The sequence below is a fragment of the Drosophila willistoni genome (genome assembly GCF_018902025.1).
Source record: "Drosophila willistoni isolate 14030-0811.24 chromosome XR unlocalized genomic scaffold, UCI_dwil_1.1 Seg8, whole genome shotgun sequence".
NCBI lineage: Eukaryota > Metazoa > Arthropoda > Insecta > Diptera > Drosophilidae > Drosophila > Drosophila willistoni.
This window is the reverse complement of record NW_025814059.1, coordinates 2070749-2331414: the sequence shown is the minus strand read 5'-3', so window position 1 is coordinate 2331414 and position 260666 is coordinate 2070749. Positions and strand designations below refer to the sequence as shown.

The 260666-nt window shown below is 36.3% G+C and overlaps 32 protein-coding genes and 2 long non-coding RNA genes across 40 annotated transcripts; 17 read left to right on the top strand and 17 right to left on the bottom strand.

Annotated features, from left to right (window-relative positions):
- Positions 1-12281: 12281 nt before the first annotated feature.
- Positions 12282-13688, bottom strand: LOC6645843. 2 transcript variants are annotated; one of them, XM_023177674.2, is made up of 4 exons: positions 13471-13688; positions 13073-13406; positions 12569-12580; positions 12282-12447 (listed from the first exon to the last, which is right to left on the bottom strand). In XM_023177674.2, exons 1-4 carry the CDS (start codon positions 13681-13683, stop codon positions 12374-12376), a joined length of 633 nt encoding a protein of 210 aa, XP_023033442.1. In that variant the 5' UTR covers positions 13684-13688; the 3' UTR covers positions 12282-12373. The 2 variants fall into 2 exon arrangements, with proteins under 2 accessions (XP_023033442.1, XP_046868307.1); XM_047012351.1 differs by lacking the exon at positions 12569-12580.
- Positions 13689-21066: 7378 nt separating this feature from the next.
- Positions 21067-22819, top strand: LOC6645842 (CUE domain-containing protein 1). Of its 2 annotated transcripts, none has more exons than XM_015177739.3 (2): positions 21067-21263; positions 21416-22819. In XM_015177739.3, exons 1-2 carry the CDS (start codon positions 21105-21107, stop codon positions 22166-22168), a joined length of 912 nt encoding a protein of 303 aa, XP_015033225.1. In that variant the 5' UTR covers positions 21067-21104; the 3' UTR covers positions 22169-22819. The 2 variants fall into 2 exon arrangements, with proteins under 2 accessions (XP_015033225.1, XP_002068603.1); XM_002068567.4 differs by having other exon boundaries at positions 21368-22819.
- Positions 22820-26776: 3957 nt separating this feature from the next.
- On the bottom strand, positions 26777-28779 carry LOC6645841 (ras-related protein Rap1). Its single transcript, XM_002068566.4, has 2 exons — positions 28622-28779; positions 26777-28125 (listed from the first exon to the last, which is right to left on the bottom strand). Exon 2 carries the CDS (start codon positions 27340-27342, stop codon positions 26788-26790), a length of 555 nt encoding a protein of 184 aa, XP_002068602.1. The 5' UTR covers positions 27343-28125; positions 28622-28779; the 3' UTR covers positions 26777-26787.
- A 171-nt stretch (positions 28780-28950) lies between these two features.
- LOC6645840 (F-box only protein 28) lies at positions 28951-30653 on the top strand. The gene is made up of 3 exons (XM_002068565.4): positions 28951-29138; positions 29218-29345; positions 29433-30653. Exons 1-3 carry the CDS (start codon positions 29055-29057, stop codon positions 30241-30243), a joined length of 1023 nt encoding a protein of 340 aa, XP_002068601.1. The 5' UTR covers positions 28951-29054; the 3' UTR covers positions 30244-30653.
- Positions 30654-31580: 927 nt separating this feature from the next.
- On the bottom strand, positions 31581-40591 carry LOC6645839 (mucin-5AC). Its single transcript, XM_023177663.2, has 4 exons — positions 40372-40591; positions 32359-39520; positions 32132-32290; positions 31581-32069 (listed from the first exon to the last, which is right to left on the bottom strand). Exons 1-4 carry the CDS (start codon positions 40521-40523, stop codon positions 31755-31757), a joined length of 7788 nt encoding a protein of 2595 aa, XP_023033431.1. The 5' UTR covers positions 40524-40591; the 3' UTR covers positions 31581-31754.
- A 751-nt stretch (positions 40592-41342) lies between these two features.
- LOC6645812 (ubiquitin carboxyl-terminal hydrolase isozyme L5) lies at positions 41343-42917 on the top strand. The gene is made up of 2 exons (XM_002068563.4): positions 41343-41526; positions 41644-42917. The coding sequence occupies exons 1-2, from the start codon at positions 41451-41453 to the stop codon at positions 42540-42542; spliced, it is 975 nt and encodes a 324-aa protein (XP_002068599.1). The 5' UTR covers positions 41343-41450; the 3' UTR covers positions 42543-42917.
- Positions 42918-45577: 2660 nt separating this feature from the next.
- LOC6645811 lies at positions 45578-48790 on the bottom strand. The gene is made up of 5 exons (XM_047012360.1): positions 48646-48790; positions 48044-48441; positions 47403-47572; positions 47260-47339; positions 45578-45909 (listed from the first exon to the last, which is right to left on the bottom strand). Exons 1-5 carry the CDS (start codon positions 48788-48790, stop codon positions 45731-45733), a joined length of 972 nt encoding a protein of 323 aa, XP_046868316.1. The 3' UTR covers positions 45578-45730.
- A 911-nt stretch (positions 48791-49701) lies between these two features.
- LOC124460766 (hybrid signal transduction histidine kinase I) lies at positions 49702-59239 on the bottom strand. Its single transcript, XM_047012343.1, has 4 exons — positions 57562-59239; positions 52661-52830; positions 52498-52571; positions 49702-51503 (listed from the first exon to the last, which is right to left on the bottom strand). Exons 1-4 carry the CDS (start codon positions 59020-59022, stop codon positions 50425-50427), a joined length of 2784 nt encoding a protein of 927 aa, XP_046868299.1. The 5' UTR covers positions 59023-59239; the 3' UTR covers positions 49702-50424.
- Positions 59240-59378: 139 nt separating this feature from the next.
- On the bottom strand, positions 59379-61882 carry LOC124460765. Its single transcript, XR_006954772.1, has 2 exons — positions 61026-61882; positions 59379-60419 (listed from the first exon to the last, which is right to left on the bottom strand). It is a non-coding gene; the product is annotated as an uncharacterized LOC124460765 (long non-coding RNA).
- A 115-nt stretch (positions 61883-61997) lies between these two features.
- LOC6645809 (transmembrane protein 161B) lies at positions 61998-64252 on the top strand. Its single transcript, XM_023177632.2, has 7 exons — positions 61998-62148; positions 62337-62711; positions 62776-63071; positions 63136-63393; positions 63463-63637; positions 63706-63966; positions 64034-64252. Exons 1-7 carry the CDS (start codon positions 62146-62148, stop codon positions 64151-64153), a joined length of 1488 nt encoding a protein of 495 aa, XP_023033400.1. The 5' UTR covers positions 61998-62145; the 3' UTR covers positions 64154-64252.
- A 64-nt stretch (positions 64253-64316) lies between these two features.
- On the bottom strand, positions 64317-65481 carry LOC6645808 (superoxide dismutase [Cu-Zn]). The gene is made up of 2 exons (XM_002068559.4): positions 65317-65481; positions 64317-64914 (listed from the first exon to the last, which is right to left on the bottom strand). Exons 1-2 carry the CDS (start codon positions 65380-65382, stop codon positions 64519-64521), a joined length of 462 nt encoding a protein of 153 aa, XP_002068595.1. The 5' UTR covers positions 65383-65481; the 3' UTR covers positions 64317-64518.
- Positions 65482-68099: 2618 nt separating this feature from the next.
- On the bottom strand, positions 68100-75324 carry LOC6645807 (forkhead box protein K2). Its single transcript, XM_047012342.1, has 9 exons — positions 75140-75324; positions 71273-72040; positions 70552-71168; positions 69666-69763; positions 69382-69602; positions 69131-69315; positions 68953-69048; positions 68671-68791; positions 68100-68607 (listed from the first exon to the last, which is right to left on the bottom strand). The coding sequence occupies exons 2-9, from the start codon at positions 72007-72009 to the stop codon at positions 68226-68228; spliced, it is 2457 nt and encodes an 818-aa protein (XP_046868298.1). The 5' UTR covers positions 72010-72040; positions 75140-75324; the 3' UTR covers positions 68100-68225.
- Positions 75325-75409: 85 nt separating this feature from the next.
- On the top strand, positions 75410-76521 carry LOC6645806 (39S ribosomal protein L2, mitochondrial). Its single transcript, XM_002068557.4, has 2 exons — positions 75410-75949; positions 76014-76521. Exons 1-2 carry the CDS (start codon positions 75481-75483, stop codon positions 76430-76432), a joined length of 888 nt encoding a protein of 295 aa, XP_002068593.1. The 5' UTR covers positions 75410-75480; the 3' UTR covers positions 76433-76521.
- Positions 76449-77710, bottom strand: LOC6645871 (ubiquitin fusion degradation protein 1 homolog). The gene is made up of 2 exons (XM_002068556.4): positions 77468-77710; positions 76449-77405 (listed from the first exon to the last, which is right to left on the bottom strand). The coding sequence occupies exons 1-2, from the start codon at positions 77592-77594 to the stop codon at positions 76555-76557; spliced, it is 978 nt and encodes a 325-aa protein (XP_002068592.1). The 5' UTR covers positions 77595-77710; the 3' UTR covers positions 76449-76554.
- Positions 77711-77801: 91 nt separating this feature from the next.
- LOC6645868 (sodium-dependent phosphate transporter 2) lies at positions 77802-89316 on the top strand. Of its 2 annotated transcripts, XM_047012341.1 has the most exons (7): positions 77802-77897; positions 84086-84171; positions 85686-85738; positions 85807-87133; positions 87200-87796; positions 87862-88786; positions 88849-89316. In XM_047012341.1, exons 4-7 carry the CDS (start codon positions 86941-86943, stop codon positions 89270-89272), a joined length of 2139 nt encoding a protein of 712 aa, XP_046868297.1. In that variant the 5' UTR covers positions 77802-77897; positions 84086-84171; positions 85686-85738; positions 85807-86940; the 3' UTR covers positions 89273-89316. The 2 variants fall into 2 exon arrangements, with proteins under 2 accessions (XP_046868297.1, XP_002068591.1); XM_002068555.4 differs by lacking the exon at positions 84086-84171.
- A 2209-nt stretch (positions 89317-91525) lies between these two features.
- Positions 91526-130184, top strand: LOC6645865 (probable serine/threonine-protein kinase yakA). 3 transcript variants are annotated; one of them, XR_002724205.2, is made up of 13 exons: positions 91526-91637; positions 112268-113021; positions 123970-124045; positions 124201-124284; positions 124411-124472; positions 125459-125656; positions 125726-125791; positions 125856-126104; positions 126209-126443; positions 126522-127240; positions 127304-127455; positions 129647-129790; positions 129910-130184. XR_002724205.2 is itself a non-coding variant. In XM_023177601.2 (13 exons), exons 2-12 carry the CDS (start codon positions 112977-112979, stop codon positions 129253-129255), a joined length of 3348 nt encoding a protein of 1115 aa, XP_023033369.2. In that variant the 5' UTR covers positions 91530-91637; positions 112268-112976; the 3' UTR covers positions 129256-129277; positions 129910-130184. The 3 variants fall into 3 exon arrangements, 2 of the variants coding, with proteins under 2 accessions (XP_023033369.2, XP_002068588.3); XM_023177601.2 differs by lacking the exon at positions 129647-129790 and adding an exon at positions 127794-129277 and having other exon boundaries at positions 91530-91637; XM_002068552.4 differs by lacking the exon at positions 129910-130184 and adding an exon at positions 127794-129277 and having other exon boundaries at positions 91530-91637; positions 129647-129707.
- LOC6645867 lies at positions 111191-112287 on the bottom strand. Its single transcript, XM_002068554.2, has 2 exons — positions 111518-112287; positions 111191-111441 (listed from the first exon to the last, which is right to left on the bottom strand). Exons 1-2 carry the CDS (start codon positions 112050-112052, stop codon positions 111251-111253), a joined length of 726 nt encoding a protein of 241 aa, XP_002068590.1. The 5' UTR covers positions 112053-112287; the 3' UTR covers positions 111191-111250.
- Positions 117004-119118, bottom strand: LOC6645866. Its single transcript, XM_002068553.4, has 2 exons — positions 118422-119118; positions 117004-118164 (listed from the first exon to the last, which is right to left on the bottom strand). Exons 1-2 carry the CDS (start codon positions 119086-119088, stop codon positions 117041-117043), a joined length of 1791 nt encoding a protein of 596 aa, XP_002068589.3. The 5' UTR covers positions 119089-119118; the 3' UTR covers positions 117004-117040.
- A 1004-nt stretch (positions 130185-131188) lies between the features above and the next one.
- Positions 131189-132922, top strand: LOC6645864 (putative Dol-P-Glc:Glc(2)Man(9)GlcNAc(2)-PP-Dol alpha-1,2-glucosyltransferase). The gene is made up of 3 exons (XM_002068551.4): positions 131189-131511; positions 131583-132047; positions 132117-132922. The coding sequence occupies exons 1-3, from the start codon at positions 131359-131361 to the stop codon at positions 132840-132842; spliced, it is 1344 nt and encodes a 447-aa protein (XP_002068587.1). The 5' UTR covers positions 131189-131358; the 3' UTR covers positions 132843-132922.
- On the bottom strand, positions 132862-135592 carry LOC6645925 (protein wntless). Its single transcript, XM_002068550.4, has 2 exons — positions 134118-135592; positions 132862-134036 (listed from the first exon to the last, which is right to left on the bottom strand). Exons 1-2 carry the CDS (start codon positions 135424-135426, stop codon positions 133657-133659), a joined length of 1689 nt encoding a protein of 562 aa, XP_002068586.1. The 5' UTR covers positions 135427-135592; the 3' UTR covers positions 132862-133656.
- A 300-nt stretch (positions 135593-135892) lies between these two features.
- LOC6645924 (uncharacterized aarF domain-containing protein kinase 5) lies at positions 135893-138449 on the top strand. Its single transcript, XM_002068549.4, has 5 exons — positions 135893-136073; positions 136141-137007; positions 137073-137238; positions 137312-137655; positions 137717-138449. Exons 1-5 carry the CDS (start codon positions 136062-136064, stop codon positions 138008-138010), a joined length of 1683 nt encoding a protein of 560 aa, XP_002068585.3. The 5' UTR covers positions 135893-136061; the 3' UTR covers positions 138011-138449.
- A 1005-nt stretch (positions 138450-139454) lies between these two features.
- Positions 139455-143062, top strand: LOC6645923 (inactive ubiquitin carboxyl-terminal hydrolase MINDY-4B). Its single transcript, XM_002068548.4, has 8 exons — positions 139455-139529; positions 139658-139872; positions 139967-140135; positions 141494-141559; positions 141666-141736; positions 141877-142024; positions 142098-142169; positions 142315-143062. The coding sequence occupies exons 1-8, from the start codon at positions 139473-139475 to the stop codon at positions 142870-142872; spliced, it is 1356 nt and encodes a 451-aa protein (XP_002068584.1). The 5' UTR covers positions 139455-139472; the 3' UTR covers positions 142873-143062.
- A 2427-nt stretch (positions 143063-145489) lies between these two features.
- On the bottom strand, positions 145490-147351 carry LOC6645922 (galactosylgalactosylxylosylprotein 3-beta-glucuronosyltransferase P). Its single transcript, XM_002068547.2, has 5 exons — positions 147217-147351; positions 146836-147025; positions 146613-146764; positions 145713-146003; positions 145490-145630 (listed from the first exon to the last, which is right to left on the bottom strand). Exons 1-5 carry the CDS (start codon positions 147334-147336, stop codon positions 145514-145516), a joined length of 870 nt encoding a protein of 289 aa, XP_002068583.1. The 5' UTR covers positions 147337-147351; the 3' UTR covers positions 145490-145513.
- A 2462-nt stretch (positions 147352-149813) lies between these two features.
- LOC6645921 (galactosylgalactosylxylosylprotein 3-beta-glucuronosyltransferase P) lies at positions 149814-156756 on the bottom strand. Its single transcript, XM_002068546.4, has 5 exons — positions 156518-156756; positions 150956-151142; positions 150726-150883; positions 150365-150655; positions 149814-150295 (listed from the first exon to the last, which is right to left on the bottom strand). Exons 1-5 carry the CDS (start codon positions 156737-156739, stop codon positions 150182-150184), a joined length of 972 nt encoding a protein of 323 aa, XP_002068582.3. The 5' UTR covers positions 156740-156756; the 3' UTR covers positions 149814-150181.
- A 302-nt stretch (positions 156757-157058) lies between these two features.
- LOC111519031 lies at positions 157059-169156 on the bottom strand. The gene is made up of 4 exons (XR_002724209.2): positions 169067-169156; positions 167884-168127; positions 157284-157401; positions 157059-157084 (listed from the first exon to the last, which is right to left on the bottom strand). It is a non-coding gene; the product is annotated as an uncharacterized LOC111519031 (long non-coding RNA).
- A 1537-nt stretch (positions 169157-170693) lies between these two features.
- LOC6645854 (procollagen-lysine,2-oxoglutarate 5-dioxygenase) lies at positions 170694-179383 on the bottom strand. The gene is made up of 10 exons (XM_002068543.3): positions 179017-179383; positions 177853-177938; positions 175902-176041; positions 175313-175847; positions 174995-175248; positions 174836-174937; positions 174633-174758; positions 171897-172023; positions 171398-171832; positions 170694-171330 (listed from the first exon to the last, which is right to left on the bottom strand). The coding sequence occupies exons 1-10, from the start codon at positions 179141-179143 to the stop codon at positions 171046-171048; spliced, it is 2217 nt and encodes a 738-aa protein (XP_002068579.2). The 5' UTR covers positions 179144-179383; the 3' UTR covers positions 170694-171045.
- On the top strand, positions 172304-173258 carry LOC111519030 (immunoglobulin domain-containing protein oig-4). Its single transcript, XM_023177648.2, has 6 exons — positions 172304-172467; positions 172525-172631; positions 172691-172772; positions 172843-172910; positions 172972-173047; positions 173118-173258. Exons 1-6 carry the CDS (start codon positions 172383-172385, stop codon positions 173198-173200), a joined length of 501 nt encoding a protein of 166 aa, XP_023033416.1. The 5' UTR covers positions 172304-172382; the 3' UTR covers positions 173201-173258.
- Positions 173823-174638, top strand: LOC6645855 (immunoglobulin domain-containing protein oig-4). The gene is made up of 2 exons (XM_002068544.4): positions 173823-174166; positions 174236-174638. The coding sequence occupies exons 1-2, from the start codon at positions 173987-173989 to the stop codon at positions 174542-174544; spliced, it is 489 nt and encodes a 162-aa protein (XP_002068580.1). The 5' UTR covers positions 173823-173986; the 3' UTR covers positions 174545-174638.
- Positions 179384-183899: 4516 nt separating the features above from the next.
- Positions 183900-190088, top strand: LOC6645853 (allatostatins MIP). The gene is made up of 2 exons (XM_002068542.3): positions 183900-183929; positions 189330-190088. The coding sequence occupies exon 2, from the start codon at positions 189374-189376 to the stop codon at positions 190001-190003; it is 630 nt and encodes a 209-aa protein (XP_002068578.1). The 5' UTR covers positions 183900-183929; positions 189330-189373; the 3' UTR covers positions 190004-190088.
- A 2995-nt stretch (positions 190089-193083) lies between these two features.
- Positions 193084-194112, top strand: LOC26528881. The gene is made up of 2 exons (XM_015177753.3): positions 193084-193537; positions 193602-194112. The coding sequence occupies exons 1-2, from the start codon at positions 193084-193086 to the stop codon at positions 194066-194068; spliced, it is 921 nt and encodes a 306-aa protein (XP_015033239.1). The 3' UTR covers positions 194069-194112.
- A 271-nt stretch (positions 194113-194383) lies between these two features.
- Positions 194384-196876, top strand: LOC6645852 (transmembrane protein 209). 2 transcript variants are annotated; one of them, XM_002068541.4, is made up of 5 exons: positions 194384-194508; positions 194562-194866; positions 194922-195520; positions 195589-195918; positions 196288-196876. In XM_002068541.4, the coding sequence occupies exons 1-5, from the start codon at positions 194486-194488 to the stop codon at positions 196648-196650; spliced, it is 1620 nt and encodes a 539-aa protein (XP_002068577.1). In that variant the 5' UTR covers positions 194384-194485; the 3' UTR covers positions 196651-196876. The 2 variants fall into 2 exon arrangements, with proteins under 2 accessions (XP_002068577.1, XP_046868279.1); XM_047012323.1 differs by having other exon boundaries at positions 194553-194866.
- Positions 196877-196928: 52 nt separating this feature from the next.
- LOC6645851 (odorant receptor 74a) lies at positions 196929-212391 on the top strand. The gene is made up of 5 exons (XM_002068540.4): positions 196929-197224; positions 211145-211666; positions 211746-211841; positions 211903-212085; positions 212159-212391. Exons 1-5 carry the CDS (start codon positions 197216-197218, stop codon positions 212207-212209), a joined length of 861 nt encoding a protein of 286 aa, XP_002068576.3. The 5' UTR covers positions 196929-197215; the 3' UTR covers positions 212210-212391.
- A 2712-nt stretch (positions 212392-215103) lies between these two features.
- Positions 215104-215919, top strand: LOC6645850. The gene has a single exon (XM_002068539.3). The coding sequence runs from the start codon at positions 215258-215260 to the stop codon at positions 215870-215872; it is 615 nt and encodes a 204-aa protein (XP_002068575.1). The 5' UTR covers positions 215104-215257; the 3' UTR covers positions 215873-215919.
- A 796-nt stretch (positions 215920-216715) lies between these two features.
- On the bottom strand, positions 216716-218701 carry LOC6645849. Its single transcript, XM_047012359.1, has 4 exons — positions 218566-218701; positions 218395-218463; positions 217877-218241; positions 216716-217831 (listed from the first exon to the last, which is right to left on the bottom strand). The coding sequence occupies exons 1-4, from the start codon at positions 218699-218701 to the stop codon at positions 216716-216718; spliced, it is 1686 nt and encodes a 561-aa protein (XP_046868315.1).
- Between the last annotated feature and the right edge of the window lie 41965 nt (positions 218702-260666).

Genomic DNA, 260666 nt, shown 5'->3' with positions numbered 1-260666 from the left:
GATTTAATTGAAATGGCCTCATCAAACATAACAAAAACACAAAAAAAATATTACTAAGAAAACAATAGATTCTAAGACTTGAAACAACAAAAAAAAAAAAAAACAATTTGAGTGGGCGAAGGTGTTGCATCTCTCTGTCTGCCTTCCCCTCACTCACTCTCTCTCTCTCTGTCTCTCTCTGTTTCTCTGGGGTAAATAAAATAATCAAATAGCATGTTGCAATTTGTTTGTTGTTAGGTTCCATGCAATCTTTCTTATGTTCTTATGCTTGAATGCTGGGCGTTTCCCTACTTTTGTAGCCGACCGAGGAGGCATCACATCATTTTGTTGCTATTGCTATTTTTAATTGCCATGTAGGCCGTTTTGCTTATTAAACCAAAAAATACAAAAAACAAAAAACAAAGTTTGCGCAAATGAGCTAAACATTGCAACGAGCGTGTGGGGGGGTGTGGGGAATGTGGGGAGACACAGTACGCAGGGTGAGCTGGCAGAGGCAGAGGCAGAGGCAGTGGGCCGCAGCATGTGGCGCCACATCATTATGGGCAAAACTCTTATTATACAGCCCTGACTCATTACAACGCTTTTTGGTTTTGGTTTTCTGTCGTCTCAGCCTTCTTTTTGTCAGTTTATGGCATATATTTTCATGCATTTTGTTTTGGTTTTTGTTTTTTGTTTTGTTTTTGTTTTATGTACTTGCCCTGCTTTGGCTCATTTAATAAATTGTCTCGAATTAGTAACTTAGTCGCACTATCCCAAAAGTCTTTGCTGCCCTTCCCACCTCTTCTGTCTGCCTCTCTTGTATCTTTGTCTTTGCTTGGCTGGCCATCGTGTACTTACAAAATTGAAGTAATCATCTCAAGGTTAGCACGACAACCAAGAGACAATAACAACAACAACAACGACGTGTAACGGATCACTAACAGTTGTGATCAGCAACAACAACAACAACAACAAGCAGCTGCAACAAAACTGCAGACTGCCTGAATTAGAGCACGATCTGATTAGGCTTTTGTTTACCAAATGACGCACCACTGTGCACACTGTGGCCAATTAATTGAATTTTTTCTCAGCCATGGCAAATTGGATTAGATAATCTGGTTAAGTTGAAAGCAAGCAAAAAAAAAAAAAAAAAACAAAATAATAAAATCAATAATTGATTAATGTTTCGATTCACAAGGAAGGAGTGGAAATTGTCGATTTTGGGTATGGAAGTTTCATTATAATATTAATGAAATATTTTCATATAGGGTTAGGCTAAATTCAACCTTGCCAATTCGACTCATGTGGCAAACGTTTAATTATGTTAACAATACAAAAGGATTTTCTTTACCTTGACTGAAGCATTCCATTCCATTCGATATAGACAGAAATCTAAGGCATATCTAAAGCCATATTAAACTCCTTTTACTTATAAACTGAACTCTATTAGATTAACACTATCCGGAAGCTTGCTAAAAATGTAAAATTAAGTAATCTTGTATTTTGCAATTAGTTTAACTGGTTTTAGCATTACATGAAAACTTCCTAGAAAAGAATTTTCAACTTCCTTTTGTTGATCCAACCACTGTGATTCGTTTTAGCTGGCCAACAAGTCCAGTTAGTAAGTCAACCAACCAGCCAGCCAGCCAACGATGACAATTACAAATTTTTGTGCAAAAAAAAAAACATTTGTTGTTATTACGATTTTGTCATATTGCTCGTTTCCTTCAGTTTCTGTTTTGTATTTAATTATTCATCGCATACATAGAGCAGCAAAAGCAAGATTGCATTTACCTTAGATCCGGTCTACATATGTGAAAGAGAGAGACACAGAGATAGAGTGTATCCAGAAGCGACTACCTTGGTGGCACATAGAAACGCCCAAACTTGGTCTTTGAAGTGGAGCCCCCAAGCAGACGTAATCTCAATCTTGGCTCGTCATGTCTAAGAAGCAGGAGAGCAGGGCAACAGATAGTCAGACAGATAGTAGACAGAAGCTGGGAAAAAGAGTCGAGGCACACACACACACACTCGAGTAGTGTTGGCCTGGCTGGCTGGCTGGCTATGAGTATATTTTGCAGTTGCGGGTGCTTGATGTTAACAATTGTTGACGTGAATTTCATGCACAAGTCACCATAAGTTGCAAGGTGTCAAGTAAAAAGTCAAAAGCATTCGCTTGAGTCCACATACACACACACACACACTGAAAGAAATCAGCTAGAATGCATAGAGCTTAACTATATGTATATATGTGTGTGTGTGCTCAAAGTGTTTCCCCCTCACCTCCCCCATTTCTGAGTGACTCAAGTTGATACATATTCAAACAAATTTGTTGTAATTAAAGCAATTTGTGTGCGTTGCTGCCGCTGTTGCTTTTGCCAGTTGATTGAGTGGCAAATTTTTTTCGTCCATGTCTGTGTGTGTGTGTGTGTTGTGTTTGTGCAATTGCCATACATACAAACAAACAAACATACATACATATATGCAATAATAACAATATGCGAAACAAGTTCGTTGCCTAAGTCTTTCGTTCTGTCAAAAAACAAAATCTCCATCTGTATTTTCCCCCCCTCTCTCCATCTCTTGTCATTTGTTGTTTTTTTTTGCGCAATTCGCAAATCGTAAATCTGTAACTCCCCCCAAAAAGTCACCACAGATCAAACGAGTGGGTTATAATTTAAATTAATTATGCAAAAAACCAAAAAATACTCATGATAACTCAGCCATTGAAATGGTGCGGCAATTAACATAGCAACAGCTCATGGGGTCGGTCAGTCGGTCAGTCAGTCTGCCAGTCAGTCAGTCTGAATGACCAATGGCCAATGGCTACTGAAATTCATTTGAAAACCACGAGAAAGAGAAACTATTTCTTTCAATTGCAGTCGGTCTGCTGCTGCTGGCATTTCAATTCAATTGTTCACAAAACAAAAACCGACAAACTGACCTTGACTTGCGGTTCAGCGGAAGGAAAAAACCAAAAAAATGCCCAAATGGAAATCAAAGTGCAATCAATAATATGAACAAAAAGCTATAAAAGAGAAAATACTTTAGATTATAGTCAATTGATTCAGTCGAGCATACAAAAAGAGGAAAAAAAAAACAAAAATATGACCGTCATATGAGACAAGAAAAGCTAAAAGTCATAATAAATTTCTATGATTTGATTTTTCCCCTTATGCGACTCACATTATGACCCAAGCCTCAGGAGATTTAGTCATAGAGCTAACGACTTTAAGTTACCCTAGAATAAACAATTTTGAATCTTAAACCAACCAGAAACCAAGTTTAAGTCTTTTTATAACCTTTAAGAGTTTAAAAAGTTCTAAAAAGTTTCCAATACGTACGAAGAATATTCTACAGCCTAAGATACTCCGATTTGTTTAACCTTTTGAATTACAGGGTATTTGAAGAAATCAAAGCAAAACCAAATTCAACCACAAGGTTAAATTGCTTTGATTTCAAATTGATTGTAGGTACTGTATTTAGATTATTGGAGTCTTCTAACAGCTTAATGCTTACATAGGAAAAAAAAAAAAACGAAAAAGAAACACTGTGGGCGTTTTACCTTATCAGCTGTCCAATTACATAGAAGTGAGAGAGGTGGGTCTGGGCTATGGAGGTCTGGGGGAGTTTGAAATGTCTGTAAAGCAAACAACAACTTAATCCATGCAATTATGTCGCTCTAAATTTACATAGATCACCAACGAAAATCAAAGAAACGAACAAGAAAAAAAATACAGAAAAGAGTGGGCTACGTGAGTCCATTGTTCAAGGAAATTCGACCTTGACAAGACCAGAGACCAGAGCCCAGAGATCCGAGATCGTAAACCGGAGACCGGAGACCAATGCCCAAGACGGGGCACCACTTAGAATGGTGGCACTATAAAAAAAAAACTTTTGCAGTCTGTATACATTTGAAAACTTGGGCAATTTGCTTTGCTGGCTCATGCTCCTCCCCTTGCCCTCCCCTCGCCATTACTACTCTTACCTCTCCTCCTCTCATGACCAGAGGGAAATCAAAAGCAAATTTTCAACTGGAATTGAATTTGGTTTATGCCTTTTCGCAATGCATTCACCCATGATGGTGGAGAGTCAGTGTAACAACAACAACAACTGTGACTATAACCAAACGGCAACCAAACATTCAACCCAAGTGGGCGTGGCTATGTTTTTCTTTTACAAAATTTCCGCTTTAGATTCGCATTTTGTATGATATTTTTTTCCTTTTTTTTTCTGCCTGTCGTTCGCTCGATGTGTAATTGTTTGTGCCCATTGTTCTGCTTTTCAAAATAAATAAATTTTATGTAGCTTGGTTTTGCTGATTTATTGGCTATCGATAATCTCCATCTACCTCTCTCTCTCTCTCTCTCTCTCTCTCAGACCATTCATGGCATGCCGCATATCCGGCTTAAGAATTGTTCCTAAATCAACAGAAATATAAAATGAAACTCAAGTCAAAAACTATTTTGACGCAATTGTGGCCAACCACAGAAAGTGTCTCAAAGAGTTGCATGATCTTCTGCTTCTTAAGATCCATCTGTCAGATCTGCCTACCACCCGCCTCCCACTTTAACCACAATTGTTTGCAATCCTCTCTTACACAACTGACGTGTGGGTCTGCTGTAATCAAAGATTGATGGCGGTTTACTTTGTCTTACTTTAGCTTCAACTTTACCACATCAAAGTCATCAAAAGGTGGGGGTGTCAAAAACAGAAAAAATAAAGTTACATTCAGCAAACATTTCACTTTATAAAGTTTTCATTCGAGCTCTCTCGCCTGGTGGTCCCAAGACATCATTTGACCATTCCTGTCTGTCTGTTTTGGTTCTTTAACTTGATTCAAAATCCATTCTGGGTGTTCTGATTGTAATGCCATTCAATGGCAATCGAATTGGGAGTGTCTTTTATATAACAATGGTCCATGATTGGGCCAAGAAACCAAAACTCTCTTGAGGCTATTCCTTCTCAGGCTAATAATAAAAATAAGATTAATAGAAATAACAAATTCGTCGATTTAACATCATAGTTTTTAATGATAAGCATTTAAAACTTGATAACTTTAGTTGAATTTGGAAAATCCTAACAGTTTTGTAATGCAATTGCCATTTCCATACGAAAGCAAAAATTAAAAGAAAAAAAATACAAAATAAAAAATAAAAAGGAAAAAAACTCCACCTACAATTCGTTTTGCAGGTTTGTTGCTTAAGTCTTTTGTTTACTTTGGCTTTGGCACTTACAAATATCTAGCAACAACAACAACAAACATTTTGCCACTTGCAACTCATAAAGCCAACAACTACAACAACAACAACTACAACTGTCAGTATGCAAGCTCAACCTCTCTGATTATCCATTGTAATGTAGTTCAAAATGCACATTCACCCATTAACCCACAATTGCCAATGTGGACAAGTGGACTGCGGCCAATGGACAATGGTCAGAGTGTTTTCATTTTCATTCAGCTCTTTTCGGGGCTCGGACCACACCCCCTCGCATAACAAAATAGAAACAAAACGATACAAAACAGTCAAACTAGTTGCCTTATGATTGTTTTTACAAACTCTCTGAAGATCTGACGGAAAACGGTCTGATCTCTCTGGACGCTTAGCCAACCACCCTCACCACCCTTCAAACCTCCCTTCCCACTACCCCCTTAGGGGGCAACGAAATTTTGTGCAAAAATTCGTGAGTTGGACAGAAAAACAAAAAAAAAAAAAATTGTGCATAAATTGTAGATTGTGAGGCCGGGATTATTTATTTTTTGTAAATATTTAATGACTTTTTTATATGGTCTCTCTCTCTAGTAAGGCAACACCCTCGCAATGGAGTGCGACAATACGTCTCTCTCTCTCTCTATCTATCTATCTCTTTTTTTAGTTTGCCCTCTCTGTTGGTATGTCTGTCTGACAGTCAGAGTGTCTTTCTTTATGTCGGTCTCCTGTTATGCAAGTTTCTTTCTATTCTCTGCCCAAGCAGCTGCATTTTTAGCTTTCGAAAGTGGCCCGGCCCGCAGCGGTTGCAGCTGCCATCGTGGATTTTGTTTAGTCGGTTACTTGGCTAACTCTACTCCACATGACACAATTTGTTAACTAGATTATTATGTAAGGTTTCTCTCTCTCTCTCTCTCTCGCTCTCTTTCTGGCCGGTCTGTGGGGTGTCTCTAATCAAATGCCATGCAAACTATATGCAAAAATAACAATTAGCCATCATTTTGATGCCGGCACATATCGCCGCAGCCGCAGCCGCAGCCGCAGCAATATGATCATGTGAGTTTATAATTAAAACTCTCTGTCTCTTGTCTCTGACTAAATTTAAAGTGACTTTTCTCAAATTGATGCGAATTCAATATGAGATAAAGTATCATTGACAGCGGTTTTCCACTAGCCACAGCCACAATTGAGTCATTTTTCATCATTTTCTTTGAGTTTCGTGTCCACCCTTTCACTTGTTCCAGCCAATTGCCTTCAACCAGTGAACTTTTCAATATTCATTTTATACACTTAGAGAAAGAATCAAGAATCAAGTACAATAGATTCTTGTCAGTTCACCTTAAACAGTGAAATGAAGCAATTCCCCCCCTACCCCACTTTTTTTTTTTCGTCAAGTGTAGCGCCGAGTTACAACTAAAATCTATTAAAAACTATAAACTTAATGACTTTTAAAACACAATACGGAAGTTGATTTGTTCTTTCTAAACAAAAAAAAAAAACAAAATTTAAATTGTTTTTTTTTTACGTTATGGTATTTATTTTTGACTAGTCTTTTTTTTTTTGGGTTTTTTACTACTTAATATATCATTAATTATAATAGATGAAACACACACCTTAAAATTGTATTCCAATTTTGAAGTTTCGTGCACATTTTCAAGGCGTTGGTCAATAAAATAAAATGCCAAAAAAAAAAAAAACTGAATTCTAATATATATAATTTATAAGATTTCCACTTTCAATTTCAATATTAAAATGTAATTAATTCTGTTGACTGACTGTGTGAGAAACAATGCAATTCGATTGTACCGACTGACTGACTGACAGACCGACCGACAGACAGACAGTATATCGTGATGATTAATGAGTTGAGGCCCTCATAACCTACTCCGCTCTAGACTTTAGTATATATATGTATGTATGTATGTATGTATATAAGTCATCCCCAAACACTTTATGGTCTAATGGCTTACAATTTGAGGCAATCGTTTGTAATTAACCATTAAAACGTAACATAATGTACTCACACATAAGTATTTAACAACTACTAATACCAACATCAATCTGCATATTCAACCAAATAAAAGAAACAACAACAAATAATGTCATTTTTTGCAATTGCCTTTTACACAATTCACCGTGTGACTACAAAAGTTTTTGTGTCAAGTTCATGGTAATACTTAACCTGACCGACTGTCCGTCTGTCTGTCTCACAATCAAAGCCAAAGAATTGCCATAGATATTAGAGTTTTTCCGCATTAACAAAGTTGTTTGTCAACCAAAAATGAAGTGAAGAAAAACGCATTGACTTTCTATACTCTTCACTCATAATGCAGTTTTAGCTAGTTTCATTCATCGATAGACTCTACTTTGGCTACAGAGTATACAACAAATACCAACGAAACGAAACAAGTTATGCGTTTACGCACGATTTTTGTTATGAATGAAATGTTGTCATTGAGTAATTTTAATTGAGATTTGTCGTCGGCACGCGTTTTTGGCTTACAGTTGGAGTCCAGAGTCTGGACCTGAATCATTGCTGGCTCATGCATGGCATGCAATTGAGTCGACGGAAGTTTATTTTTTCTGTTTTTTTTTTTTTTGAAATGTCATGTGCGTGCCTCACACGCAGATTGTGTAGTTCAAGTTGAAAGTGATGATTTAATAAGTTAGATGGATTAAGTCAAGTGTTTGAAAAGGAAATTTTTTCAACCACAGCACATACATAATCAGATTAGAGTCTAACTTTCACCATTGACATTTAATATTTTCCAATCGAATCTTTATACTATAAGATTTTAAAAGTTCCTTTTGACGTAGGAGATTCTCAAGCGGTCATTAATTGAAACTATCAGCAGACTTTGCTAACCGTTTTAAAACTGCATGACGCTTAAACTAGTTGGGAATTACAACTCGATGAAGCGTAAAAAGGAAAGCAAAGCCTAAAACTCGAAACATTACCCCATTTTTACCTACATAATTACCAACTTTACCTAGAGTCAACTAGTTAATACTTTAAAGATAAGTTTTTTTAATAGAGATCTCCATCTGCCATCAGATTCTTTCAGTTGCTAACTCCGCCCAATAGTCATCGAGATTGATATATGTAAAGGCATTCCATCCTTGATGACTTTTAACCTTTTCGGTTTTTTGCTCTGTTTTTTGTGTTGTTTCGCTTGATCCGCCCAGTAGCAGTAGCCAACGCCAAATGCTGCAAATGATATATGCATTCCACACTACAATTACACACAAACACACACACACACACATACACACACCCCACCATTATGACTTCATCATAAATTTGCCTCATTTAGGAGCCCCTTGAAAGAAACAACTACTAAAGAAAAAAAAATTACACATTTTAGCGCTTTGCGCACAAACAATTTTTGCCTAATGCCGAGTAAATGGACAGACGGACAGACCGAGAAGGCCCTCCCCAAATGAACGTACAAACGAAAGAAAGACACATTAAAATCACACATACTCGTCGCTGTTGGAATCGCACTCGTCGTGTATCCGTACCCATAAGATACTTCAACATCCACTTTATCATGCATTACGTTGGCCTTGCCAATGCCGTTTCGTGCCGCGAGAACAATAAAAATCGCGCATATTTGGTGCAAACAAACAACACACAAAACAAAAAACTAAAAAAAAAAATCAAATGTTAAAACAATTGCAATTGTTTCTTTTTCCTAGAGTGTTGCATTGACTTGCTCTGACTGGCTGCTGCAATTTTTTTTTTTTTTCTCACATGAGAATTTTGGTTCGTTGGCTTGGTTTTTTGGTTTTCTGTTTTTCTCATCCATCCAACATTGTGTGAAAAATGCCAAAAAAAAAATAGAAGAAAAAAAAAACCCACCCAATCGAACAAATAAATGTGAAACCTAAGCAATTTCTGTTACGATTTCAATTTGGTTGCCCAAAACAAAAAAAAAAAAAAACAAGCCAAATATAAATTAATTACATTTTTCTTGCTTTTTGGCACATTTTTGAAAGTTTAATTAACACGCGACTCGAACAACTGAATTAACTTAATTAAATGATCAACAGCTTAAGCATTTATTTGCTTTGACTTTTACTTTCGTCAATTAGTTGAAAAATATCGATTAATTATATTTGCAACGAACATTTTATACTCTACACTTACAATTAGATGTATTAATGATCAGACCTTCTTATGTCTTGACTTTCTGGATCTTTTTAAGGCATTTACAGATCCAAAAGGAGCCACAAATCTTCATTTTCTGAACCTTTTTTGGTAAAATTGTCTCAAGATCTGAAAAAGTCTTCCCTTCCTTCTCTAGGAATCTATAGTGAGATTGATTCTAATTTAAGATATCTACAGGGAGATTGCTTTGTTCTGCAAAAAGGACCTTAAAGGAACAATTGTAGAAATCTACAAAAGATTTAATTTCCTTACAAACTTTTAGCCAAAATCAATATCCCCCATTCACCGCGAGACTCTTATTAAATACTGAGAAAACTACATAAAAACATTTAGTTATTTCGCTTTTGACCTTGACTTTTTGTTGTTTTTTTGTATTTGAAGTATTTGCCAGTTAGATGGCCGTTAAAAATTTTAAGTACTTTATGCCTAATTAAGTTGATTTCATTTGGTTTGATGCTGTAAAAAAAAATGCAGTTCATTAGGCGACCCTTGAATAATTTTTGACAGTCAAACCAGTTGATAATTAATGGATTTACCTATTGAGTTTAATTTTTGTGAGTGTTTAGACACACCTTTTGTTTTTAGTTCACCCATATTTAGCAGAGGATTCAGCAAAGTAAAATTAACATGCGAAACGGATTAGCTACTCGTATTTGTCAATCAAATTGATTCGTCCCACAATGCTTCGTGGGAATTTATAATTAGCTGCAATTTTTTTATTGACATGTTACGATCATAATTCTAGAGAGAGAGCAACAGAGTCTCTGCCAGCTGGCTAAGCAATTTGTCGAGTGCCGTCAAAGAAACTATAAATGCAAGCAAATAGTCGTCTCACATTTAATTACAATTGAATTTACATTCTAATAGAGAACATTTTATCCATATATACATAAAGCTATATGAAGCATGAATCACTTGAGCTTAGCTAAACCATATACATACAGTCTCGACTTTTGCTCGTAATTGCAAATAGAATTGAAATGGTTTCGTGTAAAACGTGTTAAAGAGCATAAAATAAATGTGAGCCACTACTCAGACACCGCCACCGCCGCCGCCAATGATGAAGGTCGCCAATGGTCAACTACGTCAGCGTTTACTGACAGGCGTGGATTTTGATTTCGATTTTGATTTCGATCCGCTGTTGCAGCTGCTTTAAATTTTCCCACAATCACAACCAGAACAACGTGGCGCGTCGTTCGGGTGTCGCTTGGGCGTTTTGTGTTATTAGAACTCTGACTTCTATGACTAACAATCGACATTTATTCATACAACAATCGGTTTTATATCCTGTAGTTTGGTTCCGCAAACGATGGCCATAAAAAAAAAGCAAAAGCAACGCCCAGTTTTTCAGTATATGGCATATTGCAGTGGCAGTTGACTTTTTAGCCAACCAACGACCCGGAGGTCTTGAATCCTATTAAAGATGCTTTGTATGAAACGGAAAATCCGTTGACAATTCTACTAATATCCTTCAGTTTTTCCGGAATCGTATGCATTCTGAGTCTTTAGAATTCTCACGATTGCAACTTTAATTAAAAACATTTTGTAATGCAATTGAAATGTCAAAAGGCAATTCTTGTCGACAACTTGTAATTAGTCGTGTGGCTTAATAACAGATAATAGTAGACTCTTTGTGGTTACTCTTGATCCATTACTAAATTTCAATTATATTAATAATATACTCACCCAGACTTAGAGAAAGAGAGAGAGAGACCCCTGGATTCTAATTCTGTTAAAACATCGAGTTTAGAACCTAGATCTTTTTATTAAGAAATACAAACGACTTTAAGAGAGATCAAATCAGAATCAGCCATTAAAAATAGTGGAATAATACCTGAAACTTTAAATTTGGCTAAAGAACTCTACAATTTCCATGTCTTCAAGGCTAAAACTAATTGCGAATTACAACTAAATAAAGGAAAACAAAAGATTAACAAAGCTTACAATATCAGAATCTTCCGAACACTTGTTTTTAGTTTAGGCAAAGAACTAAGGCACCCCAACTGAAAGAGTATTGGTCTAAGAAATTCGCCTTTTACCCCAAAAGCTTGCTTTGAAATGAATTATTCAAGGCTTGTCAACAAAATGTTGGTGTACTTTTAGGCTGGCAGCATTTAAAAATATACGAGAAAGAAAATATACCTTTTTTGGGATCACTTTCGATCCTATTGAATACCATATAATCATATAACATTTATTCAAGAAACATGATCTTCTATATATTTTTTGATTTGGTAATTAATTATTTTTTGTGTGGGTTTTATTTTTACGTTTTTGTCAATAAATATTTGTTGTAAGTAATTTTGTTGCACTTAAGCACTAAAAAAAAAACCATGTTGATTACAACAAGAACAATAGATAGATAATATATAAGATATATGTAAGTTTTTGTTTTTGTTTTTTCATAAGACTATATACTAATACAAAAAAAAAAGAAAATAGGAGAAGACTTGCAATACTATATGTAAATATGTGTGTTTGTATGCGGGTGTGGGTGTGCGGATGAGTGTGTGTTGCTGTACATGAATTTTTTAGGTGTAAAACGAAACAAAATTATTTTAAGAGAGAGCAAAAATAAGAGTAGCAGGAATTATAAGAAAATAACAAAATGTGGGCGTGTCTTTGTTAATGTGTATGTGTGTGTGTGTGTATGTTAGGAATATATATATATATATATGTATAGGTATACGATAAGTACATTTCTAATTAAATTCTGTGCCATTATATTTAAGCTAAAACAATAGAGAATACTTTACTTCTTTTTTTTTTTGAACATTTTCAACAAATTGTATATAATATATATATGTATGTATGTATATATGTTGCTGGTTTTCCATCTACAAATTTTTCCTCTTGCCATGTGTATGTATGTATGTGTATATATATATTTGATCTTTGTATTTTATTTTTCTTTCCTTTTGTATACTTTGGCTAATATTTAGTTTTTCTTTTTTTGGTTTTTGGGAGGGGTTTGTGAGGGGATTGGACGAGTTGTGTCATCTTTGCAATAAATTCAATAGGAAACATTCGAGGGGACACTACGTTTGCGTCCCATGTTGCAAATCTTAAAGTGGCACGGCGACATATCTAAAGGAAATTGATTGGAGGTGTGGGAGAAGGATGAAAAGGATGCAATTATTAATTAATCAAGTCAAGTTAAGAAAAAGATTTGTTTGGGAAAGAGAATTATTCACCATGCAACACTTACATTGTTTACGAACTAGTTTTTCGGCAATTACAAATATTTTCGATCAACATTTATATGTGTGTGTGTGTGTGTGTGTGTATACATAATTAAAAAAAAGAAAAAAAGAGAACAAAAAAATTTAAATTAGTTCATCATGCAATAAACCTAGACAATTAATTGCAAAGATCAGTAGCAGATCTAATGGAGTTATAATAAGGGAAATTGGCCACCCAAAAGTATGCAATAGGCTGTCAAAGAAACAAATGGAAAAAGTTTTCGGAATGTCCTGTGCATAGAAAATGCTTCCAAATGCAGACATTGTTTGGTTCTTTTTTTTTCTCAAGAAATAACTGTTTTGGCAGCCCATTGCATACTTTAGGGGATGAGTTTCCCTTATATTTCACTCCTAGATGCTGCTTTAGAGACAGTTGTATGATAATCAAGTGTATAGATGCATTTTTCCATCAAATAATCATCATACAACTGTCTAGGTGATATTTTTTGTTTGGTTATTCATCTACTCACATTGAACATTCTTCTTGGTATTGTGTCCCAGATTAATGGGCAACCTTAGTTTGGGTCCAGAATTACCAAATTTCTTGGCTCGTGCATCGGTGAAATCGTTAACCACATTATATCGCAACTCTTCATCTGCCGGATTATCGCCCAATCTGTGTAGACGTGCCAAGAGACGAGAATTGGTGACTTCACGTTCATGTGAGTTCTCCAACGGCTGCATATCATCATAGTCGGCAGTCAATAGCAAATCGTGTAGCGATGGCCATTTATTGGCAAAATAATTCGATGTGGGTGCATAGTGCTGTTGTTGTTGTTGTTGTTGTTGCATCTCCTGATATTTCTATATATAGTTTATGAAATGTTTTAATTTGAATACACACACACACACACACACACAAACTTACCATTTGCTCACCCAAATAGGTGTTATCCTCATCACCCGATTCGAGTAGTTCATTGAAGAACAAATGCGTTGGTAGTGCAACAGCAGGTGCATTAGGGCTAACGCCCCCCACCAAGGGGCGTGGCGCTGCCTGTCCTGACATCACGATTGACAGCAAAACAATGAGGAAGCCCAACTGTTGGACAATGGAGCCATTGGGGCACGTTGTCGACATCACGTTGCCAACTGCAAAAAGTTGAAAAACAACCACACACACAAACACACGCACGCACACACACACACACAGAGTAGAGGGAAGAGAAAGAAGAAAAAAATAGTAAAAGTTAGAGAAAACAAAAACAAAAAGTTGGAACAAAAAAAAAGTGTATTTCAATTGCCAACAAAACAAATTTGCTAGAACAATTAAGCAAACCCACCTCACCCCCCTTTGAAAACGTAAATTCCCCCCCTGCCCCAAACGAACTCCTCTAGTCTTCTCTTTACATATCGTTGCTTACGCAAAAAGGGTTTCCTATTACAAACAACACACAAAACAAAACAAAAAAATGACGTCCTTACACTGCCCTAACCTACTGTGTCTCCCCTTCCCCCGCCTCCCTCTACACTTGTGACAATTTAGGTGTTGAATGTTTCAAAAACAGTCACGTTGCATTTTCTGTTTTTATTGAAGGATTTCTCTTAAAGAAACTTTTTTCATTTTCCACGTATTTCGTATTTATATTACGGTCTAGTTAAAAAGTTTAGCCCCTTCCTTTGCCCCCCCACTCGCCACCACTCGCCACCGCTCAAAACATAAGTTTGAACAATTGAGTTTCGAGTTATTCACTTTGAAGCCAAAGCCAAATTCCTTTTCTAGTATTCAGGTCACATGGCAAAAGATATCACCAAACACACAAATCAACCATGACGCGAAAGATACTTAGCCACTCGTTATCCTTAGCCACCTTAATTGACATTTATGAAATATTAATGCCTAATTATGCTCAAAAACCCTCACCCACCCACCCCCCCACCGCATACTGACGCATTTTTTAAGGGTTGGGCTGAATGTGCGTCTCAGTTAGTTTTGCTTGGCTAAAAATGGTCAGTCATTTGTGTTGGTTAAGCAAAAGGGTTAAATGTGATTAGAGTCAAGCCAATGGCTACCTCATTTTATAAAAGGCAAAAGTCAAAGTGATAAGTTTAGATAAATTTGATCCTTAAGAGAGTCCTTAAAACTTTCACTTAAAGTGGTCAATATTCTCGCTTAGCTGCTATCTAAACAAATCGCATAGTCTAGGTAATCTATAATTAGTATACCTCAAACATTGAGTAATCTATTTGAGAACTAAAATTTTCGACTTGATAATCTCTAATGAACTTTGAATCATCAGAGAATTATGCAAATGGCCAACAGACAAAGTCTAAACAGAGCTCTAACAGCTTGTGGGTTATGTCTATGAAAGTGAAAGTATTTACCTATATAATTACTATGACTAACTACTAACTCTACCTAACTGCGTCGAGTATTAGCAAGTCCTAGGCAGTTTAAATTGGTTAGTATTTGAGTGATTATACTCTTTATTTAACCAAATAGACTTAATGATAAGATACAAAACAAAAAAAAGAAAAAGTATCTAACAAGTCTAAATACAAGAATTTTAATTGCCCTTTTAATTAGATGTAGGTTTTTGTTTTGTATTAATCTTTATGATGCAGCTGCTGATCAGCAATTGGCAACATATTTATGTACTCTATATATATATTTTATAATCATTTAAAAATACAATCATTTTTTTACTTTTGTTGTTGCCGAGCTGCGTTTTTGGCTTTTGAGTTTTTTTTTTTTTTTTGGTTTTCTATTCATGAATACTCTTGCAAAGTGACCCAAAAGTGGCCAAAATAAATCTAAAAACATTGAAAAATCTCTGGCTAATCATTTTTAAACCATTTTCAGAACTTGTCATTATTCAAATTCATTAAAAATACAAAGCAAATTTCAATTTAAATAGCTTATATTTTTAAAGGTTTCTAAAAAGTTGTTATTTATTATTCAAATATTTTGCAAAAATGAAGCAAAAATTACTATTTGCATCGAAAGTTCTATGAGAATTTTGTGAAACATTTGGATTAAAATTGATTCTTCAAAGATGAAAATAAGAGTATGTAATTTTCGGTTTGACAACTTGGTTAGTTTTCATTTTTGGAAATCAAAAATTATTATATATAGCATATATAGTATATATACATACGTATATTGCCTTGCATCACCTTTCAAGTGCAGGCGATAAAGTCAGCGGCTTTTTCATCTTGTTTGATGACTTTACACGCTCTACGTTTGTTTTCTATGATTAATGACCAAACGCATTTGAATTTAGCTATATATATAATTGTGATAATGCGTTAATTTTGAGCCTCCTCATTGCCCCTCGGCGACCTCTCCCAATACGGTTTCTCTCTGTCTCTCTCTCATCACGATGAAATCGAAGTCAAGGCCTTGCGCGTAAATGTTTCATTGAACTCTTTGTGTGGGGTGGTGATAGCTAAGATAGGCACACGTCAGCCACGCCCTCTATACCTATATATGTATATATACTCGTTCGATCGTATACGTATATATTGTACGTATTCGTAGTACAGTTAGAATGAGTTAAGCGTTTTTCACATTTAACAGGTTAAACAAAAAATGCTTTATACATTCTGTCAAAATTTATTTGACAGTCTAATCATAAACTGAGCGTTTATTAAAAAAATTATACCCCATTCACCACCCATTTCCACCCCAATTGCAATGATCGATAAGAGATAATGAAAAGTGAACCGGTATTATATTTAAATGAATCGGTTATTATCAAACGGAACTAGCTAAAAGTCACACATAAAACCCACTCTCTCAATTATAAAGAAATCAACTTGAAACTAGTTTGAATTAGATTTACTTAATGCTGATAATAATTGACTAAGAAACACGCCGAACTGAAAGTGATAGAAGAAAACGAAAAAAAAGAGCAAATAAAATTATTAAAAAGTTTTCATTTTGAATATTTAAATGAAATAGTTTTAATTTCTTAATAATTATTTCTAAAATTTCAGTAAGAAATTTTTATTTTTGAACTAAAAAACCCTTAGAAAAACGCTATTTTATTTACAAACGTATTCGAATGCTGATTTTGGTAATGAAATCTCTTTATAATGTATAAAATAATATTTCTTTGAATAAGTTTTTTTTTAAAAACTGGAAATTTCTTTAATTCTCCTTCACTTTGCACAACATTTTGAAATAAAAACAAAAAAATAACATGACAAAATTAAAGTTTAAAAGTCAGAGATTAGTATGTATTAATTTTAGGCTCAGTCTTTGAAAAAAATCTCATGACTATCAAAAAAATACAAATGCAATAACAAAATACAAAAAAAAAAAAAAAAACCATAACAATTTACAATCGAGAGGGGAAAAAACGCAAAACAAAATAATGTCCCATGCCAAAATACACGCATCTACACATACATATACATACATACATATTTGTGGATTTGTATACCAACTCGGGGGGGTCTCCATCATATAATGATAATATAAAAATAATATGACAATAAAGTGCGTCATCAGCGTCGTCATAAAATATCGCACGACAAACGCCAAGTTAAAGAAGAAGAAACGCCAAAACGTTTGTCTTATCAACAGCAATAAGTTCTGATCTTTGGTGACACGCCCTCTTTTTGAAATGCCAAATCGGTTTACATAATACGTAAACACTTGGGTATCAAAATCGGAAATCTACTCACTACGCAATCCATTAATTAAGTAGTATTAGTAGTAGTAGTAGTAGTAGTAGTAATACCTCGTTCCGTTCAGTTTGTATCACGAGACTTTTGTGCTTTTGTATAAGGAATATTTGTGCGCTGATAAGACGACTACATAAAATTTTCAATCTTCGGAAATGAAATGATATGGCAAATTATATTTTGCTGATTGCTAATGAAATTAATCTATAAAGATTAATTATAGACATTATCAATGAGTGGTGTTTTTTTTTTAACATTTTTTTCAGCATCCTTCATTATTCATAATTTTGATTTGGGCGCCACTTATTGGGGACCCATGACCCATTAAAATCAAGTAAAGGAAAATTTTTATCAATTTTGTTGTAATTCTAAATTTAACTTACATTTCTTTCTCGGGGTTTTCTTTTTGGTGGGAAACTTCAAAAACGGTTTTGAAAACACTTGCAAATAAAAAAAACACTTTTTTCCACTCTTCTTCTTGTGTGTTCTTTACAGTAACTGTACTTTTTTACTGTAACTGTACTTTTTTACTTGTCTTCTTTTGAATTTTTTGTTGAGATTTTTTGTAGATTTTTTTTTTCTAGTTAGTTTTTTGTCTTGATAATTTTGGGCACTAAATGTTAATACAATGACTTTGACTTTGAAATTTTGAATTCTCTCCGCTGTGCTATATGTTAACCGTTAGGTGTGACAATGCAGAATAAATGTAAATCCGTTGCGAGCATTTGTTTATATAGGCAGTTGAAGACCGACGCAACAAAAAAAAACACAAAAAAAAAGAAATCCAAAAAAAAAACGCACACACAAACACAAAAAGGGTAAATCAACAGGTAAAGGTACAGGTACAATACCAACAATAACCTATGAGCCAACGAGCAGCGACGATGACGACGACTACGACAACGACGACGACGACTTGACACTTCGTATACGATGACAAAAACTTGTGTCAGTGAGTGAGTGAGTGGGTGGGTGGGCAGTTGGTCGAGAGGGCGGTATTCGTTGGGTTCTAATGTTCACTGTGGGCGGATTTCACCCTTCTCTTATTACTACTGTACGCGCAAAAAAACACTTGAAATGTTTGTAACTTAATTTTCGGTTACTTTTTCATTTAAATTTTGTTGTCAAATGTCAAACAGAAAAGCGTCTTCGTTTGAAACTCTTTTTCTCTCTCTCTCTCGCTTTCTTATACTCTTTTTTTTTTTCTCTCTTTGCCTGTTCTTAACGCGAACTGGCACATTTGCCTACTAAACTCACATTCCGCATCGATCTTCTTACTAACTAAACGATTATGATGTTTCAAATCAAGTCCGAAAGTGACGGTGCCGGGTCCGGGCGATTGTCGTGCCACGCTTTTGACAAATCGTCCGATAAAGCTAAGATTTATGATCAAGAAAAACGAAACGAACAAACGTAACGAAACGAAACGGTATCATTCTGAATAGCTATGGGAATGCTAAATTATTTTTTGTTTTCAGGTATATTAGTGAAAACGACAAAGTCAAAAAACCGAAAATTTCCAGATACAAACACAATTTTCACAGTTTTCGCATTCAATCAGTTGAACTTTGCAACTTAGTCATAAATTTTGGTAAAAATTTAACAGTATAAAAATGCAGGAGAGATGCAATTATCATCATCATGAGTGTTAATAACTAGTTGGTTGTATATATATCTAAAGATATCTATCTAAAAAAAAAAACCATTGGGCGTGAATGCATGTGCCAAAAATTACAAAAATATATAGATATCTGCCCCTAAGCAAAGAACAAACTTCTAGCAACTAGAGATTAATTTAAACTAATGAGAAAGGAAACCATAATTAAGGTAAAATTTTAGAGTAAAGATTATTAAAATGATAAATATCCTTCTATAAATCTGCCAAAATGATCGACTTTTCTTGACAAATCTCTTACTTAATGTAAGCAGAAATACATAACTCATAAACCAACAGAATCTACAAATTTCAATTATCATTATGTGGGCCTAAGAACCAGCCCACATTTCGGTTCAGTTCATTAACATTTGCTCAAGGACCAAAATGCTTTAATCATTAAATGAAAAGAAGAAACAAAAATAAAATATTCCATATGATTAGGTAGTAAGTGTAGCTTGCCAATTGGTCTTCACTAAAAACCAAATACATCAAATTTAGTGATTAAGTCAATAAACTCGAAAATTCTGAAAGTTAATTAAATAGGTCAATGTCGATTCGCAATTATAAAATATTTCTTTAAATTTCATTTCGAGCGGATGTAGCGCAAATTGCACCCAAACCCAAAAACTTTGAAATTCACTTTGCAAAAATCTCATAATGTCGTCACATGGTTGAATTTTTTTTGTTTTTTAAGTAAATACTTGGTTAACCTATATGGGGCTAATGCTCTATCTTAATATCTGTTGATGTTTAAGCAGAAACCGAGACTAGAAGGAGGTAAAAATAAATCTATGTAGCTAAAAATAGAAATGGAAATTTACACATGTCCATATTAGAGATAACCAACGTTCGGTCTTATCTTTTATGCTCTTAGCTACTACTAAAAACAAAAAAAACAAAAAAAAATGAAACAAAGAATTAAATAAATGATGAAATATCTTTGCAAGATTACATCACCAATAAATCAAGAGAAAAAGAGACAGGGAGAATGAGAAAGTTGAAGAGACTTGAAAATTCAAAAAAAAAGGGAATACAAAAGCTGACTACGTTTTTTTTTTAACAAAAATTATAGAATAATTAGTATTTATTTTGTACAACGCATTTTCATTAAATGTCGGCAAAATTCTCGAATCTCGGCGTACAATTTTTATTCCCGTTTGATTCTATAATTGGTTTATTCCGGACATTCTCGTGCCCTATGGTCTGATCCTAAAAATATAAAACGCTAATCGGCGCCCACGCTTAATTTGTAGACATTTAGTGATTAAATTAAATTTTATGGTTACATCACCCCGAAAAATCAGAGATTACCGATTTTGTCCGGGGGTATCTAGCAGTCCCATCATTTGTCTGAATGATATTGATAAGGTCTTTTTTTTCATCTTTCGGTTTTGTTGGGGGAAGCATTGTCTGCGTATATAGTATTAAATACCAATCATATCAGCGCTAATTGACACTTATTAAAAAAAAAAAAAAAAGAAATAAAAAAGAGGAGAAGACTTTGTCAGTTTATGCCGGAGTGGAACGGAATGAACCATGAGGCAAAGCACGTGCAGGCCAATTATACGGAACGTCAGCAATCACGCGAGTATTAAACCTTCATTAGGCAATCGGCAATACATTTAATAACTCTAGATATGTATGTATGTATGTATACTGATGAATAATGGATGATTCATTAGCCCACATAATATAAGCCATCAAAACATGGAATTACAGTATTGCATTGAAGTTGAAATGCCCTTGCAACAACTTTCCTAACTTTCCTATCTTCAAAAAGTGATTTTTTTTAAGAAACTACAATCAAGATTATAGAAAGCTGGACCCCAACATGTTACCCAAACTGTGTAACTCTCTGAAAGGGCATACAAAAAAAGAAAATCTAATTGTTATTTATGAAGTTCAATGATATTTATTATTTCTTTAATTGAGAGATAAATTGGTGCCAAATGGCAATCAATTTATTTATCTTTAATTTCATTTCATATTTATATACTTTTTGTTATGTTTAGAGTTTAAACAAAGTTAATTGTTTATATTTTGAATTTGCCGCACTTTGAGGCAATGAAAAATAAATGCGCACTCTGGTAACACTTGCAGTAGGACAACGTCAATAAGTTATCGGTTTACTGAGTGTTGCCAGACTGCTGCTAAATCAGCGGAAAACCCAATTTAGTTTCTGGCATCATTGTTCAAAAGAAAATAAGAAAATCATGTCGACGCTTCAACTGGAATTTTCTCAAGCTATGGCCGATTTTAAGAAAATGTTTCCCGACATTGATCGCGAGGTAATTGAGGCCATATTGAGGGAAAATCAGGGCGCAGTTGATCAGACAATAGATGCCCTATTGGCAATGTCCATTGATAATCAGGTAAGTACTAGTAGAGGGAGCTGGACTACCCTGCGTATGTGTGTTTGCTTGTGTATACTAACGGCGGCCTACTAACAATATAATGCATGTGACTTTGGGCACAGAATGAAAAACTGCGCAATGAACTGGATGCTAATATCTCGCCACAACAGAGTCTCATCAATCTAAATGATTCGGACAAAGATTTGCGTCGCAATAACCAGCAGCACCACCAACACCACCAGCAGGAGCAACAGCATCAGCTGCTCATTGACACTACAGACGGTGGGGCAGCCGAAAGCGCCGGCGGCGGTGGAGGAGCTGGTGCTGGTAATCTCTTAAGCACGGCCAGTGCTTCGCCCAATCATCACAATACTGGAGCATCACCCAAACAGCGGCCATTGGGGGCGGCCAATAGAAGTCTACAGAATACGCCCACAAAACGAAGGGATTTCTCATCGGTCTCGCGTCGCTGGAATCCCCCAATTCTTGGTGCCCTACCACCAGGATTTCTACGTGTGGCACCTGCTGCTGGTCAGCAGGATTTCGAGCTACCCGATGAACAGTTCGCCTTAATGCTGCAAAACGAAGAGTTTATGAACCAATTGCGTTGGAATCAAGACTTCATGAATGCCCTGGAGAAGGAACAGAATGGCAAGACCAAAAGTGGTGAAGATGATGCACCATTCCAGGAGCGTCTCAAGAATATGGGCAAAATGTCACGTAAGAAATTCCTACAAATGGCACGCGTTTTCACCTGGCAGCGCAATAAAAAAGTAACCACGGCCAAGCAAATTGACTCATTGCCCCTAAGGGAAGAGCCGAGCGATGATGAGTCCAGTCATCATCAGCAACAGCACCAACAGCAGCAGCATCAGCAACAACATCAGCATCAAGAGCAGGGTCAATTGCAGTTGCGCAAGTGAAAGGCGTCGTCCGCATTGTATTTAATTTTTGTTATCACATTATTATTATTATTATTATCTCTTATCTCAAAGGCCATAACGTGATCATCACGGAAAGCTAAAACGCAATCTCTCCTTCCCCTTTTTGGTCCAGAAACAGAAAAGATTAAATCAAAATTCACGAAATACTAGAAATTTCTAGTAATAGGATTTTTGATATTTAAAAATTTCGTACATTTTGCACCAAGCATCTCAATCGACTTACGATATCTCAATTCCTTCGTTTTTTTCGAAACTTTTGATTATTATTCGAAAAACAATATACACACAAACTTGTGTATAGGATATAGAGTTTTCAATTTTGGCAGCTTAAAAATTTCAAAAACCCTTTTAATGTAGAATTTTGAATCTCTAGAGTCTAGATCATTCCTAGATTATATAATGTGATCAAAATACGGTATTCAATTGATATATCAAAAATCCTAAGACCCCCCACCACCACCCGGAATCTCACGACTCTCATTCTCAAAATGACATATATACCTAAGTATGTATGCATATTATATTAATTCTAGTTTTAAATAATCTCATAATAACCTAAAGTGCAATTTTTCTCGATCCCCAATATATCCAGTGCAATAACTCATTATATTATTAATGATTTTACCTTAATTTCCTTTCCTGGTCTTTTTTTTACATTGCGTTTGTTGCCAAATTAGCAATTAGTTAAGTTTTATTGATCTATATATATATATATATATTAAAGAAATAATGATAATGGCGTCACTTTTTAACACCAAGTTTGACTGAAAAAATAAAAATAAAAAAAAAACACAAAAAACAACATCACAAGATAATGCAACAATTATACAAAACGAAATCAATGTAGAGCACTTTGCTAAAAACAAAAAAAAAACTAGTCATAAATAATTGCAAAACTCAAACCAACTTATTGTACAGTAAACAAAGCTACTTACTACTAATACTACTACTTAACGTAAAACCAAAAGCAAAAACAAAAACAACAAAAATTTTAACTTTAGCCTCAAAAACGAACAAAACGCTTTTGTATTAAAACTAGAAAAAAAAAACAAAGATCAAGTGAAATATTCTCCTCATACTCCGCCTGCATTATACGTATTTATATATTGCCATTCTTTGTTTATTGTTGTTTTTACACTCTGATGCCATATCAAATCAAGAGAAGCATGAATCCAGAAACCATATAGACAGATAAGTGCATATATAGGCGTGCTAACTATGAACAAAACGAACAAAAAAACAAATTTAGCAAAAATATTATTAATATTTAAAAAACAACACATGAAGCGGCTACTTGATTGTAATTGTATAATATAAATATTTGAAAAAAAAACTACCTTATATATATATATATATTCAAAAGTATAAAATACAGATAAATATTTCAAAAACTCAATCGACTGCGTTTCGAAACTTTTTCGAAATTTTTTTTCAGCTGTGGGAAAATAAAAGTCAACTGAACCATCATGGGCATCCACACATATACATATAGTTATAAATAAATTCTCTTCACTCTTACATGAATTTATTTAATTTTTATTTTGTTTTTATTTGTTTGTTTGTTTTTTTTTTTTTGTAATTTTTCTTGTTTTTCTTGGTTTTTTGTTTCTTTTACATATATATATATGTATGTATATATATATATAAACATAATACATTTATTAATAATTAAAAGATAATCGAAACTGTTTGGTTATGCACTTTGACTTGAAAATCCCCAAATATAATTTAGTTTAGTTTTGTTTTTTAGTTTAGTTTATCATTTTGATGTTTGTTTGTTCTTTTTGTGTGGTTTTTTATGTTTTTTTTTTTTGGAAGAAAAAGTTTCGATTTTAAGGTCAAAGTATATAGCGAAATAGTTTCGACAAAAAATTGTGTTGTGTTTTTTTTTTTGTAATTTTTTTTTTCTTGTTTTAATTTAATTATTTTTCACACGTTTATATTATATTATTACATTATGTTATTGTAACGCATTCAAAAATGATTTTCTTGTTCTTTTATGTTGTTTACATATATACATATATATATAGAGATACGTATATATATATATATGTATATATAAAATTACGTTTGGGCTTAGATTTTAGATTATGGTTTTTTGTTAGTTTTTAATGATGTTGGTTGATTGGTTGTTTGTTGGTTGGTTTTTGTTGTTGGCTGTGTGGCTTAGACTTTGATTTAAGGGCATATTGGTTACTACAATGTTTTATATATATATATATATATGTATATATATTTAATTATGAAATAATTGTTAAATTTACTTCGTTTACTTGCCACACGTTTCTTGTTTTTTTTTTAATCTTTGCTTCCTTCTCTTCTCTGCATTTTCTGATTTTACTCTGTTTTCTTGGGTTTTTGTTTGATTTTTTTTTTATTTTTGTGTTTTTTTTTTGTTTTTTGTTTTATTATTAATATTTTGGATTGACACAATGACAATTTGTTTAAACCATTTTGCAAAATGTATAAATATACTATAATTTCTGGCTTAACAGGATTTTACATAAATTGTTTAGCAACATTTTGTGTGTGTGTGTGTGAGTGTGTGTGTTTTTAGATATATTGGCTCTCTAAGAGCACGCCGCTTGCTATGTATGTGTTTATGTTTTCTTTTTTTTTCTCAGATGGTATGTATGCACTTATGAATGTGGTGTGTATATGTGTGTGTGTGTGTTGTAAATTTGTTTTAAACTAATTACTAAAAAAAAATGGATTTCCTTCTTTCTTTTTTTGTTTTGTTTACTTTTGTTTCGGGTTGTTTGCAACATTTTGACATCATTTGCATACAATATTTTTATAAAATATGTTGGTTTTTCCTTTTCCTCATTCTTAGTTTTTCTTTTGAATTACTTTCAATTTTTTGTGGGGGGATTTTTGTTTGTTTTTGTTTTTTAATTTTTTTAGGCATACAAATTACTTTTAGTTTTTAGCTTAAGTTTGATTTTTTGTTGGTTACCTTTTTTTTTGAAGAGCAACGACATTTCTATTATATACACATACATATATATAGATATATATATCATTACGTTATATATATGTATATATATATATATGCATATATGTATGTATGTATATGTGTGTGTGTGTGTTTATATACACATATATATATGTTTTTGTGTAGAATATAATCGAAAAAAAATCAATAAATACGAATGTTTTTAAGTTTACGAATGTTTAAATATTGTTTAAAAAAAAACGAACAAACGACATATATATCTATATATAAATATATATCTGTTTTGTGTGTATGTGTTTGTGTGTGTGTGTGTGTGTATGTGTATGGAGTACTTGTCCACTGTAAACATCAAATTGTTAATTAAACGTTGAAAGAAAAAAAAAGAAAAAAAACATAAAGGAAGAAAAACATAGTACAATAATGTACACTATGCAACAGTATTCTTTTGTTTTCTGGTTTCAAAGATTAAAACCATTTCGATTTTCCCTTCTAAAAAGGCTGAATATGAATGGAAGGTAAATAATCTAGCTATTTTGATCTTATAAATTTCGATTCTCACCGGATGTGTATTTGGTACTTCGATCCAAGGAAATGAAGATGTAGTCAGTTATTTTATTCCATGCTATTGGCGAATCTCGGGGCTGCCGTTGTCGAGTGGAAGTTAAGTTCCACTTTGAAATGGATATTACAAAATTCATGAATGGAACGTTTCTTGGTTCTTGATTGAAATTCGATTGCAATTTGATACAAATAATTGGAAGATATTACACATTTGACTGTAATAGATTACAATTGATTGATCCATATTGATAAGATTCACTAAAAATTACAAAAAATAAACAAAAAAAATTGTAAAGAAGTTTTTTGTTTTTTTTTATCAACGGAATTGTTCTAAATTTTTGTTTTGTTTTGTTTTCTTTTTTTAATTAATTGGAAACTTATTATGTCTAAAATCTAAATTATTAAACGATTTTCTCATAATTCTATATACATATGTATAAATACATTTAATGATTGGAATTACGAGGAAGTTAACGGAATTTAGATTAAACAGAGATATACAATAATATGTGATTTGAAAAATTTGTTTAAAATATATATATATATATAAATTGAAAATTTGTTGATCAATAGGAATCAGTATATATAATCTATATAGTTATCATTATTATTATTAATCTGATTTGCAACAAATCGGCTCAAATTGTTAATTGCAATAAAAACAAATAAAACAAAATATAAAATGAAATTTTGTTTAAAGAATTCAATAACTGCTAGAACTTCATTTTCTTTTTTTTTTGTTGGTATTGAAAAATATGTTGCACAGTGTTATAATACATATGTATATATAAATATATATATACCTATATATATATTTAAGTAGTTAATATATATAATTACAAAAACATGGTCAGTTTTGGAAATTTATTGTAGACTTTTTGCTTGTTATGTGTATTATTATTATTGCAGAGAACTGTTTGGAAAAACTGAAAATTTCTCCCTGTTTTTTGTTTTTCTTCTGTTTTCTTTTTTTTTTTTTTGTTGGTAATGGGTTTTGTTTTACTTTACTTTTAGATTTTCTTCTCGTTTTGTTTTATTTTTTTTTGTTTTTTAAATGTTTTTTTGTTTTATTTTGGAAGTCTTATAGCAGAACACATAGGGATTTTTTAGGTTTCTTTTGTTTCTTTTCGGGTGACTTCTTATTGATCTGCCTAACCAAATCGTAGAAAATATCATTCACATTTACTTTGGCTTTGGCTGAGGTCTCCATGAAGGCGCAATTAAATTGATTGGCCAGACTCTTGCCCAACTCCTTGCCGACAACGCGCTCCTCCTCGAGATCGCATTTGTTGCCAACTAGAACCATGGGCACATCATCGGTATCCTTTACCCTTAGAATCTGTTCACGTAAGTCCTGCAGATCATTGAAGGTGGATTGCGCCGTTATCGAATAGACCAAAACGAATCCTTGGCCATTTTTCATATATAAATCACGCATGGCTGTAAATTGCTCTGTACCGGCTGTATCCAGAATCTCGAGCATACATTGTTGGCCATCGACCTCGACCTGTTTGCGGTAACTGTCCTCAATGGTGGGATCGTATTTCTCAACGAAAATGCATTGTACGAATTGGACTGTGAGGGCGGATTTACCCACGCCGCCGCTGCCCAATACAACGATTTTGTATTCACGCATCTTTGTGGTTGTTGTTGTTGTTGTTGTAGGTGTCGATGGAAATGGAGGTTGTTTTTTTTGGAGCAGGTGGAGCAAATGCTTATGCTGCTGATGTAGCTGGTCCTGGTCCTTTTTGACCCTGTTATTTGTAGATAAACAGCAGCTGTAGTAGTAGTAGTAGTTGTTGTTGTTGCTGTTCTTGCTGTTGTACGAGGTGGGTTTCAATTGTTGTGCAAAATGTTTAATTTTTTAAACCGAATGCGGCATAGGCTGTTGCTGACTGGGCCTCTCTATCTCCCTCTCTCGCGCGCGCACTCTGCTTTACTCTACTGCTCTCGCTCTTTCTCTCTCTCTCTCTGTCTTGCACACACAATATAAATCACTAGTTTTAGGCGTTGTTCGGCGATTGCTTTTCGGTTGCAGTTTGCAGTTCTTGTAGAACCTTATATATGCATATACATATAATATATATAGATAGATATATATATATATTTATATTTAAAGTAACTTGTTGTTGTTGTTGTTGCTGTGGATGATAACCTTTGTGCCGTGCTTGTATGTGTAAGTAGTGTGTGTGTGTGTCGGTCTATCTCTGTGTGTTGAGTGTGTATGTGTGTGTGTGGGTTTGTGCCTTTCTCTCTCTGTCGTTCTTTCGCTCGCTCGCTGCGTTTGCGTTTCGTTTTGCGTGCGTTTGGTTTCGTCAATTGTTGCTTGTGCCAAGCGATAAAAAAGAAATTCCGCTTCTGCTTCTGCCGCCGCCTCCTCTCTTGGTCTAACCGTTTTATCACTTTTACTGAGTGCACACTGTGGAATGTAGAGAAAAATGCGTTTTTTTGTGATGTTGTTTTAAATTCGTTTTTGTTGCGTTTCGTTTTCAATATTCTTTATTTTCTTTTCTTGCTTTCTTTGTTATTTATTAGTTTTTTTTTTTTTGGTTTTCTATTTGGCTTTTGTGAGAAGTTGAAGTTCTGTTCCGTTCTTTTCTTTTTTCTCGTTTTCACTCTTCTCGCTCTCTTCTATATATTCGACAACTTTTTATGATTCACATGGCCAGAGTTGTCAACTCCGCACTTGTGGCTGGGCAAAACAATTGCATTTATTTTTTTTTTTTTTTGTATTTTTATCAATGCCACCTTTTTTATGCAGAATATTACCATTCGATTATTTATGTTTATTTAGCACGTTCAATATTTATTGTAAAATGTATGTATAACATGGAATTTTTTTGTGTTTGAAAAACTTCACAGCTTCAGCACCCGCATGCCATTCATGGAGTTGACAACTCTGGATGGAGTTTTACCTTTTTGTTTCGAGTGTTTGAATCAAATTTGAAATTTACAGCAGAGAATTATTCTCTGGGTGAACAAAAAAAAAATATAGAAACACACTATTGAATTTATAAATGTAAAAGCAGATATTTCTTAACTATCTCTATGTCAAAAACAGACTATCTTGGTAGAGCTGGGAGTTTTGTCGATGGCACCATCGAGAGTATCGATTTTTTCATCGCTTTTATCGAGTACATTTTCTCGACTCCCAGTATTTAATGCCAACATCAATCAAGATTTTTGTTATCGATTTTATCAATATCTAGAAGTTATCGATTCTTACACAAATCTGGTCACATTAAAAAGAAGGCTTTCAATAATCGAATCGAATCTCATTAAACTAGTAATAACAAAAATAATAATAATAGCATAATAATAATTCAACAAGACAAGTTTATTGGTATAATGAATATCCTGTCATTGCCAGAAACATTGTTGATGGACATATTTGAATGGCTTTCATATGACGAAGTAGCCAAAAAACGAGAAGTAAGTTAGCGCATAATAAAATACTTAAATCGGCAGTCCTAGAAAATTCTATGAGTTTCATTCTTTTGACTATTTAAAGGTTTGCACTCGATTTAATTATATAGGACAGCAGGTGCTCAACACGGGATTTAACAAAATTATACTGAGACATGGAAAGAACTTCAAACGTATTAAATCAATGCTGCCGCGCCGCGAATCTGAACGCAGGTATGTAGATAGTAGTTTGTGGAATGTTCATGACGGAAATTTCAAAATTCATTATCATCAATCTGCCTTGTCTCTTTCTACGATTAGAAACCATGTATTGGCGCGTCATTCGGACATACTTACCTCGATTGAGACACGCATTTCAATGTTGACTATGACCTACTCAAAATTTATAGACTTGAACATATGCTGCTTTATTCCTGGACGTGTTCTCGATGAAATCGCCAGCATACTGAGACTATTGTCTAGCACGACAAAACCACTGCGACCCCATGAGGTTTTGCAAGAGCTACGTGATATATCCTCCATGGCAATTGAGCATTTTGATGAGAAAATTGCAGTTAATTTTAAGTTGGAGCATCGTAAACAATTAGCCGAATCCACAGCAGCGGCAGCTGCAGCCAGTGGCACACGACTTGTGGTCTGCGGTACATTGGGCGACATTAGTTTTAGTGGCAAACGTTCAGCCATTGGTCATGGCATCTGCCAGCAGGCAATTGTCCAGTTGAACCCTCTCTCATCAAGTGTGTCCAACTGCAGTAATCAGCAGCATTCACACCAGCAACCCTCTTCCTCAGTCACATCCAGGAATCAATCATCTGGCCAAAGAGAACGCTTCCCCAGAGACTATCAGAAGCAGTTGTTAATTCACAAAACCCTATTGCACAAAGTGAATAGTCTGGAAGTGGGACGTAAAATTCAGGATCGTCGTCTGCAAGAGGCTTTAGGTAGCATCACTGAGCTGACCACCCAAGTGTCTGAGCTAAAGCGTCAACTGGAAGATGTGGTAGCCAGCATAACAGGTGGTGGCAAAAAACCACTTAAACGTCGATCTGACGCCGGCGGCCAGGACCCCACCACAACCACCATCAATCACAAAAAGCCCAAGGTCGGGTAACAGTAGATAATTTCGTCGACCTAACTCTGGCTAGTATTATTTGTTTACGGATTTGTTTTCGATTCAAATTTCTTCGCCGTTTTTTTTCTTAACTGCGAACAACTCAAAGCAAAATATTTCGCTCGTTGGAGTTTTGCCGACAGAAAATCAGTCTCGATATGCAGCCTTAATAGTTTTTTTTTTTTTTTTGCTTCATTACATTATGTGTATGTCTGTATAAATATTTGACCTAGGTATGATATCCTTAATTTAAAGATATAAAAAAAATATCGAATAAGCCCGAGTGCAACAGGACATTTGAATATTTCGAGTTATGATTTATTGTTGCACTTGTTACTTAACTATAAATATGGTATTACAACTATATAAATACATTGAAACAGCTAATGTGAATTTTCCTCATACTATAATAATTTTGTTTTCTTTTTTGTTGTAGTTTTTCATGATGGGCGGAGGGAGAATGGGAGACGCGACGGGGGTCATTTTGAGAGGGGGTTTATTATTTTAGACATTCATTGTTCATTGTTGTGTCGATCAATAGTAACTTTTTTTTTTTTTGTTTGCATTTCTATTAAAGTTATAGTTTAGTTAGTTATTGTAGTTAGTTATTGTTTATGGGAAATGTATATCCTATTTTCTTATTGTTATTTTGTGGGAACGTGCGCTGCAGGGCGGGGCGGGACTGTGTGGGGGAGGGGTTGCGGGGCGGTACGAGGTCTCTGACTTAATCCAAATAACTAACTACACATACATACACACATTTACATCTAAATTCATCTTCTTCTATATACATATAACACAAAAAGTTAGTTACGTTTAGGAATTGCATCAATTATAGTATATATATTACGAAAAAAAAACAAAAAAAAAAAAATTATAATAATAAATTTATATACCGATTAACAAAAAATATATCATTGCATCCTAGTTATCGTCTTTAAAATCGAAACAAAATTAAATAATAAAAGCATTGCCACATTGAACTCTTAATCAGAGCGAGAGAGAAATAATCTTTAAGGTCGTGCGCTGAATATAGAATTATATATCAAAGAGATTACTGCCAAGTTTAATCACTTTTCATCATTGTCATTTACCGAAAACAGAAACCAATTTAAAGATTTGAAACGAAAATTCAAAAATCACAAAAATAGATGAACTAGAAAAAACAGTTTCAATAAATTTTCGGTAAAACTATATTCATCAGCAACGCCCTAATGCTTAGATATATAATGTACATATATATATATATATATCGCAACGGACTTTTTGTTTTTCTTTCTTACTATACAATGTGTATTCTTCTTCTGTTCCAGTGTCTAGGAGATAAATTTCTGATATCTATGCACAGATGTCCAACTCATATGTACATCCTTCTATCTATCTATCCTATCTACGTACATCTATAATATATATATATGTATGTTTATGTTATTTCTGTTTTTTCTATATACAATGTGGTTGTTGTGTGTTTGGGTTATCCGCCGTTGTTTTTAATAACGACGCCGACGCTGCTACTTTTTCTTAACCACCGCCTTGTGATGAATCTTCTCTTGCAATTGGCGTATCAATTGTTGTATATCATCCAAATTGTAGGCATAAATGAGTTTACACTGTTTGGCCTGTATGTTGCCATTATTTAGATTTTTGAGGGCATGTTGCAGACAATAGACATTTCCCTCCTCTGTCCGCACCATAGAGATATAGAGATTAGCTCGACAAAGATCGCATTCGCTTTCGATTGATTTGTGTGGTGGTTGTTGTTGTTTCTTGCTTGCCTTTTGTCCTTTCTCCGCTTGCACTTTTTCCGTGGATGTCACTCCAGCGGCCTAAAGGGGGAAGGGAAAAATATAAATTAAATTCAATTTGGGCTTTTGATTTTCTTACTTACCCTTAATTGTTCACGTGCAGCAGACTCCTTTTCGCATACTTCATTGAGCATGGGCAACATTTGCTGCAGTGCCTCCGAATTGACACGTTGATCATAGCCCAAGGCGAAAAGTAATTGTTCCAAAGAGAACATGGCTGGCTCACAACTCTCATGGATATCCTGGTGCATAAGAAAGAAAATACATTTTTATAGACTCTATCGCAGTTATTCTGATGGCGGGGACTCACCCTGAAATCATCTTTCGCCAAATCCAGCCAAGACATGGTGGCAAAGTACACACTCTCCGACACCACATAGCCAGTGGCCAAACTTGAGGTGTAGGCTCGGGGAAAGACTACAATAAATTCACCTGGTTTCTGTTCAATGCGACACAGCGAGACACCACGATCGGTGAGCATATGCGGCGGAACCATAACCGTATCACAGGGCAACCAAATGGTTTTATTCTGACAATGTGTGGGTATCAATGAGGTTAGCGCCGCCCTAAAATTGGCGCTCTGATCATCCGGAATGCCGTACCAGAGTTTCGAGGCTCCGGTATGCAAATATTCGATCCATGACAGACCATGGGGATCGCGATACCAACAGCAGGCGGAGAATAGCATACCCACATGGAGAGTGGGCACTGTGACACCCATGACAGGTCCCAGGGAACGCAATACGGAGCCAGCATTATTGGTTAAAACCTTTAAATTCCATGGATGACGCGCATAATTGGAACCCTTTCCCTTGGGCCCCGGACTGGGAAAACCGTAACCCCAACCAGAGCTATCAATCGATCCCGAATGGACGCACACATGACTATCCCGTACAGCGACATGACGCCAAAATTCGGCTTCAACTTCATTCACTGTCGGATCGGTGCTCTTGAACCACAAGGCCATCGTATTTCTGGCTATCCTATAGAATTGACTTAGCGGCATGCTGCGACCCTTGACAATGCACTCCATTGAGACGCCATCGATTTCCTCCTCGGACTCCTCATCCTCATCGCTGCTGACATCGTCCTCCTCATTCGAGACACTCTCCGTGTTGACAAAACGATCGGCATTGCGTCGGGCGCGAGCCTCTCGCTTGGCCCAATCGGCTTCCACCTCATCGAAGAGCTTTTGCCTCTCGGCTGGCGATAGAGTGTCATAGGGCAACAGATACTTGCAGTAGATATCATCCAATTTGGTTACCCGATCCTGTGCCAGTTTCGGTATGCACATCTCCTCTGCTACCCGTGACCATTTCTTTTTTTCAATCACCTCCTTGAGGCCGCCCAATTCCTGGACGGTGTGATACAGTCTCGGCAGATCGACTTCCATGCCACCGATCCATGGCGGATGATTCATTACAATACTCTGGGTGGTCAAATATTTCTTAATGGCACTCAGCTCCTTGGCACTGGGGCCCCAACGATGAAGCATCTTATGTACATACTGATTGTAGGCCGTGAAACGCATCTCATCCGAGATGCGGCATTCCGGTTTGAAACTGGCCGGCGGTATAATCTTACAAATACCAAATCTAGCTGCCAGTGGTGTTATCCTCTCAATGAACTCTATGGGATCGGCAAATTCCTTTTCGCTGGGTCGGAATATTGGCGCCTCGACCATCTGGGTGGGATCATCGTGTCGTGGAAAGGCTGTATTATTGGCCATCTTGATGGGTGTATCATCTTTGTACTTTTTGGCTATAGCCGCCGCTGTCGAGCTCGTCTGGGCTGCAGTCCGTGACTTGACAGATCCCGAAAAGAGTGAGGAATTCGAATTGACACGCACAAGACTTGTCCCGGTGCCGGTACCGGTCCCAGTTGTTCCTGTTCCTGTTCCCGTTGCTGTGGCAGCAGAAGCAGCAGCAGCTGCTGCAGCCGCCGCTGATGTGCTAGCCTTGGGTAAACTCTTTATGCTGGCTGCCGAGGATGCGGCATCATTATTACTGCTGGCCGCATGCAGCAATGTCTTGACCAATTCATTGGTATTTAGGGATTCGGGTAGAGGCTTGGAATTGGTATCCATTTGTGCTTTGGTGACAAGAGTCGCTTGCATGACAACCTTCTGATTGGGTCCGTCGGGACCTTCGCGCCCCAGTTTAACGGCCACGCCTTGTATACCAGTGGGATCACCAGTTCCACCAACTCCAGCGCCCTGTAAGGGTATATAGAAGGTGGCTCCTTCATTGTCCGAGTCGCCGCCACTGGTGGCAACTTGTTGCTGCTGTTGTTCCAGTTGTTGTTGTTTTTGCTGTTCCTTCTGCTGCTTCTTGGTGACTCTTCCCGTGGCTGCCTTAGTTTTGACTGCTCCTTCAATCTTACAATTCTCCGTGGGACTCAATGTCAATTGGACAGCTGTTGCAGCGGCTGCTGCTGCCGCTCGCTTCTTAGTGGGCGATCGTTCACTCAAGGCATTGGGCACAGTGGCCGAGGAATTTGCCGTTGCCGGAGCAGCAAGTGGCGGTGGTGGTGTGGGCGCTTCCAAGCGTCGTCGATTTGTTGGCTTGCTTGTCGAAGATTCTTCTTCCTTGCCAAAGGCATAGATGGAAGGATCACTGCCACGTTTCTGACTCGGATTGGTTGTAGTCTTACTTTCTGCCTGATGGGTTTGTTGTTGTTGTTGTTGTTGTTGCTGTGCCTGCTGCTGCTGTTGCTGTTGATTGGCTCTGCTACCCTTTTGATTGTAAACCGGAGTGCGCTTGGTCGGCGTTGTTGCCGTTGATGAGGAAGATGGTCCAGCTGCTGGCGTTTTCTTGCCCTTCTCGGCTTTTTGTTTCCCTCCGGCTGCTGTTGTTGTTGTTGCTGCTGCTGCTGGTGGCGCAGCTGGCTGTGGTGGTGGAGGTGTTGCTGTGGGTGTCGGTGTCGGAGTGGGACTCTTCTGCGAAGTAGATGTTGCTGCTGCTTTAGAGGATTTCGTTAACTCTTTTGTTTTCTTTTCATTAGCTGTTGCCGCCTGTTTGGTTGTCTTTTCGGCCATTTCGGCGGCGGCTGTTGTTGTTGTTGGTTTCTGGGTAAGATTAACCGGCGTTGATTCCATGCCATCGGTGTCTTTGCTCTCCTCCACCACTGCAGCCGACAACTGTTGCTGTTGCTGATCTTTTCGTGTGAGTGGTACAACCATTACCGGTGTGGCCTTTAGCGATGGCCCCTTGGCTGACCAGGCACTGTCACTCTTACCCAAATCTCCCCTGGTATTCTTTGACGAGGAACTTAAACTCACTGTGCTCGCCTCCTTCTCGTCTCTGGCATTCGAAGCTGGCGGCGTTGTGGACTGCTGTGGCCGTAGGCTATCATCGAAATCATCATCGAGATCATCTTGAATCTCATCGGGATTCGATGAGCATTCGATCAACCATTTTTGGATCTGCTCATGGGTCATATTCACTTTCGCCTTGCGTCGCTCTTTGCTCGACAGCTGATCCCCGAAATAGCCCTCAGTGGGCACAACAGGACCAAGGACTGGCTTATGTATGGAACCGCATTTACCCAATGTGCATTTCGTGTTATCCGGCCCGGAACTCTGTGCGAGACTTACACTGGCTATGCCAAAGATTTTGCCCGACTCCTCTTTACTGGGCATGAGATTTGCTTGAGCCAATATGCTGCCTATCTCATCTTTCAAGGGATCCGCAGCGCCAACAGCTGCCGTTCCTCCAATTGTTGCTGCTACTGCTGTGGCTGCTGCTCCTCCTGATGGCGCTGCTGCCGCCACAGCCGCCGCCGCTGCTGCTGCTGTAGAATTGGCATTGGGATTGCTATTACTGTGAGCCGGAGGTGGAGTTTGGGTTGATGTTGATATGTTTGCGGCAACTGCAGCAGCAGCAGCAGCAGCAGCAGCTGCTGCCGATGTCGATGGCACAGCCGGTGGAATGGCCGTTGGAGCGGCAGCTGTCGAAGTGGGAGGTGGAGGTCCTGGTGCTCCTGCTGCTGCTGCTGCTGGCGGTAAACTGAGATTGAGACTCATCGATTGGGCTTGAACCAGTTGAGGCTGGACAACCACCGGCGGCGAGGCGGGCTGGACACTTTTATTGTAATTGGTGTTGCTGGTGTTGGATTGGATTGCTGGACTGGTATTTGCTGCACCTGCTTGGCTAGTGGTTCCACCCACTGTGGTGGTCGCTGGGGCCGGTGTGGGCATAAATTTCACCGGTGCCGGCGTTGGAAAATTAGTCGCAGCTGGAGCGGATCTGGGAGGCAGGGGGCCTCTCTCGTATTTGGGTGTCAAAAAGTTGGGATTTATTTTCGGACACTGGTAGGCCTCAATGGGTGGTGGATAGGTTGTTGGAGGCGTTTGATATTTGAGCGGTGATGTTGTGGCCGCCGCCTGTGATGGTGTCTTGCCACCTGGAGCAACACCAGCTCCGCCTCCGCCGCCAAATTGATGAGTAGGTGTCGGCGGTGGACGCACATAGCCTGTGGCGTGATAGTGTGGCGATGCTTGGGGCAAATACGACGATGTCTTCTGCCCGGGCAGGGCATAAGTGGCGGGCACATTGAGAATCTTTGATGTGGGTACCGGTGACTTCTTTTCCATGGGTTTGAGTCCTCCGCCTGGCGCCGTAAAAGTGGGCGGCGATATTGTCGCATTGCCCGTTGGCATGGGCATGGATCCCAGAGTACTTGATGCTGCTGATTTGTTGGTCACTGGCAACATGGAAAATTGGCTGGAGGTGGTATTAGTAGTTGGTAGCGGTGAAACAGTTGTTCCCACTCCTGCTGCTGTTGGTAATCCTCCTGCAGTTGGTTTGACAGGTGATGGGCTCTTTAATTTGCCTGTCGTTGGTGCTGGAGCAGCAGCTCCTATAGCTGGTGATGATGGTGGATTTGTTGGAGTATCCTTGTTGCTGGCCCTAAGCATGCTGCTGCTGCTGCCGGCACCGTGACTAGCGACAGGCACTTTAATGGCCAAGGGCTCATCATCCGAGTCACTGAAACTCTTTTCCAGCTTTCGCTTGGTTTCATTCAGCTCCTCATTGATAAGAAAATCTTCCTCCTCATCGGAATCGACTTTCTTTGACTGTTCGGACTTGGCTTTGGTTTGGGCTCCCTTTCCTGTTGTCGTTTGTTCGCTGCCACTGCTCACTTTGGCCAATGAACCCTTCTTTATCAGCATTCCCTCAATTTGTGGAGGAGCAGTTGATGCTCCCGCTCCCGCTGCTGCTGATGCTGCTGCGGCTGCTCCTGTTCCCTTGCCCTGTTTGGGCGGTCGTCCTCTTCGCGCAGGAGCTGCAGCTGTGGCCGGTGCTGTAGGTGGTGTTGGCGTTGGTGTGCTTGCTGCTGATGGCTTTTCCACCTCTTGAGCTTGAGCTGATGTCCCTTCGCCGCCTTTAGAAGCGCTGGAGGCTGTAGTCAGAGGTTGTGGCTGCGGCGGCGGTGGTGGCGCTGGTGAAGCCTTTCCCGCTGCATTCTTCTTAATTTCATTCTCCATTTTCTCCATTTCCTTGACATTGGGTATATCAGGGAAACTACTTAGCGAAAGATCATCTTCCTCATCGTCAGCCAATTGCAGTTTGTGACCAATGATGCCCATATAAATGGCAGCCGCCTCTTTGGTCTTACGCGATGGACGTGGCGTCCGTTGTGGCGGCGTTGGTATCTCTTCCGTTTCCGGTAGGGATTTAATGGCTTTAGTTTGTTTATTGCCACGCTGTTGGCGTGCCTGAGGCTTATCCAATTGTGTTAATGGTTTCTTTAATCCTTGCGGAGCGATGGGTGAATCATCGTCTGCTTTGTTTTTCCCCAGCTTTGACTTTGGTTCGTCTTCCTTTGCCTTTTCCTTATCCTTTGTCTTTTCGGCTTTCTCTTGCTGCTGCTGCTGCAGTTGCTGTTGCTTCTTAGCTCCTGCTCCGGCCGTTTTCCGTCCCCGAACTGCTGCTGCAGCTGCTCCTGGTGATTTTTTTGGACTAGCCTTACCGCCCTTTTTCAGTTTAATCGTTTTGGCCAGCGGTTGCTCATCATCGGAACTAAAATCGAAAACGTTTAAACTCTTTTTACCCTTGCCAGATGAGGAGCTGCCACCACCAACACCACCACCTGTAGCTGTGGCTGTGGCTGGACTAGTGGCGCCACCACCACTACCATTCTCTAGGCGCTGCTTGTGGGCATCTTTGGCATAAATACTGGAATTTGTTTTCTCCTTGGGTTCCGCCGCTGCCGCCTTAACCGGTTCGAGATCTTTTACCAACTTTTTCTCCTCCTTCTCGTTCTGTGACTTGACTTTGTCCTCCTTTTGCTTTTGCTTGTCCTTCTCCCTTTCCCTGTCCTTTTCGTTTTCGTTTTCCTGAACTGGCAATACTTTGACGGGCTCAAAGAAAGCCCTCTGACGTGTCATACGGCCGGAAGATTCAGGTGATGGTATAAATATGGGTGATTCCTTTTGACGTAAACGCTTGACGGGCGCTGCCGACTTTTCGCTAACTGCAGCTGTTTCCACGTTGGTAACCTTTTTGACTACTGCCGGACGTCCACGTTTGGCCGGGGGCTCTGATTTGGTTTCCACTTGTTCGGGAGGCGCCGCCGTCTCAATGCCATTACGGGAAGAGGCATCGTGGGCGGAGAAATATTCATCCTCATCATCGTCATCGTGATCATCGTCATCTTGATCCTCATCTTCATCGTCATCGTCATCGGTTTGACTGCCATCGATAAGAGGTTTGCTGTCTTTGACTATAGATCGGTTCGAGCGACGCTTGGCATCTGTATTGCACTTTGTGTCTGTAGCTCTGGCCGCTGCTGCTCCTCTGCCTCGCGCTGCGCCCCTCCTATTGCCCTCTGCGACAACTTCGGCCCGCTTGCGCACAGCTCCGGGCAGAATAGCAGCAGCTCCAGGTGGCTTTGGTAGTGGAGTGGCACTCTGTGTAGTTGGAGTTGATGCCACTGCTTTGGTTTTATTACTTGCAGCAGCAGCGCTTTGTGTTGATCTCAACTCTTGGCCTTTTGCCGCCTGGCCCTTGGCTGGTCTGCCCCTTTTCTTTTTAGCATTTCCACCTCCTCCTCCTCCTCCCCTGGCTCCGGCGCCGCCACCACGATTGCCCTTTTTATTGTTATTATTATTATTATTATTGCTGCTGGCCGCTTCCGAATCCTTGGATTTGCCCTGATTAAGAAAATCCAAATGGGCGGGCAATGCTGGGGTATTACGAAAACATAGAAACGTTAGAAAATCCTGCGGCTTGGGGCATTTGTTGGGTAAAATCTCAATGGGCGGCTGTTGATTTTGATCGGCACCAGCTCCGCCGGCTTCACCTGCACCACCAGCACCGCCACCACCACCCGATGAGGTGCTTGGACCTCCTCCAGCATTCGCCATACAAGCAGCAGCAGCTGCTGCGGCTGCCGCGGCTGCACTGGATGAACTGCTACTTGGTGCACTTTGGCCCTGGGCGAACTTCCTTTGAGCCTGCACCTTGGTTCTATAGAAATTGGAGAGAGTGAGAGTAACAAGAGAAAGTAAGTTTTAATTGCAAACGGAATTGTAATTCTATATCAATTAGTTGGGCAAATATTAATTTTCAAATGGGAAATCAAAAGCAAGAAAGCGTTGAATTACACACACAAATACACACACATTAACACATACAGTGAGACCCCCTTTAACTTACAATTACTTGAATTACTTCTAGAATGATTAAACTCTTTCATTTTTAAGTAAGTGAATTTTTGAAAGCTTTTCCTATATATGCTATCAATGGAATTACAGATATCAGTCTAAGTTTAAAAATAAATATATTAAAATTTCTGTCAAAATTTGAAACTTGTCTTGTTTGATTGTTAACAGGTTTCCATTGTAGCCAGTGTCCACTATACGAGTATATAGAGCTGCAGGCTCCCCCTAAAATGGCAAAATGCGAAACACCCCTTCAGCAAATCATTACAACAGCAACAGCAACAACAACAACAACAACGCCACGACACGATGTTGACGCTTGCTTATACAATTGAGCTCCTCCCCCCACCCCGTGTTTCGTTTAAACCTTCCACAAAACTGCCTACTACTGCCCTTACTCCTGCGGGGGCACCATAACACCCCCATCCCCACAATTGTAACCCCCCACTCCGCAACCCTTGGCAAAAACACATCTACAACGCAACGTCATCTCTATTGAATTACACACACGTCTGTGTCAGTGTGTGATATATGTACATACAAAGTGTGTGTATTCAATGCATAGATGGAATGTTTTTTGTATGTGTATTTTACATATTGTGTATGGGCAACTTTATTTTGCAATTGATAGATTGTAGAATATGTAGATAGGCTCACCTCTTGGGCATTTCGGGTGATGACTCCACAGCCGTTGCCGCTGCAGCTGATGCTGCTGTTGTTTGTGCTGTTGTTGTTGTTGCTGCTGCTGTTGGAGGCGGTGGAGTCTCCGTTTCCTTGCGGCGACGCTTGCTGTCTTTTGAGACAACCATTTTTATTTTTCTTCCTTTTGCCGTTTTCGTTTTGACGTTTATTTCGTATCAAATTTTTTTTTCTTTCTTTCTTTTATTTTTATTTATTTTTTTTTTTTTGTTTTTTTTTTGTAGCAAATTTTTGGCGCCTCTTTCTCACACTTTTGGGCGCGCGCGCCTCTCTAACTGTGGGAAAGGGGAGAGGGTGGTGGGGGAAGTGGGCAGAAGTGACTCTGACTCGAACTCTAATTTATGCAAAAAAAAAAAAAAAAATATTTTTATATATGTATTTAAAAAAAATAGACTCTGGCAATTTGTGGAATTAGATGACGACGACGACGATCTTTGCAGTTTACATAAACGCAATTGCCAATTTTTTTTTTTTGTGTTTTACATATATATATACATATGTATATATATGTATGTACATATATCTACAACAAACACTGATTTCTGTGCCTCAGCACGCAATTTAGATTGTATTTTCGTTTCATATTTCTTTTGTCTTATCGTTTTTTCGTCTATTTTTTTTAACACTTTACGTTGCAGATTATTGTCTCGGTGATGTGATACATTGTGTTAATTTAACATTTCACAAAATTGCAATTAATGGCCAGCAAATTAAATACATTTTCTTTCTTTATTGAAATTTTTTGCTTGCACATATTTTTTCCTTCTTTCGCTCTTCTTCCACCGCTTTGCTTTTGCTTTGTGGTGTCATGGCGGATCTGGCATTTTTTTCATTGCCACCCATTGGTCACACTAAAACGTTTTGTCTAGCCAAAACTAGCTTTTTGTTGGCTTGTTAATTCATTTAGCTAGTATACGGCAACACTTTATTGTCATCGATGAAAAACTATCTGGCAACGTTGCCTGTGAGTTGACAAAAAATTAATTTTATTTAATTTTAAATCTTTTTCTAAAAAAAAGAACGGTACATCAAATCAAATGGGCGAAGCAGCTGGCAATTGGTGTCTCATAGAGAGTGATCCAGGTGTTTTTACTGAACTAATCCGCGAATTTGGTAAGTTTCGCATTGTTTTTGGGCGCCGCGCGCTTTCAATGACGCCGGCAGCGACAACGCCAGGGCTTAAGGTTTCAATTTCAATTAGAGCTAACAACAGAAAAAAACCTTTTTTAGGCTGCGATGGTGCCCAGGTAGAGGAAATCTGGAGTCTGGATGGTGAATCGTTTAAGAATCTGGAACCCATTCATGGTCTGATATTCCTCTTTAAATGGGTTCAGGAAGATGAACCTGCTGGTAAAGTGGTCCTGGACAAGGATAATATCTTCTTTGCCAAGCAAGTGATCAGCAATGCATGCGCCACCCAGGCGATATTAAGTCTGCTAATGAATCTCGAGCACGAGGACATTAAACTGGGTGAAACACTTACCAATTTCAAAGACTTTTGTCAATGTTTTGATCCTTACACAAAGGGACTAACCTTAAGTAATGCCTCCCAAATACGCACAGTGCACAATTCGTTTGCGAGGCAAACTCTCTTCGAATTGGACATGAAGAATCCCCAAAAGGATGAGGATGTTTATCATTTTGTTGGCTATATGCCAATTGGCGGTCGACTCTATGAGTTAGATGGCCTGAGGGAGGGTCCCATTGATTTGGGCGAGATCAAGCCAGATCAGAATTGGGTAGATGTTGTTCGACCCATTATTGAGAAACGGATGCAACGGTACTGCAATGGCGAAATCCATTTCAATCTAATGGCCCTCATTTCGGATCGGCAGCGTATTTATGAACAGCAAATTGATAAACTTCTTAATCCCAGTGAAAATGCCATGGATACCGAGGAAGATCGTCAGACCGAAATAAATAGCTTGCGATCCTATATACAATATGAAATCGAGAAAAAGAAACGATACAAACTGGAAAATGTTAGACGCAAACACAACTATTTGCCCTTCATAGTCGAATTGCTGAAAATGCTCGGTGAGACTGGACAACTGATGCCCATTTATGAGAAGGCCAAACAGCGGGCGCTGGAACGCGAACAGAAGCAATGCAAAAAGGATAGCAATTAAAAATTGCTTTAAAAAACAAAAACAAAAAAAGTTCATAAACATATACCATGGCTATATAGTTAGGAGAAAAACTGCCTTGTATTAAAAAAAAAAAAAAAAAAAACTTTTTACTTTTTTTCTACTCGTAAAATCTCTTTCGCCGTGTTACTCTATATAACTAGAAAAACTATAGAAAAGAAAACGAAAACAAAAAAGAAAAACAGCATAATAAAGATTTTCCCCCCTCTATAAAATACGTATATTTCATCCGATTATAAGGACGCTCAAGGGATCGACGATTTTACGTCCGCAAGACGCTTTAACCGGAAGGATTCAAAAAATTCTTGACTATTTTACAGTTGCCACGTTCATAATAGGTTTTAAAATAAAAACAATTATTTATTAACCAAAACCAAAATTTTAATAAATTTTTCACGAGTTACGAATGCTGTGTGTTTAGCTTATTATAGGTTTTTAAAAATTTCAATGGACAAATAAATCTATTTAGTATTTGCTGTCACATCTTAATTTTGATCTTGGTCGTTTTCGTCACTTGTTGTCCTCCAAAGGTTCCTCACAAATCGGCATACCATTATTAATAAAAACATATTCTTCCAATTCTTACTTTAAAATCGGTAGCTCTTACCCAAACCAATAGAGGAATTTCGTTTTCCTTTAAAATATCACTTAAGAATAATAAATAAATACATTTCTAAATTTTTTTCCATTATTGTGCTGCATTTTCCTTTATAATGTCGCAATATCCGGTTGAATTACTAAGCGGAGTTTCTTTTATATAAGTTTGTATGGGGACCAAGGGCTATAACCGGACTGATGCTTTAAGCAGAGTCGTTATAACCGGATTCTACAAGATTTTCTAAATTATAATTTAAGAGCCAACAAGTCCTGGCGATTGAAACTTAGACGATGTGAGCAAGAAACCGTAATTAAACTGATGCATGCCATCTTACTCTCTTTCATAACAATGTCCTGGCTCCTTAGAGCAAGAAGGAGAGCTCTATCGTGACTTTTTAGTAACTTGGACACATTTACGTACATATTACAATAAATCTGTTAAATAAATGACAATTTAACCAATGCCCCTTGCTTTGTTATGTCCTAGAAACAACATTTTTCAAAAGGATATACAGGATATATCATACAGTTTAAAATATTTGTATAAATTTCCACAAACACAAGAAACAATTCAAAATTATTTTTTTGTATCATGGTCCTAAAACTATTTACAAATTCATAAAGTTGTGAAGAAAAAGGATTTCTATATAATTTTAAGAAATTAAACCTTGCTTTAAATTCAATCTTTTGCGGAACGCTTTATCTCTTATAAGTCTAGACTAGTAGTTTCTTATAAACTCACAAAAATGGTTTATTAATTTGGGTCAAGAGATCAGTCAGTAAAATTGTCTGTTTATTCATCTTGGATTCTGATATAGAGAATATAATAAGATATAGAAAGGATAATACCAAAATCAGCAGGATCTGTATTTTCTAAAATAGTTATGAAACAAATAATGAAAGGCCAAACAGTTGTATATGATATATATAAAAGAAAAATATTAGTCCTTATTTAATTAGATTGGTGTTTGTTTTTAATAACCAAAGATAGAATGAAATAAATTAGTAAACTTTAAAGAAATAAAAACAAAAAAAAACTCTACTGGCGCCCAAAGGTATGCACATAAAAAAGGTGGAATCTGCAGTTGCAAGCTTTTCCGTTCTTTTTTCGCTTTATGTGGTTTGAATTCCCAACTACTTTTAGCGTTGAAGATATGGTATGGGCATTACAACTGTAGATTCTTTAGCGAAGACTGCCGATGATAGAACTTAAGGGTTCTTGAAATAGATATACAGACAACCTGCTCACTATTTGTGCTGCCTATAATTTTAAATCTTATAAGTTAATAAGATTTATTGACCTCAAACCGGCTAAAACTTAGTTTTGATTAACTTCAATAAAAAAAATGTAACATTTACATTTCAAAGTCAACAGCCAGACAAATAAAAACAAATTCAAATTGGACTCGTAATTTTTGTAGAAGAAAATTTGCAAGTGTTTAAACAATTAAAATAAACAATAGACTTTTCTATTTCTAGACTCATAAATTCGTATAAAGATAATGTGAAATTTTAACCAACTTGGAGACAGTAAAAAAACATAGATAATTTTCGTATATAATAATAATATATTTTCCGTTATTCATATATGTCTGTATATGTATATATATATATATATATACTATATATATAATTTACAATTGCTAGGTGTTTCGATTTGATTTTCTTCGGTTCTGCTTTTTAATTTTCATGCCTGCATATATATATATATATATATTTATTTATATATATATATATGTATGTATATATAATTGTATATAGGAATATTTAGTTTTTGTTTAATCATCATGATCGTAATCTCATACTGCAGCCGATCTGCTTTAATCGGATTTAACTTATTATCTAGTTGTCTACAATTCAATATACGCTTATGATTCTTCATATCGGGAACTTTCATTTTGGGAGGTCTTTGATTTAGTGTTTCCTTTATTTCAAGTTTTTTTTTTTGTTTTTTGGTGTTTTGCTCTTATATGACTAGATCTTAATAACTAGAGAACTGGTAAAAGGAAGGAAGAGGAGGTATTCAAAGGGAGAGGAGGGATGGATTTTGTTGGGATGTTGCAATTATTTTGTTTTTCTTTTTTTTTTGTTTTGGAAACCGAAGTAGAAGCGCTACAGAAAATATATGTATATATATATATGTATGTGTATATGTATGTATATATGTTTAAATTATGCTTCACTTAAAGTCGATTTTCATATTTTTGCTTGGCTAAATTGTTTTAATTATGTTTTCATTTATGCATTTTCTGATTTTGTTAACATTTTTTAGGCTAAAGTTTTTTTTTGTTTTTACTAATTTTTATTGGGCATGTTTGTTTGTATGTATGTAATGTAGTTTTAGCACTTAGTTTTCCCATAATGTTTTCATTTTGGTTTTTTCGTTTTTTTTTTTTTTTTTTTTTTTTTTTTTGATTAAATTTTGTTTAACAATTTTCCTTTTATTTTTGTTTTGTTTTTAGTTCTTGAAGACACAACAGTTACTGGTCCAGTTCCAGGAAGAATATATATATGTATATGTATGTGTGTTGTAGTTGTTGTTGTTGCTGCTGCCGATGTTATAGTTGTTGCTTTTACCGTTGCTGTGGTGCATAACTGTACTGTGCTGCCAAATCGTTGCATACTTCGCTGCGCTGCTGCTGCTGCTGGTGTTGCTGTTGCTGCGTACCAGCATTTAGGGCGGCAAAGGCATGAAGTGGGCGTGTATGGGGATGCTGTGCTGTTTCATAGGCGGTTATATCAATGCTGGGCGCTAAAAACAAACGCAAACAGAATAAATCAAGTCTTTAATACGCCGGAAACCCCAAATAAAACAGCAAACTCAATTTAAAAAGAAGAAGAAGGATGTTCGTTAAAGATTTAGAAGGCTTTAAACCAGACAAAAATATAACAAATATTGTTAATATTTCAAGTTTTAAGTTTAGTAATTACTTATTTTGTAAAACTATTCTAAATGCCATAATCAAGACCTCATATCCTCTGACCTTTTTAAAAGAAAATTACACAGGTCGACTTGATTTTTGGTGATGTTAACTTTAGAGGTGTTCTTAGCTAATTTGGGTACCCTAATTCTAACTGCATACTCGGTTTTTGTCCATCACATCCAGATTTTGTGATATCAGGGAATCTGTCTATACTATAGAAAGTTAAAAATTGTTTTTCTTGCATTTTTAACAGATTTTAGAATATCCTGTTCAAGGAAAATAGCTCTTGTTTGCAAACAATTTGTTAGATGCTTAAGATTCCAACAATTCTTTAAAATTAATAAAGCAGCCAGTGCTTCGAAACCCTATAGCATACTTTTTGGTTCAAATTTTAATCATTTTAGAACCATATCCAAATTGTAAAATATCTTTCTATCTGTTTTTGTAAATTGCTTTTAAATCAGACCTAATATATCAATAGGTTAAAATAATTTGTTTATATTATACTACAAAATATTCCAATTGAGGTCATTCCAACGCATTTTTTGTCGTAATCCTGACGTGATGAGCACAAACTAAGTACTGGGCCGTGATCGGCATTATATAAAAGACCCGTTGCTATTATTTTTACTCTAAGAGACCTTTTGAACACAAAACACTTATTCATGACCTTAAAAATGTCGGCCTGTGTTACCTGTAGCGATGGTAGTCAAATTATCTGAGGACAAATGCATCTCAAATATTAAAATCAAAGCCCCAATCGAGCTGCTCACGTAATTTATAGGCGTCTCCTTAGATCCTAGATAGTATTGAGATCATACAAAGAATCCTGAAATAGGCGAAACTAGGGACGCTCTTTTTTTGGAGCCATAAGTGAATGGATGAATCTCCTTTTAACTTAGAGCCAAGTTTAAGATATTTCTTCAATTTTAATCGAATCCCTGGAGATGCATGTAAACAGCCTTAAACACTTAGGTGTTCTTTTGTTTTCTACAACGTAACACTTATGTATGTATTTATTATTGAAAATCTATATCCTTCAGGTATAAATCGCATGTAGAATTATCTCTATTAAGTTTGCCGCAATCTCAATGCATTAAACTCGAAATTGATAACCCGAAGAGCTTATATAAAGATGTTTCTAGGGAGTATATAGCCAAAATCTCCCCTTGACTCACCTGCCGCATGTAAGCGATTGTAAAGATTTTTGCGTTTCTTTTTTAATAAAGCATCCAGATTATAATTGTCCAGTCCCGATCTGTTAACACAAGATTATCCATTAATAAATTAAGAAATAGACTTTTTTAATTGCAATACATACTTTTCCGTACGACCATGACTCATTAGATCTTTAAATGCCACATAGATTTTGTTTAATGTCAAATTGGATAACCCCTGGCCCAGATATCGTACAAATTTAAGTTGCTCACATTTGGATAAAGCGCTCTCGTGGAAGTCCAAAAAGGGTCGATGATCGGATATCTGATATTCCTATATACACACACACACAAACGCACACACACACACACAAATATAAATGTATAAAATAGAAAAATATAAACAAAAAACAAACAAATAGATACATTAGTAAAGTTTCATTTATAAATCAGGGCAAGAGTTTTGTTCTATACTAAATAAAATGATGTGAATGGAAATTTTTCATTTTTCATTTCGTTTCGTTCGATCTGCCAATTCTGCCAATTCTTCATTAGATAAGAACAAATCTCCGCTTTTCACCATATATAGCTTTTCTTGTATTATCTTGATTTTCTTTCTTTTCTTTCATTTTGTTTTTTTTTTTTTTGGAGTATGAGGGAGGGCGTTGATGTTGTTGCTGCTCCTCCTCCTACTAATACTATTCGTCTTTTCTTTTTTCATATACATAAATGCATTTTGCATTTGTTGCTTTTGTCGATTTGTTAGTAATTTTTTTTTATTTTTTTTTTTTTGTTTTTTGCTCACATTGCAAAACTTGATGAAATTCTCGATGAGTATGTACTTTTCATAATTGCTCAGACATTGCTGGCTACTCTGTATACCGAACTGTTTTAATAATTCCTGCTTTTTGGGCGGCAGGCGGCTAATATGTGTGCAAACCCCATCCTCAATCCGATGCGTCTCATGTACATCGAAATTCTCATAGATAATCATGTGCTCGAGTGATCTTGGTGGCGGACCCAATGGCGGTGGTAAAGGTAACGGCAGAGTTAGCCCTGTATGGGGGGGTAATGGGGGTGGCGGTGGCAACAATGTGCTTGGCCCCCTTTCAGCTGATGCACTACAGCCATACCGTGGATCCATTGCTGATTGTTGGTGTTGGTGTTGATGTTGATGTTGCTGCTGCTGCTGCTGCTGATGTTGTTGTTGCTGCTGTTGTTGTTGTTGGGCCGATGCGGCTGCGGCTGCTGCTGCGGCCTGTGCTGCTGCGGCTTGTGCTGCTGCTGCTGCTGTCACATAACTGTTCATATTATTTTGTCCATGATTGCTGTGATGACTGTTGTTGTTGTTGTTGATGTTGCTGCTGTTGTTGTTGTTGCTGCCGCCATTGTTATTGCTGCTGTTACTACTGTTGCTGCTGTTATTGTTAACAGTGGCACTGCTGTTACTATTACAGCTGCTAGCATTGCTATTACTGCTGCTGGTGTTGCTGTTATTGCCGCTACTGTTGCTATTAACAAATTCCAGTGAGCCATCATTTGCAGCTGCCATATTCTTGAGGTCTATAAAACAGAATTAAAACAAACAAAAACAAACAGAGAAAGAGAATAGAGAAAAGTCAATACTCCCTCTGTCCTTCCTCTTCCCCCCATTTTCTTTATCATTTTACCGATCCAACTAGAAGAATGAGACATTTCTATGCTATCGATAGTTTTGTTTGTAATCGGAAAAAATTTCAGACTTCCAGATAAAGATTGTCCTTTTTTTGTTATTGGTGTTGAAATCTTTAAATTCATTAATCTAAGGAAAACTTTTACGACCAATTTCTAATCCTTTGACTATTCTCTACTTCCTTAGACTCAAGGATTAATCCGGTATTGAGGATTTTCGCAACCTAAACAAATCGATTTACTTTTTGAAATCCACAAGAATTTAACAATCAATCAGTGATTATGAAATGCTAGAGAATTTAAAACTTAATTTTGTCTATTTTAAAGCTGAATCTAAAGCAAACAAAAAATAGCATAGAAACATTTTCAATTTCCTTCCATTAACATAAAAATCCCACTCTCCCCTCCCCACCCACATACATAATGACCGAGCACAAATGCAGAGGCGGCGTAAAGCAGGCAATTCATTTAGAATAATAAACAAAATTTTAACAACTTTTTGTTCTCAATTGTTTTCTGCTTTATATATGCATGTATGTATTTATATATATATATATTAATATACATACATATATACATATCTATTATGGTTTTTGTTTGTGTGGTGTGCTAGCAAACAAATTCAATATTTATGTATGTATATATATATATCTACATATATATATATATATAGATTTGAATGTATATATATAGAGGAGATGTATTTACTTGTATAATTAGGATTGGTTTACACATATCATCATTTCTTGTTCTTGGCTTACTAAAATATATCAATATATGTATATATATATATACGTTTATAGCGTGGTGTTATTATTCATTTCATTTTGCTAATTGTAATAATCTCTTTTCAAGGAATAACATTGCATAGTATTCAGGGTCTTGTGTGTGTGTATGTGTGTGTGTGAGTGTGTATATATTAATTTAAATGGTATAGGTATGTATAATCTCATATGGTCAAACATAATACATTTATAGGTTTTGTTCTATATATATAAAAAAAAGAAAAAAAATAATTGTATTTGCAAATCCACCAAAAACTTGAAAAACTTTCATATTCTCACATTTATCAAAATTTCAATATCATCTTCTTCAGATTTAAATGCGAATCCATTTGATTTCCACATGCCTTAAATAAAGGTTAATTTTTTATATTTTAGTTTTTGTTTTCAAGTTTTTGGTAAAATTACAAACAACCGTTATTTTTTCTTTTTTTTTCTTGTTTGTTTTTATAAAAATTTGGCAAAAAGCTGGTTAAAAATTAGTCTACAAACGAAACATAAAATTAAATGAACAAAAATATATATATTTATAATCAAAAAAAAAAAAAAAGAAAACTAAATAAAGTGATAGGAAATACTTGTGAAAATAAATTGTTGTTGTTGTTTTTGTTTTTGAGGAGGGGGGAAATAATGTTTTCTAATTGGGATACAATATTTCTGTCAACAGGTGGCGCCACCATTCTCACATCACATCATTTCAATTTCTTCCTTTGGCGCCACGCCGCAGCCAATCTCACATGACGGATGGGGATGGAGAAGAGGATTGTTGTGGTCCGGCTGCGGCTGCTGCTGCTGAAGATGATTGTTGCTGGGATGTTGTTGGCGGTGCTGTTTGTTGTTGTTGCTGTTGCTGCTGTTGTTGTTGCTGTTGTAGTTGTTGTTGTGATGGTATTTGTGGTGGCGGCGGTCCTTGGCTATAGCCCATGGCAGCCATATGCTGAATATGCGGATGAGGATGTTGCTGATGGGGATGCTGCTGTTGATGTGGATGTGATGGATGCGGAGGATGCGCATGTGGATGTGGGTGTGGATGCGGATGTGGGTGAGGATGGGCATGTGCATGTGCGTGTGCGTGTGGATGTTGATGTGGATAGAAATGTGGATGGTGTTGCGGTTGATAAGCAAAATGTGGATGCCCTTGATGGAGATGTGGCGGCGGTGGTGGCGGCGTTGCTGGTGGATAATGTAGATGTTGTTGTTGTGGATGCATACGAGTTGGCGTATGCGGCGTATGTAGCTGCGGATGTGATTGTGGATGATGTGGTGGCAAATGAGGATGTGGATGCGGATGCTGATGATGATGTTGCTGCTGTTGTTGTTGCTGTTGTTGTGGTGTTAGTGGTGGTACTGCTGGTTGTTGTTGCTGCTGCTGCTGCTGCTGTCCTAGAGGTACACTCGATGGCAAATGTTGTCCAACTCCAGCACCTACAGTAGCAATTCCATTTCCTGCTGCATTGCCTGCCATTAGGGGCGTGGCTGGCCTCGAATTTGGCGTTATTGTGCGAACAGCTCCTCCTCCTCCTCCTCCTCCTGCTCCAGTCGCTGCTAATACAGCGGACGATGATGATGATGATGACGATGAGGCGGCGGCCGGTGAGGCAGGTGCTGTGGGAGGTGGTGGAGCTGAAGCAGCCTCCGGAATATCACCTTGTTCGGGATTTTGTAGTTGTTGTTGTTCTTGTGCTGTTTGTTTAACCGGTGTGGATGTTGTTGTAGTGTTGTTGGTTTTAATGTTGACTTTGTTGTTGGATTTGTTGTTGGTTGTTTTGTTGCTGTTACTACTATTGTTGCTGTTGTTGTTGTTGGTATTTTCTTTTTCTTTGTCTTATTTTTTTTTGTTTGTTTGTTTGTTTTATTTTATTTTTGTTTTTTTTTTGTTTTTTTTTTAGGAAAAAAGTAGAAGAAAGAGGAAAAACACAAATAAAATTTGAAGTCAAAGAAAATTAAAATGAGTGAATTTATTTTCCCTTTTTGTTTTCATACTAAATGGCAGCCAATTCTTGTTTTTCTTTATTTTTTAATATTTATCGATCATTTTATAGCCCTTGCAAGGGAAACTAAAAATAAAAATGAAAATGCCTTCCATCTGAATTGAAAGAAAAAACTGCAATCAATTTAACTTTTTTCCGTTCGGACATTTTTTTGAACCAAATCTTTTTTTTTAAGCTTTATCGACTGAGAATGGAATGCAAAATAAAAAAAAGAAACAAATTGCATTATCTGTGTAAAATCACATTATTGCAAGGGTATATAAACTTCGGCATGCCGAAGTTACATAGTTTCCGCATATACTCTGAGTTTTGTTTTTTTTTTTTTTTTCGGACAGCAAGAGAGTGCGAGCGAGTGAGAGAATAATAGGCAGAAGATAGAAAAAGACTAAACAGAAAAGCAAGTGCTTAAAATTGAAATAGAAAAATTGAAATGAAAATGCAGAAAATAGTAAAAATCATATTAAAACGCAAAAACCGAAATAAAAATGAGGCACTTGATGTTATTTCTTATTTTCTTTTCTTTCATTTCTTTCTGTTTCTCTTTAGTTTTTCTTTGGTTGAGGTGGAGGTGGGGAGGCGACAAAGGAAGGGGGCGGGGTTTACTGTGTGTATATTTTTAAAATTTAGCACATTTCGAGTGATTTTGCTCAGCCTGTTTATTTTTCTGCTGCTGCATTTGCACTAACTTTAGCTAACCTATATAGTATATATAGTTATGTGTGTGTGTGTGTGTGTACACACATACATACATATATATTCATATCCATTTATCTACATTTATATATATATATATATATTATGCTATGCAAGCTTACCAGCTGTTGTATTGGCCAGAAAGCGTTTGGTTTTATCCAGTATATAAGGCAGATTATAGCCATCCTTGGTGTAGCTGTAAAAAAATGCAATAAACAAACAAAAAACCAAACAAATCCATATAGTATATGTGTAGTCTACTTTTAGGCGCTTGTTTTTACTTACATTTCCGTACGTTTAGTACAGAACAAATTCTTAAAATTGCTATAAATGCAAAATAGAGTAAATGTTGGCAATCCTTGGCCCAAATAACGTGCAAATTTGATTTGTTCCGGTTTATTGAGGCCACATTGATTTAATGATAGCCAAGGCCGATGATCCTTAATATCATATTCCTGTAAAAGAAGCAAAAAAAAATCGAGAAATGAGAATTAATTCAAACTATTTGTAATCCTTTGGTTGTTAACTTTAATCGAGTCTGTTATATTTTTGAATGGGTCGCTATCCTTGTTATTGAGTGTTGACTGTACTTTAATTGGTTGACTTTTTTCTTCTTCTTCTTGTATTTTTGTATTTTTAAACTAATCAAATTCCTTTTCAAGCCATTTGTTACAAAATAATGTAACGTAAGTAAGTAAGGCGGCATCTCGAATCTATCCCCTTTTTTCCTTTACGCCTCTCCCCCTTCCCCATTGTCTTTTTAATCTTGTTTTCTATACATTTTTTAGGCTGTTTTCATGTATTAAAACTCATTTCCCATATATGTATGTGTGCAAAGGTTTACATATGTACAATGTATATACTATATATATATTTCATATTATATATAGAACTCCACCACTAACCCAACCAAAAAAAGCAAACCACCCAGCCCTTTACAATTTTCATCTCTCTCATATATAGGAAAAACTTTGCCCCTTACTAATCAAAACTTATAATTCGTGTACAAGGCAAAAGTTTAAAACGAAAATTTTACACAAAAGCCAAAAACTTGCAGCCGGTCGCCCGCCCCCCATTCCGTTCCCTTCACCAAAAGGCAACCCACAATCCCACCCGACACACACACACACCCATACAATGTATATTTTATAGTTGTAAAATTATATGTACGTATGTATGAGTATGGGTGCCGTAGAAAGGGAAGGCAAAATAAAAAAAAAAAAAAAGGAAGCAGAAAAGGCACTAAAGCAAACCCAAATAGAAAAGCAAACAACATTTTCAATGAAGCCATTTTTCCCCGGCTCTCTCCCTCACTCTTTCTCTCCCACTTACTCTCTTCCCATCTTGATTCCCGCTCCCACCCATACAAACATTTATATGAGGAGGAGGAGAAGGAAGGGTTTCCAACTCATCCTGCTTCCCCAAAGATAGAAAGGGTTGCCATTCTGTATGTGTATGCAGTGTGTGTGTGTGTGTGTGTGTCTGCATGTGTTAGTAGGCACAGCAGCTTTTTGTTGTTGGCTCTTCGTTAGCCTTCGTTCTGTTATTCGTATGGATGTTCGTTCTTGACGACGTCGTCGTCGTAGTCGTTGTCGTCGTCAGTTGAAACTTATCAACATCCTCATAATCAGTTGCCCCACCCCAACCTACCTAAGCACACACACAAACTCACACATACATACATATAATATGAAATGCTGACTGCGCTGCATACATTTTGGATTTTTGATTATGTTAAAAATCAATAGAGCAAAAAGGAGTGACGAACTTAAAACTCACATCATCAGCAGCTCAGTGTTAGAAAGAATGAGACAGACAGAAGCTAAATATACTCACATACATATACATACATATGTATAAAGACAGTTACAAAAACAAGAGAGAGAGAGAGAAAAAATTTAACGCCTTTCAAATAATGACAGCTCAACCAGCAGGAGCAGCAGGCACCTGCCTGGACAGTTGACAGCGGCGCTACTTATTAAGAACAGAAGCTCTCCTGTTGCTGCTTGCTGCCCACTTGTCCGTTTTTGTTTGTGTGTGTATGTGTGTTAGCATTCCCATGGCCAAAAAAAAAAAACAAAACAAAAAGAAGAAACAAGCCACCAACCGACAGCAACAACAACAAAACGGGCAATGTGTTGCGGTATTTTGTTCTTGTTGTTTTTTTTTTCTCTTTTTTGTGCAAACTTATTGGCAGACATGCGTGACGTAGTCTCTCTGCTTGAGTTCTGCCTGCTGCTCTGCTTGGATGTTTGTGTGTGGCAGGATTGCGGTTGTTGTGTCTGTGCCAGTGTCTGCGTGCGTGTGCATGTGTGTGTGTGTCTGTGTGCGGGTGTGATGTGGTTTGTTGTTGTTTTTATTGAGACAAGTGTGAATTGTTTTCCTTTTTGTTGCTGTTTGCTGTCGGCTTGTGCGTGGCTGTTGCTGCAATGATTTTTTCATGTTGCGTGTGTGTGTGTGCACAGGAGAGGCCAAGTGTGATTGTGGGGGGGAAGTAAAAGTTTTCACACTTTCACTTGTGTGCATGTGTGTGTGTGTGTGTCTGAGTGTGTGCGTTTAACAGCCTAATTTGGTTCTTCTAATTAAACAACAGAAAAGTGTTGCCACCTAATGAAAAGTTGTTTCTAATTCTGCCCTGGTTAGCCTAACACTAATTTAATATGAACAAAATATTTAATATTTAATCGCGCTTTCTGTACCTATATTTTGTCTATACGCATATAAAGAGTATGCATGTACAGTTATGTGTACATGGATCTAATTTTAAATTATAATCAAGGTGTCCTTATGTTTAATACCTGCGCCTCCCTCGCACACACATATACAAGCAAAAATCAACTATATAAACTTACACATACATACATATAGCGAAAACATTCATACACATTTTGTATGCATTTGTGTGGGTAAACCTTCTCATTGCATGCGCACTTAGTAGCCTTCAACATGGGGCACCCAAATACACAGAGTCCATCCTCCAATATAGAGACATGTAGTATAAAATGTGTTGATAAAATACATATATATATATATATATATATGTACATATACAGTCACAGACATACATCCATTCATACATATGGAGCAAAAGGACCTGCCCAAGCAAAGCAGCCCCAAATAGCAACGGACAGTCCAAGTAACTTTGCTGTTGATGGGCGGGATGGTGGGACGGTGGGGACGGGCGGGGCAGGTTGTGTTATATGTATATGTATGTATGTATGTATGTACAATTACTCAATAGCAACCGCCATCACCGCCAACCGTCTCCATCTTTGCCTCCATTCTCTGCAGCTGACTTGAGCTTTTTTGGGGGTTGCCACCCAATTCCTTTTCTTCTCACTCACACATCCCTACCCTACAACTACAAACATCACAGAGAAAGAGAGAGAGAGAGAGCGAGAGAGAGAGAGTGAGAGTAACTTTGTAAGTTAGATAGAGATAGTCAGAATGTGTGTGTGTAGGTGGAAGAGAGCGTCTTAAAACTAAAATGTGTTGTAATATAGGCAGCCGGGCCGAAGAGCCCGTTGAAATAAGGTTAGCTTCGTCCTTCTGCTCCTTGACGTCGTCGTCGCCGTCGTTGTTGTTGTTGTATTATGCCATCAATGCCATTTTGTACATAGTTTCAGTGTGGTCCGTTTGTATGTGTGTGTGGGTGGTTAGGTGGATGTTCCAACAAATCTAGTTTGTCAGTATGTATGTGTGTATGTCTGTGTATTCTTCTGATAAAGCTGAACGCTTTGTAATGAGCATGGTGGCCTGTGCCTGTGCCTGGCCTGGGCCTGGTCTCTCTATAGTGTTGAAAAGGGCGCCAAATGTTCGGCACGGTACGAAAGGGCGTGTGTGTGTGTGTGTGTGTATATGGGGCGAAAGGGGATATGTGTAGGTGTTTAGAAGCACACACACACACACTGTCAAACAAACGTACAAACATTGTGCACACATGATTACAGTTGTATGCTGAATTTGTGGTTGGCTGCTGCAGTCAACGCTGCTGCCGCCGCCACCTCCCATAGCCGCTGGCGTTGGCTTTGGCATCGGCGTCTCTGCTTCTGTTATTACAATTTATAATGACATTTGGTATGGTAGTATGAGTGTGCTTTCTATATGTGAATATGGGCTGATGGGTGGGGTGGGGTGGGTGAGGACACACACACACACTCACATTCCAACATATAATAATAGAGTGAGAATTGCGCCTGTGTAAAGGATATAGACAGGGGGTTGAGGTGGGTACATGTTCATATTATGAATATCCTAAATATGTACATTATGTATATATATTTATATATATATAACAGATATATCTGTACGCATTTTAGCGGTGACTTATGTAAATCCCAATTGGTATATTCATTAGGCAAAACTATTGATAATACGGAAATTGCATACATACAAAATGTGAATTTTTGACAAAGAGAATTTCTCGCCCAAAAGTATGCTATGCTACAATGTTCGATCCTTTTTTTGCTAGATGTGTACTAATCCTCTATAAGAAACAACGACTAGGCATAAATGTTCAATCATTCACAAGGATCTTTAAGTAATTGGCTTGGAAATTTCAAAATGAATCAATATACTTAGTAAAATTTTAAAATCTGATGGAGATGATTTTATTTCCTTAAACGATTTTCCATTATTTGTCTTTCAAGTATTTTCTAATATATTTTATCCATGTTAAATTCTGTTTGCAAGTAAATTTGAAACATCATACTAACAATTTAGAACGCATTTTAGTGTACTCTTCTTCTTCTCACCCCATTAGCACATACAAAACATTTTGTTAAGGGGCTATTACCTACCCCTACCCCAACCCCTACCCCTACCCATTCCATCCGTCCCCACAGACCCAAAAATTTCAAATTCCCGCACCACCAATAATGCCGGACATTACACAGCCAACATCATAATAAATACATACATATACATATATGTATGTATGTATGTGTGTGTGTATATATAAGGTGTATGTTTATACATATGTGAAAATATTTAAATTGCATATGGAAATGGGCAAAAACGGGAGAATGAGATGGAAGTGGAAGTAAGTGAGAGTGAGAGAGAGAACGGGGAAACGAAATTTGACTCGCAAGTCCTTTCCTTTCACAACCCACCCATCCCACATCTCCCATTTCATACACAGCCCACAGGCCACCCTGCCCCGCCCCGCCTTCGTTACAAGAACTCACCTCACAAAACTTGATGAAATTCTCCACCACAATCGATTTATCCGTTAGCGTCATTTGGCCAGTGAATCGTACGCCCATCTGCTTTAAGGTATCCTTTTTCTTTGGTGGCAATTTATTCATATGCTGAAATATGCCCTCCTCAACTTTATGCGATGAATGTACATCGAAATTTTCCTTGATCACAAAATTGCCAAGCAATTTGGGTGTATGCGATGCTGAGGCAGATGAACCAGTCGATGATGAGCATGAGGCACCACCACCGCTGCTGCCACCGCCAATGCCACCGCCGTTGCCGCTAACGCTGCCGCCACTGCAGCCAGTGAGAAGACCAACAAATTCACCAGCACCACCCTCCGATGAGGTATTCGAATTTGAGGCATTCAAATGGGAATTGGGAAAGGCAAGCAATTCCAGTGACGATTCATTGGAATTGGATGAACCATTTGAGGTTATGTTGTGTTGCATATCGAACATCGCTTGCTTTGAATCATGATCAAAGACATCCAATGCGGAGGAACTGGAATCCATGACAACAAGACTATGGGAGGAAGCACGCGAAACGGAAGACAATAAGGCGGCTACTTTGCGTGAGGCGGAACGTGATTTCTGTGATGTACTGCTATCCAGATCGATCAGACCCAAACTGGATACGGGCGATTGGGATTGGGGTGGTGGTGGTGGTGGTGTATTAGCTAATGTTAATTTGGAAGAATTTGATATTGAAGAAGATTTGTCCGTTGATGCAGCCGATGTTTGCTGATGATTTGATGATTCGGTGGCATTCGATGATGATGACGTATTGGAAGAAAAATCCGTGGAGTGACGCAGATATTTGATAAACTCAAAGGAACCATCGAAATGTTGGGGCACCGAAGACGATCCTCCTCCTCCTGTTGTTGTGTGATGATGGTGATGATGATGATGGTGAGGATGATGAGGATGAGGATGCTGCTGGTGATGAGATTGATGAATATGTCCATTTGGTGTAGCCAGTGCTGTTGGCCAACGATTGCTTAACGCTGCTCCTCCGCCTGCTGCTGCTGCTCCTATTGTGGCAGATGATGTAGGTGTTGCTCCCGCCGCTGCAGCTGCTGATACGCCGGCTGCTGTAGCTGCTACTGATCCTCCTAAACTGATGGACGTCGGTGCATTGCCGACTCCTCCTGCCGTTGATAGTGCTGTGGTCGCCGTTGCCAATGTAAGGCAGGTTTCACCACCACCACCACCACCGCCTCCATCTGAGACTCCATTGGTCATGTGTGTGTGTGAATACTGTAGTTGCTGCTGCTGTGACGTTGGCTGCGACTGCGGCGCACCGCAGCCAAACACTTGAAATTCTTCGAAATTTGTGCATTTCAATTCGCCATTGCTCAAGTATTTGGAAAACTCTGAAGCATCATTAAGCGAGTTGAGGAAAAATGAGCTAAAGTTGCTCGATATGCAGGACATTTTTGAGGACATTAAATAATACTGAGTTCCAACAAAAAACAACAAAAAAAACAAACACACACACAAAAACAAAACAAAATTTAAAGCTTCAGAAAATGGCACATATTTTAGTTATTTGTTGTTTTTTTTTTTTTTGTATTATTATTTTTATTTTTTGTTCTCCTTCGGTTAGGTTAATTTTTCTGTTTTTCCTTTGCTTAGTTTACTTTTCACGTTTTCTTTTAGTTTTTCTTCTTCTTGCTCATATTTTATTACAATTTTCCACACTCACTAACACACACACACACTCACACAATTACTTGCTGCTGGCGTTGTTGTATATATATTTGTTGTATATGTGTGTGTGTGTATATAAATTTTTCTTCTTATTATAGCAAAGTGTAATTTATTATTCTTATTGCTGCTGCTGCTGCCTTTCGCTCCTTGAAATGGGCCTTTTCACCGTATGTGGTCGTTGTTGTTGTTGTATGAACGTTCAATTGCCTCACACACACACAGAGAGAGATACATATATATATATATATATATATATAGCCAGCCCTGTAAATAGACGTTTTTTGCTCTTTCTCTCTCTCTATTTCTCTCTGTCTCACTCCTTGCCTCTGACTTGGTCTCTTTTCCTTTTTTAAACTGGTCTGCCGTCTTTTTTGCCTATTTTATTATTATTATTATTATTACTTGGCTTCACTTTTTTTCTTTTCGTTTTTTGTCGTTTTTGCACTATATTTTCTAGCTTCCTTTTTGGTCTCGAGTTTCGTGTACTCGCTCAAACACACACACACGTACACTTATACACAAACACTATAAAAAAAACAAAAACAACAAATACATTGCGCTTTTTCAAAACAAACGCAAAATCATATATTGTGCTCTGTTGCTTTTATTCTCAGATTTTCCGCTTTTCCGTCACAACACAACATGACCGTAAGGCAGACGAAAGAAAACTCAGTGAAAGAAAAACGGTACGCTCAAATATATACATATACGAGTGACTTGCGCAGTTCTCTCTCTCTCTCTCCCTGTCTCTCGCGCGCGCTCGCTCTCTGTGTGTATAATCAGTTGTAGTTGTAGTTGTTGCTGCTGCTGCCGCTGTCGCTGCTGTCGGTAAGGCTAGGAAACGTGTATTTCTTCCTGCGAGCGTTGCTTTTTTAACCCTTTTCCATATAAACCTGATTTAATCTTTGATTATTATGCCTGCTGAAGCTGGCGCTGCTGCTGCTGCTGCTGATTCTCTCTCTCTCTCTCTGCGACTGTAGGATTATGGTTACTGCTGCTATTTTTGAAAATTCCACGCCCGCGCCCCCTCTCTCGCTCTGACACTCACGCTCACGGTGTGTTGACTGCCGGCTCTGCAGGTAAAAACAGTTCATTTGACTAGAGTTGCCACTCAGTTGGCAGACGAGGACCACCTGGAATGCATAAATAATATGTTAAAGTTTTTATTAGTTTTTCCGTCTCGAAATTGAGAAATAGAATATATGTACAATATTTTTACAGTTTTTCATTTACGAGGTCATAAAACAGCAGGCAGATTGTGCAGGTACTTTGGGCCGGCAGGTAAACCATCCATAACATACCAACTGTCAAGGCCACAAAACGAGCTAAGTACTCCACTGTGCTGAGGGCAGTTGCTTGCAATCGTAGCTCTCCCCCGCGAAACAACTATGAAACAACCCCCCTCCCCACCTTACCTCAGCACATCCCCTCACCCACTCAACCGCTAATGCTTCTTAGTGTCTTAGGCTTACTTAAACCGCAATTTATGACTTTTTCCAAAAGTTAAAATGGAGCGGCAGAGTGGCTGGCAATTTGGTTGTTTGTGCTTTGTTTCTGCTTTCTGGCGCTTTTGTTCAATAAATAATTGTCATTGCAGACGCTTTTAATTTATAAATAAAATGCGCGGGCCAAAAAGGAAATCATCAATTAAGCTAACACATTCTCTATTGTCGTTTCTCTCTATATACCCATTTATATTCTGCCTTTTTCATTATTCTAAGTATTATTATGATAATTACCTCGTTTTTGGCACAATTCTCATTCTCAATTTTTAGTTTTACAAAATTTTGTTGTGGAATTCAAAGTATTTCAGATATTGTTTAATAGACACATTTGATTGTTACAACTGTTACAACACGCGGGAAGTCACTTTACATGCATAAATCTATAGAAGCATATACATATACATATATGCATGTATAATGTAGCTAATTTTTCAATTAATTTTAATTATAAACTTAATTAGGAAATCAATGAACAAACGCAAACGGAACAAAACACACACGAAAACACATGAGCGCAGACAACGTACACCCTCCGCTCATGAAAGCAAAAACAACAATAAACCAGAGGGGCCGGGCCACCTTCGGCTGTGTCGAAGTCTGTGTACTCTTTCAAGATTTTTCATTACTCTATCCCCTATCTACAGGTGTCAAAGTAAAAATACCTTTAATGAAAAAAGTCGGATTTCTTGAAAGAGTAAATGTTGATCCAAAGGAACAGAGAGTCACAAAGACGTACAAAGCAATATGAATCCTTCTCATAATGTGCCGATCAAGAATACATATACATATATATACATTATATGGTTAAAAATGCATCCTTCTGATCAAATTTAATATACTCTTCTTGTAAGGGCATATAGCAACATCAAACCCCTATTTGATCCCGTATTTTAACAGAGCAACAAAGAAATTTAGCCCTCTGTTTTTATTTCTTTATTTAACTTTTCAAGCCAAAGTAACTATTATTTTGTTAAGAAACACATATTTTAAGTTTTTGTTTGTATTTAGGGTTTTTAAAATTCGTTGGTATTCCAGATTACGCCCCATTTATTCACAAATGTTCTTAGACAATTCAAACATCCTGATGCTGGGCGGCTAGTAACATGTGTCCCTCTATCGATATGTTTAACGATATACATAGATGTATGTGTATATCGACGTTATGGTTATCGATAAGTCTGTCTCTGTAGCGCCTCCTAGCGTTTGTTGTTAAAGAAAATTTGGAGCAAACATTTTTTGTTGGTGGAAAAACGACAATTTCCGTTTTTAATTAAAATTATGAATTAATTAACACATAGATTTAGAGCGTATTGTAACTTGAGACGGTTTAGTAACTGCTACATTAAATTAAATCATGGTAAGTCGCATCGAGCAGCATTGACAAGTGTGTTAAATTATTTGACCCACTTGCTGCGGCCCGGAAAAATGAAATGCTGCCGCTTCGTCGTAATAATGACCAAAAATAGATCATATCCGCACGCTGCCCAATCCATAAATAGATCAAATATGCATGGCTAAATCTTTGCAATGTATTTCCGATTACAGGCTGTCCTGGGCGCCCAACTGGTCATCACTCTGGTGATGGTCAGTGTCATCCAAAAATTAAGTCCGCATTACTCCTTTGCCAAATGGATATTATGCCGCACCGGTCTCTTTCGCTATCTGCATCCCACCGACGATGAGCTGCGCACCAAGGGCAATGTTCCGAAGGAGAAGCTATCCAAGGGCAAACACAAGCAGCATCAGAATGGCGGAGTTTCTTCCAATAGTGGACAATTTCATGTACCGCGTAGCATAGAAGTTGAACTGGAGACGACACCAGTTCAAGAGAGAGATGTTGTGCATTTACGGTATTTTACCGAATACCAATGGCTAGTGGACTTTAGTGTCTATGCTGGCATCGTCTATGTGTGCTCTGAGGTTCGTTAGTTTCGGCAGTGGATTTGAATAATTCATATAATTTTTTTTTATTTTCTTCCTTCAGGTATTTCATTTTTACTTCCCATTGAAGCAAGAGATCAACTTAAGCATGGTCTGGTGCCTATTGGTCATATTTTTTGCTCTCAAACTGTTGTCTTCCCTCACCGTGTTGTACTTCCAAAGCGAAGAATCGATTGGAGAACGCTCTATGGTAATTGTGGCATGTTTGGTATATCTATTGATTGCCATGATTGTTCTAATTATCGATGAGCGTATATTAGAAACTGGACTGGAGGATGCTTATACCAGTTTCAATGCAAGTGCCTCAAAATTTCTCACCGAACAGGGATTACCCTCATCGTAAGTAACTTGGCGGTTAAGTAGTAGTAATCGGAATAACAAAACGTTTTTGATCAATTTATAGTGGTCCAGCATCAAAAATAGTTGTAAAATTCTTTTTGGCCTTAAGCTGCGGTCTACTTGGCTCACTGTTCACTTTTCCTGGCCTGCGTATGGCCAAAATGCATTGGGACTCACTGAAATACTGCCGCGGCAATCGTTTGCTGCAAATCCTATTGAATCTCAGTTTTGTATTACCTTTTATTTTGGTCATATTGTGGATAAGGCCCATTAGTCGTGATTATTTGACGGTGCGCGTATTCCAGGGTATGCAACAGCCACTGTAAGTTCTCTTTGACTGACAACAAAATCATTGAAATGTTTAATCTAATCTGTTTTTATAAACTGTCAGACTAAAACCGCATGTGTTTGAGACACTGCGTCTGCTCTTGGTTGTGTTTGTGGTCATTATGCGCTTTGCCTTGATGCCCATCTATCTGCAATCGTACCTGAATCTGGCCTATGACAAGATAATGGATCTTCGCAAGGAGGCTGGACGCATTACCAACATTGAGTTTCAGAAAAAGGCTAGTTCAAATCTTAAGAGATCCAATTTGAATTGTTTAATGGGTCAAGTATACAATTTCTATTACAGATCTCCTCCATATTCTATTATCTTTGCGTTGTGACCCTGCAATTTGCTGCACCGCTAATTTTGTGCCTTTATTTGACTCTAATGTACAAGAGTCTTGGCGGATTCAGTTGGGCGGGCATATTCAAGGACAGCGTTGTCCTGCAGCATGAATGTGCAGCTGGCGATAATGATTTGACGACTGCAGCGGATAATGCTGATCGTGAATTTGATATACTAGAATCGGCCCAATCTCTGCAGGCCTCATTTACGAGTCTGAAAAATGTAAGATATAAATGCCTTTAGAAGACCAAGACAAGAAATTGCTAACTGCTACATTATTATCTTCCAGGTGTTCTCTACAGAGGTATATAAAGGATTTTTGGGCTTTGCCACCTGGTGGTGTTATTTTACATTATTTGCCACCTCTTCACTGGGCATTGTCTATCAATCGTATTTTAATAAGACCTAAGAAGCAAAACTCAAATGATAAAAAGCGCACCAAATACTAAAGAAAAAAACCCAAGTAACTTAGAAAATTTTACGTTTCAAATTGTTTCGTAGTCGAGAAGCCATAGTTCAAACATTTGTATATATTGTTTATAAATTTGTAATAAAAAAAACGCAACTGCGAATCGGTTAGGAGCCAATATTGAAAAAAAAAAACTCACAAATACCCATTTATTTCAACCTTAAAGGTTTTTTTTTGTTAAACTAACAGACCACAAGTAGTAGATATAAATGATATACAATACATATATGTATATCGTGTAATTTCAGTAGATAAGATACATATAGAAATAAATGTATGTATATAGTCTTAGGGACTCCTCATTCTTAGATCTTGGCAATGCCAATGACACCGCAACCAATGCGAGCTCCAGCATTACCAGTCGTCTTGCTCAGCTCGTGTCCACCCTTGCCCAGATCATCGGGATCGGCATGGACGACAACGGTGCGTCCAATGATACTATTGGCACCGACTAGGGTGATTTTGGAATCGGTGATATTAACAGCAGTTGGACCACTGCCAGATGCCTCAATGTTGCCCAAATCGCCCAAATGACGATTCTCATCTCCAGGGGCGCCATGCTCCTTGCTATGTGGATTGAAATGGGGGCCAGAGGACATGCATCCGTTGGTGTTGTCGCCAAATTCATGGACATGGAAACCATGCAGTCCTTTGCCCAGGCCGGTCACCTCGCCGGTAACTTTGACGGGAGCTCCATTGTCCTAAAAGTAAATGAGAGAGAGAGATAGCGAGAGGTGTAAAAGGGGGAGCTAAGAAAACAGATAGTAAACCAGTGGTGAAGGGTGCTTCATGATAAGCCAACAAAAGTCTATGCCTAATCATTATGTCTATGTAGTTTTTATCATCATCATCGGTGTATGTGTGTGTGTGTATGTATGTGCCCTTATATAACTGCTTTTAACGATGACACAGCAAAAACGAAACCGCAGCAATTGCTCTCGGCTCAATTTGAATTTCTAATGTGGGACCAACCGACGGAAAGGGGCCCCGCCGAAGCCGGCTCTCACTCGCCTCTAAGTACTTTGGACTGACCTTGAGAAACTGCAATTTGCCTCCTAAAACACATTTCACATTTATTCCCCATTTGCTGTTATTTCACTTACCTCCTGCTCAAAGAAAACGGTACCCTTGGCATCGCCATTAATAACGCAAACAGCTTTAACCACCATTTTGTTGATCTTGTTACTTTAACAATGAATTGGAGCAATAAAAATTCAGCGTAAACTCGAAGCTTTCAATTTCAGTATAGAATGGCGACTAGAGATGGAATGCCCATCGATGTTTTTCACATTTATTTAAACATGGATGTTTTTTCCTCAATGATCGATTATTTTCCCTACACCTCTCTTATTACAAAATAATACAAAGGCGGGGCATGTAATTTAATTCAACTAAATAATACTAAAAATGTTCACCTACATCTATGACTAGAATTTGAAATTCAAAATGTCGATTAATAAAATACAAAAAAGGCGGTTCGTAGCGGTTTATACATACATAAGTACATAAGCACAGTTGGTCAAAGGGTTTTAAATCATTAGCCAACACTTACTTGCATTCTAACACTGAAAAAAATAATTGTAAATATTTACAAAAATACAATTTTTAATTTTATTTTATTTATGTTAATACAGTTATTAACAACAGTTTGTTGTTTTGTTAAAGTAGATTGTCTAAATATACCAAAAGCATTCTTAGAGAAACGAACGAGCAAAAAAAGTAGAAGTTATATGAAAAGTTAATAGTTGATAAAGAATGTATTTTTAAAAAATAGTTTTATAACTGACGATTTATTTAATACTCAATTTATTTATTGATAAAGTTTCTTAATAAAAACTATAATAAATATGCTTTAATTGTCAACCAACTATAATTTTTCTATAAGAAGTCTTTCAATATTATTAAATTTAGTCACATATATCTTAAAAATGAAAATATGTGTGTGAGAAAAAAGGAATTTTAAGTACCAGCAATGTTACAAAACTCTTAACTAATCTCCCAAGCCATTGCAATTGTTTTTATTTAGCTTAAATGAATTATTGCAAAATGATTGTCATGGATATTATATATATACTTACCATACTTTCGACCGATGAGAGCTTTATTACATGGTAACCCATACTAAATATGAACTTTAATCAATGAATGGATAAATGAAAATAAACAAACAAATTATAAATTAATATATTGATCTTAATCGCTCAATTTAAATTGAGTTTAGCTCAGGTTTTGGGCAAACTAAAGAACCTAAACCTAATTTTCAACCGATTTCTGCAAGATATATAAACAGACTACTGTATTTCATTCCAGAGAAAGATATGACCCGTCTCTACTGAATACTGAATAAGAGAATATGTATTTTATATATGGTTGAGGTTGGTCATCACCAAAATGATATATAGGAGAACAAATTCAATCGGGATAAATAAGTACCCAACCAAAACAAATTTAACCAAGTAAAACAACAATTTGACATTTGTTTTTTGATTTTAATACACAATTTGTCCAAACACTTAAATGGGATTTTCTTCATTAATAAGAAATAAAGTGCAATCTTTTTTTTTTGTTTTTGTTTTATGTTTATACGTAGATGTTTTTTTTTTGTTTTGTATTATTATTGTATTCGTAAATTTGTAGATATTTTTGTTTCTTATTAATTTTGTGGTTTTTTTTTCTTTATAGTTTGTATATATTTGTTTATATATATATATATATATATATATATAGGTATATATATATGTACATACATATATATTTGTATTTATATTTAAATCGATATAGGTAAAGGTATGTGGATAGGTAATAATATTCATTCGCCTGTTTGTTTGTTACTTGTTGTGTGTGTGGTTGTTGTTGTTGGTTGCTTGATTAGTTTTTTTTGTTTCCTCTACTACTCTTGTTCATCGTCATCCTCGGTTCGCTTTTGCGTTTTGTTTGTTTGTTTTTTTTCTTTTGTTTTTGCATTATTTTTATAGTTTTAATTTACTTTCGAATTCCTTTCCGCGGACTCTTCGGGTCTCTCACATAGCTATAACATCTTAAACATGATAATCATCAATCATTACAATAATCAATCGTATATATTTTGCTTAATATACATATACATATACACATATATATATATATATAAGTACATATATATATATATATATATACATATACACATAAAATTTTGTTTGAGGCTTTCCTTCGCTTTAAACTTAAAATTTATTATATGTACTTAGAGAGTAGCGTCATCGAGCATATTGAATTCGTCAGATTTAAGGGTTTTTTTTTATATATATATTGTAACTTTTTGAGTGTTTTTAATTTTTGTTTATCCTTTATATAAGTAGTATGTATGTATGTGTGTGTGTGTGTTTGTTGGGTGTACATGTGTGTGTGTGTGTGTCTGTGTGTGTGTGCGTATGTGCATTCTGTTGCAGCCGTTGTACGGTCAACATCTAAAACACAATCTCACAGTTTCTCGATTTTGTAAAAGTTTCTTTTTCCAATATTTTAATGTATACAATTTGTTTTTGCTTTCGACTCGGTTGCTAGACACATATATGTATATGTATGTATGTATGTTTATATATATATATATATAGATATATGGGAAAAGTATTGGGGTGAAATGGGGGCAGGGCGGGGGGGAATTGGCAAATTCAATATACAAGATGGAGATACTTTTTGTTGTTTTGTCGCTGTTCTTGCTGCTGCTGCTGCTGCTGCTGGTTGGTTTGTTTGTTTGTTTGTTTGTTGGTTGCTTGCTTTCTTTCATAATCTTTTGTTTCCTTTAAATGTGAATTTCTTTTCTTTCCTTTTCCTTCACTTCCTTGTTTAATGCTTCTCTCTTGATTTTCTTCTGTTTTGTGTTTTATTTTCTTCCTTTTGAATTTGTTTTTGTGTGTGTTTTTTGTTGTTTGTTTTCCTTTCTGTAAGTTTATTATTTTCCTCTCTGCGGGCGCCACAGCCGTTTCTCTGGCTATTATTTGCCTTTGGGTTGCTTCTGCTTTTGTATGCGCACGCATCAGAGCACCTCGGATACATATTTAGGTCTTTTGGCCGCAGCAACAGCAGCGGCAGAAGCTCCTCCACCACCTCCAGCATCGGCAGTTGTGACGCATTCCTCCTCACTGGCTGCCTCAATGTGACCACTGTAATCGGTTGGCAACTCTTCATAAATAATCTCAGGATGTTGTTGCTGCTGCTGTTGTTGTTGCTGCTGGTGAAGCGTTACTGTAGCCGGATGTGGTGCGGCCATTACATGATTCCGTTTAAGAGCAATTAATGCACCCACACCGCTACCACCACTGCCTCCTCCTCCTCCACTTGCTCCACTGCTTTCCACATGCGCTTGCTGAACAGATACAGTTGAATTTTGATTGGTTACATAATAAGGACTGCCGCCACTATAAAGAAAATGATATCACAATTATTGAATTTCTCATTATTGAATTTAATCAATTACTAACCTATATTGATTGGAATTATTGGCCAGCGTTTGCGCCTGTTGCTGCTGCTGCTGTTGTTGTTGTTGCTGCTGCTGATGTTGCTGTTGCTGCTGGTGTGCATTCTGTGAGTTGTAGATGATTTCTACAAAGAAATTACAATAAACACATATTAGTTTTAAAAATTAACATATAAATGTGTGAATGATGAATGATAACAGCCCTTGAGCTATCGATAGTATATGAATCTTCACACAATCTTTTAGTATAGGTTTAAGCAACAAGTGAATGATTCCATCTTCTTACCAGCATCAGCCGCACGCTGCTCTAGCGACATGCCTGGTGATCCAGGTGCCGATTGTAACACAATATCTTGTAGCGGTGAGCTCTCGCGTGAGTTATCTGAAGAATCGAGAAATAATAATAATAATAATATTTAATAAACATTTAAGTCTCTTGAAGTCTAGCTATGCCATTTACTAACCCATGTGACTCGGCGAGACAGGTGCCGAACGTGGCATACCATAGGGCGGTCGGAAACCCTGGCTGCTACGTTGCCGCCTCTTTTTGTAACTGTGATCGATCAGTTTGGCCCCGCTATCGGGATCGATGCGCCAGAACGAGCCTTTGCCGGGTTCATCCTGCGAGCGGGCCACCTTTATGAAATACCTGAAGACGAGATTGCTCGATTTCAATAAAATTGTCCATCAAATTGATTGGGCGTTTTTGTTTTACCTATTTAAACTGAGATTATGTCGTATGGAATTCTGCCAGCCCTTATTGGTCTCCTTGCGATAATATGGATAATGTTTGACAATGAATGAATAAATGCCCGAAAGGGTCAATTGCTTGTCTGGTGCGGCGGATATGGCTTGGACAATCAGTTGAGCATAGCTATACGGTGGCTTCTCATTATGATTGTAACTGGCTGTGGAGGGTGTTTGGAACAGATCCTGCTGTAAAAAACAAAATTAAACAAAATTATTGTTTTATTTAATGCACAGTTTTCAGATACTTACCGTATTGTTGTTACTGTAATTATTATAGTTATTGGGCTGATTCTGATGAAATCCCTGGCGTGGACTAGCCGGACAACTGTTGGCAGCGCTTATTGTACCTAAACATGAAATAAAATTCATATTTAGATATATTCAAGTAAAATTATTCAAGTTCTTATATATAAAATCTTTATAGCTTGAACTAAAATACTTTTGAGAGTAAGCCAACAATGTCAAATAAACATATATATATATCTTTAGTTAATTTTATAAACACTTTTTAGTTTTTTAAAGAAACTTTTACGATCAAAGACCCTTAATCAAACTTATTTAGATCAAAAGGTTTAACAATTTCCATACGCAGGTTTCAAAAACATTGCCTTTTTGAAAATATTTTGTTAAAACGAAATGTTTGGCATTAAAAATCAGTGCTTAAGATGTTAAGAAAACTCTCATGTCTGTTGCTTTTGCTTATAGGAATGTCTGTAATTATTTTATACTATAACTTTAAACGTACTTAAAAGCCATTTTAATATTTGTGATTAATGTTAAAAATGAAATATATTATAAGGGCCACTATGATAAAATTAATTTTATCAAAAGATCTCAAAAGAAACCCAGAACAATCATAAAAAAATACAACCACGCGGCATATATCATAAGAAAAGTAGAGAAAAAGTTAAAGTTTTTATTAACTTTTCTAGCCATCGTTTAGCCGCATTTACTAGGCATAAGCTAAGGACATTTCCATTTCAATGGCTGAGTTTCTTGATGAAAACATTTAAAATCTCATAAGCAACATTGCATGTCGTTTTAACCCCCTCCTGTATTGATTGACATTATACATATGTATTTATATTGCCCCTATCAATGGATATAATAGGAATAAAAAAAGAAATCGACTTGCCAGTTGGTGACAAATAGGGGCTCTTCTGCTCTTTCTTGGGTATGGAGATTTTGAGGGGTGAATAGATGCCGGCAACGGCTCCATCACCGACAGGCAGGAGATGGGCAGCCGCATTCCCCACACCAAGGCCAGGCGGCGCTCCAGGCAGTCCGCCGCCACGCTGTTGTTGTTGCGGTTGCAGTTGATGTTGCAGAGCTGCTGCTGTTGCTGTTGTTTGATGATGAAGCGGGTGCGGTGTGTGAGGAAGTGGATGATGAGATGGCTGCTGATGTTGCAGGTGATGCGCTGGCTGATGCTGTTGATGTTGCTGCTGCTGTTGTTGTTGCTGTTGCTGCTGTTGTTGTTGCTGCTGCTGTGACAGCTGCTGATGCTGCGTCTGACTGTGATGGCTAGGATGATGATGAAGATGCTGCTGTTGCTGCATCTCATCACGCGGCGGCGGTGTAATGATGACATGGCCACCACCAGCACCAACACCCATTCCCGCATTTACTGCCGCTGGTGATGTGCCAATAGCGGCACCGACAGATGCTGCATCCGTTGTGTAATTCCCAGGTCCGGGTACATAACTCTCGAACTCAATACGAATTTCCGTGCTGGGAAAGCGGAAATAACAACTGAAGACACAAAATGAAAAGAGAGAGACAGAGAGAGAGAGAAAGAGAAAGGGTTGAGTAATTGAGTGGAATGCATAATTTATCAAAAATGAAATCCTTCTTACCGTTGCGGCAGACGCAGATTATCCGCATTGCGACGCTGCAGAAAATCATCTACGAAAATTCCATTCTTGCTGAGACACTGGACATAGAATGCCCGCTGCTCCAGATTGTAGAGCACCTGGAAATGTTTCCGTGAGACCAAATTGTTTTCGGCCACATTGAAGTGCACCAGCGATGTGGATGAATTCCGTCCAATGACGGTAATCGCGTCCGTAATGGGGAGCACTTCCTGATTGAACCGTAATTCGCCATAGGGAGGACCCGATTCCGCAGATGCAGATGATACGGAGGAGGAGGAGGCGGTGTTGGTGTTGGTGGAGGATGTGGAAGGTGGGTGGTTTACTGAGTTGTTATTATTATTGTTATTGCTACTGCTGCTGCTGCTGTTATTGTTGTTGTTGCTAGCGGCCAATTCAGGACTGTTGTTATTGTTGTTGTTATTCAACGCAGATGCCGAGCCATGATGCAACTGCAGCATATCCTTGGCTATGGCAACAGTTGCTGCGTCGACGTTAACGTTAACAGCAGCACCTGCAATGCTGGTGGGTGTGTTTAGTACGGTGTGTACCGTTACAATGTGATTGTTGTTGTTGTTGTTGATGTTGTTGCTATTATTATTATTATTATTGTTGTTGTTGTTGTTGTTGCTGCTAATGATAATGTTGTTGTTGTTAGTGCTATTGCTATTGCCGGTGGTTGTTGCTAGTGTTGTTGTTGTTGTTGTTGTAGTGGCGGCCATTGAGAGGTAATCCCACTTGTATTCTGCTTGCCTACTCGTACACACACACATAAATAGAGAAAGACGGAGAGAGGGAGAAATATGTATAAAATCAGCAACTTTTTTTCATAGTTTTTCATTTCAATAAACAAATCAAAATATTTTACTATCACGTTCACAAAAAAACTACACTGAGATTATAAACTTTTTTCCAGAATTTTCTTATTGTTAAAAGTTATGTTTATTGTTTATTTTTATGTTTATGTTGATGTTGATGTTTATAAAGAGGCATTGTTGTTGTATTGTGTATTTGTTGTATTGTTTATCTCTTGGTAAGGGTATATAAAACTTGGTGTGCAATATGATTCTTTTTTTTATTTACACTTCTTTCTTCAGTTTTGATTTGCCCTCAAGGTTTTTTTTTTTCCTTTTTGTTTTCGTTATACATTCATACACATACACACACTATAAAACATACATATGGATATGTACATACATACATTAGTAGATATTTTGCATATATGTACATATGTATGTATGTATATCTTTATACATATGTATGTATCCTCCCACACACGCATTAGTTAGAGCTCTGCCAGAGCTTCGGGCAGCTGCTCTGCTTTGCTCACTAGCAATAGTTTGCCTTTGCCCCCGTCCCTTCTCTATCATATCAACGCTTCCCATTTCGCATTTTTATATTCAGTTTTTGCTTTACTCTGTTTTGCTACCGCAGCCGCTCACACAACACACACACAAATATATACATACGCTCGATGACAATAAAAACAGCACAAGCGAAAAAGAAAAATAATAACACAACTACTACTACTATGATTACGTGAGTAAATACACATACACATTCATTTGTACATATGTATGTGTGTATATAATCCATATTTTTCTTCTTTTTTTTTTTGTTTTGCGCCAAGTGGTTGTTGGGAAGGGACAACAAAAACAACAAAGAGAAAAAGAGAGAGAGAAATGTGCGCGTGCGCTCCAGCTTTATGCGGCATTTGAGTTTTCCCGGGCTCAATTTCAGCTCACTTGCCGGTGTAAAAGCAACAGCTCTCTTTTTCTCTCGCTCTCTGGTTGGTTTCAAAATTTTACAAATCTAAAATTGCAAGCAAAAGAGAGATAAAGGAAATTTCCCCGACTACAACACCGTTAAAACAAGTGGGTGGCGTTCATGGGTGAGGGGTGGAACGTGAACGAATGAGCTTGTTTGTGTTGTCTGGCTCAGAGTAGAGCATTGCCAGAGTTGTCACTGAGTTAAGCGAAACACAACAAAAAAAACGTGCTTTTTACGCATGTACTGAAATTGATACAAAATATACGATTTCCATCATTAATTTGTACTGAAAATGTTTAAAAAAATATGATTTCACATTTTTCCATTGCTATTTCATTATTTACATTTGTACGTTGTAGGAACGAATGTTGTATATTGTATTCATATTTATCTTTGACAAATTGTATCTGATGGCAACACTGTTTTTTCTCACTTGGTGTATGTGCTTTTTATTTGTTTTTTGTTTTTGTTATTTGCCTAACCCCACATGGCTCCCCCTCATTCAATCGATCGAGCTTGCATGCATAAACATGCAAAATAAAAACCAAAATAAAATTAACGAGAATAACAAAAGGCAAACATACACACATCATACACTGATACAAACGTTATATGTACATATGTATGTACACATGTATAAATAAACATATAACTGCACATTTACAGCATTGCTGTTATATGAGCCTTTTTAATGCTAAAACTAGCTATTTTATGAACCTAATTGTTAATATTTTGTATTGTATTATATTACATTTTTTGAAATATTAGCCGCTTTAATTAAGCGCTTAATCAAATAAACCACATTTATAATTTAAATACACTATTGAACTTTCAATATTAATTTATAATGTATTTGTATACTTGTATCCTTAGGGTAAATTGTCAGGGATATACAATTTTTTAAAATTGTTTGTATATTTCACACAGCCATACATGGAAGTCATTGGTTTCACATTAAGATGAATTGCTTTTTCATAGCTTTTTCTTTGCAAAATTTCCTTTCATTGATCTAGCAGGATTTTCGTTTGAAATATGGCAGCACTGACATACATACACATGTATGTATGTATGTATGTTCAGTCACTCGCTCTCGCTGGTAACGGATAACCAACAAGACCACAGCCGATCTGAGTTGAGAAGCAAAAGCGAAAGAGAAACACACAATAAATAAATAAAAACACCAAAATACACACACTCATACACAAACAAACACATACATATGTACGTACACGAAAACACATACACACAAAGGCAACAGCGTATTGGAAATGCGTAAAAAAATGCCGCTCGTTGATTTTTCAGCTAGCAACCGACAACGGCGACGACTCCACCTGCTTGCCTCGTCGTATACATACTTTTAAACATACATACATATGTATGTATGTATTCCTTGTTTGTCTCTCACTCATTTGCCAAAAGGGGGGGAACGGAGCAGAGAGAGGCGCGAATCGTTAGGGACGGGGCGGGGCGGTCCGCAGGCGATTATGCTAGTAGGGGAAGCGGGAGGGGCATAGCAGACAAAAGCGTAAACACACAAAAAGCACACTTTTCACAAGGCGATTGCGTAAACTTTGCCGCCCGCTTTTTTCCACCTAACATCAAAATATGTACACACACTTAAGGGGTACACACACACTTGCAAACGAACACACACACACATTTATAACAAAAAAAATAAAAATAAATAACAATAATACATATATATATATATGTATTTGAAGATTCCAAAATAACAATCGAGTTTTCTCTTCTCCTTTTCTTCTTTTTATTTATATTTTGCTTCTTTTTCTTTCTCGCTTGCCTCTCCTCTTCTATTTTTATTTATTATGAATTTTTTTCGGTTTTGCTGTTTTTATTTTTGCTTTTGGTTATCAAACTGAAAACTGTTTTTGTTGTTTTTTTTGTAGTTCTTTTTATGTTCTTTTCTTCACCTCTTCTCACCGTTGCTCTTCTTTTTATTTCATTCGTTTCTTTTTCTTTCTTTTCTTTTTTTTGCACACAACACGTTTTTCGCAGCGTGTGTGTATATTATGTTTCCGTCGTTCTTGTTTATTTTTTTTCACACATTTTCGACTTGCGTACCTTTGTTGTTTTATAGTAAAAGCGGCTTTGCTTCACAACTTAATTACTATTATTTTGTTTATACTAATATTTAACAATATTTTAAAGCCAAATATGTGCACTTTTTTCCAGAGTTTTTTTAATGCGGTTTTTTCAATTCTTATTGCAACCAGTGTGACCGACCGCAAACGACAAAACGGGGAATACTAATTAGAGCTGGAACCCCATCGATAGCATTGATGTTTCCTCCAAAAGCAATCGAAAACATCAATGTGGTTTCTGTTTTTTTGCCATCTCTAATACAAATTCTTCAGCCGTTCCACGGTTTTGTAACAGTTTTGAGTTGAATTAAATGAACAAAAATGCAAAATCTTACCCGCCTGTTTAACTGTTCACTTACGTTGCAACCACAGCGGGTTGTGGCGCCAGTTGCCCTGCAACAGCTGCGCACCAAAACAAAAGTCGTCGAAAAACCGAAACCCGGAGCCGGGCAACAATTTCGCAGAATTGTTCATTTCCCTGAGGAGTATACAGTGGTGCCATTGAAAATAACACATCTAGCTGGTCGTGACCCGATCTCAGGTCGCGTGGTGGCTAAGGGCATTGGCGGTGGAATCAAGCAGCAATACCGTTGGATCAAATGGGTTCGCGATGGCCCCACAGAGGGTTCGGCGCAGGAAGAACGAGTTGTGGAGGTTCTAAACGATGGCTGCCGAACAGCCAAAGTGGCTCTGGTGGCGGTGGGCGATGAACTAAAATACATACTCGCCACGGAGAATATGAAAGCGGGCGACATTTTAAAAACTTCGAGGGTAATTCCTCGCATTCCAGGTCAGAACTCTGAGCAGTGTGTGCCATTCAGGCGTAATAACATTTGTATGCTTTTGGTTTTCAGTTCGTCCCAATGATGGGGATGCCTATCCACTCGGTGCTTTACCTGTTGGCACCCGAATTCATTGTCTGGAAAAGAATCCCAATCAGCCCTGCCATCTAATTCATGCGGCTGGAACGTTTGGCACAATTTTACGCAAATTTGATGACAAAGTAGTTGTCCAACTGCCATCCAAGCGAGAATTCGCCTTTGATCGCACTTGCATGGCGACAGTTGGAAGATTATCTAACGTCGAGCATAATAAGGAACATGTGGGTAGTGCTCAGCGGATGCGAGAGTTGGGCAACAGACCACGATCAGGTCTATGGAAGCGTAAGGAAGGCAAACATGGACGTAAAATTCGCCGCCTGCCGCCCATGACAACGATAGCTCCACCGCCGGCGGCCAAAGAGCAAGAACTACGCTTAACATTGAACCTTTGATGATAAACAAACATTGTTATATGTATATATATGCCTGTGCCTCTGGCTTTTAATATGCTACATCTAAATACATACGCTTAAAAACTATATATGTATAATTTTGTTTACTTTGTGTTTGTTATTTATTTGCGTGTCTTCTTCATCGAAAATCCTGTCCCACGGAAACTTTCCGGATCGGAACCAGCCGCTGAACCAACACCGCCACCGGTTGCGCCCTCCTCTTGAACACGATCACTAATGGGTTTAATGCTTCGATCAAATCGTAACATTCCGAATTGGAATTCATAGTCTGGCACACCGCGCGGCAAGACTTTTTTCATTACGGGAGTGTCGACTTGGCTGTCCTTCTTCTTTTTGCCATCAAGTCGAACACCGGAACCTTGGAAAGTCTCTATCACCTCTTCAAGAACGCCAGCAGTCCCTTGACCAGTCCCACTAACCTCCCCCTGGCCAGCACTCGTACCCTGGGCACCATCTCCTCCTTGACTACTGGTGCCGGTGGCTGCATGTTGTTCATTGTAACCAACGGGTGCCTCGAATTCCACATTCATGTCACATTCAATTATGCTTACTGCATTGCCTGGTCGTGTGTCTAGCACGCACAATTCATAAACTTTTTTGTTATACTTGATGGCAATAACATCGCCCTTTGTTAGACAAGCAAAATTTCGCAGGGCATTCTCTAGTACTGCCTTTGGATTGGTAATGTCCAAGAAATCTGTGCTATGTGGTTGGAATTTGGAGAAGGTTGCCACGGGTAGCGACACACTTTCAATATCCAATATATCGCCCTCTTCTAGCAACAGATTATCCATCATCCAATAAGGTAGATAGCATTTACCTTCGTCGGCTACAAACTCCAAGACTCCAGCATGTGAGGCTCGTGACTTTTTGGTATTGTTTAGCTTGAAGAGCATTGGGTATTCCACACTTAAGCGAGTTAGTGTATCAAGAGCGGACGGTGGCATGATAACTGAAATGCGATGGAGTGATTGAAATTAACGGATAGTTTTTTTCTAAATTGTATCAACATACTCTTGCCACCCTTTTCCACATCAGTCCTCTCATTTCCGGGCAGCATTGAGACTGAAAAACATTTGTAGGTGGCCTTAAAGATGCGGCCATCGGGGAACACCATATTGAATCCGTTGAACTGGAACATGTCTTGTTAGTGTTTGTTAGGTGTACGGTTAAAACTACTGAAATTTTTATTATTTGGCCTAAACAACACAATAACGAAAAGTAAATGTCATCTCACTCGATTTCGATATTTAATATCGACGTCTATCATATCGACTACAAAAAATTTATTTGCGTGTTCTTTACAGCACTATGAGAAACTCGATAACATTGCGAATTATCGATATTTTGCAAGTAAAGCCGGGTTGCTGGTGCGCGCGAGTTCGTCCCGCTTAAAAATAATTTCAATAAATAAAATATTGATTTGAATAGTTTTGCTATACAAGTGAGTACAGACACCAGCAGCTGCATTAGCAGCGTAGAATAAATTTTTTTACCACTTTAAGAGTAATTGAAATCAAGTATAGAAGATTTACTTGGGCAATAGGAAAAGTTTGATACATTTTGCCTTATCCTTGTGTATCCTGGAAGTCTGGCTGGCGCCGCGTGTTTTTTTTTCACTTTTTTTTTTTGCCAACCCGCGTGGGTGTATGGTATGTGAATATGTATTGTGTTGCGTGTGTGTGTGTGTGTGTATGCATGTAATTGCAGTGATTTTCAATTGACGAATTTTATTTAAAAACAATATTTAAAAAAGAAACAAATTTTGTGTGCGTCTAGAAAAATCAATAAACTGTATTATACAAAGTGTGTGTGTGGTGGCAGGGAGAAGAATAAAGATAGGTGGGCGGTTGGGAGTGTGATAGGTAGGGTGGTATAAGACTTGTCATATATACAAATTGGTAATTTTATTTCACAAATTATTCCAAATTTTCCCCAGCTGTAATTCTTTGGTACAGTTGGCTGCAGTTTGACATTCACTGTAAAAATCCTGTGCAGCTGTTTTTCAAGTTTGTTGTTGTAGCGTCGCAGCTGGCTGCAGCAGCATCAGCCACAGTCACAACAGCAACAACAACAAGAAGCTACTCTATATTCCCTGCGCACACTCCACTTTCCTCTCACAACACGCCTATGCCCCGTTATTATTCGCTCATCTTCTCTCGCACATTCCAGACAGACGTAGACCAATGTCACGATGCCCTCTAAAAAGACACTTGCCGCAGCATGATTCACTAGCTACATCTATTTAGATTGACCACCCACCCAACCAACCACCCACCGCGACCTATGGACTCCTCCTCCAGAACCTTAAAGTCCATTTCACTTTTGGTTTTTTTTTTTTTGCTTTTACAGCTTCCCCGAAATTTTTGTTCTTTTTTCCATCGGTATTATTTCATATCTATAACCACTGTGCACTCTGCGTGCCGTAATGTATTGTACAAATCAAATGAAAAGGAGAGCAGCCAAAAAAAAAGAGGAGATAGAAAAAAAACTTTTTGCCTGTTTTTTTCTTTTGCTGGTTGTTGCGTACAGTTTAGCCGCCTTAAAACTAAATATAACCAAAAATTGAACATGCAAAATAGAAGCGACAAAAAAATGCAAGTGAAATTCGAATTTCGAATTGTTGTGCGAAAATTGCAATTATTTACAAACATACATACATGTACATATGTATGTGTATATACAAACATGCGCGTATACATACATACATACATACATATAATAAATGTATAGAACATTTCCATATTTCATTTCCTTACGCTTACGTCAAACAATAGAGAACGCTAAGAATGTATGTATGTATGTACATATGTACAATTTCCAATTGCAAAATTTCCATGAGCTTAATTGGGGGAGACGCTCAACGATACCCTGCATCCTTTTTCCTTTTCATTGGCTTTGTTGTCTGCGATAGTATACCATAGAAAAAAGCTAAAGTTATGGACATCCTTTGTATGTACATATACACACATCTATACATACATATGTACATATATTGAATAATAAACTTTGTCCTTAATATAAGCTTATGTACCTTTTCTTACCTTTTGTGTGTCATCCTCTTCCTAGTCAAAAAATAGAATGATGCTGATTGATCCTTTAAAGAAGTTAAAACAGGATTAAGTATTGCATCTACAAATGTACATCCTTACATACATTTGTATGTGGACTTATAAAATACATAGCAAGATAGAAAATTTTAGTTTTTGAGGTGTCAAATCGGTCATATTGTTAGGAAAATTTATCTCGGCTATTAAAATTATCCTCATACCAGTTTAAGAAGCCAAATATTCGCCCTCAGAGGTGGATTGCAAAATTTTCCTTTCCAAGGATCTGCTAGAATTCTTATGGTAAAGCACAAGTCGTGTTAGATCATTAGTTAGTCATACATGTATACTCCCTTCGCCTTCATTTCGTAAAGGGTATATAAAGTGGCAAGAAATTTCTGCAAGAAATGTTATCATTTGTTTGGAGGGTAAACAAAATATGGACCAGCAGCAGCAGCAGCGGTGGGCGGTTGGAAACGGTGGCAACCCCACAAGGTCGTGCAGGCTAAAACGAAGAGAAGCACCTGAAATAAAATCTAATTTCATAGCTAATTATTTTTCAACATCATTTCGGTGACTCTAAGACTGTAGGTTATTGTATTTATTATTTTTTTGTGTATTGCTGCTTTCTGATGAATTTTTTCTTCTCAATTGGTTTAAAATATCTGGTTATTACCGGCTTGGCTCTCTTTCTGCTTCACATCCCAATTTCGTTTCGAGTTTATTGTTGTTGTTATTGTTGTTGGGTATTCTCTCTCCTTACAGCTCTGTTGCTAGGCGGGTTGAACGGACATCATTTTTATGTATGTATGTGCATATGTATGTATGTATGTATATGTATTGTAAATGTTGGTTTTGTTTCCATAAGAAATTCAATGCGAGAACTTAATGCTTTGTTGTTGTTTTCGGCGCCGTCAAATACGTTTGTGTGTGTGTGTGTGTGTGTGTACATATGTTTTTTCTTTTCTTTCAACGTTTGCTTGTTTCGTCCATGTTTGCTGCTGCCCCCGCACGTTTTTCTTTATATATTAGCCGATAAACAAGCTCTTTCTCGTGTTTAACAATAACTAAAAAAAACTGTAAACAAAACGACAAAAACAATAAGCTAAAATTTCACATTAATCAAAACACTCATATGATCATGTTTAGCTAACGGCACTAACCATAGAATACATAGATGCGTCAAACTCAAGATTTTTTGATTACAAACGCTAGCCTGAGTCTGGAACCCCAGAGAACTTCGGCAAAAGCCGAACAGCCTAGAACCCCAGAGAGCGGCCGCAGCGAGAGCGAAAACCGTCCGCTCGCAGCAGTGTCGCTACGCATCGAAAATAATTCAGTCTGCCACAGATCGCAGAACGATGAACGCATGTCTGTGTCGCTGTGTTCTCGTTTTGCATATGTAGTTGTACACTCGTCGGTACATGCTCAGGCTTCGTAGTGTGTGTGACACGTGAAGTTGTACAACATCGCATTTCAATCGCTCGCTCGCAGACTTTTTGAGTTTTCGACGAGCTAGCGACAATGCAAGAATGAGATGCGTGCTTAACTACAGAACTCGACGGCACTTCTCAAAGTGTCGACGTGGCTCTGTTGTTAGTGTGCTCGCTTGGCGATCGGGCGGCCGGGGTTCGACTCCCATCTTGGTCGAAGTTTTTCATAATGCTTTATATATTTTTTTGATACATTTTTATTTACTTTTTATACCCTTGCAGAGGGTATTAGAAAACATTTGAAACATTTTACAAACATTACAAACATCCGACCAATTTTTCTAATACCCTCTGCAAGGGTATAAAAAGTAAATAAAAATGTATCAAAAAAATATATAAAGCATTATGAAAAACTTCGACCAAGATGGGAGTCGAACCCCGGCCGCCCGATCGCCAAGCGAGCACACTAACAACAGAGCCACGTCGACACTTTGAGAAGTGCCGTCGAGTTCTGTAGTTAAGCACGCATCTCATTCTTGCATTGTCGCTAGCTCGTCGAAAACTCAAAAAGTCTGCGAGCGAGCGATTGAAATGCGATGTTGTACAACTTCACGTGTCACACACACTACGAAGCCTGAGCATGTACCGACGAGTGTACAACTACATATGCAAAACGAGAACACAGCGACACAGACATGCGTTCATCGTTCTGCGATCTGTGGCAGACTGAATTATTTTCGATGCGTAGCGACACTGCTGCGAGCGGACGGTTTTCGCTCTCGCTGCGGCCGCTCTCTGGGGTTCTAGGCTGTTCGGCTTTTGCCGAAGTTCTCTGGGGTTCCAGACTCAGGCTAGCGTTTGTAATCAAAAAATCTTGAGTTTGACACATCTATGTATTCTATGGTTAGTGCTAACGGTTTGTGTGTCCTTTCGGCTTGTCTTTCTATGCATGCCTAATCATGTTACACTTTCCACTCAGAGCTTCTCAAAAAGCTAAAGCCAAAAAAGAGAAAGAGATGGCGACATGTGAGGACACACTGATGAAAGGGTTAAACAGGAAATTGAAATAGGAAACAGGAATATTAAACATTTGAAGGACATTGTGATGTACAGTCGTCCACATTTACAGTGAAAACCCTCTTGGGCGGACATCCATATTTGTTTCATTGGAGCGAAATAGTTTTTTTTTTGTTTGTTTGTTTGTATTAATCAATAAATTAATACACCTTGTTGCACAATTCTCTTTCGCGGGATTTATTTGTGCAGTTTTCGTCTGAAAGTTTTATTTAGTCAATAGCTACTTTGCAGCTGTTTTCTATTATTCTGTTGTATTCTATTCGTACGGGCGTTAGTAATACACACACACACATGCATATGTATGCATGCATGTACATATATTCTTGCACGTGCTTGTTAATTATTTGTTCAGGTAAGCATTTCTCACAAATGATTTTGAAACTGCTATTAGCTTTGCGCTCCATTGATCAAAGGAGGCAGAAAGAGGAAGAGGGGTAGGGTAGGGTAGGGGGTGGATTAAAGTTTGTACGAAAAATGAGTGGGGTTGTTTTAATGTGCAAAAGTGGATGTTGATGACGACCTTGAACTTGTCAAGGTTTGGTGTTTTACCAACCACCATATTTACCACCCTATCTGACAACAACAAGTGGAATTGTTGGCCCAGGGGCTGGCTTTAACGGTAAAAACAAACGAACAAACGAACGAGCGAACGAACGAATATTGTTGTATGTAGTATGTATGATTGGTTGGTTGGTTGGTTGTTAGCAAAAAGTTTTAAATAAAAACTTCACAAAGGAATCGCTGGCAAAATTGGAATCAATATTAAATGCAATTTTGCAACAAGCCAATGTCAAGGTTGCCAATGACGATAGTGCATAGTAGGTAAATCAGCATTTTCATTTACGACCACTGCCACCACCCCACCCCCTGCCTACTTCCCGTTTAATCGCCCCACCTCAGTCGGTGTCCGCCTATCACACTCTGCTGCACTCGAATTCAATCCATTTTCCATTTCCCAACTACATGGTATAAGGCATGGCATGGCAGAGGCATAGCATGTCATGGCATGAGTCTATTTTCTATCTTTCTCTCTCGCTTACTCTTTCTTTAGTTCTGTTAATTCCAATTATAGACCCATTTCGTAATGCAATAACTGTAATTTATTGCAGGAATGAAATTGCATGAGCTAGTGCAGTGCGGAGAGAGCAGAGTGATTGTCAAACTGTAGGAAGCATATTATTAATATTAATAATATTTTTTTTTTTTTAAATAATTTGTGTTGCCTTCGAGCAATGTTTGACTTAAATTTCAAAAAGGTTGTAATCTAACCATATAACACCAACAGATTTTGGCTTTGCCAAACTTTTTTTGCTTTATTTACAATTCCCAACTAGTTTTAGGGTTAAAGACATGGTATGGCCATTGCAATTCTGGAGTTCTTTAGCAAAGTCGGCTAAAGAGACAACATGCTCACCTATTTGGCGTTGCCTTTGAAATAATCTTATTTTGGAAGATTGACCACAAGCTAGTTTAATGCAAGGTTTGAATTAATAATAATTTATTACTTACATAAGGGTAACCCCTGTAATCTGAAAATGTAAGCAATATATCCTTATATATTAGCTACCCTGCAGGACTAATGGGTTATCTTTCACACAGATGATTTGTCCTTCATTATACTAGTTGTCTTACAATGTTTATTAGGAGTGCAGTCTGACAAAATGACACTTAGAAACTATTCTTTTAAAAATATAGTTTTATATTTTTACTTTGTTGGGAGACTTTAACGTAGATTGTTATGTATGTAAGTAGGTTATGGCAACCTCTATACAATTTATCGCACGACCATTACGACCTCTAAGTAAACGTTCTAGGGTGGTGACCCTTCGATAGTAAACTTGTGTGTATAAACGTGAGAAATATCAAATATGTTGTAAAGAGAAAAGGGCTAACACGCTGAATGAGCTGGGTGAGCAAGGTAAATAAAGTTAGTGGTGAAATAGACACTCAATCAACAAATAAACCAACCAACCACCCACCCAAACAACCACCCACTCATGGAATTATGGAAATTTCCTTATTTTATTTTATTTTATTTTTTTTCTTATTTGGTTTTTGTTTTTTTTTGTTTTTAGCGCTGTTCTTAGACGTCAGCTAAGGAAGCATGAAGGAAACATGAAGCCTCATGACCTTGTTGGCTAAGACATTGCCCTGATTATATGTATGTATGCATACTTTCCTCCTTTTAGCTCTCCTTTGTCCTTCTTAAGGACAACAATAGTTTTTGTTTCGTATGTGTTTTATAAGATTCTTGATTTTCATAATGAACCTTTAATTATGGCATACTTATTGTTTAAATTGTTGGAATACACAAGAGCAAAATGAACTTAAATTAAAAGCTATTGATTCATTAAGGTGATGCACATGCCATAAGATTGTTTGATACATATGTGTGTACATGCATGATATAGTATATTGTTCTATATCAATGAATAGAGCAATAACAACATCAACTAACAATCAACAAATAGACAATTACCATTTCAATTGTGAACATTTTCTTTAGAATTGGCGGGCAATTCATTTCATTTGAATAACCAATTGGGAGGGAAAAACTCTTAATCACCTAATGATTATGGGTGGAGAGACGCCCGGTAGAATTTGTTGTTTTTTTTTAACCGATTCTAACCGGTTAATTGCAGATTTTGTACACGCAAATCAAATGGAAAAATTAAAAATTTGCCATGTGATGATTTTCAATTGGATTTTTCCTGCGTGCACACAAATCAAAACGGTTTCCAGTTGCGCTGCTTAACGTTCAAGTGCGGTTTTTATTATCGCTAAACATATGTACGAACATATGTTTATACTTAAAAAAAAATATAAATGAAATTGTGAGAAATATGTGATAAATATTTGTTTTAACTTTTACAACATGTTTCGTCACACAGCGCAAATTGTAGAAAAAGTTACATTTTTTAATACGAAAAATCCATTTAGAAGTGAAAATCTTATTTTATCAGTGGTTTCATAAAAATAACTCTACATTCTTATGACTTAATCAGTTAATGCTTTGCAAAAATCTAAAGGAATCTAAAAGATTGATAAGCTTCGAAAAAAACAAAGACAAACAGAATCTTAACAAAAAGTTAATTATATTTATCTATTATATTAGTTACATCTCTCCTATCTGTAAGTCCTTTTAAAAACAGATCTAAAAACGTAAAATGGTGGAAAATTATTCCTTAAAGTATGGAATATGTGTTAAAAGAATGGATTTTTTGAAATTATAAAGAACTTTTTGAAAAAAAAAACAAACAAAAAACAAACAATACGTATTATTTTTGAGACAGTTGATAAGAAGCATGGGCGGATCTAGGACTGTGAAATGGGAGAAATAAACTCCTTTAAGTATCAAATAGGATGAAAATGTTCAAAATTTTCAAAGAGTCAATAAATTTTTGTATGCCTTGTAACTTAAAAATTGTGTACAAGCAGAATTTTCCAAAAACTTATTTATATGTTTCAAAAATCGAATTCTCGGTAAGCTTATTGCATACTTTAGGGAGCAAATTTCCCTCATTTCCCCCGTCAAAATCCGCCTATGATAAGAAGTCATTGAAAAAGTTCTTTATAAGGCCAATTCTTGCACTGGCTATAGCATACTTTAGTGGGCAAACTCTGTCCTTTGACTTTCATGAAATTGTATTTTTTAAATTTGTTTTACTATTCTAGACATGGTGAATGATTCTCTGTGGTGGATGCAAATATACTGTCCTAAACGTCAGGTGAGATTTCAATGGAATAAAAAATCATTTCCTTTCGCATTATTTATTATTTACAATTCTATTTACAGTTTAACAATAACTCGACAACAATTAACTCCTATTCAACATAACAAGAAACTTAACAACAACAACAACAAAACACTAATTCCGCTTACTCAACAACAAACACCATCCAATTGATTATTGTTTTAATCCAAGCAACTAAAAACAAAGGATTAAAAACTTTTTAAAAGCAAACATCAACAACAACAACAACAAAGTGGAATTGGTATAATCAACAACGAGCTTGAGAAATTGCGTCTACAACAACAACAACTACCAACAGAAAAAGCTTAAAGCCGTTAAGATAGAGAGTCTGTAAGAGAGATAGAGAAAGAGAGATTGAGTTTTATTTTATATTTGTATGTGTGCATGTGAGAGTTTAATTTCTGTGGTGAATTATAAAAATAGGTTTTAACATTATTAATTATTGCATACTTTTAGGCAGTTAGAAGTTTCAGTCCCAGTGTGACAGAAGGAAGAAAGCTTCAAAGAAAGAAACAAGAGAAAGACAGAGTGAGAGAGAGAACGAGATAGAGAGAGAGAGAGAGAGAGAGGCTTCACAAATCCCAGGGTATTTTAGTTACTTACATTTTGCATTTTCGGCAAGTTGTACTTCAATTTTCAATTATGAAAATAACAACAATGAAGTTTAAGCGCAAATATGGCTGTTTAGAGAATATTTGAAAAGAATTTCTCAATTTATTAACTAATTAAGATTTTTTTTGTTTAGTTTTTGCATTCGACTATCGGTTTAATTATTACGTAGTATTTGTATAAGTTCCCAAAACTTTATTTTTGCACAACAAAACTCGAAAAACAAATATTATCCCAATCATTACCTACCTCTTCATCAGAAATTCAGAATCAATTTGTTAAACCTTCACCATCTTCACCCACACCACCCCAACAGGTTTTTTCGTTTTGCACATTTTTAATCAGTTTTAGTGTGTGAGAAAGAGAGAGGGAGAGAGCATAGAAAGCGTACAATATATTTAGTTAGTTTGCAGCGAGAGATATATACCCATATATATATCTTTATAGCGAAAGAGTGATAGGGTTTGATTTATATATATATATATATAGGAAAGTTTTGGGTGTGTTTTTTTTTCGTTTGTTTGTGTTTGTGTTGTTGCTGGTAGTAGTTGCTTCAGCACACAAACATGGATCCCTATTCGCCGGAATTACTATGGATGGTCGTTATTGGCTTTATAATAGCCTTTATCCTGGCCTTTGGCATTGGAGCAAATGACGTGGCCAATTCGTTTGGAACTAGTGTTGGATCCGGTGTCTTAACCATACGACAAGCCTGCATTTTGGCCACCATTTGTGAAATTTCTGGCGCCGTTCTAATTGGTATGTGTGTGAGAGTGTGTAAATCCTACATAAATTTACTTATTTTGTTATTTTTTTTTTGTATAGGTTACAAGGTATCGGACACGATGCGCAAAGGCATTCTGGAAGTGGGCATGTATGAGGGATCCGAGGATGTGCTAATGCTTGGCTGTGTGGCCGCTTTGGCCAGCAGTGCTATATGGCTGCTATTGGCGACTTTTCTGAAATTGCCCATTTCGGGTACGCACAGTATTGTTGGATCGACCATTGGTTTCTCATTGGTAGCACGCGGCGTCGAGGGTTTAAAATGGTCGACACTGGGCACCATTGTCGGTTCATGGTTCATTTCGCCGGTGATGAGTGGCATTGTGAGCATTCTACTATTTCTGGCCATACGTCGTTTCATTTTGAGCGCTCAGGAGCCATTGAAGGCTGGATTCCGTTCGTTACCCATATTCTATGGTGTGACATTCTTCATTAATGTGATAAGTGTTGTCCTGGATGGACCGAAATTATTGTATATGGATAATATACCCACTTGGATAGCCATTAGTGTCAGTGTGGGCTTGTCCCTGGTGGTGGCACTGCTTACCCAGCTGGTGGTTGTCCCATTGCAACGTCGCAAGATTGCCAAACGTTTGCGAGCCGAGAATCCAGTTAAATTCAATTTCGAGGACTCTGTCGGTAAGTAGAGGTTGCGCTTCTTTTACACATTGGATTATAAAATTTGTTATGTTACACACACACAGAATCATCGCCATCTGGCAGTCCCAAGAAACAGCAACGTCGTCCTTTATCGTTAGTTAGCGAGGGCAAACCTCTGCCTGCCATTGCTGAGATCACGGAACTGGTTTCCTTAAGCGACAACTCACCGAAAACCTTTAAATTGGCTCCATTTGGCTTATCGGCTAAAAATAATAATGCTCCTGCCGATGATTATAAAATAGATCCTCAATTGATTAAGAAGGCCGAGGATCTGTTGGGAAAAGCCAGCTTGGATAATACTGATCTGACAGTTACCAGTCTAAATTTCATCGATGAGCAGCAGCAGCAACAACAACGCCAAAATGGACGCAAGCTTCAAGAGTGCTTTAAGCATGTCCAATCGCCCAAAGAGGAGCACAAACAACCTCAGCCACAGCAACAACAGCAGCAATCATTGCCACCGCCGCAGCAACAGCAACAACAACAACAACAACAACAACAGGTTGGCAGCGGTGGCACTGTATCTAACAACAATTTGCAAGTGGTGGAAAGTGCTGCCAGTCTCGATCTTATGATCAATTCTACATTATCGCCCAACTCCAGCAAGGTGCCATTGATCGAGAGCAAGGAAGCACTCAATGAACAGGACGATGAATTCAAAGGGTCAGCCGGACGTCGTGTTAGCAATGGCGAAGAGACACCAGAGATTTCCATGCTCTTCTCGTTTCTGCAAATATTAACCGCCACCTTTGGCAGCTTTGCCCATGGCGGCAACGATGTGAGCAATGCAATTGGACCACTTATCGCCCTGTATATGATTTATTGCGAGGGTTCGGTACTGCAACGTGCAGAAAGTCCTATTTACATCCTAATCTACGGTGGTATTGGCATCTCAGTGGGACTCTGGCTATGGGGAAGGCGTGTTATTGAAACTATTGGCAACGATTTGACAAAGATTACCTCATCGACGTAAGTCAGCGATAGGATTATAGCTTCCAAGAAGTTAAGTAAATATTTTTGTTCTTTTTCAGTGGCTTTACTATTGAAGTTGGCGCTGCTATTACCGTTTTATTGGCCAGCAAAATCGGATTGCCCATATCGACAACACATTGCAAAGTTGGCTCAGTAGTTTTTGTTGGCCATGTGAGTGCTTCAGGACGCAAGAAGAGTCAGAAAAAGCAAGAGGGCAAGCAGCACAAAAAATCAAAGCAACAGCAAACTCCAGTTGAGAATGGTAAACCTATGGCTGAAGCAGCAGCAACAGCAGTAGCAGCAACAGAACAACCAGCACAAGCAAAAGATCCCTCCACAATGGTTGATGGCAGTGTCGATTGGCATTTGTTCCGGAATATTGCCTATGCCTGGATAGTAACTGTGCCCGTTACTGCGCTCCTTAGCGCTGGCATAATGTATGTCCTCTGCCTGATGGCCGTTGACGATTTGGGGCACACTTAAAGCCCGGACACTAGACAGTAATTATGGGCTTGCCATTCAATTATTAATTGTAGAAGCAAACAAACACACACACATACATACACTATGGGGAAAAAAAAAACCAAAAACAAAAGCAAAGTAATGCAAAAAAAAAAAAAAAAAACAAAAACCGAAAACAAAACTTACTCGCCTAACTAATTACAAAAAGAAAAAACAAGTAAAAAGGCAAACACACAAAATACTAAAAACCTACAAAGAGAAAACGTAATTACAGCAACAACAAAACAATTGTACTTAGCGCATATATTTATATTTGATTTTACATCAAGTCCCTCAAGCCTTTCGTGATGAAATTTATATGTATGTAACTCTTTTTTTTAGTTAACAATTTTTCGATTTTAATTTGGATATTAATTTTCTAAATGCAGAGCATTTGATTGTTACAAAACAAAAAAAAAAAAACCAAAACACACACAAAAAGAAAAAAACAAAAAACAAAAACTCAAGAAAAATAGAATCTCAAATTAAATTACTGGTTGGCACTTTTTTTTTTTCTCCTACCACCAGTCTTTCAATAGACAGAAGCTGAGTAAATTATTTAAATAAACTACAAAACTATCTACCAATAAACAAATTTATAATTTCTAACTTATTTGGTTTTTTTTCTGTTTGTTTGGTTTAAGTTTTCTTTAATTCATTTTCCAACATTCCAGAGTCTTTTGCCATACCATACCATAATATATACATATATAACAAAATACAAATTCTCACTAGTTGGACTTAATTTATAAATTTCATTAACTCTGATTATTATGCCATTGGAAAAGTGAGCATCAAAAATATTTGACTATTTGCATATGTGTATGGAAAATAAAAACTACAAGTTATTGAATGTATACATATATGTCTAAGCGTTTCGTTTATTTCCAGAATCTACTTACAATTGTTGATTTTTCAATTCAATTGTGGTTATATATTTAGTAATGAAGTTTGGAATTGGCAGAGGTTTTAAGAAAAGTTGGATTGATGGTATTTAAAGTTAATTGAAGGATAACAGTAAAGTATTAGACAGTCGAAACTAAACGAGATTTTTCAAATTTTATTATAGCTCAAAAATTGTCCTCGTTGTAAGCATTTTTGAGCTATGGGACATTCGACAAATCTCGGAAAGCCAAAAATCTCATATTCAAGAAAAAAAGGAACTTAAGAAAGACTTAATATTTGAAAGATATAAAACTCTTCATAGACTTTAAAAAGACTTTTACAAAATAAAACTCTTGCTGGACTTTAAAACGACTTTTACAATATCCCACAAAATAATTCCCAAGCAGTGTATTTACACTAATAAATACTTTTCAGCATTGCTTATTGTTCATTAAACTCAAGTTTGCAAACAAATTAAATAGTATTTAATGTCAAGAAATATTTTTCACATTATATTTAACACTTTCCATGAAAAATTTCAATTGCACATTTGTTTTTGTTTCTAAACAAAATATAAATATTAATTTTGACTTGATGCCCTAAACATATACTTATAACAAATTTTATTATTGAATTTAATTAAATTTAACACAAGAGCACTATAAAAGGATTTGTTTTGTCTAATAATTAAAAAAATCCATGTAACCAAAATCGTTTCCAATTGGCGCCACATTTAAAAACGGACTGTTAACCGTTACTGTTAATAAGCGCACTCATGTCAGACCTTAGGACTTTTACTCAGCCTTAGGACTTTTACGTAGACCTTAGCACTTTTTACCATGCACCCATAAGGTGAATGGTGTATTAAGGTCGCTCAAATGTATGTAACAGGCAGAAGGTGGTTAAAGAACCGGTTGATATTTAACAGTCTCCATGTTAACCGCTCCTAACAGAAAAATGTTAAAAACAATTTCAAAAAGCCACAAAGATTAACAACAACAACAATAAACAACAACAACAACAACAACAATGGGAAGGGAGAGAGAGAGGAAAAAAAAACAACAGTTGAGTTAGTTGAGTTTTGAGCTTCGAGCCGTTTGGTTGACTGATTTTTCGTTAGCGCGTGAATTTCTATCTTGTATCTTGTATCTTAACCTGTAATGCCTGCGCGCGCCTTTTCGTCTAATGCCAACTTGAACTGAAATTGAAATTTTAAAAAAATTATTGTCGCAAACTATTCGATACATAAATGTAAACAAATAATTCAATTGTCCCCAAAACACATCGAGTGATTTGATGAATATTTTTTTGTTTATGTTAAGTGTGTAAACAGATGTTTAATATATTTTTTTTTTTTCGATTGTAAGTCAACTTTAAAACTTTTCGTAACGAACTCGAATTTGAAATATTTTAAATTTTTGGATTTACAAAACATTGGGATTTTCGAAACAAAAGCAAAAAGGTATGATAAACAAATATTTAAATGTATCTTTAAGATTGTTCTCGTGGCTTTCAGCTTTAGCTTTCTATGCGGAATTCCGGTTGTAGTTCGTTTCCATTTCCTTTCGATCGATTCGGCCTACAAATATATAGATACATAGTGATAGATATTTACACTTACAGGTATTACTTAATTTTCTTTACTTAATCCGATTTGCGTGCATTGAACTCTTTGGCTGATGAGTTTGAGGTGTGTGTGTCTGTGTGTGTGTGTGTGTGGATGAGTGTGTGAGTCTTGCCTCATTTTGCAGTGATTTCTTGTGGTTTATGTGTCGTTATTGTTGTTGTTGTTGTTGCTGCTTCTGATTATTGTTTTCTCAATTTCGTCTTGGCATGTTCTCATTTTAGCACAAATTATTTAATGAGTTCTTCGTTTTTTTCCCTTCCTTCTTTCTTTGCTCGATTTTTGGTTTTTTTCTGTATTTTTATACCATTTTCTTGATGATTCCGAAAATAAGTGTAAATGTCAAGTTTAAAAACAAAAATAACAACAATTTTTTAATTGTAAATTAAAACCCCAACGAAATAACAATTGATAAAAAATATCTCAGTTTTTAAATACTTATCTTAGTTTTTTTTGTTATAATCTTTTAAATTAAGAAAAATTAAAATGAAATATCTAAAATCTAACTAATAAAAGAATAGAAAATCGAAATGGGAAACGGTCAATGAAACATTTTTTTAAAACAAATGAAATTAACAAAAATATTTTTGATAACATTTTGGAAAATTTTTAAGCTTTCAACGAAATCTCCATTTTTTATTGGTTTTCCAAATTTGTTTGCAATATTAAGAAATGCAAATAAAACTACAAATCAAATATCTTCTACAATAGATCGAAGTTAAAAAGGTTCTGATATCAATTAAAAGATATATGTCTTGCAAAATGCAAAATGTATTAAATTCTTCAGTTTAAAGTTAAGCTGAATGGACTGAAAGTGCTTAGAATAACTTTCAATTTAATGCTGTGATTAGATTACATTGAAAAAAAATTGATTGATGAAGGTTTTCGGTTTCCATAGGCTTAATTTATAAAGTAATTAATGTTAGTCTCTTTGTTTAATTTCCTTTTTTGCCACAAATAAAATTAAAATTTTTGTTTTAATTTTGGCTTTTTGTTTTTTGTTAGTTTGCTCAGCATGTGTGACCCATTTTGTTTCTCTTCAGTCTTTGAAATGTCTTAAGAAAACCCATTTAGCAACTTGAACAGGTGTTCCAATGGCGTTTCGATCCACAGGTAGCCTAAGCTCATTATGCAGCGCATGGCTAGCGGTATTTTTGCTTAAAAGCAATGCCGACACCAAACCCAAAACCCCAAAAATCTCAACAAAACCCAAAACTAACCGAAACAGACCCAAATCAACTTATGACTTTTGCCCATTCGCCAAATTCTGCACAGCATTCAGTAAAAGAGACAAAACGAGAGACAGAGAGAGAGAGAGACAGAGAGAACAAAAGATTCAAACTATCAAAGCCATTAACTCCTCTCTATGGGCCATAGCCAAAGCTAAGAGCCAAGAGCCAAGAGCCAAAATCCCAGAGTCGTCGACATCGAAGACCAAAAAGTCATTAAAGACAAAAATCTATTGAAAAAAATAACACGCCTTTAAAAAATATTTTCTGACCAACAAAACAAAAAAAAAACAACCAAGCAAGCATGGGGCCAAGTTGAGAGTCTCTCTGTCTCTCTCTCTTTCTTTCTGTCTAGCTCTATCTTTTTTTTCTCCTATATCTCCCTGACTGTTAATTATAAGCTTATCAGTTCATTACTAGTTAGTTTCTCCTCCTGGATGGGAGGCTTGTGCATATGGTCAGGCCAAATGGATTGGTTTGGCCTGTTTTGTTAGTTAGCTGGTTGCTTAACCCGTAATTACCAGATTCTGATTCTAATTTTCATTTCCTTGCAATCTGCACTCAATCTCTCCCTCTCTCTCTCTCTCTTTCTATCCTTTTCAATCTCTGTCTCAGTCGATCTATATAGTAATTAATTCAAAGTGCTGTGAGTTTGTAGTTATTACCAGATTCTCAAAAGTCCAGTTAAGACAACTTGTTTGGTTATTTCTTTTTGTTATGTGCATACAATAATAATGATAACCCTCGAAGCGTTTGAGCCAATTTGCCCACTTTCTCTCTACATATATAGAGAGAGGAGTGGCCTGGCCCAAAAGACACTCCTATTGCAAATCCTACTCCTCCCACCTCTTCATCTCACTCCAACCACTCCTGTCGATATATCATCAGAAATTCATTTGATTTCGATTATTTGTATATATCCATTATAAATGCCAAATTCAATTAAGCAAAATTGCACATCTTTGATTGATTTTTATCGATATATACATATGTATATATATTTTTTTATTTGGAGAAACTAAGCATGAAATGGGCATAAAATTTTCCTTCATGATTGTAATTGATAGAAATTTTCGAATTTCCATTTATGTTGATTAATTTTGATTTATCCTGTGAAAGATTTTTAAAAGATTTTAATGAAATCAAAAGGTTAATAAAGAATTTATACGTATATTTTCAAGAAATTCCTAACAAATTGTTTTTAATATTCATTTGTAAGTTCTTGTTTTCGATCATAAATAGACAATGAATTGAATAAGTCTTATGTGACAACGATAAAGTACTTAATATTAAGGATCTAATTTGTTTCAATATTTCTTTTAAGCTTTCTTTGAATATCCCTTTGAAAATGCTGCAAAGATTGTAGGATTTTGTTATTCTTAAACTTGACTTAATAAACAAAACTCTTTAGTACTTCAAATAGTTTGAAATCTGGTTAAATATTTTCAAATTGAGTTACAAAAAACCTTTAATTACTTATACTGGTTATAAAATTAGTATAAAAATTAGCTTATACTGGTTATAAAATTTTCATATGAAAATTGTTAGTTTAATTTATTTCCGGCATATAAAATATCAACCAAGTAGATAGTTAATATTCTAAAATTAATTAAACTGGCAGATTATAAGGAACTTAACGTATTAGAAACCCTAATAGACTTTTGATGGCTAAATTAAGGTGAGGGGAAATACCTCAAGTACATATATACATATAGTAATGACAGGAAATATAAACAAAATGATTAAGTAAAATTTAAAAATTGTCATTAGAAGATAGTGTAAAGAAAAAAAAATGCAAATTTTTGTGATTGTGCAATGTGTCTGAAAAAAAAAACCAAAACTTAAATCATTTTTGATAAATGCAACAGAAGTAAAAAACTAAAAATAAAAAAACCAAATGGGAAAAGAAATAAATGTGCAACTTTCTAACATGGTCAGGCTGTTTCCTGAAGCTTGATAGCTTTCCTTGAATTTTCCTTTTTTTTTTGGTTTTGGTTTTGGTTTTTCTGCGCATTATTGCTGTCCCCTGCCCGTTTTCGGCAGCAGCAGCAGCAGCCACTTGCCCTCTGCCTACAACAATCCCCCGTCCCGACACTTCAGTGTCATTGAAGTCGTTTTGGACGTTGACTGCATTTCCCACTCAAGACAACATTTCATAAAGTTTATTAAACTTTTAACCAAATTGTTAAAGCGTCGATTTGCTACGTTGTCGTGGAAGGCACCCCTCCTTCCTCTCTCTCTCTCTCTCTCTCTTCTTCTCCTATTTGGAATTCCCTCTGCATCTCTGCACCTCTCCTGCTGTGCCCCATTCACTTTTAATGCCGCTGCTGTTTGCTGTTTGCTGTAGGCGCCCCAAAACAAGTCCATCAACAATTTGGCCAGCTCACAGACCAAAACAAACCTGGCACTTGGCTCTCGTCTGGTGGCAATGGACACCAACTTCCAGCTGAAGGTGCCTAACCAATCTCTGTCTGTGTCTAGTGTGTGTGTGTGTGTGTGTGTGTGTGATTGCTGTGGACGGGGGAGTTGTCCAGCTACTTGAAAAAACATTTTCCTTGAAGTGGCCACTCCAAAACAAATTCGTCGTATAAGTACCATTTTATTTTTTCCATCTCTCTGCGTGCGTATGCAAAATTAATATTCAAATGTTTAAACTGTCAAAATGTGAAATCTATTAACCATTCATATCCTGTAAGGAAACGGTAAAAAGAAATCAAAACTCCTTCAAAATCTCATGTAATAGGAAATGATGTTGGCTATTAATTGAATAGCAAAATATAAATAAAAATATAGATATTTTTTCCTTTGATAATTGATGAGCATTGTGATCTTCATAATTCGTTTTTCAAATGTTTTTCTAAAGTCGTATTTAACAATATATGTTATTATGCAGGTTTATGTGGATATAGATAGATAAATATATGTTTATCCACAATACTTTACATTTTCCCCGATGTAATTCGAAATTGAGGAATTCGAATTTGAGAACAAGAGCATTATAGTTTGAGTAGGTCTCTTTTGAGCCACTGACTTAGGACAATTTTGTAGATACAGTGAAACCTCGATATAACGAATCTGAGGGGGATCGCAAAATTATTCGTTATATCTATTGATTCGCTATAGGTACTGAAATGTAAAACCTTAGTCCTTTCAAGGGACTTAACAAAAAATTCGTTATATTGGGTTTTTCGTTATAACGAAGTTCGTTATATCGAGGTTTCACTGTATATACAAATATGTAGGTATGGATTAATTGAAGGAAGCAGAGCCTCTCCGAGCTCTTCTTCATTTAAACTCTATGACTCTATGTATTTGAAATTTATGTTATGTTTTTTTTTTTTACAAACATTTAAGTTTTATCCCCCAAACTAAACCTCTAGATTCGCTAGAAATGGAATTCAATTCCAACCATTAGTCTCACAGGGAAACAACATCTCAGACGATGTATCTATATGTAAAAGATTTATTGTCTAATGAGCATTGACTTGATTTTGATTGATTTGATCTTTCAGCAAAGATTAAGTAAATCCACTACACTACTTTATCATCGAAGATAAATTGAATGTCCAATAAGGGATCAAATTAGGAACAAATTTCCCCGAATCTTAAAAAAATATATTCATTTCTATTCCTTTCTATACTTGCTCCCCTTTATCCTGCACTTAAGAAGGTGGATAAGGATCCTTCCTTAAATTAGGAATGTAGAAGAATAAAAAACTTTAACTCAATCATTAAATGTTTTTGAAAGTTAAAGTTTTTATTTGCATATTTTGTCTTCTCAATTAGCTTACCTAGATCTACCACATATAAAAGATGATCCAGAATAAAGATCTTTAAACCAACCATTAGTCGTTTTTGAGTCTTTATTTTCATATCGACATTGAGATCTTTGAATTTGGGCATAATTTTTAAAAAACTAAGTTATATTTAGCATAACATCCCAAAAAGGAGTCATTGAAAAATTGTTTTTAGGGTGTTTATAAGATGAAACTAACTACTAAATAAAATCTTGATAGTGCTCTGGTTTTACTTAAATGTTAGAACTCTTTAGATAGAACAAATGCCATTTATGGTCATCAGACAATTAAGGCGGTGTAATGTGGTGCAAAATGATTTTCAAGGCCTTTCGCCAACTAACTAACTAACTGAACTAAGTAAGAAACTAATTGCAATCACACTGAGTGGAGCACACACCATTAAAGATTGTGTTGAAAAGGTTACAACACTTTGAAGACTCCTTTCACTTGGCCATAAAATGTTTAAATTTATGTTGGCATATAACAAAATATACTATATGGGGGATATACATGTGTGTGTGGTAAGGGGTTCACTCATAAACCATTCTTTTCACACCACTTGGCAAGGAAACAAAAAATGTCAATGTGCATTTGACTTAATTAGGAAAACTGTTCAACAAGTGCATAAGTTACCTTAAGCAGAGAGAGAGACAATACCATCAAGAGGTAAACAACAACAATAAAAGCAACAACAACAACAATGTCTATAAACCACATTAACCGCATTTTTTCCATTCAGTCAGTTCAACCAAGTGAAGTCCAAACTGAACTAAACTGAACTGAAGTTTATGCTAAAAATTTGCATTGAAAGTTGTTTAGCTCACAGATCCAAAAGGCATTTGTGCTTGTGTGTGTGTGTCTATGTATCTGCATTCTATTGAAATGGAAAATGTGTTTTTGTTTTTTTTTTTAAGGAAACCTGAAATGAATACAATATACAGTTCAATTTTTCTTTTGAAATTTGCAAAAAGATTTGATTTTGTAATTTTGTTTTTGAAATTGTCGGAAAAGGAATGCGTTAATAATCCGTCCAGTAGTCAATTTCAAGTTATGCTTTGTGGGCGTTGCCCAGTTTGTGGTTGCAATTTTTTTTGTTGTATTTGAAACTTTCATTAAAAAATACCAAAGTGTGTGATAGGAAATTGCGCATACGCCATGGGTGTTGCTTGATATGAACTAAGCATAATTTGATTTATAGAAAATATGTATGTATGTACATACTCCACCTCAAACCTATCAAAAGATAGATTATACTTATATATTTACGCATATGTTAACCCAATTTTTAGCAAAATGTTGAATGGCAAAATGGTTCAAAACCTTTGATCAAATACTGACCTCAACTGATTTATTTATTTATTATATTTGGTTTTTTTCGTTTTTTTTCTCACTCTATACTCAGACAATATTGTGTACCAGTGCGGCGCTCTCAACCTTGTTGAGCCGAACCCAAACTGAAATCGACTTTTGTGCCAATTTTCAATGCAAATCGCATTAAGGCAAAAGCAAATGTTGCAAACGACACAAACACTAACAACAGCAACAACAACAACAACAACTAGCGGCAACTTTTGCACGCCACATAGATAATTTGTAACAATTTCTTAATGACCAAAAAGCCGAGCAAACATACATACAAAACAACAAAGTGGTTAGTAAAATGGAAATGAAATGAAATGTAATGTAATGAATAACCAGACCAAAAGACCAGACAGAGATACCAATAGAAAAAAAAAACAAAACAAAAAAGATAGAGATAGAGACAGATAGAGAGTGGTATGAACCATAAAATAAAAGTGGAGTAACAATAACAACAAGAAAACCAACAACAATATATACCGCCTCGACTTCAGATCAAGATTGGAAGACAGCCTTAACTAGCCTCTGAAATGCAAAACGATTTAATTGCATTCACTTAGATATCATAAATAAATTTACTAAACATTTTGGTACATTATGCTAATTCTAGTTAAAGATTGAGCAATTTTAAGTATATTTGTTATTTGATGTAGATGAAAACAATTTAAACCTAAACTACCCACTTTGGTATACCATATATTTGAGCTACTTTTAGTTTAATTTAAATAAAGCTTAGTATGTTCATAGGTATTAATGAGAATAATTCGAGTATTAAATTTGATAGCGTTAGTTTTAAAATTGTGGGAGGCAATTGATTGGAATCAAAAGTGGAAAATAAGATAACTCTACCCACCTACCAATCAAACATACAGCCCAAATATGATGTCTACAGCTTGTATAGACTTTAAGTAAATTAGTTTGTGTTCGAATTGCAGGGGCGTAAGGGGGCGTGGCTAATAAACTTGATTAGCATGCATACTATACAAGTCTACATCTCAAATTTGGTGGCTTTGTCTCTTATAGACTTTGAGATCTAGGTGTTTATACGGACGGACAAAAGGGAAATGAGAAGATCGATTCATTAGTTGATGCAGATCAAGAATATATATACTTTCCTTCTACCTTTTACATACATTTTGACGACCTAAGTTTCACCCAATTTCACCCCATTGAAAGTGAAAAGTTAAATTCATTAAAAAAATGAAAGAAAAGCAAAAAAATAAAAGAAGTGTGGCAAAAATGTGAGAGGCTTTCCAGGAAAAGTTAATCCACAATCCTTTTTGATTGAACTTAGTATTGAGGGAAAAATAAGGCTGAGAAGTCTGCATACGTTTCAAATCTCAAACTAATTGAACTGATTGTATTACTCAATTTGAAATAATTGCAATTTGTTACACAAGTTGCTAAAGTTAGGCTCTTGCTGAGAACCTAAACGCTATATAATTGTCATACAAAACGACTGTTTGGATTTAATTTCCATTTTCATTTGTTTTTTTTTTTCGCAAGTGGAATGTATAATTAAATTGTTGCCACTCGCAGAGTTTATGTTTTTTCTTTCTTTTTTTTTGCCATTTATGAGCATTAAATTAGCCACAACCCATAGAGCTCAATTAACCAACGTCTGAGGATGATTAAAAATGGCCAATAAGTAGGGGGGGTTTGAGGGGGGCAACTATGTATAGCTGTTAATACTGATTACGGGCCATTTTCTGTTGTTAAATGGCCAATCGAATGGCTCATTCATTTACATGCCACAAATTAAACTGCAAAATGCAACAACAGCAGCAGCTGCTTTAGATGATTGCATTTTGGGCAAAAGCCTTTTACTTTCTTCTTTAACCACAACTGAAAAAAAAAAACTAAACTATTTTATGCGTGTGCGAAAAAAAAAACTTAAGCTTAAACTATAACTAAAAGTTAGCAAAAACAAAATCTATGTATAAAATGAATAATCTCTTTGTTTTAGGCATGAGGATGGGAAAACTTTCACAATATCATTTAAGTACGAACTAGCAAGTACTTATTGTTTTTTCATCAAGATTATTGTTGACATAAAAATGCAAAAAATAATAATAAAAATAAATGCTAACTTTCATTTGCATTTAAATCTTTTGATGCTGCCGACAAAAAAGTTTATTCAAAATTCTTTAAAATAAGTATATACATTTTGTATAATTATTAATAATGTTTTTTTTTTTTGTTTCTCTGTATTTTTCAGGTTGGTAATCGAATAATTTTGAAAAATACTTTCTGCTATAAAACTAAGTAATATAGGTATATTCCAGTTAGATATTATATATTTTTCTTTCCAATAACCAATTACATCTAGAAAAAGGTAAAAGAAAAGAATCAGAAATATTTGTAAATTGATCAAACTTATTTTTTTAAGGTTTTAATGTTTATTGCCCCAAATTTCATTGCATGTTTTTATTTATCGAGACTTTTAAATCTATATAAATTTATAAAAAAAATATTAAAATTTGATAAAGAAATTAATAGTTAAGGGCCGACTTATTGTCTATTTGACATCCTTAGATCTGTCTTTGATTTATGTCACTTTAAATTTTTCTACTCTATGATTTTATTTTACTTGGGGAAGCTATTGAATGTGAAGCTATTGAATTTAATTACAGAAATATAAAATTTCTTACTTTTTTTTCTTAAACATTTTAATTTCTATTTTTTTATATTTATTTTGTTGTTTTATATAGTTTCATTCTGATTCAAACTTTTGTCGATTTTCATCAATATATTTCTTTTGAAGAAAAAGTTTTTCATTTGTTTTACAATTTTTAGAGAAATTGCCATGAATTCGATTTCAGTTTTCATAGTTAACAATTTGTTTTTTTTATAGAGTAACGAAATGTTCTTATGGCTTTAGTTTGATCAAAACTTCTGATTTCATTTGCCATTCACTTTGTTAATCAACAAAACTCAAATAAATGCCAATTGCGCAGGTAAAAAATACTTATAACAACATTTGTATGTAAATATTTTGTGGGTGAGGCAAAATTTATGGTAAATTTAGGTTTTTTGGTAGATATGTCTGCCAAAATGGCCAATTCAGGTTCTCAGCGCAAGTTCAATGTGATGGGAAATTTTCAATTAACGGAACAAGTATGGAGAAAAAAAGAAAATAAAAGAGATGAAAACGACAAGCACATTGGTTTTTCTCTCTTTTTTTTTTGTTTGAGACACAAAACGTAAAGACACAAATATACAAACATACAATACAACAAAAATATAAATTGCCTTGGCCACTTGAAAGCAAATCACCGCCATAAGATAAACAGAGGAAGCAACAGATGGACAGATTGACAGACGGCGGAGATGTCGAAGTAGAAGTGGGAGAAGGTGGGGGAGTGCGGGGAATTGAGCGGTTGATGTCGATTCAACAATCTTGTCAACTCAGGCAACAACCTACGCCGCTACGTACACTTGACCGGCTAATGGCTTTTTTGCGTTTCATTGAAGTTGCCTCAAAGTGTATATATAGTTATTTGGATATCTCTCTTTAGATATATAGATATTTTCTTTTTTTTTTCTTACAATTTGGCAGCTTGTTGAAAGTGAAATGTGTGAAAATGGCTAATTAAATGCACGGACAACTTCCATCCGCCTCCCTTTCTCTCTCTCTCTCTCTGTCTTTCTCTCTCTGTCTGTCTTTTGCTCTTTGTGTCTCGGTCGCCCACTTGATAATTTGATTTGCTTAACTCACGTTTCTATGAATTTCTCTTGGCCAGCTAATTATGAATTATTTTACAGATGGTTCATTTCCCTCAGGTTTTATTGAGTGATTTTTATGAGTTGGTTGGTTTTTTTTTTTGGTTTCATCTGTTTTGGCTTATTTGTTAAATGTTGAATTCTGTTGTTGTTAACAATTTTTCGTGTTTTTGTTTTGCTTTCAAAGCACGTAGAGGTAATTACGCATCAAGTTTGTTGCTTAAGTCTTTTGTTTTATGGCCAATTTAAGACAGCAACAAAAAAAGGTTTATAATAAAATGAAATAAGGCTTCAAAATGAGGTTAGTCGACACTCTAAAAGATCACGAAAAAGATCTAACTAAACAGAATCTCAGAATAAATTGGGTTAAACAAAAATTTCACTAATCATATAGATACACTTACAATTAAATGGGTATATGAACTTTACTAGCAGAGAAAAAGAGATATTATAAGACTTTTGGGAGGGGAAATGAATGAATATTATCAGCTCAGGTATTAACCCTTTTCTCTTTTTTCAAAAATTTGACTGAAAATGTATTCTAATTTATGTAAAAATTCAATCCTCTTCATAATGATTCTGCGCGAAAATAATGAACAAAAATCGTTGAACTTTCTTAAACAAATCGTTGGGTTATTCATAAGCAAATTTCTAAAAAAAAATCAACGAGCCTGAGAAATGACAATTTCTCAAGTATTGATTAGTTGACAAACCCACAACAACAACAACAGCAACAATAACAAAACAAGCAACAAAAAATTATTTATGCATATGAATTAGAAAGATAGAAAATTTCTAATGCAAATGTTGTTTTTTTTGTTTTGGTTTGTCTTTCTTTTTGTAACTTAACTGGTTTTTGATTTTTGTTGCTGTTGTTGTTGTTGTTATTTGTTGCGTTCTCAGAGTTAATCCGCATTTATCATAAGACCCAAAAAAGAGACAAAAGCAACCGAAATGAAATAAATTTAATCAACTGCAAAAAAAAATAAGAAAAAAATGAAAAATTATTTGGTAGCAAAAGAATTTCAAACCGGTTTTGAAACGATTTGAATTGTGCCAAATTTTTCAAATGGAATTCGATAAAGAATTACACAAGAATTTTGAAATTGCAAAATATATTTGAAATTAAATCGGTTAGATGGTTTTTGTTGAATTTGGGTTAAAAAGTTCATTGACTTGACTTGATTGAATGGTTAAGACAATTTCATGGTCCAAGGGTTTATAACTGGAAATCAGCTAAGACCAAGAGACACACAGAGAAAGAGACATATAAAGAGAAATGTATAGGGTGAAAGGTGTCTAGATATAGAATTTCAAAATACATCAACACAAATACGTGAGCGTGTATGTGTGTGTATTTGTATTATTTTGTAGATGTTTACTTACAATAAAAATAAATTCAAATAAGAATTATTGAATGACTGCGTCAGCTTTGAGGAATGCGACCTTGAGCTGTCATCGACGATGTTGGTTGGTGGCTGCGGCTGCGGCTGTGTCGGTTCGATATCGAGATGTCGTGACTGCCCCAGACCCAGGCTCAGAAATGGAAACCAAAATGCTGATGGAGACGCAGACGGAGATGTAGAAGGGTGACTACTGAAATATGCTGGCAATGGCAAAAATAACAAGTACAATACAACAGACAATAAATAAGAAAGAAGAGGAGACTGAGACTGAGAAATGGAGGTAGCTAAATCCAAATAAGAATCCGCATCAAATGAGAAAACACAACAACAAAGAGGGTAACAAATAATGGTTATAACCAACATTTTAAATACTCTTTTGATCAGGAACTTCAATCTTGACAGTTTTCATGTGTTCTTGGGATAGAATTGCACATTATTAAAGACATTTTTAGAAAGTTCAAGTGAAACCACAAAATTTTAGTTAATCTAAGTTGAAATTTTACACAAAACACTGGCAACTTAAGACTGTTTCTTATAACTTTTTCAAAATATTCTTCTGAACTCCCAAGATCTCTTCGAATGGATATTAAAGTTGAGCATTTGATCTTTCTAATGAGCAGTCTTCAGGTCATTTATTAAAGCACTTACTAGGTCAATATTTCTAAGACTTGTGAGCTTTTTCATTAACAGACTTTGCTTACCACTCTAGAATCATAATGTCATACCTCCATTTCTTAAGCTACAACTAGTTGGGAATTACAATTAGATACAGAAAAAAAGCAGAGCATAGCTTATGATTGAATACTCGTAGTTCAATTAACGAATAAGAAACATATTTATTTTTAGTTTTACTTCAATTTAATTGTTCTAACTCCGAATAAATGAGTAGATAAACTAAATTATGTTTCTTGAAAGTTTGTTCAATTTTAAAAGGCTTAATTAAGTGGGCTAAGGAGATATATAGACTAAATTATGTTTGTTAAAAGTTTAATAAATTTTAAAAGCCTTTTTTAGGCTTAATTATTGAATAACTTACTTGATGGTCTCCATAAGGGTAAATTCTGAGTAATCCATGAAAATAACACAATATCATTAACAAAGAAAAGAAATATAGGACTTGATATCACGTAGAAAGCTTTCGTCCGTCTCTTCATATATATCCCAATAGATATAGAGATGGATGTATTTAGATAGTTTTTGGAACATATATACCCCAAAAGTGTAAGAGAACTTTAGCACGCAATGCAGCATGTGGCAAAAGAAGAGGCAACAAATAATCTCATACGTACCTACCTATAGTAAAACACGTTTGACGGAACAATTTGATGAGAATGACGACGATGAAGATGATGATGATGATGATGTGATGGTGGATGAAGATGAAGATTGAATATCTGGGCAACCGCAAGGCATACATATCCCATACAAATAAACCACAGTCAAGTTGGAGCGGTATAGCGTTCACTTTTATTTTCAACTATGAGCATATTGCAACCGCAAAACAACAATAACAACAACAACTACAACATGAACAAAAGACGCAAATGGCATAACATGCCAAATAACAAAGATCAAAATCTAAACTCAATACTTCAAATGAGAACAAAAACTTGAGAAATAAGTTCTACTGATTCATTCAATTCACCTACCACGCAGATATGTCTGTATATACACAACTTCCTATTCCATTGAAAATCGTTTTGTCTCTTGATTGTCAGTCAAGAAACAAAAAAATAAATAACCAAAACAATGTGTATTTAATCAATATAAATATTGTTCACAACAACAAAAAATGGGCAAAAACATGGCGTAAATTATGACAAATGAGGTCTGGCTAAAGCCATAAAATTTATTTACTAATTTGTATAGGTATTTATTTATTTATTATTACGAGATTTATTTGCCAAAATACAAGTCTTTAATTAGGTTTACTTAGTGAACGTAAAAAAATAAACAAAGAAATAATAAGAAAACATATTTTAAAAAATATTTGATTAATTTCCAAAAATTTTAATAAAATTTGATTAACAAAATGCAAATATATTTGGGTTCTTTTCAATTTTTTAACAAGATTTTTAATAAAATCATACACTTTATCAATAAACACAAATTAAACTCTTTATAGAGTAGAAAATAAAGTCAGTTTTAAAATAGAAGTAGAAAAAGCAAAACAATGCGGCAACTCTTTGAGAGATGCCATCTTCACCTAATTTATGATGGCCCCGAGGAGCGGCAGAAAATAAGAAAAAAGATGCATCAGCAGCAGCCGCAGTAGTTTGAAATGTACGTGAGCAAGATGATGTGAGGCCTGAACTTGTTGGGTGTGTCCAAGTGTAAGCTGGCCCCCTTGCCTCCTCGCCCCCTTCTCATAGACCAATTGCATAAATGGGCGGCCTACTGGGTTAATAGTACATCGAACTCAACTGGTTTTTGATGCCGCCTTTTATGCTCTTTTTTTTATTTTATTGATTCTACTCGTGTCCGCATCGACTTGAATATAGATTTTCAGTTTTATTTCAACACACAAAATTAGAAAATCCATTAGAATGAAATCGTTTTCGACTAGAATCTAATTAAATTCTGTAAATTATGTGTAAAGTTTATGAAACTTGTCATTAATAATTAGATATACATTTACATATTTGTTGATTGGTTCGTTAGAGGATTTGTATGCAATAAAGTTCAAGGAATTCTTATATATATATATCTGCACCATGGAATACCTATGAGTAGGAGCACAATGTTGGCCATATTGATAAAGTGACAGATGGTGAATTATCTAGTCCCAACACTTTGCCCCTCATATCCATGAAGATGAATTTTAAAAAATACTTACTCTGACATAGGCTCAATGTACTCACTTCAACGGTCTGTATTATTTCTTCTACTTTATGCATGGTCCAAATCATAGTCTGGTTTTGTTAGTGAAATGTTTGGCTCTCTTATCTACAAATTTGAAGTCATTTGTTAAGCTGGAAGAATTTTTCTAGACAAAAATTTAAAAAAAGTCAAATGTTATAGTAGCTACCTGAAGAAAGTGAAAGAAAATTCCAAAAATGAGTAAGAAGTATTTTCATTAAATAGTTCTTCAAACAAACGATTCAGTTCACGCGATTCAATTCAGATGTTCATCTATAGCTTTTACCACATTTTTGTGTTTTTTTTTTTGTTTTGAAATATTTGCTAATCAATTGAACTGAAAACAGAAAGAGCAAAAGCCGCAAAAATGTTAATTTTATTTCATGCTGATCGTTATGGAATTTATCTTTTTATGGCATGCCTTCATACACACTTACACACATACATAGTAAGGTTTACTATAGGTAAGCTCGTTTTGTATGAACATAAATACATATGTCAGTCAGAGTCAAAGACTTCTTTTTGGCTCTGCTTGGCGGTTCGACAGCCCAACAAAAAGGAAAAAAAGAGAAGAAAAAAAAAACACTTTTAAGTTAAACTTTTACTTTCACTGCCAATTTGACTGAACGAATCAGCAGCTTCAGTGCCGGCACCGGCATCGACACTGCCACCGACACGGACACCGACACCGACTCTAGCACCAGCTCTAGGCTTTAGTTGAGGTGGAAGAGCTGGCTCAATTTGCATGGCGGGCGGGCAAACAATGTTATATTGTTGTAGAGGAGACTCATTTGCAAAAATTGTATCTGGCAGCAATTTAGCGCATAGATAGAGCAGGTAACGCAACCCACCCCACCGCATCAACCGCCCATCACCCCCCCCTCTGGATGTGTGTGTGCATTGTCTACGGTCTTTAGTTTAATTTCATTTTCACAATAACAACAATCTTTATTGTGCTGCATCTTCCACATCTTCTTTGCTTCATAGCGTTCCACGCCTCCCACTGCCCCCCCTGCTATGCCCCTCCACCCCTTGCACCCTCTGGGGTGTCACACGTGTGTTCACATGTGTGTGCTATGCAATTTGATCGTCACGTCGAGATCTTCGGCCGCAAATGTTAATGATGAGCATTTGATAATAGCAACCTCTGCGTTTTTCCTTTTGTCTTCTCTTCATCGTCATTTTCATCTTCTATTTTATCTGTTTCCTCTTTCCCTGTTGTTGTTGTTGTTGCTGTTGGACATGCTGCTTAAAGTTGTCTTCTTTGATTTTTCGCATGTTTTGTTAGTTTGGCTATGTAAGCATGTATTTTTGGCTGTCAAGGAAAATTTGTTGAACTTTTGTGTTTTTTTTTTTTTTTTGCTTTTCGTTGTTTTATGTGTTACAACTGCTAAAATCGATTTAGGTAGCGAAAGTTGCCATTAACAACAAATAGTTAAGAGTTCAGTTACACGTTTGATTATAAAGTCTGCTTAAAACCTTATAAAGTAGAAAATATATAGCCTTAATGTATAAAGGCTAAATATTAAGTAGAACTTTAATCTCATTCTAGTGAAGTTTAACAGAAATATTTTCTAAATCTCTTCAATTGGTGGCCTTAAATATGGCAAAATGTTTTTGAAAATATCAAATTTTGCTACTTTTTAAAAATGATTTCCTTAAATACATGTTTTATTATTAATGCAAAACCATTGAATATTGACTTTTTCAAGAGTAAGCCATGAAAGCAATCAGATTCAGTTTACTTCAAAGGATTTTACATCACTTTTATTGAGAGAACAAAGAAAATTTTGTTCTCAAATCTAGAAAATTGAAAAAAAAAAACAAGACTTCCCAACTCTTTTTTGATTGGAATTACATAAAATAAAATTATTTGATGAAGTTATCTTCAAATCAATTTTAAAAAAATATAAAATTGGCTCTTTATAATAACCCAAAAGATGGAAAATAAAGTATGGAACGAACAAATTATTGAAAATAAACAAAGGAACTTGATTTTTAAATGTTTTCAACATGAAGGGAATGAATGGCTCAAATACTTTTTGCTACTTGTGTCTACTAGTTAAAAGTTTACTTTTGCTGATGCATTATAGTGTTTGATTAGTTAGTTTTTTATAGAATGTACATATGTAGGTATATCATCAATATCGAAATTTAGTTAAGTTATTATAATTACTCAACTAAATTGATATTAATGATAAACATTCTATGAAAAACTAACCAAGTTTTTATAATTACTCAGCTTTTTTTGTTCTAAAATGAGAACTTACCCTATTATATTATTTTTGCCCACAACAAATTAATAAATTTTACAACTAAAATATTAAACTTAAAGAAGAACAAACAGATTTTGTTAGAAAGCCAAAAAATAAATTTGGTTTTATGCTTGAAAAAATAATTTTGGTTAGTTAAAATACTTGAAATATAAAAAAACTGCTGTCTCTATATTTTATGTAAAGTAGTTGAGGCAATAAAATGCAATGGAATTGCCAACAGAGTTAAGAAACGATAAGTTAAGATAATGCTTGATAATGGAAATTCTACAAGATTGAGTATGCAACCGGTCATTATATTATACAGACATACATATACACATACATATGTATGTATGTATGTATGTATGTATGTACATATCTAATAGATATGCATAACGTCAAGTGCAAGCCGCATCTTGGTCTCACCTGGGCCAATAGCTCTTGGTCAAGTTAGCCTTGTTCTTAATAGACAAAACATTGTGGTTGTAGTTGCAGTTGCAGTTGTTTATGTTGTTCGTAGTCGTTCATGAATTGAGCATAAGCAACGACAAGTGCATCTGTAAGATGCATATCAAGTGTCAGACCCGCTGACCACAACCTTGTTGTTGTAGTTGTTGTTGTTGTAGTGAGGAATGCCCAAAGAGGGGGGGAGTGGTGGCAAGATGTGTGTTTGGTATGTGATGCCAGAGCAAGTTTGTTGCCTAAGTCTTTTGTATTTTGATTCTAACTGAGGCGTGGCCAGTTGGCACGTAACCAACAAAACATACAGAGAAAGAGGGAGAGAGAGAGAGCGCATGAGGTGGAGAGTAACAACAATAAAGGCCAAACAACTTTCTTTTCTAGCCAACACTCTCACTTATAATTTTTAGAGCATTATCTGAGCTTATCTCAAATCGTTTATCTTGCATCTTTATTTTTGTTTTGAATATGCCTTGAAATGCGACATCGACAACGATTTCGTAACGATTTCAATGATCATTTTCCTATATACATATGTATGCTTTGTTATTGTTACCATTGGCCTATATGTATGTGTGAGTGTATTTATGTTTCGATTTTTGATCAGTTGTTTATTCAAAACGAGACGACACGTTGAAGATGTCTGCCTACGTAATCAGTTTTCGAAATGACAGTGAAAGATGCTCGTGATGAAAGTTCAATGGCAATAACTGACAAATAACTGATATTTGAAGTTGAAAGGTGTGACATATTCACAATTCAATATACGACAAACAATCACAATCCCATACAAAACCAAAAGAAAGGTCTTGTCAAAGAAATCTAAGTTAAAATATTTAACATATCCAAAAGTAACTAGCAAAATTGCCTTCAGTTTGTTTTGTGCAAATAAAGAAAGTCATCAAAGCTAACTGTCAAAATTTTGTTTCTTTTCTTATATCACATACATACAAATATATTTTGTATTGAAAAATGACAGTCAGATATTCAATTTAGTTGACTCGAAAGCATTTCTAACTAAATAACGAAATTCGGTTAGCAAAAAATGTCAAGCAAAGTTAAATATTTTACAATTAGACATAACTTAAGATTCAATATATTTTCATATTGCAACTTGACAAATTTATTATTACTCTTAAAGCGATTTCAGAAATTTTTAAGATTTTTCTGTGAAGAGTTTTTTTCTAGAGTAATTCGGAATCTATTAAAGCCAATAGAACTTTTGAAAAGCTTAAAAAAACATATTTTCTTGAGGCATATTCACTTTTCTTTTAAATACGTTTCAAAAAATTCTACAACTTTTTGAAAAATGTCTAAATCTGATTAATTCTAATAGAACTTATTAAACTGACTTATTATCTGAGCTAATAAAACATATTTTCTTTAGGCATATTTAGTTATACCTTTTGAAAAATGTCTAAATCTACTGTCGAACAGTATTTTGATTTATAAATTTTCAAAAAATCATTCAAAAATATTGATAAGTAAGAATATATATTTCAAGTTTCTTCTTCAAAAAGCCACAAAATGTTTTTGTAATGAAATATTTCAATTTATTTATTTATTTTATAATAATGGTATTAACAAACTAATGAAGCAACAAATGTTAGTTTTTTTTATTACAATATTTAAATAGAATTTTCCTTTTCTGTTAAATTGAAAAAAGTTCATTTTGGGATCCAACAAAGACCAATTTAATTAAAATTCTATAAAATTTGTATAACTTCTTCTTCATCTCCCCTGCTGATAATAGTGCTACGCCTATGAAAGTAAAATCTTGTTGAATTTTTACACGAATAGATACCATACGATATATATGTATATTTCCATAAATAAAACACATAAATCAGTGTGCTGGAGAGCTCTAAACTCTGAAGCTCAGACCCCTGAAACTCATTAGTAATCAAAAGCTGTGCAACAGCTCGATAAATAGAGTCTGAGAGACTCAAACTGAAAAGAGAGACACACGATCATTGAATTCTTTTTCAAGACTCGCACAAAATCGTTGCACAAGCACAACAGAGAGGAAGGAGGGGGCGACTTGTAGAGTAGAGTAGAGTAGAGTAGAGTATGTGGGCTGAAGTGCCACTGGAATGGAACGTTGTCACAGTGTTGCCTGTTGCCTGCTTGCCTGTCCGTCCAGTCAGCCAGCCAGCCTGCTTTGCTTATTTTGTCTTAATGGCCATTTTATCCATGTTGTTTTAGTAGCAATTTAAATATTTTCAGGTTTTTCTTTCTGTTTTTGGTTTTTTTTTTATGTATTTGTGGAAAATATTTGAACTAACAAAAAAAATACCACCATCAACAACAACAACACCACAAATTTACTTACAGACGAAAGCTTTACTTATGCATAATTAATTTTTAACTAGCTTTAACATTCGAGGACGATGACTTTTTGGCCTTGATCTTGGCACCACCAGCACCGCCAATGGTTGACTTTTTGCGACCATTCAATTTTGTTTTATTGGTAGACATTGGCAAAGGTTTCGGTTTAATAATTCTCGCCTCGACTCTTATATACAGATCATAGTTGAAATCTCCACATGTTTTGCCTGCCCCAAAAATAATGGAAATGAAATATTAATTGATTTAAAAGGAATTTCGTTTCGTTTTTGTTTGAAGACATACCACAACACATTTCCTCGCCACAGGACTCACAGGTCATTAGACGCGTTTCAACAATGCCCGATTTATTTTTAATCTTTTTAACACAATTATTAAGGGCATATTCGCGACGATCTTTGGCCTCTGTTTTCAATTCCAATTTACCCATTTCGACCATACGACTAAAATACTCCTCTTCCAGTTTATTTTTTGGCCTCAATGTTGTAAGCATTTTCCAATCAATGGGCACAGCGCAGAGTTCCATAAGGACAACATCTTTCATTTCATTTGGTACTGGATCGGCATACGTATAGAATACCTCACGTTCACCATTATTTTTGAGCAATTTACGCATTTCCTTTTTGGGCATCTTGAAGGCATAGTCCTTCTCACGTATTTTAATCTCCTCCGCCCTCACCTTAACGGGTCGCATCTTGTAGTCGGGCACTTTTTCCATTAGACGTTTGAATTCCTCAATTGTTTGTATATTGCTGCGACTCAAATCTAAAACGGGTACAACCGTTTTCTTTTTGGCCAACAAATCATCCAATTTACTCATTTTAAATGTTTTTTTTTTGTGTTTATAAATTTAGTTAACAATAAAAAGGGTTTGCTTCTATTGAACAAACAAAAAACATTGAGGGGACAAAAATTCATCGTTACCTGGGCAACGTATTCGGTATTTTAAGGACATTTTTAGTATGTTTACGATTTCCTGTGTGGTATATTCTAGTATATTAATATCATAATTCTTTTTCATTCTTTTGATTTCAGCGCCATATCTGGAAGCTCTTGTGTATGTGTAATTCGGTAGAGAAGTCAACAAAACAGAAACTGAAACTGAATCAAGACTACGAAACGTTGTCGTCGTCGTCGTCGTCGTCGTTGAAAAGCAGTTGGCCCGTTTTTATCGTGCTGGCATTTAATTTACTTTATTTTGGTTACGTGGTTTTTGGGCCTGAAATCTCTAACTTGGCGTTGAAGTTGAAGTTTTGGAGCTAACGTCGTCGTCGACGTTGTTGTTGTTGTCTGGCCGCGGCCGAAAAAGAAAGTCACGACATTTAAAGCGGCAGAAACAAGATTTCCAAGATTCTGCAACGAAAGTCAAAGTTACAAGTTTACTTCAAAAGACCATTTTGCCCTCCTCCCTCTCACCCTCCCCCTTCTTTGGTTCGGTTGCACTGCACTAGTGTGTGCATGTGTGTGTCCGTGTGTGTGTGTGTGTGTGCCACATTTAGAAAGTGAAAATCGAGTGCAATCGTTGTCGGCATATATTTTTTGGCCTGGTCTTTGCCTTTGGGCGCTGACGCTGCAGTTGAAAGTGAATTGATATATATATATATATATACATATACGGTCGGTCTATCGGTAGCCGTTGTTGCTGCCGCCTTAACATACAAACCATCCATCTCCATCTCCATTTCCATTCATCAATAAGTGGCCAACGACCACGGCGCAGCAGACAGACAAAAGTTCAACAACAATGGAGGCCGAAGAAATTACCAAACTTGTTGATGGCGTTTATAGGGTAAGTTTATTTTGCCTTTGTCTTTTCTTCTTTAATTTCATTTTCGTGTGCCAGTTTTGCTTCTCGACTTTTATTTGCAAAACAATAAAAAGAAATCAAGCAACAAAAAGTAGAATTCATCTATGATAAGAATTTCTAAATGTTTTTCAAAATAAATTGCTTTAATATATATACATATATTTAAGATAGAAAGAATCTAAGATGTAATTAAAGTCTATTTTCTATAATCTTTTTAAGTGATCTCCTATCTTTATTATATCAACTTCCGGCACTTGTCAAAATTAAAGGAACATGTACATATATTTTATTTATATGTTTGTCTTTTGTAAGAGGTTCCCTTAAGCTAAAAGCTGACAAAAACAATTTGGTTAGTTGGTTGGTTGGTTGTTTGGTTGTTTGGTTGATTGTTTATATAATCAACTGTCAGGGTATTGCGTGAAGGCCATTTCTATTAAACCATCTATGAACCAATTTTTGGGTTTCGTATCGTAGAAACTTTTGGTTTTTCTAAACGTTCATAATCCATAATGATGATGATGATGATGATAACCGTTTTTGGTTAACAATTTATAACGTTAAATGCTTTTTGGGGTTAACTTCAACCGACAATTTAATGCCGCACGCGATAACCATAAAAAGGTACAAAATCAACACAAAATATTGATACACACAAAAATAAATTAAGCCAAAATATCAAAATCAAAAGAAAACAAAAATCCAAAAACAAAGAAGTTAAGCTACGAATTTCGAATACTCTTACTTCTTACAATCTCTTAAGCGAAATATATAGATTAATTTAAGAAAGAATTTAACAAGCTTCCAAGTTTATCATTTGCCTTAAATTATACCTACTATTTGTTAGCCTTAATTGCATCTGATTAGCTGAAATTTATTAGATACATTGAATTTACATTAAATATGCAAGGTGAACCAATAAAAGAGTCAACACTTTTTGTTGTGTAACAACTGATATACTCTTTTTCTATGAATATTTTGTGTTACAATTTTGGAAAATGAGGAAAACAAAAAATATGTATTTTTAGATTAAGAGACATTTTGAAAGTGAGTTGGCTGATGGTAAACCAAATTTGGTCACGATGTTGTTTCGGACGAGAGAAGCTTGAAATGGTAGTTGGCTTTAGACAAGTTCAATTGAATTTTTGTGTTTGCCTATTGCCTCAAGACGAACAGACACCAAGATGAAGTTGGAGACGTCGCGACGTCCACGACTCCGCCTTGAGAGTTTGGCAACTATTTCTTTTTTTTTTTCTCTTTCTTTCGGTTTTTGTTTATTTTTGTTGCTGCAGTTGCATCTGCCGCTTGTGGTTTGTGGAGTAAGACGGTGGCGGATTCAGAGATAAAACTGAATTATTTTGTTTGAGTGAATTAAGAAAGTCTTGAAATCTCCTTCTAGCTCCGCCCCTGTAGTAAGTTGGGTGGAGTAAGGGGCAGGCGTTGCACATTTCGCGCATCTATTTCATTATGTAACTATGAGTTTGTTTTTTTTTTGTCTTTCTTGTCGAAACTTGCTGCTGCTGTTGGTATTTTTGTTTTTTTTTTGCGGCTTGAAATTGCGGAAATTTTGTTTTGCTTTTTTGGGTTGCTTCCTTGGCACGTTGTTGTTGTTGTTGTTGTTGTTGCAGTTGCACACATCGTTGCATTTTCTCGACCAGCATTTGCATTTTATGTTTTTTTTCATCTCTATGTGTCACACACACACACACAAGATGCAGAGACCATGTTAGTCTCTCTTATTGAATTAGTTAGTGTAAATATGACAAAGGCGCGGCCAAAGACGAAAGACTCAGGAAACGAACTTGTCTCATAGTTTTTTTTTTTTTTCACTTGGTATTGGAATTGGAATCCGTTGTCTATATACACATAAATTGCTATGCATTAATCAACTCACTTCCTTAGTGATTTCTTTATGATTTTTTTTTCCTTTACATAGTTTTTTTTTGCTTTATTTTTTTTTTATTATTATTATTTTTTCTGTTTCGCTTAATTTGCAGTGATTTATTTCGATCCGTTCGTCGTGTCGAGCCTCTCTCAGTGCTCAGTTGTCTGTCAGTTTTAAGTGGTCTACAGATTTATTATCACAATATTATTATTATGTTATGCTATTTTCTAATTAATCGACTGGTTGGCATTTGCCTATACATACACACACACACACACACACACACACACATACATACACACATTTTATAAGCCTCGCATTTGGCTTGTTTGTTTTTGTAGTTTTTAAGCGGGTTTTTGAATTAATGATATATCATTTAGATTTCTCTTCTAAGATCATTAGCAAACTGTTTTTATTTAAAGAACTGGCCGACCTTTCTAACAAAAATATTCCCAGAAACTGCTTAAATTGGCACATTTAACCAACAAAAAAAAAAGTTGAGTCAAGTTAAGTCACATTAAGTTCGTGTGTGATCTAGTTTAAATGATAGATCTACAAGAAACTGGTTTTTATTCCATCAAATTGATATTTCGCCTTTAAATGCAATTTGAAAAAGAAATATATACATAATATCATTAGATCATATAACTTGTTTTGATAAATGAACGATGGGAAACTAAGCCAACAATAAGTTGTTACTTAATACAAGTTAAGTGTAGTAACTAAAGATTTGCATTCGTTAAGCCATTTAAGATAGTTAAACTAAACCCTAATGACTTAATCAGTTTGGAAGTTCTATAAGTTTATAATAATTTATGTTCTATGCCTAATTTTTTTAAATTATTTCTGATTTATTAGTCATGCTTATGTATTTAACTCGTAATCATGCTTGCAAAATGTATATAGATGACTCGTATTTCTCTTAGTGTAAACAGAAGATTATAGGATTTAGTTTTCCCTTCTCTTCTGCAAAAAATTCCTGCAAATTCATTTTTCAGATTGTTTGTCATTCGCTTAGATTTATGACACATTCTCCAAAAAGAGGGGCAAAAAAAAGAAGGCAAACATAAATTGAATCTGATGTCAGTGAGCGCGCCACGGCGAGTGATCAAAATGACATCCAGCTGACCATACACACACATAGAAACGTATGCACATACATACATAGAGTCAAGCCGCTTGAATGGGAACACCTCATGAGAAGTGGCAACTTATAGGGGGGCGAAGCCTCTCAAGAGCCAAAGAGCTAAGGCACAGCATGTGGCGCATACAAGTGGGAAGGTGTCCAATGTGCTGAAATACAGAAATAGAGAATAAAAAAAAAAAAAACAACAACAAACTACAACTACAACAAGCAATGAAAATAAATTAAAATTGCAGCGCCACTGATGACGATGGCAACGGCTATGGGTAACATGGAGACGATGATGGCCTAATGCCCAGTGACAACTCAGAGGGAGGGAGCAAAGCTGGAACTTGCCACTGCCACTGCACTGTTGAGAATACTGTGAATGACTGACGATGTTGTAGGCATTTGTACGGCTGCAGCATTAGAGAGGCACAACCAACAACTTGGTACTTGAAACGGGAGGAATGGGCGTGTGTTTGCCAAGGGTTAGACGAGATGGCTGCGAGGGGGGGCACTACAAACTGGAACTAGGTCAACGTCCGAGTGGACTGAGAAGCCCTACGATTTACCCTTTAATGACTTTATTCCCCTTTTTTTCTGTTCGCCTCCCCATATTTGCCTCAAATTGTTGGCTTGGATTCTTAAAATTCAAACTACAGAAATATATTTCATATCTCATTTAAGCCAAGACAAATCTTAAATTTTATATTTGTATCCCTAACTTTATGTGAAGGACATATGTATGTTCCTTGTAGAAGCAAACGATTGTATGTGCTTCTTTATACTAAATGGTTTGAAATGTCAATATTTATAAAATCTTTAAAATACCCTTAAAAATTTCCGATTACCAAACTTTTGTAGGAGAGACAGAACTAAAGCAAATAATCAGAAGATTCACTCAAATGAATATTAATTCATAAACTTTTCCCCCCTTTACAAAAAGTCTCACTATATAGATTACGATTCGTTTAATTAATAATAAGTGGGTTATTATCGTGAGCTGGATGGTATAATGGATAGATTTTCAGATTTCAAAATGTAAGGAACTTCAGTTGAATAGAATTTTGGACGTGGACAAACTCGTGTGTTCTCCGCATTCAGATCAATATCAGGACAACATTTAAATGTGTTCCAATATTTGTTTGGTATAAATTTTAAGCTGTCAATGTAGTCCAAAAAGTGTGTCTGGACCTTGGTAAGTAGCCGCTTGAAGGTATTGTAAGTTAATTCACGATATCTGGGACACTTGATATCATGATGATGCGGCACACCTGGACAATAGACCCAATAGCGTTCGATGCATTTATTTCTGAGATACTTGGAGAAAATGGTACGCTTACGACGACCCATCTCAGTGGTACCAGTCATCCATGCTGTACAATATTTTGCCGAGTCCCATAGACGAGCGGTTACCTGGGGCATTTCACTTATCTCCTTGATCAGATCATTTTCACGCAAATGGTCTAGGGATCTGCGTAGCCAGGGTGATAGATGTCGAAAGCGTACCGCTGACATAATCAGGTTAACAAACTTTTTGCGGACTGGCCAATTGAATTCGAACCAACGGACGGCAGCAAAGAATACCTCATCCTCACAGTTAACACAAATCGTATCCTGCTTGAACAGAAGATGCACTTCGTGGGCAGTCAAACGCAAAAACTCGGTGGAGGCTACCAATGGTATGAATATTTTTCGCAGCTTGCAAACCAAAATGGGCAAAATTTCTCCACATCCCAGAATACGTCCCTTCATATAGGCATGAAATGCCGTCATCTCACACAAGCCCATATCGTGGTTTAATGAGAGAGTGTACCAATAGTGTTCCAATAGTTGCTGTACACCCAAATACATGGCAGCTATAAAAAGCGGTATAAATTGATCATCGACATCCAATTCCTCGCTTTCGGTCAACATCCAATCGTAGATTAAGGGCATCACGGCCATTGGAACTTGATGGGTTGGAAAACGTATCGATAAGCCATTACAAAAAAAAAAATTTTGAGCAAAATGTGTGAAAATATAACGATCGACGTAGCAAAATTTCGTTCCACTTTGCACTTCCATATCGGTATTCCAATAATTACGTATACATATAGTAAGCAGCTCAACGGGGGCTAAAAGAAATGAGAAATAATAAATAAATTGGTTATAAATAAATAAAATCAATTTTGGTGGGGGTTATTTCTATGTAGAGTATATAAATATCTAGACGTTTCATACTATTTTAGTAATAACTATTTATAGGAATACAAAGTTTAAAATTGAGTTTGAAACGCTTAAAAGGCAAAGATTAAGAGTGAAACATTGCTTAGCTTATGATTATGATCTAGTTGGCTTAGACTAACAAGGGTAATAAAAATTGTTAACTTACTCAATTCTTTTCCATTGCGGTTATTGAGAAATAATGCCAAAGAATCTTCTTCTACGACATTCATTGGTTTGAAAACCATTTCGAAATCATAACAAGATCCAACAGAACGTGGCGTGTTAACGGCATAGGTATTATTTAGCATTGATTGTATTCCATCATCAATATCGGGCACTTCTGTCTCTGTTTCATCATTATCTTCCTCAGTCCAACGAGCGGACATTAACTCCAAGTCAGACATTTTGAAGACTTCATTGGTCACCGGACCCTTTGGATATTTCACAACATTCCATAAGTCCGACATCGAGCAATCGATTGCACCATGGTCCATAGTCGTCTTGGCTTCCAAATCGAAGAACAAACTGTTGTGGCTTCGGCTTGAGTTCAATCTGCTCGTCAGAGGTGTATAATGTGGCTGTCTCTTATTGCCACTGGACTCACTGATATCCTCCATGTTGGTCATTAGATTTTCTGGCACTGTATCCTTATCAATATATTCCTGCCAATTCCAATGCGGCGTGAATATATCTTGCGAGTTGCTCAACAAATCGCTGCCCTTCTCATCGTCATTGGTTATGATGGCTATTGTCTCTGCCTCTGATTCGTCGTCCCATGATGAAGAACTTCTGGACTTGGCTGACATCCTGCCTGACATTTTAAGGGATTTCATGGCTTTTAATTTCAATTGAATTTTCTTTTTTATTTATTTTGATTTTTATTTAATTTTATTTTTATTTTTTTTTTGCTCTTTAATCGAAAATGCTTCTTACTTCGAATGTGAAGCTAAACCGAATGAAGTTTGATTTCATTACTTGATGAAGTCTGATTTTCATTTTTGAAGGAATTTGCTATGAATACTTGATTTTAATATAAATTTGGTTTATACACTGGGGGAAATCACTTTGTAACTTGAAAATATTTTTATTGGTTCAGAACTTGAAACTAACCAATGGATTTTTCATAATCAAAAATGTTATAAAATTTATTAAGTACATGATTTAATTTTATATAACATTTGCTTTTTATTATATTTATTATTAGTTTTGTTGTAGTTGCAAGACTTTTCAGAGTTTCTTAATCTCTTTTTGGTATACGCCGAAGTTTGTATACCCTTGCAAGTTTATTTTGTTAATCTTTCCTTACATTTCCTTAATCTTTCCTTACATGCCATCAAAGTGGAACAAGTTTTATCTAAAAAGCCTTAGCATAGCAAATAACGAAGTTATTGATCAAAGTCACAGTTTACCACCGATTGTTGCTATGGAAGCTATATGATATAGTCATCCGATCTTTATGAAATTTGGCACTGTCATTAACAGATATATTAAACAAACAAATATTTAATTTGAAAGCAATCGCGTCAAAAGTCACGTATAAAAAATATCGCTAGAAAATATCGTCTTGAATTTTGATTTGTTATCTGCCAACTGAAAGTTTCGCTTCGTTTGCGCGGATCAGGAATATATGTCTCCCGTCTCCCCTTGTCGCTCTCTCTCTCTCTACAAGGGTATAACATTTTAGATCTACGTAATGATCTTTTTCGAGATGCTATTCAAAAATTGTATTATTCGTCTTTAAGGTTTAATTCAGAAAGCAGTTTTTCGTGGTCACGCAATGAGTGAATTATTTTACATTTAACATTTTTCACGCACTTTGCGTTCGCATTCATCTAAAAAACAAAAAAAAAAAATGTATTGTGAGAGGGGGCGTGACTGGTTGCGCCTTGACGCCTTTTGCTAAAGTTTTGTCAACAGATAGCTTGGAGTTGTTGTTTTTTTGTTGTTGTTGCGGTTGTGGTTGTTGTTATACCTGTTGCGTGTTGTTGTTTTTCTAATTGGCATAATTGGGGTTCGTTGTTGTTGTTGTCTCTGTTTGTTGTTTCTGTGGGCTGCATTCTCGCATGCCTCTTAGGTGGGTGTGTCCATGCTGGCGTCGTTAAATTATGGCCTAGCCTGAATTGTGGCTCCACTTGCCCAGCCATGGCATACCTCGTTGAGAAATGTTGTGGTGGTGGTAGTGGTGGAAACGTTGGTGGACATGGTGGGGGAGTGGGTTGCGGGTTGCCAGCTTGCCGGTTGCTGCTTGCATGCCGTTTTGCATTTGAGTTTTAGTTTTTAATTAAAATAAAATTACATACAATGTGTGTTTGTGTGTGTGTGTGTGTGCGCTCAGTTGGGGCGATTTATGTTAAGCGCCGATTAGAGTCATACTAGGCGTCCCCCTTTTGGGCTGTGCCAAACCTACCTCAATTAATTTTGGGTTAAATATTGTCCAACTGAAGCAAAGTGAATGAGAGATTTTGCAGGTGTGATAAGCCCCGATTGCGTCAGCACCTTTTATTTCTAATTGCCACTTGCCATCAACTTTTGATATCCCTGTAAAATGGAATGGAAAATGGAATTCAAACCCATCTAAGCAAATGGCAATTTGTCAAAATAAAGTTAAAGTTCTATTTGCCAAACATTTCATTCTAACAAAAATTCAACTAAATCCCAGAGGAAGCATTACTGAAAGATAGATCCATCGGGGATAATGGAAGGAATCACCCAAGGGATCCTTAGGACTACTTAAGTGCTTTAGCGTTATTCTTGTATTTCGAAAATATTGTTTCATTTTTTTTAAATTTTTCCAATATAATTTGCAAGAACAAGAATTTATAAAAATAATCTTAAGATCCATCACTATGGATATAAACCTATAATAAATCGAAAGAACAAATTGTTGGATTAAAAAAACAGCTTCCTTCGGGAAGGAAAATCGTTCATAGTTATTAGTTTTCTTCATTTTCCAACCCTTGGATGCTCTGTCCCTAAACATTATTCAGTTTCTTGTGAATGAATAAACCAAATTGAACGATTTCCTTCAGTGACTCACTCACTTGATCATTCAGTGCCTCACTTGTTCACTTATTTATGGCCATATCTGATTGATTAATTTTCTAATTTTATAATAAACGAATTGGCAGATATATAAGATTTGATAAGATGACCTCAGAAAATATTAAAGTCAGTGCAGATTGAACAAGTGAGTCAGTGAGTCAACTGAATAAGTGAGTTAACGTTCAAAAAGTAAGTCAGAAGAAGACAACATGCTAAATGATAATATGAAACACAAAAGAAAATCAATTTGAAATAATTAGAGACTTTATAAACGTTTTTGTTATAATGCTTTATTAAAATAAATTTCTCAATCTTCAGTGTGTGACCACAAATTGCATTTAGATGGCAATCGAATTGACCTTTATGAATTCACTTGCCTCACAAGTTTGGTTTTCATTTGTTTTTCACTCAATCGAGTTTGCGGTTGAAACTGTCAAGGATAGAATTTTTTTTCGATCTAACCGTTTTGAGCCACTGATTGTTTGGTTAATTAAGGTAACTCAGCTTGATTGTGGCAGCCACAAAACACACAATTAACATTGATAAACCAATAAAGGTTCAACATGTTGAAATTCTCTATTTATGTAGGTATGTTTGTAAGTGATTGCACTGAGGTCAGAGCTGGCTGCCGTTGCCACTGCCACTGTGAATGAGTGCACTTGACTGTGGATGGAGATGTAAAATTATATATTCAAATGCAGTCGGCATTTGGTAATGAGTTTTGTCTCTCTCACTCTCTATCTATCTAAATCAGCTAGCTAAATCATAAAAGTAAACACTCGAAATGTATTCAAGATGACCTTGTGGACTGTGTGAGTTGTTTGTGAGTATTTGAAGCATTTTGGGCTTGAGACGATCCAAGTCATGATATATGTATACACAGATATATATAGCAATGCATTCATTCCCACGCCTTGATGCCACATTTGCAGCCAATAAATTTGAAAAGTAAATACAATTTATTTTGTTATTTGGCAATTTTTTTTTTTTTTTTGTTGTGTAGTTGTTAGATTTTTCTTTTTACATTTTGTTGCTAATTGTCGGAGAGACGGGGCAATGGAATTTCCAGTAGTCATGAGGCGGAAATGATTTAGAATCAATGCGAATAACAATTTATAATGCTTAAAGAATTCCCCAACGCCCCCACCCGCCCTCCCTTCCTACGAGACAGATGAACAAAAAACAAACCGTTTGGCGTTTGTTTTTTTAATGAGCATTTAAAGAATGCTTTTTGCTTGTCTTGTCTTAAAAATATTTTTGTTATTTTTGTGTTTTTTTTTTTTTTGGAAAGTAACCAAACTATTGTCTATGGCAACAATGAATTTGCTTTGTTTGACCCACAAGACACAAGTTTAATTTCAATTTTCGAGTTGCGTGTTAACTGAAATGAACTCCATCAAGTCAAAGCTTTGGCATTGTCTACTACTGATGAAACTCAGTGACTGGGCCAAGCCCAGGACCAATATAATTGTTTGTACCTACAAGCAAACATACAACACATATATAGATATTGTTGTCATGCTTTTTCTGACGTTTTTTTCTTCTTCTGTCTGTGGTAAGTGGTAAGTGACAACACTCTCGACAACCTGATGTCATCTTGGTTAATTTAATCATTTCGTTTTTGTTTTCCACCTCTCGGCTGACAAGCAAATGACAAACGATTCACGTCATTCAGGCAATTGCAGTGCCCACACTCATTGAGTTTTCAATAATTGCAATCGTGTGGCATAAGGCTTAACAAATAATTAATTATCATTTAGCAAGTTTATTAATAAAACAAAAAAAAAAACTATATAAAAACTCAATTTGCATTCTATGATTCAGTTAACCATATGATTAAGTTTCATCATCATCATACGACCTGTTGGCTATTAGAAAATAGAATAAACAATTTGCTTAAACTAATTGTAAGATTTGGCTTATTATAACTCTAGAACATAGAACTAAGGCCAAGTTAAGAGAAGAGCTAAGCATTACCCTTTTAGGTTTTTTTATAGAAAACTGTTAAGTAAGGCAAAGTGGGTATAGAAAACTTCTGCTCAATCTCAATGTATACACCTTCAAGTTGAGAAAGTCTAAGTCCAATGACATTAGAGAGTGAGGCCTAACAATTGTTTCTAAATTTGTTTACTTTCATTTCGCATTCACCATTAAATCATAGATGAATGTATAATTTTGTTAAATGTGCAAGAAATTCAATTAGCATTACGAGACTGTGACTATTTTTAAATACAAAAGAAAAAACAACCAGCAACTATGTACATATATACATATTTATGTACATACACGGAACCAAGACCAAGTAATGGGATGTCTTATGGTTGACCACAAATTCCATCTATTAAATTATACAACCGACTACAACACGACTGGGACCTGAAACTGGTGACCTGGGACTGTGACTGCGACTTTTACTACCCGAAGCAAAACATTTGGTATCGGAAAGAAGAAAATAAAAAAAACACATTACGACAACCACACACAACATGGAAAGTCTTAATGAAATTGAATTCAAGTGGTAGTAGAGACAAATGGTTGGTCCACTCATAAATTAGTTTTAATTTGTTTTTGAAATACAATACAAACCTACATAATGTAATGATCTATGTGTGTGTGTGTCAGTGTGTGTGTGTCAACAACTTGATCAATCTTTCTTTTTTATCGTTTTGCAGAATATACTCGATCGTTTCAATCCGGGTGCAAGGCAACTAATCGCAGCGGGCAAAAGTTACCTCAAGGCATTGCATGGTAAGCATATGAGCATATTTTTAGTAAGCATCTATCATCTAAATAATTGACCACACAAACACGATGCAGGTGTGTGTGTGTGTGTATGTGTGTGTGTACTGTATACAGTTAACTAATTTGCAATGCATTTTCGTGCCATTTTCATTCCACAACAGGTGCTGCAACCGCCTCGCGTCTATTCAATGAAGCATTGGCAAAGATTGCAATGAACGCCCAGCAAAGCGGAACGGGCGATATTGGTAAGACCCACAGAGAGTATGGAGAAGGTGGTGGTGGTGGTGCTGGTGGTGGTGGTGCTGGGAATAAATATAGCACTAAATGCATATGCATGGATTTAACTCTTTCCACTTTCATTCATTCAACAGGTTCAGCTTTGATGAGCGTTGTGAATGTTAACAAAGAGATACAGGAGCAACAGATGAATATTGTAAGTAAATCGAATTATAATTATTGTTCCTGTTCTTCTTTTTTCAATGCTAAATTAGTTAATATATTATATTAAAAGTCATTTAATATTTGACGTTAATAAATTGTTAACAGAAAGGAAGAAAGAGCATCAAATGATATTATCTATTTTTTAATTTGATTTATCACAAAAAATTATGAGGTAGATCTAGAATGAGAAACCTTTTTTTCTGGCCTTCCGATTATTATATAGTTTAGTTTATTAAATAAATGTTTAAATTCTCTTTTATAATGAGCAAATTTTGGCATTTTTTTGGTAACCTACTAAAAAAGATTTGCAGCAAAAATAAATACCCAAAAAATTCTACTTAATGCAAGTCTAGAATAAATTTCAATAAGAATTTTTATAATATATAAATAAAGTAAATGAATATATAAAATTAAACATCTGTATCAATATTAAGGGCCAACTGCCTGGGCTAACCGATTTTGAAAGATCCATTAAATATAAGAAATGGAATAGATCGTTTCTATCTCATATATTTTCAAACGAAAATGTACTTTTATAAATAATAGTTTATATTCTTTTTAGTACTCAGGGCAAAATTTTTTTAGTAAATTCTGACGTGCACTTCTATTTTTGATTACAAAAAGAACAAGAACAATATATCATTGCACTTTACAGTTTTTTTTTTCGGTACATAAATAGGACTTTTAGGCAACGACATTAAAGGATTTCAGATGGAGAAAATAGGGGACTTTCTTTCTTTTTGATTTGAAGTGCAAAATAAGTGTTAATTTTTCAAACAAAAAACAATTTTCATTTAAAAATTGTCGAAATCCTTAAAATTGAATGCCTTTTTATTGTTAATGCGAAATAATTGATCTTAGTTGATATAATAGATAAAAGTATTATTCATAATATAGACGCTAATAGCTAAAAGTATTATGATTTCACCTGGTGAATAAAGGCAAAAATTTTGATGTTTTTGATTTCTTATTAATCAGCTGAAAGCCTTCTATGTTGATCTATTGGTGCCATTGGAGACAAATCTTGAGAAGGACACAAAAGTTGTGCAGCATGAGCAAAAGAAATTTCTGCAGCAGCACAAAGTGCGCATGGAGAGCTACCAGAAGGCCGTCTCCACAATGAAAAAGCAGCGCAAGAAAAAGGCAACACCCGAGAATACCGAAAAGGAGCTTAGGGTGAGTGACCTGTGTAGAATCATTCGGATGCTGATGACTTTTTTGATTTAATAATTCATTTCATTTCAGAGTCTGCAACTGCTAGAGGATCAGAAAAAGAAACTGGATGTATTTTGCGACCAAAGCTATAAGAATGTAAGTATTGGTTGAGATTACCCTTTAGTTTTGTTTTTGGTTTTGATTCGATTTCTTTGGCCAGGCCATGACACAGGAGCGTCGTCGGTATGGCTTTGTCTTGGAGCGTCAGTGTTCGATAGCCAAACATTGGATGGCCTATCATACCACCGGAAAAACAGTAATTGATAATAATTTCGAAAATTGGCAAGAAATTGCTGCTTCTCGTGAGATCATTCCGCCGGCCGCATACGAGAGCGGCTATAGCAACAATAACAATAGCAGCGGCAGCAGCAGCAACAACAACAACAATAATAATAACAGCAGACGATTGGTGAGTCATCATTATCATCATCATCATCAGTTGATTGAGCGCTAACAACTCTGTTAACCATTTTGCTTGCTCCTAACTCTTAACTCTCAATTCTATGTTCCCAGGAGCGTATCAAAGATGTGGACGATGATCATCAGGGTCAAAACCATGGCGCCCAGTTAAAGAAATCACGCAGCATCGATGCCCCCTACGGCGATATGCGTACATTGCATGAGCGTGAGAATATGGCCGGAATATTGGGTGGCAGCAGTGGAGGATCGGCTCATTATGCCCAGAATTCATTGCCACGCGCCAAATCTGATTTTAATTTGGCATTGATTGGCACAGGACCAATGTCGGGTAATATATAGATACAAATAAAAATATATATATAGACGGATTCTAGCTATTAATAATGACTCTGTTCTTGGTACACAGGCAATAAACACAAAATTATTGAGGAGCAACTGACACAGCTTAGCGATGATCGTGATCGTGATCATGAGCGTGGCGATCAACGTCCATTGGTTAAGGCATTGTATGCCTATATGCCCTCTGGTGAGAATCAATTATCCTTCGAAGAAGGCGATCGCATTGCTTTGGTTGGCGGCAAGGCCAAGGGCTGGCAATTCGGTGAGAATTTGAGGACTCAGCACTTTGGCTGGTTCCCAGTTGCCTATACCAATGCTGAAAGCGGCGGTGAGCTGGTGCCAATCGGTGGTTTGACCATGTCTGGAGCTGGACGCCGTTATGAGAATATGCACATGAGTTATGAGCGCAATGGCGCCTCATCCAGTGGCCTAAGAAGCTATCATGATCAGCAGCAGCAGCAGCAACACAATCAATACATATCCGAGGAAAATGAGACGGCAACCTATCGTCGTCGTCGCAATCACAGCACAGAGGAATCCTCTTCGCCTACCCGTATGTTTGGCGATACCATTAAACAGCAAAAGAAATATCGTGGCATCAGTTCCGGTGGTGGCAATCCACGTCCTGGTCCACCACCCACATTGCCAGCTCCAGTGCCAAATGGTGGCCAGCAGCAGCAAAGTCAGACGTCACGCATGTTGAATAGCTCACAGAGTTTTTGTGCCACCAATGGAGTGCCAGCTGCTGTTGAGCGGCGTAAGCAGAAGCTATTGAATGGTGTCCAGGTGGGTAACCCAGCATTCTCTCAACTTATACGCTCTCTAATCATCCTCCTCTCCTCTGCTTAGTCTTCGATGAGCCATCCATCGGGCAAATCTGGAGTTGCCGCCAAGACTTCACTTCATAGCAGCAATGACAGCGGTTTCGCCAATGAGCCACCACCACAGCCGGAGGTTGACTATTCAGATGAGGAGCCGGCCACCCAACGTGTGCCCATTCGGTAGGAATTTTCATTTCATTTCTCTTCTCCTTTTAATTGTCACTAAAATATACATTTATGTTTTAGCATTCAGCTTTTTGCTTGCATATGAAAATTAAGTTTAATTTAATTTCTGTTTCTCTTTGCTTTCTCGTTTTTTTTTTTCTTTCTTTTTAACCCTTTTAATTTCATGTATTGCTATGTTTTATTGTATGTTATTCAACTCAAAAAACCACCGCCCACCCTACATTTGTGTGCTAACCAAAACTATCCACTACGAACTATCCACACCATTTCCACACACCAAACAAAAAAAAAAAAAAAAAATCATCGCGATAAAAAAAAAATACAAAAAAAAGACGACGCGCCGATACCAATTCGCATACCCATACAGTGCCCAGGGATGTGGCCTCTTGGACACTGAATCGCAATTTCGGGAATAGCGTGGACAGCCAAATCGATGACAAGAGTTTGCACCGCTTGAGCCGGCAGAGTGGTGCTGGCATCGGTGGTGCTGGTAAGATGCGCTATGATCTGATTGCCTCCGATGATGAGATACTCCAGGCATCGAGTGCTGGCTTGAAGCGTACGAAATCATTTTGGAAATTTGGCGGTGGACGCAGCGGTGAGGATATATTGGCTGGCATGTCATTGTGGCAGCATCGTGATCTTGTTGCGGCACCCAATTTGGATGAGTTACGCGACAGGGATATGGAGCTGGAGAGACGATCAAATGAGGAACGAAATGGTACATTGACCAAATCGCATAATTCAAATTCATCGCAAGAGAAACGAGAAAGGAGTATTGTTCGTAAGGATAGTTTGACTAGCACCGAGCCTTATGGTGATGATGATGAGAATATCTATGGCATAAGTCAGGCACCACAGCAACAGCAGCAACAACAACAACAACAGCAACACTCGCAGCAGCAGCAGCAGCAACAACAATCGCCACAGAGAAGCAGCTATACGCCCAAATCACGCATGAAGATCATGAAAACAATTGAGATTGATATTGAGGAGCCAAGAGAGGAACAGAGGGAACAGCAGTCAAAATCGCATACTTTAAGTCGATCGAAACCACAGTTTCCACCACATTCAACAGATGAGGGCGAAAGCGATGAGCAAGGCACACTTAAACTAAGCGATGTTAATAACTTTTTCGATGACAATCTAATAGCAAAGACCAATGGCGGCAGCGGCGGTGGTGCCGGCGGTGGTGGCCATGGTGGTGGTCATGGACATGGACATGGTTTGGTAATGAAGACAGTTAAACGACAGGATATACTTAAGCAATACTATACCAGTGAGGATGATGAATCCGATGCGGAATTAAAGTCAACTAGCTCCGATCCCTACGATTGCATTGTGATCAATGATCATTTGGTGCGCAAGGATGACAAATTGCGGGCACGTCATCATCACCAGCAGCAGCAGCAGCAGCATCAGCAACATCAACAAATGGAATTTCATACATTTCGCTCATCCACATCGACAACAGCGACGAATACGCTAAAGAAATCATTATCCAAGGAACAGGATAGCAGCACACTGACACGCAATTCTAATGTCAATTCAAGTGCTCCAACAGCCACAATATTGCCACGTACCCGCCTTCTTAAGTCATCGTCGTCGTCCAGCAATAACCACAACAACAGCAACAACAACAACAACAGCCATCACAAAAGTACCACATTGGAGCGTAACTCCAAATTGCATACGGGCAACAAAAGCTATGGCCCTTGGTATGATTTCTGGGATCAGGAGCAACAACAACATGGCATGACAGGACAAAAGTCATCGAGTGCCAAATTGAAATGATGTGAAAAATTCAAAAGATCGAGTGAGTTCAGTTTCGGTGTTTTCTTACCAGAGAAGAAAATACGCAGAGAGAGATAGAGAGGGAGCAAATGCATGTATAATAAGTATAATAAGGGCAACTGGGGAGTAATAATATTGATTTTCTATAATTTCTGCATGTTCGAAATTTAATTTTTTTTCAAATAATCATTAAACTTGACAAAATGTGAGAGAGCAAAATGTTTCATTCTTGTGCACATGAGTTTTGTTTTTTTTTTTTTTTGCAACTTAGATTTAAGCCACAAAGAATATGAATATACATATATGTATATATACATATATACGATATATGTAGTATATGTAATTTCCCTGTTTTTATTTTTAATTTCACTTTTTTTTTTGTATATTTTAGCAGGCGACGTGGCGTATATCGCAATTTTTCAATAGATTACATGTAAAAAGTAAAAAAAAACAAAAAACTCAAAAACCCAAAAAGCTAAATTCCCTAAAATTTCGCTCCCCACGTTCAAACGAAACCACTTAATTATTTGTATCTGTAAGTACTTAAATAGCTAGTTATAAGTGCTAGCCAGCGCCAAAATTGTGTATCCAAATGGGGAAGATCTATTAATCCATTCCACACAATTTCGTCCATTCGCTTAACAATCTTTGCAGAGCCTCCCAATTTGCCACTGTGAAATTGCGTCACACCAAGACCAACGATCGCTCCGCTCCCATGATCTATCGAAGCGTTAACAAGTAGCAACGACAGCGTAAGGTGGAGTTTCAGTTATGACCAAACTTCAGCCACACAAAAGATTAAAAAATACAATATAATACTATACTGAATACAAAAGCAAAAACATTCAGAAATTGTATCAGTTAGAAGCTCTACATACATATATAGATCTACTTTAATCGAACATTTTATTAAACGTGTCTACAATAAACTTTTATATATATATATATACGATATATACCGACAAATATATAATATATACATTATATGCAATATAATGCCTTATACTAGTTCCAGTTTTGCGCTGGGTTTGGATTTTGAATTTTTTAAAATCATTTTTTTTTTTATTGTAATAGTCATTAAGCTGTATTGTTTGTTAAAGAATTATATATGTTTTTAGGTACTTGTATGTTAAAGGTCACATCGAAATGTATATGCAATTATTATGCTGAATAAAATGGAAAATTGATATAAAAACAAAACGAAATCCATATGTGGGAGCCGATGAATGGTTTTTTAATGAAAATGAATCTAGATTAGAAAAATCGTTGTATAACTTAAAATCTTTAATACCTTGGCTTTGGCTGTTCTATGGTCGTCTTTTTCTTAGCTTTTAATTGAACTTTGCAGATTTAGTTTTAAAAAACTCTCAAAATTTAAAAATTTAATGCTCGTAAATTCAAATTTCAATTAGATTGTTGGAATGTTTCTTTGACAATCTGCATTAAAATATCGAAAAGTAAATTTGTGGTCAATGCTCATCATGATTTTTTCCGAAAGAAAAATAAATAATAGCATGATCCAATCACATGATTTGCTAAAGAAATCTCTCAATGGTTTCCATGGCTGGGTTTTAAAAAAGTGTGAGTCCTCGAATTATGAAATACATGTACCTAAAAAGTATGCAACAAAAAAGGTAAAAAGGCAAAATGCTCCGAAAGGCCCTAAAGCAGCCCTTACGATTGTTAAATAAAGGCTGACAAAGCAGTAAAATGTTGCCAGACTTTATAAAACAATACGTGTGCAGGAAACGCAAATATATTCCGCTTAATTTTGCAATTTCATTAAACAAAAAAAAAAATATAATTTTTAAATTACAAAATTGAGCGGGAATTGAATTCAACTTTCTGGCAGCGCCAATATTTAACATTTACCAACACTACCACCGAAATTAAGTCTTTCCCGCCGTTACGTGTTTTCGAACACTAAAGTTTCGAGTAAAGTAAAACCAGAGGGCCGGGGCTAGCTTTGACCGCGTCGAGTAAAGAGCTTTAAGAATGTTAAGCAGTAGTAAACAAACAAAATAAATAATATAAATGAACACAAAATGCACAACTAAAACGAGACAGGAAACAATAAAGAAGATCTGAGCTAAATCTGCAATCATGCACGGATCCTGGAAAATTGTCCTTCCCATTGGATTCGTGTTGTACTCCCTGCCGCTGTTTCTACGTGTCAACAGCACCTCGGACTACATCATTGATGAGGAGTTTCACATACCACAGGGCTTGGCTTTTTGTCGCAAGCAATTCGATGTGGTAAGTACCATCGAGTCCGAATCACCAATTGCATGGAGCCGGCATAATAAATGGATCATTTTTTTTCACAGTGGGATTCGAAAATAACCACTTTTCCCGGGCTTTATCTAATTGCACTGGTATTAAGTCCGTTGAACTACTGTACGGTAACTGGATTGCGTCTTCTCAGTCTTACTGGTGCCGGTATCAATATACTTTTGCTATATAAAATACGACGTCGCTCTCTAGCCGGCATCGGTGGCAATTCGTATGCAGCTCATGAGGCCATAACATTGGCGGTCCTTCCGCCATTATATTTCTTCAATCATCTCTACTACACGGACACACTGTCCCTGACCATGGTACTGCTGTTCTACAACTATTGGCAACAGGAGGCTCATTTGCCGGCTGCTGTGTGGGGCGCGGCCAGTGTATTAATGCGCCAAACGAATATCGTCTGGGTATGCATGGGCTGTGGGATCACAGTGCTGGAAACATTTGTTCAGGAGGCTGCCAAAACACGTCGTAGACATCGATTTAGATTGCTAGGATCAGAGGTTCTTAAAGTCCAGCTATAAACCAATTTGGCATCATATAATTTTTGCAAACTTTATTCCATTCGACAGCTTTGGATGCAAATTCTGGCCAGCCCGCAATTGTTGTGCAATTGCATTCTACGGATTTTGGGGAAATGCTGCTTTTACGCCTCCATCATATTGCCATTTGTCGGATTTATTTTCATCAATGGTTCCATTGTGGTTGGCGATAAGAGTGCCCATGAGGCCACCATTAATTTGCCGCAGATTTTCTATTTTGCCATCTTTGCTGCCGGCTTTGGGATCACTAATACAGTTCGACAATTGGTAACGGCCCTTAGGCTGCTGCGTCAACATCTGCTACTCTCTGGCCTGGCATTGGTGGCCATTGTATTGGTGATACATTTGAATACAGTGGTCCATCCATATCTGCTAGCCGATAATCGTCATTATACTTTCTATGTTTGGAGTCGTTTGTATGGACGAATATGGTGGTTCCGTTATGCCATGGCATTGCCCTATCTCATTGCCTTGACCATGTTGGGCTCCGGATTAAGGCATATGCCGGATAGTTTTTTGCTTATGTTTCCCCTAAGCTTGGTACTTGTTCTGTGCTTCCAGCGATTATTAGAGGTGCGATATTTCCTTGTGCCATACATAATCTTTAGACTGAATACACGACCCACACGCAAGGGACATGCAGAGTGGCTGGAATTGGGTGTGCATCTAATGCTGAATGTGGCCACCTTTTATATATATTTCACCAAAGAATTCTATTGGGAAAACTATCGTACACCGCAGAGAATCATTTGGTAAATCATCTGAATCATGATTGTCAATTATTAAATTGCTTTTCTTTATTCGTTGCATTGCTACTTGAGAGAAATTGCTCTACATTTCTTTTTTTGTTTTTTTTGTTTTGGGTTACAAAAAGGGCAAGACTTTTGCGGTCATCGTGTCTTTCCACGCATATAAATTATACATATTTATATATATTAGATATATGTTAAAATCGTTCTCAGTCAAAAGGTAGTTAATTAAATTATAATACAGTCTGAGAAAAAAAAACAACTTATATTTGTCGCATTGTTATCTTGCAATTTCCATGTTTTCCGTATTCCAAAAAGTGAAAGATGTAAAATTGTATGAAAATTCTATATATATATATATTTATATTTAAGTAAACATTTGAAAAATTGGCTTTTTTTTTTGTTGTGGACTATGTAAAATATGTATTTTGGGTTTTTGTTTAAAAAAATTTTGACTGAGAGTGACGCATGATGTTGTATGTAAAAGTAGAAAAACTTACTTAGCTAATGTAAAAGAGACTTGAATAGATAATACTGCCGATAAATATCAGTTGAAAATATAGATATATGTATGTATAGATATATATATACATACATATATATATATTTACTTATGAGTTGTAGATATACTTTGAGCATGCAAAGAAAATCTAATAATCTGATTTATAAATCCTACATAGATCAAATGGTTAAACTAGGCAAGAAAATGCTAATACTAATACAAAAAATGAGCACACACTTTGAGCGTTTCGAGCTGAGGGGTTAACATACACACAGCTCCTCCTCCATCGTCTCTCTATGTTGAGAGCAATCGATTGTGCCTAATCAAAGGCCACCTTGCGGGTAAATGAGGTGAGAGAGGATATCTCACTGGGATTCGAATCTGAGGGCAAATGGCTAAACTCAATCTCCTCGCTGGCCGCCGATGCGACAATATTCTCATTCGATTGCGTAGTCTCATCGCTGTGATGCATAGATGGCCATTGTTTATGGCTGGGCGCATATAAGATGAGCAATGCAAATATATAGATATTCCACATGCCATAGACGCCAGTGAGGAAGGCCGAAGTCAATTGTATCTCAATATGTTCGTTCCATTTCCAATGCCCCTCGGCCATTTGACCCATAATAAAGCCGGCAACAGTTAGAGCAGCACACAAAAGGGTGGCAAGCATAAGAAATTTGAACCGATAGATAAGACCTGGAGGAGATTAGAAAATACAAAAAAAAAACCATAAGTAAATAATAAAGACAAGTAAAGCTACTTTCTCTGAGTTCTTACCTTCATAGTGCAAACGACGAGCTTGTGACATGGACGGCAGTGATGTGCGCTTATCGCCAATGTTCTTAAACACCTTCCATATCATGAAGCAGAGAAACAGAAAGTAAATGGCCGCCGACACACCAGCAAGAAATATGAAACCCATGGCCACTTTGGCGCCCAGCGGAGTTGTCCAGATGGAGTAGAACGGATTGCGCAGCTGCACACCACGCTCGCTAATGTCAAAGATGAAAAGCGATATACATCCCACAACTACGGCCGAGAGATGCTTCCAGTAACGTGATCGTATGGTTGACTTGTTGCCCGAATCTTGGATAAGCATGTGTTCGCCGGCGAATATAAGCCAAAAGGAGAGCAGCATAGCATAGAATATACCTTGTCGGATATCGCTCAGTAATAGCATATAGGGCATCTCAAGACCCAGTGTTAAATACTCCAATGGCAAATTCAGAAAGGTTAAAGCACCGCCTAGATAGATGAGCATGTACTCCAACAGGGCAGGCGATCTTTGCAGTAGATGAACACGTCGCCAAAACCATACCATAATGCCCACCACAAAGGGAAACAGCACCGACTTAAGGAATAGCCACACTTTGGTAAATCCTCCATTCTGATGTATGGCTGTTAGGGTCAGATCGTGCATGTGACCGAATTGCAAATTCATTTGCTTTGGCGAGTCCAATGGGAATCGAAGATTCAACAAGTAGAAGCTATGATGCAGGGCGCCGAGTTCAAAGAGCGGTATCATATCGCAGGTGTAGAGTGTCTCTGTGGGTCCAATATGGGAAGTGTCGCAGTCTAGATAACGATGCTCTACACTGTGAGCATAAAGTTTCCAATCGTTGTCTGCATCGTCATTGTTGCGGTACGCCAGGCGCATGTCGATCGTTAACTGCAATTCCTTGGCCGGCTCATGTAACTCGGGTGAAGAGTCGTAGCCAAATTCCACTTGCAGGACTCCAATGAGATTCTGTTGCCAGCGGGTGTATTCGAGAATTTTATTTTCTCGTGGCAGCGGCAATTGGAAGACATGTACAATTTGGTTGGCCAACTTTAGAGCGTCCGCATCCACCTCCTCGCTTGTCACCTGCTTGCAGGCACCATCGCCGCGCGAGTACAGAAAGAAGTTGGTATCGTTTTGACGTGCATGATTCTCTCGGCACAATGAACCCAAGATGGTTAAATGACCCGCCGGCACTGGGGCAAAAATGCCACCCAGAAGGAAGCAAAGCACTTGACATAGCAGCAAAATGCTCACCAATATGGACAACTTTCGTCCGCTTAGGTTCTCCAGAATTGTGCCCGACATGGCGACTTCAATGTAGAGACCAGTACTCTAGACTACAGATTGATAAGCAACGCCCTCTGTTTGTTGTAAATGCCGTATAAAAAGGTAAAATAATGTAAACAATCTGCTAGACGGCTGCTAAAAAAAACTTCAAACGCACCGCAAAAGCAACAACAAAGCGGCGTTCGTATACAGAATTAGGGATGGTTAAAATTATCGATATACACTGATTCACGTAATGAAATCACTTAAGGGCATCTAACGCAATCGCTCAGTGGCTCCATCTAACATAACGTTGTTTCAATCCATTTTAACGGGAAGACGTAAATTGTGAAAATGTACCCATACATAAAATGCAATTTAGTTTTGTTTATTCATTCTTTAATATTGCAAGAGGCTGCTGACTCAATTGTCAAATGGTCCAAAAGCGCTTTAAGTAGGTATAATGAGAAAATGACAAAACAAACTTATTTGAAATTATGTACATATGTGTAAAATAGGATGTAGAATTGAACCTCAAATATTATTGGTAGGAATAATGTGCCCAGACTGCCATTATAACCATATGCTAACAGGTGAACCAATAATAATGATAACAGGTGTCCGCTTGGTCCGGCGTCCAAAAACCTTTCCTCGACCAAAGACCAAGGTTGATAATGCAAGCACTTGTAAGTACCCTCCATATGTTGCCCTTAAACCCTTATCTCTACATGAACTGAAAATCCTGTTTTGCAGCAACTGCGATTACTCTTCAATCGGCATTATTTGTGTAGGAGTTTAACTCGTCGCCGGTTCCAGAGCCAACGATATGTGGTCCATCAGAGCAATAAGCAGGACAGCAGTTCCTGGCGTTCATTGCCCATCGCACGATTCAGTTTATTGGCCTTGGGTAGCGGAGCCATTGCCTACGATGGTTTGGTAAATGAGTTCACCTACTGCGGAGCTGCTGTGCGCTTTGTGCGTTCCTTGAAGACAGCTAGCCTGATAGCCGCCGATTATATGCTCCTTAACGATAATGATGTGCAATATGAGAGCAAGCTGAAAGCATTGCATCAAAAGAGTGCCGATCGTCTGCTAGAGACATGTCTGCTTAATGGTGGACTCTATATTAAAGTTGGTCAGGGATTTGCCGCCATTAATCACATATTGCCAGTGGAGTACACGAGGACATTGTCCAAATTGCAGGATAGCTGCCTGCCCACCCCATCGTCCGATGTTCAAAAAGTGTTTCAAAAAGATTTTGGTCTGTTGCCCGAAGAGATCTATGTTGATTTTGATTATAAACCCGTGGCTGCTGCCAGTTTGGCTCAAGTATTCAAGGCCAAGCTGCCCAATGGTGAGCAGGTGGCAGTGAAAGTACAATATAATGATCTGCAGAAGCGTTTCATTAGCGATCTGGGTACCATCATATTTTTACAGGACATTGTTGAGTTTTTCTTCAAGGACTACAATTTCGGTTGGATTCTCAACGATTTGCGCAAGAATCTTGTCCAAGAGTTGAATTTTATTCAAGAGGGTAAAAATGCAGAACGTTGTGCCAAAGACTTAAAGAAATTTGATTTTGTCCGTGTGCCCCAAGTCCATTGGTCACATACGAAAACGGTGAGTCACAAAATTAAGTAGAATCGTCATAAATCTTATATTTTTTGGAAATTCTTATTCTTCAGCGAGTGCTCACCCTGGAATGGATGGATGGCTGTAAGATAAGTGATATTAAATCGATAAAGGCGCAAAATCTCAGTTTACATGATATTGATGTGAAACTGTTTCAAACGTTTTCCGAACAAATCTTTTACAGCGGATTCGTCCATGCTGACCCCCATCCTGGCAATAGTGAGTTCTCTATGGTACCTAAGTGTTTTCATATATATCATTTAATTTTGTTTTTTTGTTTCTCATCATGAAGTTTTTGTACGTCCAAATGCCAAAGGACGAGCGGATATAATATTGCTAGATCATGGCCTATATGAGGAACTACCAGCCGAAGTACGTGGACCGCTTTGCGAATTCTGGGAAGCCACTGTATTACGCAATGAAGCCAAAATGAAGACGGCAGCTCAAAAGATTGGCATTGCTGATTATATGCGCTTTGCCGAGGTTCTCTTTCAGCAGCCCATACGTATTCGAGGCGGACGTATACGCAGTAAATTGAATCAGGAAGACATCGAATACATGCAAATGGTGGCCAAAAAGAATTTTGAATTGATTATGGGTACCCTTAAAGAAATGCCACGCAGCATGCTCTTTGTGGTGAGTGCGAAGTAGTAAATACAAATATAAGACCAATTGAAATGCATTTTCCAAATTACAGGTACGCAATCTGAACACGGTGCGTGCCATTAGCCATCAGCATGGCGATGTTGTGGATCGTCCTCGTATCATGGCTCGCTATGCCCAACGTTGCCTTTACAATAAACAATCGCCCATTCAATATGTGCGCTGGCTATGTCATCGCATTTATTTTGAATATTGCATGTGGTTGACCACCTTTAAGATGCAGCTAATCAATTGGTATTTCAATGTGCTCTATCTGTTGGGCCGTGCTCCAGCTTCGGCAAAAACAATAATGCAAGATTTACTTAATCCCGATCATTTAAATCATTAATCATTGTCGGACAATTTGGTTCACCTGTTTTATTTCCCTGTCTCTTTCTCTATCTGTCCTTGACGTATGTAATTTTATTAGTTTTGAAGTAGCAAAATTTTAGTTTACCGATGAAATTAAATGCAATATTAATCATGGTCTGTGTGTGTGTGTGTTTATGTGTGTTACTTTAAAAGAACTGAAAGAAGCAATATCATCATAATTTAGAAGGCATTTTTTTTTTTTTAAATTATGGTTATATTGAATCTGCAGCATTTTTTTATCCTAACACATATTTACACTCACAATTTGTTGTGAATAATAGAAAATGAGGCATTAGCCTAATTGTGTCTGTGTATATTTTGTTATTCATTCCAAAATAATAAACCTTGAAGGCCTTATTTATTATATATTGTTAAATACTATGTGTACAATTAAAGATGAAATTTCTACATGAAAATTTTTGCAATTTGAATGAACTTGCCTGTCATTTGTATTTTAATTTGTAATTAAATTGCAGATGACACATGCTCCAAGGTTAACCACTTCTATTTAGAGCTCTCAAAAACACAACAAATCAATCAGGATAACAACTGTCTAAAATATAAATGGAGGTGGATACGGAATGGTGGCTAGAATCGCTAGCCATTGTTTCTGTTGCTGTTGCTGTTGACATCATTCCGAAATATTACGAAAATAGGCACAAATGGGCGTCAACTACATATTTCCGGTTGGATTTACATGTATGTGTGTGTGTGTGCTTTCACACAAAAACATGCCAAAAACAAAAAAAAAGAAAAAAATGAAACGAAATCACAAGAAAATCATGTGCAATATATTACATATCATATACATATGCATATCCTTGTATATGGAATATATACATATGGTTACCCTTCCTATAATCCCCCTTTCCTTATTGCAACCCACACATTTTTTTTTTATTCTGTAACGTAACACTTTCACTTTTTCGAGTTTCGTGTGCCTCACACAGAACTAAATTCAATTCAATTTCATTTAAAGTTACTTTCCCTGACTGACTGACTGACAGACAGACAAGCCAACCAGCAACCAGCCCAGCAGCAGGAAGCAAGCAAACGACCCTCTAAGTCTAAACCACCTACCATTACCCCACCCCACCCCCGTATTTAGTACAATGGGTTCCAAATTGCAAATTTCTTATCCATGTAAATCCAAGTAGTTATTTGCTTACTTTGATTGTTTTATGCCCATTGTCATTTTGGCATTGCACGACTAAAATATGAAATTAAAAATCCATGCTGAAGTGTGAAATGCCTCAAACTGGCTGCCTGGCTGGTTGGATGACTGACTGACTGACGGACTGACTGACTGACTGACTGACTGGCAGGTTAGCCGGAGCCAGGACCAAATTCTGTGCATTGTGAGAAAGTCATTTGTCGACGAATCGCTGAGCGGTGCAAAAGTAAAGTTCTACGAGCGGAAATAGAAATTAGCAGGAGCAATGAATAAAGAGTTTATCACGCAGGGTGGCACACCCATAACCGCTGAATTGGCCACGGTAATTGGCTGTACCGGTCATGCCCGTCACCACAATCATAACAATAAGAACAACAACAATAATCTCTATTTCTCTACGCCCATGTCACATCTCATTAACTGTGATCCCCAACTCTCAACGCTTTTTAGGAACTACGAAATCTTGTCTTTGGCACATCAGCCATACCCATGAGAGCTGAATGGCTACAGACATCCTTCATCTTTGGTGCACCCAAAGAGGAATTGGCATATGGACTGCGTTCACCCCGAAATGCCACACGTGGCCTGCTCTCTGTTGTCCAGGGATTTGTACTCAAGTATTTGCTATTCGCACGAAAGACGAATCGGGCTGCCTCCATGACCGAGTATGTGATCCGTTTCCCCTCCCCCTGTCTGTTCCGTCTGAGAGTTTGAAATCTCTAATCTGTGTGTGTGTGTGTATCTGTGTGTTCCCTATAGTCCCCTGTTGGCCACCGCTGAGATGCAACGAGAGGCTCTATTCTGTGCTTTGGTTGAGATAATGCGTACAATTTCGGACAAAGGAAAGGTTACCATGGTATTACCCTCGGAGGATGAGGTGTTTGTGGATCATAGTGCCAGCTATTTTCATGACTCGGTAACCGAGAAGGTTAGTAATGAATATTTCGTTCGATTTGTAACTTGAATTATGCAATTCCATTGATTTATTGGCCTCCCCCCACAAATAAATATGTATATATTTGTTTCTGAATTCATAGAATTAACATTTAAATTATTTTATTTCAAAAATTTTAAGTTCTTTATCAACAATAAACTAACTTTTACTTAATGCCAAATCAATAAAACCAAACATCTATTAGTTTTCAGATTTGAAATTTTAATTAAATATTTAAAATTGAAACATATGTTTGGGACTTTTGAAATTGTTAACTTTTTTCATCAAGGAAATATATATATATATATTTTAAGGCAAATATTATTCTCGATATAGTTTCTTAATTTTCATATTAAATATTAGCGATTTTATTTCTCACATTTTCATATTTTCCCATTTTGTTGGCGATGTGTCAAGGAAAAATCGTGGTTGGAACATTCTTAAGAAGTTTTCCTGAAAGTTTTCCAATTTGTCATTGAATATAAAATTCCTAAATGTTTTCCCCACGTCATCTTGAATAATGGAAAACGTTTCTCGAAAACGAAAAATTCAGGTTTTAGGCTCAGTATCGATTTTCAGTATGAAAATGCCCCTTATTGATAGGCGATGAAAACTATCTAATTTTTATACGATTTTACTCAAAAATATGTCATTCGACAAGAAATTCAATTCAATTTCTTTCGTAGTTTAAGGAAAAAGTACTTTGTTACAAACTAGTGTCGAAAAATGGCCTCGCCAAAAGGACCAACAAATTCCATACACAATTCAGATTTTCAACTGGGGCTAAATTAAAAAGTTTGTGGTTTATCTTATTTTATTTTTGGTAGATCTACAACTTCTTCAAAGAGTTCATACTTCTATCTTTAACATTTACGATTTACGATTTAAAAGTCTTTAATATTTGCCTACAAAAAATCGCAGTTTTCTTTGTTCAAATGCAACCGTAAAAAAAAACAGAATAAACTAAGACAATTTTTTTGGTTCATTATCTGAATACAATAACCAACAAATTGCAGAAAAAATTCTATTATGTTACTTAGAAGCCGAGAAAATCAGAACTAAGGTCAAAAAAAAAGTCATAGATTCGTGGCCGCCACTGTACATGCATATGTATGTATATACTAGTAGAAAGCATTAAATTTCTTATACATTATAGTACATATACTATATTAATATATTCTAGAAAGAATTTTTATATTTCTTCTACTTTTTGCAGACCATTTTTTGAAACCAAGGAGAACTCAAAAACTGTTTTATTCATTTGTTTTTGGTTTTCACTACTAGCAATATCAATATCCTTTATATTTCTGTCCAATCTATTGCTATATAATTTGCTTTTCCTATATTTCTAGCTATATGTCTTTACCTTATCGCCCAATGATGAACTGGAGCATTTTATAAAACGAAATTTTAAATACGTAAGAAATATCAAATTTAAATTTTACATAAAAAACAAAAAAACTCAAATATTTTAATAAGAAAATTTAAATATTTCAAAGATTTGCAACTTAAATCAATTAAAAGTTTTCAGAAGAGGAGACACCGGGGACTCTGCTGTTTCTTTATAGCGCCGTTCTCACACGATCGATGGGAAAGTAAGACGATGTCTGACGATTCTTGAGTATAGAGAAGTGTCCCCAAAAAAAAATATGAATATTTTAAAATCAATTTTCAATGCAAGAATGAAATTTATTTATTTTACATTGTCCTTTTTTCTCCTGCAAACTTTATTAAGGGTGCGAACTGATTTGGATTCGAAATCTCCTTTGACCATGAGCAATCATGAGGAAGGCTCACTAATGATTGTGACACTATTGTTGACTGGCCGTGCCACGCCCTATATACACAATGGCGTGATTAATGTGGGCGATGAGAGTAGTTATGTGAGTTATGTCTCACACTTTTTTTTTCACAAGTTATTGAATTTTTTTTTGGTCGGGGGGCGGCTCATTGCAGGCTGTGCCACAATATGGAGTATTAAAACGTTGCATGATCGGTTTGCTACTTTGGGATATCGAATCGTCCAGTGTGAGTAGAAACACAATTGAAACTTTGAAATATTTATCAATATTTATCGTGAACCTATGAGTTTTTTTTGTTTCTTTCTTTCTGTTTTGCTTTGCGTTTTTGGTTTGCTTTCTTTTTTTTTCTTTTGGTTTTTTTCCAAGGACAGGCCGCTGTCAATCAATCCCGTCAGCCGGGGTCACGTCTGAAAACTCCAAATTATCCCATTTGGATAACCAGCTGTACGGGCCATTATGGTGTCATCTTTAATAAAAATCCGGATCTATTACGAAACTATCATGCTGAATCACGTTTCGATGTGAATTATTATAGCTGTTCGGGTCATCAGATATTGATGACCATCGATAATCGTACATACAATGAGCAAGCATTGGTCATGTTGGAGCGGCAACCAATCACACCGGATAGTACCTCGCTGTCGGGCAAAACGGCCAACAAGGATGAGCTGCCTGCTTCTGCTGCTGCTGCTATATCTGGTGGTGGTGGTGGTGGTGCTGCCGGTGTTGGTTCGGCTGGCGCTAGCGGCGGTGTTGGTGGTGGTGCTGGTGGCACTAGCAGTGGCAACGATACTGTCGCCGTCGGCAAGGAGGAGTCAACGCTGAATACGCCATTGCAGCGCTTGATTCATACCAAGTGGGAAGAGGCAACTATAAGCTTTCACGTGCAGCCATCGATGTTGAGTTATCTTTTTAGTACCACACAGTAGAATGGCTAGAATGACAAAAACCAAAACCAAAAACAAGCAACAGAAAATCTTAATGGAATCGTCCTAATACACACAAGATAAAGATATAGTTTAAATCCAGGTTCATATATAGTATAGGTAAAGCAAGTCAGGTGGTTGTGTAGGATCGATGCCAAAACCCAAAAACCAAAGAACAAAATTCAAATATATGTCAAGAGATTACATCTTTACTTTTTATATATTCAACTCTAATTGGCATCGCATTCATCTAGTTTCGAAAGGCATTTCTTTTATGTTATTGAATTCAATTTCGAATTTAGTTTAAATTTTTAATTTCTACCAAAAAACAAAAACAAAAACAAAACAAAACAAAAACTCAATGAGCATGTAAGCTTGTTATGTTGTCTCTTGATCTATGATATAAATCGACATGCTTGGCGTAATGACCCAATTTAAGGCCTAAACTGAGTATACAGTACACGGTAACAAGTAAGTTGGCAAAAACTAAACAAAACCTAAAAATAAAAAACCAAAACATTTACATATATTATGTAGTTAATGGCACCTACTTACTTACCGTAAAGGCTTTCCTTGCACTAATCTCCTTTCAAAAAGCAGTTACTAGATTTGCTTGACAAAAAAAAAACAAACAAACGTAAATATTAATGATGATCTTTTTAGATTTATAGATTTCTATTTTGAAATTTGATCTATATAGATTTTAAAGAAATTTCAAAAACAAACGAAGAAGAAACTCAGTTTTTATATCCTTGCAAAATTCTTAAATAAATTTCTTTAAATAAGCTTCTATCGATTTCGTTTTCTATATTATGATAAATTTCTAATTAACACTTTTCTATATATCTACCAAGTTAATTCTCAATAAATTACTATTTTCAAACTATATATTATAGTGGTCCGACTCGACAAATTGCTAAACTTGATTTTAATTAGATAACAAAAAGCTTAAATGCCATGTTTTATTTCAATATTCTCACGCTGATCAAAAATATATACATATATAGTTTATTCAACTAAAATTATATACAAATACCCTCTACAAGGATATAAAAATATTAAATTTGCAAATAAATCAAACAAATTTCTATAAAAATTTATTCATTGATCAAATTTTACTAAGATTTCTATAAATAATTGAAATAATTTAGAATGCAGTTGAAAGTTTTATGTTAAATCTTTTGCCCAGAATGAAAGCGATTCCAAATATAGAATTTACAAATGCAAATGCAAATAATAGTCTTTTAACTTTAAAGTTAAAGTTCAATTTAGTTAGTCAATAATGCATAACGATTTAGCATAAACTTGTATTTCAATATTATGCTTGCTTTTAGGGTATTAGACTTAACCCTTTCCCCCCAACAACAACTAGCTTAGTAGTTTACAATAAAAACAAAAAAAAATAAAAGCACATAAAGTCAAAAGTGCACAAATCTTCGATTTGTCGATTTCTACTGTTATATTGTTAAACAATACAAAAATCATTGAAAATGGGTATTTGAAAAAGATAAAATGAATCAACAAGTCGATGAATGAATGAAACAGACGATGGTAAATACACGTAAAATATTTCCAAAAAACTATCTTTTAAAAAAAAAAAAATTGAAAAATATAAGAAGAAAAAAAAAAATGAAGGCAAATTTATGAAAAGGAAACCAAAAAACTAAAAAAAAACTATGCAAAAAATTTTCACAAATCTGCTGAGACAAAAAAAAAAAAAAAAGAAAAGAAAGAAGAAAACGCCTCTCTCTCTGTTTATCTCTCTCTATCTCTCTGTCTGAATTATATATCTTGAAGAGCGACTGAGCAGGAATATCCAACGACAGTTGACTTGATGTTGCCGCCTGGAGCCACTAGACGCATTAAACTAACTAACTAACTAACTAACTAATTGATTAATTAGCTTAACTAACTATATTTATGTATCCAAGTAGAATACACCAACATGCTAAATGCTTGTCATACAAATTGTTAAACTAATAAAAATAATTCAATTGTCAAAAAGTGCATTCATTATGATTTACTTTAAAAAATTAAAATTCAAGTGTTAGAAACTTAAAAGTGAATTTTAATTTAACTATACATACAACATTAGGTCTAAAAGTCGACCTAATCTCTATGACTAAACTAAATAGTAACAGAAAATCAACACTATTTGAATGTACCACTCTTATGAGATCACATTGCGTATACGTAATAATAGAGTTGCCTTTAGGATAACGAGTATGGCCACAGCCCTATAAAGCTAGATAGAAACGTAACCATTTAGCCTAAAGGGACCCACATGTCGTATACGTTATCTATGGATCATGGGGTTCTATGGGCGTTTGCCATTAATAATCAGAGCTGCTATTGTTAACGGATTTACCAGACCAGTTTTTGTTTTTGACTTCAAGCCGAATTACTTTAACTTTTAGTCATTTCATTTACTTTATGCCACCCAAGAAAATGTTCTATTTTCTTTAATATGTTGAGTATTTATTTATTTCATTTATAGGAATTATTATAAGTAAGCAATGCGACACCTTCGAATATAAGTACGCCAATTACAAAATGTTTCAAATTTATCAATTTTTTATGTAATTTAAACTAAAAAGAAGATAAATGAGATTTTCTTATATCTAAAAAATACATCTAACTATAATTACGATTTTCGTACTAGTAACATTTCCAAATATTTTAGATTTGTATCATTATGAAGTGTCTCATTGAATGGCTTTGCGGGGCCATTTTTCACAGATTGCGTATGCCAGACGAGAATCTAAACGGTGGAGGGCGGGGGGAGAAAAAAGAACATGACAATGAAATCAAACAAAACATCAATGGCATTTCGAATTTCTTACATCTGTACACTCGTCGGCCAGATATTCGATATCTGACCTCTCCAACGGCTCGAGACTCTCAAGAAATAGAGTCTCCTCAAAACTTGTTTTAAACGGCACCTTGGCATTTGGTCGCTCATGAAGAAATTTAACACTGACAGCAAACCCAGCCATATCAATAGGATATTTTCGACCACCAATCCAGCCATCATAGTAGCCATCCAATTTGCCATTCCGTATAATTGGGCTACTAACTCCAGTGCTTGTCACTAGACCAACTGGCCACATGCCGACTTTTTGTATATAGCGCATCTATAAAATGATAAATATACTCGATTAAGTACACAATTTTGTTTCAACATCCGAAATTTCAATTAACTTGAGCTAAAGGTCGAAACCTTGAATAGAGTTGACGAAATATATGCAAGTGGCCCATATAAGCCAATAGAGTATATACTCTATCTATCTGGCCAACATAAAGGACAAAGCTCTATTCGAAATATGTTTATTCGAAGTTATAAGGTCCGATTGAACTGTTTTTAAGTATATAATCTGTTTGCTTGAAAATGATATTGACTTTTACAGGATTCTCAAGGACTATTCCTTGATAGAGGAAACATTGTTATGATAAGTTTTACTTATCCAGTTTAAAAACGAAGGGACAAGATGTCGAAGCCTTGATTTTCTACTACATTCGTGTTGATTCTTACTTCTTTGATCATGAATATATCCGAGTTATGTCATACTTGAACATATCAATGATTAGATTAGCCAACATTCGGCATTGTTGATAGTTCTTGGTTGATTGAGTGTCTGTTATGAACATTTCATTTTGGGTATTTTCCTCTCATTCGTATTCGTTTTCATTTGGTTTTAAGTTGACATTTTAGGCTTGTGATCAATCACCTACATAACATTTACCTCTTCGAATAAACTAATATCATAGGTATTATCATCATCAGCAAAATAGAATACACCTTCAGTGGCATTGGCTCTTAAATATTCGAGACCACGATTGCGATTGGAAACACCGCGTGGTATATAACCTTTTCTATATTGTTCAGGCATGGGTGCTGCATACAAGACAAACAAGAATAGTCAATCAATTGCCTTTCATATTGTAGAATCATATTTGATCACTTACCCAATAGATACACATAGGGAACACCAATGCGATCCAGAATGTGAGTAACCAGGGGATGCCAATCATAGGCATCCTCAATGACCAGCCACAGTAAGTTTTTCACATGCTTCAGAGTTTGGCCAAGACGTGTCAATTCGGCCAATTGTTCAGGTCGTCGATAAGTTGGCGTAATGATATACAATGGCGGTGGCTATAGAGATTAAAATGAAGTATACGTTGCAATTATTATTACTGCTTAGGAACATTGATCATAACTATCATTGTGTTATTTTAGTCAGTTATCAAACTACCAATTTCTCTTCCATGTCTCTTAAACATCCAGATATGAAATTGTCATGTTTAATCAAAGAAAAGATTTCAAAACAGAGTATAATTAATTACCTCAGTGTTCTTATTATCGGAAGGCGGCAGATAAGTGGGTACACAATGGAGCAGTAAGTATATTAAAACTGTTCCTATAAATATGATCAGATACATTCGGGTAGATTTGGCAAGAACCATTTTGGTGCTTGTATTTCCAAAACTATAATATTGTGACTTCATTGCAATTGGTCTATATACATTTGTATACCTATAATGTATAAGATGAATTTTAATATTCCACGATTCCAACAGTATTTTTAGTGCGTCTTAAAAGAGATAGAGATAGTTGTTCTTATTGATCTTAAGTATCCGTATTATTCACATTTTATGTTTTGTGTCACATTGAAAGATATGAACCTTTTGCACTTCACTTTCCATATTCAACTGAAAGAATCTATAATGCATAATAGCTATTTTATATTAGTTCTTTGAACTATAGTTAACATACACTAGTTACTAACATGTGTCTTGTGCCAGAAATAGCGACACGAAAATGCTTTTATCATTTCACAATTTTGCAGTCCAAAATACTGATAACAGAAGAAGATGAAAAAAAAAAGTAATACCAAGTGTATAAATTGAAAGAGGAAAAAGAAAAGCGGAAATTGTTTGAACTACAAGATGACACAACAAAAAACTAATAATTAATGAAATTTGAACTTGAAAGCGAGAGTCCATATCTCATGATAAAAGATTCCTGATAATTTTAAAAAAATATATACATATATGACTAGTATATCAAGGTCTAATATTAATATTGTTAAGACATAACATTAGCAGTAAATGGTTTTATCATTCTTCTTTAGTCTTGCTAAAGATATTCATCGATTTCTTAATAGAAATTTGTTTACTGAGAAAACTCTTTACTCACTTTTGAAATTTCAGTTTGACCTTATTTTAGTTCTGGTTTTATGTCCATCGATGAAATATGAATCTAATGCTATCCCTATCGCAAAAGTCAAGATACATTATAAATAGTGAATTTTACATTGCAAAGGAAAGATGATTGCTTCCTTCAATCTGTAATCCACATCGACTACCTTGAGAAGAGAAAAATTGGTCACAGGATTTCACTATGCCCATTTTAGTGAGTCAATTAGAAGGACAACTCATTCTATCACAACTCCGTCTTCGTCACGGCCAATTTGATCAAATACCAATATCCTCTTCCTCTTCAGATTTGACATAACAAAAAGATTAGCCTAATAAAAGTTCAAGTCAAAAGATTTCATCATCATCTTTCAAATTTTTCGAGTTTTGCTTTTGTTGTACTTTCAGGACCAATGCAACATTTTGTAGACCTCTTTCGGTCATCCACATTTAACCACTTTTGTGCCCATTTGCCATTTGAAATAATTGTTAACATATTTGGGCTTAAAATTGTTAAGAAAATCTTTTTTTGTATCATTTTATTAAATGTTTCATTTGCATAAAAATGATTGAAATACCTGGTTAACCTGAAACTTGCTGACATTCTTCATCTTTCATATTATTTGTTGAATAAGAGAATAGTTTAGTTTAGTTTAATTTTGTATTTGTTTTTTGTTTGATTTTGTTTGTTTTTGTTTTCGTTTTCGTTTTTGTTTTCATTTTGTAGATTAAAGTAGCTGGGAATATTCTGTAAGTTTCTTGAGAATATGAATAGAATGAAGTTTTACCCTTGAGGTTAGATTGTTATTAATTTGCTTTTGTTTTCAAGATTTAATAAGTACCTAACTAAATTGTTTGTCTTTGTTTTTTCTTTTTTTTTAGCTTCGCTTTTTTTTTCTTGTTTTTACGTAATATTTAATATGCGAATTTGTTGTTGTTGTATAATTTGTATAAATTGTTTAATACCATTTTTCACATTGTCATGATCATAATTATCTTAAATTTTACACAATATTTCAAATACTTAAATTTCTTGTATTTCTTAATATTTACAATTCAGTGCATTTGTTTTCCAAAAAAAAAAAAAAATGTTTGTTGTTTGAGTTCCAAAAGAAAAAGAAGAAATTGGTGCATTTATATAATAAGAGAGGCTTAATTTATAAATTATAGTTAAACTTCGGTATTTATTTTATACCACATACACATACATGTGTGTGTGTGTGTGTGTATAGAGTAAGAGAGATTTGAATAAATGTCTGTACCTACATTAATGCATGTAAATATAAATTATTCAGCACTTTGCTGTTTGCACGCGATTTGGCTGGCCCACGAGTCGTATGCGTTATCTGTGTCATGTCTGGAGCAGCAGCAGCAGCAGAAATTCCTTTCAAAAAAACCTATACATACATACAAACATTATAAGTATGTACATATATATAGGTATGTACTTATACATATATATACATATATGTAGTTGTATATACTGATGTGTCAACATAAATTATTTAAAACGGTTTCAACCCAGATGAGCAGAAAGTTTCCCATTTTGGCCAAGTTGACACCTGGCCTTAATTGATGTCGAGCCATGACCTATTGCTCTCTCTCTCTCTCTCTCTCTTACTCTCTCTCTTTCGTTTCAAGGTCTGGCACACAATTTGAAGTTTATTGCAATGAATTTGATTCGCAAAAAAAAAGAAGAAATCAAACTAAACAAAAGTTGTAAATTATAAGTCAAACCTGGTGAATATTTACAAAAAAAATTAAATGTATATATTTAGTATAATACAATTACTTATAACTTAGAGTTTAACATATGTATTATATATATATGTATATGTATATGTGTCTTTTGTTAATATAAAGCCGGCTGGGGTCGCATAGTCAAATAGTTTACAAAGTTTTCTTTCTAAATAAATACGACTTAAAGACAAGATTGTACCTGTACAACTGGTTAAAGCCACTTGGACACTTTGTGAGCTCTATCGTTTGTTTTTTTTTTGTTTGCATAAGTATACATACTATATATACCTTTACTATTATCCCTAACTAACCACTAGAAATTACCCACCCCAAAAAAACAAAAAAAAAAAAAACCATTCAAAAACCAACTCCTCTATGGGCGCACCAGCAATTTCTCTATAAACTCCAAATTCGTTTGGCCATATCGTGTAAAATTAACTGGCGAAGCTGGTGGATTCTTTTTGGTCTGCGTATGCCATGTTAGAATCTAAAATAATTGAATTAATGGGTATAAGATATACATAGAAATACAAGTTGCTTGTGTCGATGAACTCACATCTCTACACTGATCGGCCAGCAATTCGATTTCGGCATTCGCCAAGGGTCCTAGACTACGCAGGAAACCGTCTTCCTCGTAGCCAGGCTTGAATGGCATCTTGGCATGCGGTCGCTCGTGAAGAAATTTAACGCTGACAGCAAACCCAGCCATATCGACGGGATATTTTCGACCACCAATCCAGCCATCATAGTAGCCATCCAATTTGCCATTACGTATAATGGGACTGCTAACGCCAGTCTTGGTAACCAGTCCAACTGGCCACATGCCGACCTTTTGTATATAGCGCATCTGTGGGTAGAATTCCAAAATATATAGTCAAATGGTTTATTGCATAAAGTTTGGAAAGTTTTGTATTAACCTGCTCGAATATGCTAATGTCATAGGTATTATCATCATCGGCAAAATAGAGTACACCCTCGCTGGCATTGGCCCTTAGATAGTCAAGGCCTCGATTCCGATTGGAGACACCTCGTGGCTTTGCTCGCTTTGTTGCTTTATATTCCTCTGGCATGGGAGCTATGGACAAAGAAAGTAGTTAGCGTATGTTTGTACCTACCTATATAAATGGGACATGAACATGAAACTTACCCACTAGATATTCATAGGGCACCCCGATGCGGTCCAGGGTGTGCGCCACCAATGGATTCGTTTTATTGGCATCCTCAATGACCAGCCACAGCAGGTTGACCACATGCTTCAGTGTATAGCCAAGGCGCGTCAATTCGGCCAGCTGTTCGGGTCGTCGATAAGTGGGCGTGATGATATATAAAGGCGGCTGTGGGTGGATAGTTTAGGGTAGGTTCAAGATTTTAGTTGGTTTGAGTTGTCGGTCTATGACTATTATCAAATGCCATTAACTAGCTAAACTAACTGTGTGTGTTTGTGTGTGTGTGTGTGTATATACAATTTCTACAATATGTGCATTGCAGTGAGTGGGTGAATAAGCTAGGGGATGGGTGGATTTGTGATGGTGGTGGTGGTTAGGCGGCGGACTATGTGTGTTTTTAGTTTGTTTAGTTGTGGTTGGCATTGTGTTTACATGCGTAACGCGGCATGAGCTACGTTTTATGAGCAATTATGCAAATTAATTTACAGCCGAGTGGTTGACTAGTTGACTAGTTGACCGGGTTTTGCTTGACATACATATTCTGCATGTATTCTGCAGATAGTGATTACCCATCTCCTTCCCTTGCCTCGCTGTCCTCGTTGTCCTCTTCATTTCACTCTGCTTACCATATACATATGATAATCATCTGAGTTGTCAAATTGTGCGAGTATCATTAGAAATCATATGACTGTAAGGGGAGATCCTTTTTTTTTTATGCATCATTTTTCGTTTGACATTGACTGAAATCTGCAAAGTCTCTAGCTAAGTGAATGCACTCACTTACTAAAGCTAAATCATTGCAAAAAAAAGAAAGAAAAAAAAACTAACAACTGGGTGCGAATCTTTTCAATTGCCTAGCATTTCGCATGTATCCAAGTAGAAACTAGATCATCATCATCATCATCGTCATTCAACATTCAACAGAGACTTGTTATACACATATATTTTGATTGTTGTTTCGGTTTTTTGCATTGGGCAATTTTCAAATTAGGCTCATGCAAATTTTTATGAAATGAAAATGAGGAGACAGATGCAAATATAGCGACAGAGCGACAGAGAGATGGACATCGGGAGCGACAAGTGGAACTGATTAACCTAAATGCAACCAGTTGATACTATGTAAATGATGATACATCATTTTTTATTCTACAAAAGGCTTTTGTTTGCTGCTGCCATTGTATCAATCTATGTACATGGATATGGCATATATTGCAATTGCTGGCTAAAAAATATTGGTTAAAAAACGTAATCTGCATAAAGCCAAATAGTTGACTTAAAGTTACCCTTTATTTACCACAGATTTTAAAATTGTAGACTTGAAAATATAGAATGTAATATTTCGTTAAAAAATCCTTTAGTAGGAAATTGCAAAAAAATGTATACATAAATAAATGTTGATTTTTGTTTAAACTAAACTTTTTTTGTATAAAACTATAATTTTGCATAAAAAAACGTTGATGCATTCTTTACAAAACATTTCTTGTTTTTGAAATTCGAATTTTTGAAAAAAAACTATTTGAAAATCAATGACCAAGAAAAGGAAATCTCTCAAAGATTTTCTAACTAATTAAGAAAACAAACTACTTTTGAATGAAATACCAAACTGGTGACTAAAAATTTGGGTGAAAAAGGAAAAAATAATGAAAATAATAATTGAGTTTCGAACCCCGAATTTGCATTGCTTCCTACCTGATATATATGTATATACATTTATGAAACTCCAATCTAAGCTTGACATTTTCCAAAAATTATCGCAAAAACCTATTTACTAATCAGACAGTCTATCTTTTTAAAGGGTATAAGATAAATGACTTTGCAAGAGATTCGTTCACTAACAGCATCAATTTCAAATAATTATCTCGAATGTGCTAACAATTTCACGTAGACAAACAATAGCAATTATATTTGCTGATAAAGATAAGATGTTTCAGCTGAAATAATTAATTAAACCTATACATATATAGATATAGTATGGTAAATTGTGGGAAACAAATAATGAAACAATATAATTCTTTAAATACATTTAACCTAAATTTGTTGCCATAGTTCATAGTTGAAAAAGTATTAAAACTGTTTTTTTTTAGCAGATTATTCTGTATAATTATGTCAAAGATCAGCAATTTCTGCAGACTTCAAGATTGCAATCCTTAGTGGTAGAACTAGTTGAGAATTATTACTGAATTAATCGAAGCCACATTGACTTCGAGCTGTCTAATAGCCAAAAATTGATCTAGTAAAGTATAGATATTTAGATATTTTGGGTTGAGTTTTTAGATTGTTTTGACTTTACTAAACCTTGTTTACTAGTGTAAAATGGGTCGTCAATGGTCATTGACCTACATTCGCCATGACATTGAGGATTCTTTTGGGATCCTGATACTGATTGTAAAACTAAATTGAAAACTCTTTTGGATAAAACTCTGTGCTACATAATACAGGGTATCTTACAGATTCAACAATTGTCATTTGAAGGAAAGAGAGAGTGAGTAAGCAGGCCTACTGACTTAGTTTTAGAATATTGTGCCAATTGTGTAAATAGAATAGAATGTGTGTCTAGTAAATAATACATACAAACATATATTGGCACATGTTGTAAACGACGAGCTATCGCTTACACGTTTAAATGCCAACTAAAACATAATTTTTAATCACAATTTGAATAGAGAAACTTTTTATTATTACTTATTATTATGAGTATGCAACGCACTTGCGCGCAATTTTCTGGTGTAGTAAGGAGAAAAAAGAAAAAAAAAGAAAGGAAGCAATTAAGAAAATTGGAAAATAGTGTGCAAAGGGAATATAAAGAAAACAAAACAGCAAAAAAAAAGAAGAAAACAAAAACGACCAGCGACTTCAATGGGCCAGGCAATGGCAAGAAAGAAAGAAAGGAAATTGTAACAACCGCAAAAGCATGTTTTCCATTTAGAGAAACCCGCGCCCGATTGGTTGGCATAAGCGGGGGAATAGTACGACGGAAACAATAATATGCAGATAAGCTCAAAATGCACTTTAAGAGATTAAAAACTGAAACAAAATTACAATAACTGCGGGCAATAATGCGAGAAAGCGCGAGAGAAAGAAAAGGAGAGAGAGGGAGAGGGAGAACGATAGAGAGACGGAAGGGAAAGAGAAAGGGCAAATGTGCTAAAGTGTAATTAGTTTTTTGGGTTTTCATTTTTGTTTCATGTTATTTTTTTCTGTTCTTCTTGCTGATTCGGTGTGTGTGTGTGTGTGTGTGAGAGTCTGTTGGTGTGGTGTGAAATAAGTGGGCAAAAACGTGAGTAAATATTTACGGGATCAGAGATGGCCAGGAATGTTGGCCTTGTTGTTCTTGATGATGATATTGTTGTTGTTGTTGTTGTTGATATGGTTGTTGGGCGCATCGGGTTATGGCCAGCTTTGTTAATTGGTCTATATGATTGACCATTTCTTAGTTTTATTTTTGTTTGTGTTGCTGCTGCAGTTGTTGCTAATGTTTTTGTTTTTGTGGTTGTTGTTGTTGTTGTTACAACAGCAGCAACATTCGCTACAGCAGCAGTTGTTGTTGTTGTAGCAATTGTTGCTGTTGTTGCTGCTGCTGCTGATGTCGATTGTCTGCTGTCTGTGGGTACAGCTAATGAAACCGTGATAATTGATCTGCCATTATCTTTTTGAATCTGTTCCAATGTTGTTCTTGTTGTTTTATTGATGGTTAAGTTCATGATGTTGTCATTGTTGTTGTTGATGTTGTTGTTGCTGTTATTGTTGACTGCTGATAACAAGGACATGGGCGCCCACCAATATGATGCGATATATGACGATGATGTTTTGTCTTGATGCTGCGGTTTTTTATTTATTTTTTTTTTTTATGATTATGTTAGATATAATGCATGATTATACATTGTTAGAATTAGGAATAGAACAAGAAACAAGTAAACAAAACATTACAGTACATAGGTCACAACAATTTATGAGATACTACAAATGGCTATACTAAAACCAATTCCTCTCATTCATACAGAGCGATGCAATCAATATATGTAAATGAATAACTAATAAATTGCAGTTAAATAAAAAAGTGAAATGTTTCGATACTTAAACTTACAATTAATCTAATATATTTGCCATTAAATAAACTATTATAATACTAAATAAAGCAATTTATACATATAAATGATATCTTTTTGTTATATCTTATTTTAAAATAATCTTTAAAAGGCTTTCAGTTCCTTTTAGATAGTATTTAAAGGTCCTTATAAGATGACATATAATGAAAACTATCTTTAGGCTTTGAATGAATTTAGTTCCATACAAGTTCCTTTTAAATTCCTTACTAAAAACCCGCTTCAGGTCAGATCTTTTGTAAAATTCAAAAAGTTGTAAGTCTCCTATCTGACTGGTTACTCTATACCTACATATTAGAAACCCAGAAAGTTTTCAGATATCTCTAAGATAACCTTACTTTTGTTTTGTTGTTTTTAAATATAACAAATTATATAATGTCAGATGAAAGTTTAGCAATTCTGGAATGTCGTTTTGAAATGAAATATTGGTGATTATAATTTGCTAAAAATGAAAAGAATTGTGCAGTGTTGAAACAAAAGAATGTAGTTTAAGTTTGCTCAACTATTTTCCCATTTTTATTAAGCCCTTACTTTTGTATTTATAGTTGTAAGCCAAAATCAATGAGAAATATGAACAAATTTTATTCAAATGCTTTTTCTAATTAAATTAGACATAAATGAGGTAATTTTCTGATCATGAAGAGGAGGCCAATTTTGGGAAAAATGTTAGAATACCTACAACTCTTTTTGGATTCTTTTTAGAGTCATATTTTTAATCATACCCAGCTATTAGCCTTAGTTTTTGTTTTTGTACTTTATATAAATTAGATTTTGAGGATTGTTCTAGCTTAAAAATAGTCACTTGTTTATCAATAAAAGGGCCCAAATAAGACTAATCAATATTTTCTAAACCAAACTGACCACTTAAACACCAAAATATAAATTGTTTAGCCAACTTCATATCAGTAGATTAATTTAGATGACTTCAGTAGATACTAATTCTAACTTATTTGCAGACTTAAGAGTTATTGTTTCTCGATAGGTGAAATTATATTTTACCTAATCACTATATTAGTTATGAGACATTTACAACTATTTGCTTAAGCTAAGTGCATTGAATTCTCTTTTTATTTATTGTTAAAGCTAATGGGACATTTGCTTTGTTAAGTCCGCTTATTTAATTGCAATTATATCTAACTTTGGTATTGTGCCATAAATTTATCAAATATTGATAATTGCAATTATTATGACCTTGGTGCAATTCTGATGCAATTGTGTGAATGAACTGAAGTGAGGCGTTTGATTCATTCATTGCTTATCTATCCAATTGATAAGCATTATATCTAATTACATGGCCATTGAATTGCAAGCAACTAAAATGTTCTAATGATATATGTATAGGCGAAAGCTAAAGACATTCACATATACTGAGTTACAATTTATATACCTATATATGTCAATATACTATATATGTATATGTTTACTCAAAGGATAACTCACCTTGACAACATCATTGGATGCTAAAGGCTGACGGGACATGTGATACTGATAGAGCACCATATAGATGCACGTTGTGGCTATGAATATCGTCAGGTACATTTTAATGGACTTGCCCAGTGCCATTTTGTTGGAGTTATTGCTGCTGGAGCTGCTGTTGCTGTGGCCAATGCCCGTATAGAGGGTCTTCATATTTATTGCCAATTTATATATACACACACACATACATACATATATGTGTGTATATACATATATGTAAATGTATATAAAGATTTTGCTCTAGTTGCTGCTGCTGTTGCTGTTGGTCTTGTAACTTTAGTTCTTCTTTTCTGTTTGGATATTTTTGAGCTTTAATTCGTTTCGGGTTTAAATTCAATCGATTGAATGCTATTTACCACTGAATTTTTTTCTGCATATTCTGCTACGTTTTATTGCTTATTTGCTTGGCCAGCATTTTGTAGTTGTTGTTTGTCTTATTTGGGTAATTTTTTGTTGTTGTTGTTTTCTTTCTCTTCGTCTGTTCGTTTTTTTTTTTTGTTCACATTCATTTGGCTTATATTTTTATTGTGTCTGAAATTTATTGTATACATATTTTTTAACTTTTGATTTAAACTTTACTTATGCATAAAGTATAAAAGATGATAATTAAAGTGTTTATTCATGTAAATGAAAACCTTTGATTGAAATTAAATCAAACAATTTACAGCCTATCATCCATTTAATTTATGATTTAGGTCGGACTACTATATAATATAACTTTGATACTTACTTTTCTTATGCTCTCTCATAGTTAGTCGAGTAACTGCAAAGAAACTTTGTCTCAAGTTACTTTCTTCATAATATTCACTTCAATATTTGCTCTTTCATAGTTGAAATATTTTGCCAAGCTGCAAAAAAATAAACAAAAAGAAAACTCAAATATGTTAATAATAGTTAAGTCAGCATTTAATTTAAAAATACCTAAGAAATAATCAAGATGTGATTTGTATATAATATTTGTTTCGTAAGATTTAATGTGCAATAAAATTATATCATTATATTATGAGTAACTTGTAATCAAGACATTGAAAACATTAATATTAGATAGCATACCAAATTGATATTACCTATCAAATTAATAATCTGTTTTTGTGACATAATTGTAGAAACGTATGTTTGTCATCCATCATATGAAATCAAAAAACTACACTCTATAATTTGTAAATAAACCACACATACATACATACATACATATGTATATGACTATAAATGTTTATAGTACTTATCAATTTTTTCTATGTCTGCATTAATTAACAAATTTTTAGCTACGTGATTCACAAGATAAGAATATTGAAAAACTGCAGACAAATAGATAGCAACTTGATATAAAAAAAAAACTATAAGTAGAAACATTTTTTTTTTCTTATTTTATTTGTTTCTTTTAAGTCGAAAAAGTCAATTTAATTTTATTAAATTTTTATGAGAAATATGTCATTCAATTACCTAAACACTTTAGAAATTCTAAATTGGAATCGATTTCATTACAGTTTTGCTTTAATTTTATTAGACCTAAATTCTAATGGCTTTTAAGTCTACAGTTAATATTAAAAATTTTTTATAATATGTGCTTAATACAATAGCGATAAAAAAATTGAGAGTTTTGATTTCAAATGCACTTGAAAAAACCAATAACATAATTTAAGGTTTGTCATCTTCATACAAGAATCAACTCAGAATAAAAAACATTATTTTGGGCCCCATATTATTAATTAATTGATCCTACTTTATCGTCGTATTAGACAAACTACTTGAAGTCCATATGTACATATATACATAAGGTCCCATAATGAGTAGATCTGGGAAAGTTGACTACCTCAGTCAACTTTTCTTTTGCTTTTTTTCAATGTTATATGTAAAACACGCTTATTTCAAAACATAAATTGTAATGATAGTGAAAAAAAGAACTTAAAATATTTATTTTCTTACCTAGTATCTCTAAGATCTAAGATCTCTTTTAAGGTCTTCCAACTAGGGATGGCGACAACCGAACAGTGGAACGCAGCCCCAACAGCTGATGCTTTCCCTCTCAAGTTCAGTTAATTTTATAGGCTCACAGCTGGCAATGAACGAGAGAAAGTAGAGAGACTCGTTCTCTCACTGAACTGAACTCGCTTCTTCGCTCAGTGCTCTCTCATAAAAGTGGAGAATATAGGAGAATGGTACTCCCTTTCTCTCTCTCTCTCTCTCTGTGTCTCATTTGTTTCCGCTATGCAACATAGGTTTACAAATGTCAAAGGAGAGAGTGAGAAGTAAGTTATCCTGTACTTTCTTATCGCAAGAGTCAAAAGAAAGCAGTCAGCTATGGCGATGGTATTACAGGTAAAAAGAGAGAAAATTACCAATTGCCAATTTTTTAGAAACGTATATCAAAGAAGTTCTTAGAAGAAATAAAGGTATATCCAAGAAGGTATATCCATACTAACGAAAAGTATATCGAAATCGAAATTGATTCTAAGAGAACTGAATTCATAATGCCAAAACTTCCAAATACCATTTTATTAGATAATAATTATGAAAAAAGTTAGAAAGCATGGACAAAATGCTCTCTTTTTTATTTGATTGATATATTTTAGTCTCCAAAGCATAAAGCTGGACCTTTTATAGAGTAATGTCTTCTTTATTTTCAGATATCTTATGGTTATATCAGCAATTAAACTGAAACAAAAACACTTTCAAATTGGCTAGAGAAAAGAAAAAACTTTATTACTCATCCGCCATGTATTACCATGACCAAAGGTATCGATACTTCAGCTTAGTCTTCTAATAATTTTATAAATATTCCCTTACCAATATGCTACTGTGGTAATGGTTTATGTAATCTCAATTAAACTAACAGTCTATGGGAACAATTCTTCATGTGCACTTTGCAAATTGAAAGATTTCCATATTGCTAACCTCTTGAAAAAGGCATATATAAAAACTTGTATACTTTTAAATTGCATTTTCCTATTGTAGTTAGCGGGCTAAGTTGTTAACAATTTTTTTGTGTACGAGAAAGGGCGAGTACCAACTAACTAGCGGAAGTTCTAGCAAGTTTAGCTCAGAAGCGCACCCAAAGGGGGGGCTACTTTTATTTGACTTTCTGCCTAGGACTAAGTTAAGCTAAGCTAATTTGCATTCAAATGATGATGATGAAATATTTTCTAAGCCTTTTGTTGCTTTAATCTAAGCCACTGGATTTTTGTTTTGTTTTTTTTTTTTTGCAAATCTTTTTCTTGCAGACATTTGCAATTATGGTGAAATGAGGGCGTGGCCAGGGCGCTATTTCGCGTGTTGAAACATTTTAAAACCAATTTTTGCCAGTTTTACCAGTGTGCTGATATCAAAGTTCAATGGCCATTTTACAAAACTGTTCATTGTGCATGTGTGTTGCATGCGTGTTGTTGTTGTTGTTGTTGTTCTTATTTGGTTGGTTTGAGTTGAATTGGGAATTCCTCTCCCCATTTTGTTTTTAAACCATCCGCAGGCAATTTAATTTTAATACAAGCCATTCAAAAATTTCAATAACTACAATACTCCCATTTTCTCATTTTTTGTTCTCTCTGTCTCTGTCTCTGTCTCTATCTCCCTTTTTTGTACCTCTTTTACTACAATAAAGTTCAATTATCGTGTATTGCAAATCTCTTTTATGCCCGTTGGCCAGACACATATTCGAATGTTTGTTGGATTTTTCAATGAATAAATCAGAATCAACAACAACAAACAACAAACAAACAACATGGGACATGCGGTGGAGGCGGAGTGGGAGGTGGGAGTTGAAAGCAATGCAGAAATTGTAAAATGAGAAAAGTAGAAATCTTTGTGAAAACAATTTAATGTCAGAACTTAACCCATTTACATGACAATTCCAGCCGCCTCTCGGACCTCTCTCTCTCTCTCTCTGACATAGAGACACACACACACACATACATACCTACATTCTCGTACACACACACACACACATGAAAAGAATTCAGAGAAAGGAGTAGGAGAATGTAAAACAAAATGCCACATGAGTGCGGGGCCAAGTGCCGGGCAAAATGAAATTCGCCGGGCAAACTGGGGCCGGAGATGCAGGCGGAGAGTTTCGTCCGGTTTCGGTTACGGTCTCCGGCACAAGTGGATATGGTACATTTTGCCAAGGCGCCAGGCCAACTGTTTTTAAGTAGAGAGGGCTGGCTGACTGGCTGGGGGACGGGGAGTGCTACACTTGAGACCCGGAGATGCCATTTTCAAGCAATGTCCTTGAATGAAGGAATGCCCACGCACAGTGGGCCAGAGTGGAGCCAGAGTTCAAGGATCACATAATAATGCAGGAAGTCCACACACACACATACACAGAGAGAGTTTTGCAAATGATTTTCTGTTTGTTGCTAAAAAACAAACCAGACCAAAACCAGCCACTAGAAGTGTTTAATGCTCTTCAAATGTCTTGCCACAAATTTAAAGGTCCTTTGTGTATGTGTGTGTGTGTGTGTGGGGGAGTGGGGACTATCAATTCCCGACGCCATGCTGAGCATTTCGCCTCCTCCCCCCCACTGTGGCGACGCCATCTACTTTGTTGGCGTCGGCAAAAAAACAATTGCATAATACAAGCTAGAGAGTAGAAGGCACGTGCAGGAAGCCGTGCAGGACTTTTGGTCAGACCAAAAGTGAAACCGAGTTCTCTTCATTTTCAATTGTATAGCATGTATGTAGGGGAACAGTTCTTTCTTGAACCCAAACATGTCCATTGTAAATGGCATTTTCAGATCTTGAAAACCACAACATCATATATCATATTTAATGGATTATGGAAGGTAACAGCTCTCTGCCTTATATATGTACATATATACAGTATGACTGCCATTTTCTTATGGTCATGTGAATTATAGTGCATATATATCAGATACGGTGTCAGCCTTTTTGAATGTAATCAATGGTTACACACCCATAAAGAGCGAGAGAGAGAGAGAGAGAGAGCGAGAGAAAGAACACAAAGAACAAGAGAACAATCCTTTTACTTAAACTGATTGGTTACCAATTTCATACCCATCAACATTTAATTTTTTTATAAACAAATCGAATATCTAATTATACGATTTTTATTCCAAAAAGTTTTACCATGAATATATATCAAAGAGTATTTATCAATTTTTATGGCATACTTTCGTGTTATAAATATTTATACAAAAAATTGCATATTGCATCTGCATTCATCTGATGGATGGTGGATTCGGGGGGATTTGGGGGGGGACTCACGTTAATTAAATTTGTTTGTTTCTGCAATTGCAATATGGTAACCTATAATTTAATTGCATTTTCCAGTCTGCTGCTATTCTTATCTCTTAGTGTTCAATTTCGCGGTCGATTCTCTTTTGGTCAAATGCTCAACGTAAACAGACTCAACAGATATTAACATGAGTAATACATATCGAAACATTTATCGTATATAGTATATATGTATATACATAGTTAACTTGTACATTTTTTGGGGCGGCAGGGCAAAAGTAATGTGTAGACGATAACAAAACTGATTTATGTATGTCCCAAAATGTTTTCACATTTCCGATATTTTATTTATTATCCATTAATACATTTTTTTCCGGGGGGAGGGAGTGGACTGGAGTTTTAAGTGCTTAGCGGTATAAAATGGAACACTTAAGATTACAAAAAAAAATGTCATAAATTAGTTACTCACAAAGGAAAATTATCTTCTTTCTTTTTTTGTATGGGAATCAAGCTTAAAAATGTAACAAAAAATTTGATAATTTTGCACTTTCAGTATTTTGGTAACAAACCAATTCAATTTATTTCGATATGGTACGAAAACAAAGGACTACTTTAGCCGAATAAAATTGATGACAACAAATTAGTGTGGCTAGAAGCTAATGCCTACCGGTCAATAGAATAAAAAATAAATGGTGGGATGGCATTGAAATTGGGCAGGTTGTTTTATTAGCCATTAGGCTAATGCCAAATCGTCACGAAGCACAAAGGATTCAAAGAATATGAAATATGTATAGATATATGTAGTTTACCTTCAGCTGGTTTCTTATAAAAAAGGAAATTTTCCAACTTATCATCAATATCCAACCGAATTGACAAACTCACGCAACTTTACTTTGATTTTACCATAACAAAATAGTGGGCCAACTGTTGCACCCATTTTTTGTTTGTTTTTGTGGCATTTGATGGTCGCCGCACCCAAAAAAAAGAAAAAAAAACCCAAAGAACCCTCCCAACCCAATCTTAGAAGCAACAGTTGATATAGATTCAAAGTTTGCCTATAACTAATTAAAGCTTTTAACTGCTTTACAATCATATTGAATCAATATTTCTTATTAATTTGTCTATCCATTTGTGTTTAGATGGAAAAAAAAGGATATGGAACTTTGAAAGGGTTTGAGTTGAGTCGATCTTGATACAATATTGTGTATTTGAGTTGCTTTTGTTCTCTAGATAGAAAAATGTTTCGTATGAATTTCTAGGAAATTGATTATGTTCATACCATGTATTAAAACTATAGATAACACATGTGATTTTAGACCAACTTAAGACTTCTTTTAATGACAAATTTAGCCAACAAAAAGATAAGAAACTATCCATTGTTTGTGTTGTTCTGTGGCAAACAATTTATTTCTACAGATAGGCTTCTTTTTATTGTATGTTGTAAAACAAATTAAATACAATTCAAGTTAATATATATCTATGACTATGAGTGTTTTGGATTAATGACTTAAGTTTAGTGACTACTAAACCTCAAATTCTCTTGCCTAAGAATTTTGAATGATCTTAATTGGCATTGAGTCTCCAAATTTCATAAGAAAACTCCATTTTAATTAATTTTTGAGTAAGAGAGACTGCAAAATATTGTTGCAAGACAAAGTTTTTAACATAATTTTATCGGAAACAAAGATATAAACTATCCAAAAAGACAAATTCGAAATTCGTAAGATAGACTCTTAGTCCAAAGGTTGAAGCTTTTTACGTTCTGTCTAAATCCTGATAAAACCACAAGTAAATCCCATAAAAGTTGAGCTAAAAACCATAATTATAATGACTTTTGATTTCATTCTAAAGTCAATGTCCAACCTTGGGCTAAGTTTAATGCTTTTAAGTTTTGGGCTTGAGTTATTTTTTCATATACATATTTTTCTTCTTGTTCTTTTTGTTTATGCTGATAACTAGTAGAAAATGTACATATGTATATATAAATGTTTATCAAAAATAATGTTGAGTTTCTCTCTCTTTGCATTGTTTCTCTTCGGTCACTAGAGTGACTTAGAAGAACGGAAGTCACATTCCCTTGCCACAGATATCCTTGCCTCTTGCCTCTAGAAGCTTATCGAAAACCCACTTTGAAAATTGAAACTATCAAGAAGATGTATTTATTTGTATATGACGAAGAATTCCATTGTAGTTTTATAACAAAATTATAAACGATTTTGTAATTTTGCATACTTTTAGTGTTCAAGTTTCAGTGTCATTAATAATTCACTATAATTGTATATAAGTTTCATTTTACTTAACAAACCACGCATATCTGGTATTCTATTAAATTATTTGTGTATATAAGATAAGTAAAATATACAAATGTACATATCCAACTTTGTTTATTATATTATCATTTAATTTGATTTGCTATTATTGAAATTTTTAGTTGTGTTTTTTTTTTTTTTGGGGACACAGATTGAGAAAGTTCATGGCTGGCGGCCAAATAGAAAGACGACAACGACGAAGGAGGGAAAGTGAAAAATGTCTGCCAAAATTGCCAATTAAATGTACAAAAGCAAAACGGAAGACGAAAAGGAAAGGAGAAAGCTAAACAATGTGAGAAATTGCAATTGCAATGCGGATAAAAATATAAAGTGAAAGAGACGCACAGAGAATTTTCAACATCCTTCAAAGGACAAACGAATAAGGCAAGCAAAACAGAGAAAGTAGATGGAAAAACTTGGCCAACAAAGGCGCCGGCCAACAATGCCAGAAAAGAACGAAAGAAAAAAAAGGTAAAACCAAAGCGAAAAAGTTACATTTCCGTAAATTTTATTAGATTTTTTGTTTTTTTTTTTTGGGGTTTCTGTTATGTTGTTGGTCTAAATAAATTCTTTGGCAACAACAAATTCAATTTGTGTTTATTTGCTATTTATACTTGTTGTTCTTTTTCCACTTCTTTCTTTTCGTTGTTGTTCTTGTTGTTCTTTAGCTCTTTGATAGTCTACGCACAGGCAAACAGTTGGCATTTTTAATTTTCATTTTGTTTTTTCTTTTACTCTCGAAATGGCATTTTAAAAATTTAATTGCCAACAAGGCAAGCCAGGCCGAGGCGAATGACTGAATGTTTGCTCTATCTCAATCCTGTCCCCTGTCCCCTGTCCTTATGTCGGTATTTCCTCGAGCCATGCAACACTTGCCTGGAGTGTCCAGGCAGGCACAAACACTGCTTCACCAAATTGCAAGTCAGCCCCATGGCTGGGGCCACCAGACCGGGGGTTTCTGTGTCATGTTTGTCAAATTGACTGAAGACCCTCTTCCTCTTCCTCTTTCTGCTGCTGCTCCAGTTAGTCTTGTTGCTGTTGCTGTTGCTGTTGTTGATGATGTTGATGGGCTGTCCGTTTCCATTTTGCCCTATCCTAACTGTATTCTAAGGATGCTAAAGAATTTTCAATAAGGAAATATTCTATTCAGTCAGTAAATTACTTAGGAAATTTGATGTCGAAATTGAACAAAATTGAATTATTATTAAATTTTAGACTGCAAAATGTCTGAAAATTACTAATAGCAGTTATAGAATTGATTTCGATATTTCTTTTTAGTCTTAAATTCTAATGATTGATAAAGACTGTCCATAACTTTGTTCAATACTTGTGAATGAAACTGTTGAAAATGTTAGCCAATGGCAATAGTAAAATATTGCTGGCTGACATTTTTGTCAATTTTCTGTCGGCTTTTCTATTTGGACTTGCAATTGAAAGCCAAACTGATGACCAAAGAGCATAGAATATATATAGATATATGTACATATATATATATGGTATGTACCTACTCAAACTTTTGTTGTATAGAATTTACAGTCCAATGAGTATATCAATAATTCCAATGCACTTAAGGCTTAACGTGATTGATATGAAAAGGTTTCGCCCCTCTCCACCCACACACACACACACACACACACACCCATTTCCACGTGGAAACCTTTAATTGTAATGATGGATATGGTTAAACATATGTCTGTATGGTTAAAAGTAATTGCTTAACATAGTTAAGCCTTTTAAACTTGCTCCAAAAGTAAGCAAAAATTCAACGCAATCTTAATTGTCATAATCACACACGAGTCGCGTTGGGCTCTTCTTTTGTGGCGTCGAAAATTAAAACGTGACACAAATTACTCGACAAACTCCTCGGGGTCCTCCACAAGAACACACACACACACACACACACACAGACACACACAGACACACAAGTTACACGCACACATAAAGCCATTAACTAGTACAGCAGCTGGGGCTGGACTTTGTTTTTGGCTAGCCGTTGCCGCACTGCGCCTGTCCCCAAGTTCGCTTCGGTTCGGTTCTATTCTATGTACTTGGTCTGTGTCTGTGTCCGTGTCCGTGTGTCTCTCTCTGCCGCACCTCGGGGGAGCCTTTGTTAATAATAATTTTTCAGCTCGCAGATTTTGCACGCACGCACGCATGTCAAAGGACTCTTAGGGATACAAAGCCCAACACCAAAGATCCCTGTACGTACGTACGTAATGAATATGGAAATTGGATTGAAGAAACCCAAAGCCAAAGCCTAAAGGCAAATCAACAAGATAATTCCAACATCAATATGCAAATCAAGAAGTATTTTCCTTGTTTTCTATTCCGGCCTCTTTCTTTTCCTTTCTTTTCCTAATATTATGAAATGCAATTTTAAAATAAAGATATTCTAACAAAGCTAAGAAAAATATGCAGATCAGGGATTGAATATTTTTAAATATCTAAGCTAGAAACGTAGAGTAAAAGAAATTGAGTGTGTATATATAAATAATTCTTAACCAGAGCTGTGAAAATCTTGGTTCATAATTATAGCTATCAGCTTCTAGATACTCTCTCTCTCTTCTATATTTTTCTAAGAAATAACCATGGCAAAAGTAAATAAGTAAAGTAAAAGCAAATAGGTTTCTATCTGGAATAGAGACAGGTCGAAAAACTCAGTTCATATTGAAATGAATTAAATCGGTCTAGTCTATTATATAACTGCCTACTAAACAATCGCTTAAGAATTCCCTTTGAGACTTAGTAGACAGTTTTTATTTTTAAGCGATTGTCATTAAAATTCATATTTATTAGTTTTACTTACTTTTCTATATCTGTGTGGAATTTTATCTAAGTCTAGCTACTCATATGTATATGTATGTAGTTCCCTAAAGAACGATCAGCAAAATAAATAACTTTGTTTAGAAGAATTATATAATTTCCTATGTGATTGATTATCACCAAACTGAATAACATGTTGTCTTATTTCTGATGGGATAACTATATTATATCAACTACCAATTACCGATGTATATGAACATACATACAAATGATTCATTTCTATGCTATATGATCCATATTACTTGTGCCCAAATTCGATTTCTTAAATAAAAGTTTTTTAAAGTGAAAACTTCTTTAGGATCCTTGTGATTAGAAGATCGATGTAACGAAAAAGAGAGAGTTAAAAGAGATGGACATACAAATTTATTAGATTTGTCTTGACAGAAATGAAATAGGAATCATTATACAGAGTGTTAAATGCTCTTTATGCTCTTTTACTTTACAAAAATATAATGAGAAAAAGTGAGAGTCAAGAAGAGTTCTTCAGCCACTTGTAAATTGCTTATACATATGTATATGTTTCTCTTCTACTTTGACACCTAAAACTTAAAACTAAAAAAGGGTATACAAAATTTGGTTACTGAAGTCAAGTTTAGTTGACTATTTTCAAAATAGAAAAAAAATTGTAATGTATTTGCTTATCTGTTCTGGGAATTTGAAACTTAAATAATTATGTATGTTTTATTCCGAAGAAAGTAAAGAATCAGGAAACAAATAGCTGATAGCTCGTTGTTGAAATTTGTATGATTTCGTTTACTGATTATTTAAATGTGATGCCCTAATTTAAGACTGATTTTTAAAAATTTTAGAAATCTTAGTTGAAAACGAAAGTGTTTAATGTGATTAAGAACTTTTGCCAATTCGCTCCATTAGCAGCTGCTTAGGGCAAAGTGTTCTTCAATAATGAAGAAGGCGTCGCCGACAATGTAGAACAAACACACGGAGGGTCGTCTTGGTTAAAAAATAGCACCCAATAAGATTCACACACACACACACACATTTACTCACCTCCACCTTGTTAGCGACGCAGGCGAAACGCGAAAAAGTCTCGCAATGAAACGACTGCGACGAAGGCAACATCAGCTGAGGAAGGAGCAACGGGAGCGGAGGCAGAGGCTATTCCCATGTTCACTTCATTGCCACAAAGATGATGGAAAGTTGCAGCCACTTTTAGTGGGTTGTTTTTGTTGTTGTTGTTATATTCCTTTTCGTTTTATTAGCGTTAGAATTGTCTTAAATTTAAACTTTTAAACTAAAAAAAAAAGAAAACAAATGCGACAAAGAGAGGAGGAAAAGAAAACAAGACTGTGAACAATTTTTCTAATATGTGTAATATATGTAGTTGTTGTTGTTGTTGGTTAGTATAGTTTTTTTTTTTTGTATTTTGTCGTTGCCAGGCGCAACAACAACAGCAACAACAAACATTAGCTCACAGCAGGTGTGAGACCAAAGAGAGAGGCGCCCACTCCAAACACCGTTAGACGAAAAGTGTAAATAAAGTAGTAAAAAGAAATGTGCTTATGCTTCTGTGTGTGTGTGTGTTTGTGGGGCGGGAAATGAAACAGGATAGAGCTGAAACAACAGAAGGAACGTACGGAAGGACGAAACGGCAAGCAGACAGACCTACGGACGGACGGACAGGAGAAACGTAGCAAACAACACACGCATAATACGGAACAAGGAAGAAAACGCAAGAGAACTGTGCGGCGAACCAGCAACCCGAGAGAGTAAAACTGAGAGCGAATCCTTTATTGGTGAGAATAAAACTTTCGCCGTTTTTGTTTGTTTCGAACAACACACACACACACACTCACAACCACACACACAGACACACACCGACTCGTGCTGGGGCACTTTTCACATGATGCGGCATTTGAACTAAAAGGCCTAAACAAATGTAATTTATCTCTTTTATTTTCTTTTTTAGTTTTTATTTTGAATTTCAAATTGAATATCCACCCACACTTGGGAAAAAAATAAATAAATAAAACAAGAAATCCAAAACAGTGGCTTTATCTCTCTTCTCTTTTCTATATATGATGCTTGCTTGTCAGGGTGTTCTTGTTGTTGTTGTTGATTTTTTGATTCTTTTTTGTTTTTGCTATTTTTAACATGCACTTTACGTTTTATTTTTTTTTTTTGTTCTTTCTCGTTTTATTTTTTATCCAGGCGCTAGCTGGCAGCAACTAACTGTAGATTTTTGGTTAGCGAATTTCCGGACTCCGCACACGAAACAGGCACCCGCACGTACTGCTATCGAAAATGCGACTGAAAGAAAGACGAGCAAGCGAAACAAAACGGAAACAAGCCACTGCTGATGGTGCACTGTGGATAAAATGCCCAGTTATGTGGCGTAAAAATATATTGTACGGACACAAGTATGATGTAAATTCGTCTATAAAGATAATATATTTCTTCCAACTCGTATGGCATATCGGTTTGAATAATGGAAGAAGAGTTACTAAAGCAATTTCTAACCTTTGAACTACATATATTGGCGAAATATTGCGAGGCTTTAAATATAATAAGAATTTATTTTTTTGTTGCATATTTTTAGGCACTGCTAGAATAGAAATATATAATTTTTCAAATGCTGCAAATTTCATAGAAATTCGAATACATTATTGTCTTAACTTATCGCAAGCTATATACATAATTATTATGTATTTTAGATGTCAACTCGTTAATGTTACTCTCAGGTTACACACATACAGTTATATATAGAACCACATATGTGAATGCTCTCCCGCATAGTGTGTTGTTTTTTTATACCCTTTCGAAAAAGATATATTAATATTGGTTAGAAGTGTGCAACGCCTAGAAGAAAGCATTTCCAATCATATAAAGTATATATATTCTTGATCATCACGACGAGACGAGTTTATATAGTAGTGTCTGTCTGTCCGTCCCTCCGTCCGTCCGTCTTGATCAGCTTAATCTCATTTTAGACCGTAAGAGCTACAGAGTTGAAATTTTGCATTTAGGCTTGTATATACTGCATGGATATCTCGGATTCAACCAGATCGGACAACTATATGTGTTTTTTTTCAATAACTTTGTTATTTTGTAATCTATTGACATGGAAATTAATATTTGTGAGTTTAATTTACCTACAAATTGCGCCAAATTTGATCAGAATCAGGCGACTATATCATATAGATTCCATAGAAACCATCGGTCGGGAAGAGTAACAAAAAAAAAAATTTCCAAGGGTATACCAACTTCGGCTCGATCGAAGTTACCCGCGGCCCTCTGTTTATTTTTTCTGCTTGTAGCTGTTGTAGTTGCTGTTGTGTGTTGTGAGGGTGTGTTGTGTCTGTTTTTTTATACCCTTGAAGAAAAGGGTGTATTCATTTTGGACAGGTGTGCGCAAGGCATTAAGAGAAGCATATCCTTTCACAAAATAATATACATATTTCTGATCTGGAAAATGATCAAAGCCGTTAAAGCTTAAATTTCGTAAATCTCGATTTATATATACTGCAGGCATTATATATTGTGATATAAGGAAGTGAACTGGAAGGGGGACGATTGTTCGAGTATAATTGCCATTCAAGCATTTGTTTTGAGCCTTTTGACAGTTCTTAAATGTAAAAGAAAAAAAAACAGCTGAATGGCAAACAGTAGCAAACCCTTGTAAGGGTAAACACACTTCGGCATGGCCAAAGTTAGACCGGAGCTCTGTTGTTTCATTAACAGCTGTGTTTACAGAGCTCTGTTAATGGGATTAACATTCAACGTTTGGTTAAATTTTGAAATACCGAATAACATATTTCAATTTCGTTATACTAATTATATTTTAATTCATTTTTAATGAGTTTTGTTAGGAAAAAAATTGCTTATATTTGTTGATTGTATAATCAATTCACACATTTGGAACATTTGTAAAAAAATCTTACGTTTAACTTAAGGCATAATTGTAGATTCTTGTAAGAACTCTCAAGCTATATTCCGACTATATAAGGAGTTATACATTCATATGTATGTATGTATGTATGTATGTGTGTATGTTGAGATATCAAAACATTTCTTTGTAAAAATCTCATTCAAGTAAATAAATCTCAAGCACTCCAGCATTCTTAAAACTAAAACTAGGCTTTGATTTTTGATTCTATCTTTGGAGTGGCCAATATGGCAGTGTGTCATAGGTATATATCAAAGTGGCACATTCTATGGATCTATAAAGGAAATCATAATGTAACGTGTGCCATTGGTCACCAGCAATCCTTCGTGGAAATGTGTCAATCGACCTGGATGCATTAGCATCCAACCCTTTTTGGTGTCAGTGACGGAACAATTGTAGCGCAAGAAACGGCAACCGCCGCCCTCATAATCAATGCCCGCCTTATTCATGGCAATATTGATGGTATATGTCGATGAATCGTGATGAGGACGCAATGAGGGCTGTTCGTCCGGTCGGTAGCGAACCATGAAGTTCATCAATGAGCGTGGTGGCTAAAACAAAAACAACAAAAATTTTGCCTTTACTGTCCACATGCCTCGTTTTTTTCAGTTTACTCACATTATGATAATAACCCAAAAAGACTTTTTCTTGCAGGGGTCGCACGAATAATTGCAAGAATTTCAGATACAAGGACTCAAGTCCCACTTGCTTCATATGAATATCACGGGTAGGAACCGCTTCATAGCCACCCTCTAGACGTTTGTCGCTATTGCTGCCATCGGACCAACCACCATGACTTTCCATTATAGCCACCAAATCGTCACAGAAATCATCAGTTACTATTTGAAACCAAAAGACATCGGGACATGGTTGCGGTATGATCGTTGACTCATTCAATTGCAGTGAATAATTCGGATGTATGTACTTCTCAGTCCAATCATAACGATTTGTGAACAAAGTATGAAAATCGGGACGAACTAATGTACTATTAAAGTTATCCGTATTAATCAAATGGCCAAAGTAACGCTGATTGCTGATGTACATGAAAATCCCCTAAAAAACCAATTGGAATATATATATTTAATTCTTTATTTAAATAGTTTTGCCATTGACTTACCGCATTTCTCAGAGACTCACTTAAGGCCATATCGGGATCATATTCTTTATGATTAAAGTTGATTACATCAAAGGCGCTATGCTTAATTAGATAGATGCTCGTCACATGGGGAACATTAAACATGCCGCTGAAAAAAACAAAATCAGATATATGTATGTAGTAAAAAGTAAACTGCAAGTGCATGAACTAAAGGAAAGAGAAGTCAATATTTGGTTTTTGAAAATGGAAAGTAGAATTGTGCTTATACTCTTTCCCTCTCATTCTCACTCAGACTGTCGACCGTCTGTCGCTCTCTGTTATTTTTATTAAATTCAATCAGCATTTTTGCAACGTCAAGGGGTAAAACATAGATAAGTGGAAGCTGTGCAGACAGACCGCAGTATGAAAACAACATTCTCCGTTGACGTTTGGCGTACACGGAGAAGATTGCACCACACATCAAATCATCAAATATATATATAGAGAGAAAAACCAAACAGCATCAATATGCCCAATCTCAGACCGTTTCGTACATTTGCTCTCTTTTTAGGCCTATTGCTATTAAGCGATCTGGCCTATATAGCAGCTCAAAGTGAGTAAATAGATCGTTAATTAGTATTCTATTCAATTTATGATCGATAAATTACAGGAAGTACGGGTGGTCGCAATGTTTTACGTCGCAATTATACGGGCAAAAAACCAGTTGTCATACAACATCGTACCCAGGATGCCGTTAACTATTACGATCATGAGAATGTAAGTACATATATATAGTATCACTTGACATTGATTCTATATTGATCTTATTGATTTAGGGTGCCAAAATTATAAAATCATCGCATTTTGAATTGGATTATACATTGGGACGTAAAATCACATTCTTCTGCATGGCTCAGGGCAAGTATTTGAATAACAAATTTATAATTTTACTTTAAATAATTGATATACATAAAATTCGGTTATTTAGGTAATCCACGTCCAACGATAACTTGGTTTAAAGACGGTGCCGAATTGTATCAACATAGATTCTTTCAGGTAATGAAACAACTGAAATGTAACTAAAATGTGTATTAGTAATATATATTAATATTTTTAGGTACATGAATCGCATATAGAAACGGATATTATTAAATCGAAAATGGAAATTGATCCTACAACACAAATGGATGCGGGTAAGTTAGATTCATCTACTCCTCCTCCTCCACCATTTGACCTATCTATCTCTATCTCTTTCTTTTTCAGGTTATTATGAATGTCAAGCGGATAATATATATGCCATTGATCGTCGTGGTTTTCGCACGGACTATGTAATGGTTAATTTTTAGTTACATTTAGAATTTAGAAACCACAAACAAAATATAATCATATAAGTATTTACAACAAGCAAACTATTGTATTCCCTTCCATTTGGCATATGTTTTCGGGATTGTCTTTCTCTATCTATCTCTCTATTTATCTCTCAATGGAATTCAAGTTCTTTTCTCTATATGTACTCGACCTTTCGCCTGCGTGTAGCGGACAAATTGTCTCAATTACCTAATTGAAATGATTTTTTTGCATTTATTTTATTAAAATGTGTGAAAGCAAATCTAAACAAACCAAACAACAACAACAACAACAAAAAATGTATAAAAGAATTAATATTTTTTTTATTCGGATATCCAACTGGTGGATCGCCCGCACCGTGGACTAAAAAGTACGGTTTAGTTTTATGTAATTGCCAAGTTTGTCACGGTCAGGCAAATGCATACCAAATGGTTTGAGCTGGACCACTGTGCGGATCAAGCAAATTTAACTACACAAACAACAAAAAGAAGAAAAAAGGGTGAACAATATACTCTTTATGGAGAGGAATATTATTGCGAGTGCGCAAATCAAATCAAATGTTGAAATTGAGTAGATACTGTAGTAGTAGAGATGCAAAAAGCAAACCGAGAACCAAGCCTGAACTGAACCTCATTGGATGTGGTGAAGCAACCCAATTACATGACAGTCCAAAATCAGCGCTGAGCGCATCACACCGTTTGGCTCTGGATCAGTTGCCGCGCAGACGAGATTCGCAAAGCATCAACAACTCTTCAAAATCCATTTCATTCATCCATTTAACCATAATGCAAGTCAAATGCCTCATCATCTGCCTCGGTCTGGGTTTGCTGATGCTGGCCGCGCCCATTTGTGAGGCGCGTCGTGGACGTGGTCGTGGTCGCACCAAGTCGAGAGTGCAAATTGGTTTACCCATAACAGGCAAATATCGTGATCCTGAATCCGATCAATACTATAACAATAATAATGTGAGTTCAATAAAAAAAAAAAAAAATTCCTCCCCATTTCAATGAAAACCTAAACTATCTTCTTCACAGGGTGCCAAAATCTTGCAGGCTTCGCATTTTGATCTTGAGTACGTGCTAGGCCATAAGATAGCCTTTCTGTGTGTGGCCAAAGGAAATCCTAGACCACACATCACCTGGTATAAGGATGGTGCGGAAATCTATCAACATCTATATATGCATGTCCATGAATGGCGTATCGGTGAGGATAAGGTCAAGTCGAAAATTGAAATTGATCCGGCCACACAAATGGATGCTGGCCTATATGAGTGTACGGCAGATAATATGTATTCGATTGATCGGCGCAGCTTTAAGACAGATTTCTCCATTGCCTTCGATTGATTGAATTGTTGTTCTTGTTTGTACTATATCGTATTGTTTAAGTGATCAGATGATGATGATGATGATGATGATAATAAATGATTCTTACATGAGATCCCGTTTAACAATATCCACATAATCATGGGAGCGAGCATAGTAACCCGAATCGGATAATGCACCCCAGAAATTGCTCCAAAGTTCATGATATTTCGCGAATAAAGGAGCCACAAATTGCCTGCCAAAACATATAAGAAAGAAAAAAAATGTCGTTTAAGTGTGATTTGTTTTTTTGGGGTTCCAATTGTGACCTACTTATTCAATCTAAGCAATTCGCGTAGCACTTCGGCATCATCGATATGTGATTCGCCATCCACATTGAATATATAATCGCTATGATGACGTTTAGCTTGTTCCCTGAAATGATTTAGTTTAGTTGATTGATTCTTCAAAGATTTTCATTATTTGTCTTACAAAGCCAATTGTCGAGCACGACGTTCGTCCAGTTCATCCGTGGATAAAACATATTTAGCACTGGCATAGGAATCTTTATTTTGATTCACAAACGATTTGACTGCAGCATCGTGCAATTCAACATTGCTATAAATGAACAAATGAATACTTTTCTTTGGATAATTCAGTGTTTCTATGCCCTTCAGAAATTGATCAAAGAAGGGCACAGGATGGGGCACAATCACAGATAATGAAATAATTGGTAATTCATTTTCCTACAAGATACATTAATAGTTATCAAAGTAGTATAATATAGAAACTTCTTTGTGTTTCACTTACATTCAACTCCAAAGGATTTTCAAGGCAAAATGTGCAGATGCCACTAAATGTTTTGGCCAAATAATTGCCATAGGCATTCAATTCAACTTTGCTCAGTCCGTTGCCATGTATTATGGCTGGCGTGGTCATAAAATCAATATTCTGTAGTATACCCTGATTACTATCTAGATCCACTTTCAGTTTCACATCATTTTTGGCACCATGTAGATTCTGGAATAGTCGCGATTGTGTGTCCAGTTCTATGCCCAATTTGCCACGTTTCGTTTCATCCAAAAAGATTTTTGTAAAATACAACTGATCGTCATCAGTGTCATCGATTGGTGTGTCCTCGAGCAGTTCATAGACCTGTGGTGCATAACCAATGAAGGCACCCGAATTCAAATATCTAGACGCTTTGCCCTCCACCTCGGGATATTGATCGGCCAACGTTTTGTCTGGCCAACAAAACTTCTCAGCCGAAAAGAGAATCTTTGCTTCAGATTCTTTGAATTTCTCCACAATTTCCTCTACATTGGCAGTGATAATGACATCATAGCTAATTGGAAAATTTGAAATTATAAAAAGCTTTACAAATCATTTTAAATTTTACCTATCCGTGAATAGGATTATTTTGTCCTGAGCTTCCTTATGCGGTGCAATAGCTTCCCGTAGCAGATTTAGTTTATAGCCACCTCCAGCCCGTTGCATATCCCCGCCCTTCCATTCATCTCCCATGCCAAGAGTTGTGACCTATTTAGAAGAACGAAATAATAAATTAATCTGAAATCGTTTAAACGCAAATTCCAGGATGTCAAATATCAGAATATGCAATAGAAATTCTTTTTTACAATCTGATGTCTAAGGTATTCTCAAGTACCTATTATTGTTAAATACAGCTCTGAATATTATTGTAGATTTTAAATATATTCCAAACTATCTATAAATCAGGTTCCAACAATGCATTTTCCTTTTATCCTTTGGTTGAACCCTTACTGACTACTAAATTGTGAAATCAATGATTAAAAATATGTATCTAGTTTGATGATTGCCAAAATTATAAGGGATATTCATGATATTCAAGGAATTAGTCAAGCATATTATATTCTTACAGAGAACATTATATCTTTGATGGCACAGAAGGATTGAGTAAATTATCTAGAAAAGGGCTTAAAAGGCTACCAAGTTCTATAATCAATAGAACATTAAAAATTACAATACCCGTGCCATATTTTAACTGCTCAAACTAGTTGAGAATTACAAGTAGAGAAAGCAATAAAAGATTAACATAATTTGTGTATGTAAAAAGATAATAATCATCTAAGAAAATTTACAATAAGTACCTATAAAAGATGATCTTTTCTGGCATTATCAGTAGTAATATGAAAAACTCTTTCACAAATTTGCCTTGAGTTAAGCAATCACAGACAGTCGTTTCAAAACAAGTTTGGCTTCTGAAACAGATTCTGTTGGGTCATAAATAAGTGTCATAAAGCATACAAACTTGATTTGATTTTGAGCTTATCTCTGTTTTAGTCAAAAAGTTCAAATCGAATTCTTAATCCATAAAACTTTTCCATCACATAAAAAGAAATCTATTTCAAATACTCTCCAAGAGATTCGTTTGACTTTTATCCATATGCCAATTGTAGATAAAACCTGAATGGCTAATTATCAATCTGTTCATTTGAATGCGAAACAAGCCTGGTTAAATGGCTCACACAAGTCTCCGAATACAAAATGAAATTTGAACAATAAGACATACAACCGGCTTATCAACATGTTTTTTTTTTTTTTGAGTTTGTTTTATGCTTTTTTTCTTTTTTTTTTTTTACCAAACATGAGGAACTGCTCTATACATATGTACATACAAACATACATAAATAATGATGTCTGTGTAATCATAACCGGGCATATACATATTTCATAGTGATAAGGAAAAATCTTTACTTATATAGTAGAAAGTTCTAAGCTATCAATTTTAGAATTGTGCTAATTACACCCGGCAACTGAATGGACTACGTGATTAAAAAAAAAAAAACAAGAACACACATATAAGAAAGAAAAAAAAAAACAATAAAAAGAGCCCCACATAAGATGGAAAACGTAAAATAAATCTGGGTTCCATATGGAAGCTTCATAGTGCGTCCAGCCAATCTGTTTAGAAACACATCGCCGGATGCTGCTGGTCACTCACATGCACACACACACACACACACACACACAGACTCATACCACACATTAGACATATTAAAAACAATCTGTGAAAAAGTAATGAAAGTGTGCCGATACAATATAATATGCTATATATAGTCACATATATACCAAACGACTATTTTTTTTCTTGTGTGTTCTTTCTTTATGAATTGATTAATCAAATATGGAATTCATCAATATAAATTTAACCAATACAAAGATGTTAAATAACGGTTCTAACTGCCACAAAAACCACAACTCTATGCTAAATGAATTCTTTCTATTTGATCAAAAAAAACCACAATAAGACCCAATTTCAGTTCATTCATTTGTATAATAGAATATAAATGAAATAGACTCATTCTTACCTCAATATCGTAAACGCGTGCAGATCGTATATAACGCATATAGCCATCTGTCGGTTCACTGGCCACCGTGAACACTTTGACAATATCTGTTTTGAATGGAGTGAATAAAAAAGTATATATTGTTAAGTTCATGATATTATAATTAATCTTCACTTTTAAGATGTCAGAAGAAAGAATCAAAATTGCTACTTTTTTGTATAAAATCAAAGAACAAGATCAACTAACAAGGAATCAAAAAATGTATTTCATTCAAAACAATGAAACTCTTTGGTTTTATTTGCTTGGGAAAAGACTCTGTACGTTTATCATTTTATTCTATATCATATTTCAGTTGTGAAATTCAAAATTTTTGAGAATTTTATGTGAGTTTGCAGTTTATTATAATAGTATATACACACTAGGTATCATATTGTTAGTTCTAAGAAACAAAATTGAATAATATATTATGTTAATTTTCAATGACCTGTTCTATATATATGTATTGGAATAGTAGAATCTTTATAATTTAGAAGAATTTGTCAATAATTAGAGGTGTTGTTTCAAGTTTTTGAGAAAAAAAACTTAAAGTAAAGACGTTATATTTTTGAAAATTCTTCTCAAAAATAATTTTAATTGTTCTAGGATCATTCGCTACTTATAAATATTACAGATTTCCTTTTTGGGAAACAGGATGAAATAGTTTTTGTAATGGAATTTTTATAGTTATTCCCCTGGAGTTATTGATTTAGTTTTAAATCAATTTCTATGGGACTTCTAAGTAAGTCGGTATAAGTTAATTAGCCTCTGATTAGTATTAAATTTACTTGAAAAATGTGCAATCTATTTAAAGAATCCAAGCTGAATCGGGCATATAGACTGCTCTATAGTATGTTTACAATGTATGCAGTAATAAGAGAGATGCAATCTTTCCCCTCGACATAAACATTCACTTCTAAGGAATTTCAACAAAAGCCGCTCTAATTATAAATGAGAGATGCTGGATGTGAGTATATATATATGTACATATATATAGGCAAATCCATACACTCAAAACACTGCAGAATTTCATAGAAATGCAGTTCTAGTTTCTAGTTTTATTATCCATGTGTTTGTTCTTATTCAAGTGATGAACTCATAATACGGAGGAAATTAAGAAAAGAAAACACAAAAAAAACCAATTCAAACCATTCAAATTTGCCTCTCCAACTGCTGCATCGTCTCCATTTGCCCCCGCCTCAGCTCCTTGGGACGCTCGCGCTGCCGAGAACAACAAAAACAACAGCAGCGGCAACAACTGAGAACGCAAAAACATTGCGATTTGTGTTTATGTATCTTTGGTTGTTTTTGTCTTTTTTGGGGATTTCCTTGTTTCCGTTCTCTCAGACACGTACACACATGCACACACACACACGCACACTTTCTTAACGTATCCTTAATAACGAAAACAAACTATACAAAAAGATACGCGTTATAATTGTTGCATGTTTCATGTAAAACAAAAATTAATTCATTTATTTTGTTGCTCTTGCACCGCTCCGTTTGCGAGAACGATAAAAACGCGAATGAGTCGATAGAGAAAAAATAAATGATTAGAGACCAAGTTGTGGCGCTAGTGTGCTAGTGGGAAAAAGATGGCGCCACAGAGCGCAGTTTGCGCGCCAAAGCGATTGAAATTTTGAATTTCTTTTCAAAAACTCGCAAGCATTTGCGAGTCTTTATTTTTTGGTTGCTTGGTTGATTTCTAAACCGTTAAAGGTTTTTAGGTATTATTTTTTAATCACGGGAGCCAAAAACAAAAACGGATTTCGAACTTCTCCCAAAGGTTCTACAATCTTAAATACTTGGTTTTTTCGTATGTTTAGGAGACATCTATGTATATGATATAGTCATCCCGTTTTGATCAAGATTTGAGAGATTTATTTGATTTCTTTAATACATTCTATGGTGATAATCACATAAGAAAACAAGAAAACTAAAACTACTTTTCCCACAATTATAAAATTTGACAAAATTTTGGGGCATTCGCTTAAAAAAAACCAACCTAATTTAAAACTAATATGGGAGCTATATAATATAGTTCTCAAATTCTATGCAATAAATATTAAGTACTTTTATTAAATAAATATAAATATTTATGATACGCTTGGAAGTATTTTGTCCTCTGAACCAACAAAAAAAGGATTTCGCCGTGATCCAAGCAAGACATTTGTACTTTATATGGTCGAAGATCTATTTCCGTCCAAAATTAATAATAATAAAAATGAAATATTTTCAGCAACGACATTTTATTTAATCTGCCTTGGCCAGTTTCTATCTCAATTTAATTGCAGTTCACCATATTTTAAAATTGCTTTAAAAAATTGGACATTCGAAAAAATTAATGTTATTTTAATGCAAATTGAAAGACAATATACTAACTTAAAAATAATTAGAGCTTCATGAAATTAAGGTTCATTTCAATACTTTGCTGTTCCTTGGCATTTATTGTCTCTCTTGAAGATAAGTTTAAAATTGGCGTGCTTTATGTTTAAATTTAAAACTAAAACTTTAAAGCGTCAACAAGAGATACTACTTTTGAAAATCGTAAGTTACTGACTGGCAACGGCGAGAGTTTTTCAGAATTTTTCAAATTAAATTTTTCGTGGTATGAATTGCCGGCTCGAGGTCGAGGCAAATCATGACACTAATAATCAAAAGGTCGCAAAAATCAACAATTTAATTTTTAGTCAATTTACTTATTTTGCTAGAATTAAAATTTTGAGGCGCGAGGCCCTTAATACTTCTGCTAGATGACTACAATTTAATACTATTCTGGCATATGCCAAGCTATGATTAAATTAAGATAAAACTTTTTCAGAACGCTTTGAACTTGGCCAAATACACACTCTGAGTCATGTATTCATGATGATGTTTCTTTTGCTAAATGTATGATGATGTCAACGCAAATAAAGTTGCCCAACAACAATATGACAAAAATGCATTTTGGCAGCAGGAAAAAGTTTTTTGTGTGTAGGCACATGCAAAATTCGATTTCTTCAGTTGATGGCACAAAGAACATGACTTTGACTGACTGAAGATGTCTTTTTATACCCTTGCAGAGGGTATTATAAAATTGTTCAGATGTTTGTAACGCACAGAAGTAGACGTTTCCCATAAAGTATATATTATATATTCTTGATCAGCATGAGAAGCTGAGTTGATATAGCCATGTCCGTCTGTCTGTCCGTCCGTCGGTGCGTAAGCGTTTTACTCAGCCATCTTAGGAGCTATCGCGATGGCTTTGGTTTAGCTTTTTATTACCCGGGTAAGATAAAGTATGAAAATTGTCAGGATCGGACCACTATATCATATAGCTCTAGAAGAAACATTTTCATAAAAATTGGAGTATCCCCATGAAATTTATCAATATGATAGTATTGGATATAAAACCTTCAAAATTTGATTCTGATCGGATAAATAGAACACAAGTTACAGTCAATATAAATTATAATATCAATATAAATATATCAATTTGATATTTTTATGTTAAAGAAAAACATTTCCTGCTGATGCGATGACAAATCGAATATTTCTGCAGACAGTTTGATGTGTGGTAAGAATTTGTTAACGACCAGCTGTTCCTATATAGATAGATCGATCGGGCCGATTCTAACAAATATACTGCGTCATCTTATCAATTTTGTTATTTGTAACCCAAAATTGTAGACTGTTTTGTCCCGCCAACAACTCTCAATTTATTTATATAAATATTTTAAGGGGCCAACATTCGTTATATTTTTATCTATTGCCCCGAGGAAAAATTTGAAAAATTTATTAAAAATCTTTAAAATAGTTTTTGAAAAGAAAACTAAGCCCCTTTTCAGTTTATTTTAAAGTATAAGTTTTAATAAAGAAAGGAAAATAAAATGCCTTAACTTAAATAATGTTCTTTAAGATAAAAATATATTTAAAAAAAAAAAAACATTATTTAACTATAATATTTACCATATTATGTTGCAGTACTTGGCCCATCTGGCATATGCAAAATGCAAACAAATTATTATTAGCTGCCAACAGAGTTGGCTCCCACTTCATCTTCACAACGAAGGCACCAAGGGTATTCCTTTTATACAAATGTGGCATTTTCAATAAACGAAACGAACGAAACGATGAGGCAAATGAAAGGCTAAAGGAAGGAGAATGACCACCAATGGACATGGCTTCAACGCGTGCAGCAAGGCATCACAAGTTCAATTTCACATTGTGTTGCATTTGCCTTTTTAAAGTCATTCCATAAATTATGTATACATATATTTTATGATTTAAATGGATCGCTTTTTATATATTTTTTTTTTTTGGGGCAAGAAAAGAAGTAAAGCAAAAAGGTCACAAGTTAATAGATACAATTAGGCCAGACATATAAACGGAATAATGATTTACAATCGGGGGGGCTGTTTCGGCAGGCTGCATTCACAACAACATGTAGCTGTCGATGATAACATGACTTGGCAGCGATTTATCAGTGGCGAAATCAATTAGTGGCTACGTAGCTTATCGAAAGTCGTCGACAAGCAGGAGGTGAATGGAGGAGGCGGTGGAGGAGGAGGTGATGGAGACTCAACTGAAGCAACTGGTACGTGATGGTGTTAGGTATAAAGGTGAATGTGGAGGTAAATGTTTGTGAACGCATAACCCATTCATTATACTGGCAAACGGCAGGAGAAGTGTCATAAATATTCCCATCATCGTTTATTCGGCATCGTCGTTACCGTCACCGTCACCGTCTCCTCCATCGTCATCGTCATCGCCAAAGCACCCATCAAAGTGGCCACAAATGAAAAACCTGTTGATGTCCGTGTACAAATACCTGAAAACAGAATGTAAGAATGTATGCAAAGGTCCTCTTCAGATATTTTTCTCGTAATTGAAGAAGCGACAAAAGTAAAAAAAAAAAGAATGAAGAAAAAAAAAAACGGCGCAATGTCCCCCATAAATATTCATGAAGCACTAAAAGGGTTTTTACTCGGTTGCTTAGAATGAACATGTGGCAAATGGAAAGAATTGTATTTGTATTTGTATTTGTATTCGGTATTTGGTCAATTGATGCCCCCCCCTTCCCCCCTGCTGACAAAGAAATGCAATATGCAATATGCTCCATCCACTTATCCATCCACAACCAATTGTAAGTGGTTGCCTCTCGTTTAATTTTAAATGCCAGAGGGAGCTTGTTGGTGTTAACATAGAAGCAGCATGTACCTGAATTTAAATGAGTCCAACTCCCCAAGACCAAGTTGGATCCATGCGTGTGCATATGTTTGCCTTTCGGCACAATGTCTGGGGCCAGCTCCCCAGGGACGCGCATGTGTGACTTCGGCAGGACAGAAACTAAGACCAGCATAAAAACCAAAAAAAAAAAAAAACTTGAAAAACAATAGAAATAACATTAGAAATATGGGAAGGAGTTATTTTCCTTTGCCCCAATAAATAGGCTACACATTTTTTTTTTCGGCCACTTCCGTTGCATACAATGGCGGTTGACAGCGCCAGCATTTCCCTTTCCATTTAACTATGTCATTGTTTGTGTGTGTGTGCGAGTGCGTGTGTGTGTTGGCGGATTGGTGTTTGTTTGTTTGCTTGTGTTTGAGTGCGTTTACATGCGTGTGTGGGTGTGCGTGCGCAGCGTGTGGGAGCCCTTTTATCACGAAGTAAACTTCGTGTGCCTTCCGTTTGCCAATCGGGTGCCTCGGTTTGCTTCCGTTTTTGATTTATAAACGGTTGCCGCACCATGTTGCCTATCATTAACAGTTGATCAACAGGTTTACCAACAACACGAGATCCCCGAGAATTCGACGGCAGCTCCACTCTAGTTTGTGCTTTAATTCAATTCTAGCCACACAGCACCGCAAATCCATTTATAAAAGTAATTGGTAGAAACAAAAACTAAAAAAAAAAAAAAATTTTTTTTCCAAACCAAAAAAAAAAAAACATCATTAATAGGAAAGTCGCGGTATAAAGGCTCGACCACAAATATAACACGGAAACGCGACCTTTCGAATATCAAGCAAACATACAATACAAAAAAAACCAAAACCAAAAAAAAAAAAAAGCCACTTAATCAGGTGAGTGTGATGGGGTTGGGGAGATTTTTATTCAATATATATCTTGTGTGAGTGGTTTTTGTAATTCAATTTTATTGCCAAGGAAATGAGATTTTCAATCCCTGTGTGAAAAAAAAACCTAATTGTTTAGTGCACTTTTTAAAAGCCACAGTCGAAGAATCAATGCCAACTCAATTAATGGTTAATTTTGTATACATCATTGAATAATAAAAATGAATAAGAATTAATAAAGATCTGAAAGTCTATAGTTCAAGTCTCAATGGAAGTACAACTTCTGCTTAATATTATGGATTGAAATATAGACAAATACATAAGTTCATAAAATTTTCGATGAGAAATAGATTGGAAAAATATTTTTAAAAAACTATTGGTTTTCGGTTGTAGTTTTTCAAAAGATATATTAGAATTCAATATACATTTAGTATAATAAAGTTGAATTTGATTAAATAAAACTGTTATCAAAGTTTTCAAAATATATATTAGAACTCAATTTGTTTTTGAATACATTTGATATATATTTGAGTTTAATTAAATAAAACTATTTTCTAGTTCTTAGCTTTTTAAAATATATATTAGAATTGAAAATATATATTTGAGTTTGACTAAATAAATCTATTTCCTTGGATTTATATTTTGAATTATAATTTGATCACTTCAATCTCTGAATTTGAAAAATTTTATTACTTGTATATAAAATAAAATGTTCTTCAATAAACAAAAAACTTAAAAATTGTGAATTATATTTGAAACATTTCTATTATTTATATTTAGAATGGATTTTTTTTTAAGAGCCGAAGAAAAAACTTAAAAATTGTGAATTATATTTGAAACCATTTTTTGTTTTTAAAAAATTGTTAGTATTCTACAATAAAATATTCGTTGGCTTTATTAGAAAATTGCTTCTAGAACCCAAAAAATTTATATCGATTGAATTTATTTTTTAAAATATATCAAATATTCATGAAATATATCAAATTTTCATCAAATATATCAAATTTTCATCAAATATATCAAATATTAATATGTATTTAAATTAATTTAAAAATGGAAAATATCACAAACGATCATATTGTTTTCATTAGGCAAATCATAATTTTAATATGTCTAAATAATTTAAGACGAAAAAATTGTAATAATTATTTGCATCACCTGTAAAATTAGTTGAGATTTTGTGACCAACTCAGATTTTTCCACTATTCTGGCATATGCTAAGCTATGATTAAATTAAGATAAAACTTTTTCAAAACGCTTTGAACTTGGCCAAAAACACACACACTCTGAGTTATGTATGATGTTTGTTTTGCTTAATTTAGTCAACGAAAATAAAGTTGCCCAACAACCAAAAATGACAAAAATGCATTTTGGAAACAGGCCAAAAAAAAAAAAGTTTATGGAAAATTCGATTTTTATTAGCTGCTATATTTAAAAGCCTTTTACTTTGACTCATAACTTGGTCAACTAAAAATAATTTGATTAATATTTGATGCCTACTGGAAATATTTTTTGGGGCCTTCTAGTCTCAATGAATTGAAATCCATGAAACTTTGTGGACCTAAAATTAGCGTCAATTTGTTTACAATATCACTTAAATTATGCACAAGTTTGCCAGCGCCTAAACAAATCATTAAAAATTGAATTGAATTAGCCATCCCGTTTCAATGTTGGCCCAAAACGAGTGAGTCCATTGGCGAGAGAATGGACACATGCACATAACCCAAACTTCTCACACATTTTCCATCATTCGCTCGCTCTCTCTCTTTTTGTCTCTCCTCTTGCCCCATCTAAACTTTATCCAGACGAAAATTTATTTACTCTTTTGCGGATATTTTGTTTATTTACGAATTTTCGTTAATGCTGTAAGATTTTTCTCCTGATGCTTCTGCTCTGTCGTATTCAAATCAATGATGGGACAGCAGTTTTCAAGAAGTTTCCAAGACAGAGACGCAACAGGCAGTGGGTAACATGGGTATAGGCTCGTCCGTCTTTCCTTTTCTGCTGTTCTGTTGTGTGTGTGTGTGTGTGTGTGTGTGTGGGTGGGTGTTGTGTGAGAAAACCTATTTAAACAAAATACTTATTGGCAAATGCCATCCTTTGGCAAATATTTGCTTTAGCTATTTATCAAGCGAACACAACACAACAAGCAAGTAGAATAAAGAAATTTTCCCCCAATTTGGCGCGAAAATTACATTTAAATTTATTTGCTGGCAAATAGAAGTTGAAGCTGAACCTATCCACAGAGATCGAGGGGCGTCGAGAAGGCGTAAAAGCCCATGAAGAAGCAACAGTTCCTATTCCATGCCCTATATATTGTCCATGGCCACATCAATAATGCCTAACCAGGCGAGCGCCAACTAAATGAATAATAGAGTAGATAGCCGAGGTATCTACTATGAAATTGGTATCAAGGTGGCACTTCTTCTGTTATGTGTCATTCCAGTTGCGGAGGGGTGAAGTGGGGTGGGGTGGGGTGGGTTAGGGCCACTGTAATACTCTCAATCTTCAACCACAGGGCCATAAATATTTTCAGTTAATTTCAATTACAAGTTGACCCTCCATGCGGCACGTGCTGCTGGTTGCCAGGGTACGATTGTGGTCATAAAACTCCATTGAGTTCAGCATCCATTTTCTATCTATGCATCGTGCCCTATCATCATCTTGATGTTGGCCCCACAGTCATCTCAATCTATAATAATTTAGCGTAAAGCCGCTAAACCTAAAACTTTCATCTTGGGCGTCAATCAATCAACGACAAGCGCACAAATTAAATGCAAAAAAAAAAAAAAACGAAAAGAATATACATATATATATATATATATATCTAAAGCCAACTTCGTAAAATGTACGGACAATCAGTCAAGAGTTGAGGCCTAGAGTTCACAACTGGCAAAACGAGTTGACTTTCCGACGCCAACATTTGCTTCAATTAAGTGGCCAATCCAAGCGGACAGCAAACAACATCATTTAATCAGGGAGAGAGACCGTCTAGATTAGATATGCGTTTGGCTTTGCCAATTCCATGGCGTGAAAGGGAAGGGAAGGGGCGGGGAGAATAGTGCCAGGGATATGAGACCTGATTGACGCGTTGCGGGCTCCAAAGACTATAGTTTTTTTTCCCCTATTTTTTCTTCTGCAATGCCACAAAATTGTAACGCCTACCGCAGCTGCACGGGATTACATTGCCATTGACTTTTGCCATAGATAAATGAGTAAAAAGGATTAGCATAAGGCTTCACCTTAAGCCAACCGAGGCTCAAATCATACAAATTGTGACCAAATTAATTGATTGCCTTCAAATGAAATTATGTTACAACAAACATTTTCAATGCGATGCCATTTAATGAGTGTCTATTAATACTAACTATGTCAATTAAGTTAACAAATGTGCAAATTATTAGTAATGTAATGGAAACTAGGCCAACATTTTTTAGGTTTCACCTTAAAGTCTTAACTGTTGTTGTTTCAGTCAAAGTGATTTAAATTACAACATTGTCACTAATTAATTATCTTTGACAATTACATGCAACAATTTTCATTCAATTGAATTATATTCAATTAATTTACTATATTTAGTATGACACTTTTGGTTGAATATATTTAGCTTAACACTTCTTAAGTTGCATAAAGTAGATACATAATGAAGTCTTCTGTATAATAAATCATTTAAAAAGCAAAGGAATATTCCATATTAAATAATTTTTTTTGATTTTTATGGAAATTCATAATTTGTTTGTAAATTTGTATAATAGAAAAGTTTGACAGCTTCGAAATGTTTGAATATTCAAATGATTACGACTAGATTCAAGTATGTCGAAGAAAGTTTTGAAATCTGCTTCCAATCTTATCAAATTTGACTTCCTGAGACTGAAAATGACACGCGATAGCACTTTCAAATACTAAAAAGAAGGCAAATTAACTTTATTTCTAAATTGGATCAATCAAAAATACATTTCTGTGTATATTCACAAGAATTATCTAGTAAATTTTGAATATAAAACACGAAATCTAAGACAAAATAAAGTTATCGTGTTGAAAAATCACTAAACTAACGACAGATTAGAAATCTTTTGTTAACAGGAATCGATTAAGAAAAAGGAAGGACCCGTGGCTAAGAGAATTTTGGGGGCACTGAGGTTATCAAAGTTTTTGAAGTAATTTCAAAAATCTGTTTTTGCTTTAGTTTCGCAACAAATTTTTCATATTTTAACTTTAATATATTTGGTTTTCAATAGTAAAACTTTTTATAAATTCAATTTGGTTTGAAAAACGATTATCCAAAAGGAAAAGTTCAAAATATTAACACATTTTAGAGTTCAAAATGAATTGAAATTCAAGAAAATAATAACTAAAATAAGTATCATATTAAAACTTAAGTTATTTAGTTATCAGCTTAATATTTGGTTTAATTTGCCTTTTCAGTTAGTCGTCTTCACTTATTTGAGTCTTGTAAGAGTTTGTTGCAATTGGATTCACTTTTGTGAGATGTCTTTTAAGGTTTTTGATTTAATACTCGGATTCTTGTATGCTAATCAATATTTGTTGCTAGGGAGTTTAGATGGGTGGATGGTGGGATGGGTGGTTTATTATCGCCCTAATACCGACGCATATGAATGAAACGACTTTGGCAGGAAGTGCAAACAGAATGTTATAGCACTTGCTGCTCCATCTCCAGTTACTGGCATTGTGTCTATTCCTCTGGCAAGTGGTCGCAAGTGCAATCGCAAGGCACTTAAGTTGTTTGGTAAACATAGCCATAATCTTGACTATCAGCCATCACATTATCGTCTTTGTAAAGAAAAGGACCGCCTTCGCCTTCGCTTTCGCCTCGGATGCGGCTGCGGCTGCGGATGGGAATGCCACCCATGCAGCAGGCACTTCATGGCTGCACGAGTATCGCAAAATCCTCTACAAAAACAGAATGTGGTCTTTAATGCAGTCACGAGCCTACCAATCCAACCCCCAAAAAACATTTCGAAGCATCAGCCAACATTATACGGACTGGCTCCTGCTGTTTGCTACCTCAACAAGACATTAATAGGCCATAAATTGTAACTGTTATGCGCTGTTGCCTTTTAACGCAGCAGTTGGCGGACAGCATGACCTCAGCAATGGGCCCGGGCCAGTTGTTAGGATACCCCACCTGCCACCACTGCCATCACTGCCTCCCACCGCCTTCAATTAGAGGCGGTTATTCGGCTAAATCGTTATGCATGTTGTTCTTGTAATTTTCGATGCGTGGGCGGAAATGATTGCCCTCGACAGAGGCAAAAACAAAGCATTCCAGCCAACCTCAAGCGGTCCCCAGGGGTTACCGGGGGGTGTAACCTCTACCTTCAACTTAATTGAGCATTCCTTAAGGAGGACTTGAGGTTAATTTTTCACTTTTCATATTTTTATTCACAGTAAACGAGAAGAAGCAGACGGACAAACCAGCATAGACAAGAAAAATGGCATGGAAATATTCTGGCGGTCTAATGGTGCTTTTGCTCTGCACTACAGCCAGCAGCAGTTTGAATTTGGCCAGCACCACAACCACCAGCAATGAACCCACCGGCCTCTCCGAGCAGGTGGTCGATCAGCTAAGCGAGAACGATCTGTATCAGGCCAATAAACGGGCCTGGCAGTCCCTACAGAGTTCCTGGGGAAAACGTTCCAATGCTGGCGATGTCGTCGGAGGATTCGGTGCCGGCGGCGATGATATCTATATGACCGGACACTTTGTCCCACTGGTGGTTACCGACGGTACCAATACCATTGATTGGAAGACCTTTGAGCGCATGGCCAACCAGGGTCAACAACAGCAGGGGGATCAGGTGGCAGAGCAACCACAATCGGATGAGGAACCCGACGAGATTGGCGACGTTGAGGCGGCCAGTAACAATCTGCTGGATAAACGGGCCTGGAAGAACATGAACGTTGCCTGGGGTAAGCGTCGTCAGGCTCAGGGTTGGAACAAGTTCCGCGGTGCCTGGGGCAAACGTGAGCCCACCTGGAATAATCTAAAGGGCATGTGGGGTAAGCGTGATCAGTGGCAGAAGCTGCATGGCGGTTGGGGCAAACGTTCGCCCATGAATTAAGGATCATTTAATAACTCAAGGCAACTGCATACCAAATACTAAAAACAAAAGCAAATAAAACAGCAACAACAAAAACAAATACTAACCATACATACAATACAATACAAGTATATATACTTAAACCTATTACATACATATATACATACATAATTATATAGATCTATATCGACACATATATATATAATCGAATAAGTGTATATGTGTTTTCAATCGAGGAAGCTGCCAGCCAATAAAAATAATGAGAAGCAGCAGCAATAATAATAAAAAATAATAATAATAACAAAAACATCTTTAAAAGTCAATTCCGAAAATGTATGAAAGCGCTGAGAAAATTATCCATATATATGAATGTACTTATCTTATCTAATATATCTAAATATATTTACATCTGATTGTATATTCCCTAGCTCAAGACAGTATTATGCATAATCCAAAAATGTGTCTAGTAATCAACTCGATTCAAACTAGCTCTCTTAGCACTTAAACTATCACACACAAAAAAAAAAAACAAAACAAGAAAAACTACACAAAATAAAAAACCAAGGAAAATGACAAAAAAAAAAGAAGAAGAACATAGAGAAGAATAACTTAATTGGAAATGGAAAACTGTTAATGTGAAAATTCAACTGTTTAATTTTGAAACGTTAACCAAGTTAATGGAATTGTGCATATATATATACATATACATTTTTTTTTTTTTGAAATTATACATACATGTATACTAAATGGAAATTACATACTTACACATATGAGAATGCAAATACATATATTAAAAAGTGAAAAAATAAAGAAAAAAAAAAACCCCTCCCGAAAAAAAAACAACATCAGAATATGAATTATTAACTATTGGTTAGAACTTTGAGATATCTTTGGTTTTTTAGTTGCTAGAGATTGAAATTATGTTTTGGAACTGAAGAAAAATATGTAAGTATCCAAGTATTTAAAGGTAATTAAAGATATAGAAATGTATAGAAGGCTATACCTGTTCTTACCGGTTTTATCCAATGGTTTCAGAACTTGTTAGCAAAACAATTAGCAAACATTATTCCAAAACATTTAAGAAACTTTCTAAAACAGACTTTATGCCTTTCATATGTACATAATTAATTAGTTCGATTGCTATTTATTTATTGTTTAATACTTATGTGACCGTTGTGCTTGATTTTAATCTATTTGTTTAGATATATGTACATAGAATCTGTATCTTACTAATGCCGATTACTCATATAGAAGGATTATTAGAAGATGGACATCAAAAATTTTGTTCACTCTTCATTCAAATGCCTAAAAACAGTTTAAAAAAAAGTAAATTGACCGAAATTTAATTTTGAAACTCCAGAAAATTCTTAAAAACTCTCAAATTTGCGAATCTGTAACTTTGCAAAATTTTAACCGATTTTCGAAAGCGATTTTCCATTTAAATGCTATTAAATATAATTGAATTGAAATATAAATCACGCTAATTATAAAGTTATCTTTTCAAGCGAGGCAGAAAAAATACAAAAAATGAAAAACTAGTTTCAAACATAAAGCTCTAATTTAGTGAAATTTTGGAGTATTTGAAGAATTCATGTTTGTACTTTCATGCTAGAATAATTTCTTTCAATCTGCATTAAAATCTGGAGAACTACGTTTTTGTCTAATTGCCCAAAAAACTTTGTACACATCATGATTTTGTCAAATTTCTGCTATGAAATTGGGATATTTTTTGGAAATCGGTTAGAAATTGGCGAAAATACATTCTGAGGAAAATAGTTGGAATTACTTTGAATTAAAAGATTATCTTATGTTGTGAATTTGAAATTCTGCCAATTTTCACCGGATTTTCAAAATTCATATATTAGTTTTGTTATTAGTTTCTTTTTTCTTATTCTTAAAGTTTGCATTAAAAGCTTAAAAACATAAATTAGGGCTTCATAATTTTAATCAAAAATAGATTCAAAGTTAATTTTCTCTGTAAATCATTTTAGAGCAATTGTCAATCATATTCTAACTTTTAATTTCGAAAATGATTTTCTAATTTGCATCATGACCCCGAATTGTGCCCGAGCTAAATAAATAAAATAAGAGTTTAAAGTGCATTACACCTTAAGGCAAATTCCAATTATTTATGTTATTATTGTATGTAAATTAAATTGAAGCAATTTTCAGCTCATATTTGTATTATAAGTACCTAGATTAGGATTTATAGATAAAGAGATAAACAGATAGATGAGTTGGCATATAATAGATTTGGAATATCAGTCTCGCAAATCAACACAAATAATATTATATTAGAAATCATTAGCTAAAGTCGAAAGGAAAGTTGTGTAGCTTATCATCGCCAGGTGAAGGAACTTTAATTATAATAACAAAAAAGTGAAAAATTCACACATGATGATGTTCGAGAATGTTTTTTTTTTTTGTGTTTAAAACTTATTTGAATGTCAGTTAAAAATAAGTTGAAATTGTTAAAGACTTTTTGTAGATTTTGGCAAATTATTTTGAATATTTTTCATATTAAATCTTTTTTATGACAGAGTTACATTTCAATTTAAAAACAGAAAAAAAAGAAGAAATTTAAAAATTAAATTATTCACTTTCAATCTACATATGTATGTGCTCGACCTTCACTGAGGCAAGTCTTAAGTTTGTCTTTTTTTGGGGGTGTAATTTTTAACATTTATAGTTACTCCATGTTACGATGCGATAATTTCTACAATTAATTTCCTAGACTTGGGCGTGGATAATTTGAATAATCGCGCAAGAAATAACTTACACTGACAAAATGTATATTTCAATAAAACAAACTTCAGGTCGGCGACAGCAATTTGCTATGCCACTGATGAAATGCTTGAAATCAAATGAAGAAAGAACTCCTCAAGCTGGCGATACTAATTGCCCATGGAGTTGCCAATGCAGAGAGCCAGAGACATCATCGTCTCAATGCCAGCGAAGCGTCGACAACAATTTCAGGCCTAAATTGTCGTCAAAGTGCAATTTATCGCCAACAGAAATGATGACATCGTTTTTTGGGGTAAGCAATTTTGGGGCAAGTTTTATAAAAATCGGTGGCAATCTAAAACGAGACTTTAGTTGAAATGTTTGTGGCTGTGCAGAAACTACTTCCAGCAGTGAGTCTGTGGCTCTGTCTGACTCTGGTGATCGGCGAGGAGGCTGACGTTCAAATCACAATTCCTGGCCAGGAGTCATGGAAACCCATGAAGCCAAAGAAGCGTCAGGCTAATATTAAATTGGATTTAGCCGGTTCGGCAACGGCCAAGAGTTATGAGCCGCCACCAGAGTTTTATCGAGGGCCGGGATCAAGTAGTACCAGCAAATTGGATAACACGGCGGCAAGTTTCATTTCGAAACCTATTAGCTCATTGCCCAGTCCAGGTCTAGGAGTAGGAGGCGGAGTCAGTGGCAGCGGAGGAGCAGGAGTATCTCATTTGCCATTGCATGATGTGAACGAGAATCTCAGTGAAGCTTATGATAAATGGCGTCAGGGCAACGGTGGTGGCACTGGTGGACTGCAGGATAGGATAAGTGTGGGTAAGTGGAAAGTGGAGGGGTTTTAGTAACGTTTCAAGCACTTCTGATCGAACTTTGCCACTAGGTCACTATGGCAGCAAAAGTTATGCCTATGATTCTCATCCGTATCCCTATGAATATGGTGGTCCGGGACCAGGACCAGCACCAGGCTATGGCAGTGGATATGGCAGTTCAAGCTCTGAAGCTGGACTTCCTTATCATGTCTATAGACCACGTCCCGAGCATGGCAATTATGGACCCGGTGGAGACTATTCCTATGGCTATTCCTATCCCGTTGAACATCATGAGATTGTCTCGCACAAGGGCTCATCAGAATTATCACCAAAAGCTCTGCTGGCCAAGAGTTTTCTCATTCCGCTAGCAGGAGCCACTGTGTTGGGCATAGCAGCTGCCTTGATAAGTAATCCTCTGCTATTGCAGCTAGCCCCTGTTCCTGGTCTGGGTGTGGGTGTTGGGGTTGGTCCACCCATTGTGGGCAAACGGAAGAGAAGACGGCGTGCCCTAAGAGCCAATGGAAACGGCGCAATCTAATGAAATTTGTAGCAATCACAACCAAAAGTTGTCACGTAACTAGATTCCGTTTTTTTTTTTTTTTGTAGAATAAAATTTGGAAAAAAATAAATGAAAATATTTTTTTTAATTTACAACCTTTGCGATTTTGAATGAAATTAAAAGCAACTGAGTAAAATTCAAATTGAGCGCCCATTTTTCCGTTACTAACAATCGTATGTCAACACTTATAGCTATCGATAGTTATCGGCGCATCTAGCAAATAATCGATTTCTGATATTTGACAACACTGTGTGTGTTCTGCCCATCACTAAGCGGAAATAATCGTTGCCCAACACAGCACAATCGTTAGTCAACACTGCTTACGGTTTCCCGCATTTTTCTCATTAGCGTTTCCATGACATTGTAAATTGTAATAAAAATTCCAAAATTGAAAGTATGCATTACTCTAGGAACAATTGGTATGTATCGCAATGTACATTCAATAGACAATCGCCATAATTAGTTCTTTCAGTTCGCCGCTTTCTCGAAACCCTGTGGTGGAACATAGTCTCAACCTGCGCCTCCGCAATTCTCAGTCACGAACTTATCTCAAATGGTTTGCTCTTAACATATTAATCCTCTCAGTCCTAATCGTTGATTTAAGGGGGACATGCCAGTTGCAAAGATACTCGTATTATTATTTGACAAAATATCTAATCGCCATATTGTCGGGCACCAGCGCAGTGGCATGCATTGGAAAGTATCTATGGATTTGGTTTGCCAGCGGCCAGATGTTGGGCACTGAAGAGCAAAAGTCCCTGCTAGACGACATTAATGGTGAGTTGCTCAATCTTCATAGATATTCGAGTTAACACGTCTATAAATTTCACAGACAACTCCTTTAAGACCATAAGAAGTGCTCGGCCAACGAGAAAACCCCTTTGTTATGATGCGGGATTGGATATAAACGATGATACTCCCATTATTAATTGGCATTCATCTTTTGAGGACTCCTGCTGGGGTTCACAGTCCATGCGTCGCAGTCCTAGTCCCATGCGTACCCCTCAACAGGGTAACTCTTCATCCATGATACAGAATAATTCTCTGAATGCCAGCCAAATTAGCGACGAGTCTGCTTACATGTCACCTTATGCCGAAGTGCGTGGCGAAGATTTCCTCACAGATCCACGCCAATTGCCCGCTCTAATGAAGAAAGCCGAAAGGGAGCGCAGCCATGCTGAGGAAGCTGATGCCCTCGATATGCTAAGCAATACGGGTTCGGCGATTTCATTTTGGAACTATTGTAACAATGCTGCCTATATGCTAAAAACTACCATATATCAATTGGCACCAGCGCCAGTGTCCTCTACAGAGAATGCCCAAAAGTCGATAGAAGAGTTCGGTTCGTTTCAATTTAAGGACAGCAACTCGGAGGTCATAAAACGTATCTCAACGGACAAGCTGTCACAATATGTGGCCAACTTAAGATATGTAAGACTCCTGTGATCTTTATGTTTACTGATACGGATACTGACTTGTTTTGTTCTGTTCTATTTTAGTGGATATCGACCACCATATTGCAACGCCTGGTTTCGGAAATTAATTATCTAGACGATCTCTTCTGGCAACGTGGGATTAGTGATTTAAAAATTGGTTCTGTCGGTCTTGAGCGTTTGCGTAAAACAGCAGAAAATTTGCAATTTGTTCAGACCTGTGCCCCAATGTTGCCCATGCTATTGCCCTTCCTAGACACATTTAATAATCAAGAGTATTTGGTTCAGCGTATTAAGGAACTATCACAGGGATCTTGTATAGCAGATTATCGCTGGAACTCTGGCAATTCTCACAATGGCAAAGCTTGGGGTGAACATTTGCCCACCGATTCAGCTGTAAGTGAATTTTCATTTAAAACGAGTGAGATAGATAGATGTAAAACGAAACAGATAGCTAGATGGTCAAACCAAATTGACTATGCAGATGAGAAAAGTGTATGTAAAAGGAGTATTAAATCCATCAATGGATGGAAAAATGTCAACAATTAGAAAAACTACACAAAGTATTTAACAATTGTTAGCAAATATAATTAAGAAGAACATGTAATTTGCAGAGAAATCAACAATTTGAATCATTTTTCTTCGTTAGGATGATTTAACTATAGTTTTTAGTCTATATATATATATTATGTTGTATTTATTGTCATGTTGGAAATATCATTAAGATTCCGTATAGTTTATTAATTTCTATTTATTCTCTTTCAGATCCTTTTCCATATATTCTGTGTGTATTTGGATGGACAACTGATGCCATTGCCCCAGGGTGGCGGTCGTCCATTTTACTCACGCTATGTCCTTAAATGCGATGAGAAGCGTTCCACCAAAGAAATCGTTGCCGCCGTACACAATAGAGCCCATTGTGCCATACTTAGTACGAGTAATCATCTGAATCCCAAATTTAATTTCATAAGCGACAAGGAATTGCACAATTGTGTCTATGATAGAAACAATTTGTTCTATGTGATCATACAGTTTCTGATCTATATGCGACAGCACCAGGAATCCGCATTGGAGGGTGTAAATCTTGGCAAAACAGGCATTAATATAATGTGTGTTATTGAAGACTGAATTTTTTTTACATATATTTTTTTTTTTGTTGGACACGAGTAGTAATTGATAACACTTAGACGGCGCTAATATAATTTATTTCTTATATTAGTTTATACATTTGCTCGCGTTACGTTTGGACTCTACAGTCGTTTAAGGTGCACGGCTCTAAAGATAATTTTGCACATAAATATTAAGAAGACTTACACGCATCGATTATGTTAATATTAAATTATACATACTGTAATTATCGAGTTAATAGCCAAGTCAGTGGCTAATTGTAAATATGGGAGTATCCCGATTGTGGTGTGGTTTCTGCGGTCATCTTTACCCATAAACATGTACATCATCAACCCTCGCCATGGCCATCACCATAATTATCATCATCACAATCATCATCATCATGCTCAACATGAAATACCATCGTCAACGTCATCGGTATTCAACTGTCATGTGAACTTTTGACGGTGCAGCAGGCGTTGTCATTGCTGGCTTGCGGTAATTGCGGTCTGCGCTTTGCCAACAATTAACTTATGTCGAAGTCAGGAAGCAAGGAAGGAAGGCGGCCGATTGGAGCCGAGGATGAATGCAAGAGGTAAGACAACATGATGGGTATTGGGTGTGGGTATCGGCGTTATGTTGTTCCTGACTCTTCTTTGGCTACATATATGTATTCCCTTCATATGGGTAGGTCTTAATGGGGAATGGGATTGGGTAGAGGAATAGAAACACTATAACCTGTGACCAGGTGGTCGACTTTAATTGCTTTTTCATGATTTTCAATACTGCTTGTCTACTTGTTTTGCTGCTGCTGCTGCTGCTGGTCAATGGCCCAGCAGCGACTTGAACTGGTTGGGACTCGGACATGGTCACGGGCTTGTAGTACTCAAAGACTCCGATTGCGACTCATGTGCACCTCTTTGCACTTCCGAAAGTGACAAAATTAATGGCTTCCGCCAGCGTTGTCGACATTCTGCCAAGAAACGTTGAGAAAATGCTTCAAAAGGAGTGTAAACTGAAGGAGCAAAAGACGCGCACACACACATACATACAGACTCACACAAAACCCTTGACTCCTGCATATACTTAAAGCCAAAAAGGCGGGGGCAGTAGCAGTAGCAGTAAGCTGGTAACGGGATCGGCTCTGGGCAAGCCGCACGGCAATAGGGGCAGGAGCCGCATTACCATTTCTCTTGGCCATGCTCATTTCTGTTCTTGCCTTCTGCTTGCTTTGACGTTGAATCGGTTGGTTGGTTATTTTAATGCCGTCGTCCTTGCTGGCACCTCGAGTGAGTAATGTGCCCGGGTTGTCAACTTTACACTTTTATCCCTCGCATTATATTTGCTTTACCTACACACACACACACATATACAGGAACAGCAGCTCCTTCCACCGACAGACCATCCGTCCATCCTCCTCCTTCATACACATTCGTCTCTGTGGTGTGATATGTTTTCCTGATACTTTTTCTCAAGTTGTAAATTGGCTTAAAAATAATTTGTCAAAGCATTTCAGCGTAGATTGTTGGGCGGGGTGTCGGATGGAATGGAATGGGATGGGATGGGCAAATGCCTATCACCGAGTGTGGGTGATAGCAAAGGCGGTGGAGCTACTTGGAGTTGACTGTCGTGCGCCATTTTCTTGTCAAAATATTTGGACCCTCGACGTTGGCTGGCTGGCTGGTCTGGCGGCACATGAAGTCTGAAAATGCCTTTAAAGAAACGCATGTGCGCGTCTTCATATCCAATTAGAAAAGTTTTTCTTTCCACTGCTCCGTAATTGTGTTGATTAGTGCGGCTCGCTGGCTTGGCTTCAGCTCAGACTTGGTGCCATGTCCTCCTCCTGTATGTGAAACTGGAATTGTTATACGAGTAGAAGGAGAAGGAGGAGGAGGAGGATGATGAGAAGGCGGAGGCCAAGTTGTCCCCAGATGCTGACACTTTTTAAAGAAATGCGCATTAGATTCTTCGATTGACAATCGTCGACAACGAAGTCTTTCAATGATGGGCCGGTCGGGCCCATCTTTCCCATTTTTCCGTTCCTTTTCTTTACGGCTTACACAAATTTTCATCTAATGTCGTCTTTGAGAAAAGAGCTTTACTCTACTTTGCTCGAGTGGCATTGGAGGTGGAGAAGGCGGAGGAGGTGGAGGTGGAGGTTGAGTAGATGACAACGCCGAGCATGATTATTGTGTGGAGCTTGTGATTGATGGTATAGTGGAATGAATTTCAGTTTTCCGTTTTTTTTCTTCTCTCTTCTCCCTGTTTTCTTCCTCCATCAACTAACAATAAGAAAAACTTTGCAACTACACGATTTAGTTGTTTGAAACTTCATTCTCTATCCTTTGATAACAATATTAATAAGAATTCGTTAATAAAACATTAAGCTGTGCATAACTATTTTTCTTTTACCCATCATCATCTGATCCAAAAATATATTTATACTACAAAATTCTTTCTAAATCACAACAATCTCTTAATATTAAACTCAAACTTACTAATTGGGATAGTTATAAAAATGTATTTTTAAGTGGATAATACCAAAAATTAGCTTAGAATTATTAATGGTTTAGTAAAACCAACAAATTGATTGAATATTAATTCTTAAAAATTCCAAAACTATTTTCAGCCAAACTCCTGAGATTAGAGATTCATTTATTATCAAATTTCTTGTCTTTCTGAAATTCAGATTCAAACAGATATTTTTGACAGCTATTCCACTGTATTTTCAGTGTATTAAAAGTGTTTAAATTTAAAAATATATACATATACACAAATTGCGTTTAATTTCAAAATTCTGTTGATACTTTTTTTTTTATGTATTATCCAGGTTAATTTGCAAGGAGCACAACAACGTTTTAATTGTCCAACAAAATAAGATCATACAAAGAATTACAAGATATTTTTATTAAATAACTATATAAAATGCATTTTCAGCTATAATTTTGGCCAAAATCTATTTGATTTAACTTAAGTGTATAGTTTATTTTTTCAAAAAATTCTGAAATGGGTTAAATAAATTATTATTCAAGTGTCTGCAATAATACAAAAAGTAAACATTAAAGTTACATAAAGATCATTTTTTCTCCTAATCTGCCTAAAGTTATTTATATATATCAAAATGAGCAAAACGAAGCATCTTCAACCATATAAACAATATAGTACTACTCCTGATTAGCATAAATACGATTCATATAGCCATGCCAATCCGTTGCTTGGTCTGTCAGTCCGTCCGCCCACCAGTCTGTCAAGTTCGCCTGGATGAGCGCAATCTCTTACAGAAATTTCTATACAAATTCAGTCAAATCGGCTTTCTATATTTATAGCTTTCAATATAACAATCCTTACAAAAAATACTTTCTTTGGTTGGTTAAATTTGTTTGTGCTTCTTATACAATTAAAAGGATATACTTACATAATTAAATTTTAAATTTAATTAAAATCGAATAACTATATCATATAATAGCTGTAAAAATTGAATTTGTTGTAGGCTGCATTACTCTGCCTTTAGTTCGCAGATTATATATACATATTTATATATCTGTACCTATGTACATATATATATGTAGGTATATATATATATTTCTTGGCAACTCGCACACCGCCTAGTTACCAACTAAACATCTCTGCTTACCTGGGCCATCTCATTCTCATACTTGTGCTCTTCGTTTTGTCCCACTGTTGAGTAAATATTTATATACAATAAGCTTGCCTCTAGCTCTTACTTTTCGGCTTTTCTTTTTTTTTACCTATACCCAATAAGTGTGTGTGTGTGTGTATATGTACACAAAATATTGATATAGTATGTTTTTTCCCCTCTATCATCTGAATTGCGGGTGAATGGGGGTGGTGTGGGTAGGAGGGGTGAGGTGGGCTTCACATTAATGAAAAAAATATTTTCGTCCATTATGCGCCAATATGGTCAGTTCAGCCATATTTCGGTTTATTTAATTTTGCGCAAATAAAACGGAAGTGGCGTTTTTATTTTCGTCGTCCTTTTCTTTCGTTTCTCCCGCTTTTGGTCTCTTTGTTGTTGTTGTTGTTGTTGGTGTTGGTGTCTCTGGTCTAGCTGCTGGCTAACATCATCTTTCTCCTCCTTCTGCTGCTGCTGTCCCATTCTTCGAGTGGCATCTATTCGTGCGCTACATAAAATTCTGATGCTGATGCTGATGCTCCGATGTCGAGGCCAAACAAACTTGCGACAATGTTCAATGCCTGGAATGCTGGGCAAATACAAATACGGCGAGTTGTTTTTTTTTTTTTGTTTTTTCTGTTTTTTTTTTTTTTTGGCGCATATTTTAAACAAGCAATTTGTGTGTAGTTTAAAGCGTCGCCACCAAAATGCCACCCACAAATGCTTCAAATGGCGGCGGGAGGGAACTTCCGCTCTTTACTCTCCAATCGGCGTCAGTTGTGAGCTTTCCCAGGCGCGTACTAGTACAAAAATGGAAATGGCTGTCGTTTCCTTTGATGCTATGTTCTAGCTCCAACTCCAGTTACCCCGCCCCCCCCCAACCATACCAAACTCCTTTCTTTTTCTTTCTTTTTTGCTAATGGTGGGGAAATGAGTTTTTATGCCAACTATTTGGCAGCTGGATTGAATGGATGCTATGCTGCAGTTTAGTAGTTTAAAGCATATGTGGACATCGGAATGATAGCAGCTGAAGTAGCTTCCATCTGGTCCCCAAACTCGAGTATGTATGAATCTCGGCTATTGAAATAATAATTAGTAGTAGTTCTCAATAGTGCCCCATCGAGGGTCATTTGGGATATATGTATGTATGTAGGTATGGGTATTGCTGCAGTGTTTGCTTGAATGACGACTGCTGCAATGCAACCGCTGGCCAATGCCACTTCACTTTGTCCTCTGATTGTGTGTGCGTGTGTGTCACCTGAGCTCGCTCCCTCCGTTCCTTCCTTTCACTGATTCATCCACCATACTGATAACTTACGCAACTAATCTGTGCATCTGCATGTACATACATACATATATATGGGAACAAGAAGTGCTCTGAGTACGGGGGCATTTGCATTTAATCGGATTTGCTTATGGTCCGGTTCGGTCGTGGTCCGTTCTGTCCCAGATTACAGGTTGTACTTCTGATTCCAAAACCCAACCATACAAACATACATAAGATGAACAAAACAAAAAAAAAAAAACACATCCATTTGTTATGTAATTTTGTGTGTGAGGCTAGAGAGAGAAGGGGGGTGGGTGGTAAAGTAGCAGTCGAGAGTAGAGTGACCACCACGACCAGCAACAGAACCAAAACCAGGACTGGTAAGCAAGTGGCGTCATGACAAATTAACATGGCTGCCAGTTCTAGTTCGGACTCCATCTTGATGCTCCTTTCTTTTTTTTTTTTTTTGTGTTGATGCTTTTGTTGCTATGACAGCTGCTGCTGCTGCTGCTACTCAATGAATACCCTTAATAATACCGTAATTTCAAAACGAAAGACGAATAAAATGAAAACGTATCAGCACTTGAGTAAAGCTCAAGAATACCAACAATTAGGAAAATTGCACTCTTGAAGATGTCCCATTCTATCATAGCTTAGTATTAATTGATAACATACATTTTTATGATTCAAGAACTTAAACAATTTTGTAATTCGTAATGGAATTTGTCAACTATAACTAGAAATTTAACTTACAATTGAAAAATAACATAGCTAATACTAAAAGATGTTTGGAAATAAATGATAAACTATTTATATTTAGTTCAAGGTGATATATACACCTGAGAGATATTTTCTTTTAAAACTTTTAACATGTTTCACTCAAGAAGTTTTTTTTCAAAACGGTAGCCGAAATTGCTTAAAAATGAATGAACTTATTGCCTTTTAAGTTTGTTAATTGTTAATCCTTTGCACCAAAGAGGTCTGGCCAAATCTATGTCGATTTTGAATGGGATTTCATCATATAGCTAGCTGAATTTTTGTACCGATTCTAAGATATAGCCATATAAAAAAGAGTTTCACACTTATCTCTGCATTTAAAATATAAGAAATCATGGTAATTGATATGCATTTCGATTATTTGACATGCTTTTTCCATATTTTCATAGGAAAATCAATATGTAGACTATATTTTATGGATATTTGGATGATATGACTTTCATAATTCCCAAATTTGCTTTGGCTTTGATAGAGATAAAATAAGCTTTTTAAAATAAAATTGGAAAACCTAATAAGTTTTTTTCTTTTTTTTTCTAACCTTTTTCATTTCAACGACGTTTTAGAGCACTACTGATCAGTGCCAAAGCCCGTTGGGATCCAGTTTTCCAGCTTGTATTTTCGCTAACTTCTATCCAAATTCAAAAGCATTCTTTAATTTAATCCCAATTTAGAATATTTTAAAATGATATTAAGCATTTGGATATTTGGAAAAATTTATTTCGACAGAATTTTAAAATACATGAATTTTTGAAATACTCAAATATTTGACTAAATTAGAATTACAGATTAATTTAAGAGTTTTTTTTGAAATATTTTGCTGTTTTTTGGCGATTTTGATCCTCGCTTGTAAAGATGTCTTGATTATAAACGTATTATATATTTCAATTCACAAATTTATAAGCATTAAATTGAGATATGACTTTTAAAAATCGGTTAAAATTTAACAAAGTTACAGATTCGCAAAATAAAGAGTTTTTTAAAATTCGATAAATTTTAAATGACTTGTGCATTGATGAGAACAAATTTATTTATTTCACTATTTTTACTTGTTATTTTATTTCGATAACAAGAAACTAAGTTAAATATTTCACCAAAAATTGGAATAGCATAATCTTTGCTTAAATTTGGTAATAATAATATGGTATATAAATTAATTAAATTATTTTCAAGGGTATCAAATAGTCGTTAGAATGGATTGTTGGGTTTTTGTTCTGTTCTTCTTACTATTGCGCGTAGGTAACGAACCGGAAATGTTCTTAGCATTTCCGCTTTATATCAAATATAAAAAATGACTGCTTTTAGACGTATTTGACAAAAGTTGTATGTCACTTACACACACACACACACACTCGCCCACACACACATATACACATGCTGCTTTCGCCCAGTTTCATCTTCAGCATACATATAGAGACATATAATTGCATAAATCAAACTCAAACATGCAACATGAAAAATCGCATTAATTTATCTGCTCACTGTTCATGTAGCCAATGCCTACGTACGTATATACATACGTATTTATGTATGTATGTGTGTGTGTGTGTGTGGAATATGTGTATTTGGAACACATCCTCCTTCCCCCCACACTTCTTCTTTTGCTACTCACTCCATATTCCACTGAGAAGGCGCTGTGTAACATATCCGCTTATGTCAATTTTTTTTACTACTTGGGAGCGGCAACGAAGCGGCGGCATCATCATCAACGCCGCTGTTACTGCTCCTGTTCCTTCTTCAACCCATCATCCTCCAACGGCTGCTCTACTGTTCCGGGTGCTCCTGCTTCTGCTTCTGCCGCTTCAGCTCGTCACTTCAGCCAGTTGTCACTGTCAGTTTTGGCTTCCAATGTTTGTCATTGTGTGGATGTGGATGTGGATGATGTTGGTTGCTCTATCGCTTGGTTTGTTTGTTTAAATGCTACATTTACTTTATGGATTGTTGCTATATTTTTTCTTCAACTTGCTACCCAAAAAGCATAGCGTATAAATTTCACGTCAATTTCTATACACACACAAACACACACAGCAGAAAAAACACACAGATCCGCACCCACTCGAAGAGGAGATGAGGCAAATGTGGGAGTGAGTAAAGCTCAGCTGGGTGAGCCCTTGACTGATTGTGGTCCTTCACAACTTGCTCTGTTTTAATAACTTGCCCACATACACAAACACACACAAACACACACACACACCAGCACACACGCACCCACTCGAAGGACTCATCCGCTAATAACCTGACATTCTTTTTTCTTTTTTTTTTTTGCCTCTCTCTCCTTATGTCTTTTTTTTTTTGTACACTTTAAATGTTCTCCTCTTCACGCTACATAGTTTAAAATTCTTTATAATTGGATTTGGCCATCTGAAGCTGCTGAACCCAAACCCTGAGATCATGCCACATTTTTTATGGCCAAATGCCGGACCTACATACACACATATGTGTGAGAGAGAGAGTGTGCTGGGATTGAAAGTGATGGGTAGAAGGAGAGGTGGAGGTGGAGGTGGGGGTTTGGGATTGGTGTATATATGAGTAGCTGGGCGGCATGTCAAAAAGGATTTTACAGTTGACGCGTACAAACCAAAGCTGTTCTCACACCAAGGAGCCCAACAACTCCTGGCATACTCAATGGTTTGTCTGGTCCTTTTTGGTTGGGTCGCCAGTCGGCCAGACGCGCTCCTACAGCGTATAGGCCCGTAACCCTTTTACACACACACACACACATACAAACACACATGTGTGTGAATGTGATGATATGTTTCATTTCACACGGCAACGTTCGGCAATCCTTTCGACCGCACACAGACAGACGAGACTGACAGACAAAGAGGCCGACAGATACAACCAGGGAGAAAGAGAGAGAGAGAGAGAGACGGCATGCCTATACTCCGCCAAAGGGGGCCCACAGGAGCCGAGATTTATGTTTTCTTGTAAACAAAATAACGGACATGCTTGAGGCTTGACTAGGCCAGCGGAAGGAGTAAAGTAAAGTGCCGTAGACGTAGACAACGACGGTGAATTCGTTGAGTCGTTGTGCGAGGGGTCCAAGACACAGAGCATAGCAGAGCAGAGCAGAACCTTGGGGCCATCAACTGACAACGGGATTAGGCTCATGTAAACCTGCGTGTTCGATTTGTTTCCTTCTATCTAAGAGTATCCGTCTCCCTCTCTCTCTCTCTCTCTCGCTCTCTCTCTCTCTATCTCTCTCTCTCTCTTACTCTAACTTCCATCACCCAAAAAACTTTGCTTCCATCTTTCCTACTCCTTTTGTGCGGTTGCAAATGTTTTGTGGCTGAGCCAAGCGTAAAAATTAATTATTCAAAGGCATTTCGAAAGGACTGCGTGCAGCAGCAACATCAGCATTTGACTGAGATATTTTCCCATTCATTCCATTTTTGCCATTGTAAAGTGAGTTGTCCTTAACGGGCTTTAATAGGTTTAGGGTTCATAAGCATCCAGAGGAAAGCAAAAAAAAATAGACGAAAAACATTCCGCATAAGGCAGATAATTCCATAGATGGATCGTACTATTGACCACTTGGATTCCATTAACAAAAGATAGTGGATAACTTTCTCCCGAATTTAGATAATAAACTATTAAAGTCCAATCTGAAGCAATTAAATTGCTACTGAAAATGGAATAAATATAATAGCGATTGTCATTATGAAAGAAAAAGTAACTTGGAAAAGTAAAAAGAAGTTGAAAATCAAGGAAATTAAAGTCAAAACTTCGTAAACTATGTTTGATTACAAAAATCGAAGACGTATTAATCATATTAATAACCGATTTATAAAAACTATATATTGAAAGTATATTTTATTTTGTTTTTTGAGCATTTTGTGTGATTTCTTTTGGAATGTTTGGTCTAAGCAGGTGACATTTAAGTTAGTTTCAACGACTAAGATATAATTTCAATCTTCTCAAATAACAATGTTCAGTACAGTTCAATCTGTCTTTGTAAACATATATTGTAGAACGACAGAAAATTATGTCCCCTTAAGTTTAAATCCTTTGTTTTCCTAAAAACTCATTTCGCCGTAAGTAGTTTATATTTAATTCTAACTTTTATTTATGAATGCCTGTATCTTCAAGTCGATCATTTAGTGACTGCGATTAGGGTTTTAACGATCTTTTCACAAATTCCTGCATAACTTTACAATATAACAAAAGAAATTCTATGAGTGACAACTAAACTTATAATATTTAAACAATTTCATTATTATATGTTAGTTATTTAGTTTTTGTGTAAAGATTTTGGCATTTACTATAAATTAGACATTGCTGGTTAGAAATTTTAAAGAATATTATGAATAATATTGAAAGCGATTTTTAGTTGCCGTCTCCCAGTTGGAATTTCCTTTTCAATGAGGACATTTACATTGCCGTTTAAAAAGTTAAATTCTTTGCATACTTTTAGGCTTTATAGTAATCCTGAAACTGGACTTAAACTAAATTATGAAATTAAAATTTAAAAAAAGGCTAAAATAAATACTGATTAAGATTTTGGTCATGTATTCTAAATAAGAATTTCTAGCTTTCTAAATTAATTAAAAATTTTCTTTCTGCAGTATGAAATCTTTAAATAATTGAATTTAAATGTTGAAAATTTGCATTATTAGTTTCCCTATTTAATTAACCAATAGCTGCATTTGTATCGCATTACCTCAATTAGGTCTAGACAACGTTCCGTTCTCCATTTTTGGGCATCAGCATATTTTTCTGCTGATGCCACACACGTGTCCGGTACCTTTGGTAGAATTCAGCCAGAGGCTTCCATAGGTTGCCATCGTGACTGCCTTCTTCTTACTCGCCTTGCCTGTCACATGCAAATATCCTAATTTGCATATATTTAGCAAAAGAGCGCAAAAAAAGGCAAAAAAATATAAATAAAAAGAGAGAGTGGGAGAGAGTGGAAGAGAGAGAGTGAGAGAGTGAGAGAGAGGGAGAGCAACAGATTCCATTTAGCCATCAGCAGAGTAGAGATTTTCGTAGAAAGTATGAAATCTGAACGCATTAGGCAAAGCAAAGCATAGAACGAGAAAAAGGAACCGCGACGCAAGTTTCAGACGTAACGGGCAGGTCATTCATACGTTCCTTACGTTGCGCCACAGGTGGAATGTGGCAAATGAGACGATGGCATGGAGGGAAACTTGAAAGAAAGCATAAAAACCAAATTGCCCAGCGGAAATTACGCACAACGGGAGCCACGATTCGAGGTTTGCCTTGCCTTGCCTCATCATCCTCTCAATGTCGCTATGGGGTCGTCGGCGGTTTCAGTTACCATTAAGTTGGCTAATTGAGCAAATCCTCAAAACGGCTTCGATTGTGCCTTTTATTATGTCCCACACCCCCAGCCACCTCACCCCAGCACACTACTCGTAATTATTATAAATCAATTGCTAGGAGGCAATTTGTATTTGCTTTTGAATTCCGACCAGCAAGTTGAGTTTCCTTTGGAGTTGCGTGACATTTGGCAAATCCTTGAGGCAATTTTTCATAGCCACAACGCTTTCCTCTCCCTCTCACTCTCCCTTCCTCTCTTTCACTGTTCACCTGAACTTTCAACAGTTCGTGCCTTTTCCCAGCTCTTTCTGTTTGCCTTTTTACTGTTGCCATTGGTTCCTCCCTCCCCCCATCCTTTCATACTTCCTTCCTTTCTTCATCGCTCATCCATCTCTTGGTTTGCTTTCAATCTGCGTGGCGTTGCGCTTTTCGTTTTCAATTTCTTTTGGAATTTATTTCTGGGAAAGGCATAACCCATGCCTCTCGGTGTCTGTGAATAAAAAAAAAAAGAAGAAAAATATGGTTTATATTTATATACAAATTCACTTATATACATACATATCTATATTTTAGATACAGTAGCGAACATAAATTTAGTATACTACGTTTTTGTTTTCATTTTTTGACACTTTCAAAGTTAAACAAACCAAAAATTTCAATTTAATTGATATTAATTGTGATTAGTTTTGAGTAATACATACCACTTGGGAATAATTTTGAATTTTTAATCATGTTTTTCTTTTGGTGAAATTTTATTAATTTTGCTAGAGTTTTGATATCGATTGAGTACATTTTTTCTATGACTAACATTGTTAATCTAAATGCTTGGCCACGATTATATTTATATATGTGTTTTTATGTGTTTATATTTGATGCGTTTGCTGCTGGCGGGATTCAGTTTGCCCAGTGGAACTTCTTGCAAATATTATTGTATATATGTTGGTATTTTCTTTTCTTTTTTTTTTTTGCTTGCTTATTTTTTTACACTCCAGGTTCTGTTTGCCTCTGATCCGATTTATGCTGTACACACGTTCCCTATATGCCAGTAGAAGACTTTGATTTGTGCGGGGGGGAATTTGGTCCCAATGAAAAACAAACAATAATATTGAAACTGAGATGTATAATTGATTGATTTACCAATTAAATACAATTTTTTTTAGTGGCTTAATTGGCCAACTTTAGTTCAATTTTGATTTAAATACTCATTCCCTCAATGCGGTCCTGTCCTGTATACATACGTATGTGTATGTATGTGTATGTATGTTTGTTGGTACGAGTATGTCTGTATATCGATGTCATGGCATTGTGTTTGCCCCGTGGCGGCTGTGGCAAATGGCCCCGTAAAACGTTTAATAAAATATGATTCCAATTGATTCGAAAGTCGTATTTAAATAGAAATGTATGCCATATATGTTTTACTTGTACTTATGGATGTATGTATGTAATATTTATGTATGTGTATGTGTATGCTTGTATAGGATATAATACCCTGTCTTGCCAGACTTTGAATCGGATTTCGATTCTGAATCTGGTTCTGGACGCCAATCAATAAAGCAAAAAACAAAATGCCAGCAGCATTGCTTACTCACTAAGTCAGTCAGTCAGTCATTCCTTCGTCTCTTTGGTCCGTCACTCTGTCTTTATGTTTGCCTCTGGAGGCCTTCGGTCCGCCTTGGCTTTTTGTGGGTCGCACGGTTATCCGCTTAGATCACTCAACTAAAAAACTCAATTTGCATATTAATATTATTTGGGTTTTTGGCCGTTTGGCTCTCCAGCTTCGGTTCCTTCGCCTGCTGCCTGCCACTTGGATCCTTTTATCATACAAATAAAAAAAAAAAAAACAAGAAAAAGTAAAAGAAACAGCAACAACAACTGGTGAATCAACAGTAGTGAATTGAATTTGTTGTGCTTCAACGCCTTTTTGGTCGCTCTTTGATATGCTCATGTCCGGACACACACACACAAACACAAACACTCGTACACATTGGTGTGGGATTTGTTCCCAGGTGCATACTTTGAGGCGTTGCTTGAGAAAATTCTGTTCAACATTAAACCTCACATGATCTGCCTCCCTCCTCCCATCCTCTGTGTGTGTGTATGTGTGTGTGTGTAAATGTCGGTTTGGATCTGGCCTTTATTGCTCCTTGTTTTCCCCTTTGTCTTGTCCCTTACCTGTATAAAACAAAAGCAACAGCAACGATTGGCAGCAGTTGTCTGGGCACTGAACGAGCTTTTTATACTTTATTGGAATTATGTCAGTGTTATTTTGGCATAATCATAAAAATGATTGTTTGGCATGGGTTTTATGTACCTTATATACATACATATTTTACGTTAGATATATGATTTGTACTAAAGGTATTTCGTTTAGGTACTACAACATCGAAATTAAAAGACATTGCCATAATTAACTAAGGGACATTTTGAACTAATGAGATCTATTAAGAAAGAGACTCACACCCGTTGGATATTTTCTCTTTAAAAACTTCTTAGAACTTTATTAACCAGATATGTTCTGCTTTTATACTTTGTTGACTCTAATAAATTCTGAAATCAAAACTCTTGAGAAGCACAAGTTAGGTAACGGTTTTGGCTAGCCATCGTTGGGGCTATATAATTTGGTAATTGAAATTGTATAATATCATTTAAAATCAATTGGTTTCTTGTGCTGTTGCTGCGAGGTCACAAAATGTTGTTGAAACAGCAACAATTGCGTAATTGGTATTTAAAAATCGCTGACAGTTTAATTGTAAACGATATTCAATATCCTCCAAAAAGGCGATTGTCATTTTATGTTTCGATTGAATTTGCTTTACATCCTTTTCTCATTCCCGTTAGGCTTTATGATTTCAATGTGTTGTCTGTGTGTTCAAGTGGCGTGTGTCATTTCAATTGAACATTGCTGGTTTGATTTTTATTGATTTTGAGCATTTAAGTAAATCACATCGTTTTCTCTGTGTGTGCGTGTGTGTGTGTTTCTGCATGAATAATGCATTAGAGAAAATTTAAATGAAAATATTTATTAAACATTTTCCTTTAACTAATTGGTAACCATTAATTTTTCAACAACAACTTGATGGCAATTAGTCGTCCATAATCTTCTGTATAAATACAGCTTTATTTGGCTCAAGTGGCTGCAGTTTATCATCAGCTTACCATACAACAAATTCGTATCCATTCGAATGGCCATGAGCAATCGCAATTGCTATCGCTATCGTCCGCGCCTTGGTAACGGACAAATGGCACCGATGCCATGGCCTGTGGCCTTATACCGTTATCTAAATCATATTTCATGGCCGCTGGAGGACGGTGTCAGTCGACGATACATTTATATCGAATGGTTTCTCATTTTTTTCGGATTTCTTGTATTTTGCGAACACAATGAAGTTGATTTTCATTATCTAATTGCCAATCGACATGATCTAGATAAAATGTTAACGGGCATGCCAACCTATTTGATACTCGTTGAGATGCAAATACGTTGCTTTCAATTGGCCCTGCAAAAGAATCGCTTTAAATTGCTTTTAAAAAGATTTTATCGTGAGATTTATATTACCCAGGAATCGGAACCCATACTCTATGCACGCATACAAAGACAAATGTTGGGCACACGTCTCAATTCGATAGTCTATCTAATGGCTCTATTCAATTTCCTTGTGATACCCATACAAAATGTCATATATCATCGTCGCGAAATGCTCTATAAGCAGGTATATCCGTTCGATAATACACAATTGCGTTACTATATACCATTGATATGCCTAAATTTTTGGGTTGGTGTCATTATCACATCGATGCTATTCGGTGAGCTAAATATTCTGGGTGAACTGATGATGCATTTGAATGCCCGTTATATACAGTTGGGTCAAGATTTACGAAAGGTAGCCCAACATTTGCTTAACGAAAATAATGTCGACGATATGGCTTACAGTTATCGACAGGCTTTTACCCGTATCCTGCGTCGTAATGTGTCCTTAAATCAATTTGGTGCCCAAGTGGAGAAGCAATTCAGTTTTCGCATTTTTGTGATGTTCGCCTTTAGTGCCGCTCTGCTCTGTGCCATGAGTTTTAAGGCCTACACGGTAAGCTGCAGTCTGTGAGTTAACTTTGATGAAATTATTGTAAAAGCGAAGTGGAAAATGAAATCTCTATACCTTACAGAACCCATCGGGCAATATTGCCTATGTGGTGTGGTTTATGGCCAAGTTTCTGGAACTTGTGGCTTTTGGGATGCTAGGATCGATTCTCTATAAAACGGTGCGAATTCTCAAATCAATAAGCCTGATAATATAAATTTCATCCAATACCCCAAAATTAGACTGATGAACTGGGACTTATGTATTATCTCTGCGATTGGGAACTGATTGTCCATCAATCGCATAATGCTGGGGAAAATGTTCAGTTAATGAAGCTCCTAACTATGGCCATTGAAGTGAATTCAAGACCATTTTTTCTAACTGGCCTAAAATATTTTCGCGTCACTTTGGCAGCTGTAATTAAGGTTTGTCGGCATTGAAATTTGTTTATTGATTTCAATTTCGGTTTCTAATAATGTATAAGAAAATGATTTTCAGATACTTCAAGGCGCCTTCTCCTATTTTACTTTCCTGACATCAATGCGGTGAGCTGAGCTGAACTGACCAGAGCTGAGCTGAGATAATAATAGATTATTATTGTGCATATTGCGGTTATTCAGAGTGCACTATTAATGCATGAACAAATATCAAAATTATTTGAAAATAAGTCAAATTTCATAGCCATTATTTGTGGCTTTGCCCTTATTGGGCAAATGTGCGTATACACTCACAGTTATGTTCGCAAAAATATATAGACTTGATGTGGCTAGAAATCAATTTAATGAAGTTATAAATTTAAGATTTATAATTGAGGTTGATGGTCAATTTGAAAAGGCTTTTGATTGAATGATAGCATTAAAAAAAAGGCAAGCTGACTTATTCGACTATGACTTGTAGAATTTTTGTCTTATTGTTAGTTAATATCAACTACTTACAGTTAGGAAAGTTTTTCCAAATGATTTTTTAACCTTATTCTGCAATATTTGCATTCAATTATTACTAGTCAAATATGGAGTTAAGATGCTGTACAACTGAGCGTTTCTATTCTTATGAACATAACTGTTAGTAGATACATGCATGGACGAAAATGTTCATAATCAGAATTTAATTTATTTCTCGTTGGCTAACTAATATATTGGCATTATATAAATGACAAATATTATATTTCTATATTATTTAAATGAAAATTTTCTCAAGTACATTATAAAGATGCATATTTTAACATTATAAGTTTGCCAGATCTTTTTATTGAAACATATTTCACGTACATTTTTTGTTTAGTTTCTCAAATATCAAACGTATTTGCCTAACTAAAGCAATTATTTTGAGTATATTCACATATGTATATGAATTGTAAGTGAAACTGTTGGACTTGACAATGCCAAATAATTCTCGATTAAGGTGTTTTGAGGTGACAATGACAAGGGACTCTGCCTTTTCAAAGTATGTATCAAGTCTCAAAGATAATAGTGGGTGATGCCAACTTCACGTAGCAAGAACAGAAACATGCAGCAACAACATACACACACACACACATATGTATAACTGTGATTTATGCCAAGGGGAGTAGTCATCAGAGATACTCTGTTTTCAGTTCTCCTTATCCTGAGTATGGAATCCTGAATGCAATCCACTCGCTGCACGCCTTTTAAGCAGCACATTTAAATTGAATGAAATTTGTTGCTTGCGTTGACAGCTGCAATCCAAAGACGTTACGATGCATCGACAACGATATCGATATTCATATATGTAGATATACATCCATATATGTATATCTGTATATAGCCATAACTGCCAGCCATGACAGAGTGGCAGCAATTGACGGCATGAAAATGTAGGACTTGGAGGAGGTTAGGTGGAAATGGAGGTGGGCAGCTATCATGACATGAAGAAGTACGAGTAGATGTAGATGGAATATATATACTCTTGTACTTATTCTGGCACAATGCAATTTCTATATATATATGTATATGTATGTGCACTCCAACCAACACACACATCTACACATACATGCACAAGTATTACATATACATAAATCGGCAAAATGTCGTTACAAATATTTTATAACAGAAAATCCGTTATTTATACGCACATTGTATTCACTGCGGGGTGGCAAATGATGGGACGTAAAGGAATCGGTGAGGGGAGAGAAAAATGTTGAAAGAAAATAAAGCTGAGGATGCAATGGCAGCAGCTTCAGCTTCAGTCGGCACTTGGCAAATATGAATGAATGTTGTTTGCATGTCGATTGTCTGTCGCTTGTCCTGTGGTCCTGCTGCTGCTGTTGCTGCCACTCCATTTCGCTTCGTTTCCACAGATGCTCCCCCCGCCCCCCCATCCTCTCTCAATTCTTGCCATTTCTGCCACCAACTGATTGAAGCAGCGACAAAATGCAAAATCCTTATGAATTGGCTACAATTTTATTTATTATTACCCGTTCTATTTGCTGCCTTGCACTTGGTATACCATTTTCTCGTATTTCTATAGCGCGTTCCATCAACCAATGCAATGCCACCCCCAATCACATTCCCCGCCCCCCTTCTTTGGGTGCCTTCCTTTTGCTGTCGTCGTATACAAAAGTGACTTGTTTTGAGCCACACAAAATGACGTTCCCAAGGCAATTCCATTATGATGGCTCGCAAAACCGTTGGCAAATTGCAAAGGCGCAATTGATATTGGCTCTGTGCATTGTATAAACAAAGTGCCAATATCGTCAACAGTAAAATCGAGAGCAATAGCATCTCCCCAATGAACGAAAACGGCAACAACAACATTATAGGACGAAAGACATCGCGACGTGGAAAGTTTTTGGTCAAAGGCAAAGTCAGGTAACTGATGACAAATAGTAAATGAAAAACTTTTAAAGCAATTTAAAACTAATAATTGGCCACAGACCTACCTAAATTGCTTTCACTTGGTGAATTTCCCACAAAATGACCATCAACACATTCCCTTTGCGCCCTCCTCATTGACAAGATATCCCCATTAATATATTCAATTTGTTAACAAATTGATAATGGTATAATGCCCACATGGAATGCACAATTTTTTGCCAAACTATGTTCAAGTTAAAAGTAAAAACAATTAAATGCCATTTACTTGTAAACAAGTTAAAGTTTGAAATGAAATTAACAATTAGTCAAAGAAAATGTATCTACATACAAGTAAATGACAATAATTTACATGGAATTCATCATCATCTTAAATACATGTCGTATGTGTAATATTTGCTTCTAATTGCCTATTATAAATTGAAATTAGTTTTCGCTTTCGTTGTCTTTTGATTTGTTTGCCTCATAACCACAAATATTTCAATTTCCAAAGCAATTAGAAAGAAATGTTTTTAAAATATGAACACGGCAACATTTATTAGTTACCTTCCACTGTAGATAAAAGTCTTATGATCACTTTGATTGCGAATTGAGAACGAAAAAGAAATTCTAGAAAGAAAGTCAGACTTTTGGCTAAGCACTCATGGCAAGCAATGTCATTTATTTGATATCAAAATTGAAAAGTGTTTTGCAAAGTGGCCAAAACCATTTGACCAGCCGGGCTCCGCTTTAACCAAAAAGAAGGTGGATAACAAAAAAACAAGAAATGGAAGCCATCTTTCTTTATTGGCTAAGGTTTCAAATACTGATCCGATTGCATTACATTGCTGTCGGATTATTTGCCATATCTAGTTTGCTCTTGGTTGGGATTTTGGATTATGGCTATAAATTAAATGGATGGGATCTGCTCCATTGGCGTCAGCAGATAGTTCAAATAGAGATCAGTCCCATGAGTCTAATGCTCTTCATTGGTGGAGTTAAACTGGCCGCCATTCTAATGTTAACTTTATGGAATTATCTACGATATAAGGCTCATAATCCACCGCAAGAGCCGCAACTATCGGTACAGTTTGTGAAGGAGCGTTATTGTCGCTATATTGTCATGCGAGTAATGGCTGTCATTGATGATCTAATGGTATTAACGGATAGCTGTCAGTATCATCTGCAACATTCTATGCTGTTGAAGGGCATCGAGCTCTTTCGCTGGGATGCACGCAAACTTTTCGAGCTAACTGAACTGCAATTGTGTTTGCCCATACATCAAGTGTATCCGGTGGATGCGCAACGTGAGCGAGAACTGATCCATGGTGGCTATGACGACGGTTTGTCAGACCTAACGGAATTGAACATTTTCAATATGCTCTACGATGGGGATCCATGAGAATGAAATGTAATGACAATAAAGTGCAGAAAACAAACAAAAAACAAAAAAAAAAAAAAACTATATACATACATTCATTAATGTGAATGTAAAGTGTAAAGTTACATGAAAGAAAGAAAAAGGTAAATGTAATATGTGACATTGTCTGTGTGCGAGGGTTGACGGTGTGGCGGGTATTGGAATGTAAAATGTAAACCACAAAAACAACAACAACAACAACAATATGTAGTAGCAGAGAAATTTACGAAACTTTTTAATTAGGTTTCGCAAACAATCTTTGCTCGTTGCTGCTGATGTTGTGGCTCTTGTTAATTTTCACTTTGCCAACATGTTAATTTTAATGCCCCTCACGCAAGTTTAGGCACACACACACACACACACACACACATGAAAGATATATGGATAGAGAGTGACAAAGGAGAGGGTTTTGGGAAGAAGGGGGGAATGTAGTCTTTGGGGGATGTATGTTGTATGCCACTTTAGTCCCCAAAGTGGCAATTTCTTCCATTTGCACTGATTACTCTCAGCAACCTCAAGCAATGCCGCCAACAAGTTTCAGTTTCCTTTTCCCTCCCTTCTGTATACCCTTTGAAAAGGATGAAACGTATAATCAAATTGATCAGATCTGTTTGTCTCTTGAGCACTGAGAAGGTTTGGTTTTAGACATGTATTAGATTAGTTCTTGCTTAGTTTCATCAAAGTTTATATCCCAAACAACATTTAGCTCCTGGTACTATGATTGTTTTGTCTAATCAATGAGCTAAAGTTGTCCCACTTACCCCTTTTGAGTAAAACCAAAGAGAGAGAGAGAGAGTGGTAAAAAAAAAAACAAAATAACTTTATTTACAATATCTTTGTTTGCCAGCCATGATGACCATCATAATCCTCAAAGTCATCATCTTCAAGTACCTTACGCTGATCTGGCAGTAAGGGATTATGATGCAACCTGAATGGCGGTGGTAGTGGTGGTGGTCTTGGTCTAATTAGTGGTCCTGGTCCTGGTCCTGGTAAGGGTCCCGTTCCCGGTTTAGCGATTTGCCGCCGCCAGTCGGCAACGGGGCGTAGTTTCAGTGGCGGCGACGAATGTTGAGGCTTCTGATAGTAGTGCTTGTGTATGGTAACTGGGCGTAGGGCGAGCTTTAATTTTTCAGCCTGTCTATTGGCCAGCCACTGTTTTCGATGAATGTAGTCCACATTACGCTTGACACCAAAGACCAAATGAAGGAATGGCTTGACCAGGACACTCAATGCCACAAAGCCCAGAAAACCAAAGACCACCGGCGAGACTAGGGTAAAGAGAAACACACCCAGTGTGAACGGATTGAGGACGGTGAAGAAGGCCACAAATTTAATGAACGGATAGAGAACATGACCCACATGACTGAGATACTCTTTCTTTTTCTTCTTGAATATGCTATTGTGTCGCAGAATGTATTTGATCTTGTTGAAGGGACGCAGAGTGGTGGTGGTGGTCGCTGGACGTTTGGTAGTGCTGGTGATCATCATGTCCGTTGGCATGGGCATTGGCATTGGCATTGGCATGGGATAGGGATAACCTTGGCCATTCGGATATGGATGGGAATGAGGATAATGGTAATGGTGTGGTTGCTTTGTTGGATTGGCAAATATAACTTGTCCCGGCTGACCCAAAACTGGAGCTACTACTTCCATTGGTTTTTTCTTTCTCTTGTCTTTTCGTTTCTTTCTCTTCTTCTTGTCCTTTTGGCCCTTGTACTTCTTCTTCTTGCGCTTATTGCGTTTCTTTTTACGCTTCTTTCGACGGCGACGACGTGTACGCTTCCTGCGACGACGTATTCTTTTACGGCGTCGGCGAATACGTTTGCGTTTTCTTTTCTGACTTTCCTTGGCCCGCGTTTGCTCTTTGGGTACATCCTCAGATTTATGTTGTTCTTGCGGTTCTGATGATGCAACAGGTTGAAGGATTTCAAAGCCTTCTTCCTCTACCTCCTCCGCTTGCATTTCTTCACCCTTCTGGAGCTTGGCAAGATGCTGCTGAATTGCCTCCTGTTTTAGCGCATTGATTGGATGAAAGGGCTTAATGGTTGTTGTTCGTTTGTCTGCCTGCTCTTGGTCATGATTCAACTGGGCAAGCATATGGAATGGTTTCACAGTGGTTGTTAGTCTATCACGTAGCTTCTCTTCCATTTGCAGGGCTTGCATTACATTAAAACTCGAATTCGCCTTGGCCAGAGCCAGAGCCTGCTGTTCCAGATCCAATTGTTGCAGCACACTGAAGGGTTTCACTGTTGTTGTTCGCTTTAGTTTCTCATGCAAATCCTGCTGCAGCTGTTCTAAAATATGAAATGGCTTCTTGGTTGTAATCAAAACAAATTGACGAACCGGGGGTGCTACAGATTGAACCGGCTTCCATAGTAGTTGTGGCTGATGCAGGGGACGCAGGCCACGCCCTTTGAAATTCTGTACATTGCTGTTGTTGTTGTTGTTGTTGTTGTTGTTGTTGCTGATGTTGATGTTGCTGTTGCTTTTACTGGTGTTGCTGCTAGCCACAGCCTGCAGCAATCGCGTATACAAAGTTTCATAAATTTTTGCAAAATTAAAAACATACAAAGCTTCCTGCTCCTGCTCCTGCTCCTGCTCTGGCTCGGGCTCTGACTCTTGCTTCTGGTCTAACACTGGCACCGGATTCGGCTCCCTCTGTTTGTGCCTGCCGCCAATGCCACTAAACTCCAACTTTGCTAATCCATCACGCCTCTCCTCCTGCTGGGTGCGTGCCTGGCCACAGTTTTGTAAAATCAACAGAAATATAACAAAGTTCCTAACACTTTCGGCATTTCGTCTCTGCCACATTTCATTTCATTTTGGCCCAAGGATATGGGACCCCATGAAGGATAAACGATGGAGATGGAGATGAATGTTGTTTTTGTTGTTGTTGTTATTATAGTTGTTGTTGGTTGGTTGTTGCAAGGGATTGCGGGTTGTGCTATTCTCCCTTCTTTGCTTTATACCCAAGTCCCTGTTTTTGTGATTCAGTTTGATGTTTGATTTAATTTCAACTTTGGCGTTTCACTTGCCAACTACAACTAAAGTCCAGCACTTGGCCATGGCCACTTCATCAGCTCGGTTTTGTCGAGTCGTTGCCGCGTCTCAGTAAGAACATGCCAACTTGTTGAGCTTGTCGTTTCAGGCCGGGGTCAAAGTCACAGATGGATAGAGGGGAAATCCACCACCCATTTCACTTTTTTGCCGTCTCAAACTTGACTTGATTTCTGACTTGTTTTTCTTCTTCGCTTACATTTTGTTTGCTTGTAGTTTTGTTAGTTGGGCCAAAGTAAAATTTATGACTACTTAGTACATCATCAGCGGTTCGGGGTGTCGCCACCCAATCCCCAATGACAATTTCCTTTACATTCACAAACTTGTAAGCACTTAATTATGTTTTGAGCGCAACGAAAACCAAACAAAAAACAACAAAAAACAGCTAAAAAGTTCTTCAACGAAAAGCAAGAAAAAGAACATCAAAAATTTTTGGGCCAAAAGCGAAAACGAGTCCAAAAAAAAAAATAAAAATAAACCTAAGAACGAGACTATCACAACACAAATTATGTGAACTGGGCATGCAAAAAGAGTTTCTATACCCTGCGACCATTAAACAGAAGGGTATATGTCCATAATAGTTTGAGTTTATAGTGAAATATTTATTAAATGCATTACAAAACACTTTAAGACTTGGATAGGAATAAAGTACGACGTTCTTAACGCTAAATCTATTAATAATATAATCATAATCCTATATCGAATAGTGTCAAAAACTCTTTGTAATAGTGTTAGAAAGGGGAGTTTACGTGCTTTTTGTTATTTCTGCCTGAGTGTTGCAGAGTATAACCCAGTCGGCGTACTATTTAGCTTAGTTCACTTTTGTTTCTGAGGCAAGTGGTTAGAGCTTAGTGGCCAATTTTAGTTTTGCTAACTAGTTGTCTGAGTAGAATTTTCTTGCTGCAACTTGTTTTTGGTTGAGCCAATTGAAAAGCGAATTTCAAATTTATATAGCCAGTCATAAATATATGTAATTTATGATAATGTAAAAGTTTGATCTGCCATTATGTTGCATTTTATGACCTAATCTTTTACGAGTTGTACACACACACATTAATAATAATCCCTAACAATAAAAAAAGGAAAACAAAAGGGAAAAGAAAACGAAATTTGTGCACATGGGAATGGGCTGTAAAGAAAGTGTGTATAAATGAGCAACAGTCCACAGAGCTGTGGAACAGGTGTTGATAACATTGTTTGGAGCATGGTTATGGGAATGGGCCTGAAACGGCAGCTCCATCAAAGTGATTGACAGTTCAAAGTGGAAGAGAGTGTGTGCCCCTTCACACACAGCACACAACACACACCAAACCACACTGCATCACATTTTCTGTTCTATGTCAGTCATCATCATTGAATACAGGTGCGCATTGACAGTTAAGAGAGCCCAAAGTAAAGCCTTAAGCCCAACTGTGGTCAAGAAACTATATTAGTCTCGATAGCCTCAAAAGATGATAACTTCTACCATTTGGAATTGCAATATCTGCTTAATATCAATAAATATTAATAATAAAAATGAGAAATCTATCAAAAATTAACTTAACTATCCAATATTAAATCCATAATTGAAATCATTTTGATTAAATTAATTCTTGCAAACTCTAGTTCCGAATGAAATTCAAGGCAAATAAATTCATAATAAATCATATGTGTACATATGTTTGTAGGTCCAAAATAAATACATAGGAGAGTCACATAGAAATATGCAAATGACTTTTAATTGTGGTTCAATATTTTTTCTAAATTTTCTAGTTTAAACATTTCCTCTCATATATGATAATTTAAATACTAATCATGTGACTAATAATTATATTTAAATTGTGGTTTAAATGTAGTTTGACAATTTTGTTTTGCTTATTGCCAAAACTTATTTGCTAAAAGCTAATTTTTGTTTTTGACATTAAATTAAGCTTTTCTGCTAAATTAATCTTACCTTTTAGTATTTGCAGCAGATATTTGTTTTTGTGTGGCAAAAAAAAAAAATTAATTTATTTGAACTGATAATAAAAATAACAGAACAATATTCTTTGCCAAAAATTTACAAAAATTCTTTGATTTAATTTGAATAGAATTTTTAGTTAGTATAGAATTTAAAATCTTGTTGATCTTTATGTTAATTACCTTTGTGTAACTTTGAGTAACTTTTTATCCGGTCCTGAAGTCAATCACATATTAGCTCAATTAAGCAGGAGCATGCAATGTGAACAATTTGAGCAATTTGGTGGATGTCATCCAGAAATGATTGGTAGATCGAGCATTGATTGGCATATTGTGACCAATGCTGCCTCAATAAGAGCTGTAGATGCAGTATGTCATGGCAACATTTGATTGACAATAAGAGAGAGACGCACACACACGCACACACACAGGAAACGATTATACAGTTAGAAGAAAGTCAATATTCCAACGTCAAACGTTTATTAAAATTTACCTAGGAACTGAAGAACATTTCCCTCACATAAATATTTTCTAAAGATGTCCTTTAATTTCCCAATATTAGCCAAAGTGATTTAAATTGGCCATAATTGTTTCTGATTTTCATTCAATTTCGATATCAATGACAGGGCCAAATGGGCCCATGGGCTAAAGGCGGCATGAGATAAGAACAAGGTTTACACTGAGGCTAACGCGGTGACCAATTGATTTCTATATGAATAAGAACTTGTGGCAATATAGTTTAGTCTTAAATCTGAAAAAATATTAGCAACTGGTCGAAGTGAGCCACAATCAGTTGGCAAAATTCTTTTAATTGCAACACCTTCAACTCAAATATGATGAAAGTCCTATACAAGTCAAAAGGAAAAGTAGTTGAAAGTAATTCAATTGGGCATTTGTCACATATTATTGTTGATTAAGTTTTAAAGCAATAAATTTTCGCTTGCCAACATCTGTTGTTTTGACTAAGCTGCAACTCTCCAGCTCCAGCTCCAGCGCCTCGCTGCCACCTTTGCCTCTGTCATTTTCCATTCCCATTTCCATTGGCATTCGTGTTGTCCTCGTCGACATTGCAGTTTATCCCTGGCCAAAAGGACATGCCTTGGATTTCTGCAATGTTGGCACAATAAACAGACAGTCAGACAGACAGACAGAGAGACAGACAGAGAGAGGGAGGGAGCAATGACGACAAAAACAAGAAAGGCCAGCAAGAACGAAGAAAATATACTCTTGGGCAATAGACGATGGGTGGAAATGGAAATGATGTTCAAGTTAATACCGATTGCTTGGATGTGTAAACCGAAACTCTCTGGCATTTGGCAAGGGCATTTTGTGTAGCGCGAAATAACCAAGCCCCGTATCCGGGGCCTGGCCCATGTCCTGTCAGCCATTGCAGCAAGTAATCAGCTTTTGTCTTGTCTTGCTCCCTGCCATCCATTTCATCCATCCAGTTTCATTCGCCCCCCCACCCGCCTCGCTTCCCGCTCTCCATCCCTATCCAACTATGAAGCTATCCCTCCATTTGCAGTGTGGCTGTTGCGTGCTGCGGTTTGACCTCCGGCATTCTAATGAAATGTTGCCAACCCAGCTCTACATATAACATACAAACAACAACAGCAACATCAGCAAACTGGCAGCGATAGCAACAACCTCGATATTGTTTTGGCCAAAATAGTTTTAATTGTTGCTCTACTACTACTCTACCGCCTCCTTCTCCACCTCCTCCTACTCCTACTCCACATTTCACTCTTTTTCATTTTGCTTAACATTTTTGTTATTTTTCAGCTATCGCCAGTCTCAAATTACATACAATGCATATTTCCAGTTTTAATAAATCTGTTTGTCGCCCGGTTTCAGAATGAAGGCAGCCGCCTCTACCTCTACTACCCCTCACTATCCCCTCTCAGCCCCCGCCGTGTACCTCAGTTGCCACCATGCAACAGGACTTACCTCTCCAGGCGGCATGATGTGGTCTGGCCATTGTCCCAACGCCTGGTGTTGAATTTTTAAATGAAAATTGTTGCTATTGAAAGTTTTTAATTTGTGTGTGTGTGTGTGTGTGTGTGCGTACATTTTAATTTTATTTTTCCATATTGTTGTTGATATTCTTTTACGTACAAAGCCGGAGGGTTTAATGACTTTATGAGAGAGTTTGTCACATACAGACCAAAGGGTTTAAGTGCCAGATACAGATACAGATACAGCTACAGATATAGATATAGATTTGTTGAGGTGGCATTGCCTTCACCTGACAATGGACCAATAAAATAAATAATTCAATTAAGGTATATACATACATACATATGTATATTTTTCTATGAAATTAAAAAAGTTTACTTTTGCCATTTTAATTTGTTTTACACCATCAACAAATTTTCTATGAATTTGTGTTTGCATTTTTCTCTCTCTCTCTTTTCCTCATATTATTGTTAAACTTTGAGTTGCTTTTCATTTGATTTATATAAATAATTTTTGATTGATTTTCTTAGAAATTTCACATTTAATGCTTGAGATGGAAATTAACTTTTATTCTGTTAATTGTTTTCAAAAATTCACTTTTTCAAATAGATTAAAAGAGAAACCTTTGGATGAAGAAAAATTCATCTCTTGAAAGCTTTGAATTAAAAATCAATACAAATTGCTTTAAAAAAGGACTAGAAATTTAAATTGCATAAAGTATTTGTCAAAGAAATATCTTAATAAAGAAATCTTTTATATTTAATATTTAATTGTTGGCCAAAGTCATAATTAACTCAAGGAAACATTTCTTTCAAGGATAACTTTCATTATTATTAGAATGGAAAATATTTCATTTATTAAATTTTCTTACTATGTAGCATCCTTGATGATTGTATTCAAGGTTATGACAACAATTAATCCTGTCAATGATGGGATTCATCCTTGTTTCTGGTTTAAATCTTTTGATTTTTCAAGGACTTTAGTAATCAATTATAAAAATAACAACTAATGAATGAATTCATATTCGTTTTATATAACTTAAGTGAACGTTTTAGTGTATATGAATCGTCTTGATGGATATCAATATTTTCAGCATTTCTCTTTGCCCTTCCCCGCTGCTGACATGGCCAAAAAAACAAATACCCACCCACTACATTTTGCGTGATTTTCGCATGGCAAAAATAAAGAAAAAAAAACAAAAAACGGCACCTTTGGGAAATTAATATCCTTTTTGGACCGAGGCTGGCCAGGCACGAGGCGAGTCGCACACATTCACCGCACGACAACAACAACAACAACAACAATAATAATAACAACAACAATTTGAAGTCACGCGGCAGAAACGCGTGAGCGTAGTTGGAACTTATTTTGTGACCACGTTGCACGTATGCCTGCCCCGTTTAACCCGCCCTCCGCCCTCTTCGCCCGCTCCCAGGACCATCACCTTACCGAGAGCCGCTTACGCTTGCCCATTGGACCCAGACTGGCCTTTGTTTTAGTTGCTGCCGTTGACAACTTTTGTTGGTCGCGCGCTCTGCTCTTATAACTGCTGGCAGTTTGTCCTTGTTGTTATCCCAGATTGTTTGGGCCATCCTGCCCTGTGCTCGTCGTGCATTTTATATAACTGCGCGTCCTTTATTACATTTTTTATTTCAATTTTTTGTTTTTTATTTTCGGGAGGTCGGGTTTTTTTTGTGCGCAATTACTCATTACATTATTGCATTTCATAGTTCTGATATACACGCATAGTTGACTTTGCCAACAACGGGATATGGCCCCGGACCAGGCCAAGCCAACTCTTGGGTTTGGTGGAAAATAATTAGAAATACTTTGCCAGAGAGAGAGAGAGAGAGAGGAAGAGAGATGGGGCAGTGGGCGTTTGCTAGGTCGTTTGGTTGGTCGGCTGGTCGGATAGTTTGTTGGGGCGACTTCTCTCATTGCAATTGCCACTTTGTGCATCCGAGAACTTTGCATTTTAGCATTTGCTTTTGCCGGCGGCTTTGTCGTCGTCGTACTCCAAAAAGTTTTCATTTGCATGTTTTTAGTTAATTGAATTTATGCAGAACTTTCCGCTTTGGCGCTCTGGGCCAGCAGCATTTATAACTAAAGCGCCAACTGGCTCAAAATATTAAGCATACGCCCCGTAGGTCCATAGAGCTTATTAGCTGCTTCTGTTGCTGCTGCTGCTGCCGCTACAGCTGCTGTTGGTGTTCTCCTTTTATTATTTCTTCATCCTCTCGTGTTGTTCTGGTTCGGCAACTGGGCATGGCCATTAACTGCGACTGGTGACTCCTTGACTTCTTCTTTTACTTTACTTCTTTCGGCTCCTTTGATTTCCATTTATGGCTACCCATAAAGTCCTAAAAACAAAAAAAGATGCTTCAACTTTATTACATTCCAGTGCTAGCAATTTCCTAGCACTACCTAGCTACTCTACCGCTCCCAATGCTGCTGCTACTACTGTCATCAGATGTGGTCATAAATGTAGCTATTGTTTGGCTCCTCTCACACACATGCTGTTGGCCAAGCTTTAAAGCCCGTTGTGCTCGTCTCGCTTTTGTGTTGTGTCAGTCGCATTTAAATTTGATTTTTATTAAGCGCAAAATCAAAGTGGAAAATTTATCTCAATCTACGAACCTCCCATTCACATGAAGCTATATATTTATATAGTATATATGGGCATGCCAGGAATATTTCAATGCTTAGCTTCAGCTTTTGCTTCTGCTTCTGCTTCTAGTGTCTGCTGGTTCCTTCAGTTTGGTTCAGTTAAGTTCGGTTCGGTTCTATTGTAGTCTCTTTCTATCTCTCTCTCTCTCTCTCACTCACTCTCTCGTACCCATATAAAAGCAATTTTATTGCTCAAGTTGTGCTGCTCGATAGGATAAGCCCCTCATTTATGCCTCGTTGCCGGGCAACATGTTGCCGTCGCTGTTGCCTTTGCCATTGGCAGTGCCTTGTGTGGGCGGGCGGGCAGCCACTTACCCACCATGGACTAACTATTAAAGTGCTGTTAACTTTATTATTTCGAGCACTTGTTGTATAATGTGGCAATGCTGTCATGGCAACTTAGTGCCATAGTTTCGCCTAAAATTGGCAAAAATAAAAACAAAGAATAAACCCCTAAACGAAACACTGAACAGAAACAAACTGAAATTTTCTACCATTTCAAGCGGCAGGCAGGCATTTGTAGTAGACTCAAACCAGTAACCGAGGCAGGCAACAAAGTCATAATTTGTCAAAAGTGCCTGGCGAGAGGCAAATAAATATGCTTGGCAAATATTTGCTACAAAATATATAAATATACACACAAACCCACACATATGTATACATGTAAACTAGTATATTTTATATTTTCTATGCAAAAAATGTTGTAAACCTTTCACCCTCCAATCCTTTCTTTGTTGTTGCAACTTTTCTTCAACTCTCTCTCTCTCTCTCTCTCTGTATCTGTCTCTTTATTCCCATCTAAATTTTTTTTTCATCTGTAAATTCTTGTCTTGTATAATCAAAAAAAGAAGAAAGAAAAGTTTTTCCATCGACTCTTGGCTTGGCTTGGCTTGGCTTGGCTTCTCCCAATGTGTTGTGTCATAAAGCTGAAAAGCTGAAAAGTTGCTTGACTGTGGAAACTGCATGAAAGAAATATTATACAAATTGCATACATTTTTACTCGATTTCCATATACTTATATGTTCATATACATATATATCGATGCAGAGGTCATAGCTGCAATAACAATTTGTCGCCATTGTATTCAGTTTCTTCACTTACTACCATATGCATTATCTCGTTGCTAACCAATTTATCTAATACAATTTTAAAATATCTTTAATGATGTACATTTAATATTATATGAAATATTACAAAATTACATACAAGCTTCAGCTTTAAGTGATTCAAATGCCACGAGAGAGTATAGTATTTATATTTTATTTAGAATCTTTAAATAAAATGGATGTGTACGACAGCTGGATAGTAAAAAATAAGATAAACTCAGCTATGCTTTAGATAAGAGCATTATTTAAGATTAACCAATCTAATTCTTCAATTATTAATTTATGATAATTTTGAAAAATGAATAAAAATACTCCCTAACCAATTAGAAATCTACTTTGCATACATATATTTTGTAGGATTCATTTTTATAGGAATACATATAAAGAAGATGGAATTGTATATCTATAACCCATTATCTATATATTAATTTATATATGATTAATTATAAAGTTGGGTGATTTCAATCAATCGAGAACAGACGCATTATCGAATTATCGAATTGTATTTGACTAGTTTTTGGACGGAATAAAAAGTAATACGTCTTGATTAGTTGATCAAAAGTAAAGTTTTTCACACCAATTTTGATAGCTCTCGAAGGCGCTCCACAAAAGATAAAGTTAAATTCAGTTTGGCATTATTGTGTTAAAGCCATAAAGCAGAAAGCCTGTTCATATTTTCTATTGCCTTATACTTCTACTTGAACTCGAGTCGGCTAATACTTAAGGTTTTAGGATAATAAGACTTTTCGTTTATTAACTTTGCGATTAATAAATGATTGATTCAATTTTATAATTAGCATAATATTTCGATTTTTAACATTTTAGCCAATAAAAGTTGTCTTAATTAAAAAAACTTCAATTTTAGCAGTCAAAACTTCTATAAATATGTTTCAGATTCAAAGGAATAATGAATAATTGAACAAGTAGACAATTGGAGAAATCAAGAAGTATTACCATAACACAAAATTTAATTTATTAAATACTTATAACTCAAAAGATAATTAAAAGCAGCTTGTTAATATATTTAAATAATTTTTATTCGCATGCTAAGCATTTACAAACTATGTACATAAATCTATTCGAACATCAGAGATATTTGTTTCTTGGCAATTTTTCTTACAATTTTTGTAATTTAAACTCATTTGACAATGAGCTGGTTAAAAAAACGTTTGGGAAATCTAAGAATTTGTTTCGCCAGAATATTTTAATGCCAAGGTAGTTTGAATTTCTGTTTGTTTTAAACTTTTTAAACATTTCAAACTCTAATTTGGAATATTTTTCTTTAGCAGCAACTAATTTATAGTTCTTAAGTCATCAAAATCTTAAGTCCATAGTATAATAATAAATTCTAATCTTACTCTCCATAAATACTTAATCAAATAAATGAAAAATAATAAAAATTCATTTATTGTAATACATGTTTTGTTAATTTTTCAAATTTTGGTGGTAGCTAACACATACTTACTTGTTTATTTCTTTTCTCAAGAAAATACTGAACATTTTTCATGGATAAAATTCATAACTTTTTAAAGCGATTGCTTTGTCTGTTTTAAAAGAAATTAAAACCTCAAAAGAATCAGAAAGAATCATCAACTACTTATTTATTTTATTCTATCTAAAAACAAAAAACAAAGATTTGTAGATTTTTAATTCATGCTATAACATGCTAAAAACGGTTTGTTGTCAAAATATTGGAATGTTTTTCATAATTATACCCTACACCTATAGAGTGAAATGGTATATTAATGTCGCCCAATAGGAAGCGTTCCCAACGTCATTAAGCATTTAGACTATATCATCTTAATCCACAACCAATCCGATTTATTTTTATTCATCTGTATAAACACCTAGATCAAGGTTTGCAAAAATATGTATAAATCAAATGCTTTAATATTAAACAATTGATAAATCGTCTCAATGACTTAGACACTTCTTTTTTCACTTGTGTTATTTTTAGTGTCAAAATGTCTTTCAATGATTCATCAAGACTAAGAGTTAAAACAAATTTTACTTAACCGAGAAAACTTTAACAAAGTGTCAAACAACAAAGCATTTATATCTACAATTAACATTCATTGTATTTACAATTTATTACAAATTAAATGAATATTTACAATGTTTCACTTTGGTTATTGGGTGTATTCTTATTTCGAGCCGCGATGCCCAGATGCAACCCTTGAGTATTTGAAATCAACAAGAATTGCGTTTGGACAATCATAGCTAAAAATCGAATTAACCAAATATTTTGTTTTCTATCATACTTTTTTTCTTTTTGTTTTTTTATTTTTTAGCACTTTTCAACTGATGTCGTCTGCCATTCGGCAGGGAATGGGTTGGCTTCTATGAGTTGGGCGAATGTGAAAAGCTTTCAGGCAGCTGGTAAGTTTTCCCAAAACAGTTTTCTGGATATCGCATGGCATCTTGGTTGATGGGAGGGGTAGATGGGAGCCTTGTCAGCTGCTGCTAGTGCTGCTGCTGCAATGGCGTTGGTGATGGTGATGGTGATGGTGATGGCTGTGTTCCATTTTCGTCGCACTGCATTACAAAAATGGCAAAAGACGAACCCCATCGATGTGAAGTTCTCTTGTGCTGCAACTTAATACGAAGATGTAGATAGCGATGCTTGCTTAAAGTCTTCCACTCTATTATAGTGAAACACACACACTTACTTACACACATACGCACATTCATACACACGCAACATAAGGAGAGACAGAGACACTAACACAGCTGGTAGTAGGGGGGTGGGGAGGCAGAGAGTCCTGTCAGCTTGGCTTGGGCCATAAAGTGTCGGAAGAATCACAAAATCATTGTAAATGTTGAACGAATCTCGTATTACACGCAAGGGGCTGGTCGCTTGGCCATTCCCTCTTACCCCCCTCTACTGGTGGGAGAGAGGAGAATGGTTTGTGCAAAGATGGTAGAGAGATAGGGGCAACTTGGGATTGCCCCTGCTGACACTTTGGCTCGCCTTGCGTTGCACTTCTTGATTAAATTTTTTCCTCACTGCAAAAATGAACTTGGTTCGCCGCATACGTCCTCGGCTCAAAGTCGTCAGCGAACGGTGCGGTATAGGACAGGATAGGACAGGACGGGATGGGATGGGATGAGATGGGACAGACCAGGACAGCTGTATGTCCGTGGCCATGTCCATGTCCGTGAGACATTCGCCTCCAACTCTGGCATGTTTTGTGGTTTTTATTTCGCCTGCCATGCTTTTATTGTACTGCTATTGGAGATGTGCTAAAGGAGTGGTAGCAGGAGCAGGAGCAGGAGCAGGAGAATGAATTGAAGATGGTGCTGGTTGCCTTACTTTGACCGCTGCCCATTGTTGCTAACTGTAAAATGCATTCCTGCGTGGCAGTTGCCGCCATTCGGTTTATTCTTTTTTTTTTTGTCTTTCTCCTGTTCTCCCTTACTGCTTTGCAATTTCCAAGGATCAGATAGTTGCGGGTGTTCCTTATACTTGTTCTTCTGCGTGTTCATGGCTGTGGTCGTGTCCGGCTTGGTGTCCAAGTCCGTGGCCGTGTCCGTGTCCGTGTCCGTGTCAGGCAGCTGTTATTACAATATCCTTTATTGTTGCTGCGGTACGGGTTACTTTTTTAAGATAACAACATCAAAACCGTTTCCTTCTACTACTGCTTCTCGTCTATCCGTATTGCTTTTGCTGTTGCTCCTTTGGCTTTTCCCTTTGCCATTAAATTTGAAATTAAATTGTCGTTCCATTCTTATGTGCACTTTGTGGATCTACTTTTATGGGTTGTTGTTAATTGGAATTGATTGAAAGTTATTTGATGTTTGCCTTTTTGGTTCACAAAATACACTTGGCAATAGAAATAATGAAAAGGACAAAGGGATTTTGCAAAATGTCCGCTACGTGTCTATTTCTATCTCTCTTTTGCTGCCCTCGTCCATTTCGCCATCTCTGTCTATATGTTGTTAATAGACTTTGGCTGTAAGTAATTAACATAATTTAATTATGTGCTTGGCATTTATTTTACGCACGAAATTAAGTGTTGAATTTTAAGTGTCTACATTTTAATTGAGCAACATTTTTACACACACACACACACACACACAGATAAACAGACCTACACACATACATACATACAGACAGGCAGACAGACAGACCGACAACTCTCAAGGGGAATCCCAGGGTATGATGGATGGCGACATCCTTGATGAAAGTTGAATGTAAATTAAAAATTCAGAGACCAATTTGTTAGCTAATTCCCAATGTAGTAAAGTATTCAGCTCACGTTTAGAAAAAATGCCATCAAATGCTTAGGCAAAATCTTTTGGGATAATATTTTAATATTTTACACGGTATATTTTTGGAGCTATATATTGTATATAGTAATTCGGATTAGTTGGATTTCAAACAAATTTGTTTAGTTGTTTTAGTTTGCTGTGAACACCTGAAAATATCACAATCAGTGTTAGAATAAACCAAAACATCTCCCCTTCATTCAGTTATAATTCTCAATTAGTTTTAGCAACAAATCGTTTTGAGTTTCTAAAACTCTTTGTCTTGGGTATCGCGGTAGTCGAGGCCTATTTAATCGTATTGTTTTAATTGTTATTGTTCTGTTGTATGGTATGCAGACCAATAAAATGATATTTGTGGAGACTTTGTTCGTTGAGGAGGGAGATGGCTGGCGGGATCTGGCACCATGCCTAATTCAATTAAAACCAAAAGTAACACTTATTCACTCACAACAACAAAAAGAGGAGAGAAAAAACACACAAACTGAACAAAAAGTTTCGTTTCACAAAGTAAAAAAAAAAAAAAAAAATTAGATAGGAACAGAAAAAAAAGCAGCAGCAACAACAACAACAAACTCGGGCTGTTGCTTTTATGGGCAATGAAACGTAGCCTGTCAGCCACATTAAAAGGGCTTCAACGCGTGAAGCGAAGGCTCGTAAAAGGACGAAGATGCCTAATAAAAATGCCGCAGCACGTACATCAACCTGCCAGGCATTAGTCCCTACTTACACACACATACCACCTCGTCCCCCCGACACACACACACGCACACATCTAACACACATAGATAGATAAATGTATGTATGTATATTTCAGGAACAAACAACTCGTCGCTTCGTTGTTATTAATTTGCAAAGCGCAAACTTCTTTCTTCATACTCTCGCCAGGACAATATCCTGAACGAACGAACGAATGAACGGTTAGCTCCTGTTCTCTTCTGGGCCTTGCCTTTTATTTAGCTATTTGCAAGCAATTTGATTTTGTTTTTATGCCTTTTATGTTTGCTCAATGTATCAAACTTGTAGACTTGCTCCCCCATCCATCCACCCATCATCAATATATATATAGTCCAACCACCATCAACCAATCCAACCCCCTACAACATGTATCGAATTGCAGCTGGATCATCCATCGGGCCGGTCCATTAGGCCATCATCCACTTGTCGCCCCAATATCTGCTTTTAGCCAAAACGGAAATCAACCGCAAAGAAGACAAAAACAAGACCAGAAAAGAGATCCCCTCAATGTACCAAATATATTGTTTTGGAGTTCAGAACAACAAAAAAAACACACACAAGCTTGGCCAACAAGCCAACAAAACGCTATCAAGAGCTTTGACTGTGTAAATTGAGCTGCTAATGGCCTCGACAAAGAAAAACACACACACACACACACATACATACAGAAACATAAAATAACAATATAAATACAATGGATCAGGACAAAAGGCATATTAAAAATAAATATTAGTCAACCTAAAATGTTGAATTTGAGACCATCGTCAACTTTAATAACAAGAAAATAGAAATTCAAGAATTGTTTTGATAAAAAATTGCACACACAATTGCAAATCATTTTAGAAATATCAATAAAGTTCTAAAGAATTCTTGGGTGAAATTAATAACGTTATTCGACTTTCAAGTGTTTCTACCATAGACAATTGCATTTGCAAAAGGTATGAGGGAAATGTTAGCATATTATTTATGGATTGTTTAGACCAGTATAGTATAGGAATGAAAAATGTATTAGATTTGAGCCAACTACTGGTTTAATTATCTTTTAAATTGCTTGTTCTTTGAGTGTATACCCCAATGGCTAACCCCTTTTAATGGTAACAGTCTTTGGCATTCCCAGGCCGTCATCATCATCATCATCATTATCATCATCATCGTGAGCCACGTTGTCGTCACAACAAGAAATATAACAACCTTTTGCATATGCCCAGCAGCAATTGGTTAGAAGGGCAGGAAGAGAAATGATGAGGAAGTTGCAGGAATGGTGGATGGAGAGGGGAGAAAGGGCACTTAATCTCGCCAAGCTAGAGGCAACTTTATTAGGCCACGTTGACTGCTACTTTGGCGGTACTTGAGTGCCAACTTAAATGCACTTGAGTCGTCAGCTAAATGCAGTTGTTCTTGTTGCTCTTGCACCTGTCGCCCCATCTGCCTGCCTGGTTGCCTCTACCTGGCTGTTAGACTGTCTGCCTGCTTGCCATCGTCTGTCTAACTGTCTGACTGCCTCTTGAGGCGGCACTGACAGTCGTTGTGTCGCATCGTTTCGTTGAAAAAGTGCCATTAACTTGTTACAACTTCCGGCGCCGGGCTTGCACTTCCTGTGATATAGGCTTCCCTTGCATACGCCCTCTATATAAAGATATATATATATATATATATATATATAATATTATATACTCGTATTCTAAACGAACTTTTTCTCATTTTCCTTTTCTGCTTTCGTCTTCTATTTTTTTTTTTATTTGCGCGCTTAACTTTTGCTATGACTTCCTGGCGCCCACTTCATCTTCTTCACACACACAAACACATAGACATATAGGCAGGCACACACACACACACACACACACATAGTGACTAACACACAAAAGGCGACGCATATTTACTTGACATTGGGTGTTCTCTCATTGTTTACCTGGCCCTTGTCAGAACTCCGAGCCAAACAATTTGCGTCAACGGCACCTGCTATAACCTTCTTCTTCGTCTTTGCCTTCCTTCCGGTTAGCCCTCTTTGCCTTTGATTGCCAGTTTTTGTGCACCCGTCGAGGGTTGTCCTTGTTGTTCTCATCGTCTCCATCGTCGTCGTCGTCGTCGTCGTCGTCGTCGTCGTCGTCGTCGTCGTTCCAGTCCTCATCGTCATTATAATGAGAAAATTGTTTCAATTATGTTTGTGTTTAGTTGCTTCAATTTGCTAAGCAACATCATTAAGTGTTGTAACTTCATTTGGCCCCCTTTCCTTAACTTCTTCTCCTACAACCTTTTGCATACGTATAAAAATATATAATTTGAGTTGGCCAGAAGAAGAACAAGGGTTGCCTAAGAGGACACATACATACTAGTTGTGGCAGAAGTAGTAGGAGAAATGTTTCACTTCCTGCTAAAACTCGTATGGATGAATAAAATAACACACACACACACACACGCACATACAGACACACAAATTGCGCACGTGAAAAGTTGATTCTGCTCTAAGCCAGGAGCTCCTTGCTGCTGGCTCCAGCTCTAGCTAATGTTCCTTCCATCCAGCTCCAACAACAACTATGACTCAAATATTGCAGCCAATGTTTTCACATTACTCTCTGCTCTTTGCTCACGTGGCTTCGCCAAACGGAAGTTCTGTGTGTGTGTGTGTGTGTGTGTGTGGGTGTTGTTGCTATTGCCTCTAATACTTTGGCGTACAACTAAACTTTCACATGGATTATTTTCACATTACAAACAAAAGCGAACGCCAAAACGAAACTGCAAACAATAATAATAACCTTCTTCTAACCCAGGCAAAGAGTCACTTTATGGCTTTATTTCACCCAGGGCCGCTTGACTTTTGAGTATCTCTCTCTGTCTCACCCACATCCAAAGCACCTCAGAAGCATATGTCTATAGAATATATAGATACATATATGTATTTAAGTGCATAGAAGGCAATATCTTAGTTCCTCTCTCTCTCTAACTCTCTTACTCTCTAACCATTCTCAAAATTGTATTTTAAATGCAAACAATTTGTTTACTTTTTATGCTCTGGATGCTAAATTCATTTACAAGTCAAAATATTATTTTATGCAAATTAAAAAAAAAATGTATATTTATTTTTTGCACATTTTCAATTTTTTAAATTAATTTCCAGATAAGCTTAACAAATTTGAATTCCATTCGAATGGAATTTTATAAGGAAGACCACTTTGTAGAGTGATTCACCCAAAATAAAAGCCTTTTTAGCCAGTAAGACGAACTGTTGGTTCAAATGTTGTGACTTATTTGATTAGATTTTACTTTGATTTCACATTTAGGCACAAATCGGAAATGAAATCGAATAGAGAAGGCAACCAATGCACAATTGTCTAGTTGTTAAGCATTTTGAGAAATATGTATACAAATATCTATGTATATATCAATATATATTGAGTCAATAATGGCGTCAACATCGTCCTCGTCTCGTCTCGTCGTCGTCAGTGTTGGAGCTAGAGCTGTAGCTGTTGCTGTTGGTGTTGGTGTTGCCATTGCAGGCCAAAGGCAATTTATGGAGCATATTGTGCTGTTAGTTGGTATCAGTGCAAGAAATCCCACAAAAAATCTCCTTTATTGCATGCACAGCACGTTTCGTGTGTTTGTCTGACTGTGGAGCTGGTCCCGTTCATCGTTCCCGGTTACTCCTGTCTCTGTTGTTTTCCTCATCTCCTCTAGTGTTAAACCCTTTCCATTCCTCTTTTTTCGTTTCATTTTTTTTTTTTTCATTTTTCTTGTTGTTGTTCATTTGCAAGCCTCAACGTTGGCAATGTGATCAAGCCTGCAATCTGCAATTTCAAGCAGACGGAGAATGAGAAAGAGACGCCCTAAGGTATGTGCATGGGGAATGTAGCAAGGGGTTTGACAATCGGGGGCATGACTGCCGGGCAGAGGCAGCAGCAGGCAACCTGGCTGGGAGGCAGGCAAATAAAGTTTAATTTGAATGCTTCTGTTGAACGTCACATGCTCCGGGTGAAGGGAAGGTAAGGGAACAGAAGAAGAAGGAGGTGTTGTGTAGAGAGTCGTCTCGACTCCCATAGGAAGCAGTTTGAGGAAAATCAAAGTTATTTGTATTTATTTGCAAAAACGTGCGGCGCGTGCAATACACCAACAACAATGCCCCAGACATAGACACACACACACACACCCACACACACCCATACACACAGGCGGGTGCCATGGGTAGGTGTACTAGTGGAATATCTATGGATGGGTATACACATGTCCAGGAAGTGATTCGCTCCATTGCTTACAATTGCCTTTACAATTCAACTGTCTTGTCCTACACACAAAAATGACCAGAGGCGGCTCTTTTAAAGTATTTCAAATGAAATATCATTAAGTTACCGACAGATATAACTTGCCTAACCCTATATCGATATTTCCTTTCACTTGATCACACTTTGTAAATTTATTTTATATGATTTGTTAGAGTCCCCCTAACCAAACAGAGTCAATGTCTACGCCCCTGTTAAAACCCTATGCATATGTGGTTCTTATTAGTTGTATGTGCAGTTGCAGTTTGTATTTTGTATTTGCTGGCATTGTGGCACGTTACAATTTTCGAGAAATTTTAACGTCAATATCAAATGCATGGCTCCTGAATCTAAGACTATGTCTACGCACGTGCGTCACGTTTCAGGCTATACGACACTATGACATAATATAGACAGGCCAACTGGTAGTTGGTTGTAGGAAAAGAACACGTTCAACTAAAACGTAGCAGAACGTCGGCCCTCATCTCAATCCAACGTGTGAGTATGCATCGACGCCTTCAATGAATAGAGTTGAGCCTTCTACTCAGTCCCCCCCCTAAAACTTGAGAAGAGATGTATGTATGCCTATTTACACATTTCAAATAGACTAGCAGTTAAATATTTATTAGCCATTTGTAAAGAACTAAGAATCGGGTTACGTATTATTCTTAGACTTTCAGTCGTTTTTTCTATGGTTTTTTGCCAAAAAGTTTATTAAAACTTTAAACTTGAAAATGTTCTACCTCATATGATTTCTGACAATATCGTCTCTAAGGGGAAACGAAGATTGATTTCGAGTGAACCATCTAGAAGATGGTTGGAGTTAGCATAAGAAGTAGGGATAAAACAGTTGGATCTTAACAAATCTAAGGAATATAGTGTAAGACTCACCATCTTTTCGTTTTGGCTATATGTGATCTTCAGAGAATTCACCTCTTTCGTTTTTATCTTTTGCCTTTTCGTTTAAATTATTAAATAGTATGCAAACTTTTACTTCAATTTAAACATGAAACATTTAGTAGACGTTGGGCAAGTGAAAGCAAATCAAACATATACTTAGATATATTTATTTATTGTATATTGACTGCTTATCAAATATTTATTTATGACCAAAGTCTATCGGGTCTATCTGGCTTCTGCTAGCACTCCGATTCCGATTGGAGGACTACAAGTGCAATGCATATTCCAATGCAAACCGAAAATGCAATGCATAAATTTATATCATGCCACACTAGAGCAGACAATTAAGAGGCTGGCAAAGGAGTTGCACAACCATCTGATGGACGAGGGCTGGGGAAGGCGGAGTCAAGAAGGATAAAGTGGATGAAGATGATGTTGCTGGTGTTGGAGGGATTCTGGCAGATTGGCTTGCTTGTTTCTCTGGCAAGCGTGTGCATTGAATGCATAAAATGAAAATCTTTACCCAAAAGGGCGAAGGCGTTGCATGCAACATCTCACATCTCACCCCTATTCACGTCTCTCTTTGGTTGAGCTCAGTTCTGGTTCTAGTTAGGCTGGCAAATGTTGTTCTTGTTGCTTATGCCATAAATAAAACAAGCGAACATGGTGATGGCGCGACCAAAAACCCCAATATCCACCCTGGCAAACACCCTGTGTGTATATATGTATATGTAAAATGATTTAAATTCAATTTGTGGAATTTGTTATCGATATCAAGACATGCCCACACATACACAAACACAGAGAAAACACACACACACACAGCTACACTCAATTACATGCAATAAAATTTGTTTTCAATTATTTCTACGATATATGGTTTAGATGTCGTCTCTTGCCGCTTTCTGTTTTTGCCACACCCACACACACACACACACATATCCACAATATCTTCATGTTTATTTGTATATGTGATGTTAGCATAGGGCGTATACGTAATATTTTATGCAGCAGCCTCCAAAGTAATGCCTCCTATCGACATTGTCAAACATTTTTGCTGTTCTCAATAGACAGAGTAAACTGGAGTAAGCCACCCAAGTGTATGTACCTATGCCTATGCCGATTCTCAGAGTCTATCTATATATAGATTTATTTCCAAAAGCTCGACACACAAAAAAAAAAAAACAAGCCAAAACTCAGTCTAAACAAAAATTGCGGTAAAATGGAAAAAAAAAAAATAAAACTTCATTGCCAGGGCAACAACAAATGGCACATATGGACACAAAAAGAAGAAAAAGTAAAAAAAAAACAAACAAAAAAGGAGTGGAAAGAAGTAGAAATGTGTGAAAGAGAATAAAATTTGTTGGCTTTAAAGAAGTTGAGACCGCAATTTACTCATACTCATTCTCATTTCATTTTTGCGTGGTTTTTATTTCGCTTACGAGTGAAAGAAGAGCTTAACTTTTCTCCCCTGTAAGCCACTCTCTCTTCGGTTGTTTTTTTTTTATTTTGGTTTTGGTAACATTTTTTTTTTTAGTTTTTGTTCGTTTTGTTGGTGTGGCAATGAACCAAAGCGAAACCAAACTGAACCCAACAGAACTAAAAACTCCAACTCGAAACTCAAATTCAAACTCCAACTTCAAGTGGCTGGAAAATACTTCTATTCTGTGTTTGTGTGTGTGTGGGATACTCAATGGGTGTGTGCCTGGTTTTGTGTGTATGTATGTACTTTTTCAACTGTCTCCTTCTCTTTCTCGCTTCTCTTTGCCTTTGTTAGCCTACAGAACGTGTGAGTAGACAAATTGCATGGCACCCGGCAGCTCATTAAGAGTCGGGCATGCAATTATAAAAGCCAATGCAAAAATTTCAAACGAAACGTCGTCGCGCTCCGTTGGCATGACGCCCGAAAGCCAACTGCAAATGAAACTCAATTCAACTCAAAGGCAAAAACAGTTTATTTCGTACGAATACATTCGCACAAAGGCAAGCCCCATCCAACCTCTGCTGTCATTCTCACTCTTAGACTTTTGGGCCAAATTGTGCGTCATTACGCCCAAAAAAACGATATTTGTATCTATTTTTACCCCTCAAAATCTCTCACTTACTTCTTTCTCTGCCGGTTTTTGTGTGTATGCCTTTGTTGTGTATGTGGCTACCTTTGTGTGTTTGCGTGTGTGTGTGTGTGTGTGTGTATTTCACATGTTGGCCACTTGACTCATTAAAAAGCCGAAACTGATTTTTTTTTCTACTTTTTATACCTTGTAAACATAAAGGAAAAGCAAGGGTCTCTTCATCTGCAACTTAATTCAATTGATAGTTGATGTAAAAAGTGTTGCCTACATTTGTGAGTAAATTTGATTATTTGATAAAAATGTATTGCCTACATTTGTGGGCTAGTTTTATAAATGTCATTATTGAGTATAGCTTTAACGTCTTTATTCTTGTGAAATTTCCGTCTGTTCATCTGTGGATCAATCCAGCTAAGATATTTTCAGTAAAAAATTTTCAGTAAATTTAATTTAAAAACATTATTTGATAAAAATGTATTGCCCACATTTATGGGCTAGTTTTTATATGTCTTACAAAATAGTATTGAATATTGTTTTCAGCGTCGACTGAAACTAAACTCTTACCGATTAAGAAGTATCACGGAGTCGTTGCTTTGCAATGGCCACATCCTTTTCTCGTGATGTGTGTGCATGTGCTTCAATTGCAGTTTCAGTTTACAACTTGCTTTTTGCCACTGCCAGTGAAGTGTGTGAAGTGATGAAAGCCAGCTTCATTCGCTGCCCCTCCTCTCTCTCTGCTCTCCGCTCACGCTTTTACTCTTTCTCATTCATTTCACCTTTGGCAGACATTTTCATGTAGCAATTTGTAAGCACTTTTAAGCCGGGACACAAGGACTCGTTATGGCACTTTTCAATGGACAGGTGAAAATGCTGGGCTAAAGGCAAAGCTGAATGGCGAGAGAAGTATGTATGCGGTCGGCAGTGGCAATTCAACAGGTTGTGTGCATGTTACTCGAGGCAAATTAATTATACATTATGTATGTACATTTGCCCCACAAGTGCATTAAGCTGCATAATTTGCCAGACACACGCAGGCGGCGACTACTTCAACTTCGACTTCCACTTCAACTTACCATTGTCCTTGTGTTGGTTGGCTAATCCCTGCCTCTCGAACCGTCACTACCATACTTGTTTATCCATGGATATCCCAGGTGCTGTAATTGAAGGCAAGCAAAAAAGCAAAAGCAAAGAAAAAAGGGAGAGTCAGTTAGAGAACAGGAAAGCATAAGAAAACTAAGTTAAGTAACTTGTCGAGTGGCAAATGAATGAAAATGCTCAATTGGCAAATGTGTTTCGGCTTCCTTGCTTCTACCATAGGCTACTATATATATTCATACTACTACTACTACAACAACTTCTTATGCTGCTCCTCCACTTTCTCTTGCACTTTGAGCACTGCCATTTCATTCATCCCTCGGCTCTAATGTTTATGTGTATCTTTTGTAATTAATAAAAGTTTCACTGCCTTGAAAAGTTTGTTCATTTCTTCTAGTCTTGCATAAATTGCGTCAAATTAGACAGAAATATTTAATTAATCTCTAGCAAAAGTTTAGTTTATTGAATTATTTGGCACGCCTGCCTCAGCCTCTAGGCTCGGGTTCGGGATTTCCCATTGACTCTAACTTTGGGCCATTCTCCATTTGCCCCGTAAAATCTTTATACATATACACATATACATATACATACATAAGTATGTATCTAAGCTAATGTATGTTAAAGCTAACAAACATTTTTTGGAAAATTACTTTGGCAAAGTGTCATTAAATGCGGCATATGGGGGAGAAGTAACACTGTGTCATTAGCTAAACATTAAGGCGCCAAATTGATTGGCAATGAATTGATGATGTATATCTAAGATAGAAAGCACTTACATATATATATGTACATATACATTCTTATACATTAATCTACAGTTGAACTCAACCATCCACCAAATCATTTTCCAAAAAAAAGGAAACAAAATCCGTTTAATTAACTTTTTGTGAGAATAACTTGAATACAACTTCATAAAATATTATTTTAAAGGTGAACTCTAGATTTATTATCCACAAAGGGGACATTTGAAAGGCATCATTATTAAACTAATATATTGAAAATGTTAATATGCTAACTACACTGCAAAGCAAATGCAAATTTCTATTGTAACAGGGGCTGACTATATATAATCTTATTGGTTAGCCTAAGAAAAAAAAGAAATGGTAGATACATTTAACATAAAGAATGTGGCTCTTCGACTAGTATAAGTTTCTTGAAAGCTTTCCAATGCCAATTGTCATATTCACATATTCTGATGCCAATTGTCATTAGTTTGATGGTGATTCTTGTGGTGGCTATTATTCGAATGTTTGAGGGGCCCAAAATACACAAAAAAAGAGAGAACTGAACATCTGCCATTGACAAATGACACGATTTACATTATACTTGATGCAATTTTTCAACAAGCCAGCCAACATGTCAAAAGTGGACACAGAAGGCAACATCGACAACAAAAAAATGAGACAAAAAATGGAAACAAAAACCGAAGAGGGAGAGAGAGAGAGAGAGAGAGAGAGAGAGATAGACAAACAGCTAGACAGAAGGACAAGCAAACAAATGATGCGCGACTGCATGCTGATGACGCGAATGTGCGAATTCGGCGGATATGTTCTACAGTCCGTCCTTCTTCGGTCTCACTTGCTGTGTGTGCGCGCTGCATCTTAAGCGGCGGAAACGGAAGTCATTTGGCCAACGTTCATGATGCTGCCAACAATGATGTTGATAATAATGTTGATGATAATGATAATGTTGATGATGTTTTCTGTTGTTGTTGCTGTTGCTGTTGCTGTTGAGTTTCATAACAAATGCAAATATATATAAGATATACTATATAATAAAAATTTAGCGTAATGCTTTATTTATGTCAGCTACTGCTTAAATTTTCCATTTTCTTTCCCCCGTTTTCTTTTGGTTTTTAATTTACACTAAACCACGCCCCACTCTATCAACCATCACCCATCCCTGCCCGCTAACCGGAAGCAAAAGAACCAGAAACAGCAACAGAAACAGAGAAACACTGGCGGAAGTGTTGAATTTCTGACAAAAGTTGCAAACGTCCGACGACTTGGACTTGGTCTTGGTCTTGGTCGTGGTCTCTGTATTGGACGGAAGGGTGGCCTTTGCCTTTAGCGCTTGTCCTTGGTCCCTTTTTTTCTTCCTCCCTTGTCATTTGTTATTGAACCCTCCTTACCTCAACTTTCTCTGCCACGCCTTTTGGCTCTAAGAGATAATTTCATTTCATTCGTTTGTTATATTGCACTTCTTGCGCATAATTTTCTTGTCGCATTTGCAGTAAAGTTTGCCTTAGCATAATTGACATAATTTGCAAACTATCCGTACACTTGCTGGAAAAATAACTGGCAAAATGATTTTTCTCTCCCTCTTGCTCTTTTCTCATTCCATTTGCAGGACATTTAATCTAAGATTTAAGATATCCCTGTAATACTTTATTGAGTTTTTCCCGTCTGCATGCCCAGACATTTCACATTAACTTAAAAGCATTCTCTATACGCCCCATAGGATCTACACATGACTTGAATTCTATATATGGAAATTTTTGGTAGCGTCCAGCAAATAGGAAAATACAAGAAAAAAACAAAAAAAACGACAACAAAACCGTGACTAGGGTGAGATGGGTGGAAATGTTAGGTCTGGGCCATATACCAAAGTCGATAAAGACGTCGGAAATGTCAACATGATGACAACAATTTGTAAAAAATGCTTGATTTATTTGCCGAAAAAACCACAACAACAACAACGGCAAGACGAGAAGGAAAAACAACAAAGACCTGAAGAACGCATGCTGGGCTAATGGCAAAGTGGGCGTACACATGCGACCCGCCTTCCACACTCTTCTCTTCTCTCCTACATAAGCCAACCAGGGCACGTAATGAATGTGAAAAAAAAAATAAAAAAAATTGCACACTTCAGTAGGAGGATGGATGGATGGATGGATGTATGGATGGTTAGATGAGAAACAAGCGGAGGGAATGTGTATAGAAAAAAAAAGGACTGGCATATAATTTTCAATGTTGACAGGCAGCAAAAGTTAATAACGCACCCATATACACGATAATGGCCAGAACCAAAAGCGATATACAAATAGACTCCCACAATGGGTGGGATGGATGGAGTCGACACGAGTTGAGTCAAGTCAGCCCCATTTTATGGGATGGGAGATGGCAATGAATGGGCCAAAAGCATCCAGCGACCTCATCACTAATAGCGTCACAAATGGCCGAGATTTAGAAGCCAAGAGTCCGTGTGTTTGAGAGTGTCCGAGGGTCGGTGGGTCGGTGGGTCGAGATGGGGTCAGTTCGGTTGGCTCAGTTTGCTGTCCCGGCCAGAAGCAGCCCGACCCAAAGTCACCTACATCAATGTGGTCGCCATGGGGTGGCAAAAGGAAAAGTAGAAATAATGGTGAGCTCGTTGTATGGGTGTGTGTGTGTGTGTGTGTGTGTGGAGGGGACTTCAATTCGATTGATGAGTTTCAGTAGCGATCAAGTACAAAAGACTAGAGGCAACAGTTTCAAGAAATTGTTTAGAAATGATAGCGTAAGTCAACAACAATCGATACATATGATATATTTGAGAATATAAATTCTTATATTACAAATTTACCTCGTCCATAAGAATATTTTTAAAAGTTGATTTCAGAACTTTCATAGCCATTATGGGTTTATATGGAAGTAGATCTGTAAATATAAAAACCAAAACCAAAATATAAGTAATAGGCAAATGTGGTGAGTTACAAATAAGGCAAGAGGATTAGACCTATAACCAATATGATATCAAATCAAATGAATCGTGTCACGAGGCGGCTATTCGACGATTGTTCTTCACCTGTCTTTCTCTTTCTCTTCACCTCCCTGTCCCTGATTGAACCGTTCTGTGTTAGAGTTTCATGTTGTGAGTGTATTTCTGGAGCTTAGCCGCATATTTGCCACTTGAATTCCGTCTCATCCACTTCGTTAAATTGTGGGCAATTAACTTGCTTGATGACTGCTGCCAATCACAGTGAACTGACCTGGGTATTTTCCCCTTCGCCTCTGCCTCCCCTTTCCATTCCACTTTTCACAACACATTAGGGTAGATTTTAAACTCTGTGCTCTGGCCCGTCCCTTAGTTGCCAGTTTTTCAGGGATTTCTTTTCGTTTTTTTTTCTTGTTTAGGACTGTGGCCAAGATTTTTCATTTAATTTGCTAAATACATTGGTCTTGGAGCCCGGACCCGGCGCCGACGCCGAGTCCGGCTTAAATTGAAGTAGCAAGTATTTGTATTTGTATTTGTATTTGTTGGCCCTTGTGTTTTGTACACGTGCATTAAGCGGATTAGCGAGGGTTAAATACTTTGATTTAGGACACGTGCATCGTGCAGTTAACTGTGATATGCGATAATTAATTTCCAGCTACCTGTGCAGATGCACATACACACATACATATGTATGCATTACCACATAAGACCAACACCATCAGCAACAGCGCACACAAAAGTAATAAGCTGAAAGCTTCATGTCGCTGTTGGTAGTGATGGAGGCGATAGAGTTGGCCATGGCAATGATGATGATGATGATGATGAACGCATGGAACAAGTCATTTACAATGCGAAGCAAAAGATGAGAAGGGAGCATTTTGGGTGAGAGAAAAATTGTATGCCATTTGGTGTGCTTGGTTGTCGCCAAAATAAGTCAGCCATTTCCTAAAACCAAACCCAACCCCCACATACATACGTATGTATGTATGTATGTACATTCACATAAAACACAATGCATTGGAGGAGCAGGCAAGCAAATGAACATAAAATGCCACTTACTTTGTGGGCCCTACATGTGCAGGAGCCACGCCTAGCTGAAATAGTGGTTGGTTGAGTGGTTGGTTCGTTCGTTCGTTGGGTGGTGCATAACTTGTGCATTCTTTATGAGGTTTGTGCCACATCTTCATTTGCATTTTGTAGCTCTCGCCTCTTGTTTGCCGTGGGAGTTTTGCGTGGGTTGCAAGTGTAAATTTTCCGTATTGACGGAAATTTAATACCAGCAGCAAGTTCATTTAACTTTTTTTGTTCTTTTACTCATTTTCTCATTTTGTCATCCTTTGCGTTTTCTTTTTCTTTGCCTTTTTTTTTTTTTTTTATTCTTTTGGAACCCAACTCAAATGTATCTAGCTAGCATCGTTGCCAAAATCCTTTCAAACACGAAATGGGTTAGGTGACAAGAACAGAACAGCAGCAACCGGAGTGAAGTTTTTCGGTAATGGTGGGATGTTGGGGAGGAGGTGAGGGGGCGGTGGGGACTTGCGGCTGCTGCCTCACAATCTGCCATATCACTGACAGTTTTATCGACTTAACAAAACTAACTGCCATTAGTTTCACTTTGCTGCTGCGAGTGTTGCTGAAAAGCCACGACAGTTTTTCTCGCTCCTCCGCAAAAACCAAAAAAAAAGAATAAAAATGAAAAGAAAAACCAAAGACCATAGCGGAAACTTGGGCTTTTCGTGGCGGCACCAAGACAAAAGCAAAATAAACACGGCAAAAAAAAAAAAAGAAACGCAAAAGCAAAAGAAAGATAAGCAAAATGGGAAACCATGGCATAGCGGCATTTCGATATGAGAATGGTAGAATAAGGGGTATACGATATGGTGTGCATGGGTGGGTTGGAGTGGGGTGGGGTGGGGTGTCCTGCTCCTGGCAGACGTTGAAAAATCACTTTAGCATGACCCCAAAATGTCTATTTCATTAATACAAATAAACCGAACCGACAATAACAATAACAACAAGAACAAGAAATCCCCAAAAATGGAAAAGAGAAAAAATGCCTGCTCAATAGATTCTATTTCGGCCAACCAAGACAAAAAACAAAAAAAAAAAAAGACCAAAACAGAAACGAAAGCGACCAAAACAAATCGTTTGTGCCGGCTGCAAAGACATTCGGACAAATTAAAATGAACATGAAAAGCGGCGGCAGATAAAGAGCAAATGGTTTTGGCCTCCAAGTTGTATCCTCCTCCTTCTTTTTTTTTCCTTTTCTCTACGTCTTTTTCTCTCCTGCTTCAGTCACCTTAGACGACTTATCCATCGATTTTTTTTTCTTTTAGGTTTAGGAGAGAGCCGCACGTCTTTGGCTATTGACATTAAAATTTGTCATTCGTTTTTGTCGTTTGCTCGATTCGTTTTCATTTTTGCATTTCTTTTAAGAAAGTTTTTTTTTTTTTTTTTGTAGCAAATAATCGCAGAGAGTTTGACTATAATAAATGAAGTGAAATTTTTTAGTCAACTATTGAGTGAGCGAGCCAAAAACGAGGAATCGTTGCAAATTGTTAAAGGAAAAAAAGAGGCCCGTGTTGCCATCTACGTGAATCGATGTCGATTTCGCATCGATTTTGATTTTGTGTTTCCGTTTTCCAGGGAAATATCAAGCAGTTTTCATGATTCTTCAAAAATGGAGAATCCATTTCCGAAATGGAGAATTTGATATGTATTTTTGTTTCACCGACTCGATATCAAATAAATTGGTTCAATCAAAAAACACGGATATATTTAGATTTTCCCATGTGTTTTCTATATTTAGATTATGAAATTTATTAGCATCGCTTAAGGGCATCTAAATATTCGCTTACTTTCATTTCTCTCTCTCTCTCTTTTCTCTTTCTTTCTCACTTTTGTTCCATTCATTTTTATTTATTTTGCATTTGCTTTTTCATCAGGTTATCCAAACTACTTGAGATTCTCGTCACATGGCCATGGCCACAAAATGGCTTAGATAAACAGCTATTGGGCTATGATTGGGTTGGGCTAAGGATGAAGTGTGTGTGCAGGGGGTGGGGTGGGGCTGGTGAAGATGGCGGCAACAACATGGCGTATCTAATCGACCAAGTGCTTGAAATAATTTTGACCAGGACTCATTGTTAAAACTTTTGGCGATTGATGGGCCATCCATTTAGGGGGATATTTTTTTTTTCTATTTCCTTTGTATCCTCTTCCTGTTCTTCCTTTTTTTTTCTGGGGGTGGACCGTAGGGACAAGAGCTGTCATTGTTTGTGTGCCGCTTCATTTATATTTGTATTTCATTAAAATTATTGCCAGGCTTGTAGCGTGTGTGTGTATTTCTATCTGTGTATGTATGTGTGTGTGTGTGTGTGTCCGTATCCGTGAAACTAATTGATTGGCACAGTTTTTGCTCAGGCTTGATCGATTGATTTAATTTATTGTAAAAAGCTGCTGAAATTGATGGAGTTGTGCAACACAACAAAATAATACAAAAAGAGAGAAGGGAAAAAAATGAAAACAGAAAATAATGAAAAGCGAAGAGAAGTGAACACAACAAAAAAAAAAAAACGGAAAGAAAGAAAACGTAATGGCATTAAGCCATGACAGAGCGAGAAGACTGGACAGATGATGTTGTGGGTGAAGGAGTGGATGGAGAAGGATTTACTTTTTGGGGGGGCGGGGCATCACTTTTGTAATGTCATCAAAGTGGCAACGGGCCACAGAAAATGCATAAAGCGTCCAACAACAAAAACACCCAAACGACTCAAAGGCAAAAGGCGCGGCTAAAAGCCAAGGCAAAAATCGATAAGACTGTAAAGTGGCTTGTGTGCAAAAGATAATGCCCAAAAGGAGGAGGAGGAGGAGGAGGAGGAGGAAACGAGAGAGGGTATAGGGAAATAGAGCTCTTCACGAAACTTGGAGACGACGAATGACAGGAGGCTGGAGGTGGCATTGCTTGTTGGTATGGAGATGATAAGTTCGGCAAAGCCAAAGCCAACGTCTTCATCGTTTGCTTTTGACTTGCTGAATGTTGCACATTTGCTTTTAAATTGAAGTGTGTGTGTGTGTGTGTGTGTGTGGAAGAGTGTCAGGAGGGAGAGTGAACGAGACACTTTGCTTAGAGAGTTAGATAAAGAGTCTAAGCGACACACAAAGTCAGACAAAAAAGACTTCAAATTGCACTTTTCATTAAACTGAAAGTGGCCAACAAGAATGTCCACAATGTCGACAGAGCTCCAAATTCATTCATTTCATCAAAGGAAGCTTTATGCAAATGCATATCATAAATTATTACAATTTTTAGCAATTATATTTTGTTATCTTCCATGAAAATCTCTTTACTCATACATTCACTGGTTGTTGGTTGTGCTGATCATAAATTTTCTTTAATGAAAATGTTTACTTCTGCTTTTGACAACGATGTTGATGTTGATGTGGATCAAGCCATGGACATTCCTTTGATTGCCCCTCTTGCCCTTATATATGTATGTATTTTGTATATTGAATTCTTGGATAGTTCCTGGTCTCTGTTCGCTCGCTTGCTTGTCATTCATCAATGTTGAATAAAAGGATGGCGAATGAGCTGAGGAAATAGGGAGAAGAGGAAGGGGAAACGATGTCCTTCATCGTTTGGCTGCTTGAAAATTAGTTGCCTGCTGCAGCTGACATCAAAGTGTGTCAAACGAGATGAGAGAAAATGCACAGAAAGAGTGAAGTAAAAGAGGAAAAGTTGAGAGGAAAGGTTTGCTGACAAGTGCAATGGCAAAATAATTTACACAACTTTTGTCGAGTCATGACATTAGAGTGGGAGAGAGAGAGAGAGAGAGAGAACTAAGACCCAACGTAACCGAAAGGAACGAAATGAAAGCAAAATCGGTAAAACGACATGGCAAAATGGACGGACGGATGAAGGGACGGGTGGCAACTTTAACTTTCCGCAGAAAAACGGGGAAGTGCGGCAAAATGCTTTTCAATTTCCGTGACAAAACGCGCGAGCAAAACGTTGAGTAAATTCAATTTAACACACGCAACAGCATGAAAGTTGAAAACGGAAGATGAAGATAGAAAATAGAAAATAGAAGATGGAGATGGAGTCCCATGAAGCAGGATGCAGGAAGAGACCAAGCCACGTAGCGGCCCTAAAACGCTGTCGAGCATTTAAATCTAACATTATTGCATTTTGCCAATGAATATGTCAACAAAAACGCTGAGCACCCACACGCACACACAAAGACACACACACACACACAGAGTAGAGTAAAGTAGAGTGTCCTGGACTTCTACTTACTGTCGTTGCTCCTGCTGCTGCTGCTGCTGCTGTTGCTGTCAGACAATCAGCTAACTGACGACTGACTTGACGACTGACATGCTAAGCAAATGATGAGGAATGAATGCGAAATGGTAATCAGCATGGAAATGGAATCGCAATCGTCAATGGGTAAATGCAAATGGCATTGGAAAATGTGTGGGACCCGCACGTTTTGATTTCGTTGATTCAGCTTCAGCTACAGAGACAGAGTCAGCATCAGCATCAGCATCAGCGTCAGAATTAGAGTCAGGAATAGGTTATATACATATGTATGTACATATATGGGTAGAAAAGTACCGAGAGTACCCCCAAAAACGAAAGTCAACTTGGTCTTGGTTGTTTAGCAATTTAAGCAGAAGGGTCAGCATGCTTTTGCTCAGAGAGCATTAATCAAACGTATCGAACCATGTGGCCATGTGTGAAATTCTGCAGGCCACTGATTGCAGATAAACCCAACAGACACACACACACACACATGGACAGTAATTCAAACCCCAAAAACGCCAAGATGGCATCAAGTACACACAAACAGACATACATATATGTATATCTGTGTGTATGTATGTATGTATGTAGTACGTGGCGCCCTAAGTTATGCAGTGAAAAATTGTTGAGAGCAAGATAAATGAAGAAGCACGCGAAAACGTGGTCAGCTCCAACAGACAGCCAGTCCAATGTTTTTTTCTCTAACCCCCATCTCCTTTATTGTCTTTTTCTTCTTTTTTTTTTTTGGTGTAATAATAAGAATCAGACCAAAAAAAGATAAACCAAACCAAAAAAAAAAAAGTGAGTGAACGAAGAACAAGCTTGTTTGTGGAGACAAGCAAACATCACGTCGTTGTCTTTTCTGAGCCTTTTCTCTTCTTTCCTGACTCTGGCTCTGGCTCTATCTCTCTTTGCTTTGCACTTACTTTGTGCGCATTTTCAATTTGTCAAACGCATAACGAATGAGCGTGATTGAAGTGCCTTGTCCTTGTCCTTGTCTCTGGCAAATAATAAGGGGATTGGACAAATGGTGAACTGACGCGTCGTCAATGGTATAAACTGGCAAGTAGCTCCCTCATTTCATAATAATGATGATGGTGTTGCTCGTGGTGGTGAATGGTTGTCTTTAAGCGACTTCAACTTGGCCAGAACGTTTTCATAATTTGCACACAAACAGTGTGAGTGTGACAGAGAGAGAGAGAGAGAGAGAGAGAGAGAGAGAGAGAGAGAGAGAGGTAGGAAGAATTGCCATGATTAATCGTACTGCTGTTGCTCCTGACAACAGGATATCTGCCTTCTCTTCTCTCTTACTAGTTCTGCTGATACTGTTGCTGCATCTTCTGTTGCTACTCGATTTTCTTGTTGTTGGCAGTTTGTTTTACAGTCAGCAACATAATTACAACAACAATGCCCGAGACCGTTGTACGCATAATTGTGTGACAACGGCAGGAGCAGCAGCAGCAGCAGCAACAAGGATATACATCCAAGCGTATACACCACACACACACACACACATATGTGTGTATGTATGTGTAGCTGGCATGTTGCAACTACCAACTACGGACTACTGCCGACTCGGGAAACTGGCAACTGGCAACTTTTGCCTGCGCCTTGGTTTTGATTTTGACACTTTTCAGCAAACGCCTCAGCAGCAACATCTCTCGCCTTGTTTCCATTCAATCTCTCTCTCTATCTCTCTCTCTCTCTCTCTTCGAACAGCAATGAGCTCGTTTTCCACCTCTTTCTGTACTTTATTGCCCGAGTCCAAACAAGACTGTCATAAATGCATTTTATGATTTTAATGAGTTTTCTGTTTATGTTGCGTGCTTCTTGCTCTCAGTGAACCAACTGCTTTAGTTTAAACTTACAATTTAAATGATTCGTCGTTTATGTTGTAAAAACTCAACAAAACAAATTATCTCACTCTCAGTCAGTTGAAAATTTCTACAAGTTTGTTGAAGATTTCAACAAGCATTCATTCAACTAAAACATTCTTAAAGGCTTATAAAGACAGACTGATATTTTTGACAATGTGAACTTGAATTTTCTTTTTTTTCCCCATAAAACGACTAACTTTCTCGAGAGAAGAGAGGGTTTTTTTTAGTGGCTTTCATTTTAAAGTCTCATGAAATGGAAATTTGTCAGTGTTATGAGTTCAGGCAATGTGTAAATAAATAGATGTTGATATAAAAGTCTTCAGACTTTTAGTAAGTTTGATATGAAAAGTGTGCTGCGTCACCACAATGGAGAGTAGCCGTTGTGTAAAGTATTCTGATGGCTGGCAAAAAACATTAATCAAACTGGTAAAAAAAAAGAGAACAAAAAATGGAGATACATACATATGTACGCATACACACACACACACACACACATAAAGTGTGGCACAGGGTGGCCCGGGCATTGTTAAGCAAGTGTTATAAAACATTTTTTGATAAATGCAAGCGCAACCACAAAATATCATATGAATGATTGCATTCATAAATAATGGTTGGTTGGTTGGTTTGGCACCACGTCCATCTATCCCGCTGCCTGACCATTCGGTTGCCAGTTCGCCAGTTCTCCTACCTTTAGCATAAATTATATGCCAACACATTTTGCTATTTGTTATTTGCATTTAATTAAATGCAAAGTGTGAACAAAAAAAGAAGAGGATGAAGAAAAATTGCCATTGGGACTACAATGGCATTTAATTAGAAATGAAATCAAATAAAAATCAAATGGTAAATAGCAAATACAATGTGTTAAATCAATGGTGCATATCGCCTCGGCTCACCTCACCTCACCTCATCTCATCTCTTCTCATCTCATATCATTTCATCCGCTCGTAACACGTTTGACAAGCAACCGCAACAACAAGTGCAGCTGCAACTGCAACTGCAGCAACAACAACAACAACAACAATTGCCCTCGCGGCAGAACAAGCAAATAAACAAACAAACAAAATACCAAAAGCAAACAAACATTAATTTTTTTTTTTTGGTATATCACATTGGGCTGCTTTTTCCGGCATTTTCCCTGATTTTTGATTGCAGTTTCCCAGGCAAACAAACAAATCAACTTGTCGAGCCTCCTCTACCAGCTCTTCTCCTTTTTCTCCTACTCCACCTGCACTCACACCTTTTGATTGCAATGCAAAATACAAAAAAAAAAGAGAATGGAAAAGGGGAAGGAAACACAAAAACAATTACAAAAAGGGATTGAATTCAAGTGCCGCCCACCACCACCTGCCCATGTCGTTCTCTGCCTGTCTCCCTGTCTCTATCTCTGTTAGCCTGATTCAGTTTTTGGGCAAACGTTTAGTAGAGTTTTATCCATTTTTTCTCATTTCCTCAATTTCCCGTTGTTTGCATATGAATCTGTAGCTGAATTCTACCTCCCTCCCTCCCTCATACCCCGTCCCAATCTGGTATGCCTGCCATCGGTCATATCTATTGGACAATAGAGGCAGAAAAACAGGAGCTAGAATAGAAAAGTGAGAAAAATCACCCTAGGATCTGTATTTTCCAGAGGTGTTTGAATCGCTTTTTCTCTCTCTCTTTCTCCCTTTTGACTGCCCTCGGGATTTGGCCATATTTTTAACATTTTGCTTTGCTTTTTATTTTGGAATTTTTTTCGCTCAAATTTATGACTTTTGTTTGAGGCCATTGAAGATTAGTTTGTTATTTTTACAAAAACACTATACACATACATATATATTTTATTGGCATTCAGCGGAATCACAAACTGATTAAAAATTTACATGTTTTTTGGTTACAGGGCAAAAATTGTGATTTCTTTACAAAAACAAAAATGTGTTTCATTTTTTTTTTTGTTTGAGACAAATTTATGAAATTGTTCTTTCAATTTGTGGATTACAAAAACATAAATGGGAATATTGCAATTAGGGCAACTTGATTTTGTTAAATCTATCTAAACAGTTTTGATTTCTTTCACTCCCACTTACAATTTCTTTCTATGTATATCTATTTTACAGTTCCAGAAGACATCAGTCGATTCAGTTTTTTGAAGGGAAAGTATTGTCAGAAGAAAAGATCTTGGTAAGTGAGAAGTGTCTAAGCTTAAGCCTTGAAGCACTATTTAGAAGTTTTCATTCAATTCAAGACAATTCAAGAATTTGAGAATTCGTCTAAAAATTATTTGTAAAACATTTATGCCAAATGAATGAAACAATAAATTTTTAAACTATTTAGCTGTTAAATTAAGGATGAAAAGACCAAATGTGCAGAGTTATCTTTGATTTAGCTTATACTTTAGGATTTTTATTGTATTTTTTTTTTGTTTTGTTTTTGTGTTGTCTTTTATTCGTTTGATGGCTTATTTTGTGTATAATGTTGATTACGTTTCCGATTTTCAAGTATTTATGTTATTTTATTTGTGCATATTTAATCGAATAAAATGCAAGTCTGAAATCGCATCTGGCAATTATCTTTGCTATTCTAATTTCGATTTATTCACTTGATTAAGAAAGAGATAGAAAGCTATAGAGAGAAAGAAAGAGCGATAGACAGAGAGAGAGAGAGAGAGGGAGAGAGTGTGTGGCATAACTGCAGACGAATAGATAGTGATGGGGTTAGAGTGAGAGAGAGAGAGAGAGAAAGCAAGAGCAATAAAAAGACTTAAATGCGATGCCAAGGAGCAACAGCAAATAATTGGCAATTTAATGCACATTGTTCGTGTGCAGACACAAGCGCACACACACACACACACACTGATTGGCAGTGAGTCAATGTCCGTCTTTCCGTCCGAGTTTGAGTCCTTCGTAATCGAAGTGTGCGTGTGTCCTGTATGTGTGTGTGCATGTGTCTGTGTATTACTGTTGCCATAATTCAATTATGTTTGGCTTGGTAAATCAGCAAAAATAATTTCGCTTGTTTTGCAGATTGTGCAATATCCGTATGTGTGTGTGTGTGTGCCTTACGTGCGTGTTCGTGTGTGTGTGTGTGTGTGTGTATGTGACTTTTCATTATGCATGGCATCACGTGTAGGAAAAGTTTCGTAATTACTTTTCAGCTGCACTCATATTCTTCTACTAAATAGTTAAACCCTGTCACCAACACATTGCCGAACAGGTATAAACAACTGGCCGAGTAAGTTGACATAATTGTCTCTACCAAGGATACCTATCCTTAGAGGATAAATACGCATAGAAATACTTTCGAATTTGTGCCCAGTTTATACAAATAGCACATTTTGATGTAATTGAAGAGTTAGACAGGGCATAGGATAGTCGTTGCTCTGTTTGAGCTAAACATTCTGCTTATTTCTAATTGCGCATAACATTTTAAATGCCAAATTCAAACAAAATGTTGTTTATTGTGCAAACACATTGACAAAATGTCACAGAAAGTGGGCATTGGAGGGGAGGCAAGGCAAGAGAATGCATTCCAGAGACTGCTATTGACTGCTAGAGAGATCCATCGTTATTTCTCTGTGTGTGTGTGTGTGTGTGTGCAATTTAATTGAAATGCAATTTAATTGAAATCAGGCAAAATCGAAAATTCATTTGGGCGGCACAAATTAAACACATATGACTGTCGCATAATAAGAAATTGTGATGTCATTTTACCAAGAACTGGTTCGTTGGTTCGTTGGTAGGTTGATAGGAGAGACACACACACTGTTTACAGTAAACACACACACACACACTGATGGTCAGCGGGAGGGGAATTTGTTAAAAATGAGAGGTCTCACGGGAGGCAACGGCGGCAACGGCGGCAACGGCGGCAGCAATCAGACCATTTTGTATGCGCGTGTCCAATTACTTTCATATCCTTGTTGTTGCTCCTGCTGTTATTTACATATGCACATTATTATTTTCGTTTCGCTTTCGTCTCACTTTATTTCAGTTTATTTATTTATTTGGTACTCGTTTTTTGTTGCTGTTGTTGTTGTCTACCTCGACAACGATTTTCTTTTCTTTTTTTTCCATGTCCGAGGAGACACACACAGAGAGAGAGAAAGAGTGAGAGATTTCATTGCATTTGTATTTTCAATGACCCTACATCGTATAAAGGATATATGTAAATATTTTCTACCCAATTTAAATTCATATTAAAAGATCAACTAAACTAGTTTTATTGGCCTTTAGGTTAAGTCTATACAAAACCTTTTTAAAGCCGATCACCGCATAAAACAAAGTGTGGCAAGAGTATATGATATTCGGCAAGACGACTGGTGACTTAATGTTTCGTTTTTTTCTTTTAATTTACGCAAATAAATGGAAAAATCAGTCACAAAAAACGCATCGAATCGCATCCTCATCCTGTGAATATTCCTGATTCTGTTACTGTATCTCCCTTTAGCCTTTTATGTGTTTGTGTGTGTGTGTGTGTGTGTGTGTGCATCTGTGTATGTGAAAGCCCTGATGCGTTTTAATTGGAATTTCCGCCTTTTCGGTTGTGTGTGAAAAATTAAAATAAATTTTTATTTATTTTTTTGCATCAAACGAAAAACTCTTCACGATTTACAGTGCATCTGGCTATTTGCAAGTTTTGTCACGCAAATTGTTTTCATCACGAAATGCACGCTTCAGAGCTTCGACTTCAGCCTACAGATTCAACTATAGCTGCAGCTTCAGATCCACAACTACACAAAAGGATATATTTTTCGTGTTCTCTTAAACACACACATAGGCAAGGCCTGGCCAAACAAGAGATTTTGCAGGCCCATGGAAAATGGACGAGATGACAGACAGACAGAGAGACAGGCAGTCTAATGACATTAAGTACACATCGCATGCCTTAATTATGCCACCGTTGGCAAGAGAAACAAGTAGAATATAATACTCTTTGTAGTTGTATAGCTAAAGGCAGCATAGACGAGGCCAATACCTTGTCTTGCATTTAGTGTGTAGTTTTCCAGAAGGCGGAGAAACAGTTCTAATGCAAAAGAGGGTTTCGACCACATAAGAAAAGTTTTATTAAACTAAACTCTAGAATTTCACATTAAAACAGTGAAATTTCATTTAATTTCAAGTCATTTCATTTTACTACATACATATAAGGATTGATTTTCGGTGAGGTAATATCTTTTTTTGGATATCATTCCTGAAACTTTCTTTCTTTCTTTATCGTTTATTAAACAATACAAAAAATTCATATAGAAAACGATCAAATTAACATCAAAAACTAATCTTGATCTAGCCACTTTTTATTAAACTTATATCCCTTGTAATACTTTAAAATTTAAATGGGGAAAAATATTGAAAAACAATAAAATTTAAATATATATTTGGACTTTAAATATTGTATAGTAAAAAGATATATTAGAAATGTATTCATATGACTCAATTTATGCAGAGTATATCCCATATAACTAAATAGATTTAGATAAAGAACTATGAACCCAAAATTTGTTAAGAGTTTCAAAACAAATTGTGGCAAATACTTTATGAAAATGTTTAACCTATTAGCTGTTTAAAATGTCAAAAGGTTCGATTTCTAATGGTTTGATTGAGTTAAAGTATTTTGTTACTTTTCCTTTCGCTATTGGATACTTTATTTTGGTCGTCTCGTTTTTGTAATGACGAATCTACCTCACTCAATTCTAATGAAGCAACTTTTACAAGGGGCAACAATATAAACATTTATTTTTGCATAAAAAGGCGGCCATGAAAAATGCTTTTCCGAGAAAATTCTGACAATGGCGACATTGATGAAATGCCCGAAAAATTTAATTGAGCATTTGATGTGGCGCCTACCCCCACTCCACCGCCCTCGGTCCACCATTCCTCAACGCCTCCGCACCCCAGGGAGGCGTCACTGTGTGTTGTTGTTGTTGGTGTCAGCAGCAACAGCGACTGCTGTCGCTGTGTTTGATGTGGGCTTAGGCCCAGTCCATGGTCGCTTCCCGCCACCCCCCCACACCCCTGAGTCTCGCCTGTTAAATGGGTTTTTAAATAAATTTCAGCCACTTTGTTTGTCTGTTTGCTCTGCGGCCATGGGGCATAGGAAACGTCAACAAGAGCAACAACAACGCATTGCCAACAGGCGCGGAGTGAAGTGGAGTGGGAGTTGGGTGCAAGTTGGAAGTTGTGTTGCCCTTTTTTAACGGCCCATAAACGTGCCCAACAGCAAATACTTTTTTAAATGCTAAATAAACATTTTACGGCTGCAAAATGCTTAAAAATGCTTAAAACCATTACGAAACGCTTCAGTGCACATTTTAATCTTGGCTATTTATAGTGAGATGAAAATTAAACCAAAAAAAAAAAAACCAAAAGGGTATATCATAGAGCAGACCCGATATGACAATATTTAACATATTTATTAAATTAAAATCAATATTTCTACAAGGACTTAATGTAGATAGTTTTCGAAAACGGCTTGCCTTAATTTTAGTTTTAAGGTCTACTTTAAGGAGAAGTTCTACTTCAATCAATAGCAAATGCTGCTAAAACCGTGATGCTGCTTTCGCTCTAATGATGCCAACAATCGAAATTCAACATGCGATAGACTTGATGATATTGATATCCTTTAAGGCTTAAGAGGTAACTTTCAGTTAAGGGTATAACAATGAATGCCTGTGTGCCACATTCACCTCGCCTCGAAAGAGAAAGGCAAAGGAACCAACTGGCAAGTGCTAACAAGGTCGCTTATTTTTTGACGCATTTCTGGCATTATTATTATTACCCTAGAGCAACAGAAGTCTGTTGGTAGGTTGGTAGGTTGGCGGCAACAATGGCAACAGCTGCTTGCCGCTTAATGCGATGAAATTTAATAAAACACGACATTTGGCCTCAGCCTGAGCGGAATTCCTGTTAAATTGTGGCCTGTCGGGCGATTAAGTTGCCAAATAAAGTGCACCAAGCGCGACGGGCAACAAAGGGTTAACCATTGCTATATATATATGTAAGTAGATCGCTGATGGGTGGTGGTCAGAGGCGATGACTATGGCATTAAATATCAAAGGGTCCATTTCTGTCTCTCTGTCTATCTGTCTGCCTGCCCTTGCGCCCTTGTCTTGTTTGCGTTTTGTGATTTTCCTCTTTCTGATTTTTTACTTTTAATGAATTCATTTTTGTTTTTCATTTTTAAATTGTTGTTTCTTTTTTAATTTCTGTTATGCCCCCACCCCCCCACCAAAAAAAAAAAAAAAAAAAACACCCAACTCGCAAAACTTTGCATTTCCAACCCTCTTTTTCTTGGTGTGTGTATGTGTGTGTGTGTGTGTGTGTGTGTGTTTTTTTCTTGTTTTAAATGCTTTTCATAAATTTTTATGCAATAAGTTTTCACTCCTCCCTTCCATTTGGGCTGTTGCTCTTCATTCATTCTTTTCTCTTTGCTCCTTCGTGCTGGACATAATTGAAATCCATTTAATGAAAATGCGGTCGCCATATAAAAACCGAACAACTGTGTGTGTGTGTGTGTGTGTGTGTGAGTCATCTTCAGAGCATAACGAAGTCTCTATACGCTTCAAAAGGCCAGCCCCATTACTACAAAATGTAAGCACTTATTTTGATAAAAGTTTTGTATTGTTATTTAAAAAAATATTATAAAATAATTGGACACGATTTGTAAATGAAATATTGCAAGTCGTGAAATCAGTCTTTCGTTTATTATGAAAGTTGGAAGGATGAACGAAAATCAAGGAGTTTCTATATATGTAGCATTCTTTTTAAGGAAGCGCAAACCATTCTTATAACCAGTTTGCCCAGCTGGATGGGTGAGGGGGGGCGGGGACCGACTGATAACATTGGACGGAGATGGAGATGGATGTGGTTTATGGGTGTGTGGTGTGGGCTATAATTAATGACATGCCGTGGCTGTTGGGCAAAAAAGATTATCTATTTATAGATAATGTTGCGTATCCAACAGGATACGGATTGATTTTACACAATGGCAGCCTTAAATGTTTATAAATTATAATTATAATGTGTACATATAGTAGAAAAAAAAAAAAAACAAACTACATGTATTTATGATATAGTTATATGTGGCTATCAAACTCTCTAGTCTTTGGTCATGACAGATGGCGCGATGAACGGAAATTAAACAGATTGTTGTTTATTGTGGTTAACTTTTCTGGGCCCGCCTCTTCGACTTTTATTTCTGTCTCTCTATCGTCTTATTGTATTAGCAATCGAAATGCCATTAGAGACAAAGTTTAAAGTATTTTCCAAATACGAAAAGTAGCAAAAAAGTTATTTATTATATTTGCCAAAGTGTAAATACAAAGCACAAAAAAGCAAAACAAAACAAAAACCCAGTAAAACGAAGAGTCTTGCCCATCATCATCTTCTGCATTTCTAGTATTCCATTTTTTTCCCTATGTGTGTGTGTGTGTGTGTGTGTGTGTGTTGCCTGTTGGGCAGGCTTCTTGGAATTATTGTTATTGTTCGTGCTACTGCTGCCCGCCTTCCTGTTCGGACGGACGGAGAGCGCACTTCCGTTCCGTTACGCACTCTCCGGTCATCCTTGTCGCAGTTAGTTGTTATGGCTCCCTTTTGGCTGCCATTTTGTGTTCAATTTGAAACTTCCGTTTGTTGTATGAGACTTGAGCATTATTATTATGCTGAAGAGCATGTATTGAGGGTCTCTGTCCACCATTTTAATCCCCACCTCCACTCCTCCATATACTAATACAATAAAAATGCAAACAAAATACAAAAAAAGCAAAAAAAAAAGAAACAGGAAAAGGTTTCGGAAAAAAGTCCAAACCGAAGCTAAGTTGCCCTCGAGGAGTTTCTGCCGGGATGAACAGTTTAATAAGCTTATGTATCCATTTTTTTTTTTTGTATCTTAGAACTGTTTCAATTGCAAAGTTTTCAAAGATTAAAACAAATTAAAATTTCAAATATTTTTATTAATTTCAGTCAATCTACTCAATTTTTCGTTGAATATTTCTATTTAATATCTAGTTTGAATTGCTTTTAACTGACATATTGATATGCTGGCTTACTAATTAAACTGGTTACAATTGATAGTAATTAAATCAAGTCCAAAATAATTTGGCACTCCATAATTAATGAGAGTAAAGATCATTTGAATCACTTAAATACACTTGGAATAGGACAAAATACCACAACAAACATTTTGCTTAATCGATTGTGGCATTTAATTAAAACCTAAGAGATTGATGCATCGAAATAATTGCTGTAACTGGCAAATTTAAATGTCAAAATTTCGTCTTCAAAAGATTATTTCATTGAGTGCATACATTTTATATGATTTGCTTTAGAACAATCTAGTTAGGAGCCTTTTGGGAGTTGTTGTAGCCAAATTATTATAATTCTCGTTCAAATGAAATCAATTTCAATAACATTTAAATCAAGAGCCTCGTCCCAAAGAATTGTCTGACATTCAGAAATTGTAAGAAAGGAAGAAACAGATAAAGCTTGTCGTGCATGGACTTCCAACTGGGACTGGGACTGGTCGAGCCGCATTCAAGGATACAGGAGTCAAGTCAGGGTGAAGCAAGCAAGAAGCAAGATGGCAAAGACAGGGCCAGACAGTTGCTTAGCAGCTATTATGGGCACATGTTCTTCTTCTCCATTGAATTGACTGTCAGCGTCAGCGACGGTTTTGCGTTTCTGCCTTTTGCCTTTCATTTGTTCATTCATTCGATTCCAGTCAAAGAGCCAGAAGCCAAATGCTCGAAGCCCAAGTAAAGGGAAGCCCATTGGGAATGGCTTTTAGTTGGCGAATGTCGCTTGGATGCCTGATGCCTGCTGCCAGTCGCTTGGGCCTGCCATTTCTGTGTGTTTATGTAGTTGGCAATGCCCCATAACAAAATCAAACC

Coding starts and splice junctions, on each gene's coding strand:
- LOC6645924 (XM_002068549.4), top strand. Junction 137,008..137,072: donor ATTGGTCACATACGAAAACG/GTGAGTCACAAA, acceptor CTTATTCTTCAG/CGAGTGCTCACCCTGGAATG. Junction 137,656..137,716: donor CACGCAGCATGCTCTTTGTG/GTGAGTGCGAAG, acceptor TCCAAATTACAG/GTACGCAATCTGAACACGGT.
- LOC6645849 (XM_047012359.1), bottom strand. CDS start 218,701: ATGTGGCAGAGACGAAATGCCGAAAGTGTTAGGAACTTTGTTATATTT. Junction 218,464..218,565: donor GTTGGAGTTTAGTGGCATTG/GCGGCAGGCACA, acceptor AGGAGCAGGAAG/CTTTGTATGTTTTTAATTTT. Junction 217,832..217,876: donor AGGCAATTCAGCAGCATCTT/GCCAAGCTCCAG, acceptor GAGGAGGTAGAG/GAAGAAGGCTTTGAAATCCT.
- LOC6645868 (XM_002068555.4), top strand. CDS start 86,941: ATGGATCCCTATTCGCCGGAATTACTATGGATGGTCGTTATTGGCTTT. Junction 87,797..87,861: donor CAATTTCGAGGACTCTGTCG/GTAAGTAGAGGT, acceptor ACACACACACAG/AATCATCGCCATCTGGCAGT. Junction 88,787..88,848: donor ACAAAGATTACCTCATCGAC/GTAAGTCAGCGA, acceptor GTTCTTTTTCAG/TGGCTTTACTATTGAAGTTG.
- LOC6645854 (XM_002068543.3), bottom strand. CDS start 179,143: ATGTTTTTGCGTTCTCAGTTGTTGCCGCTGCTGTTGTTTTTGTTGTTC. Junction 175,848..175,901: donor ATAATCCTATTCACGGATAG/GTAAAATTTAAA, acceptor TTTTCCAATTAG/CTATGATGTCATTATCACTG. Junction 175,249..175,312: donor AAAATCCTTTGGAGTTGAAT/GTAAGTGAAACA, acceptor TGTATCTTGTAG/GAAAATGAATTACCAATTAT.
- LOC6645851 (XM_002068540.4), top strand. Junction 211,842..211,902: donor GATCGATTCTCTATAAAACG/GTGCGAATTCTC, acceptor CCCCAAAATTAG/ACTGATGAACTGGGACTTAT. Junction 212,086..212,158: donor CTTTGGCAGCTGTAATTAAG/GTTTGTCGGCAT, acceptor AATGATTTTCAG/ATACTTCAAGGCGCCTTCTC.
- LOC6645839 (XM_023177663.2), bottom strand. CDS start 40,523: ATGGTTGTCTCAAAAGACAGCAAGCGTCGCCGCAAGGAAACGGAGACT. Junction 32,291..32,358: donor TGGCGAAAGATGATTTCAGG/GTGAGTCCCCGC, acceptor CTTATGCACCAG/GATATCCATGAGAGTTGTGA. Junction 32,070..32,131: donor CTGCACGTGAACAATTAAGG/GTAAGTAAGAAA, acceptor TTCCCCCTTTAG/GCCGCTGGAGTGACATCCAC.
- LOC6645809 (XM_023177632.2), top strand. Junction 62,712..62,775: donor TCGTCTATGTGTGCTCTGAG/GTTCGTTAGTTT, acceptor TTCTTCCTTCAG/GTATTTCATTTTTACTTCCC. Junction 63,967..64,033: donor CATTTACGAGTCTGAAAAAT/GTAAGATATAAA, acceptor ATTATCTTCCAG/GTGTTCTCTACAGAGGTATA.
- LOC6645843 (XM_023177674.2), bottom strand. CDS start 13,683: ATGTCGACAACGTGCCCCAATGGCTCCATTGTCCAACAGTTGGGCTTC. Junction 13,407..13,470: donor CCTATTTGGGTGAGCAAATG/GTAAGTTTGTGT, acceptor AACTATATATAG/AAATATCAGGAGATGCAACA.
- LOC6645812 (XM_002068563.4), top strand. CDS start 41,451: ATGGGCGAAGCAGCTGGCAATTGGTGTCTCATAGAGAGTGATCCAGGT. Junction 41,527..41,643: donor TGAACTAATCCGCGAATTTG/GTAAGTTTCGCA, acceptor AACCTTTTTTAG/GCTGCGATGGTGCCCAGGTA.
- LOC124460766 (XM_047012343.1), bottom strand. CDS start 59,022: ATGTCCTCAAAAATGTCCTGCATATCGAGCAACTTTAGCTCATTTTTC. Junction 52,831..57,561: donor ATTTCATCAAGTTTTGTGAG/GTGAGTTCTTGT, acceptor CTTCTTTTACAG/GAATATGATATTAAGGATCA. Junction 51,504..52,497: donor TCTGGCCAATACAACAGCTG/GTAAGCTTGCAT, acceptor ACAAAGAAAAAG/AAAATACCAACAACAACAAC.
- LOC6645865 (XM_023177601.2), top strand. CDS start 112,977: ATGGAGGCCGAAGAAATTACCAAACTTGTTGATGGCGTTTATAGG. Junction 124,046..124,200: donor TTACCTCAAGGCATTGCATG/GTAAGCATATGA, acceptor ATTCCACAACAG/GTGCTGCAACCGCCTCGCGT. Junction 124,285..124,410: donor AAGCGGAACGGGCGATATTG/GTAAGACCCACA, acceptor TTCATTCAACAG/GTTCAGCTTTGATGAGCGTT.
- LOC6645864 (XM_002068551.4), top strand. CDS start 131,359: ATGCACGGATCCTGGAAAATTGTCCTTCCCATTGGATTCGTGTTGTAC. Junction 131,512..131,582: donor GTCGCAAGCAATTCGATGTG/GTAAGTACCATC, acceptor TTTTTTTCACAG/TGGGATTCGAAAATAACCAC. Junction 132,048..132,116: donor TTAGATTGCTAGGATCAGAG/GTTCTTAAAGTC, acceptor TCCATTCGACAG/CTTTGGATGCAAATTCTGGC.
- LOC6645925 (XM_002068550.4), bottom strand. CDS start 135,426: ATGTCGGGCACAATTCTGGAGAACCTAAGCGGACGAAAGTTGTCCATA. Junction 134,037..134,117: donor TCGTCGTTTGCACTATGAAG/GTAAGAACTCAG, acceptor AATCTCCTCCAG/GTCTTATCTATCGGTTCAAA.
- LOC6645921 (XM_002068546.4), bottom strand. CDS start 156,739: ATGTGTGTGTGTATATATAAATTGGCAATAAATATGAAGACCCTCTAT. Junction 150,656..150,725: donor ACATTAGCATATTCGAGCAG/GTTAATACAAAA, acceptor TTCTACCCACAG/ATGCGCTATATACAAAAGGT. Junction 150,296..150,364: donor TGGCCGATCAGTGTAGAGAT/GTGAGTTCATCG, acceptor CAATTATTTTAG/ATTCTAACATGGCATACGCA.
- LOC6645811 (XM_047012360.1), bottom strand. CDS start 48,790: ATGGCAGCTGCAAATGATGGCTCACTGGAATTTGTTAATAGCAACAGT. Junction 48,442..48,645: donor CAATAACAGCAGCAACAGTA/GTAACAGCAGCA, acceptor AGCAGCAACAAC/AACATCAGCAGCAGCAGCAG. Junction 45,910..47,259: donor CAATCGCTTACATGCGGCAG/GTGAGTCAAGGG, acceptor GTTTGTTTTTAG/CGCCCAGCATTGATATAACC.
- LOC26528881 (XM_015177753.3), top strand. CDS start 193,084: ATGTTTGTGGCTGTGCAGAAACTACTTCCAGCAGTGAGTCTGTGGCTC. Junction 193,538..193,601: donor GCAGGATAGGATAAGTGTGG/GTAAGTGGAAAG, acceptor CTTTGCCACTAG/GTCACTATGGCAGCAAAAGT.
- LOC6645866 (XM_002068553.4), bottom strand. CDS start 119,088: ATGAAATCCCTTAAAATGTCAGGCAGGATGTCAGCCAAGTCCAGAAGT. Junction 118,165..118,421: donor CCGCAATGGAAAAGAATTGA/GTAAGTTAACAA, acceptor CATTTCTTTTAG/CCCCCGTTGAGCTGCTTACT.
- LOC6645808 (XM_002068559.4), bottom strand. CDS start 65,382: ATGGTGGTTAAAGCTGTTTGCGTTATTAATGGCGATGCCAAGGGTACC. Junction 64,915..65,316: donor CCGTTTTCTTTGAGCAGGAG/GTAAGTGAAATA, acceptor ATTTACTTTTAG/GACAATGGAGCTCCCGTCAA.
- LOC6645841 (XM_002068566.4), bottom strand. CDS start 27,342: ATGCGTGAATACAAAATCGTTGTATTGGGCAGCGGCGGCGTGGGTAAA.
- LOC6645840 (XM_002068565.4), top strand. CDS start 29,055: ATGAATATCCTGTCATTGCCAGAAACATTGTTGATGGACATATTTGAA. Junction 29,139..29,217: donor AAGTAGCCAAAAAACGAGAA/GTAAGTTAGCGC, acceptor GACTATTTAAAG/GTTTGCACTCGATTTAATTA. Junction 29,346..29,432: donor CGCCGCGAATCTGAACGCAG/GTATGTAGATAG, acceptor TTCTACGATTAG/AAACCATGTATTGGCGCGTC.
- LOC6645807 (XM_047012342.1), bottom strand. CDS start 72,009: ATGGCCGCCACTACAACAACAACAACAACAACACTAGCAACAACCACC. Junction 69,764..70,551: donor CCCCTATTTGTCACCAACTG/GCAAGTCGATTT, acceptor TTTCATGTTTAG/GTACAATAAGCGCTGCCAAC. Junction 68,608..68,670: donor AATAATTCCAATCAATATAG/GTTAGTAATTGA, acceptor TTTTCTTTATAG/TGGCGGCAGTCCTTATTATG.
- LOC6645922 (XM_002068547.2), bottom strand. CDS start 147,336: ATGGTTCTTGCCAAATCTACCCGAATGTATCTGATCATATTTATAGGA. Junction 147,026..147,216: donor CCGATAATAAGAACACTGAG/GTAATTAATTAT, acceptor TAATCTCTATAG/CCACCGCCATTGTATATCAT. Junction 146,004..146,612: donor ATATTAGTTTATTCGAAGAG/GTAAATGTTATG, acceptor ATCATTTTATAG/ATGCGCTATATACAAAAAGT.
- LOC111519030 (XM_023177648.2), top strand. CDS start 172,383: ATGCCCAATCTCAGACCGTTTCGTACATTTGCTCTCTTTTTAGGCCTA. Junction 172,468..172,524: donor GGCCTATATAGCAGCTCAAA/GTGAGTAAATAG, acceptor GATAAATTACAG/GAAGTACGGGTGGTCGCAAT. Junction 172,632..172,690: donor ACTATTACGATCATGAGAAT/GTAAGTACATAT, acceptor TTATTGATTTAG/GGTGCCAAAATTATAAAATC.
- LOC6645842 (XM_002068567.4), top strand. CDS start 21,105: ATGTCGACGCTTCAACTGGAATTTTCTCAAGCTATGGCCGATTTTAAG. Junction 21,264..21,367: donor CAATGTCCATTGATAATCAG/GTAAGTACTAGT, acceptor CTTTGGGCACAG/AATGAAAAACTGCGCAATGA.
- LOC6645853 (XM_002068542.3), top strand. CDS start 189,374: ATGGCATGGAAATATTCTGGCGGTCTAATGGTGCTTTTGCTCTGCACT.
- LOC6645923 (XM_002068548.4), top strand. CDS start 139,473: ATGAATAAAGAGTTTATCACGCAGGGTGGCACACCCATAACCGCTGAA. Junction 141,737..141,876: donor CTCACACGATCGATGGGAAA/GTAAGACGATGT, acceptor AACTTTATTAAG/GGTGCGAACTGATTTGGATT. Junction 142,025..142,097: donor TGGGCGATGAGAGTAGTTAT/GTGAGTTATGTC, acceptor GGCTCATTGCAG/GCTGTGCCACAATATGGAGT.
- LOC6645852 (XM_047012323.1), top strand. CDS start 194,486: ATGCATTACTCTAGGAACAATTG. Junction 194,509..194,552: donor CATTACTCTAGGAACAATTG/GTATGTATCGCA, acceptor CGCCATAATTAG/TTCTTTCAGTTCGCCGCTTT. Junction 195,919..196,287: donor ATTTGCCCACCGATTCAGCT/GTAAGTGAATTT, acceptor ATTCTCTTTCAG/ATCCTTTTCCATATATTCTG.
- LOC6645855 (XM_002068544.4), top strand. CDS start 173,987: ATGCAAGTCAAATGCCTCATCATCTGCCTCGGTCTGGGTTTGCTGATG. Junction 174,167..174,235: donor AATACTATAACAATAATAAT/GTGAGTTCAATA, acceptor TCTTCTTCACAG/GGTGCCAAAATCTTGCAGGC.
- LOC6645867 (XM_002068554.2), bottom strand. CDS start 112,052: ATGAGTAAATTGGATGATTTGTTGGCCAAAAAGAAAACGGTTGTACCC. Junction 111,442..111,517: donor TGGCGAGGAAATGTGTTGTG/GTATGTCTTCAA, acceptor TTTTTGGGGCAG/GCAAAACATGTGGAGATTTC.
- LOC6645871 (XM_002068556.4), bottom strand. CDS start 77,594: ATGTTCCAGTTCAACGGATTCAATATGGTGTTCCCCGATGGCCGCATC. Junction 77,406..77,467: donor TGTGGAAAAGGGTGGCAAGA/GTATGTTGATAC, acceptor ATCGCATTTCAG/TTATCATGCCACCGTCCGCT.
- LOC6645806 (XM_002068557.4), top strand. CDS start 75,481: ATGCAAAATCTTACCCGCCTGTTTAACTGTTCACTTACGTTGCAACCA. Junction 75,950..76,013: donor GGTAATTCCTCGCATTCCAG/GTCAGAACTCTG, acceptor TTTGGTTTTCAG/TTCGTCCCAATGATGGGGAT.
- LOC6645850 (XM_002068539.3), top strand. CDS start 215,258: ATGGAAGCCATCTTTCTTTATTGGCTAAGGTTTCAAATACTGATCCGA.